General features: G+C 51.1%; 7 protein-coding genes across 7 annotated transcripts; 2 read left to right on the top strand and 5 right to left on the bottom strand.

Moving 5' to 3' along the window:
- Positions 1 to 39,502: 39,502 nt before the first annotated feature.
- SPRING1 (SREBF pathway regulator in golgi 1) lies at positions 39,503 to 45,095 on the bottom strand. Its single transcript, XM_009909658.2, has 5 exons — positions 44,859 to 45,095; positions 44,146 to 44,302; positions 42,667 to 42,818; positions 42,077 to 42,190; positions 39,503 to 40,899 (listed from the first exon to the last, which is right to left on the bottom strand). Exons 1-5 carry the CDS (start codon positions 44,967 to 44,969, stop codon positions 40,816 to 40,818), a joined length of 618 nt encoding a protein of 205 aa, XP_009907960.1. The 5' UTR covers positions 44,970 to 45,095; the 3' UTR covers positions 39,503 to 40,815.
- A 3,701-nt stretch (positions 45,096 to 48,796) lies between these two features.
- Positions 48,797 to 77,667, top strand: RNFT2 (ring finger protein, transmembrane 2). Its single transcript, XM_009909659.2, has 9 exons — positions 48,797 to 49,128; positions 51,669 to 52,147; positions 53,235 to 53,311; positions 55,604 to 55,704; positions 59,010 to 59,163; positions 69,305 to 69,454; positions 73,487 to 73,552; positions 75,108 to 75,209; positions 77,522 to 77,667. Exons 1-9 carry the CDS (start codon positions 49,046 to 49,048, stop codon positions 77,654 to 77,656), a joined length of 1,347 nt encoding a protein of 448 aa, XP_009907961.2. The 5' UTR covers positions 48,797 to 49,045; the 3' UTR covers positions 77,657 to 77,667.
- An 8,404-nt stretch (positions 77,668 to 86,071) lies between these two features.
- Positions 86,072 to 94,309, bottom strand: HRK (harakiri, BCL2 interacting protein). The gene is given in 3 exon segments (XM_054172903.1): positions 86,072 to 86,466; positions 93,997 to 94,282; positions 94,284 to 94,309. Coding segments are annotated over 2 exon segments (264 nt in total). The 3' UTR covers positions 86,072 to 86,466; positions 93,997 to 94,044.
- A 2,891-nt stretch (positions 94,310 to 97,200) lies between these two features.
- Positions 97,201 to 167,061, top strand: FBXW8 (F-box and WD repeat domain containing 8). The gene is made up of 11 exons (XM_009909754.2): positions 97,201 to 97,544; positions 100,645 to 100,749; positions 111,089 to 111,253; positions 112,653 to 112,741; positions 127,334 to 127,491; positions 138,111 to 138,307; positions 139,946 to 140,155; positions 156,046 to 156,173; positions 162,174 to 162,347; positions 164,427 to 164,537; positions 166,233 to 167,061. Exons 1-11 carry the CDS (start codon positions 97,251 to 97,253, stop codon positions 166,375 to 166,377), a joined length of 1,776 nt encoding a protein of 591 aa, XP_009908056.2. The 5' UTR covers positions 97,201 to 97,250; the 3' UTR covers positions 166,378 to 167,061.
- Positions 167,062 to 169,350: 2,289 nt separating this feature from the next.
- On the bottom strand, positions 169,351 to 178,137 carry TESC (tescalcin). The gene is made up of 8 exons (XM_054173193.1): positions 178,018 to 178,137; positions 173,421 to 173,490; positions 172,166 to 172,246; positions 170,403 to 170,542; positions 170,246 to 170,307; positions 170,065 to 170,172; positions 169,559 to 169,606; positions 169,351 to 169,465 (listed from the first exon to the last, which is right to left on the bottom strand). The coding sequence occupies exons 1-8, from the start codon at positions 178,073 to 178,075 to the stop codon at positions 169,388 to 169,390; spliced, it is 645 nt and encodes a 214-aa protein (XP_054029168.1). The 5' UTR covers positions 178,076 to 178,137; the 3' UTR covers positions 169,351 to 169,387.
- Positions 178,138 to 181,775: 3,638 nt separating this feature from the next.
- Positions 181,776 to 205,703, bottom strand: FBXO21 (F-box protein 21). Its single transcript, XM_054173273.1, has 12 exons — positions 205,480 to 205,703; positions 202,810 to 202,945; positions 200,823 to 200,917; positions 198,089 to 198,210; positions 195,097 to 195,244; positions 193,067 to 193,199; positions 192,595 to 192,731; positions 190,567 to 190,743; positions 189,734 to 189,866; positions 187,747 to 187,937; positions 186,539 to 186,696; positions 181,776 to 182,488 (listed from the first exon to the last, which is right to left on the bottom strand). The coding sequence occupies exons 1-12, from the start codon at positions 205,701 to 205,703 to the stop codon at positions 182,310 to 182,312; spliced, it is 1,833 nt and encodes a 610-aa protein (XP_054029248.1). The 3' UTR covers positions 181,776 to 182,309.
- An 8,422-nt stretch (positions 205,704 to 214,125) lies between these two features.
- Positions 214,126 to 267,517, bottom strand: NOS1 (nitric oxide synthase 1). Its single transcript, XM_054173198.1, has 28 exons — positions 266,733 to 267,517; positions 255,028 to 255,160; positions 246,610 to 246,747; positions 245,948 to 246,093; positions 245,179 to 245,341; positions 243,787 to 243,878; positions 242,243 to 242,384; positions 240,339 to 240,478; positions 239,173 to 239,347; positions 238,306 to 238,407; positions 237,141 to 237,335; positions 235,425 to 235,510; positions 231,494 to 231,638; positions 231,008 to 231,112; positions 230,377 to 230,435; positions 226,912 to 227,028; positions 225,995 to 226,169; positions 225,450 to 225,588; positions 224,430 to 224,508; positions 223,598 to 223,791; positions 222,817 to 222,986; positions 222,366 to 222,576; positions 221,588 to 221,675; positions 221,165 to 221,286; positions 220,204 to 220,352; positions 218,829 to 219,023; positions 217,736 to 217,854; positions 214,126 to 216,023 (listed from the first exon to the last, which is right to left on the bottom strand). The coding sequence occupies exons 1-28, from the start codon at positions 267,458 to 267,460 to the stop codon at positions 216,008 to 216,010; spliced, it is 4,323 nt and encodes a 1,440-aa protein (XP_054029173.1). The 5' UTR covers positions 267,461 to 267,517; the 3' UTR covers positions 214,126 to 216,007.
- Positions 267,518 to 280,997: the final 13,480 nt, after the last annotated feature.

The following is a 280,997-nucleotide window of genomic DNA, read 5'->3' as shown; positions in this document are numbered from 1 at the left end:
CCAGCCATACAGCAAGCTGGCAGAGATAGGCAGCCTGTGCAGAGGGGATCCATCTCAGTTGTCAAGTGGTGCTGTGCCACCAGCACCTCTGTTCCAAGGGGAGGTTGTTTTTTTCACTCTCTGTTTTGTTCAAGTCCAGCACTAGGAAGGAAGTGAGTCTTAGCAGGAATCAGTGTCCACATTGTTTCAAAATATGAGCACCAAAGGTAACAACTTACCTCACAATTTGCCTACATTTTGCTCTCTGCAATCTCACACAGAAGACAAATTTGTAGTTTTTTTTTCTGAGAGCCACACCTTCTGCTGGTTTAATTTATTAAAGTCCAATAGAAGCAAGAATAGAGCTGATATTGGGGACACTCTTCCACACAGCACTTCAAAGTGCATCCAGTCTGACATATGCCTGGCATTGCATTTGATTTAGGTTCCTATAGCTGATGCTTCTACCCTTTCTTCTACAAAGCAAGAGTTTAAAGGGTCCCCCTTTGGCAGCACCATCTCGCTGGAGTTTAAGACCAACATTTCTGGATTCTTGTAAAGCACTTCCTAACTTAAAAAAAAAAAAGTTCACTTCAGAACAGGTCTCATACACAGGCTGACAGCTTGCCAGTGCTCTGTGGTTTCTGTAAGCAGTTTTGATGTGAACAGCAACACACATAACTAGTGAGTCACATAATGAAGCTTCAGTGCTTGAAGGCAAGGAGGGCACAGCAAGCCACACCTTTGACATTTTGCCCACACCTCTGCTACTCACACCAAAACATCTCTAGCTGTGCAGTGGCTGTTTGGAAAGGTTTTTGTAACCTCATGAAGCACCAACACAGCACCCAAGACAGCCTGTACCTAGACAGCACATACCCTTCATTCCCCAATGGCAAGGTCAAAATGACTACCTGCAACTACTGTTCACCTTCCAGTTTCAGCCCATAGCTGTCAAGCCTGAGGAAGCTGTACAGCATTAGACTGTACATCTCTGTAATTAAAATCTCTTTTGAGATATATAGGCCATATTACTGAGAGATGGAATAGGGACAAATAAAAAATATCATGATGTCATTGCTTACAAATGAGCACAAAAGATAAGTTACTTTATGACAGCTCTCTCCTACCTCAAAGTAGCATTTTGGGGAGAGAAAAGGTCTTTTTTCTTCAAGGCCTTGCTTTCAAACACATAAATAAAAGCCACTAATTTGTTATTGTGATGTTGATAAGTAAGAAAACAACGTACCAGCTTATTTATGTGCTTTAGACAGCAAATTTTGCACAAGCAGTCTGCTAGAGAAGTAGCTATGTCATTTCCACAGCTGTTAGAACCTGTTCTAAGGCACACATATACTGAACTCTCCCTTGGGAGTTTTGTTACTATTTAGTCTTGGATTAGAATACTTTTAAAGTACTTCTGAACTAAAAGCATGTGTCTGTTCTTTGCATATTTCAAACAGAGCAACCAATAACACTCACCACACTGCAAAGCAACCTCAGCAGCAAGAACAATGTGCTCCAGTACTGCTATGAAACCCAGCACAACGCTGCACAATAAATCAAGAAACTACAGAATAATGTTCTCTCTATTGGCTGAAGATGGATTCTGAGCCCTGCTTGAGTCCAAAGTGGATGATAGGGTCTGGTGGCCAAGTACCAATGACTGTTAGTAGGTCTGTTTTCCAAGTAGCTAAAGCATGAGAGAGAGAGAATAGGTAGGGAGTGGACTCATTAGCTACATCTGTGAAGCAGCAACCATTTAACAACCTCTCCTAGTTAGGAGCAGCTAAATAGCAGGCTTTAGATCCAAGAAACAAACAAACAAAAGCTTTCACAGAGGAAATTCATATTTCAGTTGAGTTATTGCAATAAATAATAAATGGGAACTTAAGAAGTTGACTGTACTGTGGAAGCCCAAGTCAGAGATGAGACAGAAACTTCTGAGTGGATATGGGTGACAAAACTCCTTTGTATGTTGATGTAAGTTTTAGAAACAGCAGGTACATTGACTTTGAAGCTTAAAAACAGAAGTCTGATTGAACTCTATTATGAAGACATACTCAACTTTTTTCTCTCTCTCTGCTTTGCACTGTTGCCAGGGATGCCTGTTCAGTTTGATACCTCTGCTGCTACTTTGTGAATTTAATGAAGAAGCAGAAGAATCCCAGCTATCAGCCTGAAAAGATTTGGATAACCAACAATATCTTCTCTTGATATAAATAAAGCCTAGATCTGTGTAAAACCATGGCCTGCAAATGTTTTCTCTGATAAAAGATAGAATTAAGATAGCCATAGTTCCCTCAGGCCCATTTTAATTAAACTTGAATCCTCAAGGATAAATGAACATGCTTAGCTCAGTTTGGAGCAGCTGTTTAACTACATAGTAAACTCCATTGATAGGAGGGAAAACTTACACCTGGTGAGACACTTGCATGGTTCTTGTTGGGATAACAGCATTGGTCAGGTTCTTGAAACCTTGCAAGAATCATAAAATCATAGAATCCTTTTTTAGGCTGGAAAAGATCATCAAGTCCATCATCACCAAGTACAAACATTAACCCAGCACTACCAAGTCCACCACTAAACTGTGTCACTCAGCACCACATCTACATGTCTTGTGAATGTCTCAAGGGATGATGATTCAACCACTTCCCCAGGCAGCCTGTTCCAGAGCTTGACAACCCTTTCAGGGAAGAAATTGTTCCTAATATCCAAACTAATCCTCCCCCAGTGCAACTTGAGGCCATTGCCTTTCATCCTGTCACTTGTTATGTGAGAGAAGAGACAGACTCCCACCTCTCCCCAGCCTCCTTTCAGGGAGTTGTAGAGGGCCAGAAGGTCTCACTCAGCCTCCTTCTCTCAAGGTTGAACAAACTCAGTTCCCTCAGATGCTCCTCCTAGGACTTTTCTCTGGACCCACTCCAGCACTTGAAAGTCCTTCTTGGAGTGAGAGACCCAAAACCAAATCCAGTATTAAAAGTATGGTCTCACCAGCTTCAAGTAGAGGGGCAGATTCAAACAGACCTGAAGTACGTCTGCAAGTCAAAACCCATACTCAAATCATCACGAGATTCACCTGTCAGCAGAACCTGAATTCTTAGATACACTCTTCCTCTCATTTTCTTTTTGAGTAGCTGAGAAAAGACTCCCAAAGATCTGAACGTACAGCTGCATGGCAACTACAGCTTCCTGTTTATACTGCTCATAGACAAATCCTGACCTAACTTCAGCCCTGTAAAGTGGGATGTACTTCAGGGAGACTATCAATATAAATGTATGCACACAACAATGACATCCTTAATTTGATGGCATTCCAAACTGAACTTCACCTGCATCTCTGTGCTAGGAACAGAACTTGCAGATAGATTAATGATGAAAAATGTGCTTGATTTCTTTCTTTGTGCATTTGCTGGCACTGTTTTCAAGACAACTGTGAATGCATTTGGCCTTATTTTCACCCACAGCTGCACTGATTTAAGTAATGAGTGACTTCAAACCCATTTAGTCACACACTGGCAAAGGTCTGGAAGAGATGTTTATTTTGGTTAGCTAACAGAGACTGGGAATACACAGCAAACCAAAGCTAAATGTGAGTAAGACCCTCTGAAACTGAACTGAAGTTATCTGCACTGTGAACACTCAGGGTAGTTTCAAATTCTGCTCCAATTCTAAGGCTCTCACTTTCCTTGCCCATCAAGTCCAAGGGAGTTTTGTGGGCTGGTGAAAATTCTGTTGAGCAGTTCTGAAACAACTGCAGGCCACTGGATATTTGGGAGAAAAGATCTGTTACATACCAAAAAAAAGAAATTAACCTTTATGTTCTGTTTAAAAGTAAAACAGTTTATAAACTGTAGATGAACCTCTTATCTGGTAAATCTCAAAATCCGTGAATTGGCTTGGAAAACAGCAGAGCAGCAGAGGGAGCAATTATAAATCATCCAGGAGAAGAAATAGAGAGCCTGAGTCCATCTCATTCTTGCTGGGCAGAGCACATACAAGTTTTTCTGATGACTGAGTAATGCCAATATTCTTTTTTTTTACATGTATATAGGCAATCCCCACTGCATCAATCTAGTGTCAGAGGAGTGGAGTTGCAAGGGAAGGGGGGCAGAGGGAGAAGGAAGCTGCCAGCACTGGGCTACAGCTCAGCCAATGCTTGATTGCAGGTATAAACATTACACGCTGTATCAGCAAAGCTGCAGAGAGTGAGCCATAAACCTCCCAGGGGGGGCTTTACAGGGAAGGCTGACAAAGCAAGTTCAGAGTCAGTGTGTTTGTTGGAGACATCCTGAGCAGCTAAAAATACAGAGCAGCCTTTAGGAAGAAAGCAAAAGGTAAATATCTTCCTTCCAGTGCAAAGGGGCAGGAAGGGAGGGAAGGGAAGAAAGCATTATCAAAATCCACATGGAACATCTAGCTTGGGGAAATTCTGCACGTGCCTATGTAGGCAGGTAAGCCACCTGTGCTGCCAGTTGGAGCAGCAAGATCCTGATGCTTGAAATGACTTTAAATGTGGGAAAGACTGTAGCCAGAGGCCTGCTCTAATCATCGCTGTACTATCACCTTTAATAACTTGTCTCTGCTTGAGCAGACCCAGCACTCACATAGCAGCTGTTAAAACTAAATTGCTTTCATTAATAGAATTTCCATATTCCTTCTGTGCATGTATCCCAGTGTCCTCTAGAAACACGCACAGAGCTTTACCATAAGAGCTGACAGCAGAAAACACCCCCATTTTATAAGGTGTGAGAGATGCAAGAGACTCACAATGTTGGGGCCAGAACACATCATCAGGAGTGCTAGCTCATGTTTCGTCACGCTATGTTCCTCCTACAAGCTGCCAGAGATTTGCAGAGATGCAGAGTTTGAATGTTACTGGGCAGAAAAGAACAAAGCAGCTATGAAGGCAAGAACTTCAAAATTACTCTTAAAACGCTAGCTGCATTTTCAAACAATTCTCTTCATGGTAGGGCCCAATGGGACAAACCAGTGGCAATGGGCAGTTCTGCAAGCAGCCTGTACAACTTCAAAACCCTTCCAAAAGTTTGGGGGGGAGACACTACTTTTAATTTGGCATGGGACTAGAAATATTCCATAACAGAAGGAATGGCCAGCAGAGTGCTTATTGCTGCTAGTGAGGGGAGAGCCAGGGGAAACTAACCTTGACTTTCAGATTCTGTTCTGAATCTGCAGGACCCCACCTAAGGATTTTTTTTATCCTCTAAATGAAATGAAGCTGATCTGCAGTCACTGAAACAAACTTGGCATCTATAATACTAACTAATGGAGATAATGAAAGGCAAACTGTTGATGTTCAAAAGAGAATCATCCGTTAGGATGAACATTCAATGACTCATTAAAAGAAGAAAGGTAGAAGTAGGATCAGCAGGTATTATTTAAGGATTAAATTGCCTGCAGTGTCAGATGCATTTTCCCTTTAGAAAAGTATTTCTAGTTCCATCTGATTCAACAAGAGCTACATTTTTCTAATCTTCTCCCTCTCATGCCAGTATCTTCTACTGTCTTCCACTCTCTTCTAGAACTGCCCAGTACAAGACCTCAGTCACCCTGTGAACTCAGGTCAGCACTCCGAAAGCTTTTATTTCCCTGCTGCCTGAGAGGTACTCTGATCAGTAAAGACAGGATGAGATGTCACAGGTGGCATTTGCTATTCCATGTGTGTGAATATCTATGAATGATACTGTGAGAATAGACCTTGATTATACCCAACAATAAAGTGAGATTATGTAAATTCAAACTAAATTATCTGCACAATTTTAAAAGGCCCTGTGATGTAGGGCAAAGGTTCTGAATAAGTCAGCTACAAACATAACGAGGTAATAGAGTGAGTAATTCCACAGAGGAGAGACTCTGCAATGCCATAACTACAACAGAGAGACAAACTGCAATCTTGATATAAAAGGTAATTTAGAAGGTGGCTCATGTTGTAATGTTGTCCTGGAAATGAGTTTAGTGCGGTTCCTGGTGCCAGGAGAAGTTGCTGCCTTTGCTGTGGATGTTATGTGACCCTGAATAAATTACCGAGGCTTCTAGTTTATCAGCCTGTACCATAAGGATGACACACATCTCAGAAGTGTTTAAAGAATTAACTCCTTAATGTTTGTAAAATGATTTGAGATCCCTCTCTAGAGAGTGCTGTAGAAGGGCAGACTTACTACTACAGTGATTATGGCTTTCAATAGATTTTAACCATGATAAGGAAAGCTCCTGCAGGAATGCACTGCTAGGAAACTTAATGCAGCTGTTAATCCTGGAAAGCTCTGATTTGCAGAACTGAGTCCAGAATGTGCAAAGACTTGGGCTATGAATAAAAAAATTACCTTTAACACGTATTCTCAAGCTTTTACTACTGTAAAACTGTGAAGCATCACATATATTTCAAGTATAAAAAGAGTATTCATGCTCCCAGGTGGCCAGCAGACCACTCCACCAATTAGCCAGGCTCAGGAATGAGGCAAAAGGAGTTCAGATAATACAAAGAGAAGGCTAACTGGTGAGCAGGGCTAAGTAAAGACCCAACATTTGGAATGTGGAGGTCTTTGGAGAACAAGTCTGGGATGCTTTAGCAGAGGAAGCATGTGTAATGGCTAGGAAAAGGTGAGAGGCCTCCCTTTTCAGAAGCAATAAACTTTAGCGGAGCTCCAAAGTGACAATCAGGATAGGCATCTATCTTCTCCTTCCTGCATGCACCGTTTCCTTGGGGAAGATTTCAGTTCTTGTTCACCTCTGTTGTGATTCCCTTGAAGTCTCAGCTGTTCCAGGGAAAGTAAATAGGGTTTAAAATTAATTATCAATTAAAATGAGGTTAATCAGCACCAGACTTGTCATCTATTATCCTTGTAAGTTAGACAATCCTGTCCTCCTGCAAAACCTCTACAAGGAACGAGGCCAATAAGACTCAGCAACAAAGCCGGTTCCCTTGTGACCTTTGCTATGTTTAGGAAGAACAGCTAAAATAAGCTCTAATCCTCAGCCAGGCCAAACACTGTTGAGAACAACTCTATTTAACCCTTTTGATGCAGTGGGTGTACAAAAAGTCTGGAGAACAGTGTGCTGCTTGTTGCTACACTAGTTATAATCATAGAATCATAGAACTGCTTGGGTTGGAAAAGACCTCTAAGATCATTGAGTCCAACTGTCAACCCAACACCACCATGGCCATTAAACCATGTCCTGAAGTGACAAGATACTCACAGGATATGGCCTTCCACCATCCTAGGATGGAAGCAGTTAACTCCTCCAAAGCTCTTAGCCTCTATATCAGAATATGTCATACTCTGCATTTTTTGGTCCTACTGGGGTATGCTGCTTTATACAATCATTGACACAAGGCCTTTGTTTCCAACACCTTCCACACTGACTGTGGTGATCTCCCCATCCACATGGACAGGACTATGCAGGCAACCTGCTAGCAAGCCAAAGAGCCTGTCTACACTTACCTGCAATTTTGAATTGTTAAAGAAGGAAGAATTGTTACTGCAGTCTATGCCACATAACACTTTCCAGACATGTAGCAGATACACAGCAGCCTGAGCAAATGACTTATCTGCCTTTATATCCAAGAAATCTCTTAAGGAACCACTTAATTTTTACTTATCAGTCTCCATGTCTGTAAAATGGGCAAGTATTTTGTAAGGTTAAAAAAAGAGATGCATGTAATTAAAGAGAGAATAACTCCAAATGCAGGACAGATCTGCATCTCAGGGGGCAGATTTACAAATATTTCTATTAAGCAAGGGATAGGCACAGGCACATGACAGGATGCCTCGTGCAGCAGCACTGCTGCTTCAGAAACATCCTAATAATCCCTGTGAGTCCCCAAAGCTTTCTTAAAATTTTATTGCTTGTTACAAACATGAGAAGGAGACTTTCAGACAGCAAAAGTGAGAGCTGGAAGAACTGAAATCCCAGCAAGTTGAAAAGACAGCATGAGCACTTTGCTCCACTGTTCATGTTTACAATCTCCCAGAATCAGTTCTGGACCTTGGACCTTTAACACTGGATTAGAAAAGAACACTGATTGTTCTGAATTTAAGCATTGCCTGGTCCTTGCGTTCAAAACATCAAACAGAACAGAAAGGATGCCACTTCTTCAGCCATCTCTCTGACCTCTATTTTCATCTGTTTCTTCTCTTCCTGTTTCAAAACAATTCAGCAGTATGTGTGTGCCTGCACTAAACTTTACTCTCAAAATACCTATTAAAAAATTAAGCAAGAAACCACAAGCACAATTTGTTCCAATCTGCTTCTCCAAGTTTTTAAGGGGGAAGCTCAGATGTTGCTGCCTTAATGGGCTTTATGCAAAGAGCTTCCTGCCAAGAACTGCCCCAGAGCTGCAGCCTTCACCTTTGCTAAGATTCGTTGTGCATCTTGAACTAAAGGGAGTTGATCTATATGGCCTGGAGAACAGAGGATAAAAAAAGCAATGGATCCCAAGACTGGAAAACCTTGATGTTCAGCTGTGTAGAGGTGGATCTGTCCCCTGTTTGTGAATAGGTGGTGCTACAGAGAAGGAGAGGGTACACAAGATAGGGTACGCATCAGGCACGGAGTCACTTAACAGGAAGGGAAAGCAATAAATTCTCTAGAATCTTTCAGCACAGACCCTGATGTAAACATGGCAAAAACAAAAAAGCAAGGTAAGAAATATAGTTGTGGGAAGGCTTCATATGAGAACCAAACCTGTATGAAGCCTCACATGAAAACATAGGATCATAGAATCACAGAATGGTAGGGGTTGGACCTCTAGAGATCATCAAGTCCAACTCCTCTGCCAGAGCAGGATCACCTAAGGCAGGTCATACAGGAACACATCCAGATAGGTCTTGAAAGTCTCTGGAGAAGGAGGCTCTTGCCAACCATCTCTCAGATATTTATAGACATTGATAAGGTCCCCTTATGGTGGGGTCACCGTCGCTGGGGGTGTTCAGGGCGAGGCTTGACAGGATGCTTGGTTGTATGGTTTAGTTGATTAGGTGGTGTCGGATGATAGGTTGGACATGATGATCTCGAAGGTCTCTTCCAACCTGGTTAATTCTATTCTATTCTATTCTATTCTTTCAGCTGTTTCCTCTGCAGGCTACACAGCCCCAGGTCTCTCAGTCTTTCCTCACAGTAGAGATGTTCAAGGTCCCCAGCGATCCTCATAGCCTCTGTTGGACTCTCTCCAATAGATCCCTGTCTCCCTTGAATTAGGGAGCCCAAAGCTGGATACATATTTGCTTGCTGCAGTTATTTCTCTCATGGAGACCTTTGACATGACATAGATATCCATGGATAGCTATGGGAAAAGAGCCTTGCTGTTTGGCTACATTCTGGTAAAAGAAAACATTTACTTAAGAGAAGCCTTGGCATGATTACATAGGCTTACATGGTAGGAAAGAGAAGAATTTGCCTTTGCAAGGATTTACAGCAAAGAAATTCTGGAGAACCCAAGACATCAGGGTCAATGGTTTCCCACAGGCAGGTTAATCAGCTGGCAGATTCCAGACTAAGACTAGTACATGGGTAAGTTTTGTCTGGGCCTCAGTGGGACACTGAAGTATGTTGTTTCATGAAATTCTGCTGAAGATCCTCTGGTTTTTTCAGTTCTTTCACTGAATAGCTGCTGTCACAGACAATGGGTCCCACCTGGCTGTTTCACTGGAGCCAGAGCTGGCTCTTTATAGAGCAAGCCTTCATATAATTCTGTGGGAAAAGTTCATTCAGCAACTTTCTTGTAAGAGAACGGCAAGATATGGGAACAGGCCCCTATCAAAGGGTAATCTGCTCAACGTCAGCCAACAGACATTACATTCATTATCTTCTGGGCATCCAGAAGTGGGCCTTAAATATCTGCCTTCAGAGACAAACATACATAACCACCTTCTAAAGATCTCAGCTAGCCACTGCTGCTCTGGGAAACACAAGGGCTGGGAGGCAGATGTGCACTCTTGGAATCCCACTGTGCCTCCAATTTCTGTATTCAGTTACTGTTTCAACAAAGACATTTGTAAAACGAAGCTGTCTTCACCCTCCCCCTTCTCTCTTGCTGCATTACTGGTGTCTATTTTTGGTTCTTTTTTTTTCAAGTGTTCCACTTAGAACATTTCACTGTGTTCTTTGCCACAGTGCTTGAGACCTCTGTGCTCAGAGTGCAGGCAGCATGTACCTGACTTCTTTCAGGGTAAGATAGAATCAGAAACAGGTTCTCCTTGACTTAAGAAATTCCTGTCTCTTAATAAACTGAGTAAAAGCAGGGTAGAAAACCCCTGCTGATCTAGATGCTTTTATTTTGTGTAATCTATTGTGCAGAGCAAATATATTATATTGCTCTTTTTATTTTTGTCTGCTTTAAATGGTACCATCCCTAACCACCCATGGATGTGGACAGGTACACAGAATGGCAGGTTAAAAACTGCTCCTGAACAGAAACAGCCAGTGATACTTTGATACTGGTACAACAGATTTTACGGTGCAGCCTGGATGCACACATTGCTGTTTCATAAGGCAAACCACATCCTTAGTCAATCAGTTTTAACAACAGAGAACCACCATCAAGACAAAGCCCAGGGAGCAGAATGGAGCTGAGGGTCCCTGCCTGCCCCTCAGGCACCCTGGGCTTTGCTGCCGGCTGTGCTGAGGTGTGCGATGCCCTCTAGTGATTCAATGCTCCCATCTTCAGAAAGAGTTTTGCTGCCCGTGTGGCTTTTGAGGTCTGTGGCAAAACAAAAACAAACAAAACAAAACGAACAAACAAACAAAAGGCCAAAGCAGCTCGTGGCCTCAGCAAGGCAAAACAATTAAAAGCATTAGTGACAATCCCACCACATCCTCTGCCGTGGGGAAGCAGAAGAGACGCTGCACATGTCTCTTGGCTGTGGCAATAGGACTGTGTGGAGTAGGGTTAGCCAGCTGAAGATGAAGCCTCAAGTAGGACACCTCTGAAAGAATATTTCTGTGACAGGTACCAAGCAGAAAGATGTGAGACTGAGGGAATGGTGGCTTGAGTCCTCTCAACCTTTGGATAATGGCTGGCAGAAATTCTTGTCTGGAAACGTCAGTTTTAAAAATGGGCCCATAATGAGCAGGAATTAATTGCAGAAGAACTGGCTACAGGAAAGAAGGCTGTAGACAACATTACAAGATAGAAAAAACAGTGACCCAGTGCTTGAGTGGTCAGTGGGGCACAGGCTTCAACTTCAAATCAGTCTTTTTCAGTCATTGTGGAATATCAGTACACAAGGCTGTAATTTCTATTTTATTATCGTGCCTCTAACTGCCATTAGTCAGGTGATATTTACATGCCCTGACAACTGTCAGTATAAGGACTTGGCTCATGTTGAAACCCATTTCCCTACTTCTGATGAGCACCATGATCAGACCCTCCACCTGAGCCTGGAAAAGCAGTAGCAATTAGGAGAAGCCTCTCATCATTCTGCGGGCGCAGAATGCAGGCGACATTGATATATAATGGAAAGTGAGTAGGAAGCACACTCCAGAGACTTCTTGCAGCATGCTGACATCTGTGAGGATGCTGTCATTTCCCAACAGCTAAGCAGGTATTCTTCAACAGACTCCCTAAGGATACTAAGGCATTCCCAAACTGAGCTGTTGCTGTCAGTACCAACTTCAGTACCCCCTAATTTCTTCTAATTGTTAGGGATCACAGGGTCCTTGCCACACTGGAAGTGTGTACTGAGGCAAATGTCACCGGATTAGAGTCAGCGTACCTCTCTATGTTCAGCTGAGTATTTTCTTTCCAAGAGGTTTCAGAGCAGCTTAGAAGAGCCAGGACCAAGGGGGATGGAGTGTGCCCTTGTAGGACTGGATCAGCTCCATGGCAATTATTGGATTCCACAAGAGGTCACAAACAATCTGCGCCCCATGCCTCTGCCAGGACACAGCAGAGAGCGGCCGCTGCCTCCTCTCTGGCACCAGAAGCAGCACCATGGTGCCAGACACAAAACAGAAGATCACTTCCTGAAAGGGGAGCTGTAGCCAAGTGGCCAGCTGCACTGCCTTCAAAATGGAGGAAAAACATGTAGCACTAGAAAAGCACTGTGGAAGATGGCAATTAAAGCTCATCTGTGCACCAGCTAGGATCAAGTCAGTTTGAAGACACCACAGCCAGAGGAGATGTGTACCCATGGACATTGAAATAACTGTCAGAATAAACCACACCAGGACTTTGTTCATTCAGTTCAAGGTGTAAACAGACAAGCCCTTGCTTTTGGCACCACAGCAGAAGAAACAAACTTGTCTCCAAGTAATTTAAGCACTAAATATGCTTGATATGCTCAGGATAGCACTGAACTAGGAGATCTGAGATCCATCAAGCAAACTCTTTCACATCATACAAATAAAGGGGGGAAAAACACACACACACCAAAAAAACCCAACCACAAACAAACAAACAAAAAACCCCACATTGGTGACATTCATCATTTTCTTTTAAAATGTCAAAGAAGAGTGCAAGACTGATAGCCCAGCAATGCTAATGCTGCTGCTGCTGTCAGCAGCTTATTTAATCAATGGAGATGTTAATTCTAATAATGTCCTGGTCTCCATTTCATTTTGATTACATCATTGTTTTTCCTCAGGCAAATTGTGCATGGCTCAGGTTTACAAATAAGTGCTCTGTATTTGATATTGCATTTCTCCATCCTGAATCTTATCCTCTGCCACTTTTGCTTTTGCTTAGCTTATGCATTATTTGGCCGAGATCTGCAAAGCTAAAGCCCCATCTGCTCTGATACTGAAGGTCCAACAGTACATTGAATTTTGAATGGCCATTTGCCCCACGTTCTTGGTTAAGATTCTGCCCACGGGTAATATTCACTGTGTGCCAGTTCCATTGTCACCTTCTTTGCCCTAGACACTGGTGCATTTCGGTGACACTACCAAATATGAAATACTCCTATTCTTGACACGTCTTCTGTGCTTGTTCTTTCAGGGTCTTGTGATCCCCTACCATTTACACAGCTTCCTCACTGTGACACCAAAAATCCGAGATAAACTGCAGTGCAAATCAACAGGGAAAACCAGCTCCAGATCATATCATAATTTTTTGAAAAATAGAAAAATTAATTGGTATCTTAGCTGTTTGTATGAAAACAAATAAAACAGTGTTCATTATCAGAAGCATAGCAGGCAGTTCCTTTCAGGAGGTGAGCTGCATATTACTGCTAGTGAAATGATAACTCTTCTTTAAGGGTCAGCAGCTCTTTTAGGGCTCATCCCACCCCTTTCCAACCTCCATGAAATGGATTTTAAAGCAGAAGATAATAAAAATTCAAGAACTAGGCTTGCTTGTATGAGTAAAATTATCCTCCAACACAAACACAGGGATACGCTAAACGCAAGTTGAATGTGGCCAGAAGGGATGAAAACCAAACAATTAAAACAAAAGCAAATGGAAAAATAGGAAACTAGCAAATAGAACAGTTAAAATAGCTCCTGTGGTGATTGCAGGGCTTGGAAACCACTTGAATACAGCCAGAATGTTTATCTGAAGAAGCAATCTTGTGAAAGCCAGGTCTCCTAGGTTTTTAATAGCAAACTCCTGAGTTGGTTTTTTTTTCTGTATCAGCATATTAGTTCAGTAATTAAAATCCAGTTATTTAACATAGGGGCAGATAAAGAGCATTTCCATGCTTGCTGCTTTGCTTCTAAAACCAGAAGAATGACAACGCTATCAAAACCAGGTGCTGTTGCAACAGCCTTCCTAGATTTCACTTGGACATAAAAATTTATCTCTGTTTATGTTAATATTATGTTAATAATTCCTCAGTTTTGCAAAAGACACATAAAATTTATATGTGATTTCCCAACACAGATGAATGTGTAGAAGTGGTCCCAAGGCTGAAATTCTGTGTAATTGCCTTTGCAGCAGAGTTCATCCCTCTTACTCAGGTACTATAACTAATTTATTACGTGTATCTTGTGTCTGAGCTTGTCAGCACTTAATTATATCCTGGAGAACCAGCTCTCCTGTCCTGACAAACTAGTGCTCTCCATGTTGCTGTTCTTATTAGGACATGGAACACTTGTAGTTTGACTTCACAGAACCAGCAACGCAGGAGTGAATCAGTTCAGGCTGGACGGCAGCCTCCTGCAAGCCAGGGCTATACCATCGACAGGGAGTATGAGGCTTGGGCTCTGCAGCCACATTGAGTGACCCATTAGCAGCTGGAACCAAAACCTTCAGGCAGCTCCTTCAGTTAGGGCAGCTGCTCAGTGAGCCAGGAAAACTCACTGTCAGGCTGGAAACTATTCGCCCAGTTAACTCTGTACACAGACTCATGTTTAAAATATGCAGTCTCACCAAAAATTCATGTGGTTTAAGGCCAGTATCTACCTTTAAGCAGCTTTCTCTGATCTTTTCAAATCAGACAGTTACATTGCAGCCACTCACCTTATCTTTGATCCTGGTAACTTGTTTTTGGCTAAAGCACGTCTTTCCAGAAAGACTTGTAGCTTAGGTCCATAACAAAGTGCCAGCTTTGGGAGCTTGAGAATCAGCACAAGGCAACTTCACCTGAAGACAGTTCAATTTTCAGTGGCTGCACTAATGCAGTTTGAAAGGCATGTGCTATTTTGCAGAACTATGCTGGTTTATTTTATTTAAGCTTTTCAGTGGTAACTATTTTACTTCACTGCAGGCAGAATTTTGTACTATATGTATAGATAGGGTCGCTTTGTCCTTTGCAGATGGCTCAGTTTAAACACAGAATCACAGAAGGTTAGGGTTGGAAGGGACTTCTGAAAATCATTGAGTCCAACCCTCCCGCCACAGCAGGATCACCTAAAGCAAATCAAGCAGAAACACATCTAAGTGGGCCTTGAAAGTCTCCAGAGATGGAAACTTCCCCACCTATCTGCTAGCTTGTTCCAGTGCCCTGCCACCCTCAAAGTAAAGAAATTCCTTCTCATATTTAGGTGGAACTTCATGTGTTTAAGTTTATGCCCATTACCTCTTGTCCTGTCACTGGGGACCACTGAGAAGAGCCTGTACCCTTCTTCCTGAATCCCACCCTTTAGATGCTTGTAAGCATTAATGAGACACACACCCCTCCACACACCCCCACACAGCTCTTCTCCAAGCTAAACGGCCCAAGCTCTCTCAGCCTTTCCTCATATGGGAGATGTTCCAGTCCCCTCAGCATCTTAGTAGCCCTGCACTGAACTCTCTCCAGCAACTGGACACATTTCTTTGGGTGAGGTCTCACCAGTGCAGAGTAGAGGGGGAGAAGACCCTGCCTTGGTGTGCTGGCCACACTTCTCTTAATGCACTCCAGGATGCCATTGGCCTTCTTGGCCGTGAGGGCACACTGCCAGCTCATGGGTGTGCTGTTGTTTACCAGGACTCACAGGTCCTTTTCCTCAGAGCTGGTCTTCAGCAGGTTAGCACCCAAACTGTACTGGTGCATGGTCCAGGGCAGGACAACTTAAATTATTAATTACTGCATATATTTTCTCCCACTCAGCCTTTTTAAAATAAATAATGGTTTTTTAAAAAGTAATTTAGTTTTCACCAATGTCACATCACTGCTGCTATGGACACCCCATTTCCCATTTTCATAATAAACAGCCCCAGACTTTGCTGGAAGAGCTGCTCACTCCAATGCCCCATTCTCTGTTCCCTCTCTTCCACTGAGTCTGTAGAGAGGATCTATAGGTTTGGGGTTGGATGCTATGGCTTACAAGGTAAAAAATAGAAGCAGACTCCTCTTTTGTGTGAAATTCTCTAGGCAGGCCACATCCATGCAGGAGCAGCCCCAAGAATATGCTTTGTCACACAAGGCTCTACACACACAGCAGTACTAAAACTCTGACTAGTTGACACAGGCTGGCAGTGCCTTAGAGAAAGTATTTCTGGAGAGTTTAATGTCTGTGTCAATGAAGCCATTGGTTGAGCTGGTCTTTTAATGCTTTGTGTGCCTTGGAACACACTTTTACTACATGCAGTAGCGTATCTTTGAAGGCAGCAAAGCTTTTGGATTGGCACAGTTATAGTGCTGGGTGAATTGCAACATCCTGGAAAATCCCTTTCAAATGCCAGGCTAGGACTTGGAGCATGCCCAAACTGTTGCAGCAGGCACAGCAAAACAGCTTTTGGAATTTAGCTTCTGTACTGTGCAGACACTTAAAACAGTATAGGCACATTCAGTAAAGCTAAGAGCACTTGAAGTGAAGCAGCATAAAATAAACTGGGACACTAGATTAACTAGTGTAAGATTCTGTATGGGGAAATTACGTGCTTGCCTGCTGGGTGAACATGGGAGGGGGAGATTGCTTAGGAAGCCAAGCTTCAGGTTCCAAATAAACACACCTAGAGCAGTACCAATTCTTCTGCAGGGGCTGGATAGAGATTTCTGGAGGAAGACTTTTTAGCTAGGAGAAGTTCCAGCTGTTTGTGGGGACTACTGGTCTGAGTACCCAAGTGATAACAGATAATGAGATCAGATCTCATTCCACAGTGTGCTACTTCTGCTAGAGACAGAGCCCTCCTTTCTGGCTGCAGTAAGCTGCCTGCCCAACAGGAGCTGATTCAGCTTCAGGCTGCCAGCTGGTAGGAAACCTTCAGATGATCCCCTGCCTTCAGCCATGGCCTAAGCAGGAACCCTTCAGCTATGAACTCATCTGGGATCTTTCCTCAAATCAATATGCCTATAGCTAAACCTATAGCTACAGATCTCTAGATCCCTAAACCACATCTGGCTGTCTAGAAAGAACTCATTTTATTTCAAGTGAAGAGCAGCTATAAAATTTCAAATGAAGTCCCTGAATGACCTTTCCAAAGTTTAGCTTGTTTACAGACATTAAAATTAATCCAATTCTATATTGTATTTCTGGGTCAAGCTGTGGACACTGCAAAGCAAGCTCAGTTTTTGTTCAGAATAGCTCTATTCCCCTAAAGCAGACTTTGTACTAGGAATGCCTCAGCTTTGCTGTTACAGGCTGAGTGCTAGGGATACTGGGGTATGCTTGGGCAACACTGCTAGCTTTTCATAGTGTCATGCATGCTAGTTTGTATAAGGATGTCTTATAAGTATTATATATTAGTACAGGTATACTATGTAAATATTATCATTTCTGTAAGTATTCAGTGAAGAATTGTTTAAGCCCTAAGGTATGGGTGTGTAATAAATAGTCTGAATTCATAGAGTGACTACTGCCATGCTTATTGCAATGAGAGCTGAATGACAAGAATCACAGAATCAAAGAATGCTTTAAGTTAGAAGGGACCCTACAGATTATCCTGTTCCAAACCCTTTGCCATGGACAGGGGCACCTCCCACTAGAACAGGTTGCTCAAGGCCCCACCCAGCCAGGTCTTCTGCACATTCAAGCCCCAAAACCCTTCCCCTGCCTCACAGAGTCCTTCTGATGCCCACTCATGTCACCTTTATTTGATGTTGTATTTGCAAGATGAAACAATAGGCAATTGTTTCCATGCCCTTTTCTTCCCACCACTTACTCCTCAATGGCTGTAGCAATATCTTTAGGCACATGCCAATTACTGTTTTCTGTCACCTGAGGTAGTCATAATTTTCAAAGATCAAAAAAACCCCATTCCTTCTCTTGTTTGATTAGTCTAAGATATGCTAGGGAAGCCTGGAAATACTCTGAAGAAGTTTCTTCTCTAGATGGCACAAATCAGAGCTATTTGGGGATCTGAGCTCTTCCCATGCTTACAACTTTAGTATAACTCAGTGTCCCAATTTGCTGGGGCACTGTTCATCTCAGATACCATGAAAAAAAGCCATCTGGTTTAAGACAGGGTAGCACAAACTAATGGAAATGAGAAAGCCATGAACTCTGTCACAGCGTTTTGAGAGCTTTGTTTTATACATATTCACAAGAAGCAGATCACTAGTTCTGAAGCTTTTAGTGGTTTGTGATACTGGTAAACAAATACTTTTTTTGGAAAGATATGTTTCATCATCCATTACAAAGTAACCCAAGGATAACACTACAGAGAAAACAAAAATGTATAAATGAAAGGACATTTCTGTGCTCACTACTCACTAGAAGTTTTATACAATCTGTCTATGAAATATCTAGAATGATGCAAGCTTGTGCTTAATGCAGCGTTAACTGATTGGGGGTTTGTCTTGTGCAACTCTTGTGTCCCTGAAAGGCTAAAATTGCAGGGTTTCAGCAGCAGATAAGGGGAAAAGGGAAAAGCAAGTGTGGGTCTGACCATGTGGACAAGCAACTGACGACAAATTGAGTAATGTAAACCAATTTTTAACTGTGTTCTAAAATATTGAAAGTTCAGAGTCACCAGCTAAGCAGGAATGAATCTGGTTTTCCCCAGCTCTTGGGAAAGCTTGTTTTATAATCAGAAGGCTGGAGCACCTCTCCTGTGAAGACAGGCTGAAAGAATTTGGGCTGTTCAGCCTGGAGAAGAGAAGGCTACAGGGAGACCTTAGAGATGTGTTTCAGTATCTGAAGTGGACCTATAGGAAGACTGGGGAGGGACTGCTTAGAAGGGCTTGAAGGGATAGGATGAGGGGCAATGCTTTGAAACTGGAGCAGGGGGGTTTAGGTTGGACATCAGGAGGAAGTTTTTTACAGTGAGGGTGGTGAAACACCGGAAGAGGTTGCCCAGGGATTTGGATGAGGCTCCATCCCTGGAGAGATTCAAGATCATACTTGATGTGGCCCTGGGCAGCTTGATGTAGTTAGAGGGTGTCCCTGCTGCCTGCAGGGGTGGTTGGACAGGATGCCCTTTGAGGGTCCCTTCCAACCCAGCACAATCTGTGAACATATGAATTATCTAAGAAAAGCTCTATGCTGCTGAGCCAGTGGGAATTCTGTGATCTTCTAAAGGTATGATCCAACATAAGCTGAATATGAGAAAGAGACCTTGAGCTCTGCTAGTGAATCTGGAAATCAACAAAGCGAGGAAGTGAGATGCTGTGTCAGGACATAAATTGCTGCTTTTTATTCACAAGGCAGGAACTGAAGGTCACAAACATGTCTTGTCTTCATTTGTTGTGAGACATCCTTTTGCCCACTTGAAACTTAAACTTCTATGACATTTATAGCTGCACAGGTGCCAAAAGCACTGGCAAGGTAAAAGATGAGGCAGGAGGTAGAGCAAGAATATTCTAATACACAGGTTGAACAGGAGATAAATCTCAGACTTAGGGGAAGCCATAGGTCACAGAGCTTGGAAATGGGCACTTAATGTGCCAATCCAGTATCCACCTGTTCTTTCACCATGTGTCATGTACAGTGCTCCCCAGCATCTTAACTGGTTTACCACAATTTCTGCTCATTGGGTAGATAGATTTTTGAATAAAAAGATTTACACAGACTGATCAGTAATTCCTTAGAGGATATGGGAAGCTTGAAGTCCATCAGAATGCTACAAAGAAAATGCCTGGATTATTTTTGCCTGCATGCAGTACTTGACACATAGCCAAATGAAATTTCATCCACTGTAATAATGATTGTCCCAGTGATTTACTTATCTTTGCACAGACATTACAAGCCCCATAGCTTTTATCCACAAATGTTGACAGCTTATGGTCCATTTTTTCCAGGTCATTAATAATTCTAAGATGTCAATCTCAACAGCAAACCCTAGAATGCTCAATTACTGTTTCACTGCAAGATGCAGTCATTCCTAACAATTATTTTCCTCAATACCATGTTTTGTGTGGAAACAACACATTTAACCTCCCAAGTACTATCACAGACACATTTTAACCACTTGTTCTAAGTGCCTACCACATAAGTGTCTGTGTCAGTACAGTGAAGAGCTCAGGCAACATGGACATTTATATTACAGAGCCCTCCTCAGAATTTGTTGAGGTTCTGGCTCTAAGAGGTTATCTGAAGACGTGTTCACAAAAAGTGCTGTTGGTCAAACTTGGAGATTATCCAAGAAAAAGAAAACCCTGACATGCTGGGGGTTTTATCCAGCAAGGGAGGATTAGCAGAAAATTCCCTATGGAAAATAATCTACTGAGTGGTCTGCTGTAGCATTCTTACATCAGGGCATCTTACATGTTTGTGGTTAGAAAGGGGATGCCTGCAATTGCTTATGTGACATGAAAACTCTAAAGCACGCTCTGTGGCTGCTTAGCACTCCCTCTGAAACTTGTAAGGGAGCCCTGAAATGAATGTCTGCTGGGATCAGCCCATGTTGCCAAGTCAGGATTATGGATCTAGTTGGCCATGGAAGAGACAAGCCTCCAGACTGGCAGTCCCTGTCATTTTATGCCACTATGCAGCCAGCTGACAGTTACTTTATGGAGTTGGGGGCTTTAACTGCAAGCATTTACTTTTAAAGCACCATAAAAGAAAGCCTCCTGAGGTTTCCCTCTTTCTCTCCAAGATGATTTTTAGGTCTTGACTAGGACATACAAACAAAGGGTGATCGATGAGAATATTCATCCTCTGCTGTTTGTTTCATTTACTAAGCACTTGGGAAGCAGAGAACAGAATGTAAACTAAAGCCAATTCCTAATATTTCATGTGTGAGAGAGGAACATTTTTCTGCACAATGCTCAGATAGTACTCATAAAATGTTGTATCTGGAAAATAACAGCAGCTCCTTGGGAAAGGGATATGTTGAGAAGAGTGACTTCCCAAATCCTTCCTCAGAACTGAAGGCATTTGGATAACTCATTATGTTAGTAGCACACCACTAGCAGGTGTGCTCACAGAGCACTTTTGGCCTGATGATGGCAGAGGTTAGCACATGCTGACAGGCAGGATTTCACTTCTCTTTCTTGACATCACAAAGAGATTCCCACCGGGAAACTCTTGATACTTGATGGCATGAAGACACAAGCAAATGGTCAATAGTTATTAAAAACAAACAAACACAAACAACAACAACAAAAACCCAGTTTATTTCTCTCTTAATTTATTTCCATCACCCTAAGTTGCACAGGTACTCCACAACCACTCACTCACACAAGAGCAGCACCTAAGGTACAGTTTTCCGTGATGGACAGAGTTTAACTACTCAGCAATTGAATGAAATTAGATCTTATTTATGCCAGATACAATGTCATTCTGAAAGATATAATCCTGTTTACTCTTACTGCACTGGCAGCCAAGCTCCAACTGCCCCAGATGGAGCAGATTAATTTTGATGCATTCCTTCTCTCTGAATGTCATTCATTGATGATGGCTCTGCAGTCCAAAGCTTCATTTGCAACTCTATCAAGTGTCCAAAATTGTGGTATTTGTTAAATCTCATTCTCCATTTATTAAATCTCAGACTGCTGATAGCTTAGAGTAGTGTTATATATGTTACAAGGTCAAAGAGAGTCATAAAACAACACAATAAACAAGGCTGGCTGTGCTCATCTTGAATGATGTGTCACTGGGGAAGAAGCATCCCCCAGAAGGGAAGAGGAAACCAAGTGTAGGGAAAGCAGAATTGGACAGACCACCACAAAACAAGCATATTCAATTTTCCCTTTAGAGGCCTCCCATCTGGAACAGAAAGGGGAAGAGGAGCAGCTCATATTGTTTGTAGCCCATTGCTAGCAGTAGTCTGCCATCTGCTGATAAAGGCAGCTGTGTTTATAGCCTTCAAGGTAAAGCAGCCATCCATCTTTCTGTACAGCCTGCTCTTGCTGCAGTGTGTGCTGCTACGTGGGGATCTGAAATGCAGAGGCTGCTCATCTCTGCTACAGGCAAGCAGAAGCCAAAGCCAAACCCACAGGATATCAAAGCGCAGCTGACCATCACATTAAGATACTTGGATCTCGGTCAAAAAGCCATTCCCTAGCCTTACAGCTTTGAACCATGACCAAGAAAAAAAGGAGACAGTTTACCCAAAGTAGCTTTCTGCAGCCAACAGAAAGTGGTTCTTGAAACAGGATAGCAAACTGCTGCCCTTCTGAGTACTGCTGGAGCTGCTGAGGAGTTCCACAATCCAGCACAGTTAACTCCTTTTCTCCCACACAGGCAGTCCTTCCATTTCTGATGTGCAAGTGTTTAGTTCCCTCCATGCTCTCCCAGCAGTTCCTCCCATGCAGGAGCACTGGCAGAGCATGTGGCAATGCGGCTCACTGCATGTGGCCAGCTGTACAATCCCATTATGCAAATGGGAATGCTGATAATTAAAAGTGTTTATCAAGGAACCAGAGAGGAACAAGGCTCTCCTCCATGACCAAGCCACACTCTTCATCCTTGTGGGACTACATAAAATGCCTATCTGTTATCTTTGTTGTAATTGTCCTGGTAGTTATCCAAGACACTGGCTTGCAGTCAGTATTTTGCTAAGCTATGGTTGATTTCTGTAGGGTATTGACAAAATAAGGGGTCTGACCTTTGCAATTTGGCATCTGGAAATTAGCTTTGAAAATGCAGCCTCTTTAAGGGAGAAAGAGCTTCACTTTTGAAAGATGAGAGCTTCTGCTAGGAAAGTGGAAGGGCACGTTTGTCCAGCTTATATGCAGAAAAGAAGTTTCTCTGGGACCTACTGTAGTGTTGGTGCTTTTTCAGATCTCTTTCAAGAAAAAAGACACAGTAAATCATAAATTAAGATGACTTTCGAGTATCCACCAGCAAAGTAAAGTTTAATAGGAAAGGAGAATAGAATGAAGTACTAAATAAACCCTGAATCTGTTTGACCTTCAAATAAGAATATGGTAACACAGATTCTTCACTCACAACCACTTTCTATAACTGGAATTCATCTGAAAAGAAGAATTGGAGATAAAGTAAAAATGGGAGGGAGTTCAGAAGCTTTAGAGCAAAGAAATCAAAGCAGGTCAACAAGCAAAGAAGTTCTGAGAGAGTGGGACCAGCTCGAGAGACTGGAAAACTCACAGCCCATTTGCTCCTGCTGCTTGTGCAGCCTGAGCAGTAACAGCATTCATTCCACCAGCTGAGCGACTTGATCTTACACTTGAGTAACCAGGTGCCTTTGGAAGGAGATGAGATTTTACTTCATATATCTACGAAGAACTAATTCCCACTTCTTTGATTAGCCTTGAGGTTCCAGCTGGGATTTGACAAGCTATTCCCTGAGAGATAAAACTCTAACCTAGATAGTGACTGTCAAGCACACCAAAAAGCTACCAGAGGGCAAAAGCTGTGATTTGTGAGTCGCATGGCATTTAAGCTGGCACCTCTGAAGTTCATCAGAATTAATTTCTCCAAAATGTCAAAATCAGTTAACAGTTTGCCAAAACCAAAACAAATTCAGCAATGCTTTCAATGACCCTGACAGGACTTCTCAGCAAAAGGTTACAGCCAACATTTTCCAGGTGTGGTGCCTCTCAGTTGCTGGCACTTCAAACCCAAGGAAGATCTACAATAGATTTTTATTTTAATGAAGCAATTTTACTCCTTTCTTGTTACAAATACAATACACTACATTCCTCTTTAGAAGGGCCTATTGTGACAGGACAAGAGATGATGGGTTTAAATTAAAATAGGGTGATTCAGATTGAAGAAGAGGAAGAAATATTTGGCATTGAGGGTGGTAAGACCCTGGCCCAGGTTGCCCAGAGAGGTGGTAGAAACCCCGTCCCTGGAACCATTCCAGGCCAGATTGTCTGGGGCTCTGAGCAGCCTACTCCAGTTGCAGACATCCCTGATGACTGCAGAGCAGTTGGACCAGATGACCTTGAAAGGTCCCTTCCAGCCCAAACCAGTGTGTAATTCTATGATGATTCTATGCTAATTTTTTTTGTTTTTTAGGTGGTAAAAACAGTGGCAACCAGCCAGGAACAGATTTAGAGAAAAATTAGGAAAAGGTTCCCTAGCCATCAGACAGATGAGGTCCTCTAACAGCTTTCCAGTTCTGCAGTGATCACAAAATGGCACAACTGTTTACTAGAAACATTTAGAACATTTACCAAAGACACTGTATAACCTAGACATCAGGTGCCTGAACTTGATGATGAGTTAACATGGCTAGACCAAAAAAAAAAAACCCAACATGATGATTTGCCCAGAGAAGCTGTGGAGACTTTCAAGCCCTACCTGGATATGCTCCTGTGTGACCTGCCCAAGGTGATCTTGCTTTGGCAGGGGGGTTGGACTAGAGGATCTGCAGAGGTCACTTCCAACCCTTACCATTCTATGATTCTTTAAAACCACACCATGGGTATTTGATCCTGGGGAACTCACTTAACTTCTGTATGGGTCCCTGTTCAACAGGGTTCTTAGCTTCATTGAATAATTCTATAGGCAGGCCTGGGCACCAAGTATAAGCAAGGTGGGAGAAAAATAGATTTGCTTACACGTAAATAGATTTGCTTACATATATAAAGATACTTGACTAGTGCTGAGGGTTGCTAATTACCACGTCTGGTATTTTCCCTTCCCACTGGAAAACACGGTCCTCAAAAGAATTTAGTCAGAATTTATTGAATAATATTTTGAGGGGAGACAAAAGGTGACAGAAAATGTTGCAGTCACTTGCAACTGTTAAAATGTCTCTTGCTGGCAGCTTCATTTGGAGGAAAAATATAATCTCCAGTAGAAGTGATTTATCACAATGACACATCTCAACGCAGAGCTCAGCAAGAGCCACTTAATACACACACAAAAATGAGGATGAGAGGCAGTACACAGAAGAGAATAAAAACCTGCATTTCTGATGCCTCCAAGAAATGACAGTGCTCTTCTCCGTTCCCCACCAAAAAAAAAAAAGAGGTGGCTTTCTCACCAGGCTCCCAATCCAATCCTCTGTCAATTTTACATTATCCATTCAGCTGATTTTTTTTTTTCATTGAAAAGGACTAAATCCTTTTATGTTTGCTTCTCATTCAGAGTAAGTTTTAAAAAATATATTGTATCATGTAAAAATGTTATGAAAAAAACCCTAAATATTGTAAAGGTTTAGTGTTGTAATTAAAAAATTAAATGGAATATCTCACTACAAGTTCCCCCCCACACACCCTCAAATTAATATTAATTCAACTAAAGTAAAGCAAACAAACTTGACTTTTTCTTTAATATTTTCATTTCACTAAAAAGCAATTTTCTTTGAGAAAAAAAAAATATGGGCAGATTTTGATGAGACATTTTTGCATTTAACAAATGAATCAGTGAGGCCTTCTGAACTTCTCGGCTAACACTGCATTTATCATGACAGCAGTAAGAGCATTTTGGTCTATCTGTCCTAAAAACACAAGCTTTGCTGTCCCATTTTCAGGAGGTCTTTGCAGAGGAAGACCAGGACCATCTGAAGAGGGCTGGCTGCACACAGACGGTGGAGGCACGCACACCCACAGCTCTGTACTCCTTCATATGTGATGTGGGCACATGATGCTCCTGTCTAAAGACAGTGAGGGTAATGATGCATAAAGATTGGGCCCCTCACTGCAAGAAGGACATTGAGGTGCTGGAGAGTGTCCAGAGAAGGGCAATAAGACTTGTGAAAGGCCTAGAGCACAAGTCCTATGAGGAATGGCTGATGAAGCTGGGGTGGTTTAGTCTGGAGAAGAGGCTAAGCGCAGATGTCATTGATCTCTACAGCCCCCTGAAAAGAGGATGGAGCCAGGTGGAGGTTGGTCTGCTTTCCCCAAGAACAAGTGACAGGACAAGAGGAAACAGCCTCAAGTTGCACCAGGAGAGATTGAGGTTGGACATCAAGAATAATTTCTTCCTTAAAAGAGTTGTCAAGCCCTGGAAGAGGCTGTCCAAGGCACTGGTTGAGTCCCTATCTCTGGAACGGTTTCACAGCCATGTAGATGTGCTGCTGAAAGGCATGGTTTAGCAGCCACAATAGTGCCAGGTTAATGGTTGGACTCAGTGATCATAATGGTCTTTTCCAGCCTAAATGATTTTGATGCCTAACTTTTCTGCTTCTCAGCACCTAGCACTTTGGAATAAAGGACAATCTCTCCTTAATGACATTGTCCAGGCTCACAAAAGATGACATTCCTAGTTTAGATTGCAGCACAGCTAATGCAGTACGTATCTCTGTGACCCACTCAGAGCAGACAGGACTCTTTATGGTGCTCAAATGAACTAGAACTCTGAACAAAACCCCCACATACTCACAGCTCCTTTCCCCTCAGTGAAGGAGTTCATTAAAATACTTTCCAGTGCAAGATGAAAACTGGCCAGATGACAACTCAGATTTAAGTCATCAGATACTGTCAAGGCTTCTTAGGAGGAAAAAACCACAGGTGGAGCACTTACAAGCACAGCATCTTTCCAGCCACGAGATTCACTAGTCTCCAACTACCTGCTAAAGAATGGTTCCATTCACCCACCTGCAGCATAATCCCCACAACAAGGGCAGCTATTCACTCTTGTGCCCTAAGCAAAAGCCTACAAAGAAGACAGTTCTGTTTGGCACCGGTTGCTATGGCTATTGGGGCATCTTGCTTTTAAATTAGCTCAGGTGTGGTTTAAACAGTAGAAATGAGGGATGTTGTGGAATCTGAGAAAGCCTGAGGACACAACTCCCTTCAGAGATCAAATTTGCAGCTGTTCTGCTCAACAGCATTGCCTAAAAATAGAATTCTTCAAAAGGCACTCTCTCTCTTACTCGTGGCATTGGGATAAAATGACATTAATTCCACTACCTTAGAACTTAAAAAATAATAATAATAATAATAAAAAATAGAGATTTATGCAGCTTAGGTCCAGATTTTTAGTTCTGTCAAAAAATAAAGAAAGAAAGGGAAAAAAAAAAAAACAGAGAGAGGGGGAAATGGGGAAAGAATAAAAATAGTAGCACAGCAATGCAGTGAACATTGCCTTTGTCTGCTCTACAGACTACCCTGGTTCAAAACAACAGAACCAGCAAGAAGCAACCGCAGAGCAGCAGAGTTTGGGGGAAGCAAAAAAACAAAGCACAGGGAGCAAACAAGGACAGCAGTGAAGTGTCAGAAGAAGGTGCTGTTTGAATGCTGCTACTAAATACTTTCCATACAGTAATATATTTATTTCTGCAAATAAACCAGGAGTGACCAACAGCAAAATAAAGAGCAGTGAAGACTTTAATGGAAAGCAATGACCGCAGCTGCCTTGTATACAAAATACCAAAACAATTTCCCAACAGATGTAAAAATAAACAAACTAACAAATGATTCAACTGCTCCCTGGCTGAGTTTTGTCTGCCAAATCTCTGCCTGGAGAGGACTTTTATGTCCATGTAATGAACCCTTAAAATTATGGACTTACAAAAGAAACAGCTGCTTAACCAGAATGGTAATTACCCTGGTCAGATTGCAGAGCACCCAACCTTGAGGCTGTGGCTCAGGGCACCCGTCTCATGCAACATGAGATGACACAGAGATGGAGTGAATTGGTGTCACTGCACAGAGCTTGTCGCTGATTCATCTGTATTGTTTGCCACCAGACGGGTTGAAGAACAGGACCAAGCAGTGTCTTTGGCTGTGTGACAGGCCCTCCCAGGAAGGACTGAGAGTGTGCTTGCTACAAGCCACATGGCACCAGAAGGGTATCAGAAGGACCCATCATGGCCCAGCTCAACCTACAGCTTGTGACAGGTTTTAGTCCACACCAAGAGTTAATAGGGGTCAAGTTCTTCCCCCACTGCCCTTTGAAGAGCACCCCAAAGTCACTTTGAGACACTATCTTAGTCTTTAAAAGCAGAGAGGTACTCCCTGATACCTGCAGTATTGAGGCTGAAATGATGATTACCCCACTTCCATCATCCTATGGACTTTAAAGCCACACTGAGTGCTCTGCTCTTCATCTTATTGATGAGTCTCACTGATCTCCACAGAAGGTGGTACACGTCCATCTGCTTCAGTATCACTGGTTATCTAAAGAGGGAGCATAGTGTGTGCTACCACCCATACAATATGCTCTTCCCCAGCAAACATGGCTGGGACAAACCTGCATAAAAAATAGTTGAGTGTCTTAGGATCATCTGGCAGCTTGGGAGAGGTCAACCCTACAAAGCAGGAATCTTGACTCTCAGTTCTCCATTCTAGCTACCAGAATACCACTGCTTCCCATAAGTGCTATTTTCCATTTGTGTCCTGATTGCCAAAGACAATGCTCCCTTAATTCTTCTTATGCCCATGTTATCCAATACATAACACCTCATTAGATCTATCCCAGAGATAACTCCCATTACCACACATCCTGCCCCTGAAACAACCTGGCCAAGTACTCTGGCTGGCACTGAAATGACAGTTTTGCTACAGATCTCCTGGAGATAAAATTGTCACCTATGTGTTCAGCCACTGACAAAGGCTACCACTTTCTAAAATCTGCCCTATAATTCCATCCTGACAAGACCATTGTTGGCTGCAGTGTTGACTGCACAGTAGAATCATAGAATAGAATCATGAAATTGTTTAAGTTGGAAAAGAGTTTTAAGATCATCAAGTCCATCCATCATCCTAACACCACCATGGCCATTAAACCATGTCCTAAAGTGTCACATCCATACATTTCTTGAACACCTCCAGGCACCACCTCCCTGGGCAGCCTGTTCCAATCCCTGACCACTCTTGCAGCAAAGAATTTTTTCCTGATATGCAATCTAACCCTCCCCTGGCACAATTCCAGGCCATTTCCTCTCATTCTGTCACCTGATACTAGGGAGAGCAGACCAACCTCCACTTGGCTTCAACCTCCTTCCAGGGAGCTGTAGAGAGCAATGAGGCCTCTCCTCAGCCTCCTCATCCTCAGACCAAACCACCCCAGTTCCCTCAGCTGCTTCTCACCAGTCCTGTTCTCCAGACCCTTCACCAGCTTTGTCACCCTTCTCTGGACATGCTCCGGCACCTTAATGTCCTTCCTATAGTGAGAAGCCCAAAACTGACCCCAGTATTTCAGGTGCCGCCTCACCAGTGCCCAGTACAGGGACATGATCACTTCTTTACTCCTGCTGGCCACGCTATTCCTGATCCAGGCCAGGATGCTGCTGGCTTTCTTGGCCACCTGAGCACATTGCTGGCTTATGTTTAGATGGCCGTCAACCAGAACCACCTAGGAAGTGAATGCACAGTGCACAAATGTTTATGTATATACTGCTTATGCCAGCTAAACTAGTATTCAGGCTGCAAAAGCTGCTGTGACACCCATATGCACAGCAGGGTGCTTTTAAAGGTGACATCTGCCCAGTACACTTTCTGACAGAAAATGATTGCTGATATCATAGGAGATAATTTCTGTACGAATGGAGTAGAGAACAGCTTGTAAGAGAGCAGGACAGCAGCATTTCAAGAAACAGACAACAGATTAGAGACAAGTGACAAGGCTGATCTCTGCAGCTGCAATTAACTGTCTTGCCTTCAGCCTCTCCTGTACAGTTCGAAACAGGGCTACGTTTTCCTCCTGCTGCTGAAGGTTGATTAGCAGTCAGGTGGGGAGAGGCTCTGAGGATGGCATGATGCATTAATTAAATCACTTCTACCAGCTAAGTGATGACACTTTGATTTATAGCAGAGTTCATTCAACTAGACACTGGCATTTCCTGGGCACCAAGATGGGGAACAGCCAAGCTGGGAAGCAGGTGGGAGAAGAGGGGATGTGCATGTAAAGGAAGAAGAACAAACTGTGAAGTAAATACCTGCAGCTGATAGAGGCTATTTTCAAAACAGAGTGCTTGCAGGAGCAATAGGAGTGACCATGAAACATGAGCTGAAAATCTTCTTAATCCACAGAGAGTACTTCACTTTGTCTGCATTTATATAATGAGTTGCTGTAGGTTAGACTCTTGTAAAAATATCTCCATTTAAACGCAAGATGAATTATTTCATAAGGCACATTTCAACCTGACAGTCTCTGTCTGTGACCAGAGATGAGTCAGTGCTATCTTCAGGCACAGCAGCTGCAAAGTCCAAAAGAGAAGTTTAGAATCTTCAGAAGGCAGAACAGGACAGGGATCCTGGGGCCAGTTTTGATGCTGTGCCCCAGCCTGCTTCTGCCAGGGCTAATGTCTCCTAAACACTGTGTTTCACTTTCTCCCTCTGCCAAAGGGCAACGATGTTATTTCACCAACCTTTGCAAAGGGTTACCTTTATCTGACTTGATCTGTTTTGGTTAGGACTCTGACGTTTGAAAAGGCTAACTTAAACAGGATGCCTATTGGAACACTTCTCTTGCAGTGACAAGCCTATAGATCCTTCCTTGAGAACTCTGTGGGCAAAGCCACAAACCTGCATAGGGGAGAAAAATATTTCTACACCCCAGAATCTAAAATAAGTTGAAGCATGATTATCATTACAGTAATATTTCACTCCTTCTTCTGAGTCAACCATGTTTTGGCAATTCTGGGACTGACAGCCTGAAGCAAGCATTTTAGAACACTCAAGAGCCTAAACTGTTCCTTTTACTGTACAAGAATTAGGGTGGTATTTTTTAGTAAGATGCATCTTTATATTTAAGCACACAAAGGAGTTTTGCTTGCTTACAACATTGTGTAAAGAGAATTTTTTATTTATTTAATAAAAGCTGTTTAAAACACATGCAAATTTTTAGCAAGAATCATTTTGGACCTCAGACTACAGCAGGCTTAGTCTAGTTTCATACACGACAGGGTAACTTTGAAGAAAAGATCAGACAATCAGGTTGATTTGGAGGATGTATTCCTTCTAGTCAATATTACTATCTTTCTAGTTTATCTAGAGCAGTGGCTTCAAACAGGACTAAGGCCACACCATGGTGGTTGCTTGCAAGAAGATTTAATGCAAAGAGAATTCATTTTCTCTAACCTTTCACTACCATAAAAAAAAACACCAAAACAAAACAAAAAACACCCTAAACCCTATAAACAAACTACCTCTACTCAAATGGCTTCCCTAGCAGTGGCCAGTAGCAAAATACCTGCTCTTACAGTAAATCCAAATTCTGATCAGTAAAAGGTCTCCTGAGCCTCTTTGCTTGGCACATGTATCATGTGCATTTGTTTTATCTCATTAACTTTGCTTACCTAAATTACCTCCCTTCTTTCAGCTCAAAGCCTTGCTATGTCTCCTATAAACAATTTCCAACTCTCTCTTAATGCTTCATCTCATTTATAGGTGCGATTACTGTTACAGCTGCTCATACTTTGACCTTTCCTAGCATATCCTCTAGGACCTCCAAGTGTTTTATGGCTAATTTATTGTGGAGTTAGATATAAGAAACCCATTCCAGAGGCGGCAGCAACACAGAAATTTGAGTCTTAAAGGAACTCTGTAGGAGACCAGTACGTAGATCAATGTTTAACCAATGTCACTTGTCCTTGTTAATGTTGTGTAATGTATTTGGATTCTTTTGCATCATCAGCTCCTAGAAACAAAAGCTTTTATTTAAGACTGAATTGGGTAGGTAGCAAGGTTGGGGGTAGGGAGAAAAGCTAGCTTGCTTTTAAATAGATCCACATGCATCTCCTTTTCATCATTAGAATAAATTTCCAGAGAGGTGAGCAGAGGTTTAGCTGCATGACTCTCATTAGTGTTAACTTTATTTCAGTAATGAGGTGAAAGTACAATCACTGGAGCTAATATAATCAGTGATGAGACAAAAGTCTGCTGCCAAAGATGACATTGACAACACTGATAGGTAAGGCAAAATAGGTGTCAGTAGCAAAATGATGCAGTGAGGGTAAAGTCCTTGCCTTAAGGTATAGCAGCAAAACTTCAAGCTGACAGAACTCTCATGCTGATGAGAATTCACTGACACTGGTCAGAGGACTGTCTGGCAAGATACTGAGCACACCAAGCCCCAGCTCTGCTAGCGCCTAGCAAAACCCAAGGAAGCAGGCAGCTGCCAGTCCTGTGCCCTTAAACATCATTTAGGAAAGACAAGGATTATCATAGTAGCAAAAAAGGAATGTTGAGATAAAAGAAAACAGCAGGTGCAGAAAATCAAAAGCTAATGGTGACAGCTCCAGAAGACAATCCCAGTAATATATTGCACCAGAAAGACCTTATATAATGAAAAGTGTGAGAGCCATCATGCCACTGCACACCATTACTTTAGCTAATAGAATGAACTGAACAGAACCAGGCTGGGGAGAATTTCATAGTAATTAGCAAACCTGTTAGTGCCCATTTTTCTCCTGCACAACACATGGACAAAAGAAAATCAGACACTGCTATGAAAGGAAAGTGACAGGAAGAAAAAGCTGGGACACATACAATGAGCTGGGTACCTCTGCAGAAATAAAAATAATAATGGCATTTTTTTATTACAAAGCCAGTATACAAGGACTTTTAGCATTGCACTGGAAAATACACTGCAATACTCTACCAAATATATAGCACATAATCATCTACATCCAGAGAAGGAAGAAAGGAAACATAATGTATACTTCCACTCCATATAATTCTTGCAACATTCAGTTCCTCTGCAAGCAGCTCAGTAAAACTTTAACCAGATACCATAAACACAGAGGTTTTGTAAACCACCTGGAACTGATCCCTTGCAAGCTATTCGTACTGCACCCATGATTTTAACCCTACAGCTACAAATGGAGTGTATTTATAATGACATGAACAAGATGTGCTCTTTTCCCTTGATTTCAGTATCTTGCTGACCCTTGGAGCAAATGCTCAGCAGCAAACATAGGTGGTAAGGCTTCTCACTTTTTGGATGAAGACAAAGCACATCTGGTTTTGCCATCCTGGCTTGTTGCATTGTCCTAGTCATTGTTATTGCAGATCTCCAACCACAGCAAGAAGAGCTCTGATCAATATGTCTTTGTTGTGTAGACATGAATTAACTACATCTCACTTTCCTTTGACAGCGACACAGATCACATGCAGCTGCTGCTTCTACCATGAGAAACACCAGCTCTGAAAAGCATATTCATTATCTGGTTGTTAAAAGCAACGGAGCATGCAAGCCTCACCCTGCCTGGCTTACCTGAGACATCAACATCTCCCTTTGATTAAGTGACTGCCAGCTAGTCACCTTCTCACTCTAACCTTGATGTGGCAGGACTCTGACAAGTGCACATAGTGTAACATCACAAAATGTTTCACTGATGCTCACAAGTAGATAGCTTAATCTGTTTTAATAGCATGGCTCCTCACAGCATTTCCACAGCAAACTCTGCTTTTAAAGACAGAATACATCAGCTCTTTATATGGAACCTACCTGAAAGCCAGCTGGCAGGAAGCCAGAGACAATCCTGATGAGGTCCAAAGCTCTCAGTCTTTACCCAACTTACAGCACTTAATAAATTCCAAAGGAATTCCACACACCATTTTTAGCTGTAGGACTCAGGATCAGAAAAACTGACTTCATCAACATGACAGCTACTTAACAGATCTTCTGTAGCTGAGTGTTATTTGTGTACCAAAAAAAAACCACAACCTTGAATGAATTTCCATTTTATACACAGAAGCAACAAAGGCCTGATAGGGTGAAGTTTGCTTTTTATTTCACTCATCTAGCAGAAATAACAGGGCTGTCACTTGCCAACTCCCACAGTGTTTGTTGCTTTTTTTGAAGTTGGGGCTGCTGGAGTAAGGTGGCCACAGGGAAACTTCATTTTTAACACAAGAAAGAAAAAGGAAACCTCTGCAATTGTAGAGTGGAACTCAGAACTTTGAAACTCCATTAACCCATCTTTAGATGATAAACACAGTTCTCCCTTATTTCTAAGTGCATTATGGAGTTAGGAGTGAACCTGGCTTGTGATTGCTGAATACTTCAGAGTTAGAAATCTCAGCGTTCACACCACTGTTCGGGTTCATGTATCACCTGTAAATCTCCTCACTCCAACTGCAAAGCTTTTATAAATAGAAATACACATGACAGATAGAACCCAGCTTGAATCTACAAGCTAGCAAGACCAGAAAAAAAACCCATGTTGAACACTGAGAACTAGGCTTCCCAGGCATCTCTAAGCAAAGGGAGAGATCATTGTTTATTTTTTTTTATATATATATATATATTTAGAATCATTTTTCAGCATAGGGATAGACTTCCACACAGTGAGATGAAGGTCTATGAATGCAACTCATTTGGGCTTATTTTGAGATAATCACAAAATTGGAAGTAAACACTCAAATAAATAAAAGTTTAACAGATGCTGGTGTGCTTTTGGCATTACAACAAATCCTGAATGTAAACTTTTCACAATCAAAGACTGAAATCAGATAGCACAAAAAGGTTTCTTTTTCTGAAGTCATGTTTCTCCTGCAGGCAAGCCTCGTGTGCAGCTGGCAGCAAGCAAGGATCTCATAAACAGGAGAAACTCCTTCTTCAGCAACCCAGAGGTTTTCAGTAACTTTCAAATAGATTTAGAACTCCTATTACTGAAAGACTAAGTGTGTACTTATCAAAGCAAACCCCTTATATCTGAGTTGTGCTTGCACAGCTGGGTCTTGGTCCAAGATCCAATGCAACATAAATGGGGAAATGGATACTCTGCTTCCTAGCCCAGCTGACAGCACAGGTGCTAACCACCAATAGTTCTCTCTCCTGAATCCCTGGCCGGATGTGCCTTTTAACACAAGCCACAAGCAGGACAGTATGACATTCTGCATAAATAAAGCAAGGGAGGACTGAGACACTGGAAAGCTACACTTAGTGTCAGATTAGGGTGGGGAAGAAGAGAAATTAAGAAGGGGGGAACAGAACAGAGATACATTCTGTTATCTCAAAAGCACTACCTCTCGCTACCTCAATAGGTAACATTTCCCCTAGGAGGGAGAATTTTCACTCTCTTGTTCCAACCTTCAGCAACTATAGCTGAGACAGATCCAAAGCAAAGCAAAAATGTGAAGATACAGGGGCCTGAAGAGAGGAAAGGTGAAGGGAAGGGGGTGGGGGGGGGTGGGGAAAACAGCATGAAACCAAAGCAGTCAGTGAGCTGAAGGAAAAAAATGAAAGGAGGTTTAGGAGCAGAGGGAGGTTGAAAAAGCAGAGCCACAGCACTCTGTGGTGAGTGGCTGGGAAAAAGGAGGGGGAAAGCAGGGCTCTGAGGGCCTGACCCAGTCCCCCAGGCCTGGCTGTGGTCCCCCAGCTCTGCACTGCAAGCAGCCATGCCACCACAGGGCAGCAGCAAGCTTAATACTTATTGACACGTTTAAGACCAACTTCTGCATGTTTGTTTTAACCAAAAAACACCACCTGAACACCGCAGCAGGCTCCTTGAGCTGTAGTCAGTCAGAGACAAGGAGCCATGAGACCTCAATTGCTAAGATGCTGTCTTACCTTGTTCTTCTGTCAGAGCCCCCAGGGCAGCCTGGGTGAAGATGCTCCAGCTGAAGGCCACAGTCCAGACGTGGTTATGGGCCTCCATTTTGTCCTCTCCCTGAAGGTGTTCCAGGCCAGGCTAGACAACGCCTTGAGCAACCTGGTCTGGTGGAAAGTGTCCCTGCCCATGGCAAGGGGGTGGACCTAGATGATCTTCAAGGTTCCTTCCAACCAAAAGCATTTTATGAATCTTTGAATCCGTGCAGGGCAAGAGGCCGGGCTGAGCGCCTTGTCCTGAGGCTCGTTACCGCAGCGGCCGCCTCAGCTCAGGGCTCCCCTGGCCCCCAGTCAGGCAGCTAACGGAGCGGGAGAGAACAGCGCCAGGGGAAAAACGGCGGGAAACAGGGCTGGGCGGCAAGGGCCACCCCGAGCCGAGGCAGCAGCCCCCCGCAGTGAGGGTTAGCCCTGGCAAAGCTGTGGCGTTGACTGCAGAGTACCTCCTTCACACCTCCACACTGTGCCTAGGAAGGAGGAGCCTTTTCCAGGGCATTCTCAGAGTGCAGCTGCCCTGTGGCTTGATGGGAGCTGCCCTGACAGACCGGGTAGGCAAATCTCCCCCGTTTATCCTCCTCCTGTGAAGATTGTTGCTGTGGTTGTTGTTGTTGTTATTAAATTATTATTACTGATAATATTAACATGCAACATTGACAATCAGGTCACCCCAGGACCACGGCTGTTTTCCCACATCAGCACCCATGACTGCCCTACAGGTTGAGAACCTGGGCAGCACTCCAAGGGGGAAGTTTGCTTGGCACATTTGGGTGACAGGAGTAATTCCAAGCAGCCACATTTTCCTAGAGCAATGTCATGAATCACGTCCTGTACTTGCAGGTTTGTCTGCCTGTGGCCAAGTGAAATCCAGCTCTGAGGGTCATTGGCCAGCCCGGCTCCACGGCAGGAGCCAGCTTTTATCCCAGTGCTGTGGTAACCTCTGCTGGCTGCTCCTTGCTGCTGCAACAGCTGAGATGCTACTAGAAATGAGCTGACAGAAGTTGAGCACACAAAAAGACATCAAAAGAGGTATTGCTTACTCATACTTTTGCATGCATTTGCCCCTGTAGAGGATTGGGGTTTAATTTAATAGGTATTTTTAAGGCATCAGCGATTTAGATAAATAAGGGCTCTGTTCATCCATGCATGAACATGTTTATTTCCTCAGATAGCACAACTTTTATTACTAAGCAGGTCTGTAACTGTAGTTTGCAACTAATCTCCATTTTTTCATTTGAAGATGTGGATAGAGCATATCCAGTGTCATCTTACACAGCTGATGGATGCATTTTTATGCACATGATAATGGCAACAGCTTAGTTTTGTTAAACATCACACCTGTGGCTTACACCCAACCTTATCCCACTTCTTCAAATTGTGATGTTTCATATCTCTGTAAGACAAGTATTACCAATACCAAGAAGTATATTAAAGGCTCCAAGTGAGGCCATGGTCAAAGGTCATAGGAACTGCAAATGCAGAGCTGTCTTTTTGCTCCGAGTATAAAAATCTATACAGATTTTTTGTAGCACAGGGACAGAATGCAGACAATTGATATATGATTCCCATTCAACTTGAATCCTATTAATGTAGGAATGCAAAGAGATAGAAAAAGGAGATAAATGAGAGCTGGATGTTATTAGAAGCTTCCATTAAATGGAAAGTCAGGTGCTAGTCCTCATTTCAATCATTAACAGTAGAAAAAGATGAATTGTAGTCTCATCTATAGAAAACCTAACACTTGCTTCCCATTCAATTTGTAACTAGAGGTTGTGGTCTTCAATCCCCTTAACTGAAATACACACTAGAAAAGCTTCTATCAGCTAAGTGTTTCAGCCAGAATTAATTTCTTAATTTTCTCTACTCTGCAGCTTTGTGTTATTTTACCACAGGCAAAACAGACCACACCAACACACATGCTGCCATCTGAAGGCATCCTGAGAATTCTTGCTTAAGACCTGCACTTGTAATCTACTAAGAACCATGAGAAATCTTATGTTTTCAGAAATAAATTAAAAAAACATTCTGTGGCCATGTGACTGCCAGAGAAATGGAAAACAGAATGCAGACAATAGGCATGTTGCTACAAGTCAGGCCTTATTTGACCAAAAGTATTAGACAGAACTGCCTGCTTAATTAAACACGGATCAAAAATGGAGAACTAAGTACTTTCCCATCAATCCCTGCAGGTTTTGAAGCTGGCATTTTTCCCTCTCTGCATATAGTTAGTTGTTTGCCTCAGGTTGTAAAAAAATGCAGAGGGCTCTTATTAAAGCACCAATAATTTGCTGAACTCCATCTTTTGTGGAACTTGCTGAGTTAGAAAATTCCTTTTCACCTCCTCCCCCATGTCTCCTTGAGCAGGGTAACTGAAGAACAAACATCACATTCTAGTGCTAAGTAAAAGGATATAGCATGTTTGCAGTTAAGTGACTAACACAAGACAGAACAAGTCCTAAAGCTCAAACCTGTCCAGCTAATTGACAAGGGAAGTAAAAGAAGCATTTGCTTCTTAAAAGTGTATCAGAACAAAGACTCACGTTTAGGATTTGCTGTGCTTAGTGCTTTCTATTCAGAAACTGACTCCTAACTACAGTTTGTTAGAAAGTTCTCCAAGAGATCTGAGCCTGAATACATGGAAAAGGCAGAGTGAAGGACTGTCACCACAGTGAAGACGACTCTGAGAATGCAGAAACCATAATCCAAACTCATCGACTGTTTCATGTTGACCCCAAGCCAGAAGTTTGCTTTTGCCTTTTAAGAACTCTAGCCTGGCACAGTAAGAAATTTTATCCAAGTTCTTTCAATGCCAATGGCTCAAGCTGAAATTCTGTGAAGATGGCAGTTACTGCTTTGCACTCCTGCCATAGATTGCTGTTCGCAGATTGGTACAGCTAAATGCTGCACCTACTCCTCTTTAGATGTCAGCTGCTACCATTTTTCACCACCATTAATATTCTTGTAAACTACAGAAACCCAGGAGCACACAACCCATTCAATTATCCCCAGCACTGACCTCAGTGCAGGTAAGCAGAGCTACTTGTTCCATCAAGTGCTCTCATTAAATCTGCTGTCAAACACAAGTCAACAACCCCAGTTTCTTAGCTGACAAATAGAAAGGAGATGTCAGACAGCCACTGACAACCATGGAGTCACCAGGCCTTTTTTGAAGAGGGATGAACATCACTTATACCACACAGAAAGCAGAGATTTGACATTTCTCACCACATCTTCACAACATGAAGCAATCATTTGCATTCCTTTTCCCTGCTCAATCTACTTCTGCAAAGGGCCAGATCTTTCTGTGCACCACAGAGAGAATCACACTCTTTTCTTAGACTGAGATGAAATAGATTTCCTGTTTGCCTCCACTTGCTTGCCTTTATCACACATACTGAAGTTAGTGTCCCTCTCTGCTCCACTGCATTCTTCAAACTTAGATTTTGGTATACAGCTGCCATGTAGTTCAAGGAAAGACATGGGAAGAGGCAGTATTTTGTAACAGATCAAATTTTAATGATTTAATATGGAGTATAGACAGTAGTTGAACAGCTCAACAACCAGGGAGGGAGCATGCAGTTTGTGTCTCCTTAAACAGACAATGGTCACAATGCACTTCTGATCACATCTAGGAGAGAAAAGGGCCAGGAATTGCCACTGCTATTGTCCAGATGAGGTTGGTTCTTATGATTTCTTGCAATTACTTCTTCAAGCAGTGGTATCACCTGCTAAGGAATCAATACCAAGATGGAAAAGAACGCAAGAGCAAGCCATCAGTATCTTGACTCCATCATCTGTGATGCAAAACCATGAAGTGCTGGAATACATCTCAGCAGGAACGATATACTAGACCAATTTGATGGCCTTCCACGAGGAAAACCATAGAAGTGCTGGAACAGGGATCAAGCATCTGTTTAACACTGAGAAGTAACCTCTGCTACCCTCTGAAGACAGCATTTCACACTGCATCTTCACACTGGATCATAACTGCTGCAGAAAGCTGCCATAGGATGGCAGCAAAGGGGAGAAAGATTTTCAGCTGGATAAACTGCTAATGCTAAAGCTTTTAAGCTTTTGGAAAAACTAAAATTTTCAAGAGGATCTGCTGACAGAACCATGATGACTTCTGGGAAAGAACAATGAAAACAATTCAAGTGGATTTTATCAGGTGGCTGGCAACACCACTTCTTGTCTATATCACATGTAAGGCAATAGCATTCAACAGATCTTTTACACCAGGATGCTCCACCAGTGTGCTTGTGGGGTTTTGTGGTTAGTTGGGGTTTGTTGTAGGTTTGGTTTTTTTTAAGCCTCTGTATACTGTTTAATTTTAGTCAAGGAATAGGAAGTACCAGTCTAAACAAACATACTAAAGTCAAAATCATGGAGGAAGTCAGTAGGGTAAAAACAAGATAAATGAGGCTCTTCATAAAGAAAAGAACAGCATCATTTTGGGCACTGCCCAGGGTCTTGCAGGGAGAACACAAATTTAGTCAGCATTTTACAGGTTCTCCACCTATCTTTTCTGTGTCATGTGGCCTTAAGAAGGAGACAGTTTAAGTTAAAACTTTAGAGAGCTGGGAGAACTTGTCGGAAAACCAACCTTGGTGTAGTGCCCTTCTGATCAGACCAAAATTGCACAGGAAACAAGTCTGCCAAACAGCAAATCGAAACAACCATGACTGTGTAGTTGAACTTGTGCAACACAGTTGTCCTTGGAGGATGACTTACCTCGTGTTCTGACATTCTACTTCATGCACAAGGACATCATTAAACTGAAGTCCTCGACCAGCTCCACCCTTCTGCCTCCTGCACAACCAGGAGCGAAGCACGCTTGAATTACCAAGGCCTGACTGAGTTCAAGCAAACAAATCTCTGGGGCTCCCTGTCAGAGAGTGGACTAGCAGAGAGCTCTTTGTAAGACTAAGGCTCCTCTTTGAGGAAACTGCTGCAGAGTAACAAGGAAAGTGTTTACAGACAATAAACACCCCATCCTAGGCAGATCCCTGCTCTTCTCTCATGCTATGGACAGAGTAACAACTCCATTGGAGTTCTGAATGCTTTAAACTCAATAAGAGGAACAAAAGCACTATAGTGACAAATCCCAACACAATTCCTTTAGACTAAGAAGGAAAAAAAAGCAACCAATTTTAGTCAGGATCTAAAAATATCCTTTCTACCTGTTGTAACAAAACTGAAAGGCATCAACAACTAGCTATGCAAAGCATCAATACTTTCAGCTAGTAATCCATATAAAATGAATAAATAATCCATCATTACATATGTAGTGTACACCAGGCATGTCAAGAAGTGCTCCAGAGAGAGAGCACAACAGGCATGCTTTACTCTCTACAAGCAAAAACCTCTGCCACTCTGGAAGGTCTCTGGACTGCAGTGACACAACTGAACCTTCACATAAAGATGCAAAGCTACATTAGGTATTTTTCCCATGATGTTTTGTAGCCCAGGTTGACTCCATGCATCCAAAAATCTAGAGGAAGTACTCAAAGAAAGGACCAGCACTCCAGTCCAGCTCTAGTACTCTGGTACTCTAAAGCAGATGTGTAACACACCACAGAAAGTGTGATTCAGGCCCAGAGAACTTAAGTTCCTTGCTTACACTGTCCACAGGAACAACTTTACACTGAGGCTTTTGTAAAGCAGCAGCTCTTGTCTTGCTGTTTTGGCTCCAAGTCTCCACTTCCTTCCCTTGGTTGCTCAGACAGGCAGAAGCTCTGGGGGATATTCTCCATAGCAGTATTTTGCAATTGGATCTCTATAGGTGTTTTCATGCTGCACACTCTGTCAGGAACAGGAGGAGAAGCTTAAACAACACACACACTGAAAAGATACAGCTCTTCACTGAGGGCCAAGCCCCAGAGCATTTATACATAAAAACCAACCCACATTCTTTTTACATATCAGAGCATCATCTGGAGTCAAACAACACTGCACTCCCAACAGCTTAAAGACAGATGCTGTATTGCAGCACTGTAACATTGAACCATACCCAGAACCTCCTTTTCAGGCTACCCAAGGAGGTGGGAATAGATTGGATATTCCAAAAAAATCAAATGTCCTAAGCAAGCAAGGCATAGTAAAGCTGCTACTTGAGATGTGTGCATTTTCTTGCTAAAGCAGATACTGTTCAGGTACTGTGGGTGAAAACCCCACAGCTTTGGAGACATTTGGAACTATGTCCTATTGCCGTATTAAATACTTGAGCTGCCTGACACAGGTAGAGCACAGGGAGTTCCACCTAAACAGAGGGAAAGTTATTTGTTCTGAGGGTGCTGGAGCCCTGAAGCAGGCTGCCCTGAGAGGTTGTGAAGTCTCCTTTTCTGGAAAGATTTCAAACTCACCTGGACATTATAATTCTGAGCAACCTGCTGTGGGTGACCCTGCTTTAGCAGGGCAGTTGGACTAGATGACCCCCAAAGGTCTCTTCCAATACCCACCATGCTGGGATTCTGTGACACCTCACCCAGCACTTTCTAAGAGGGCTGATGCCTCCTTATTAGACCAAAATTTCTAATAAAACCACACAGGTAACAGAAATTCACCTCTGTCCTTAAAAAGCAAGGAAAAGTTACAGCATGTTTTCTCAGTTACTACACAGACGACTGTCAGCATATGGCAAGTCTGAAAACATACCATAAAGTAAGTGGCATTCTGAAGCTACTGGGAACAACTCTCACTGTTCTCACCTTATGAGATCTTCCCCAGAACTCATCTCAGATCTTCAGAGGTCACTGAACTCAGCTAGTCCCTTTTTAGTTTAAGTACCTCTTTTCTAAAGAGAGTGTACAACCTTCCTCCCCTCAAAAATCAGAGCATCGCCTTCAGCTTGGCGCTCAGCCACAGCTTCAGCATTTGTGCAAGCACAGCAGACCAGCCACTCAGACCAAGCCCCATTTTCCAAAGACACTGCTTGGGAATTTCTCCATTTTTGAGCCCTAGCCACATACTTGTGTCTTACCTGGGATGAAGTCCTACATTTTGCCAGACACAGCTCAAAGTGATCTTCCACTGCCATGAAGAGGTTTTGGAAAGCAACAGCTGCCCGGTTCAAGAACCGCTCCAGGAGATGTTGCTGCAGTTTAGCAAAAAAGACAAAACAAAACACCCCACAAACAATAAAGCTTAATCAAAGCCCACCCTAACCTGCACAGCTCGAGTATTAGCAACTCCACTTTAGTATTTCTAGCAGGCACTGGAAGGTTACATCATGGAACCCCTGCAGTAAGATGATCTAAAGAAGGTAACAGAATACAGGGAATTGCTAATTGCAAAACTGATAGTGGCTGAACAGCTTTTCTGCAATCACTTCAGCAAAAACAATCACTCTGAGGCTGAAACATTTCCCAAGCCTCCCAGTATTTCTTCTCAGAGGTGAGCAAGACTAATTCTCTTAGAGCTTTCCATATGGCTCTTGCAGGCTTTCCTCATCCCTTGAAGAAAAGGACTTTCCCCTCTATGGAGAAAAAGCCCTCACAAACAAACACTTTTTAGGCACTGAGGAAGCTAAGTTGCTGAGAACACCTGAAAAGCAGGAGAAAGTCCTCCCACCTTGCTAGGCTGCAGGCAGCAGGACACACAGTACTCGTAGATGCTGCAGCAGCCATTGGGTAGGCAGCTGTCACAGCTGTACAGCTTAGTGCTGGCCACGTTCACGTTGCAACAGCCATTTACCAGCAGGTCCTTCCTCTCACAGATGTAGCCTGGAAAACAAAACCAGTAGTAAAATTGACAAGATATACTCCTTTGTATGCTCTACACAAATCTAGAATAAGGATCATGTAACTTCAAGACAGGTTTATTTCTCATTTAGTAGATGATTTGGCCTATTACTCAATTTGACTTATTACTCAATTCGACTTCAGTCCTGTAGCAATTCTCTGAAATACACTTGGACAATGAGCTGAGCTTCACAGCAGCCTGGTGTTACCTGCACACCCACTGCATATCTGCTCCAACATGCTGTATATCCAGTATGAGTATCTGAATGCAGAATATTTAAGCTCTTATTTCTTTTGGGCATAATTCATTGTTGTGATTGGAAGGAGAAAGGTAATTAGGGATGATTGCACTGGAAAAAACGATGACCTACATTCTTTCAACGGGTCTATGTCTGGATAACTCTCTTTATAGTTCAGTACAAAGAGACTTAAATTAATCCATGCAGGATGGCTCTAATATATATTGTTGAGTGGAATCCTTAATAGTACAGAACCAGTGTATGTCCTCACAGAAACTGTACTACAGCAATGTTAGGCTGTGAAAGAGATCTGTGATTTTAGCCACCTCAGAAGCACAACTCAAGACACTGCAAATCACAGGAGATGTGGTAGCTGTTCTACAGTCTTGATCTGTGGTCAAGAAAGTCCAGTGCCTGAGCAAAAAGCACAGTGGAGAAGCATATGCACAGGACAGGAAAAGACTCCAAATGCTTAGAACTATTTGAGATCCTGCAAGAAATGTCCTCAAGTTGGTAAGTGTCAGATGAGTCTCTTAATTGTGACTGAGCACTAATTATACCAGTCCTGAGATGCCTGCATTCAAGGCCAGATTTCCCTGATTACTCTCCTTAACATATCTGGGCAGGAGGAACACACTACAGAGAGATACCAATAGCTCTGCAAGCAGGACTCAGTAGTTCATAGAATCATAAAATGGTTTGAATTGGAAGGGTCCTTAAAGATCATTTCATGAAGGTCAATTCCAACTTGAGTGAGAAGGGTTGGAAGGTTGAGTAAATAGAGTTCTTTGAATCTAAGGAATCTGGGAACAGTACAGCTGCACAACCAAGGTATTGTGCCTGAACTGAGCCCAGCTGGACCCCAGCCTGCTGCTGACAGAATGGGATCAGCCATACCTGCAGCCACAGCAAAATGACCCAATCCAAGGATGAAATGCCAACAGCCAAAACTGTGCAGCAGGAATGCCTTAATAAGAGCAGTTGTTACTGGGAAGGGCCATCACAACCAGCCAGGCAAAGCAGCATTTGACACTGCAACAGGCAGAATAAATTCTTAGTATCAAGTATACCCAGTTCATCTGTAATGAGGAGCTTCCCCTGCACAGAATTCCTGCACTGGTTACTCAGCTGACTGCTGTTGCCCGCACTGAACTTCACCTTCCACAGGATCGGCTGCTCATGCTCTTGCACCTGGAGGAGATTCCGATCTCTCACTGTCCTCTCTTCCTGCAAGGGAAGACAGCAATGAAACCACACGTACCAGTTCCTTCTGCCGTTCCACTCCACGTGCTTCTGCCACAATTACAAACACGTTGCAAACTCGACAGCACAGGAAACTCAAGTGCCCATGGCACCAGCAACACGCTGCTTGCAGGAACGTTTTGCTATGCATGGCATGAAAACAACACAGCCCCGTAAACCAGGGGTACACAAATTCAACAAAGAATCAGCAACATGGCTGAACTTGGCAACTAAAAGCAGCACATTTTACATTAAACAACCACAGGTACACCATTTCTCTTTGCTAGTGGTATTAGTCCACAAGGGCTAAGACAGCAGAATAACCAAGTCCGTATCTCCCTTGGAGATATTTTTCTGCAGTTGTTGGTTCAGAACGCTATTGCTGTCACACACTGTATCAGATGTAATTCTTTTATTTAACAAAATAATGTAATATAATAATTCTTACGGCAACATATGACAGGAGCACTCGAAGAAGTTACCCCGGGAGAAAGGATGTCTGAGTCCACCCCGGGCGCACCTCCCGCCAGCGGGCACTGACCTGCTTGAAGGTGCTGGTGAGGAAATAGACCAGGGAGAGCCCGAAGACGACGCCAAGGACCCAGCGCTTCCTCAGCAGCCGCCGCCACAGCACCGCTCCCCAGGGCACCATGGCGGCGCGACGGGCGGCCCGGCCCTCAGCCCCCCGCCGCCGCGCTCGCCCGAAGCACGGAGGGAGAGGAACGGCAGGGACAGGGCTGATCCGGGACCGGCATCACCGGCTCCGGCGAAGGCAGGGCGGGGCAGAAAGAGAGAGCGCGGCTGCGCCCGGCCGAGAGCCCCGAGCGCTGCCGCCGGGCCGGACCGCTCCCCCTCCCGCCCAGGCAGCACGGCCCAGCCGCTTCCGCCAGCGGCGGGCAGGGGAGGCGGAAGCGGCGGCGGTGCGTGAGCGGAGGGGGTGCGGCCACGCCGGGCGAGGGCGGGCTTGGCGCCGCGACCCGCACGGGTAGGTACTGGGGAGCGAGGCTGCTGGGCCGAGCTGGGCTGGGCTTGGCTTGGCTTGGCTTGGCTTGGCTTGGCTTGCTCCTCCCGACACCCGGCCTGCCCCCGTCCCGCTCTTGCTCCTCCCGACACCCGGCCTGCCCCCGTCCCGCTCTTGCTCCTCCCGACACCCGGCCTGCCCCCGTCCCGCTCTTGCTCCTCCCGACACCCGGCCTGTTCTCATCCCGCTGCCGCATTGGGCTACTTACTGGCACCGGGGATTTCCTGCCCCCATCTGACTGGAATATAAAGGCCTCGCCCGTGTCTCTCTGGGTGTATAGATATATGTGTACGTGTATAGGGGTATTTAAAGATGTGCTTATTGGGTGCGTATGCATGATTACGTTTGTCTGTATATTATGCACACACGTGTGTATACACAACGAAGGCAGAGTACAGCCCAGCAGGCACCCAGGGAATGCCTGTGCAGTGTGCAGGGCTGGAGGTGCTAATCCCAGAGGAAAACGGCCCTGTTGGATCATACACGTGTGAAAGGTTGAAGCTCCTAGGCTTCCTGCTTCTGCCTGTCCTTCCCAAGAAGATGGAGAAGTAAATCTTTCTGTGCTGTGGTGAAAATAACTCTATGCTTGTTCTTCTTACAGATATTCATGTTTGGTGCTGTGATCCAGATGCTTTACAGCCAGCTTGAAGGACCTATGATGAGGTTGAGATTTGGATCATCTTGGATTGTCTGAAGGTGTATAAGATGTCTGCATGCTTTTGAGCTTCCCTGTCTCCCACCGTGGCACCTTGCACCTCTGGTTAAACCTGTTGTTCAGGTACTATTCAAAAATGTCCAAGTGTTGCAAGATGAGAACCTTTAACCCAGTAAAGGCAGGGCCAAGCACCCTTTGGAACAGTCCATTTAAATTCTATCTGATCTTATGTCTGTAGCTCCCTGGGCAGAATAGATGATTAAATCTCATGAAGTACCCCCTCTTCAGTACTTAGCATTCGTGTCAGTGTCCTCTTCATGGCTATTGCTGCAGGAAAAAGTGTCTCCCCATAGAACTGCATGTCATCTGGAACATTATTTCACCCCACATTACAATCTGGTGGACTTCTAAGGGTCTAGAAGAGAGTGAAGGATTTTCCTAGTTGTAGATTTATCTCAGCACTGACTCTAGCTCTCAGCTTGTAGCATGAGGAAGTGGACAAATTTCTTTACGAGCAGTGACCCAAAAGCTCTTCACAGGTAGCACAGTTCTGCCTGCATGGGCCAGCCTGTCTTGGCCTTTTCATTGTGTCTTAATTACTGTTTTGGTTCAAAACCAGAGAGAAAGTCAGGTTAGGATTTAATAATATTTACTGCTGGGAAAGCATAAAAGATTTCTGAAGTATTGTGTGTTGTTAAATGCAGCTTTAAAAAAATCTAGGAAACCCCCAACACTTTTTCTGTCTATTTTTTATTGTATAAACCTTGCAAATTCTTATAAAACACGTTTTGGCCCTGACAACACAACACAAAATGAAACTGGTAGACAGAGATAACTACAAGTTTTGGTCTATTTTTAAGAGAGTGTTGGTGACTTGAGAGTATCAAAAGACTGCAGTTAGAAATAGGTTTCTAGTACTCCTGATGGCCTCCTGTATCCTCCCCATGTGTTAAAAGCTGTGTTTTCCCTGCCATATATGATTATGCCAAATTTTATTTGCACAGCTACATGTGTGTTTATATTAACTGTCAAGGGGCTCTCCAAAGTTGGCATCTCACAATAAAACCCCCATGTGCTCTGCCAGGGATGCTTCAAATCCACTGTTGTTTCAGTTCAGCCCACTTGGGTTCTTCAAGACTGGATGTGACAAACCAGCAGTCTAGTTTGTAAATGTTAGCATTTTCTTTCTCATCCTGTTACAGTTTCAGTAGAGTTACCTGTGTGATTTAGCTGAAAGACTCTTTTCTTCTTTCACTGTTTTGGAACTGTGGTAGGGCAAACTAATTGTACTTTTGCTGCAGGTGTATGTGGTAAGCACAGCTGTCTGGTTTTACACTGTGAACTGCATGATTTGGGCTTTATTAAGGGATACCATCTGGATTTAATGCAAGTTTGCATGGGCTAGTGGGTCAGTGGCAGTGAAGAATATGAATGAAAAGGTTAAAATGGGGGGGAATAAATATTTTCTATTTTCTACTTCTCAGCTCTTTTCTACTTCCTTAGCTGAGAAGTGTTCTCAGAGCCTGTACAGAATACAGGGATAGGGCTGTACATTTATTTACATATATTCACACAGCATGGATTCATAGAATGCCAGGTTGGAAGAGACCTCAGGGATCATCTGGTCCAACCTTTCTAGGTAACAGAGTTTAAAGGAGATGGCCCATCAGCCTTCAGCTTTGCCTGAAGCAGCTGGGGAAAGGTCCTCTGCTAATACACAATAGTTCAAGCATGGAAAAAAGTCACTGACTGTTTCTTAATAGCAATATTTGCATGAACAGAATGCTACAAATCATGTTGTAACTTGTGATGTTCAGAACTGTTTAGAGCCTTTTAGGTTTTGTTCAGTTCTTATAGAATCATAGAATGATTTGGATGGGAAGGGGCCTTAAAGATCATCTAGTTCTGAGCCCCTGCCACAGGCAGGGTCACCTTCCACTAGACCAGGCTGCTCAAGGCCTTATCCAGCCTGACCTTGAATGTCTATAATAGTCTAGGGCTGAGTAGGATCAGAGTGGTGGAGTCACCGTCACTGGAGGTGTTTAGGAGCACAGCAACCCCATGCAGTGCTACAGGCTGGGGTCAGAGTGGCTGAGAGCAGCCAGGAAGAGAGGAACCTGGGGGCACTGGTTGATGGGCCTGCAATGTGCCCAGGCGGCCAAGAGGGCCAATGGCATCCTGGCCTGCAGCAGGAACAGTGTGGCCAGCAGGAGCAGGGAGGTCATTCTGCCCCTGTACACTGCACTGGTTAGGCCACACCTTGAGTCCTGTGTCCAGTTCTGGGCCCCTCAGTTTAGGAAGGAGGTTGACTTGCTGGAACTTAGACACTAGAAAGCAGACATTTAAATAACCAAATAAAAACCTTCTCTCCCTGTTTTAGAGTAGTTTCTGAAGGCAACACCATTTCAATGCCCATTTCCCACTCCAGACCTTACTTTGTTGATGCTGACAGTTCCAGAATAAGTGGGGCAGAATGTGTGATCCTTTGCATATATGCAGATTATTGGTGACCCCTGTGCAGAGTTTGCTAATGGCATTTCTGGTTTCAAAGGAGTTTGTTGCTTATTAAAAAGAATATTGTCATGGTCTGATTGTATTTTCTCATTCAAAGTGTTTATACATTTTCTCTTTCTCCTCCCTCTCAGTTTTGCTTTCCAAAGCAAGTGTCTTCCGAGAAGGAAGAAGGGATTTCATTTCCAGAGAGTGTGTGTTGATTCCCGTGTCACACCGAGAGCTACTCTGTCACTTGTCCTCAAGTCCTTCCTCAGAAGGTGTCATCGCAGAGCTGCACACCCCGTGTGATTCCCACACGCTGCTGGAGGAGATCTGACTGGGTCCTGCCCTGCTTGGAGACCTGTGCTTGTGTGCTTCCATTTGCCAGTTGGAAGTTGTTTCCCCAAAACTCTACTAAGAAACAAATGCAAGCTGGAGGTGCTCTGTCAGAGCAGCAGATGGTTTGTGCCAGCCATGTCCCCAGCCAAGTGGGTTCCACAGCCCTCTGACTGCGTGGGCCTTTGTTAGTCAGGCTGGGATTTGCTGACCTGCACCGTTGATGTTGAGCGTGTTGTGTTTTAGGGTTTTGAGGAAAATGCAGAGACGACACAGCAGCAACACTGACAACCTTCCCCCTGAAAGGTACAGCTCCTGCCTTCTTTTTCCCTCCCTTTTTGTCTCCAGAGGGGACCTTTCAGATTGAAGTGTGTGGTGTGTTTCAGAAAATGAAAGGTCAAAGCTGAGAAAGGCAAGCACTGCATGGAATTGTAGGGTCACAGAGTGGTTTAGGTTGGAAGGAACCTTTAAAGGCCATCCAGTTCAACCCCCTGCAGTCAGTAGGGGCATCTGTAACTAGGGCAGGTTGCTCAGAGCCCTAAACAACCTGACCTGGAATGATTCTATGGGGTATCTTCTACCTCTCTGGGCCAGACTCTCACCACTCTCAGTGTCAAACATTTCTCCCTTCTCTCCGGTCTGAATCTCATTCTTTTAGTTCCAAACCATCACCCCTTGTCCTGTCACAACAGGCCCTGGTCAAAATTCTGTCCTCAGCTTTCTGATTGGCCCCTTTAAGGTACTGAATGGGCTTTAGAAGGTCTCACCAGAGCCTCCTTCATGCTGAGCAACCTCAACTCTCTCAGCCTGTCTTCACAGGAGAGGTGTCACCATGCATGTAGTCAGCCAGGCTTTTTGCTCCATTGAGGGGCAGATTTACTTTCCTCCTTGCTGTCAGTTATCAGCTGCTACCACCTGATCCAGTTTCCTGATCCAGTATGGGACTTATGGGGAGAGTTGACTTAGCATGAGCAGAACGTTTTGGAGCTCAGGAATGAGATTTATGGCACAGTGCTGTGGGGATCCTGAGCACTGTCTGAAAGGATTGATCAACACAGGCAGTTTACACTATTTTTGAGGTGTGTTAAAAGTCTGCTGGGCTGAAGCTCACAACTAATATGACTTGGTATATGATAAAGATTTTGAGTGATCCTTCCCATCATCTATCATTGTATATATCAATATTTAGGAGTAGAATACCTCTAATTCACTTCTGTAATTACAGTATCAGCAAGGGAGCCTTGCCACTGTTGTTGTTCTGGTACTAAATATTCTTCTGTGCTTTCCCAGAGTTAGAGCTTGACCTCTCTTCTTTTTTTCTGTTTTTGCTCCAAAGAAGAAACTAATCTAATTAAGGCAAAGATGGAACTAACAAATTTCATTGCTCTACCTGAGCTGAGACTAAAGTGAAAGACCATCACTAAATATTTCTTAGTGGATTTGCAAATAGAGGTGAAGCTTGATGTCATGACCACTTCTGGCATGGTGCCATTCTTTATTGCAAGTAAAGTAATATCCAATATGCCCAAGCCTCTGTGCACTCTGTGGAGCTGATATCAGCAGGCAAGGCTGGGGCTTGAGACACATAAGATGCTGTGTGGGCCCTCTCATCAGCAATGTAGAGCTCTCTTGAGTCTGTGCAGACTTATTAGGCACTTCAGGATGTGTTTTATAGGAGCAGTGTCTGTTATTAAGTGCAAAAGCAGAGTAATGTATTTGCTCTGGAGTAACTGACTTCAGAGTAATGTCAGTAAATGCTTATGGTTTTTATGAGGGTAAATACATATTGTCAGCAGCAGGCTGGAGTGAAATGCTGTTGCCACTGGTCTTCACTTCTCTTACCTTCAACAGACTCAACAATTTCATCCTTGTTTATCTGTGTTTAAATGTGTCCCTGAATAATTCCTTCCTGCTGCGAGCATAGTGGGATATCCTGATCGTGTTGTTCCAAACAATATTTGTGTCTTTATCTGTGCTGGAGTACACCCCATTTGTTTGTTATGTTCCCAGACATAAACACTGTCAATTTGTGCCCCTGCCTTCTGTATACATCCCTGAATTGTAATGCTAGGTGTAAAATCCAAGATCTGGTTGATGAATATTTTGATCCAGAAAGAGGCGTGCAACGTCATGCTGACTTGATTCCGTGCTGGAGCCTGTGAAGAGGGATTTGGAATGGGGTGTAGCTATACAAAGCCTTTTTGGGAGTTTACTTAGGGGAAGATATTCCCAGAAAGGTTGGAAGCTGTCTCCAGAGTGAGGTGAAGGGCAGTGCTCTGTGCCCTGTAAGGTGCTTGGGGAGGCTTTTTAACCCAAGAGAGAGAAGGGGTTAATGCCCCCCTCTGTATGTGCCTACCTGTGCTGTCTCAGCTTGTGACCACTGCTTCTAAAGTTAAGAGATCTCCAAGGATTAAAACCAAGAGAGACCAAAGCTCTGCAACACACATTATTTATTGGCTTTTCCTCTTGCTGAGCTTTACTTATTCTTTACTCTCCTTTTGCAAGTTAGAGAGCTATTTGCTGCCTGCCAGATGTTGAGTTTGGTATCAGATGCATTATTTCTATGGCTTCTCCAATAGTAAAGGGGGTGTTTGGGAACTCTGTTCCTTAAAGGAAGAGTCAGTACTTTAGAATTACTCTTAATCCCTATTTTAGGAGTCTGGTTTCTAGCCTCTAGTTCTGCAACTCTGACTTTCCAACAGCAAACAGAGGGAAAAGCATCCATCACTTGGAGACCTACATCCTCTGGTAGCGTGTCAGGAGCTGACTGCAGTCAGAAGTGGGCTTAAAGACGGACAAGTTCTGTTTTTGTTGAACCACTTTCCCCTAATCTCCATCCTCTGCAGAAACAGGAGCCAAACAGTCAGTTCTGAAACCAGCGTGGATGAGAGTGGAGTTTTTGAAAGTCTGAAGGCTGAAGCTTCCTCTCCACAGCAGCTGTTCTCAGGCCTGGCAGGTATCCCATCGGGCACCATCACAGCCACGCCATTCCAGTCAGGTTTGGTGCTGGGCTCTTCAGCAGGAGGTGGAGAAGTGTTCATTCAGATGCCAGCCCCAAGGGAGGAAGGGAGCAGCCGTGCAGAGGGAGCTCCGTTTCACCACCGGCAGTCGTCTCATCACTTCCACCACGGCCATCACCGGGGCTCCTCCCTGCTGCACATGGCGGGAGGGGACCGCCACGGGCATGCCGAGGAAGGCAGTGATGAGCAAGCTGGAACTCCAGCCCCAGCTCTTTCAGAGTTGAAAGCTGTGATTGGTTGGCTGCAGAAGGGACTCCCCTTCATCCTAATCCTGCTGGCTAAAGTTTGTTTCCAGCACAAGCTTGGTAAGCATCTCTCTTTTTTGGATTCTGAGTGTATCAGAGAGTGGTTTAGGAAGCTTTATCATGCTGGGATGTCTGATACATTTATCTGCATGACGGTGTCTAGAGGTAGTCTAGCATGAAGGGGACATATTCAAATGCATGAGATAATGCATTTGATAAATTCACTCTACTTTCAGTCCAAGCTGTTTTCAACTGTGTCAATCCCATCTGTTTCCTGCCCTGACCTGTGGGAGACCAATTCTGTTCCTTTCCCTAATCTCTCCTTGGCATTCCTGTGTGGGCTGAGGGAAGTTATCAAGGGTTCTCCATCAGACCTCTCACATTAGTGATTAGCAAAGGCTCCTGTGTAGCACAGAAAGGTTCAGGGGGGTGGGACTCTTGTATAGCTGGAAGGGTGATAGCTGTGAAATCAAACAGCATCAGAAGTGTGTCTTAAGGTGTTCAGCGTTCCCTGAAGAATATGTCTATCCAGGTTTTTTTAATGGTACCAGCATCTTTTGTCCTCTCAGTGGGCATGTAAAATCTATTGATCTAATCTTCCTCTTGCTACAAAATTGTATCTGTGGCTTGTCTGAGGATCCTTACTCATTCTGGGAGTAGGGCACTGAGATTATCACATCGCACGGAAGCCAATAATGCTTGAGCTTAGTCCTCCTACAGCTCTGCCTGGATTCCCAAAACCAGGTACTGATTCATGTCTGCAGCAGCTCACTCTTTGGACCTGGTGTGAGAAATGGTTTTCATGGTGTGCCCAACAAGAACTGCTAAGCTGCTGTTGTAATGCAGTCATCTAGATGAGTTCTGTTAGCAGAGTACAGCCACCACGTCAGTACTCCTTCAGCCCAGAACTAGAGAACCAGAGCAGAGTGTCTGGACTGGGCTGGGTGGCAAATGCTTCATTCCCATTGACCTTGAATTTGACCTTAATATCACGAGTCCAGACTGCCCTATTTTCATTGCCTATATATTTTAATTCCTGGTGCATCCAGAACAGCACCCAATAATTTTTTTCTCTAAGCCTGAGATGCAGAAATGAGGTGGCTTAGGCCTGAGGCTGCTGCTGCTCTGACAGTGCCTTTCCCTGCAGGCATCGCCATGTGCATCGGCATGGCCAGCACCTTCGCCTACGCCAACTCCACGCTCCGAGAGCAGGTTGCTCTGAAGGTGAGTACAGCATCTCACTCCCTTACTCTCCCAGACAGCTTCACTGCTTGTATGCAAAACAATCTTTGTTGACTTTTCTTTTGCTGTGTAGGGCTGAATGCCATGATATGCCTACAGGCTGGTCAGAATAAGGATACCGAGGTGTAATCCTCACTTCCTTCTCCTCCTCCTTCTCTCCATTGATGCTTGCCTACAGTTTCCATTTTCCTCTTTTGTGAGAGTATGGCATAACAAAACAGAGGAAGGATCAGGGATACTGTCATCTGCTTCTGGCTCTGCCACTGACTGGCAGTGCATCAGAATCATAGCATTGTTTTGATTTGAAAAGACCTCTGAGATCATTGACTTCAGTCACTGACCTAAAACCACCACTGGCATTAAACCATGTTCCAAAGTGCCACGGCCACACATTTCTTGAACACCTCCAGGGATGGTGACTCCACCACCTCTCTGTTCCAATGCCTGACCACTCTTTGGGTACAGAAATTTTTCCTAAGTTCCACCCTAACCCTCCCCTGGCACAATTACAGGCCATTTCCTCTCCTGCTATCTCCTGATCCTAAAGAGACTGCAAGTGCTTCTCTGCACCTTAGTTTCCCAATATGCACAGCAGAGATGCTGGACCCTTTTTCACTAGGCAGGGGTGAGATTAAGTGTATTAGCATTTAGATCAGATTTTGAGATGTGCAGCTGAAGGATTTTGCAGCTGCACATAATGCTCTGTTTATAATACATTTTGGATATGAAGAACCTAGCAGATCTTTTCAGATCTGATGATCTTCAGTGTCAGGAGAGTACTTCACCAGCACTAAAAGCACAAGACTAGAATTGCTTTTTGGAAAAAATTCCATGGGTGACACAAGTCAGCAATGGAATAAATGGGACAGGATGCTGAATGAAGAGACAAAGTGCACAATCATGCAATAGATTGCTGTTGCCTTGCACTTTGCCCCTCTGTCTTTCCAGCAGTGTGCCCCTTAATCCGCCTGCTTTAAATCTCAACCTCACATCCCTGGCTGTTGAGTAGCTATAAAGAGCTGGTGTCTTAATAAATCAGCTCACAAGAAAAATGCTAGGGGTTTTCCTCCCAGGGGGAAAATTTACTTCCCAAAGTTACACTGGGCCAAGACCCAGGAAAGCTCTTCTGTCATCCAGCTTCCCTCTATAATGTCTTTTGAAATGCACAATTTGCACTTCTTATGAACTTCAATTATTTCTGCACTTAAAAAATGCATGTTCTAGAACCTCCACACATTCAGGTAACATTCCTATGTGCTACATGTACTGGTGGGTTATAGAATCATAGAATAGTGTTGGGTTGGAAGGGACCTTCAAGATCATCCATTTCCAACTCCCACCCCATGGTCAGGGACACCTTCCACTAGACCAGATTGCTCAGGGCCTCATCTAACCTGGCCTTGAACACCTTCAGGGAGGGAGTATTCACAACCTGCCTGGGCAATGACTTCCAGTGTCTCACCAGCCTCACTGGAAAGAATTTCTTCCTAATCTCCAATCTAAATCTGCCCTTCTCAAGCTTCAATCCATTTCTCCTTGCCCTGTCACTACAAGCTCCTGTGAAAAGTCCCTTATTTTATGTTTGACTTAGCTAAGTCTTCTTCTATGTGACTTTGGATCTGTTTGTAAAAAACCCCTTTTGCTGAAGTGTCATTCCCAGCAGGTGAGAGCTCAGAATTCCAAGACAATACATGGGACTGATGTTTTGCTCATCTGCTTGTCAAACTGCATGTTTAATATCAGGAGAGTTTAGGGGCCTCAGGAAAGATCCTAACTTGGATAAGTGCATTCTGCAAGTGAGGCTGCCATTTTCAGTTAATTATTTCAACTAATTTCTCTGAAGTTACTTCATTTGAAAAGGTTACATTTCTGCTTGTGTTTCATAGTCATAGAATTGTTTGGGTTGGAAAAGCCCTCTGAGATCATCCAGTCCAACCATCCAACACCACCATGGCTGTTAAGCCATGTCCCAAAGTGCCATGTCTGCATGTTTCTTGAACACCACCAGGGATGGGGACTCCACCACCTCCCTGGGCAGCCTGTTCCAATGCCTGACCAGGAATAAATTTTCCTGATTTCCTGTCTAAATCTCCCCTGTATATCTTTACCTAGCAGCCTGTTCCTGAGTCTTAATCCTATGTAAAACCAACAAATTACTGGACACTTAGCTGCATGTTATGTTCTCTGGATTGGTCTTGCTTTTTCATTAACTGAAGGCTCAGCATGACTCATGAGACTTGGAATTTATCTTCTCTGCTTCTTTTTCCCACTCAGGAGAAGAGATCAGTGTTGGTTGTCTTCTGGATCCTGGCCTTTCTCACTGGAAACACCTTGTACTTGCTTTACACATTCAGCTCTCAGCAGCTGTACAACAGGTGGGCAAAATTTACAATGTAGGTGATGGAAGTAAGGGGGAATTGCCAGGGAGGAGCAGAGGGAAGCCCACTTTTCCCCACACTACAGGAATAAGTGTGAATAGTCAAGAGTTATACTGCCCTTGTTACATCTTTGAGGTACTTCCAAGGGAGGAAAATGTGTGCATCTCCTCCATCTATTGGTACACCTGTGCTCCTGGCAATAAATCATAGGATCATAGAATGGTAGGAGCTGGAAGGGACCTCTAGATATCGAGTCAAATTCCCAGATAGGTCTTGAAAGTCTCCAGAGAAGGAGGCTCCACAATCTCTCTCTGGGCAGCCTGCTCCAGGGCTCCAGCACCCTCACACCAAAGAAGTTTCTCCTCAGGTGGAGGTGGAACTTCCTGGGTTCCAGCTTATCGCTGTTGTTCCTTGTCACTGGGCACCACCAAGAAGAGCCTGGCACCTTCAGCTTGACACCCACCCCTCAGGTATTTATAGACATTGATAAGATTTCCCCTCAGCCTTCTCTCCAGACTAAACAGCCCCAGGTCTCTCAGTATTTCTTCCTAGCAGAGGAAGCCTCTTAGCCTCTGTTGGACTCTCCAGTAGATCCCTCTCTCTCTTGAACTGGAGAGACCAAACTGGATACAAGACTCCAGGTAATGACATAAGCAGGGTCTAAATAGGCCAAGGTGTGATGATACACCACAGTGGTACTGCTTGAAACATGCACACCTGCTGCTTTCTTATGTACTGAAGCAAGGTGGAGACTTTTATAGTGGGACTTCTGCATTTCCATTCTGACCACTGTGACTGAACATAAAGAGCAGGTGTTGGAAGCAGATAAGAAACTGACCCACTGGTTTTCCTCTTCTTAGAATGTTTTCTCTTCAAACTATCAAGCTTTGAGTATATTACTGGAGATTAAATAGTGGAACTTAACTTCAGTCTCCTCAGGCTTAGAGGCACTTGGATCTGATTAAGATAGCCTCCAGTTTCAGAGCAGTCCTCAAATGCAGGAAAGTTGGTACCCATGGATTTGGCTCAGTACTATCCCTGCTTATTACAAAACAGGGATTAAGTGACAGATAGGAAGCAAAGCTACAGAACTTAAGTAGAATAAATTGGAAGAACTGGAGCAATATCAGACCTTGAGAAAGCAGCTGTGATATTATTATCTAAACCCCTGTGAATTATCCTCCCAATGAAAAATGCTGTTTGTCCCACTGAAGGGGATTTAGCACTTCAGACTGAAAATAAACTGTGTGCAACATGCATCATCTTGGCTAGATGGCTCTTGGGTATGTGTTTTGAGTCACTTTTTTCATTGCCTTCCCTGCTTCCTCCCACCAATAATGTCTATGCAGTGAAAGAGTCAAGGGCTGCCCACAACCCTGCTGTCCTTTGGAATTGCCTCAGTGTATTTGGGGATTGATCATTGGAAAGCTGTGTGTGCAAATGCTGCTAGAAAGGGGGAGAGAAGAGAAGGCTTCTTATGATAGGATGGGAATGGATTGAAGCTGGAGGAGGGCAGGTGTAGACTGGAGATTAGGAAGAAGTTCTTTCCAGTGAGGATGGTGAGACACTGGAACAGGTTGCCCAGGGAGGTTGTGGATGCTTTCTCCATGGAGGTGTTCAAGGCCATGGAATGGCTCAGGTTGGAAGGGACCTTAGAGATCATCTACTCCAACCTCCCTGCCATGGACAGGGACGCCTCTCAACAGGACTTGGCTCAAGGCTTCATCCAAGCCAGAGAAGGACTACAAAGATGATCCAAGGGCTGGAACACCTCTGCTATGAGGATAAGCTGAGAGAGCTGGGGTGCTTCAACGTGGAGAAAGCTCAAGGGGGACCTCAGAGCTGTCTCCCAATACCTGAAGGGAACCTGCAGGAGGTCTGGAGAGGACCTTTTCATAAGGGTGTCTAGAGAAATGACATGGTGGAATGGTTTGAAACTGAGAGAGGGTAGGTTGAGACTGGAGTTTAGAAAGAAGTTCTGTATGAGGGTGGTGAGATTCTGGAATAGGTTGCAAGGGTGGTTGTGGATGCCCCCTTCCTGGAGGTGTTCAGGAGTTTCAGCAAATTGAGGCCATCCTAGGCATTTTTTACAGCATCATTTATCAGCAGTGAGCAGCTTGGGCAACAGCTTCACTGAGGGGCCTGTTCCTGCAAGTGTTGTGCTGCTGTGTCTTGCTTGAGCTACTGTATCTACTGCTTGCTGTGTGGGGACCTGGGAGTATTCACAAGGCAGGCCTGGGAACTTAGAAATAGCTGCTTTGGTTTCATTTCTTTCTGGCTTATTTTTCATTTCCTGAATGATTTACTTTTTGTTTGTTTCTAGTGCATGAACAGTAGTAAAGTCTCTGATTCTGTTTCTGTTTTTAGGGTGTAATTTTACCTGTTGTGCTGTGCCAGTGTTGTGAGTATTTTAAATTCACATTCAGGCTTTTCATTTTGGGTTGGTTATTTTACTTTTGCCTTTTTTGTTTGTTTGTTTGTTTGTTAAGTTTTTGCTTTCTACAATGAGGCTTTAGGAGGTAAACGTCCTGAAGAGAAATCCTGGTTGTTCAGTCTGAATAGGGTTCTTTATTGCTGCTCAGGTCAGTAGCTGCTTCCATTGCTCTATGAAGTTCTGCTGTCCTGGACTCCCCTTCTTTAAAGGGCAATGTTCAGACCAGTCAATAGCATGATATAAGGGGCAGTCCATTTGGGATCTTTGGTTCAGGTAAGAGTTGCTAATTAACAGAGCCCAGCTCTTGTTCTGCTTCAGACAAGGACAGGTGCTATCAGAGCATGACACAGATGAAGTTCTGACCTTACAGCCACACCTAGTACAGTGCTCCCTTTGCCACCAGTTTTTTTGATACACACAAGTAGCTTTGGAAACTGCTGTCTCTGCAGTAGTTCTACCTGTGGCAAGCCAACCTCAGAGGCCAGGGTGGTCTTGACTTGGCCACGACTCCTCCCTGGAATCATAACTGCTGCTGACCTGGACTTCAAAAGAGAAGCTTTTACACTCAGAGAGGGTAGAGCAAGCCTGCAAACTAGGGACACTGTCATTAGACCAAAAGATCTGGTGCTGGGTGGATTGCAGGTTGTGGAGGTTGCAGCCTTCCTTGTTTGGGTAGGAGCAAAGTGAAGATGCTCAGAACAACCACAGGACCAATTTGTGTGGCTTAACCCTCTTGCCCTGGGGAGCTGCACTGAAGGTCAGTGGAGTTTCTAGGCTTTCTCTAGCCAGCAGTAGATACAGCTGCTATCAAGAAGCGTGAGTGGGGTTCTCCTCATTGGTATTTGAGCCTTGATGTCATGCCTTTCAGCCTTATATTCCTGAAACCCAACCTTGAAAGCCTGGACTTCTTTGACTTGATGTGGATCGTGGGGATTGCAGACTTTGTGCTGAAGTACCTCACCATCGCGCTCAAATGCCTCGTCGTAGCCCTGCCCAAGATCATCCTAGCTGTCAAGTCAAAGGTAAGAGTCCCTTTTCTTCTTGATATGTAGATGTTTATCTTTGATAAGCTGATACCTGTAGAGCATGTTTGCAGCATAAAATAGGGGTGGAAGAGTAAAAATAACAAAATCATTGGCAGAAAGTAATTCGAGTAGCAAGTTTGGGGTTTTAAGCCATCACCGAGCTGAGCAAGGGCTTGGTAATACCAGCAAGTAATTAAAGTCTAGAGGGGAAGAGGGAAGCATTGCTTTAGAAGGAATAGGTACTAGCAGTGAGATGACTGTTTTGCTGGTTCATCTTGTTCTAACCCTTCTTTTCTGAGTATTCTGTGTAAAGAGGCATTTTTGAAGCACAGATCGCTTCATTTCATGGCAAGAAATTGCAAGTCCTTATCTCTGTGGCTTTCCAGTTGGGACAAAGAAGTACCAGCATTAAACTGAAGCTGCTAATGCCACAAGTGAGCAGCTCTAACCACGAGTGAGGAGAGATTTTAACTGAATTGTTAAGATACTTCAATGTCTCTGAAATCTTGTAGGCTAGACCTAACTGCTGAAACCATGGCACTGCATTCTCTTGAAATCCCTTGTCTGATTTTTTACCCTCTCACATCTGTCATCCTTGCCTCTCAGTGTCTGCATTTTAGTAGTAAATGTAGCAATCTATATTATTTGCATTCAGTGAAGAAAGTTTCTGGCAGCTGTTGGGATGAAAGGCACGAGATAGATGCAAGATACTCTCATTAATCGCTGGAAGTCTCAGGCAGGGCACTTAAGGGGATATCTAAACTGGGAATAGTTTTGCTTACAAATGACATGGGTGGCAGGGGAGTTGAACAGTTTGTCCCTGCACAGCAGGGCTATTTGAGATGGTTATTAATTTATTTCTGGCAATTGTCCAGCTCTTTCCCCCCCCCTTCCTTCCTTCTTCTTCTATTATTATTATTATTATTTTATTTTGGGAGATTAATGTGCTAGGTCAGAGCATAATCCAGCCTGGGGAGGGAGGGAAAAGTGATGTGAATAGTCTTCCCAAGATAAATTGCAGTGTTGGAAAAGGTTCACAGCCTTTGCTTGCTTGTCTGAGAGCTATCCCAAGTACTCATTAATCCTTGTCTGCAGAGAAGAAAGAGAAGGGGTCTTTATTTGCAGCTACAGTGGGAGGCTGGTAAGATCACATCTGTCAAGGGCCTGTAATGACTCAGAGCACAGATGCTTCATTTTTAATACCTTTTTCTGGACAGCAATATTTCTCACTTTTTTTAAGTCCCTTTTTGTCTTAGGATGTTGTTGATGGTCTCACTGTCCCTGGACATCTGAGGCTGCCGTTACCTACCACTATGGATCTGGGTTTATCTTCATCCCCTCTCTACTCTGCATGCATTAAGCCAACTAGGGATGAGATCTGGTGTAACAAATTAAACAAGATCAAACCAGGATGGGAGAGCTCCAAGAGAACCCCAGGATGCCATAAAATGTGTAATTGGTAAGCACATAGCTGAGCTCCTTCCCTGAGCCTGGTGACCCTCCTTACTTCTAGAGCCCAGCACAATGCTACCAATCTTATTTTTCAGATCATTTTCTTAGATGTGATATTTTTTTTCCCCTGAGTCAGAGCAGATCTATTGCACCTTAGGCACATTAACTTGGACCAAATTCTAATCAAGTTATTTGCTATCTGCCATCTTACCACTTGCCAGATGCAAAGTTGTTCTCTTCCTCCCCATCTGCTTGTAGTAGTGTTCCTGCTTTGAGCCCAGCTTGTAGTGTATGAACTTTTGGATGGCTGTCACTCAGTGGTAACAGGTAGCAAGCTGCTGGAGAAATAAAATACACTCCCAGAGTAGAGCTAAAAGCTTCTTTCAAAATATACAGAGAATTTTTCTGCTGATAAGTAGGCAGAGCAGCAGCCTCTGGCTCCCTGGAATGTAGAGCCTGAAGTGGAGAGTGCTATACCGGCAGGGATGTAGCTCAGCACAGCTGTGAATGGGACAGGTTTTTAATCTCCTGCTTCCTTCCAGTACCTTCTTGCTGGCAAGTCAGTAATAGATGATAAAACTTGCCCATGGATGGGATATCAGCAACTTTGATCAGTTTGCACTCAACCTCTGAGCACGCTCTTGAGCTCTTCCTCACTGTGGAAGTTCAAAGGCACCTCCAAAGCTAGCCTGGCTTTTCATGCTGTTCCTTGAGATTGTAGTCTCCTCTGAATACTCTGTGGTTGTCACTGATACCTGTGTAGATTGTCTAGTTCAGATACCTCCTCTGAATGTCCTTCTTTTAGGTCTCTTACCTCTCTATACCCATTGTGACAGGAGCAAGATCAGATTGTTCTCCCTTATGCATCAAAATCTTCATACCTGTGGCTGAAGACATCCCTTCCTCCCCAGGAGCTGTGATCATCAAGCTCAGGACAAGTTTTCCTAGCAGCTGTGCTCATGATTTCTTTGGGAGGGGGGCTTGGCTCCCACCCTGCATGCTGAAGGCTCTCCATTAAAAAAGGCAAATAAGATCATTTGGTTCAATATAAAATGAATTAAAGTAAATTAAACTGCAGGAGCCATGTGGCCTGCAGAGGCCTCCATTGTTGTACACACATCAATGGCAGCTTTTCATTTTCACTGCTAAGGAATGACAGCTTGAGGGGGGTGGAATTCAAAATAAGGAAATAAATAATAAAAAGACACAGTTGCCAAAGATTTCCTTTAGGAAATCCCAGGTGCCTGCAAGGCTCCCATCCCCTCCTCATGCTGTTGTCAGCAATCTAAGCTGCTGTCCTCGAGAATGGAGTGAAGCGTGAAGGGGAAAGGGAGAAAGAAAACAAAACCAGGAGAACTAAATTGGTATCCCAGGTTTCTTTATACACATCCCCATCTCTGTAGGGGAGAAAGACCCCAAGGACACACTTTTTTTCCCCCCCAGTACTCTGTTACATAAGAAGGGCCCCAGGTATTTTCTTTGCATGCTCAGTACAGCTGGACAGCCAAGGTACAAGGTACTGCAGTGCCAGAAGGTTGAAAATTCAGAAGGAAAACAGCACTACCTTCCTGTGGAGAACACAGCATGGAATTACTGTTGAAGAAATACTTGTCCAGATCTGGCTTTCAAACAAAACTGACATTGCAGATGAGGTTTTTGATGGCAAGACTGGCATGACTCCTGTGAAAAACCCAGGTGAAGCTTTCTCTTCATGCTGTTTAAATGGTGTGCCAAACACTAGTCCACACTGGCACTGTGGACTCCTCACTGCACCTTTGAGAGGATTTACTTGGTGGGGTTTTAGATTTAACAAAAAATATACAAAAGCACCAAAAACCCAATACAAACCCATGCCATCTCATCAGATCTGCTTGGAGAAAACTTGACCTGTATAGAATCATAGAATTGTTGGGTTGGAAGGGACCTCAAGGATCAGCTAGCTCCAGCCCCTCTGCCATGGCCAGGGACCCCTCACACTAGATCAGGCTGCCCAGAGCCACATCCAGCCTGGCCTTCAAAACCTCCAGGGATGAGGTTTCCACTGCCTCCCTGGGCAACCTGTGCCAGTGTCTCACCACCCTCATGGGGAAGAACTTCTTCCTAACATCCAATCTGAATCTCCCCATTTCTATAGGATCATAGAAGAATCATAGTGTGTGGTAGACCTTCTTGACCTAGTTTTGCACTTGGGCTTTGATCTTTTTCAGGTGCATATCATGTTTCCTAGCATAGGTGGTTACAGCTCTGCCTTGTCAACTGGCACACAAACTGATTAGCCTCTCCTTGATGATCTTGGATGCTGTTTGGGTGAACTCATTCAGAAATAGGATCACTCTTTCTTGAAACACAGTCTGAGCTTTGACCTCCTAAAGCCACAGGGGCTGTGTCATGATTGTGCAAAGACTTTTTCCTGCTGCAGGTTGGGACAGATGTGATGTCCCTGAGTCAGAAGTAGGGGATTTATTACCCATGAAAGAGGAGGACTGACTACAGCCTAAGATGAGGTACTGAGAGACTCTTTTCTGTCCCTCTCCCTTTAAAAGTCACCACTACTAAACTTTTTAAGGTCATGAGTGCTCTTAGGTGCCTTCCAAGTTTAACTTTCCAGTTCAAAACAGCCAAGATGTGACTTTCAGAAGTGCTGTGCACCAACTCATTTCTCTCTCTAGTCCCACCTCAGAATTACTCATTAGCCTTGCATGGATTTTCACCAGCATCCTCAGTGCCTCAATCTTGTTTACTGCTCCAACCCAGCACTTCCTTATCTTGGCAATATGACCTGAAATCTCTGCAGAGTCTGCTCTCTGATCCAAATTGCCAGCAGGTCTCCAAAGTTGTTTTTTTTCCTATCATCTTCCTGTTTCAGAATATGTCCTAATGCTGCTGGCAGCAGAACAAGTGAGACTTGGAACTTCCCTTGAGTGCTAATCACAACTTACAGTTGCCTCATTGCAACTTCTCTCACTTCTCTTCCATCCTATTTTAATTCCACTGTGCAAAGCCTTAGCATGCCTTTCTGTTTCCTTCCGTGGAGGCACACACAAACACTTCAACCAAGCCTTATGTCAAAAGAAACTAGAGTCAGTGCTCAGTTAGGCTATGAGGGAATTCACATTGCTTCTGCAGCTGTAATTTGCCCCCTTTTGTGTGTATAGGATGTGATTCCATCTTTAATTATGGAATTCCATGTTATTTGTCTCTTAAGACCTCTTCTATCACCAGTGTACGAAGCAAGGTGAGGTATTGAGAGAAGCTGTGGTAGAAAGTGAAAAGAACAAAGAGACTGTTGGAAAAAGAAGACTGTTCTATAAGTTCAAGCTGAATGCTACACTGGAGAATTAAACTTCATCCTTTACTTTGCCAAATAATTCCTACAAAAATCATGTGCAGCTGCAAACTGAAGTCAGTGGTTTAGCTCTTAATGGTAATGTGAGCTGTAAAGTGAAGTGCTTTAGAGAGAGTCTGATCCCTGACATCTCAACTTGGACACCAAAACAGCCTTAGTCTTTCTGTGTCCCAACTTTTCATGTAGAAGATGCAGAGAATAGGTGTACTTGATGGCAGCCAGCAATATGGGGGGGAAATGTGGGGGGTTTAAGCCTTTTACTGTAGTGATGTCAAAGAGACTGAAGAAGTTTTAGTCATTGGCTATTCTGAACAGAACTCAAATGGCATGGAGGGGCTTGGGGGTACCCTCAGCAAGTTCACTGATGATACAAAACTGGGGTGGGTGGCTGACACCCTGTCAGGCTGTGCTGCCACCCAACAAGGTCTGGAGAGGTGGGTGAAAGAGAACCTCATGAGGTTCAGTAAGGACAAGTGCAGAGCCTGGGGAGGAATAACCTCAGGCACCAGTACAGGCCAGGGGTTATCTGCTGGAAAGCAGCTCCATGGAGAAAGACCTTGGAATCCTAGTGGGACAGCAGTGAGTCCTTGTGGCCAAGAGGGCCAAAAGCATCCTAGGGTGCATCAAGAAAAAAGTGGCCAGCGGGTCTAGGGAGATTCTCTCCCCCACTACTGTGCCTTGGGGAGACCACACCTGGAATACTGTGTCTGGTTTTGGGCTCCCCAGTTCAAGAGAGACAGGGGTCTGCTGGAGAGAGTCCCACAGAGCTACAAGGATGAAGAAAGACTGAGAGCCCTGAGGCTGTTCAGTCTGGAGAGGAACAGGCTGAGAGGGAACCTGATCAATGTCTGTAAATAACTGAGGGGTGGATGTCAAGATGAAGGTGCCAGGCTCTTCTTGGTGGTGCCCAGTGATAGGACAAGGAACCATAGGGATAAACTGGAACCCAGGAAGTTCCACCTCAACATGAGGAGACACTACTGTGAAGGTGCTGAAGCAGGCTGCCCAAAGAGGTTGTGGAGTCTCCTCTGGAGATTTTCCAGACCCACCTGGATGCATTCCTGTGTGACCTGCCCTGTGTGCTCCTGCTTTGGCAGGGTGGTTGGACTTGGTCTCTGGAGGTCCCTTCTAATCCCTGACATTGTGTGGTTCTGTGACAGGCTGCACACCTGCCACCAAACAACAAGGAGGTAAGAAAGTGCTGCTGAGTTCCCTGCATAATGAGTACCACTCACCCTGTGGAAAAAAAATTAGTAATAATAATCTGTGTTCACCTCTTGAGGCTGTAACACTGCACAGCCAGGGAGAAATTTGCAACTGCCTGAAAATCCTCAGTTCTGCTCTGTCAAAATAAGTGCTTGATTTCATGTACAAAAATAGCCTGTGTGGTAAAGAGGGAGAGGCAAACAGAGGCTTACACATGAGTCAGTGACTTAGCTTTGAACAAAGCTTTCTGAAAAAAATAAACCAAAAAAAACCCCCAAACCCAAAAAGGATTCAGAATGTCACCATGTGGTGTGAGAAGGCTCATGAGCACAGTTGCTATAATTAAATCCAGTGTGCTAATGAAGTGTTTAATAACAGCAGTGGCAGCCTGTCGGCGTCTGCAGTGACTGACCCCCCGGAGGAAGCAGGGCAAGCCGTGTGGTGCTTACTTTTTAGTCAGGCTTAACTCCAACCTGTTGCAAGGCCTTGATGAGAGGAGAGCCTCTGCAGTGGTACCTGAGTCTGCCCTAACCAGGAGCTGGAAGTTCAGGTAATCCCCTCTTTCATCTCTGCAGTCCTGCAAGGTAGAGACGCTAGCTCTCCGCAGTCCAGTCGTGTGTTGGGGCTGGCTCACAGGCTCACCAGAGCCAGCGTCTGCTGATCTTAGAGGGTTGTTCAGTCTCTGCAGAGTGCATTCAAGAGGAGATGCCCAGATTTGCATGGATTTTTATGAAGTGGAAGTCACCTGACAGAGGCAGGCCTTGCCTTACTTCAGGCTGTTCCAAGTCCCATGCACAAGAGCAGTAACTGGTTTTGTACTGAAGATAACACACAGCGCTTCCTAATCTTGATGAGATATCACTGAAGTGCTTCAGCTGAAGTTTTCAGACAAAGTACAGCTTGAGACAAAGATTTGGCTTTGAAAGTTTCAACCTAAATAGCCAAGATACAGCAAAGCCATAAAGCAGAAGACAGAGCTTACAAAGTGCTGGGTGCCATTGGCACTCGGTGACTTTCAGAAGGCTAAGCCTTGTTTTCCAGCTTCTGGCTCAGAAGGAAGATCCTCTGCTGCTGCTGCAGCCCTTTGTAGAGTTCCTGCTGATTCTCTGGGTGCTTCTCCTAGTTCAAGAAAGAGGGCTGGTGTGCTGCACTGAAGATTCAGATTGCCTGACAAGATTTCTATTTCTGTGAGCATTCACTGCAGCACCAGTTCTCTTCTGAATGTTGATCAGCTGTCATTTGTCTTGCTCCTCCTAGCTGTGATCACTAAGCTCAGCAACAGGCCTCTCAATGGTGGAATGGGTGGTATCAATGGGCTGGATGGGGAGATGCAGCCATTGAAAATCACCCTCACTTTTGTGAGGGTGTTAACAAGCATCTGTCTGCTGAGAGCCCCCAGTCCCCTGCAGTTACCACTGAAAACTGGAGATCTGCATAAGGAGTTACAAAAGCTTTGTAAAGCCTGGAGCATTTCTGTGTAGAAAAATGAAGCTCGTGGCTTGCTGCATGTTCATTGTAGAGCCACACTCTGCCACTTCCAATCCCACAGCCTGTCTGGATTGCCTGTGACCCATCTTTTCCTTACATCTGGCTGTGGGCTCCAGTGTTTGAGTGCATCAAAAGAGCTGGCAAGGGACTTCATACAGGGCTTGTAGTGATAGGACCTGAGGGGATGGATTGAAGCTGGAGGAGGGCAGATTTAGACTGGAGGTTAGGGAGAAATTCTTTCCAGTGAGGCTGGTGAGACACTGGCACAGGTTGCCCAGGGAGGTTGTGGATGCCCTCTCCCTAGAGGTGTTCAAGGCCAGGTTGGATGAGGCCTTGAACAGCCTGGGCTGGTGGGAGGTGTCCCTGCCCATGGCAGTGGGTTGGACCTGGATGACCTTTAAGGTCCCCTCCAACCCAAACCATTCTATGAATCTCAGCTTTGATGCCCCAAATGCTGGATCCAGAAGTTCCATCTGATGCAATGAGTAAGTAAGCAGTGACCTGTCCCAGCCCAGCCTGCTGGGGAAGCAGGGCAAAAAAGGTAAAGGATGAGAATGAGCCTGGTGGGAGGAACAAATCAGAGAAAGCTAACAGTTTGCTGCCTTTAGCTTGCTGGTAGCTTTCATCAGAGCTGGGTAAGGAGGGAGGCAGCTGCCTGTGCAGGGAAGGAAGTGACAGCACGGTCATTAGCAGCCTGCGACCCTCTGTCACAGGGGCTCCTGAAATAAACGATGATGCTATTGAAGCATGAGGCTGGATAGAGACCTCTGTGCTAATTTAATAAATTGCTTGCATTTAGGAGCCCAGATTGTCCCTGTTATATTTTTGCTATGTGATGCCACCTGGGATTAGCAAGGAGGAGGGGAGGAGCGGGGGGAGGAAGCGAGCAGCAGCCCAGGCCCGTTAGCAACCGCTGGTGTGACCTCACTCGGTGTCCCGGGGGGGAAATGAGATCATGAGAATGCCAGAGCTCTCTGAAGGATTGGATTTGCTGGGTACAGCAGGATGGCCTGCCAGTGATCTCATCCCTGGGACCTGAGGGAAGGGCGAGAGCTGCTGCTGGCCTCCTGGGCTGCAGGGGACTTAATCCCCGCTCCAGATCTCACCAATTAGCAGCTGGCCTGCGCTGACATCACCCATGACAAAGCTAACTGGGACAGCACAGCAAAATTCCAGGGGAACTTCCCCTTCTCCCTGATCTTGTCAAAGAAAAGCATTTTGACAGGTCAAAAGCAAGTCTTTCAGGCCAGATAATGTCATAGCAGATGAAGCTCACAGCTTGCCTGACCTAGTGCCCTGTCACCAGTTCTGCCTTTTAAGCAGCGTGGGACAGAGCATAAACGTGTCCTCATTAAGACCAGAGGGTCCTGAATGAGATGCCTTATTTAGCCAGCTGCCCTGGTCTTAGGTGCTTTAAAATAGAAAGGATGTGGTAAGCAAAGTCCATTTCAGCTGTTGTACCTCGTGGCTGTAGTAAGGCAGGGGGGAGTCGGTTACCTTGCACGTGTCCTTGCAGGAAGGAAAGCTTTCTGGTGGGAGTAAACACCTGAATGACAGGGACAGCTTTGGTGAAGGTTCAGAGGATGTTGCTCATTCTTTGAGTCTCTTGAGAGAGAAGTGTTTCAGCCAGCATGCTCACCTCTAACTCTGCTTTTTTCTCCTGAAGTTCCTCAGGAAGGTTTGAAATATTTGAGTTCAGAATTCCTTGAGGGGTCTCTTTTCAGCTCCAGTCTTATCATGATCCAGAGAGTTGTCAGGAAGATTGATCATAGAATGGTTTGGGATGTGTAATGGTTAAGGGAGCTTAAAGATCATCTAGTTCCAACACCCCTCACCATGAGCAGGGACACCTCCCACTAGCCCAGGTTGCTCAAGGCCTCGTTCAGCCTGGTCTTAAACACCTCCAGGGAGGGGAGGTCTCCTTACTTTTAATCCCTGTACCTTCAGGTGCATAAGACCAAAGAGACCTACCCTGCATTCCTTCTTATTATGAACAGGATCTGCAGTCTACATCCTGTTAGCCTCTGCTGCCAGCTTCTGTAACACTGCCCAGTTACTGCTCTCTTCAGTGGTGCCCAGTGATAGGACAAGGGGCAATGGGAACAAACCAGAGCACAGCAGGTTTCCACTGAACTTAAGGAGAAACATCTTTACTTTGAGGGTGCTGGAGCAGGCTGCCCAGAGAGGTTGTGGAGTCTCCTCTGGAAAGATTCCAAACCTGCCTGGCCACTGTGATCCTGGGCAAGCTGCTGTAGGTGACCCTGCTTTAGCAAGGGGTGGGACTGGATGATCCCCAGAGGTCCCTTCCAGCCCCCAGTACTCTCTGATACTATGATCTGTGGATAAGGGGCACATCCCTAACCTGCTTGAGAGGTTCAGGACTCAGAGTTGTAGACTCTGTGGGTCAGTGACAGAGCAAGAGGAACACCATGAGACAACAAAGTGATCATTGTCCTTTCCAGGCAGAGAGTGAAGCAGCTGCAGATAAAGCTGCACCTGATGAATCCTGGTCTTTACACTGCTTAACAGAGTGCATAGGTGAACAGTGGACACAAGTCTTGTAACCTTCAAGCTCTGCACCTGCTAAGAGCCCCTCTGTTGCCTTCCTGGCAGTAATCATGTCTCACTTGTTTGGTTGTTTCACAGGGAAAGTTTTATCTGGTTATCGAGGAGCTGAGCCAGCTGTTTCGCTCCCTTGTCCCCATCCAGCTGTGGTATAAATACATCATGGGAGATGACCCATCCAGCAGCTACTTCCTAGGTGGGATCCTGATCATCCTGTATAGCCTCTGCAAGGCAAGTACCACCTCGTGAATAACCTCCATGGGAGCTGCACCAAGAGCAGAGAAAGCAGCAGAGCTGAAGGGAGCAACTCTCCCTTTTGACTGTGGCTCTGGCTGCCTAGGAAAGGAAGCTGCTGCAGCAGCTGGGGCACCATGTGCTTGAGTTGCTGGAAGCATTTTGCTTCAGCAGCATGTGGGCATTGATAAGCTAGAGGAAGATCTGTGAGTGCTCATGGAGTGTTGCATCAGGCTATGAAGTCATCTCTGCTTTCTAATACCGTTCTATAAAGGCTAAAGGAGAATGGGAGTCTGGGGGACCAATACTGGAAGAGCTGTTAGCTGTCTGCAGACTGCTGGATGCAGCACAGAAAGGAAGGTCACAGGCAGTTAAATGTTTCTCTCTAAGCCTCTCTCTGTCTTCCAAGGCAGGGTAGGTACTCTGTCAACTCTCAGTGCTGCATGCAGCAGGGAGGGAGAGGGTCATCCAAGTCCTGCCTTCATAACACTGGTTGGGCTGTCACAAGTCCAGGACATCAGTGATGGACAAGAGTAATTCATGTTTGCTCAGAAATGAGAATGTTAAGAGCACAAAGTCTGCCTGGACTACTGTAAATGAGTAGGTGTGGCTTAGAAACATAACATCATTTTGGCTGGAGGCAGCCAGGGTCAGGCACAGCCCAACAATTGCAGGGCACAGCCATAGTAATGAGACAAGCTCAAGCTGAGGGTGGAAAGTCACTTCATGTGTTGGGGTGTCCATATCAGGGGAATCTGTAGTCAGGCACAGCTGTGGCTATACTGGAAACCACCAGTTACATAGCACAGCTCAGACATCAACTGAGGCCTCCAGGCCTGAGCTTAAACAGAGTTCCTGGACCCACAGGCAGAACTTGTGGGTGAGACTCCAGGTGAGGCTCCTCGGGGCCATGAAGGCCTATTAATGCACTCAGGGTCCTGACATGGAGCTGTAGGCAGCTCTTTAGGGGTTAACTTGATGTTTCTGTGCTTTGAAGCCTTTAAAGGCACTGTTGTGATGATCTAGGTTGGAAAGGCAGCTTCATTTTGTGAAGTTCTGCTGATCTATCATTTAGAAGCTCTCTGAGGAGAGGACAGATATTTACTGGCCTTGACTGGACCTTCAGGACCAGGGTGGGGCACACTTCTGTGACAGTGCCTTGGCTACAGCCTGTGCCTGTAATGTGCAAGTTTCTTCCTTTAGTTCTAGTTCATCAGGAGGGTAAATGGAGGGATAGGCCAGCCTAAGGGTGGCAAATGTTTAGTATCAGGTTAGGATCAGACCTCTGCATGCTGGAGACTCTGCTTGGAAGTGGAAGAACAGTGGGAGCACACTTGTGCCATGCAGGTCATGAAACCCTAGGTGTGTGCATCCCATTTACAATCACAGGAGTTGGAGTTTCTTGCCTGAGACACTGAAAATATACCCAAAGGAGTCCACATTAGCAAAGCCACAAACCACATTAGAAAAACCACAGAAGCCAATTTGGCACTCAGACCTTCTGTGCTCCTGGCAGAAATCCAGGGCTCAGGGAGGGCTGCAGCCCCTTTCCCCACACAAAGGGCAGGCTTGACTTGCAGAAGGTTGCAGTTATAAATAGTGCAGCTGATGGGAGCAGTCATCATGCCTCTGGCTGGACTCTTAAGCATGAAGCTCTGATTTTGGTGAAGAAATCCCAGATGTTCATCACCAAGGGCATCCAGGGGCTGGGTTTTTTCCCCTCTCCTGAGCAGACACACTCACTGTCTACCAACACAGTTTGTGGCAACCATATTGCTAGAAGGGTGACTGATGCAACATAGACTTCAGTGCATGGGGTGATAACTGGATGTTAAGACTCCACTTTTTAGGGTACAGAAGCTCCAGAGGAAAAGAAATGGAGGGGGCAAAGGGGCTGGAAGAAGAGGAGCCATCAGAGTCAGAGCAAAGGCATTAGCAGCCATGCTGTGAGCAGAGCAACCATAAAAAGCTGCAAATTGGACTGTGGGAAAGAGCTGCTCCCAGTCCTTGTTAGAAGAGGAAAAGTCTGTAGTGGTGGGCAGCTCAAGTGCTAGCTGCTGACTGGAAGCATTACTGGCAGGACCCTGGGAGCCTCTTTGCTGCTGCCTGGAAGCATTACTGAGGCCTTCATTTGATTCCACATCCACTGCACGATGATCTCATTGGCATTCCCTGCAGTGAGCCCACTTAATCATGCTAACCAAAACAAACAGAGAAAGCCAGCTCCAGGCATTCTGCTGCCTTTGCACTGCTCTGCACACTCCACATCACCTCTTCCCCTGCCCTCCCAGCTGCTTCTCACTCAGGTTAGAGATGCAAAGCTCCTGTTGTGTCATCTGGCCCTTCTCTCAGTGATTGCAGTGCAGTGATTGCACAATCCTTTTTTCACAGCTTTTCCTGGTCAGTGGCTTTTTCCCTGTGTGCTGCCAGCAGATAGGGAAGCTGAACCACAGAAAGATTTTGGTTGAAAGAGACCTCTAAGGCCATCAGGTCCAACTGCCAGGTCACCACCAAACTGTGTCCCTCAGCACCACACCTACACAGCTCTGAAACCCCTCCAGGGATGGGGGACTCCAGTACTGCCCTGGGCAGCCTGGGCCAGGCTTTGACAGCCCTCAAGGGGAAGAAATTGTTCCTCATGTCCAACCTAAACCTCTCCTGGGGTAACTTCAGGCTGTTCCTTCTTGTCCTGTGACTTGTCCCCTGGGAGAAGAGACCAACCCCCACCTGGCTCCAACTTCCTTTCAGGGGTTTGTAGAGAGCCAGAAGGTCTCCCCTCAGCCTCCTCCTCTCCAGGCTCAACAACCCCAGGTTCCTCAGCTGCTCCTCACAAGACCTGTGCTCTAGACCTCTCACCAGCCTTTCTCTGGACACATTGTCCTTTCCTGGGTCATCTAGGTCCATCTCCTGTCACCACCCACAGCCCTGCCTTGCAGAACCTTTGTTTAACTGCTGATGCTGGCATGTGGATGAGGTTTGTCCTTTCATTAGGAGCAGCATGTCTTTAAGGATGCTGAGTGTCTCTGCTCTTGCTCAGCCCCTTGATATTTGTAGGCAGTTTATCATCTTTTCCCCCTGCTTTTGTAGTGCTCAGCCAAGCTGTAAATATTTATGTCTTTTATTCTCTTTTCAGAAATCATTTTCTGCAGGCTCATTTTCTGCCCTTCTCTGAGCTGCTTTTAGTCTTTAATGAGGAGCCCAGAATGAGAGCTGCTCTCCAGATGCAGTTACATCATGTTTGCTGGGCAATAGAGGGAGGGGGGAAGGAAGGGCCCAGGGTTTGCCCTTGCTGTTGGCCATCTCTGGGCCTCTGCAAATTACCAAGGTGCTGGAAACTCACTCTCCTCTGGCATTTGAACCTTGTCACTCTATAGGTGGATGGGAGCAACTCACCCTCAGTCCTGCTTTTCATTCCTGAGGCTGTTCTTCTCTTGGCATCATTTAATCTCCGCTACACCAGCCTCTGGAGCAGGACAGGCAATTTCTACTCCTTCTATCACAGTATAACCTGGGCCCTGGAGTGTCAGCTTGTGTGACACAGCCACCCAGCCCTGGAAGTCCCCCTGTTCCCCAGAGGCTGCAGAAAGCTGTATTCTACCTCTTCCCTGTGAAAGAAACTGTGCTTCCTTCCCTCTCCTTCAAGCTAACCACAGTGTTTTCTGACCTTACTTCTGGGCTTCTCAGGTGCTCTGTTCTTCAGGGGGGATAGGGGGAAAATGGGTCCAGTTTAACCCTTTCCTGCTTAGTGGGGCTGGGCAACTGACCCTACCACAACCCCCTGAGAGCTGCTCCTTTGCCTGTCCTGTGGAGTCCCTAGCTGACAGTCCATTGTTCCCAGAGCTTTCCTGGCTACCTTTCTGCACTGCGTTACAGGTTTCATGGTCACCATGAGACCTTTTCTGGCACCCTTGCTACTTAAGCAATCTGTGTTGCCTCTGAGTATCCACTTGGAGCCACCTTTTCCTGAGTTTCTGGGCTGGACACACAAAGGTTGTGAAAAGTCTCTAAACCAGCATGTCTTTGTTGCAGTCTTTTGACATCTGTGGTCGTCTGGGGAGTGTCCGGAAGGCACTGAAGGTCCTTTGCACCCCGCAGGTAAGCAGCCAGCCCCATGGGAGCAGCTTCACAGGTGCCACCTTGGTGCTGCTGAATGATGGACTTGACAATTGCATGAGGATCATAAAATAATCTGTTGTCCTGTGGGTGGATAAACTGGTCAGGGGTCACAGAATCACAGAACTGTTGGAGCTGGAAAAGATCTCTGGGCCCATCAGGTTCAACCTTCAGCCCAACACCACCATGGCCATTAAACCAGGTCCCAGAGTTTCATGGCCACACATTTGTTTAACACATCCAGGGAGGTGACTCCACCACCTCCCTGGGCAGCCTCTTCCAATCCCTGACCACTCTTGCAGGAATTTTTTTCCTAATCTGCAACCTAACCCTCCCCTGGCACAATGTCAGGCAGTTCCCTCTCATTCTGGCACCTGATCCCAGGGAGAGGAGACTAACACCCACCTGGCTCCAACCTCCTTTCAGGGAGCTGCAGAGAGCAATGAGGTCTCCCCTCAGCCTCCTCCAGAATAAACTCCCTGCTCCCTCAGCTGCTCCTCCCCAGCCCTGTCCTCCAGACTCTTTGCCAGCCTCCTTGCCCTTCTCTGGACCTGTTTCAGCCCCTGAATGTCCTTCCTGCAGTGAGGGGCCTAAAACTGAGCCTGGTATTTGAGGTGTGGCCTCACCAGTGCCCAGTGCAGGGGGACAGTCACTTCCTGTCAGGGGCCTTTTCTGATGTTTGCCCTGTCCCAGCTGTGGTAAGAGATTGTTGCAGTTCTGGCCTGGTTTGCCTGATTGGAAGCCCTGTGTAATGAAGCCCAGACAGCAAGAAGCTGACAAAAATGTAGTGCAGAGTGTGAGAAAGACTTGAAGCAGGGAAATGCAGTGTCTGATGTGCAGTGATAGTGAAAGACACCCCAGAGTGCTCAGAAATGATCCCAGGCATCACATTCTACAGCAGTGATGGCAGCTCTGTTGCAGTGAAATACTGTGACTGAGAGTTTGAAATGATAAAATCAAAGACTGAAGATGGAGAGGAAAAGAACAGAACATCCTGGGAGTTTGTTAGAGCTTGCCTTGCTTATTCTGTGGGTTTGGGCTGGCCATTGTCCCTCAGCAGGTTTCTGATTCCCCTCTGTTGCAAGAGCAGAAGCAACATTGGCTTTCCACATATTTAAAAGAGAAGTGGGAAGGCTGTGGGTGCTGCTGCTGTTATTCTTTCTTCTGGTGTCTAACTTCCAGCAATAGTCCCTCCCACTATCTAAACACCTCTGCAAATGATGCTGAATTAATCCTTTCAGCTCCCTGTTGAGCTCATTAAATTTCATTATCACAGCTCCACAAGTGCAGGCACTAAAAGCTGGAGTCAGCTCGAGGGGAAAACAAACCAGAGAGCACAGAGCTCCAGACTCACTCTCTTCCATCTGCTGGTGCCCAAGTCTCCCTTCCCCATACATGGTGACACAACACTGGTGTCCTTCCCAGGCCATGCAGGGAATCTGGGGGCCAGATCAGTGTCTATACCTGTGGCTGACCACAAAGCAGCTTACCTCCAACCCTTTGACACTGGGAACTTGTTTCCACCTCTCCCTGACAGAGCTACGGAGTGCGTGCTACCAGCCAGCAGTGCAGTGAGGCAGGTGACATCTGTGCCATTTGCCAAGCAGAATTCAGGGAACCTTTGATCCTCATGTGCCAGGTAAGACTCCAAGCTCCCCACATCCTGCTCCCCCACTGGCATTCATTTGGTTAACTTCTGCAGCTGGGGAGAGGCACAGCCAGCTGAGGTCACGCTCTAGGTCCTTGTGGATATTTCTTGCCCTCCACTGGATAGGCAGCGATGTGTGATAGCTGAGCTACTCCTGAGGGGCTGATCAGAGCTGCTGAGATGGAAAAGACCAGCCTTGAGTCCAGGGATTGCCAGTTGGCAGGCCAGGTCTTGGATCTGGAATGCAAGATGCTTTATCTGACCTGTGGGGAGGCTGGCTGGTCAACAGGCCAGCTGAACAAAGAGCCAGTGCTGTGAGAAGGGCAGAGATCCAGAATGAGCCTGCTAGGGAGCCTGGAGCCTGGAGCAGCACTGTGTAACATAGTCTGGCCTCTGAGCACCCAGCCAGGAGGAAAAGGAGTTCTGCATGTCTAACCACTGCCAGTAACTGGGAACTGTCCTGTTTCTGACTGGGTGAACACTGGTAAAATGCAGGTCATAGAATTATGGAATGATAGAGTGGGTTAAGTTGGAAGGGACCTCAGAGAACATCTACTCCAACCTCCCTGCCATGGGCAGTGATGCCTTTCAACTGGAGCTGGGTGCTCAAGCCCTCATCCCACCTGGCCTCAAACACCTCCATAACCTCTCTGGGCAACCCATTCCAGAGTCTCTCTACCTTCATACTGAAGAACCAGTCTGAACCTACTCTCCCTCAGCTTCAAACCATTCTCCCTTGTCCTAGATCCTAGTCTGGTGTGCTCAGAGTGCTGCAGCAGTCCTTGTGTGGTGTGGGTGAACCCCTCTGAGCACACCACACTGCCATGGGTTCTGCTGATGTGTCAGAGGCCAGCTGAAGGCAGTGCCTTTGTGGCAAGGCTGGTGGTGCTTCCCCAAGATTTCCTCTTCAGTTGCTTGTAACTTGCTCAGGCTTTGTGTGTGGGGGCTGAAATGCTTCCTCATGGAGGCTGTGTGGCTGACCTGTGAGTGCATGCAGGAAAACCTTGGGCAGAAGGATTCAGCCATTTCTGGATGTTTGCTTTCTTGTGAGACCAAAGCAAAGATCTTTTTCCAAAGAGCTTTAGCATTCCCATGCTGTGTAGCAGGGTTAGCTGCATCCAGGGTGCCTCCTACTATTCCTGGGAATGTCTGTGCAGATGTTACCAATCTGTAAGCCCCAGGGAAGTTTATCAGAGTCAAGCTTTTGATGAGTAACATTTCTGCTGATTCCACATGTGCTGAGGAGGTCTCAGATTATTACAGCTCCTATTCTTGCCCTTGCAGTCTGGCTTAGGTGGGGCTGTGTGCTGGGCAGCCATCCCTCCTGAGCTCTGTTTGTCCAGGCTGGAGGGAGAACCCTGCTGTGGCTTGGAGTGGAAATGAAGGGAGGAGATAAGGGGTGAAACCTGACATTGATAAAGAAGGGGAGATAGGGGCTGTGAAGCTGCTGCCTGGCACTGGGTGGTGTGAGCAGAAGCAAGCAAATGCAGTAAGGAGTAGGGGGAAGAGAGAGGATTGTCTGAGCTAGGTGAAGACTTATGAAGGAACCCAGGGAACTGAGGGTGGAAACAGGGTAGTGAAAACAAGAGGAGAAACTTGTTTGCTGTGAGGGTGCTGGAGCCCTAGAGCAGGCTGTCCAGAGATGTTGGGGAGTCTCCTTCTCTGGAGAGATTCCAACCCCCCCTGGCCATTGTGCTGGTGGGCAAGCTGCTGGGGGTGCCCTGCTTTAGCAGGGGGGTTGGAGTGGATGATCTCCAGAGGTCCCTTCCAAGCCCCACCAGCTGGGGTCTGTGAAACCACAGCTTCATGGGAATGTACAATCTTAGGCAGGTGCTTCTTGGGTTGGTGTGAAAGCAGTGTCAGGTTGCTGGGAATGCTGGGGATATTGTTTTGGTCCCTGCTGTACAAAAGAAGAAAAGATGAGGACAGGATGGAAAGTGCCCAGAGTGGTCAGGGGACTGCCAGCCCTGCCATGTGAGGAGGGGCTGGGAGAGCTGGGTTTGTTCAGCCTGGAGAAGGCTTAGGGGAGGCAGTCCATAAAAGGTGGCTATCAGGAGAATGGAGACTCCCATTTTCCAGGGAGTCCCATGGAAAAGGCAAGGGGTGATGGGGACAAGTTACTGCTGGGGACATTCCCACTGGAATCCAGGAGGATACTTATCACCAGGGGAACAGTTGGACATTGGAATCATCTCCCAGGGGAAGCAGCGGAGTCCCTGCATTGGACAGCTCTAAGACTGAGGTTGGCAGGGTGCTGGGCCAGCTCCTGTGGGGGGTGTGTTGATGGCCTGTTGTCTCCACAGCACGTGTTCTGTGAGGAGTGCCTGTGCCTGTGGTTCGACAGGGAGAAGACGTGTCCCCTCTGCCGCTCCGTCAGCGTGGAGACCCTGCGCTGCTGGAAGGATGGCACCACCTCTGCCCACTTCCAGGTCTACTGAATAGAACACAAACCAACCAGTGCAGTGACTTGTGTGGAGAGAGGACAAGGCTGGAAGAGCTGCTTGATCCCCTGCCCCTATTTAGCTGCCTGTGGATTTGTTGTCTTAGTGCTTCTTCCAGCTCTGTTGCTGCAGGAGCCAAAAGAGCAACAGCTGTTCCTAGCCAGAAACTTTATCCTCAAAGGCAAGGAGAATGGTCTTTGTGTTACAGCAAACTCCATGGCTAAGCTGCAGCCAAGAGTTTCCTTGAACTGACAGGGGGACAAGCTGCCTGGGGTGCTTCCTTTTGTGCTGGCCTGTTAGTCTAGATCATTCCTGTAAGGCAAGCCCACTGGGAACTGCATGTGGATAACTGGTGTACAGGGGAGATCTGCCCTGCTCTGGCTGTCTCACATTAAATGGCTCTGCCTTCCCCTACTCTGTAACCCCTTACAGCCACACTGCCTTGGAGAACTCCTCCAAAGCAGTGCTTCACACACCTTCTGCCCCAGGTGTCTCTGGGGCTGGTGCAGTGTTGTTTCCCAGCAAGCCCTGGCTTTGCAGTTGGTTCCCCAAATCGTCCCTGTTGTCACTGTCATAGAGTCTGAAGGAACCTGGGGAGCTGGAAATGACACTTGCTTTTCTTGGGAGTGGTTTTCATGACCAGACTTTCTGATTTCCTGGCATATGAAGAGCACAGCAGGAGGCAGGGAGGGATTAAAGTCAGGTTTGCTTTGTCTAGGGGAGAAGTTAAGGTCCTAACCAAGAGCATCACACACGTTCAGGGGTCTCTGCTGTCAGCCCTTCAGCACAGCCACTCGAGGCAGGGACTGTTTGCTTTACAAACCAGTGCCACCCAGCACCCCCAACCTGCCTGGGTCCAGCAGTGGAAGAAAGGGCTCACACAGCCCTGAGCCAGAAATGCATCAGGGACACAGGGCCCCCCACAGAGCCTTGGCTTAGTGAGGCTGTCTGCCTTGAGGACAGAATTCTCCAGAAGCAGCTGCACTGCTCCGGGAGCCAGCCTGCTTTCTACACCAGCTGGATAATCCACCTGTGATGGAAGAGACTTCATTGCCACAGCTCTGCTTCAGAAAGAGCTCCTGGAGGACACAGCTTGTGGTGTTAACAGGAGAATGATCATCCTTGGTGTTGCTGAAGTTCCAGCTCTGGAACCTGCATGCAAATGGAGCTGCTGTTTGCTGGCTGGAGCTTTCTGGTGCACTAAAGGACCTCTGCTCCCTGCTGCAGGCAAAGGGAAGGGACCTCATTAGGCAACTGTGGCATCTTCCATGCTCATTGCTATGGAGATGGCCATAAGGTTGCAGTTCCACTCAGTGGATAATCAGGAAGAGCTGTACCTGGGGGAATGAGCCTCTGTGTGTGTACTGACTGCTGCCTTCCCTCCTGCTGCCAGGCTCCACGGGGAGAATTAAAGCCAAGAGCAGCTAATGGCAGCAGGATTAGGGCTCAACATTTCTCTGGAAATAAGTTCAGTATGGCTGGAGGAGAAATGTTCAGGGGCAGAGCTTGTGCAGGGAAAATAATCCAGATCTGGCTTGGGAGGTGGAGGAGGAAAAGCTTTGCTTTTTTGATCCTGCTCAACTGAATCCCATGAACGTGGAGAATTAAATCTGGTGGCTGTCTGCAAGGGAATAGCCTTTGGGGCATGAGGGAAGAGAGTCCAGGAAGGAAGGCAGCAAAGTTTTCAGAGGGCATAAAAATGTTGTCATGTACAACAGTCTGGTACCAGCACCAGCGAAAGGGAGCATCCCTGGTTGTGTGGGCAGGCAGCTCAGGGAGGGTTTCGGTGGCAGTTCTGAGTGCAGTGCCAGTTCACTAACAGGTTGGTGCTGCCTGCTTTCAGGGTGCTTGAAAAAAAACCCTTCTGAGTCTGATGGGTTTCTAAATTATCTTTGGAGAAGTGCATGAAAAGCTCAGTGGGAGCCCAACACAAAGGTCAATGGCAGCCAAACCCAAGGGTCAGTGGGAGCCCAACACAAAGGGCAGGATGAGCCCAACACAAAGGTCAATGGAAGCCAAACCCAAGGGTCAGTGGGAGCCCAACACACAGGTCAGGATGAGCCCAACACAAAGGTCAATGGAAGCCAAACCCAAGGGTCAGTAGAGGCCCAACACAAAGGGCAGGATGAGCCCAACACAAAGGTCAATGGCAGCCAAACCCAAGGGTCAGTGGGAGCCCAACACAAAGGTCAGGATGAGCCCAACACAAAGGTCAATGGCAGCCAAACCCAAGGGTCAGTAGGAGCCCAACACAAAGGGCAGGATGAGCCCAACACAAAGGTCAATGGCAGCCAAACCCAAGGGTCAGTGGGAGCCCAACACAAAGGTCAGGATGAGCCCAACACAAAGGTCAGTGGCAGCCAAACCCAAGGGTCAGTAGGAGCCCAACACAAAGGGCAGGATGAGCCCAACACAAAGGTCAATGGAAGCCAAACCCAAGGGTCAGTGGGAGCCCAAAACAAAGGGAAGGATGAGCCCAACACAAAGGTCAATGGCAGCCAAACCCAAGGGTCAGTGGGAGCCCAACACACAGGTCAGGATGAGCCCAACACTCCAGGTAGCATTTGATACATTTCAAAACGTCTGCTTTCTGTTTGGTGATAAGGCAGGCAGGCAATCAGAGGGGAAGGACAGGGAGTCTTTTCTGCCATTCTTACAGTCCTTTTTCTTGACTCTTCTTTGCTGAATGATCTTTCCCAGTTGTCAGTGTAACAGAGAGGGGACTCTCAGCATCCTGTACCTGAAACACTTTGCTCCAGCCCAGGGAGTCAGACCTCAGAGCAGCACCCACTGGAGGAACTGCCAGGTACCTTGCATTTCCTTTCCTGCAAGATGAAGAATTTACTACAGGCCACTGATAGAGCTGCTAAATTAAACCAGCATCCCTCAGTCCCTGCTTTTCTAGCTGGCACACTGTGGAAGAGCCAGCTCTGTGCTGTTGGCAGTCTGTCCTTGGGTCAGTTTTGAAAGGGACTACAGGTGAGAGACTGCTAACAAAGTCAGGGACAGGGGGTTGGCTTCAAAGTGGAAGAAGCTGGATTAGACATGAGGCATGAGGCTGGTGAGGCCCTGGAACACGCTGCACAGAGAAGCTGTGGAGGCTGCAAGCCTGGAAGCGTTCAATGGGGCCTTGAGCAAGCTGGTCTAGCAGGAGGTGTCCCTGCCCACAGCAGGGGTTTGGAACTAGAGGATCTTTTAAGGTCCCTTCCAACCCATTCTGTGATTACAGCATGGGCTGTGTGAGGCAGAACAATTCACCTCTCCTAGAACATGACATTTGGACCTTAAAAACACAGGGGAAAACTTCAGTTCTAGGGCCAGCTCATGAGACACCTCTGACTTCCATGAGTAAACTGTTGGTGCTGAGGACAGCAGTTCTCTTTCCAATTGCAGAGGAAATAAAACCCAGAGGCTTTTTTTGCCATGGAACAGTTGTTTTTCTTTGCTTTTTATTTTTTTTTATTAAAGTCATTATAAATATGTACAAAGAGTCTCAGCATATGAAATTTCCTTTTACAAAAGAGAGAAGCCACATCCAACCATAAGCAGGAGCTCCATGAACCTCCTGTCAGCAGTGAGCATCTGCTCTGCTCTTGCTTTGGTGAGGGTGGAAGCTTGCACAGTGACTCCGCACGAGTTTACATCCAAACAGAACCAACTCAGGGAGGGGCAAGGAAAGGAGGACTCACTGCAGCTCAGCTGTGTGCTGCCAGCAGTGCATCTGGGAGGGGAGCAGAGGGGGGGATTTGGACATGTCCTGAGGACTGAAGGTGAGGGGAAGATTTGTTCTCGTGACAAAGTGTGGCCCTCAGATTGATTGGAGAGGTTGTGCTGTGAACAGCCATGAAGCCAAACCCGCTGCAGCTGGTTTGCTCTCTGCTTAGGTGTCATCTGTAACTAGGAGTGGAGGTAACTAACAAGGGCAGCTCAGTTCCCAGATGCTTTCAGTGAGTATTTGTCACGCTCCAAAGCCACCTTCTGTGAATATTAAAAGCCTGGGGTTCAAGTACTGAAGTGTCCCTGCAGAGTGACCACTGGAGAGCTCTGCTGGGGAAAAGTCACTCTGGCATACAAATAAATAGTCAGAAAAAACATTCACCTGCTGGGTGTTTTGTGGCAGGTGGGGAACAGACAGTCTGTAGCTCTGACTGGAACAGTTGGCTTCCTCCCACCACTGCTGGTGGTGGGAAGCCTTGCAGGGTGTGTGCTGATGGAGGTGCTCCTGGTGCAGACGGTGCGTGGCCCAAGCCAGGCAAGGAGCACAGGAGGCAGGGACACTGAGCTGTGTGCTGAGCACAGCTGCCTGGCTGGCTGCAAAGGGCTTGCAGAGGAGGCAGGGACACTGACCTGTGTGCTGAGCACAGCTGCCTGGCTGGCTGCAAAGGGCTTGCAGAGGAGACAGGGACTCTGACCTGTGTGCTGAGCACAGCTGCAAAGAGCTTGCCCAGCAGACCAGGGCAGGGTGAGAAGAGCAAGGCAGCAGCAGCGTGCTCCTCAGGACATGCTTTAGTGGCCATGAGGGTGTCAGGTCAGCAGTTGGACTGGGTGATCTTAGAGGCCTTTTCCAGCCACAAAATTCTGTGTCTGAATCCTCTCCTCCATTCAAACTAGCTGACAGACTGCTGTTTCCCAAGGAAGATCAAATCCCATCTTTTAGGCCTCCCTGGGATTTTGAATTTACATGGCCAGTGTCTCCTTCCTCTGCTGGGGAGATGTGCAAGTTTAGCTCAGCACACAGCCAGCAGGGCCTTGCAAACTGTTTTGCTGGAACAGGTTGCCCACTGAAGTTGTGGATGCTCCTTCCCTGGTGGTGTTCAAGCCCAGGCTGGATGAAGCCTTCAGCAATCTGGGCTAGTGGGAGGTGTCCCTGCCTCTGGCAGGGGGGGTTGGAACTGGATGATCTTTAAAGTCCCTTCCAACTCAAACCATTTTGTGATTCTATGAATGGGGCTGGTTCTGAAGCTTAGCATGACACAGAAAGAGAGCAAACTCACCAGTCAGCTTAAACCGAGCTAAGCAGGGCCTCTGATTTGAGTCAGTTACTTTAGGAGTGGCCTGAGCTAAATGAAGGTCATTCCTGCATGCCCACATGCTCTAAAGCACAAGTGTGATGGGTGTCTCATTCCCCACCACTGACAACTCAGTGATTTGGGTGATTTGCTGGATGTTTTTACTGAGTGATGCCTCTCCTGGGCATGGCCAAGTGTGTGATGGGAGGATGGCAAAGTGTGTGATGGGAGGCTTGGTCCCACTCCATTTTTTTTGTCCCCTACTGTAAATAATTCCAAGAGTCAAAAGGAAATAAGCTGGAAGTAAAGGGCCACATTCTGTCCCGGGAGTAAGCCAGCTGCCTGCAAGCAGACAGCGCTGCCATCCTACAATCAACTTCAGGTGTTCAAGGCCAGGTTGGAGGAGGCCTTGAGCAACCTGTTGTGGTGGGAGGTGTCCCTGCCCGTGGCAGGGGGTTGGAACTGGATGATCTTTCAGGTCCCTTCCAACCCAACCTGCTCTATGGGTCTATGAACTTGGCCAAAGGACTCCTTTTGTCAGGCTGGGGGCGGCAGGGGGGAGAGAAGCTGATCGGTAGTTGCCACCCTACCGCTTTTTTCACTTGTAGTATGAGGTTGCAGTGTGTGATGGGAGCTGTCTTGGTGGAGTGCTGCTTTAAAAATTCATCAAGACTTTCCTCACAGCCACATTATGCAGCGCTCTGCACAGACTATGATCTCATAACCTCCTCCTCTGGCTCGCACACGCACCGTCTGCTGAAACCCAAGATGAGGGCTGCGTTTTTTTCCCCCTGTAGAGAGCACTCCCCAGCCTTCACCGAGGCTAATCACAATCAATGACTTCTTGGCTGCTGCAAAAACACAAGGGGAGCGCGAGAGAGGAACTGCGCCGCTCTCCTACCCATTAGCGCGGCACAGCACCCCCCCTACCACCGCCACCGCCTCAGCCAGCTGCTGCAGTACAGCTCCAGGAGCGCTAGGGGAGTGCACGGCGTGCTCGCTTTGCCAACACAAACATCGACCAGGGCTAGAGCAGAGCTTTCAAAACGGATAAACACACCCCTTGTCAAAAAATGGAGGCGCTCAGGAATAGCAATTGTACCAGAAAATGTAAGGCTTTGACAGTACATACCCTCCGGTAAGGAATGCCATGTCTGTACAGGGAATGCTGGCTAGGGAGCGCTGGGAAGCTCCTGCCCTGGCCAAGCTGCCTCGGCCCAGCGGCCAAGAGATGGGAACGCTCCAAAACCTGACCCTCGGTTCCCACTGAACAGCCAACTCAGAACGACAGAAGTGAAGCAAATCAGGGTTAAAGCAGGACTGGGAGTACTGAACCTGCTGGAGTTTATGCTTGGGAAGCACCACAGGTTTGGTGGTTGGGTTTTTGTTGTCTCCTAAGGTGTTTGGTGTGCTGGGGAGAGCCAGGGGAACCTGCTCCCTGGGAGCTCTGGGGTGGGGGTGGTACAGCAAAGCCTGTCCACAGGGTAGGACTGAGGTGATGGCTGACTCAAGGGGCTTTCCCAGGGCAGGGAGGGACACTGTGGGAAGGACAGAACTTTCCCTCTGCTGTGCTGTCATCTTGCAGGGGAATTGCCTCTGGCAAAAGCGCTGCAAGGCAGCACCCTGCAGACTCTGCACTCAGAAGGTACCAGGGAAAACGGGGTCATGCCTGTGCCAGGTGAGAAGTTCACTGAACATTCAGAACTGGGAGCTAAGAATTGTTACAGGGGAGGAATGTGTAGGAGACCCCTCACTCCTGCACTGAGAAATGTGAGCCAGCTCCCACCCTGGGGGGGCTGTCACAAGGCTGCCTCTGTGTAGATAAGACCTAAGGCTGCCTGTCCTCTACAGCAGTGACACCTCCACTCCTCCTGACCAGCTCCTTTCTGATCACATTTGACTCGTGCCACACAATTTCACCTCCTCATCTGAGCTGTATTTTTAAGACTATGCCCAGGATCCAGCACTTGCTGAAATCAGCTGAGGCTCCTCCTTTGACCAGAAGCATTACTTATTTCAGCAGGAGACTGAGCTGGGAAGGAGGGCAGGATGCTGAGAATCACTGAGCATTGGGGCCAAAAAATTGTAGGAAAATGTTTTATTGGTCCCTGTGGCTCTCAGACCATTCCAACCCTATCAACAGATAAACTACACTGAGCTAATGATCCCTCCCCACACTGCACATAACATCACGTAGGGCAAGGTTATTCATTAGGAACAAGCTGCTCTTTCTGCTGTTTGTGAGTTGACTTGGATCAATAATATCCATGGTTATGTGTGCAGGGCCCCCAAACACAGCAGTGAATATTTGATAAAGGCAGAATTCAGCTTTGAGGCTGCTTAGAAACATTCCTCCTGCAGGAGAGAGAGCTGCAAGGTGTGACAGGGACACAGTGCCCACATGGGCAGGGTTAGGGCAGATGGTTAAAAACCAAGCAGCCAAACTTCCTTTGGGAATTGGGTTCCTAACATTCCTTGAGCAAACCCCTCTTGCCATCAGAGGGGCAATTTCCTGGTGCAAATATCTGAAGCTTGGAAAAACGTTTCTAAAGGACTGTGCGTAACGCTGACTGTGAAATAGCATCTGGGAAGTTCCCTCCATCTGCCAGGTAGCTCTGGCTGAAAGAAAAAGTGCTCAGTACCAGACTGAAAAGAGCCCTTGGACTTCTAAGGACAAGTTGTCTCGTTATCCCTTTGTCTATGGATTGGCCTGGACACAGCTCTCCCCCATGGCTGACAGGGCTTGAGCGTTCCGCTCACCATCCAACCCGCTCTGGTTGGAGGCGTCCCTGCTGACTGCAGGGCGGTTGGACCAAGATGACCTTTGAGGGTCCCTTCCAACCCAATGCAATCTGTGAGAACAGCCAGCCCTGGAGCCAGAGGAGGTCCTGCGCTCACAGGCTCCCGAGACGGACGCTGCAGTGACAAGAGCTGGAGTGTCTTTGCCGTCCCAAGGAAAGCTGCTTCCCAAGCTCCAAACAATCAAAAGAAACAGAGCTGAGTTTTGTCAAGTTCTGGGCTGGGTTGTTTCATCCTACCTAAAGCAGACTGAAAGAAAGGAAGAAAGAAAAGAATAGCACCTTCTCAGCAAGAATTCCTTCTTGTATCTTGTGTATAAATATTAATAACCAAAATAGATTTCTCCTTGCCCCACGTTTCAGAACATCCTCTTGGGGGAACCTGTATAGCACCACAGCGAGGCACTTCAGCCCCAGACAAATATTAAATGGAGCACCAGAGGAACCTGAAGTCTGTCCCCCGGTGCCATAGTTAATATATACACACACAAACTGTCGTCCGAGCTGCCCAGCACCCGGCCCCTGCCGCCGCGGCCGTGCCCGCCCGGCAGCGCGTCCGCTCGCTCGGGATGCAGGCCGCCGTCCTGCCGCCCCGGCAGGAGCGCCGCTGTTGCCATACCCCAGGTGCAGCGGAGCAAACGCCAGCGTTACAGCAAGGACATCACTACTCTTTTGACTCAGACTGCAGGAGCAGGCCTGCTCAGACCACCATCATCTACAAGGAACGCGGCTCACGTTCTCGACAAGGCATGCACGTTTAACGTATGCATACAGGAGGGTTTACATTCTTCTATATATAAGCATGTATGTGTCTCTGGTTTGCTGCTGGGCCCTTCAACAGCTCCTGCCGTGCAAATCCTTCTTCACGTTGCCCAAAGCACTTCCAACATCTTCCACTTCTTTCTTTATCTCCACTCTCCACAGCTGCTGCTCAGGCTCTGGATTCCCTGGAGGAAAAGGGGAAACAATTTTCTCCAAGGGCACAGGGTTTTCCTCCAGCCTAAGAAAGCAAAAGAATTGTGTTTGGGTTTAATTATATTGATGCATGGGTTACAATAAAAGCTTCTTTTTGAATTTATGCTTGAAGCCTCCTGCTGAATGCAGCCAGCAGAGGAGGTGGATAATTTATGGGGAGGATGCACAGGAGTTGACACCTCCAGCCCTGTGCTGCTGCAGCGTTGCTGGGGAGCCCTCCCTTCGCTCTTTCGCCTGCTCTCTCTTCGTTTACACCACGTGAACAAAAATGTTGACTTTTAGGGAAGCCATTAATTGTGTTACAGGTAGGCAAGGGGGCGCATGGAGTACCACAGGAGACTTGGAGGCACTGGCTCACTCCTGCTTCTGCCACTGATTAGATTTGTGGCCTTGAGCGAAGTGCTTCTTTCAGTTGCTGCTGTAAAATGAGGGCAGTAATAACTTCTCTGCCTCATAGGTGGGCTGCAAGCCTTAATTAATAAAGTGCTCAGAGAAAGGCACCTATCTAAGTGCAAATTAGCAGGAGAGGTGCCCAAGGGGCAGCTGGGATGAAATTCCCATTCCCCACCTTTATCCCTAGGTTTCTCCATAGCAGCATCCTGCCTTTCAGAGCGAGTTGTCTGCTTTGCAGAGGCTGTGACAAGGAGTGAGCTTAGAAAAGCCTCCGTGGAGACATCTCTGCTGGCTTCTGCAGGAGGTGATATCACCCAGCTGGGAGGAAGGAGGGGGAGAGCTGCTGATTGTGCAACTGCACGGGCTCTGAAGGCCGAGTGTGAGCTAGGGCTGGCCAGCAGCTCTGGGGCAGACTCTCAGCATGGTTACTCCGATGCAAGCCCCAAACCGTTGCCCTTCCTTCTGCAGTGCCACCCTGCTCGTGCCAGCCTGCAGGTTACCAGAGCCAGCGTCACTGCCTCTGGAACGCACCTAAACCTCCACTGTGTGCTGCAGCAGGCTCCGAGTACCCCACTGCATCTCTGCATCAGCCTCCTAAGGTTGAACCTGATGTGCTTCACCCCAGCTCCTCTCAGCTGCTCCAGCTGCCGCGCGCGGGCTGCGGCCATTCCCACCCCTGCCTCCCGCTCTTCGCTGCCTCGCTCTCCAGTTTTGAGGAATCTGACGCAACAGTGAAAATAGCTCCAAGGCCCCAAGCCAGAATGAATCATCTAGACTGGAAGCACGTTTTCATTTGTCTGGCTGTGATCAAGGCTACCAGCTACTCACACAGTTTCTATGGCTCCTGGATCTGCCTGAACGCTCTCACACACACACACCAGCTCTCAGGAAGCGCTGGAGGTCTGTTTTGCAGAGCTGCTTAGCTTCTTGGGCAGGAGGTAACCAGGAAAGGTGTCTGCTGCTTGAGAAGGCATGAACACGACAATACTGGCTACACAGCAACAGCCAACAGAGCACAGGCCATCGACAAACAGCTGGCAATGAGTAGCCCAGAGGCTGAACCCCTGTCCCCATTTGGCCTCCTGGCCAACATGCCCAGGAGACAGCCCTTTGTGAGCCCCATGCTGACATACAGCCCGCCCAGGACCTCAGCCTGCACTCACACGACTGCACGCTCAGCACCAGGCCGCTGCGCAGCACAGACAGCGCCAGGGCAAGCTCTACACCTGTGAAACATCTCAAGGAGGAGATTCTGGGCACCTGCACCTATCACACAAGATGTCCTTGTAGGAAGGTCCTCAAAATGAACCCCATGGCACTGCTGGAGTGTGAAGGAGAGCACAGCTGAGGAGCTGGCCTGGTGACACGGAGGCAGAGCCACTGATGTGGTTTCTTACACTAACAAAGTGAGGTATTTGCTCAAGTTAGGCTGGAATGAAGACTTCAGGAGTTGATTAAAGGATTTCCTCCAAAGCAAACCCATTTAATCCTTATTTATGAGTTCTCCTGCAGCAGCACTTCCAGTTGCCAGCTATGAACCCTTGTCCGGCTGTGCCATCCACGGCCGGCCACAGATCATCCTTGGTGCCATTATGTTTTACAGACTGTCCCTCTGTGTCACTTAACATATAGAAAAATCTATAAAACCCTGTAAAAGTTGATAAATCCTCAAACATCTTGCACTGGGAGCGATAAATCTGCCCCAGGGCAGGCAAAGAGCTCAGCGCAGTGTTTATGCATCTCACAAGCCCTGTTGGAAGAGCTCAAATGGCTCTTTAAGTTTTGCCTCAGCCTGGTGCTGGCCTTCTGCAGAAAGGTGAATTTCATGGAAAGAAGAAAAGAGAACCCCAGAACGCTGGCCTTCAGCCCATCTTTCAATAACACAATTCTGAATATCCTGGGCTGTGTTAAAGCCATTTCTGGGTGCAAGTTGGCTGCGCTGCCAGCATCTGACTCATTAATGGAATATAGTTGGAGCCAAATTCTGATCTCATTTACAGCACTGTAAATCCAGGGCAACCCAATTGACTTCAGTGGAGTTACTCCAAATTTCCCACAATAGGCACTCAGCAGATAGATCAAAATTTGGTAGTCTGGGTCTGAAAAAGGCTGAGGAAAGCCAAACTACCTCCCATTTGTAATAGTGGGGTGGAGAGTGAACTGCAGAGAGTGCCAGCATATCCCCTCTGCAGAGCTGCTGAAAACCTCTTTGTTTTGCAGGTTATCCTTAGCATGTTGAAACTTTATTTTAGGGGGGAGATGGGAACAGGGAATTGTCCACAACCAACAACAGTTTTCATTTACTGATGACAAAAACCCCAGGAATTCTAGCTGAGTTCTTACAAATGCTGTGTCTACTGAAAACAGGAAGGGAGGAAGAAAACTGTCACTTTCCATGGGAACCAGCATTCCCTCTCTTCCTGGGCACTTCAGGAGATGCAGAGTGTGCTCAGAAAGTTCCTCTTAATTTGTGAGACACCAAATCATCTCAGCCAGCCCCCAAATGTCCCATTGCTATTTGTAAGACATGGGCCCCACAGCTTCTCAACTGCTTTGAACTCTCCAGCCCTAATCCTACAGGTCTCTGGCACAGCCTGCAGAGCTGGTGCCCACCTACAGAAAGCAAGCTGCTCTCCTCTGGGATACCCAGTAGGATAGGCATGAAATGACTCAGGCAGGGGGTCCCAAATCTCATCTCAGCATTTCTTTGACTAATCTTTACTCAGAGGCAGGCTGCAGAGCCATGCTTGGTGCCACCTGCACAAAGCCAGAGGAGAAGCTGAGCTCACATGCCCTAAAGCAGTTGGCAAAAGGAGCTCTGCTCACAGCTAACCCATCAGCCTGTCACTTCTGGGTTTAAATGGATTACACAGGCAAGTCAGCTGGCACGTGCTCCTCTGCTAATAAACAAAATAACAGTTATTGATATATCTAAAGCACAACAAAAAGTATTCAAGGGCTTGGACCGCTAAGGGAAAGCTGGAAGCAGGGACAAAGCGAGGCACTTTCACTTCCTTCCTGCCGCAGCAGCAGGTTAATGAGAAAACAAGGGCTGGGCAGGAGCCCTGTCAAATTCCCCAGCAGCCTGCATCCATGCACACTCACACTTCATTAGCATCTCTGTGGGAGACCCCAGGGCAACTTGGAAGACCGAAAAACAATTAGGAGGAGGTTCAAGAGGTAAGAGGAGAACTACCAGGGAAGAAGTGGGAAGAATGGTGTGTCCAGGAGATCTCAGCACAGGAAGACGAAGGAATCCAGGCAAACAACTAAGTTGGGGCTCTGACCTTTGCTCCCAGCAGTGGCTGGCCTGGCCATCCCCCCACCGGCAGGAACAGGCATCTCAGGACTGTTTCAAAGAACTCTGCTGCCTGTTTATCACCACAGCCGATGCTGGAAGGATCTCTGTGTGCAATTTAACTGTGAAGCTGGGGTAAGGATGGCAGGGATCTTGGGTGGTCTTGAGCAGGATGCTAGCCACTAGGAAGAGCAACTTTCTTCTGCCCTAGTTATCCAGGAGGATAAACAACAGTGCTGGCCTCTTTGTGTCCCACAGGGTGGGCCAAGCTGACTGTCCTCCTGCAAAACCGCAGCTCACTGTTGAGCCACTGGGCCGAGCCCTGTGCTAGCTGCGCTGCCTCTGGTCCTTCATTTGCTCTGCACTCCTGCACAGCTCAGTGTGACATCTCCAGAAATCTTATCAGCACAGTTTCAATACAGATAATTAACTGCACTGAGACTTTGGACAGAGTGGCTCTGCATGAACCCCGCAGCAAACAGTGGGGGGAATTACCAGCAACACAGTGGGCACAGAACCAGGCTGGTGAAGCTGGCAGGGACAAGTAGGGTTTGATTTTAATGCACTGCCACTTCTGAACTGAGAGTGAGATACAAGTGACACTGCATGCCAAACTGGCACCTGACAACTATACTTCATGCCCTGGCTGGGCATTTCAAGGTGATGTCAGATTATACATTAGAAAACTGCCGTTTGCAAAGCACTCATCCCCAAATCCCGAGCGTGGGCCACAGATACAAGCCAGGCACATGCAGCAGCCCCAGTCCTGCTTTCACTGCCATCACCCACAGATTGCAGAGCAGGAGAAGTTCCCTGGTACACAGGATTATTCCCTGTGCTGCATTGTTGTGTAAAGCCACAAGGACCTGAGGGAACAGCTACCAACCTTCCTCCTCAGACACGGAACAGCTACCAACCTTCCTCCTCAAAAACAGTCTGGACACTCACAGCAGTCAATGCAAAATGCTGCTACTACTTGAAAGGGCAGGAGAGGAACTGCAGTGCTAAGCCAAGCTGAAGCTGGCCTTGTCCTCTAACCTCTCTATTCATTCTGCAGCCACCAGAGCACAAAGCAAAGGTTGGCTCTGCAAAGCATTTACTAAGCATGCAAGTTACTCCCCTCTCATGAACCATACCATGAAATCCTCTAAGTGTCCAGCACCTGGCCCTCCTGCCCTGCTGCAGAACAATGTTATTGTCACTGCAAAGTGTCTCTGAGGAAGGCAGAACACCACCTGTTCTGTTCAGAAATACTCCACTGACCTACTCGGCCACTGCTGCTTTACACAGCTTTAAGTCTAACCAGCTCTGAAACACTACACATAATCAGGCAAAGAAAAGGGTCTCAATGGCAAAACCAACCCAGAAACTGAGGTGCAGGTGAGTGATTTAATTCTTCTGGGGTGGAATTGTATTTCCAACTGCAGCTTGGTCACTTCTGCCTTAGAAGCTTGCCAGGAGTTGGACAGGTCAGGGTGCTGCACACAGAGGTAACCAGGAGACTGTTCTAGCTTCTCAGTCTCCTGTACCTGGCCTCTTTATCTCTGAAACTGCTTCAGATCACACACAAGGACCTTCTCTTCAGACACTTACATTTGTGTTTGTGTCCATGAAGCCTCAGAGCATTTGGAGGCAGCTGAGCACATCCTGTCTGCAGCAGCCTTTGAAGCTGTCAGGAAGGACTGTGCATGCTGAAGGAGCTCACCTCGCCGTACTGAGGGTAATGCTTTGCTTTCCCAGCGTCTCTTTATCAAAGCAGTTTATAAGTAATTGGTTATTGTTGGGCCTGAAGTGCAGGAAGCCAGATGGAGGTGAGGGCTCCAGAGCCATCAGCAAGAGGAGTTTGGGGGAAATTCCTATCTACCCAATAGTGCAAACCTTCACCAAACTAAAAACTCCAACAGGATGACCAGGACGCCTGGGCTGAGCGTGTGCATGGATCCATGGGGACACTGACCTCCCTCACCTGCCACCTCTACATGGGATGAAGGTCCCACACTGGGCAGGGAGAAGGAAAAGGAGAGCTGGGACACTAGATAAGGGAGGTCACTGCAGTCCCCCCTTGAATTTTGACTCTTTCTGAGCTCAGAGTGAGAAGCAAGTCAGACAGGTGGCTCTGCTTTGAAACACCGGACTCAAACTTGCCACAAACTGACGGGAAGGGGAAGAAGATCCCTGAGCTCTGCCCCTGCCCCACATCACTAACCACTGCTCCACACCACTGACTGCCTCTCCACAGCTCTGCTGGGCACAACTCTGCACACACCATCCCAGAGCCTCTGAGGTGTAGAGCTGAGGCTTTGGCTGTCCAAACAGCAAGTTTTGATCGGGCTTTGTTTTCAAGGCAGGCTTTCCAAAGGTAAGCAGCTGAACCTCCTGAGACAGCAGCAGTTGTGGCTCAGCCAGACCATAATAATGCCCCCTCATAAACACACATTTACACCACCCCCTCCCGTGCTGACACACAGACCTGCTGGAAAACCTTCTTTTTAAACCCTCTTGATAACTGCACTTCTTCTTCACACCATATCTATGCATCTAATGGTATTCCATGCACCTAGACAGCACGTGAGGCATCCTGCAACGTGAGACCTGACTCCTGTCAGCCCAGCTCTGCTCCAAGAGTTGTAAACAGCCCAGTGAAGCTAAAATTGGGCACGGTCAGCCCACAATTGGTGGCATTTTTCAGCTGATTTTAAGCTCTTGTCTAAATCCTGCCTGGTCTGGTGGGATATGAAGCACACTGAACGTTTAAGGTCTCTCCTGAACATAAGATACACATTGGGAAACATTCACAGATACAAAGCACCCAAAATAGGAGCCCTCACCCCTCATGTTTGAGGGGAGAAATCCCTATCCCAAAGAGCACTTCAAAGCATCCTAAATCCCTGAGGTGACCCCACGTATGCTGAGTATCCCTGCATGCTCCCAGGGCTGAGAGTTCCGAGCTGTCCCCACCAGCCCAGGAGGGGTCACCAGGATGACAGCAAGGCTTACAGGATAACAACAGGTTGCAAGTTATGTCCCATTTCCCTGCTGCTGGTTTGCTCAGTGACTCTGGAGCACACTGGAGGTTCTAGAAACCAGCAGTAACTGGGCTTGGCACACTTTTCTCTGGTTGATGGCTTGGGACCACCCTTGGGGAAAGTCTCCAGCACCGGGCAAAGCATTATCCAAAACACAGAGCCAGACACAGCCAGCCAAAATTCCAGGCTGCCCTGCTGGATGGTCCTAAGGGGATATCCCACACAGGGCACGAGGAGAAGTTCCTCCACTCTCAAGAGGGCTGGAGGCTTGGCAGGCATGGGTATGGGGAGCAAGCACCCTCTACCTCCCAGGGCTAGGTGTTGGGGGGGACACAGAACCTGCTCCACTCTCCCTGAGGCACCCTGCACAGAGACCACTGACACTTGCTCGCAGGGGCCACAGGGTACTAGTCAAGCACGGAGCTGGAACTGCCCATGGATGACCCGAGCGCAGAGGAGGCACAGGGCTGGGAGCCGTCAAAGTCTGCGGATCGGGAAAGAGGGTGTTTGGGGAGTCCTGGGAAAGGGAGAGGGAACGGGAGAGAAAGAGAGAGGAGGAGAAGGCGAAGGAGGTACAATTTGACAGCACCGGTGTCGGCAGCCCAGGGCTCCGTGCAGCGTCCCGGTCGCCATCAGCTGGTACCGCGGACAGCGCGCTCCGCCGGGCCGGGCCGGGCCGGGCCACCCTCGCCGGACTAGGACTTCACGAACCGCGTCCCCGGGACGGACCCTGTCGCTCCGCTCCCGGCCACAGCACGCCGGGCCGCCCCGAGCCCCGACGGCCGCCCCGCCGCCACCACCCCCGCCGCCACTCCCCGCTCCCCGGCGCGGTGCCGACCTGTTGCGCGTCCCGCCTGCTCCCCGCTCCGGCCATCGCCCCTCTCGCCTAGAGGCTCCTCCTGCGGATCAGCCAGGCCAGCGCGGCCGCGGGCGTGAGGGCGCACAGCAGGCACACCACGGCGGCCAGGCGCCGGCCGGCCGAGGGGCCGCGGCCCCGCGCCTTGCGCCGCGCCGCCCGCTGCTCCAGTTCATCGCCCAGGCGGCGCAGGCGGGCGGCGAGCAGGCGGGCGGCGGCCGAGGGCCGTGCGGCGCGGCCGGGGCTGCAGGGGCAGGGCGCGGGGGGGGCCGCCGTGCAGCGCGCAGGGGCACATGGCTGCGCCGCCGCTCGCCGCCGACTGCCGCGGCGTGTGCGGGCGGGAGCGCGGGCGGGAGAGCGGGCGGGCGGGGGACCGGGGGGTTACATCATCCCCCGCGGGGCGGTGCTCGGCCGCGGGGAGCGGGAGGGGACGACGGGGACAGCGGGGAGCGGGCGGGGGAGCGAGGGGAGGGGGACAGGGTGTGGGGATGGGGGACGTGGAGTGCAGGGGACAGTGTGGGAACGGGGGAATGGAGGGGACAGTGTGGGGATGGGGGACGTGGAGTGGACAGTGTGTGGGAACGGGGGAATGGAGGGGACAGTGTGGGGATGGGGGACATGGAGTGGAGAGGACACTGTATGGGGATGAGGGAACGGAGGGGACAGTGTGTGGGGATGGGGGACGTGGAGTGGAGGGGACAGTGTGGGAACGGGGGAATGGAGGGGACAGTGTGGGGATGGGGGACGTGGAGTGGAGTGGACAGTGTGTGGGAACTGGGGAATGGAGGGGACAGTGTGGGGATGGGGGACGTGGAGTGCAGGGGACAGCGTGTGGGGATGGAGGAACGGAAGGGAGGGCACAGTGTGAGCAGATGGGAGGACTGTGGGATGGAGGGACAGCATGAGGACAAGAGACTGGGGGATTTGGGGGGCAGTGTGGAGATGGGGACAGTGGGAGGGTGAGGAGACTGGGGGATAGAGTCACCATCATTGGAGGTGTTCAGGAGGAGACTTGATAGGGTGCTTGGTGCCATGGGTTAGTTGATTAGGTGGGTTGAATTAGTTGATAGGTTGGATGCGATGATCTTGAAGGTCTCTTCCAACCTGGTCTGGTCTAGTCTATTCTATAGGGGGAACTGTGTGGGGAGCAGAGGGGACAGTGTGAGAATTGAGCACTGTGGGATGGGGGCACAGTATAGGGATGGGGGGATTGTGTGGGGACTGGAGAGGACTGTGTGGGGACTGGAGAGGACAGTGTGGGGATGGCAGGAGGTGGGGGTATGGAGGGGACAGTGCTGCATGAGGGAAGAGTGTAAAAAGGGGGAATAAAGAGGAGCAGGGTTTGTGTGGTGAGGCATTTTGGTACCTAGGAGTGGTGTAGGAGCTTGATGGGCCAGTGCAGGAATGGAGGGACAGAGTGGAGATGCAGGTGACAGTGCAGGGATGCAGGTGGCAGTGTAGAGATTGAAGGGACAGTGTGGAAATGCAGGGGGGCAGTGAGGGGATTACACAGAGCCGGAGAGGATTTCATCACCCAGAGCATTACCAATTCTGATCACATTTCAGGTGGCCAAAGGGTGCACAGCACCCCCAGCAGCCTGCAGGCACTGACCTGGGGGGGTATGCAGAATCTCAGCAGGGCTGAGACACCCTCAGGCAGGACACCCCATCCCACATCAGCCCTGAGGACAGCAGCAGGGGCTCCCTGCAGCTTCCTGCATGGCAAGGATCACCCTAGACTGTCTTGTTTCCCTTCTGCCTGGCAGGAAGGCTGCTGCCACTGCCTTGGCAGATCACCTTGGTGTTGCAAAGGGGTCTGTGGAGACCCTCCTGGGGCTCACCTTCCTCCCAACCCACCTATCCTCCGTGGAGCAGACTCATATCCTGCTAGAGGCAGCTCTGGCTCTGCAGCTCCTGTGTTTGCAGGGCTCACCAGAGTCAGCAAATGCACCCCATGGAGATCCTCCTCCAAGTCCAAATGACTGTTTTTTAGGGAAGACAATTTTTGAGGTTTCTACTTACAACATTCCCTCCTCAAAAATGAGGCAGTTCAGTTCTTTTCCTGGAATCCAAAATGCTTGTGTTCATTAAGCTGGGTTTTCTAAACTGCATGGGCAGCAACACTGTGAAGGAGAAACAGCAGTGAGTGGCTGCTGAGGATGGTGAATGACAGCAGCTGGAGGGGGCTGTGAGGGTGGAGGTACATTGGCACACAGCACTGCTGAGAGCAAGGGCCAAGCATTTTAGCATGTCCACCAGTGCCCATCAAGGACCAGCTGTTTGGAGACATGGTTTAGTGGCCATAGTGGTGTTGGCTGATGGTTGGATCTGATGATCTTAGAGGTCTTTTCCAACCTTAATGATTCTATGACTCATGTGGCCAGGTCTCACTTACCTCCTTTATTACCTCAAATGCTCCACAGAAGTTGTGCTGAAGACTGGTGTACCTGCAGCCTTCCCACTGCTCTGGGCTGCTGGACTGGGATGAAGCAGAAGTAGCTCCGTGGCTGTGTCTCAGCAGTTTGGTTTATCCATTGTTTGAAACACGGCCTCTAAGCAACACGCTGGGTTGCTCCTGGAAAGGTGTGAACAAAATGTTGACTTGTCACCGAAGCACCGTGAAAGTGGTAGCTCTCGGGCTGCAGTGGCTGTAAAGGAGCCAGTTGTGGTTCAGGGTGGGCTGAGCAGGCAGCACAGCTTCCCCAGGAGGCGTTGAACGGGCCGTGGGGTTGGACCACCCCTGCCCTCAGGCTAACTTGGCCAACAAAATGCGCGGAATTAAAGGTCCAAGCGGGGCCGTCCCCCGGTGGCAGAGCAGTGCACCTCTGCGCCTCCCCCACGGGCAGCATCCCGTTCGGTGGCCTCTCGTCCTTTCCGGGCGCAGCTTCTCCCCCGTGGCTCCATGGCTGGGACGCAGCCGGGGGCTCCCCCAGCAGAGCCCAGGCCTAAGGTGTCCACGGAGGGCTCTACCTTCACTCGGCCACCGCCAGCTTTCCAAGGCCAGGCCATGCTCGCCGGGGCCCCTCGCCCTCGCTGCCGCCCCTCGAGTGCCCGACGAGGGTACCCGGGCCGCGCCAGCTCTCGCACCTGACCCGGGCCGTCAAGATGGCGGCCGGCAGCCCCTCCAGTCGCGCCCCAGCGGCAGTAGGAACCTTCGCGCGGCGGAACGCGAGGGCGCGGGGGGCGGTTTCCGGGCCGGGCCGGAGGGAGGCTGGGCCGGGCCCGGCCCCGCCGCCATGGCCGAGGTCTCGGCGGAGCTGGATCTGTTCCGTCGCCGCTGGCGGGAGGAGCTGGCGGGGGGCGCGAAGCGGCGGCGGCGGGAGGCGGTAGCGGAGCCCGAGGCGAGCAGCAGCAGCTCGGAGCCGGGCGAGCCGGGCTACCTGGCGCTGGCCCGCGGCCTGCTGGACGGCGGCTCCCAGCCCGCCCCGGCCCGCCGCAGCCCGTCGCCTGCCCGCCCCGCCGAGGAGCCCGCGGGGGACGGAGGCGGCGACGGCAGCGACGATCTATTGGGGCAGCTCATCCGGGACCTGGTAGGGCTGCGCGGGCCCGGGGTCGCGCTCGTTGGGCTGTGGCAGGCCTGGTGCTTCGCCGCGGGGCAAAGGCCGGGCCGAAGAGCGAAGGGGCTGGCGCCGGTCGGGGCGGTGGAGGGTCAGCTGGGGCCGCGTTGGGGCCGCCTGAACACGAACGGAGTCTGTGCTTCGGCTCTGGGGTGGGGCGAGAAAGGGGGGCGCTGAGGTTGGGGTTCCTGTGAGCTTCTTCATAACCTCAGCATCCGAATAGTTTGTCTCCCTAGGCTTTAATCCTCCCAAATGCACTCCTGCTCGTGGTGCTATTTTTTTTTCCTCTTAAGAAACATTTTCTTGCCTGTTGAGGCTGTTGGGTGCAGGTGCGGTAATTGAGGGTGCGGTACCTCGTGACACAGCAGCGCGATGGCAAACCCGGCATTACTGCTTTAAGTAAAGGAGTTCATTGGGAAGTACACTTAAATACAGCTCTGAACCAGATAAAAGTTATGTGGGTAAATCCTCTAAATGCAGTCGAGATTTTTATTTACAGTGGAGGAAAACTAGGGGGGAAACCCATTTTCTTGCTCCTCACTAACCTAACTGGCACTAATTACTCTTTGCTTAAAAATAAATAAATTAAAAGGAGCAGATTAAATTTCTATCTGCAAGGCACAAATTAATCCATTTACAGAATTAGTGCTCCATTAGCACACAGGAGCCCAAATCTGTCTCAGAGGGGATGGCAGTATTTGAGTTTTGGATCCATTCCAGTAGACTTTTAGTCAGCCTGGTGCTGACTTCACTTTACAGCTTCGTTTGCAGCAGTGAGCACTGTGCTCAAACCAAGCTGGGTCGATTTTTGGGGGGTAGGAAGGGAAGACCTTGATTTAATAGTGCATTAGAATGGGATTAGTGTGAGCTGGTGCTTGTGCTTTGTCCCAGGCTCACTGTTAGTTTAAATACTCTTACAGGGTGATTCAAAAACATCTTTGTGGCAGGGGTTTGGATTTTATCCTCCCCCCTCACTTTTCCATGAGAGCTCTCAGTCTCAACTCTTGTGTTTTGTAGGCAGTCTGTCCTTCTGATGATACCTTTGGGGGCATGTAGACAGTCCAGGTTCTGCTGGTTGGATATGACTCAACTCCAATTTGGAAGCAGTCTCTTTGTGCCTGAGCTCATAAGCCTGGAGCTAATAAGCCTTGCCGAATGGCTCATCTTATTTGTTTGGGCAGCTCTTTGCTCCAAAATGGTTGTGTGGCTCCTGGATCTGAGCTGCTGCACATCTGGCCAGCTTGGGCTCTGTCTGCATGTGGCCATGGAGATGTGCTCTCAGAGTTCCTTTTCTGTTTTTCTTTGGTGTCCCCTTTGGAAATAGATGTAATATAAATCACAGGAAAGCAAACAATCTCCATGCAAATCCACAGCAGGGAGTGGAGCCAGTGGTCCTCAGGCAGAGGGAAAGGAAAAGGAGCTGTTTGTGCAGGGAAATTGTGGACAAGGAGGGAGGGGAGCGGGAAGGTTGGCTGCAGGTCCTGGGTTTAGTAACGTTAGAGTGAGTGCAAGGTTCCAATGTTTATAAACTGGTTTTAGCTGTTTTGCTAAAGAGACCTAGTGGGAACGTTGCCCATATTTGTGCTGCCCAAACACTTACCTAGTGTAGAATACCTTTTGCATTAAAAACTTCCACACAACCACATTATGCAATGGTTTTCTCCTGTAGCTCTGCTTTAAACAGCCCTAATTTGGTTTCTTCATTGGTACTGCAAGGGGCCCAGGTTTAAATGAGCAAGGAGCGGTAGAAGTGCAAAGAAACAAAGGCTGGAGAAGTGCTAAGAGGCGGTGAATGACCCTGATTTGTGAGCTGCCCACCTTCTGACAGCAAACAATGGAAAGATGTTTTAACTGAACAGCTGATTTTTGTCGTGGGGATGGAAGGATGGATGGAGAGCGATCAGGTGCTTGGGAGTGCCTGAGGGGCACAGAAACAAGGAAATAAAACACCAAAGAGCAAAATGGGCGACACAGAAATGGTCAGAATGAGCTAATTTTGCTCTTTCTCTGTTGCATGGTGTAAAGATTTGGACTGTCCAGCCAGAAATGAGGGAGAGGGATAATCCTGGTGTGAGAGCTGCAGGCAGGAGATGTAATCATTACACACAGACATTTTTTTTCCTTCCTTTTTTTCCATGTGCTGCATTAGCTGTGAGATTAAAGTGATGGATTCTATGGACTTAACCTTTTTTTTTGTTGTTGGAGATAGTTCATCAGCTAAAGCAGCAGCTGTCAGCACATTTCATGTTAAAGAGGTGTTTGTGTGTTGCTGCTGAAAGGGAGAACCACACTGCAGCAGCATCTCCATTCAGCTGGAGATCAGGCTGGTTCTTCATTTTCCATCACCTGTGTTTGAAACCTTGCAAGCAGGATTCTTGATGAGCCAAAGTGCTTATTACTCTGCTCTTTTAGACACTGAAACCTTAGACAAACATTTCTACTTACATTTTAGAATCAGTAAGGTTGGAAAAGACCTTTAAGACCATGAAGTCCAACCATCCACCCAACACCACCATGGCCAGTAAACCATGTCCCCGAGTGCCATGTCCACATTTTCTCTTGAGCACCTCCAGGGATGGTGACTCCAGCATCTCCCTGGGCAGCCTGTTCTAATCTCTTACCACTTTTGGAGCAAAGAAATTTTTCCTAATATCCAAACTAAACCTCCCCTGGTGCAACTTGAGGCCACTTCTTCTCATCCCATTGCTTGTTCCATGGGAGCAGAGTCCAACACCCACCTTACTACATCCTCCTTTCAGGTAGTTGAATGTCTGTCTTGCCTTTCTCTGTCATCTGGCCCAATTTCCTCCTCAATTTGCTTCTTAGCTCAGTTTAGCCTTCTGATATCCTCTACCTGATGTGTCTTGGAGAGAACAAAGGGTAGCTTGGGTCCCTTCATGCCAGCGTGGGCTGGCTGATGTTGTGCTGTTATGGGAAGGAGAGGCAGAATTCTGCCTCTTTTATTGCATTGAGGATACCAATTCTTCATTCATAGTGTGGCAGCCTTGCCTGCTATCTAGCTGTGCCTCAGAGAAGCCTACCAATTAACACTGATCTTCTGTTTCTGTTTCAGAATGAAATAAATGAGATTCCTTTCTTTGATGTCCAGCTGCCTTATGAACTGGCACTGAAGATATTTCAGTACTTGGGCAAGGCTGAATTAGGAAGATGTGCTCAGGTAGGTGCTGCTAAGAGTTTGCTTCTCTGATACCACCTAAAATTGGCAGAAACACTCAAGAAGCAGGCAAGATACAAGGGAAGATGTGTGGTAGCTCTCTGGTAGCTCAGCTGATTGTACTATTGCTTGCTGGAAACACTTGCAAAGCTGACTGCTGCAGAAATACAAGGAGCTGGGTTTATGGCTGGCAGTTGAATAGAGTCAAATCAAACATTTGTGGCTGGGGCAAAAGTGGAGCCTTAGAACATAGAATAAATACTTGCAAAGGTCTTTAGCTACAAGTGGACCTATCTAGGAGCAAGTGAGTGTCTTGCTGCAGTGTTCAGAGCTTCGCTGTGCTGAGGGCATGGCAGCAAAGCTGTTCTTCCCACTTGAAGCAGAGACGTTTGAGGAGTGAGCTTTTGTCTGTAGTAATTTAGTGTGAGGTAAATACTTAAATTTGACACTGATTCTCCCCCTCTCTGCCCTGCCAGAGGTTTGTATTTTCATAGAGAGATTCATAGAATGGTTTGAGTTGGAAGGGATCCTAAAGATCTTCTAGTTCCAACTCCCCTGCCATCATTTAAGGTCATGCTTTCAGCAGTCTGTACTCAGACATGGTCCATAATTTATGTGTGGTTGTGAACTGCTGGTCTCTGCAAGTAGCTTTCCTGCCTTGGAACTCTTCCACACACACCTGACCACTCTAAGGGTTGTTCAGCACACACTATTGCCCCTCTTTTGCTCCTTTCTTCACACAGTGAGTGATGAGCCTCCTCTCTGTGAGTCTTCAAAACAAACTCAGTTGGCAAGTGTTGATTGTTCAGCTCCAGGGATACCTTAGAGCAGCCTTTCAGGACCTGAAGGGGCTACAGGACAGCTGGGGTGGGACATTTTCCAAGGGCTTGGAGTTACAGGACAGCAGACAATGGATTGAAGCTTGAGGAGGGCAGATTGAGACTGGAGGTTAGGAAGAAATTCTTTCCAGTGAGGGTGGGGAGACACTGGAACAGGTTGCCCAGGGAGGTTGTGAAGTCTTCCCTGGAGGTGTTCAAAGCCAGGCTGGATGAGGTCTTGAGCAGCCTGGTTTCATGGAAGGTGTCCTTGCCCATGGCAGGACAGTTGGAACTAGACAATCTTGAAGGTCCTTTTGAACCCAAACCATTCAGTGATTACCCTGTGAAACAGAGTAGGAGCATTGTGTGTGTTCATTGCCAGCCTCTCCCATGGACACAGTCTAGTGTTTCAGGCTGGCCTTAGTTGAACTCTTATGCACAAATCCCATCTTGCACCTTCACCAAACTAACCAAGATCATTGTTTGTGTCACACTCAAACCTGGAATGTTTGTAAGAGAAGGGAATGTTCACATGGGAACACTAGAATCTGACAGACAGGGCAGAACTTTGTGGTGGGTGGTAAACTAGGTGTGAACAACACCCTAACTGCAGTGAAACTGGCTTTGAATCTTCACTAGCAGCAAGGCATAGATAGCTGCAGGTGATCACTGCTTACATCTTTGGCTTGCTAAAGCCTTGTAGGAACAAGAAGGGAAAGAATTGCTCTTGCAAAGCTGCTGTTTCAGAGGGAAAAGCTCTCTAGGATTAGTTTTTGGTGCTTTCTAGGAGACTGAAACTTTGAGAATGCTCAAGTTTCTGTTGTTTGAGTTAGAGAGATGCAATCAGTGTAGGCCACATCCCCTGAAATGGAACTGCCTTGCATTTTTGAAGTGGATTACTTGAGGATTATTCAGTTTCTCTTTCTTTTCCCCTTGGGCACGATCAGTTTACATCATGGCAGGGTAAAAAAGATTGGCTGATGGAAGGCTGCTCCTTTTCCCTCTGCTTGGGCTGCAGTTGCCTTCTCTTGCTCACTTTGACTTTTAACTTGGACCTGTTCTCCTGAGATGTGTTTTACCACTGAGAAGATGTTTCACATTTCTCATTTGCCTTCTCAAGCCTGAGTCATCTGGCCCTGTGTGGCAGCTGACAGGTAGCTGAGTAAGTGCCTGGTGTTCTGCAGGGCTTTCTGCACAAGGTGAATATCCAGGGCTTTCAGTGCAGAGCTGGGTTCCTTTTATGTGTTCAAATAAAAAGCAGGGCAATAAAAACAAATGCCATTTTCATTTTTCTCTGGATGATTCTGTGTTTGAAAGGGGGGAAGCCCTTGTCTGTTAAATAGAAAGCCCAGCTGCTTTGCAGGGCTACCACAGAAAGGCTTGCTTGGGGTTTTTTGTTTGGTTGGGGTTTTTTTATTGAGGCACCTTGGGATTTTAGTGAAATTGGGCCAGTTGGTGGAGCTGGCAGCAGGAAGGATGTGAGTGCCTTTGGAGGAAACCTGTTTGCCTAGTTCTTCAAGCCAAATTGGTAACCAACTAACAGTAAAGTAACCTGACTGTGGAACCTCTTTGAGATTTAATCAGCACAGATTGCTCTGGGAAAACCTTACTTTCACCCTGGTGTTTCCCTCCTCCTCCTTTCTCTGTGGTGGGAAGCTTCATTTGCTTCTAACTGAGTTGGTCTGGCAAAATGAATGCTGGGGGGAAGGCAAACTTCAAACCACCACATTCCCCACAGCTTTTCTTTGCTACAACACAAACCTACCTGATGGCAGTTGAAATAGGCATGCCCTGTTCAGTGTGTAAATGATTGGTGTCAGCAGTTCCTGAGCTCTGGTTCACAGAATGCCAAGCTGAGAAGGACCCCAAGGATCATCTGGTGCAACCTGTCTAGGTGACAGCAGAGTTAACATGAGCTGGCCCCAGCACCCTGTCAAGCTGAGTCTTAAAACTGTCCTGTGTAGGAGAATCAACTGCTCCCCTTGGGAGATGATTCCAATGTCCAACTGTTCTCATGGGAACCATGAGTTGTGAAAAAGCTGTGCAATACTCAATAGTATTCAGCAAGAGTATTCCCATGTTTATAATTAATGAAGAAAGGCATCCAGGATTTAAGGTGTCAGCAGAGCACTCCATGCTAGTGGCAGAATTTTCCCTGTGCATTGTGCAAGCTTTGGGAGCACCTTCTGATTCTGTTTTGAAGGAAGTGTGAGGCTGCTGGAGCCCTGGAGCAGGCTGCCCAGAGAGGTTGTGGAGTCTCCCCTGGAGGCTTTCAGAACCTGCCTGTATGTGTTGCTGTGTGATCTGCCATAGGTGATCCTGCTTTGGCAGGGGGCTTGTACTCAGTGATCTCTGGAGGTCCCATCCAACCCCTAACACTCTGTGGTAAGGTGATGCCTCATCTGTGGACTTCTTTGTATGTTTACAGCTGCTGCTGCTCTCTAGTAAATACCAGAGGCTGCATAAATGGTGTCTTGTGGTGTGAAACGCTCCCCAGCAGTGTGTGCTGGGTTTTGGCAGGGCTAAGGCAGTTTGATTTCTGGAGGGATGTGTGGGAAATTGCCTTGAACTGTTGGTGTTTGCATCTAAGAGAAGGTTTAGAAATGATCAGCAGCACAACAATTGTGTATGTATCTAGGGCAAGGGAGACTGCTTCTAGGAACTGCAGAATGAATTGGCCTGCATAAATCAAGAATTTCAGACACTTGCCTCTGGAGCTCCTGGGATTGTCAGACTGGGAGGGAGGCTTTCAGTCTTTATACATGTGACAAAAGCAAATCTGCTTTGGTTCCAAGCCTACTTCTGCAGCAAGGTTGTGTATGGGTGAAAGTGGGTGTCCCTATTCCTCAGGGTTTAGAGAGAGAGCAGAGGAACAGATGGATGAGGACATCCTGGGCTCAGGATGAGACTTCAAATAACATTGAGGAAGGGGTTGGAAGGGACCTCTGGACATCACCCAGTCCAACCCCCCTGCCAAAGCAGGATCACCTAGGGCAGGTCACACAGAAACACATGCAGGGGGGTTGGGAATCTCTCCAGAGCAGGAGACTCCACAACCTCTCTGGGCAGCCTGCTCCAGGCCTCCAGCACCCTCACACCAAACAACTTTCTCCTCACGTTGAGGTGGAACTTGCTGGCTTCCAGCTTAGCCCTGTGGTTCCTTGTCCCATCACTGGGCACCACCAAGAAGAGCCTGGCACCTTCATCCTGACACCCACCCCTCAGGTCTTTATAGACATGGGTAAGGTCCCCTCTGAGCCTTCTCCTCTCCAGCCTAAACAGCCCTGGGCCTCTCAGTCTTTCTTCATAGCAGAGGTGTTCAAGTCCCTTCATCATCCTCATAGCCTCTGTTGGACTCTCTCCAGCAGATCCCTGTCTCTGGAATTGGGGAGCCTAAAATTGGACCCAGTATTGGAAGTGTAATCTCAGCAGAGCAGAGTAGAGGGGGAGGAGAATGTCCCTAGATCAAAGATGAGCAGCTTCCACTCGGTGTGGCTTTGGATGAAACCCTGCTTGGCTCCCTGGGTTGTGCTGAATTGAAAGTCCAGATGAACCTTGTCTCTGTGTCCATGGAAGAAAACCAACCTGATGCAACAAAGACAGTTATCAGCTGGAGGGGGATGAATAAACCCCCATTAGGATTTGAGCCAGTTGATTTACATTGGATTAGAAGACATTTAGGATTTGATGGAAGACCTGGGGGCTTGGGGGGTGGAGGGGATAGCTTAGAATGAAGCCCAGAATTCCCTGAAGGCAAAACCCAACAGCAAAACCTATGTCAGTGTGAGCTTTTGAAGTCCTTCAAAACATCCTTACTTGCTGAGCTGTAAGAGCTAAAACTGTTCCAGTGTGGAGCTCAGGGGAGACCAAAGTTTCTTCACTGCAACCAGTTGAGAACTGCAATAAAAAAAGTAATAGGAACACTAAAGAGAAAATTAAATTGGAGCCTCTCAATCTATAAACAACCCTGTAAGATGCTGTCATTGATCCTAGTTGGAGTTTCTGTGTAGTAGATGTGGACATAATTATGTTCATGGTTTAATGAGAGCTTTACACAGCTCCACTGCTCTCTGGGCAGATAAATAAAGCTCTGGCTTTCAGGGCCTCACCTGAAACTCCAAGCAGGCAGATCTAATCAAGCTGACTTGGAGCCAATGGCTGGGTTTAATGCAGCAGCTCACAGTGGTGCTGTAAAGTGAAATGCTTGAGACTCTTTTATGAGAGCTTTCTTGCAGCTGAGGCTTGCTCAGTGGGGCTTTTACAAGGGCTTGGCATGCCAGGGCTGGTGTGTGAAGGGCAGGCTGTGTTGGGGACCCTTTGGAAATGCCTGCTTGTAAAGCAGCAGGGTTCAGTGTAATTTGGTTTAGGAAACCAAATCCTCAGGGGCTGGGATCTTTATTCTCCTTCACTATTTGTTCCTGGAAGTTGAAAAGGCAGGCTGCATTTTATGTAGTCCTCCCCTTATGCTTGGGGTTGGGGTTTTTTTTTGCTGTCTTTCTCAAATGCTTTTAAGGCCTGGAAGCTAGCAGGCTCTGCCCAGCATTGTCTGTTTTGGCAGCCTCCAAAGGTGTGTGCTTTGCTTGCTTTTGATTGCTTTTTTTTTTGTTTTCTTTCTTAAAAGCAAGGCAGAAGTTGGCCTACTTTGGCTTTGTTTGCTTCTGCTTGTGCCTCAGCCTGTCCCCCAACTGTCAGCAGAAACGTGCTGCTGCTACAGGAGGGGGGCAGAGGTGCTCTTGCTGTCGACCATGCTTGGCCAGGGGGCAGGACTCCTGCACAACAGCTGCTTTTTTGTGTGTGTGTCAGCAAAAACCCTGGGTGGGATGGGGGGGTGGGGGTTTCCCCCCCTTAAGATGGATTTATACTACTTTAAAATCAAATTGAGAGCAAATTCCCAACTAAACTGTTCAAGGTTTGAATTTTGGATGGCCTGCTTTGCTTTTTGCCTTTGCACTTCCTGAGGGTGTCCCTGGAGGCACAGGAGCATTAAGCACTGGGTTTTGATTGCTGGGTGATGGCTAATGCTAGAGGACATTGAGGGGCTGGAGTGTGTCCAGAGAAGGGCAATGAAGATGGTGAAGGGACTGGAGAACAGGGCTGGGGAGGAGCAGCTGAGGGAACTGGGGCTGTTCAGCCTGGAGAAGAGGAGCCTGAAGGGAGATCTCACTGCTCTCTACAGCTCCCTGAAAGGAGATTGCAGTGAGGTGGGGGTTTGGTCTCTTCTCCCTAGTCTCAGGTGACAGAAGGAGTGAAATGGCCTGAAATTGTGCCAGGGGAGGTCTAGGTTGGAGATTAAGAAGAATTTCTTTGCTGCAGGAGTGGTCAGGGATTGGAAGAGGCTGCCCAGGGAGGTGGTGGAGTCCCCAGCCCTGGAGGTGTACAAGAAACCTGTGGCCATGGCACTGTGGGACATGGTTTAGTGGCCATGGTGGTGTTAGGTTGATGGTTGGACTGAATGATCTTGGAGGTCTTTTCCAAGCAGAACAATTCTGTGGCTCTATGAGAAGACTCTGGGTTGTTTCTGTGATTCCTAAGGCATTCTGATTGCCCTGTCCAGATTGTTTTCTTTGGTGCAGCATTAGCTCTGCTGGCCTGGGCTGTTCCTGTGTGAGAGCTGATCTTCTGTAAGTATCAAATCTTACAGACATACCCAGGTCACTCAGTCCACCCCTGGTTTTTCTCCTGTGGGGACAGGATGGGAGAGTTGGGGCTGTTCAGCCTGGAGAAGAGAAGCCTGTGGGCAAGAGCAGCCTTGCAGTACCTGAAGGGGGCTGCAGGAGAAGTGGACTGTTTCCAAAGGCCTGTAGTGACAGGATGAGGGGCTATGGCTTCAAACTGGCAGAAGCTGCATTTAGATGAGATATTAGGAGGAAATTCTCCCCCATGGGGGTGATGAGGCACTGGAGCAGGTTGCACAGACAAGTTGTGGAGACTGCAAGCCTGGAAGTGCTCAAAGTGAGGTTGGATCTGGCCTTGGGCAGCCATGCTTGGTGAAGGGCATCTAGTGGGGCTGGACCTAGATGATCCTGAAGGTCCCTTCCAACCCAAACTGTTCTGTGTCTTTAGGGTTTTTTTCCTGTCCTTCCCTTGGAACAAGCAGGTCTTGAGTTGTGTTTTGTGATGCAATTCTTGCTTCCTGCAGGGCTGTTGGGGTTTGAGAGCAGTGGTGATGCATGTGTGTCTTTACAGCAAGACCAACAGGCACAACACCACCACCAAGACTGCTAGAAGCTGCCTGGAGTTTCCAGGGGCAGATCTATGCTGCCCGTAGCAAAGCAAGCTGTCCTGCTGTTTGGGAACTGTATGGCATGCAAGGAGGCTTGGTTGTGCACTTACTGTGACCCAAGGAGTCCTGGAAGACACAGGGCTTTGTTGATGGGTGCTCTGTGAACCGTAGCTGCTATCTCCCTGCAGAGTTGGGGGTGTTTTGGTTGGGCTGATTAGTTAGTCTTGGCCTGGTGATGTATTTGATGCACTCTTCCAAGTCATCTCATGGGCAGTTGTAGAGATCATGTTACAGACTCTGATTTATGTAAGTGCCTCTTGTTTTCCTAACCTCTCCCTAGGCCTCTCTGCACATTTTGTTGCTCCAGTAACTTGTGTTCTGTGTGGACTTCTTGCAAATGTGTGCCACCAAAAAGCCACTCACTAGTTCCCACAGACTGCACTGGGTTAGAAGGGACCCTCAAAAGTCATCCTGTCCAACCCCCCTGCAGGCAGCAGGGACAGCTCCAACTGGAGCAGGCTGCACAGGGACACAGCCAGGCAGATCTTGAGTGTCTCCAGGGATGGGGCCTCAACCACAGCCCTGGGCAGCCTGTTCCAGTGTCTCACCACCTTCATTGTGCAGAACTTCCTCCTGATGTCCAGCCTAGATCTGCCCTCCTCCAGTTTCAAACCCTTGCCCCTCATCCTATCCCTGCAGTCCCTCCCCAGCCTTCCTGTAGGTCCCCTTCAGGTATTGAAATCCATCTCTAAGGCCTCCCTGGAGCCTTCTCTTCTCTGGGCTGAAAAGCCCCCACTCTCCCAGCCTGTCCCCATAGCAGAGGTGATCCAGCCCTCTTGATTACCTTTGTGGCCTCCTCTGGACCCTCTCCATCAGGTCCATGTCTGTTGGGGGCCCCATAGCTGGACACAGCCCTGCAGGTGAGGTCTCAGCAGAGCAGAGGGGCAGGATCCCCTCTCTCCATCTCTGACCAAGCTGCTTGGGATGCAGCCCAGGCTGCCCTTGGCCTTCTGGGCTACCAGTGCCCATTGCTGGCTCATGAAGCCATTGTGTGTGAGATCTGTGGGTTTAAGAAGTCTGAAGCAAGGTGTGTTTTAATGATCTCATACAGAGGAGGTTGATCTAACCTGGAGAGCAAGTTGTAGTTCATCTTTTCCCCCTGTGCCTTGTTGTGTCTGAGAGTAACCATGGAACAGGGCACAAGGAAACACAGCAGGATGGTCCTGTGGGAGCTTGTATCCATGAGAGGCCAAGATTCCTGGGACTGAAGTGGACAGTAGGTGCTCAACTGGAACTTGAAAAAGTGATGTCAGCCCAAGAAGGCTTTTTTGATCTGTTGGAAGCAGCATACCATTGCTTGCTGCTCTCCCCAGCAGCTTTCACTGGCTGCAGCTCTGTTCTTAAATTAAGAACTACAGAGAACAAATCCTGCCTCACTTGGCTCTTACCTCTTGAATCTTTAATTCTGAGCCCCCAGTTGATTATGATGAAGCTGTCCTCTCTGCAGTGGACAGCAACTTGAGGCTGCTTGAAAAACTTAATAATTCATTCCTATTTATGCATACTGTAATCCAATAGGTCATAAATGACTAATGTCATAGAGCTGGTCAGGCATTGTCAGTAGGACTTCAGGCATATGGTGCTGTGATCTGAGAGGCTTGCTCAGCCACAAACAGGGAAAGGAGTTTATGTTTTTGTTCTAACCTTACAGTGCTTCTGAATTGTCTTCTGGCTGCTTTGCCCCTCAGCATTTTCTAATGCACTGATATTTGGGTGTCAGAGATTCATGCAGTGGTTTGGGTTGGAAGGGACCTTGAAAATCATCTAGTTCCAAGTCCCTGCCATGGGCAGGGACACCTCCCACCAGCCCAGGCTGCTCAAGGCCTCATCCAGCCTGGCCTTGAACACCTCCAGGGAGGGGACAGCCACAACCTCCCTGGGCAGCCTGCGCCAGTGTCTCCCCAGCCTCACTGCAAAGAATTTCTTCCTCATCTCCAGTCTCCATCTGCCCTCCTCAAGCTTCAATCCATTGCTCCTCATCCTGTCACTCCCAGCCCTTGTCAAAAGCCCTTCCCCAGCTCTCCCACAGCCCCCTTCAGGTCCTGGAAGGCTGCCCTAAGGTCTCCCCAGAGCCTTCTCCTCTCCAGGCTGAATAATCCCAACTGTCTCTGCCTGAGCTTGGCAGTGTGGCCACTAAACACTGGTGTCAGTGCTTTGGGGAGTTTTAGTGGGGTTAAACTCCATTGTTGCTAAAAGAAATGACAGAAGGGAAGCATTTTGGTGAGAGTTTGAGGTGTTATACTCTCAGTAGTATAAAGGCTGGAGAAATATCTTTGTTTAGCTAAGAGTTTAGTCTCTGTGCAGGCCTTCATTGATTTATCTGTCGGTATTTCAGACCTGATTTAAATCATTCTGGACAAGATCTAATTCTTGCTTAGAACTTTCTGCTATTGAGACAAATCTCAGCCTAAATCTTGGACTTCTCCCAGAAAACTTTCATTGCAGAAAAGATGTGCAGAGGCTGGCCAGTGTCCAGAGAAAGGCCACCAGAATGAGCTGAGGAGTGGAAGCCATTGAGGAAGGGCTGAGCTGGGTTTGTTCAACTTGGAGATGAGAAGGCTCAGGGGAGACCTTATTGCTGTCTGCAACTACCTGAAGGGAGGTTGCAGGCACCTGGGGGTTGGTCTCTTCTCCCAGGCAACCAGCACCAGAGCAAGAGGACACAGTCCCAAGCTGTTCCAGGGGAGGTTTAGGCTGGATCTTAGGAAGAAATTCTTCCCAGCAAGAGAGATTGGCCATTGGAATGGGCTGCCTGGGGAGGTGGTGGAGTCACCATCACTGGAGGAGACTGGATGAGGCACTTGGTGCCATGCTTTAGTTGGTCAGATGGTGTTGGGTGATAGGTTGGACTTGATGATCTCCCTTTTCCAACCTGGTTAATTCTATTCTGCTCTACTTTATTCTTTCCTATTCCTATACCAGGGACCAGTGCATAAAGGGTGGCTACCAGGTGGATGGAGATTCCCTTTGCCCAAGGAGTCCCATGGAAAAGACAAGGGGTGATGGGGACAAGTTACTGCTGGGGACATTCCCCTTGGATTGCAGAAGGAAATGTTTGCCCATGAGAACAGCTGGACACTGGCATTGTCTCCCAGGGGAAGCAGTGGAGTGCCCTGCACTGGACAGTTTTAAGCCCCAGGGTGCTGGGGCAGCTCATTTCAGCTGCACTATGACCTAGGAAGTTTGGCCCAGACGATCCTTGGGGTCTCTTCCAACTCTGTGATTCTGTTTGTGATTCTAGGTCAGCAGGACATGGAAAGTCCTTGCAGAAGATGAAGTGCTGTGGTACAGGCTGTGCCAGCAGGAAGGATACCTGCTGGACACCAGCATCTCTGACCATTCCTCCTGGAAGCTGGCCCTCAAGAGCTGCCGTGCCCGGGAGCGCGCCCTGACCACCAACTGGAAGGTGAAAGGGAATCTCTGATGGCAGCCAGATGCTGCTGGGAAAGGGGAACCTGCTTGGAGTGGGGGGCAGTGAAACCCTTGGGCCTTGGGATTGCAACTTCTTTCTTGCCAGCTGAAAGGGGAAAGCTGCTGAAGGATTGCTGGGGCTTAGCCCTGGCTGTGATATCCTTTTCCCCTAGTGACTGATCACTTCTAGGAGTCTTTCTGTCTGCTGTTCTCCTGCATTGGCTGTGGAGATGTTTGAAAACAAGACTCAGCCTTCCAGGTGATTCTCCTTTCCTCACAGAACCATAGAATGATGAAGGTTGGAAAAGACCTCTGAGATCATCAAGTCCATCCTTTCCCCCCAACATCTCCATGACCACAGAACCAGTTCAGTTCTGTATCTTCCCCAGCAGTGAGGCCACACAACTCTTAAAGACATCCAGGGACTTTGGGAGACCTTCTGCATAGCTTAAATTTCAGCATTGATTTAGTTCAAGGTAATTAACAAACCAAACAACAGATAAATGGTGCTTTTAACCCCTTCCAAAAGGGCTGATGAGATGTGACCTTCCTCCTAACCATCTCCCACATCATCAGCACTTACTGCTGGTCCCTGGCTGCATGCTGAGCCCCTCAGAGGTGAAAGTTGTAATTCTTCTGTTGTAGTTGCTGGGATGATTCATAGAATGTTTTGGATTGGAAGGGACCTTAAAGATCATCTGTTCCAACCCCCTGCCACAGGCAGGGACACCTCCCACTAACCCACTGGGAGGTTGCTCAAGGCCCCATCCAACCTGGCCTCGAACACCTTAAGGGAGGGAGCATCCACAGCCTCCCTAGGCAAACTGTCCCAGTGTCTCACCACCTTTACTGTAAAGAATTTCTTCCTAATCTCCAGTCTAAATCTGCCCTTCTCAATCTTTAATCCATTGTCCCTTGTCCTGTCACTCCCAGCCCTTGTCAGAAGGGCCTCACAAGCTTTCTTGTAGCCCCCTTCAGGTCCTGGAAGGCTGCGCTAAGGTCTCCCTGGAGCCTTCTCTTCTCTAGGCTGAGCAGCCCCAACTCTCCCTGCCTGTCCCCACAGGGGAGGTTCTTTGCAGCCTCCTCTGGACATGTCTGAACAGCTCCAGGTCCTTCTTGTGCTGGGGGCACCAGAACTGGAGGCAGTGCTGCAGGTGGGGTCTGAGCAGAGCAGAGGGGCAGAATCCCCTTGTTTGTCCTGCTGGTTGTCTCTGTACTTAAAGGTTGTGAATGATAACAAAGAGTGAGAGCTTCTGTCTGTCAGCAAGCATCAAATAGATGTGTTTTCTCTCAGCTCCAGTGCAAGTTGTCCATGGCCATAGCAAAACCTGGAGCTCTCCAAGAAGCAGCAGCTGTGCCCCTGGGCTAACCCTGTGTCCCCTCTTTCTGTGCAGAACCGCATCGGTGCTGTGAGCCAGCTGCAGTATGAGCTGGGAAAAGTCCTGTGTGATGTGCACTCTTGGGATGGAGTTGTCATTGCTGGGTGAGTACAGAGTGGGGGGATGCTCACCTCATCCTCACTGGCTGAAATCTCTGGTATGGCTCTGTCTCCAGTTCAAAAGAAGCAGGTGTTGGAGGCTACCAGAATTCATTTCCCTGGCTGAGGTTGCTGTGGGGTTGAGGCAGATTGTCTCAAGAGTGTCTGATACTGGTGGTGAGCTGCAAGTCATTTCAGCAGTGCAGAAGGCTCTTTTTCCCCACAGAGATCTCTGAATCAAAAGGCTGGTTTTGTCTGCTTGGCAAGCTGACTTCAGAAGGACTGTTGCTTTTCTCCATTGGTATTTCAGAGGCAGTCTAAGGGTAGGTAGGAAAAACCCAGCCCAGAACCCTGAGGCACTCCAACTTCTTGATTTGTGATATAAAGCTTGGTCAGGACCTTGATTTCCTGTTGGCTTTTCATTTAATTTACACTCTTTAAAGGCAATTTGAAGAGCCCCACAAGCTCTCAGAAGAGGTTCCCATGGCTGTCTCAGTAGCTGGAAGGCCTTGCTGTGTTCTGCTTGCCTTCTAGAGGTTCAGTAGTTGGTAACCCTCCACAAGCAGTCACAGGGGTAAATACAAATGATAGCATCCTGGAGGCTGTCAGAGGACTTTGTCCTTAACTTACCAGGGTTCTGTATCACATGGACCTTCTTTAAGTTGGGGTTGTTCAGCCTGGAGAAGAGAAGGCTCCAGGGAGACCTTCTGGTAGCCTTTCAGTACTGAAAGGGGTTGACCAGAAAGCTGGGGACAGACTTCTGAGCAGGGCCTGTTGTGCCAGGACAGGGGGTGATGGTTTGGAACTGAAAGAGGGAGATTCAGAGTGGAAAAATATTTGACACTGAGGGTGGGGAGAGCCTGATTCAGGTTGCCCTGAGAGGTGGGAGATGCCTCTTGCCTGGAGCCATTGTGGGTGAGGTTGTCTGGGGCTCTGAGCAGCCTGCTCTGGTGGCAGCTGGACTGGATGGGCTTCAGAGGTCCCTTCCAACCCAAAGCATTCTGCATTTCTGTGAGTCTGTGGTAGCCAATGGTGTGCTTGTGTTCAGTGGGGTTAAACATGCTTTTGGACAGCTGGGGGTGGAAATGGGAACTAACAGGCAGCAGGAGTCAAAGGGGAGGCTTTCTTTTGTGTAGCTGGTGATGTTGCTTGGGTGGTGGTGTTGTTTTACTAGGTGCTTTTCCACTGGTTTTATTCCTGCATCCAGAGGTCTCTGCCATCTTATTTACTGACTACTGCTTCTCTTTCTCCACTCTTCACTTCATTGATGGTTGCACTTGATGGCCTTGGAGATCTTTTCCAACCTTAATGAATCTGTGCTCAAGGCCAGGTTGGATGAGGCCTTGAGCAGCCTGGTGTCCCTGCCCATGGCTGGGGGTTGGAACCAGATGATCTTGAAGGTCCCTTTGAACCCAAACCCTTCTGTGAATCTGTGTTTTTGCTGCTGTAGTCAGTTCAGCTCTAGAGATGAGCACACAAGAGCTGTGTGGCCTGTGACCTCTGGGGGGGCAGTGCCACATGGTGATAACCTCAACACTGGCCATGGGAAGGGCTTGAAGAACTTGTGTGCCCAGAGCACCATTGTGCCTTGGGTTGCAACTGCCATGGGCCACCAGTAAAGCCCTGCAGCTCCCAGCCTGCTGTGGTCTGCAGCTGGGATCCAGCTCTGCAGATAGCAACCTGACTTCTTTTGTGCCCTTCAGCTTGGGCAACGTGTTTCCTGGCCTTGGCTGGGGATCTGCACTGCTGTATGTGTTCCACTGGCTCTAATGAAACCTCCTGTACTTCTCTGGGAGCCAGAAACCCCAGTTGTCTCCATGCTGCTGCCAAAAACTCCAGCTCTTCTTTATCTTCATTTTCTCCACTGGGGTTAAATCCAAACATGCAGCATCTAGAAGGCAGGCAGAAGAAATTAAATGTCTAAAGAACTAACAAACCAAGGCCATTAATCCTGCACATGAATTTAGTCCCTAGTTCAGCTTGGTGTATTCCAGAAGTTGGGTTTGTGCAGTTCCACAGAGTGTTTTCATACTGGTGCCCCAGTTCCTTCAGTGTGCCTTGATGCTTGTGATGAGCTTGCATGGCTGAAGGGAGGAGGTGCCATGAAATAGTTCAGGTTCCTGAAAGGTTCTTGAAGTAGGTGAACAGGCAGGAGGCCCCTGAGGAAAGAGCTCCATATGCTTATCCATGGGGAAAAGTGATGATGTGGGTTTCACTCCAGTGGCTTTTCAGCAGTTGCCCTGCTCTGAGGAAATGGATTGTAGTCACAGAGCTTCTTATGGGAAGCTCCCAGAGGATATCAGCTAAAACAACCTGGGGAATTCAGAATTCAGCTGTTGGACTTCACCTTAGACTACTAGAACTCAAGAGTTAACTTCACTCCTTTTGCTGTTTACTGCCTGCTCTTCTGTCTGGTAGCTGGAAACATCTTTGAAACTGCTGCAAGTAGGAAAGTATTCTGTGACTCTTGCCCAACAGAGGACAAATTGGTTGTTCTGCCAGTGATGATCACAGCCTGCAAGACAGCCTCACCTCCCAGTAATATCTCATGGCAGGCATCAAACAGCAGTCTCAATGTTGTAACTAAAGCACCAGAGGAAGACCTCCTCCCCTTTCAGATTGGAGCACACCTGGCACTTCCAAGGGTGGTGGCAAATTGTGCAGGCAATGACTTTGTTCTTCCTGCAGTTTGGTAAGGATTCAGGAGAGGGAGATGGAGGAGGAGGCATTTGGGGGTTTGTTGTTTGGTTTTTATGAACCCAAACACTGCCCTTCCCTTTCTCTCCCAGCTTAAGGTGCTGTGCTTTCAGATTTGTCATCACAGTGTGATGTTCTGGTGGTCTCCTGCATTCTGTGAGTACTGAGGAAAGAATTTAAATGAAGAATAAAGAAATCATGTAGCTGAGGTTAACAGAAGTCACTTTCCTTCTGGGTATTAATACCAATTGGTTGTAACACTTCAAGCTTCTATCTGCAGTTTGGCAACCACTCCTGTGCTTAGCTCTCCATGGGAACACTCCTAGACTGCAGCCTGCATGGAGCTGTGATGTGACTTTGCAAGGCCTGAGAAGTTGGGGATGGTCTTAGAGCTCATTTTGTGTCTGGCATTTCCTAAGCTGTGGCTTGTGGCATTGTTTACCTCTCCTGCTGCTGCAATCAGGTTGCTGCTCTGGAGAAAAATAGGGCCACTGCTTTGAGCAGGGCTTTTTGATGCCTGGTTTTGGGGAGCAGCTGCAGCACTGGCTCAGCTCAGTCAGGCCAGCCAGGCATTGCACTCTGTCTTTATAGCTGGAAACTGTGGCAGTGGATAGCAGCTGCTCCCTGCTTTCAGGGTGTCCAGCTCAGGATCTTGGGAGATCAGAGGATGCTTAGCAAAATGAAAAAAGGGATGGGGAGAGAGGTTATCCAGCAGAAAATCTGGGGCTGTTGTGTGTTTGGAGTAAGGCTGGGAGCAGGCAGATTTGATGTGAGCCTGTGCTGTGCTAGGTTTAATCCTGTGTTCTTCACTACACTCTTCCAGGCTCTCTTGGAGAGAGGAATGATTTTTATTGTAGTTGCTGTGGAGCTTTTTTTTTAATCTTTCTGAAAATAAATTTGTGCAGGCTGTGGGCAGAGTGACTTGAACAGCAGCTGCAAGTGTGATCCATAGGGGTATGGGACCATTAAGGTTGGAGAAGACCTCTAAGATTGAGTCCAGCCATCAGCTCAGCATCACCACGGCCACTAAACCATGCCCCACAGTGCCATGGCCACACATTGCTTGAACACCTCCAGGGTTGGGGACTCCACCACCTTCCTGGGCAGCCTCTTTCAATCCCTGAGCACTCTTGCAGCAAGGACATTTTTCCTCATCTCCAACCTAACCCTCCCCTGGCACAGCTCCAGGCCGTTTCCTCTCCTCCTATCACCTGATCCTAGGGAGAAGAGACCAACTCCCACCTCACTCAAACCTCCTTTCAGGGAGTTGTAGAGAGCAATGAGGTCTCTCCTCAGCCTCCTTTTCTCCAGACTGAACCACCCCACTTCCCTCAGCTGCCCCTCACCAGCCCTGTTCTCCAGACCCTTCATCAGTCCTCTTCCTTGGCTGCCCTGTGTCCCTTGTTTAGCAGTCTGTAGCCACAGCTCCCATGCAACATACCAGGGGAAGGGCAGGCTGAGAGGGGATCATAGTTTGCCTGACCTGGCTCAGGAGCAGATCTCTTTGCTAACTCTGTGTCAGGAAGCAGAAATAAGCTGTAGAAGGCTAGCTGTCCCTTGGAGAAATGCACCTATTTCATGCACTCTCTTCCCCACGCTGCTGCCAAAGCTCAAGCCAGAAGATGGCAGAGTATCAAGGATTGATTAAGTGCAACCTGAGCTGCGAGCCGAAGGTGGCTGCTAGCAGCTCCTCTTTCTCCAGAGTGCCTTGCATTTACTGGCTGACATCAGATAATTCAATCTGGCCTGCATGCAGAGCATCTTGTGTTTATCATTAACATTTCATCCCAGTGGTTACGATGCTTGTTTTCTGGGTCAGCCCTTGAATCCCTTTTCATTTGAGACGGTGCTGTTTGTGGTTACCTCACTCCCAATCAATGCTGCCTTCGCCAGCCCTTCTACAGTTACATCTCTCAGAGGATCCTCTTTAAAGGGCTGTTGTTCTCCCCCTCTCTCTGTGTTCAATTCAAATGCAGTTTTGTCTCGAAGGCAGAGTTTACTTAAAGCACTGAGGAGCCTGCTCGCTGGGCTTTCAGAGATGGCTACTGCTGCCTGGCTCCCTCTGCCCCGGGCTGGCCTGCCTTTGCATTCAGTGCAGAGTGCCTCCATTTCTTTGCCTTCTCTTAATAAACCCATCGTGTTTTGCTCTTGTGTTGAAGCAAATGCATGTTCAGACAGGGGTACTGCTGCTTTTATTGTGCAGTTGGGGTTTTTGTTTCCCCTTGCCAGTGCTGGCAGCCCCGCTGATGGGCATATGTAGTCATTTGTAGGCAGAGGTTAGGACCTCCTGGAGATGCCAATCTCAGAGCCTGCATCTGGTCCTTGTTTGAACTGTGTTGTCACTGCACAGTGGGTCCTGTGGTGTAACATGTCTGTAGCATGTGATGACACTGTTTTGCTGCCTGGCTCACTGTGAAAAAGGGACTTTTGACAAGGGCTTGTAGTGAGAGGATGAGAGGCAATGGATTGAAGCTTGAGGAGGGCAGATTGAGACTGGAGATGAGGAAGAAATTCTTTCCAGTGAGGGTGGTGAGACACTGGAACAGGTTGCCCGAGGAGGTGGTGGATGCCTTCTCCCTGGAGGTGTTCAAGGCCAGGTTGGATGAGGCCTTGAGCAACCTGAGCTGGAGGAAGGTGTCTCTGCCCATGGCAGCCTGCTCTAGCTGGAGGTGTCCCTGCTGCCTGCAGGGGGGTTGGACAAGATGACTTTTGAGGGTCCCTTCCAACCTGCTGCAATCTGTGAATGTGCTCTGAGTGCTTCCAATCAACCACCAGATGCAGACTTCCTCCCCTTTCCGAGTGGAGCACAGCTGCTGTTCCTCCAAGGGATCCTCAGAAAAGGTCCTGGTAAGGAAAAGAACTTTGTGAATATCCTGTGGGATGAGAGGAATCCTCTGGTGTGGAGGCAGTGATGTTGTTCAGCCTCTCTCTTGCCGAGGAGCTAAATGCACTGCAACTGCTTTCATACAGCTGTGTTCATCCTGAAGGAGTCTTCCCGGGAGTCCCAGCTTCAGCAGTGGCCCTTGCCGAGTTTGGCTCTCTCAGTCTAAGCTGTTGAGCACCACCCACACGCAGCTGAGGAGCTGCTACTAGATGGCAGCTTGCTTTGTTCCCTGCCCTCGCCTCCCACTCGGCTCTCCTCTCGCTCAAAGGTGACCTGCAAATGACTTTCTTCCTTTGGTAAGCACTTGGGCTTGCCACTCTCTGAGCTTTGGAATGATGTGTGAAACTAGCCCCCAAGGCTTGGAAACGCTCTGCTGCACCCTCGAAAACTTGGTGGCAGCTCTCAGCTAATTTGCTTTCTTTGCTATGGGGCTCCTGGGCTATTCTCAAGGTATTTATTATTAGCTCTTGCATCTTAATTCAGTGTGCAGACCTGAGGAGACCAAAATATTAATTAGTACTGAAAATGAATAAAAGTTAACAAACTGAAGTCTGACACAGCCTGAACAACCCCCCCCTGCCTTGCTTAATTGCTTAAATGTCACTTCTGTAATGGCACAACTTTGATAGGTTTCTCCCTCCCCTCCCAGCACTGGCAAAGCCTGGATGGAAAGCAGAGCTGTAAGGCAGGAGGTAGGAATGCTTGCCTTGGCCCTTCAGCCTTCCCCCAGCCCTCTGTGCTCTCCTCACTCATTCTCAGCATTGTTCAGAGGTACTAAGTGTCAGGCATCTTTGTTTGTTTTCCTTTTGGAAGTGAGTCACCTTTAGGAAGGTTGAAAACAGAACGACAGCATGAGGTCAGAGGGGTTGAGTGACAACCTGTGGGAGCTAGCTAAAGTGACCAGGCCAGTGGCTTGGCTGTCATTGTGTGAAAATGAGCCTTGCAGGTGAAACCAATAGTAGAAGCTTGATACTGCCTCTTTGTGAGGGATGCCTTTCCAGCCTGCCTGCCCTTTAAGCTGTATTGGCTTACCCCTAGGATTTGCTGGGTGCAGAGTTGTGGCACAGCTGTGTGCATAGATCCATAGAATGGTTTGGGTTGGAAGGGACCTCAAACATCATCCAGTCCCAATCCCCATGCCATGGGCAGAGACACCTCCCACCAGCCCAGGCTGCTCCAGGCCTCATCCAGCCTGGCCTTGAACAGCTGCAGGGAGGGGGCAGCCACAGCCTCCCTGGGCAACCTGTGCCAGTGTCTCACCAGCCTCACTGGAAAGAATTTCTTCCTAATCTCCAGTCTCAATCTGCCTTCCTTAAGTTTCAATCCATTCCCTCTTGTCCTATCACAACAAGCCCTTGTAGCAAGGCCCTCCCCAGCTCTCCTGTAGCCCCCTTCAGCTTTTCTTCTCCAGGCTGAATAGTCCCAACTCTCTCAGCCTGTCCCCATAGGGGAGGTTCTTCAGCCCTCTGATCATCCTTGTGACCTCCTCTGGACCCTCTCCAGCAGTTCCAGGTCCTTCTTGTGCTGGGGGCACCAGAGCTGTTGTGCAACAGTACTGCAGGTGGGGTCTGAGCAGAGCAGAGGGGCAGAATCCCCTCCCTGTGCTGCTGCTCTCCCTGCTCTGGCTGCAGCTCAGCACACAGCTGCCTGCTGGGCTGCCAGTGACCACTGCTGACTCCTGGGGAGTTTGTCACCAGCTGACAGCCCCAAGGCCTTCTCCTCCAGGCTGCTCTCCAGCCACTCTTCACCCAGCCTATGTTGTGTGTTGAAAAGCCACAGCCATCACTTTTGAAGCTTGTGAAGGCTGGTTTTCTCCTGTGGCCATTCAAACCCATCTTCTGTTCTAGCAAACTCCACAGACATTTATTTTTTACCTCTTCCACAACCTCTCAGCCTCTGGGCTGTTGCCATCAGTGCCTAGAGTGCAGGTGATACTTTTCCTCTCTGCTGTGTGCAGTGTGTTGCAGTTTGTGCTCCTCCCAACAGGTACACATATCCATTTACATCCTCTTCAAATGCTGTTTTCTTGCCTGGGTCTGAAACTGTAAGCTCCTGGTTGATTTGTTGCATTATTTATTTGTCCTCTGTGAAACAGTAGGGCTGATGGAGCAGGCTCTTCCCAGACTGCATCAGAATTCCTCTGGAATTCCTTTGGAAAAGGTGATTTTCTTGTCTCCTGCCACTGCAGTAGCCTCAGGCAGTACCCAGGGTGATGCATTTCCTTGGTCAGAGCAGCTGGTTTAACTAATGGGCCTGGGCTGCTGCAAGCCACTGGAACCTTGAGGTAAATGATGGGGGATTGTTGGCCCCCAAAGAAGGAAACTAGCAGAGGCAGTTTGGCATCTTGCAGCTTCTGCTTTTCTGAGTGTTCATTAAAATGTTTTGCCTACCATATAACCCTTTGGCTTGTTTCTGTTCCCTTGGTAGGACATTTGCATGCACTTCAAATTATTAAGCAAGTGAGGCATGCAGGAGGACTTAGGGTGTTACAGATAACAGTGAGAAGCTGCAGGAGAGCTGTGTGCTGTCTCCAGCAGCTTAACCCTCTTCCTAGACCTGTGATTCCCTAAGTGAGGCCTTAAAAGGGAGGGTATAAGCTCTCCAAAGCTCAGCTTCTGTGAGTGGCCCACAGATGGACGTGGGTTGTTGAATTGGAAAGTGAAGTCCCCAGCAGAAGAAAGAGTTTGGAGCTGATCCTGAGGATGCTTAGAGTGTGCTTCCTGCAGCTTAAACCTCCAAGTGCTTCCAGATCAGTTTGGGTACAAATTAGTCACCTTTTTTGATAGCTGCACTCATGTATCAAGCAACCCCAAATGCTGTTTGGGTGGAATCAGGGACTTCTCTACTTCACATTCCTCTCCCAGCACTGGGGCTGTGTCAGATGCTGGCTTTGGTTTGCCCCCATCTGGTTTTTCTTGTCTTTATGGTGTATTTTCTGCCACACTATGTAACAGCAGAAAATGTTCTCTCCCCTGTTCCATTTCTATTGCATTTGTTTGTCATTGTGTTCTATTTATATTCCTTCCTGCCCTATAAAGTACTTCTTTATTCTGTCATTGCTCCTAGCTTGTTTTCCCTCAGTTCTTCCCTTAAGAAATCCCTCAGCCAAGCTACCTGTTGGTTACAGCTGCAGTGGCAAAAGCAATGTCTCTAATTGCAAATGAGGACACAGGAAGGCCTAGGAACTTCTGCCTCTGTCATCCAGCCTTGCTCTGTGAGCTGTGTACACTCTGGTGGCAATATCTAAGCAGTCCATTGTTATCCCTCACCTCAGAGAGGGGATGGCAGCAAGCTGTGTAGTGTGGTTGATGTGCTGGAGGGAAGGGATGGCATCCAGAGGGACTGGGACAGGCTTGAGAGGTGGGTCCAAGCCAACCTCATGAAGTTCAGCAAGGCCAATTTGCAAGGTCCTGCACCTAGGTAAGGGCAATCCCCAGCACAAATCCAGGCTAGGTGAGGAGTGGCTTGAGAGCAGCTTAGAGGAGAAGGACTTGGGGGTGTCAGTTGATGAGAAACTCCCCAGGAGCCAGCAGTGGTCTCTGACAGGGAGGGGATTCTGCCCTTCTGCTCTCCTTAGACCCCACCTGCAGCACTGTGTTCAGTTCTGGTGCCCCCAGCACAAGAAGGACCTGGGACTGCTGGAGAGGGTCCAGAGGAGGCTGCAAAGATGGTGAGAGAGCTGGAGAACCTCCCCTGTGGGGACAGGCTGAGAGTTTGGGCTGTTCAGCCTGGAGAAAGAAAGCTCCAGGGAGACCTTAGAGCAGCCTTCCAGGACCTGAAAAGGGGCTACAGGAGAGCTGGGGAGGGACTTTTGACAAGGGCTGGGAGTGACAGGACCAGGGGCAATGAATTGAAGCTTGAGGAGGGCAGATTGAGACTGGAGAGTAGGAAGAAATCCTTTCCAGTGAGGGTGGTGAGACACTGGCACAGGTTGCCCAGGGAGGTTGTGGATGCTTCCTCCTTGGAGGTGTTCAAGGCCAGGCTGGATGAGGCCCTGAGCAACCTGGGCTGGTGGGAGGTGTCCCTGCCCATGGCATGGGGGTTGGAACTGGATGCTTTTTAAGGCCCCTTCCAACCCAAAGCATTCTGTGATTCTTAATGTTGAGTCTAGAGCAGGGGGCAGAATCCATTTCATTTCAGTGTTGTGTGCTGTGATTGGAGTTACCTTTTTGCAGTGGTTTTGGTGAAGAGGTTTGTGAGGTGGAACATTCTGAATTACCACTGTCTTAACTCAAGCCTTACAGAGCAGATGAAGCTTAGGAGCAATTTGAACCAACTTTAAAAGGGTTTGGTCTTGGCTTTGCATGTTTAATTGGGCCTTATTCTTAAGCCTACTGAGGAGGTCACTGCCTAAGTGCCTTAATTAAGCACATGAAGGACTGGTCAGATGCTTTTGGTGGAATAAAGATCAGAGGTGTGAGGTGCTTGTTGCAACAAGACAATGCAAAGGACTCGTTATTTTTCTTGCTTATCAACAGGCATCAGCTTAAACAGAGCTAGAGCTAAAGATTGTTACTGGAGCAGAATTCCTCCTGACTGCAGTAAAATGCATTGACATTGCAAGGACCTCAGCATCAGATCTTCTGAGTATTAACAGATGGTCACTGGCTGCCTGAAACCAAGTTGTTGGGTTGTTTTTTGTTGTTGTTGTTGTTGTGTTGATCACCACAGGTAGCTGGAAACTGAACAGACTTTGCCTTCTGGAAACCAAACCTGACTGTGAAACAAAGGGCTTTTTCTTCCTCCTGTTTTTTCCCCCTTTTTTCTGTTTTCTTGCTCTAAATCCTTTGGAGAAAAACAATGGAAAAAGTCTTCCCAAAGTGCCTTCCCAAAACCTCTTTGGGGCTGTGTTGTGATGAGTGTCCTAAGACTTGCCCCTGGAGCGGTGTGCTCGAGGCAGCTGACAAAAGGGACCGACAGCAGCAGCCTGTTTGAGCAGAAAGCCAGCAGCAGCCTAGCTGAGACCTGCTCGTTGGAAGTGCAGCCCTGCAGTGCCAGCAGTGAGCAAGCCACGAAGGAGAGCACTTTGTCTTTGCTGCTGCCATGGACTGAACGAGTGGAGCCTTGACTGGTTGGGAAATGTTCCTGTTCACAGTTTCTCTTTTGTGTATTTGTCAGTTTATGTATTAGTTGCAGTTGTACTTTGCACAAACACTAATTAGACAGCCATCAACACTCGGGGCCAAAGGCTTGCTAACAATGCCACTGTGATAGCAGTGTCTTAATTGCTTGAGTATAATTGTCATTAGGCAACGATAAAGACATCTGGGGCTCTGGAGAGAGATCAGCCTCCCCCTCCTCCTCTTCCCCAAATTTGTTCTGGCTCTTGCTCTCCAACCCAGTAGAGCTTTCTCAGCTGAGACTCCGTGTTCTGACCAGTTTCCTGATGGTTTTCTCCTCATGAAATCGTCTGCCTCTTCAGCACCACTTCATTAGAGCAGTGCCCAGCTTCCATCTCTGCTTCCTCCCACATGTGCTCTGCACTTCACCACCTGCTTCCCAGCCATCGTGGGACAGCAGCAGCTTTTCATCCCCGGCTCCTTCTCCTTCGCTCCTCTGCTTTCACTCACGTGAGAGGGCACAAGGAAATGGTTCAGCTCCTTGTGACATTACTGCCAGTAAAAAGCAGCTGAAATGCTTTTGATTAGTGAGGAGATATTTTTATTATGGGATGTTTGTAGACACCATATGGAGGTAATGGTTTGCAGCTTCCCTGTGCCATCTGCATTCCACCCATTGTTGCTCCATTTCAGCAAGGCTGGGGTTTTTTTAGGCTTGTCTGTAAAACTTAAGCTGAATTTGCCAGAGGTATTCTTCTCTGTCCTGAGCCATAGAGCTGGCTTGGCAGGGAGAAGTACAGACAGTAACAGCGTGGTAAGGGTTGGAAAGGACCCCCCAGAGATTGAGTCCAGTGCCACTACCAAAGCAGGATCACCTAGGGCTGGTCACACAGGAACACATCCAGAAGGGTTGGGAATCTCTCCAGAGCAGGAGTCTCCACAACCTCTCTGGACAGCTTGCTCCAGGGCTTCAGAACCCTCACACCAAAGAAGTTTCTCCTCAGGTTGAAGTGGAACTTCCTGGGTTATCCCTATTGTTCCTTATCCTGTCGCTGGACACCACCAAGAAGAGCCTGGCAGCTTCATCTTGACCCCCACCCTCAGATACAGACATTGATAAGGTCCCCCCTCAGCCTTCTCCTCTCCAGACCAAGCAGCCCCAGGTCTCTCAGTCTTTCTTCATAGCAGAGCTGTTCAAGCCCCTTCATCATTCTTGTAGCTTCTCTTGGGCTCTCTCCAGCAGTTCCCTGCCTCTCTTAAACTGGGGAGTCCCAAACTGGACACAATATTCCAGGTGTGTTCTCAGCAGGGCAGAGTAGAGGGGGAGGAGAACCTCCCTAGACCCACTGGCCACACTTTTCTTATGTACCCCAGGATGCCTTTGGCCTTTTTGGCCACAAGGGCAGAAAACCACAGCTCTCCTCTTTCCTGCTGACACTTCTCTTGTGTGCACACTGACACCTTCAGAAGAACATGAGCAAAGTGGAAGGTGTCCCTGCCCACAGCAGCAGGGGGATCAGGTGATCTGCATAGGCCCCTCCTAATCCACTTTGGTTTGAGTCTGTCCTGTGAGTCTATACATTTTGACTTGGTTGAATTCCAAGATAAAATGAACTGAAGCACTTCTTGTAGTGCTGTGATGTTGGATCTTTAATTCCAGGCTGCAGATCCATGCCATTTTAATTTTTCTCATGGGTGTGGTGTGTCTTCAGCCCTGCATCATTTCAGTTGCAAGCTCTGGAGGAAAACCAGCAGCAGTGCAGTGCTTCTGGGGAGTGAGGCAGCCCCATGCTGCTGCTGCAGTTTTTCTGTCCTCTCCACAGAGCCTTTCTCAACTGGGCTCTGGGAGAGTGAGTGTGTGTGTGTGCACTAGGAGGAGATGCTGTGCTTCCAAACACTGCTGCTGTCAGTTGGGAATGAGAGGAGGATTCACAGGGGACTTGGGGCAGCGTTTGCAGGAGGAGGAGAAGGCAGAAGTGCTGCCCATGCAGTTACCTCATCTTCTGCCTTCCCCTGTAAAGCAGTGAAGTAGAAGCCAGGTAACAAGGTCACACAGCTCTCCTCTCTGTCCTCTTCAGGGCAGAGAATTGCTGTGCATCTCTCTCTGCTTGAGGGATTTCAACATCTCCTCAGGCACTTTAGCTTCTCACCCAGAGCTGCTGGGTGTTACCTGCTCCAGACTAACTGTAACCCCACCATGTGGGTACTCATGGAAACACAGAATGGTAGGGGTTGGAAGGGACCTCTGAAGATCATTGAGCCCAACCCCCCTGCCAGAACAGGTTCACCTAGGGCAGGTCTCACAGAAACATGTCCAGGCAGGCCTTGATAGCCTCTCGGGGCAGCCTGCTCCATGGTTCCAGCACTCTGCAAGTAAAGAAGTTTCTTCTCATGTTTAGATGGAACTTCCCTATGGTCAAGTTTATGCACATTACTTCTTGTTCTGTCACTGGGGACCACTGAGAAGAGTCTGCCCCCATCTTCCTGAGCCCCACACCTTAGATATTTGCAAGCATTAATAGGATTCCCACCCCAAGCTAAACAGCCCCAGCTCTCTCAGCCTCTCCTCATGTGACATATTGCTAAAATCATAGAATGGTTTGGGTTGGAAGGGACCTTCAAGATCATCCAGTTCCAAACTCCCTGCCATGGGCAGGGACATCTTCCTCTAGCCCAGGTTGCTCAAGGCCTCATCCAACCTGGCCTTGAACAGCTCCAGGGAGGGGGCAGCCACAATCTCCCTGGGTAACCTGTTCCAGTGTCTCACCACTCTCACTGGAAAGAATTTCTTCCTGATCTCCAGTCTCAATCTGCCCTCCTCAAGCTTCAATCCATTGCCTGTCATGCTATTACTATAAGCCCTTGTAAAAAAGCCCTTGTGGCCTTCTTGTAGGTGCCCTTCAGGTGCTGCAAGGCTGCTCTAAGGTTTCCCTGGCGCCTTCTCTTCTCCAGGCTGAACAACCCCAACTCTCTAATGCTAAATTCTAATTCTAAAGATGAGTCTTAATGCATTCATAAATCAGTGAGGCTTTAGGAATGTTAACCAATCTGATCCATTGATGAGGCTTTAAGACTTTTTAGCAAGAGCAGTAGATTGGATGGGGGTTGCTGAGTGCTTGGTACCTGCAGAAGTGCTGGGATGAAGGAGCCTTGCCTTGGGACAAGCACACTCACCTCTTTTCTCCCTAAGTCCAGCATTGCTTGCATTGTATTTTTAAAGCTACCCTTGACAGTTGGTTACCTGTGGTAGCTCAGTTGTGTTGTTCTTGCAGCTTCCATTTACCTGCCTGTCTTGGTAGACTTGATGACTTTATTCCCATTCAGTGAATGGGAACAGAATGTGCAGAGTTGCTGGGTTTATACACAGTGTGGAAAGAAGAGGAGAATCAGCCTAGGAGCTGTGAGTGCTGTTGGGTTTTAAAGCACTTTTTGTAGCTCCCTCAATTACCCTTCAGCTGTCTCTGTTCAGGTATTTTGGGATGAAAATAAAGGCATTGAGGTGCTGGATTGTGTCCAGAGAAGGGCAACAAAGCTGGGGGAGGGTCTGGAGAACAGGGCTAGTGAGGAGCAGCTGAGGGAACTGGGGTGGTTTAGTCTGGAGAAGAGGAGGCTGAGGGGAGACTTTGTTGCTCTCTACAACTCCTGAAAGCAGGTGGGAGTTGGTCTCTTCTCCCTAGGATCAGGTGATAGGAGGAGAGGAAATGGCCTGAAACTGCACCAGGGGAGGTCCAGGTTGGAGGTGAGGAAAAATGTCTTTGCTGCAAGAGTGGTCAGGGATTGGAAGAGGCTGCCCAGGGAGGTGGTGGAGTCTCCATCCCTGGAGGTGTTCAAGAAATGTGTGGCCATGGCACTTTGGGCCACGGTTTGATGGCCACGGTGGTGCTGGGCTGAGGGTTGGACTCACTGCTGCTCTTTGAAGGCTTTTCCAACCAAAACAATTCTGTGATTCCTTTCCAGATACACATCAGGAGAAGTGAGGTTGTGGGACACTCGCACCTGGGACTACACAGCCCCCATCCTGGAAGCAGTGCACGGTCCTGGTGATGCTGGACCTCAGCCACATGTCTCCTTTGTGAGGATAAACAGCTCCCTGGCTGTAGCAGCCTACGAGGACGGTAAGGAAGCACAACTCTCCTCCCTGTTTCACAAATAGAGAGGGGGGGGAAAAACCCACAACCCAACAAAACAAAACAAGCAAAGGCTTTACAAACCCGAAGCAGCTGTGCTCAGCTTTTTGTGTGCCTCTAATCCTCTGTGTACACACACGCACGCACTTGCTTTTATGTGAGGAAGTTGGCCACTACCCCTAAATGCATTAGGAGGCATTGGAACATAGCACCCATTAAAAACTGCTGTTTAATTCCTACTGGAACTGCTACACAAAGCTTGAGTGCCAGGCTGTAGGCCAGCCAAACTATCTTAAGCAAATAACTTGTTTTGCTATAAAAATATTAAATATTCTTCCAGCAGCCTTCTCCTCTGGCCAACACTCCCTCAGGGGGCTCTGAGGCTTTGTTATGGGAATAGTGGTAAACTTGCATGGCTAATTAATCTGCCTCCTCTCCTGCTTTTGGCACAGTGGCTGGATGCACATTTCCTGCACTGAAGCACTGGTTTGCAGTGGTGGGTGATTATGGGCTTTGATACAGAGAAACGAAAACTGGGAGCTAATATTGAATGAAACCCTAAGAAAATCCTGATTGTGTGCATTAGCCCAGAGTCAGAGAATGGGCTGGGTTGGGAGGGAGCTTCAGGATCATCTACTTCCAACCTCCTGACGTGGGCAGAGACACCTGCCACTAGACCAGGTTGCTGGTGGTTGTAAATATACCTAGATGATTGAAACATATCATAGAATCACAGAATGGCTTGGGTTGGAAGGGACCTTAAAGATCATCTAGTTCCAGCCCCCTTGCTATGGGCTGGAGTTGGAAAGGACCTTAAAGATCATCTAGTTCCAACCCCCTTGCCATGGGCCTGAGGTGAAGGGGACCTTAAAGATCATCTAGTTCCAACCCCCTTGCCATGGGCTTGAGTTGGAAAGGACCTTAAAGATCATCTAGTTCCAACCCCCCTGCCATGGGCTTGAGTTGGAAGGGACCTTAAAGATCATCTAGTCCCACCCCCCCTGCCATGGGCAGTGACAGCTCTATTAGACCAGGTTGCTCAAAGCCTCATCCAGCCTGGTCTTAAACCATGAATGAGGCATCCACAGCTGCTCTGGCCAGCCCATTCCAGTGTCTCACCACCCTAATATTAAAGAATTTTTCTTAATGTCCAGTCTAAATCTACTCTGCTCTACTTTCAATCTATTGCCCCTTAGCCTATCACTACAAGCTCTTATAAAAAGTCCCTCCCCAGCTCTCCTGTAGCCTCTTTCAGGTACTGGAAGGCTGCTGTAAGGTCTCCCCAAAGCCTTCTCTTCTGCAGGCCTAACCACAGTTAGGTGTTTTATATGTACTTGGATATTTATACAAGGGGCAACAAGAGCCAGAGACCAACCCCTAGGTTTGCTGGGCATGGGAACAGCAATTAAAAAGCCAGGGCAGGGCAGTGCTGGCCAGCTGGGACCCTAGGCTGAGTTGCTGAGGCAGAGCTTGGCTCCTGTCATCTTTGAAGTGTTTGCTTTGACACCTCAAACCCTCTGCTCAGGTATGAATTAGGAATGCTTGAAGGTTAGGGAGGCTTGCTCACATACTGCTGTTGAGCTTGGTCTTTCTGCACATGAAAACAACCCCCAGGATGGGCAACCCAAGCAAAGTCTCCAATCCAGAATGGGTTTGGGATGGGATGGGATAGGATAGGATAGGATAGGATAGGATAGGATAGGGTAGGATAGGATAGGATAGGATAGGATAGGATAGGATAGGATAGGATAAACCAGGTTGGAAGAGACCTTCTTTAGAAGGAAATGAAATGCTTTCTGTGTGAAAACAAGTGTTCAAAGATGATTAGCGTCCTTAGTTGTTTGGGTTTTGGCCTGGATCAGAGCAGAATGGTTTTCTGTGGCTAAAAATTGTTGACAGGCAACATTTTCTGACAGCAGCAAGTCTGGTCTTGCAGAATGCTCATGAATATTATTTATTTACTGCTGTCAGAGGAAATTCTATCACAGTGATAGTCTGAAGTGTTGGCTCTCTGTCCAGTGTGCCAAAGAATGAGAAGCAGAGGGTCCTTTGTTTGTTTTCTAGTCTCCCACTGACTAATCTAATAATTAGTCTAGGGGTTTGTTCTGCCATACTCCTTGTTGTCAGTCCTGGGTGTGCTCTGACTGAAGTGCTTTGCATACAGCTCGGTGTCTTTCCTTCTTCTGGGTGGGAATTGTGCCGGGCTCTGTGATGTGGCAGGGGCTCTGGTTCGAGGAGCCTGGTCAGGACAGATTAGTTTCTGTGTGAACAGGGAATTGCAAAGAGTGATTTTTTAGAAGTGTTTACTAACTGGAATCTGAAAGCACCTATTTACAGTTTGGTGGAGAGAGTGGTTTTCAGCTGGGGGAGGGAGAGGCTGACTTTGAGGGGAATGTGTTTGGTTGTTCTTTGTTGTACTTTTCCAGCTCCCTTTTTCTCTTTGTTTGTAAGTTTGACTAACACAGAGAAACCATCTGCTAGTGTTGGAGGTGGTGCTGTCAGGCAAAGAGTCTAGACTTCTCTGTCGAATCCCTGGCTAGCAGACTGGTTCAGATAACATCAGTTTCTCCCAGTTCAACAGAGCTCACGCAGCGATGTCCTTGGCAGCCGATCAGAGGGAAGAGCTCGCAGGCAGAGCCTGCTCGCGCCGCGCCTGCCTCGCAGCGCTGCCCGCGAACGCTTCCCCAGGCAGATGAAATATAGCGAGGAGAAAGATTTGTCTGAGCTGGGATGCCTGCATCCAGAGTGAATTGTAACTCCACCACAGCACTAAAGGAGAAATTGAATTGTGGCTGCTGGTGAATGTTGCTGACGGCGCCAGCCTCTGGGAGACAAGCTGCAAGGAGAGGTAAATGAGAGAGAGAGAGGCGTGAGGAGAAAATGAAGTTCCCTCTGCCCATGCCAGTGCTCAGTGGGGGCACTGGATGTACACCTGGGGCAAGGGGACTTGGCAACTCGAGCCACAGTTGTGATTTTTGAATTCCAACCCACTGGCCTCATATTTCTTCTGCCTTGTTTCCTATTGTCAGCACTGGCAGCCTTCCAGTTTGATTTTACCACTAATTGTGTTGCACGTTACCGAACTGAAATGAATCAAATCAAAATGCTTTTCCTGGAGCATTAGATAAAGCAGGCGAGGGTTCTGGGTAATGAGCAGATGCTGCTAATGCAGGGACAGGAGAGGCCTTGCCAGGACTCCATCTGCTCCATGCTTGCCTGGCTTTGGCTATGAGCCACAGCTTTTGGGAAACAGCGGTCTACTTTAGCCATCACTCTCCCCCCGGCCCTCCAGAGCCTCGCGGTTTGACTTGCAAACAATGTGCTCCAACGAGAGAACAGCCTTTGCTCTCTTCTTTTTTTTTTAAATGCCATGCTTCCTACTCCTGTAGGCATGGGGAGGAGGTGCTGTGCTTCTGCACTTCAGAGTAATGCTTTGAGACCCTTCAGGAGGAGTCGGTGGCACTTCCCGAGTTGCGGAGTAGCAACCCGGAGCGAAGGGAGGTGGTTTCTGCAGGGAGCAGAAGTGCTCTTGCTTGTTGGCAGGCTCCAGGAAGGGAATTTTGGCAGCACTACTTTCTGGGACTGGAAATCTGCTGTCTTGTCCATTCTGATGCCCTTAAAGCTGCTTGTGGGCATTGTCCCTTCTGTGCCCTCTTTGCAAAGACAGAGATGGAGTCGTGAGTTTGGTGCCTTCCCCTCTGTGCCAGGACATGCTGTAAGGTGGCAAAAGCTGGGAACTGGGCTGGCTGCAACAAAGGGAAAAGTTTCAGAAGACAACTGCATGTGGCAGATGGTGGTGGATTTCTTCCCATCAGATCCATACAGGTGGCTGTGGGTGCAGCATCCTTGGTTTGGGTCAGTGGTGTGTGACTGCATGTCCCGGTCCGAGAACACCGCCTCCAGAGTCCCTAAGTCAGGGACAAAATACAGGCTTTCTGCTGTGTGCCTTCTCTGAGGGACTCCCCAGAGAGGGGATCATTTGGTCTCTCTAAGAGGAGTGGTAGAGCTCAGTTCTTGGTGGAAGCTGATGTGGTAATGGTGGTGTAGAGGCACAGCTCTTCTGGCTGAGGTCTGATCTCTCGCTGTTCAGTATGGTATGGTGAGTAGTTTGCTGCACTGGCTGAAAGCTGAGGAACAGCACTGCAGTGAAGAGAACATGCCATGTTTCAGCCCATAAACACCCAGCACCAGCTGAGGTTCAGCTTTCTGGGTAGTGGTGTTCCCTCCACTTAGAAATGTTTTGGGGAGAAACTCCGAATTTGAGGTAAGAAGTTTTGAGACTTCAGGCTGGTGTTCATTTTCACCCTGTGTTGTACAGCTGCTGTTTGTACCACTTAGAAGTTTGATGGGATCTGAAAATCTTGACAAAGCAATGACCCCAGCTTGGAGTTAAAAAAACACATGGAAGAAAACAGGGAATGGATTGAAGCTTGGGGAAGGCAGATTGAGACTGGAGATTAAGAGAAATTCTTGACAGTGAGGGTGGGGAGGCACTGGAACAGGTTGGCCTGGGAGGTTGTGGATGCTCCCTCCCTGGAGGTATTCAAGGCCAGGCTGGATGAGGCCTTGAGCAGCCTGGGCTGGTGGAAGGTGTTCCTGCCCATGGCAGGGGGGTTGGAAGCAGATGATCTTTGAGGTCTCTTCTAACCCAAACCATTCTGTGAATCCATGAGTAAGTGTTTTCAGCAGGTGACAGAGAAGTGTTTTGTTTAAACCAAGAGAGGAGTGGCAAACCTGCAGCTCTCAATCAGGAAAACCATCATGTAGGTGATGTGAATTAAGCAGCTTCTGACCTTCCCATGCAGTTGTGTTTAGAAGCTGAAGCAAATGAGCATGGAAACCATGAGCATGTCCAGACTGCCTGCTCAGGCATGCACCAAGTCTTGTCATTGGTTTTTTTGCAGCTAGTGCACATGGAGATTGTTTCACATCTTTGCTGAGGCTCACTGCAGCTGCTGGTCACCTTGTCTTACCGTGGAGGAGCTGAAGCACACCACAGCACAGCCCTCCCTCCCCTTAGCCCAGAGAAGCTTGCAGCTGGCAGTAGCATGAGTGTGCAGCTGGCCTCTGCTGTGGCTAGCTCATAGAGGAGCTGTGAGGTGCTGGATTACCAGACACAGCTACTGTAATGTTTACAGGTGTGGGTGAGCAGTCTTCACTTCTGTTTTGGCCTTTCCCTGTTAGAGCATTCCAGCACTTTATAGGCAAAGAGATCATTGTTTTTGTGGCAAAAGTGTTGCCTTTTACACCAGAGAGAAACTGATGTGCAAACAGATGTAAAACCAGCTGCTTTTGCAGGATGTCTTCTGTGCTCCCAGCTGCAAAGAGGAATGGACTAGTGACAGGGACTGACAGCTTCCAGCCGTTCTCCTCTGCTGCAGAGGTGTGATGCTCACTGAAACTGGAGTGCAGGCATCATCATCGGTGCTCTGCGTAAGGCTCAACAGACCCAGAGGTCAATGTTACCCAAATACCTCCCAGGCTGGAGTGGATAACAATGAATGGACCTTTCCTCAGGCCACTTTTCAATGATACAGAATCATGGAATCACAGAATTGTTTTGGTGATCATCAAGCTAGCACCACCATGGCTATTAAACCATGTCCCAGGATGCCATGGCCACAGGTTTCTTGAACACATCCAGGGATGGGGCTTCCACCACCTCCCTGGGCAGCCTCTTCCAATCCCTGAGCACTCCTGCAGCAAAGACCTTTTTCCTCATCTCCAACCTAGACCTCCCCTGGCACAATTCCAGGCCATGTCCTCTCCTTCTAGCACCTGATCCTATGGAGAAGAGACCAACCCCCACCTCACTCCAACCTCCTTTCAGGGAGTTGTAGAGAGCAGTGAGGTCTCCCCTCAGCCTCCTCTTCTCCAGACTAAACCACCCCAGTTCCCTCAGCTGCTCCTCACCAGCCCTGCTCTCCAGACCCTTCACCATATGTTGGGTTGGAAGTTTACAGACCCGTTGGGCTGAAAGTTGCAGACCTGTTGGGTTGGCAGTTACAAAGCTGAGTTCTTTGTGCAATCTGAGCTGAAGTGCTAAACAGCAAGACTGGCACAGTGACTGTAATGCCAAGTGTCAGCAATTGTACCAGCTTCATCAGCTCCTTGCACTTAACTCATTTCCTTGAGCCAAGATGAAATGGAAGCAAAGCTCTGAAGTCTGAATGGCTTTGAGGAGTTAGAATTCAACTGGAATGATCACAGCTGTGGTGCAAGATTGTGGCCTGCTGTGGAAATACTGCTGCTAGTTCTGATGTGATCACTTTGCAGCATTCAAAAAGAAACAAAACAAAACCCCCCACCCCAAGAACCCCTACCCAGCCAAGGCACTTGGAGGCTTGCAACCTTAACCTTCACCTTAGCAAAGATGCTGCTTTGGAGATGAAGTCCTGGGCACTGCTGGAGGCAGGCAGATAGCCTGCCTAAAGCAGTGATCTCATCTGCACTGGTAAATCTTACACCCAATGGTTTTTTATGGTGCCATACTAATTACTTGAACTGTCATGGTGGCTTGCTGCTTCATCCTCTTACACAAACATGATTGACTGGGGCAAAGGCTTGCATGCTAATAAAGGCATTGTGCTGTTTCTGCAGTGGAACAGAGAGCACAGAGTGTTTTCAGTAGCACTTTAACACCTAGTAGTAGCTTTACCTCTTGACAAATACAGTGGAGTGTTTGATGTACAGACAGCACTGGGCACTCTTTGGGAGGAAGGGAGAAGCAAAGGAGACAAACAATCCCTTTGCAAGCAGCTCTTTGTTCATCCTGAGAGAAAATGGTGTTTCTCTTGCTCTTTGCCTTCCTTTGGATCTCCTTTTTTTCTTCCTTTGGATGTTGTTTTTTCCTCCTTACATCACACTCCTTCATTAAACAGATGTCAACTTGTGCCCTTACAAGTCACTTACCAGGGATGTTTAATGTTACCAGGGATGTTTTCACACCATGTTGTGCATCAGGTGTTGCAAGTGCTATGTTTGCCTGATCATTTTTTTTTTCCCCAGTTATTTTGGACACATTTTGCTGTGGAACATCTGTTAAAAACAAATAATAAATCCCCAGACTCAAACTGATTCCACTCTTCCATGAGCCATTTTTACTGCCTTCTCTTTCTGTGGTGTTCCAGAGGCAGGAACAGGAACTGTAGCTTTGTTGCCCAGCATTGGAGAGCAGAGATCTGAGCAGTGGGTTCCCCAGTTTGCTTGTGTGGTCAGAGAAGGGTTCTGGGACTTGAATATTTTTTGCAGAGCTTTCATAAATGAATGCAGTGTGCCCAGGTGGCCAAGAAGGCCAACAAGATCCTGGCCTGCATCAGCAATAGTGTGGCCAGCAGGAATAGGGAAGTGATTGTCTGCCTGTACTGGGCACTGGTGAGGCCACAGCTTGAACACTGGGTACAGTTTTGGGCCACTCACTTCAAGAAGGGCATTGAGGTGCTGGGTTGTGTGTGCAGAGAAGGGCAACAAAGCTGGGGAAGGGTCTGGAGAGCAGAGCTGGTGAGGAGCAGATGAGGGAACTGGGGTGGTTTAGTCTGGAGAAGAGGAGGCTGTGGGGCGTCCTCATTGCTCTCTACAGTGCCTGAAAGGAGGTTGGAGTGAGGTGGGGGTTGGTCTCTTCTCCCTAGGATCAGGTGCTAGAAGGAGAGGACATGGCCTGGAATTGTGCCAGGGGAGGGTTAGGTTGGAGATCAGGAAAAATGTCTTTGCTGCAAGAGTGGTCAGGGATTGGAAGAGGCTGCCCAGGTGGAGTCCCCATCCCTGGAGCTGTTCAAGAAAGCTGTGGCAATAGCACTCTGGGACATGGTTTGATGGCCATGGGGGGGTTGGGTTGATGGTTGGACTCAATTCTCTTAGAGGACTTTTTCAAACCAAAGAGTTCTGTGATCCTATGAATACACTCTGTTAAAATCAGGGGAATGCTTCCCACAGAGATGTGTTAACAAGACTTCACTGAAAGCACATCAGCTTCCTCCTCCCCTTCACACAGGGGATAGATGTGCTGAGAAACACACAAGAGGGAAGGTAGCCCTGCCTGCAGGAGGAGCTCGGCAGCAACAGTCATCCTCTGATGACAGTGTCCAGTTCTAACATCCGTGATCTGATGGCACTCCATCTTCTCTCATTGCTGTTGGTTGCTTTCCTTGTTTAACCCAGCTGTCCTGGAGGTGGGGCTTCACCCATTCCCTTTGTGTGTGTTTGGAGCCAAGGACTCGCTGTGAAGGCTCCCAAGTGCTGCTGCCCAGGCTCCGTGTGGGGCAGAGCGGGCTGGGGAGGCGGCGGTAGCCTGAGCTGTCCATTTGTATCTGTTAACTGGTTTGCAGCCTGAGTGTGTGTGATGCAAGCTGGCATTCTGTTTGTCAAAACCAGTTTAGCAGTTATTTACCTTTCAAGCAATTAGCATAATTACCATTATGCTAAGAAGTAATTTGGGGAAGTTCTGCTCTAAGCCCTTACGACTCCACCGGGACAGTTTTAGCTGGGCCTTATCTTTTTGATGGAAGCCTAATTGCAGTTTTGGCTTTGTGTAAACAAACCAGAGGCAGCTAATTGTTTAGGCAAATAGGAGATTAATTTAAATATGCATCCCTAATAAAACAAAAATGGTCCCCATTATGGCCCTCATTCCCAGGGCGAGGAGTATAAATATGCAGTGGGAGTGCCATTAGACAGGGATCTTAAGGATTATCTGCATTATTTCACAGGGGCAGCACTTTCCAGATACCAAATAATCTTTACAAAAGCAAACATAAATCAATTTAAACTCATTTAGATACCATTTCACTCTGTGCAGTTTCATTACCACACTCTTGCTTCACCTCCTCTGGGACGCGGGAGGAGTGTTTGCAGACTGGCATTGGTGCCCGTCCGCAGCTGGCTGTCAGAGCTTTTATGTCTCCTTCTGAAGGAAGAGCTACCATTAATCATTTCATCATTAATGGCCATGCTCATGTAGAAGGAAGGCTTCTCCAGCCCTGCCTGTCAGGGCTGAAGATTGCTTCTCTGTTAATTCAGTGCAGAGGAGGCCCAGAAGTCTCCCAATTCCCTCTGTCCCTTCTGTTCTTCAGTACCCTCCTGATTGCTTCAGGTTGCTCTTGTTCAGATGATTGCTTTCATGTAGCATGCCTTTAAAGACAGAATCACTGCTCTGTGCCAGCAAAAAGTGCAAATGTTTGGGCTTTTGACTTGGACTCCTGGGTTCCCTTCTTTAGCTTTTTGAACTCTTCTGGCTTTTCCAGAGCTTTGCTGCTGGTTGTAAACTGTAGGAAAGAGGATTAAAAGCCCTGCTCTGATGGCTGCCTGTACAGAGCCTCAGATTCCTCCCTTGGAAGCTTTGCAGTATGCAGCAGAGTGACTCAAATTTGAATGTGGGATCTGCCTCCCTGTTTTGTATGGAAGTTGAGGGCAAGTATATGATGGAAAAGAATTTGTTCCACAAGGGCTTGTTGTGGCAGGACAAGGGGCAATGGATTGAAGCTTGGGGAGGGCAGATTGAGACTGGAGATCAGGAAGAAATTCTTTCCAGTGAGGGTGGTGAGACACTGGCACAGGTTGCCCAGGGAGGTTGTGGATGCCCTCTCCCTGCAGGTGTTCAAGGTTAGGTTGGATGAGGCCTTGAGCAACCTGGGCTGGTGGAAGGTGTCCCTGCCCATGGCAGGGGGTTGAGATTAGATGATCTTTGAGGTCCCTTCTAACCCAAACCATTCTATGAATTCAGGTATCTGTTTAGGTCTCATCTTCTCCAAACATGGAAATCCAAGAGAAGTTAAGCAGCCTTCCTCAAGGTAGACACCCATGGTACCTGAAAGTCAGAAATTAGGACTGAATTGCAGAGTCTCCAGTGTCAGAGGAGGTTTCACAGGTTCACAGATTGCACTGGATTGGGAGGGACCCTCAAAGGTCATTGTCCAGCCACCCTGCAGTCAGCAGGCACACCTCCAACTAGATCAGTTTCCTGGTTTTCTCTGAACCTGTTGTGTAGGTGCTGTAAGTGTCCTGAAGCTCTGCTCTCCTGTCCTACAGCCTCTCTTCTCTTTATTCATGGAATCACAGAATGGTTTAGGTTGGAAGGGACCCCAGAGATCATCCAGTTCCAGCCCCACTGCCATGGGCAGGGACATCTTCCACTAGCCCAGGCTGCTCAAGGTCTCCTCCACCCTCACTGGAAAGAATTTCTTCCTTATCTCCAGTCTCAATCTGCCCTCCTCAAGCTCCAATCCATTGCCCTTCATCCTGTCACTCTCACCCCTTGTCACATGTCCCTCCTCAGCTCTCCTGTAGCTCTCTTCAGGTACTGGAATACTACTCTGTCTCCCCAGAGTATTCTCCAGGCTGAACAGCCCCATAGGGGAAGTTCTCCAGCCCTCTGATCATCTTTTTGTCCCCCTCTGGGCTCACTCCATCAGTTCCATGTCCTTCTTGTGCTGGGGGTACCAGAACTGGATGCAGTGCTGCAGAGCCAGAGGGGCAGAATCCCCTCCCTGTCCTGCTGCTCTCACTGCATTTGATGGAGCCCAGGAGAATTCTTTTAACCTGATATCTTGAAATGCTCTTGCAGGGTTTTGTTCAGTGCTCAGCTAACACACAGTGATGATTTCTGTCCCCAGGAACCATCAGTGTCTGGAGCCTGCTGCTGGGACGGGAGCCAATCCATCATTACCAGCACAACCAGAGGGTCCAGGCTCTAGCTCTGGCTTCAGAGGGTGCCACGGTGGCCACAGCATCTGGCTTCCAGGTCAAAGTGGAAAGCCCTAATGACAAAGGGGTCTGGCAAACTGCAGGATCATTTGACATCCAGAAACTGGTGAGTCTCCAGGCTACTCATCTTCATTCCAGGAGCTCCTCTCCTGGTCTGCCACTTATTTGTGGTAGAGGTAAGAGGGCTCTTACAAAGGTGTTGCCTGAGCTAGGTAACAGCATTGTCAGCTAGGGGCTGGGATCTTGGAGCAGGTTAGTGGCTGAGCTTTTTGTCACTGAAGAGCAAGGGTGAAATGCTGGCTCAGTCTACAAGTGAAAATGAATGGAAGTCCATATGGTGCAGGAGGTTGGCTGTTTGCAATTATTTCTTTGTCAACATTAAGCTAGGTTGGCTCATTCTGAAGAGCAGTTTTCTCACATGGAGCTGGAGCCTGAGGTCTGATTCCAGATCCGCGCTCCCTGATTAATTCTGAGGCAGGATGTTGCAGACGAGCTAATAGTGGCACTTGTGAAGCTGTAACTGGTGCTGCAGCTCCTTCAGGTTGCACCTTCTGTCACTGAAGTTTGGAGACTCCTAATTAGAAATCAAAAGCTGGAGTTGTGTTATGTCTGAGGGTGCTGGCGGTGTTTGGAAGGAAATACATAGCAGTAAAGAGGCTTGGGGCTTCTGTCCCATTGCAGGGAGCTGACTGTACAGCTGGTGAGTATGGAGCATGGTGAGGGCTGGAGGGAACCTCTGGAGATTGTCCAGCCCAAACCCCCCTGCTAAAGCAGGGGCACCCACAGCAGCTTGCCCAGCAGCACAATGGCCAAGTGGGGTCAGAAGCTCTCCACAGAAGGAGACTCCACAACCTTTCTGGGCTCACAGCACCTCCTGTGCTGGAGTTTCTATCCATTGCTCCAGGGTGCAGCTGAGCAGAGCCTGTCCCCTCCCTCCTGACCCCCAGCCCTCAGAGATTTACAAACTTTTGTTAAATCCCCTCCCAGGCTTCTCCTCTGCAGACTAACCACCCCCAGGGCTCTCAGCCTCCCCTCACAGGGCAGTGCTCCAGTCCCTTCATCATCCTGGTAGCTCTGTGTGGTGGGTTGGAGTTTCCCCCCACCATGAGCTTTGCCAGACTAACTCAGTTAGGAGCAAATGAAGCTGCTTTTACAAGCAAAATCTGCCCTCTGCAATGGAATGCAATGCACATGTCCAAAATATACAGCACTTACAGTATTTACAATTAACAAACAGCACAAAGGCCTCCCTGGCCAAGGACCAGGGGAAGCTACTAGCTTCTGGATACTTATGCAATGAATTTGTCTAGGATAATCTTTTGTTTTCCTTCTCACACCCAACAGTGGTGTATTTACATTTTTCTGCTTTTCTGCTCAAAATCTGGAACTAAATTTCAAAGACATGGCCTGAAACCACCACACTCTCCACTGGACTCTCTCCTGTCCCTCTTGAAGTGGGGAGCCCAAACCTGGGTGCAGTATTCCAGGTGAGGTCTCACCAGGGCAGAGTAGAAGGTGGGGAGAAGCTCCCTCCATCTCATGAGCTCATTCCAAAGACTGGGAGCTGGATTTCACCATGGGAGCTAAGCTTGCAAAAGCTCAGGCAAGAAATTGGTCCTTGTTTGAAATGAGTCAGTAAGTGAGGTAGCTGGAGCTGGCTGAGAAGCACATAGCAGTATCTGTACTGAGTTCAGGGCATGGCAGAGAGAATTTCTTGGCTGTAACAGAAGTCTGCTCTTTTCAGGTCAACTTCCTGCACGTCATACCAGGTGTGACAGGAAACCCAGTGGCAGTGGCAGCTGCAGAGGACATTGTCTACCTCCTGAAAGCAGAGGATCCTGTGAAAATTCTCCATTCTGTCTATGGCCAGCCTGTTACATGCCTTGATGTGTCTGCTCATGAGGCAGCCTTTGGGGTCAAAACCTTTGGCTGGCTACTGAATGAGCCCAACCAGGTATTCTTTTGAATAGTTTTTGGGTTTAAGTGAGATGTTTATGCCTTCAGAATCACCAAAGGAATAAACACTGATTCATCCTTCTGCCCATTTCCTGCCCTCCCCTTCAGGTTTTGACAGCAGAGGGAAGACTCCCTTTTAGGTCTGTGCTTCTGTTAATGTTCTAGTCAGCTGCAGCAAGGGATCATCCTTACTTTGTATTCTCTGCCCCTCATCTCAACAAAGGCCCCAACACCCCTAAACACTCCACCCCAAAACCTAAACATCCATCCATCCATCCACCCATCAGTCACAGTATCACAGTGCATTTGAGGTTGGAAGGGACCTCCAGCAATCACTGGGTCCACCCCCCCTGCCAAAGCAGAGTAGTCTGCACAGGAATGCATCCAGGTGGTTTTTGTCAGAGGAGACTCCACAGCCTCTCTGGGCAGCCTGCTCCAGGGCTCTGTCCCCCTCACAGTAAAGAAGTTTCTCCTCATTTTGAGGTGGAATCTTCTATGCTCAAGCTTGAACCTGTTGTTTCTTGTCTTGTGCACCACCAAAAAGAGCTTGGCCCCCTCCCCTTGACAGCCACCCCTCAGATGTTTATACACACTGAAGAGATTCCCTCTCAGTCTTCTCAACTCAGCCCCAGAGGTCTTAGTCTCTCTTCATAGGGGAGATGCTCAAGTCCCCTCATCATCCTTGGGGCTCTCCATGGGATTCTCTCCAGCAGTCCTTTGTCTTTCTTAAACTGGGGAGCCCAAAACTGGACACAGTATTCCAGGTGTGGTCTCAGCAGGGCAGAGTAGAGAGGTAGACAAACTTCTCTAGCCCTGCTGGCCACACTTTTCTTGATGCACCCCAGGATGCCATTGGCTCTGGACATCCTGAGCAGTGTGTCAAGCCTGGTGTCCTGGTTTAAGGTGGGACAGGTCCTCTGTTGCCCTGAGACAGGCAAAAGAATGACACACAAATGGATTGGAGAGTGATGGAAAGCTAAATGGAAAAGCAGTTGATGTTTTACAGAAACTGCAGAGCCCTGTGGCAAAGGTATCCCAAAGCCTGCAGAGTCACACCACACTGAAACACACACCACAACACTTCCCTTCCCCCCACCTGAGGCTGTACCCAAAACCCTCAGGGCTCTTTCTTCCTACCCCCCCACTGCTAGGCTGGTCAGGTATGAGACTGCCCCCCACACACACCTTCTTATGCTGGCATTGGGCCTAAACAGGCCCTGAGATACTCCCCCACCATTTACCTGCTAGGGAGGCATCTCCCATGGGAGCAGAGAGGGCAGAAAGAAGAAGAGAGTGACTTTGCAGATGGATTGATAGGGTGCAGGGTTTATGGGCAGAATACCAGAGGGGTAACTTATGTGGCAGCACCAGGAGGCACCCAGCATAAACTGCCACACCTGGAACAGGTAAGTGTACAGTCTTAGGAGGATGCTTCTTGGTTTTGTGTGAAATCAGTTTCAGTTTGGTGGGGCAGGGTCCAGGGGAGTCACCCCCCATGGGTGCTGCTGGGCCACAGCTTGGTGTCCTTGGGGCTGGGTGAATCTGGTGTGGGGCTTAGCACTGCTTTGGCAGCTCCTTGGTGCCATTTCCTGGCGTGCTTCCCTCCCTCCACATCCCATGCAGGCACAGACAGGTTCTGGAACATGGCTTTTAATTGGCAAAGGGAAAACCAAAGGGTCATCTGTCCCTGCTGGCTGCAGGGCAGTTGGCCTGGATAGCCTTGGGAAGTCGCTTCCAACCCAAACTGTTCTATCTAAGCTACTACAACAACATCCACAACAATATCAACAATCCCACCCCCCACCCCTCCTCCCCCACACTATCTGACCCCTGCTACAGACCTAATCCCACCCTCCCCCACCCCCCACCCCTCCCCCTAGTTCCTCCATCCTGCCCCAGCCGTGGCCGCAGGACCCCTGCGCTTGCGGGCAGGGACTGGGCAGGGGTCCTTGCGCGGGTCCAGCCTGCGCTTCCTCAGCCTGGTGTGGTGCTGGCAGCTGGGGCACATAGCAGGCAGGGAGGGGGCTGCAGGTGGAAGGCTGCCATCCTCCATGTCCACGTCGGTGGGCAGAGAGATGTTGTGGAATGTGGTGGCTTGGTGCATTTCCACGTCCGTGGGCAGGGAGATGTCGTGGTGGATTGCGCTGGCATCGTGCATCTCTACATCTGTGCTGAGGGACAGGTCCATTCCTGAGGAGGTGAGACAGGAGAGATGTGCCCAGAGTGCTGGGAAGGGATCTGTAGATCCTCTTTGCTGGGCAGTTCTTGGCCAGGCTCCATCAGCTGTGCTCGCTGGGTCTTGCTGAGCCCAGGTGCTGGAGTGGCAAGGGTAGAGGGGTGCCTGGGGTGCTGGAGATGAGAGAGGGGAGCCCCAGGTGCTGAAGGTGGTGGGGAGGAGGTGAGTGGTAAGGTGCCAGGGGTGCTGGGGATGTCCTACCAGCTAGGAGTGGCTGGAGTGCCAGCAGTCTTGGAGATGTCCAGGGTGCAGGAAAGGGCAGGGGCTGCTGCCCAGGACCCTGGCAGAGGCTGGCTGATCCTGAAAGAGAGAGACGAGGCTTTGGTGGCAGTCCCAGGCTGAGCTGGGGCCAGAGGAGGTCAAGGAGGCTGAGCAGGAGCAGGCAGAGGTGCACTGGAAGTGGCTGTGAATTTGGCCCCAGGGCGTCCTTGCCAGGGCCGCACTCAGTCCTTACCTGTGGCGCTGAAGAAGCTCTGGGGGAAGCTGCATGGCTGCAGAAGCCGAGGCAAGGAGGTGGCCCAGGGGCCAAAGGGTGGCAGCACCATGGCTGTGGCTGGCAGTGCCATGCTCAGTGGTACTGAGTGGACACAGGTCTGGCTGTTTGAGTTTGTCTCCAAGGAGATGGAATGTGGGGGCTTCCATTGTCCTGCCCCACCCCTGCCAGCTCTTCATGGGGGGAGGTTGGGATAGGAAAAGAGGGCAAAGAGGAGTTGGAGTCTTGAGTTCCAGCCCCATGGCCAAGTGGAGAGCAGTGTTGTCCCTCCAGCGTTCCGACTAGCAGCAGTACTGGTTCCTGTCTTTCCCTCGCCCATGGATGTGTCCATGGCATGGAGGCACCCTCAGCAACCTTCTGGATGCCACCAATCTGAGTGGTGCATTCAACATGCTGGAGGGATGGGACCCATCTGTAGGGGCTTGGCCAGTCTGGACAAGTGGGAGAGCCTCATGAGGTTCAACGTGGTAGATGAGGCTGGTCAAAGGTCAAAACCTTTGGTTGCTGAATGAGCCCAACCAGTTTGGGTTTCTTCTGGTTTGTTTTCAAGTGAGATGTTTATACCTCCAGAATCACCATATGAATAAAGACTGATTCATCCTTCATGCCATTTCCTGCCCTTCCCTTCAGCTTTTGATAGCAGAGGGAAGACTCCCTTTTAGGGCAATATTCTGATGCTTCTATCAACGTTGTTCTAGTGTGCTGCAGCAAGGGATTATCCTTACTTTGATTCTCTGCCCCTCATCTCAGACCCCAAGCACCCCTAAAAATGCTGCCCCAAAATCTAAACATCCCTCCCTCCATGAATGAGGACATCCTGAGCAGTGTGTCAAGCCTGGGACACGTGAATGTACAATCTTAGCAGGATGCTTCTTGGGTTTGTGTGAGAGCAGAGTCAGGGTGGTGGGGATGCTGTGGCCACTCTTTCGGTCCCTGCTGTGCTAAAAGATACGTGGGCAAGCTGGAAGGTGTCAAGAAAAGGGCCACCTGAATGATCAGGGGACTGGCAGCCCTGCCATGTGAAGAGAGGCCGGGAGAGCTGGGTTTGCTCAGCCTGGTGAAGGCTTAGGGGAGACCTTACGACCAGGGACCAGTCCCTAAAGGGTGGCTGCCAGCAGGTTGGAGATTCCCTTTGTACAAGGAGTCCCATGGAAAAGACAAGGGGTGATGGGGACAGGTTACTGCTGGGGAGATTAACATTGGGCTGCAGAAAAGAATCTGTCAACATGAGAACAGTTGGACATTGGAATCACCTCCCAGGGGAAGCAGTGGAGTCCCCTACCTTGGATCATTTTAAGCCTCAGCTTGACAGGGTGCTGAGTCAGCTCATTTCAAGCAGACTATGATGTAGCAAGGTTGGACCAGATGATCCTTGGGGTCCCTTCCAACCTGCCACTCTGATTCTGTGGATTAAGGGAAGCTAAATTGTAATCCCAGGTTTGAAGCCCCCCCTGTGACACAATCTGCTGCTTTAATCAGCACACCATAGCAGGATAGATCAAAACCAGTCTGGCTTTGTAAGCCCACTGAAGAGTGGTGGCTGAAGCATGCTTCTCGTGCAGCTCTGCCCAAACTTCTCTGCCTGTAGGAACAGCTCCTTTGGACTTCCAGGCTGTGGTAGCTTTAGGCTGTGCCTAGAAAATTTTCCACAACTCTTGATCTGAAAGTAGTAGGATGTAAATAAACTACCACTGGATGTGAAAAGGGAAATCATGATAAGATCTGCATAATCCCCTTGGGCTGGTGCCTCACATAAAGCCAGTGGTACAAAACTAACTTCTCTTTTCAGCTTCCTTCACTGTGGCAGATAGCAGCTGGCTTTTGCTTAGCTGCTGCTGAACTTGGCTTTGCTCTCTATTGTGGTTAAGTACCCACAGACTACTTTTCTGTTCTCTCTCATCCCACATAATGGGGGAGGGGAGGGAAGGGAGCAGAGAGGGGGAAGCTGTTGGTAACCCTGTGGTTTGGTCCTGGGGTGGAGGGTTCTTGTCTGGTTTATAAATTGCATACCTATGTAAAAATTGTGTGGTTTAGAATAGAATTAACCAGGTTGGAAAAGACCTTTGAGATCATCCAGTCCAACCTATCACCCAGCACCATCTAATCAACTAAACCATGGCTTCAAGTACCACATCCAAGCCTTTCTTGAACACCTCCAGGGATGGTGTCTTCACCACCTCCCTGGGCAGCACATTCCAATGGCCAATCTCTCTTGCTGGGAAGAACTTCTTCCTAACACCCAGCCTAAACCTCCCCTGGCACAGCTTGAGACTGTGTCCTCTTGTTCTGGTCCTCTTGTTCTATATACATAGAATAAACCAGGTTGGAAGAGACCTTCAAGATCATCGTGTCCAACCCATTCAGTGCATTCCATATTTGAGAGTGTAGTTTTGCCTATCAGCATAGCTTCATTTGCTTTCAGCTGAGCTGGTCTGGCAGTTTTCTGCTGGGGGGAGCACAGTTTCAACCCACCACACAGACCCAAGCAGCAGGTAGCAGAGACAGATGTGGATTTGGGAGGACACAGAATCCTACCTGAGATCTCCCACGGCCGATGGCAGCAGCCTGCTCCTGGTAAAGCCTCTCTGCAGAGCAGGAACCACAGTCTGCAGGGACCAGATGCCTTCTGGGGAGCCTCTCTCCCTTTGCTGCCTATACTTTTGCCCTCCCTGGTTTTCTTCCGGTTTTGTGGTGAATACTTTTGGGCTTCAAGCAAGGTGGAGAGAGGGAGGCAGGAGCTGAGCGCCCGGAGCTGCGGTTTGCAAGTGCATCCTTTTCTTCTGTCAAGTGACTGGAAGAGGAAACGTGGTCTGGGGCTGCCTCTGGGTTAAGCATCAGTGCAACCTGTGGCATCGAATTTCCCCTTAAAACAAACCCACAGCGCCTGGGAAAACGCCGAGGCCACAAGGAGTACCTCTAGGGCTGAGAGGTGCTGCGAGGCCAGGCTGCTTTTACCAATTCTTTTTCTGCCCTGCTCCAGTTCTTTCACCTGCAGAGGTGAGAGGTTAGAACTGCCCCTTTCAGGGGCATTTCCTTGGTGGTGAAAGGACAGAGGAACTGAAAGGAGCTAAGGAAATTCCCTAGTCCCTGAACCCTGGCATCCGATGGCAGCTTGCACCAGGCAGAGCGTCAGCTCACATCCCGGCGAGGAGGTGGACCTGCAGGCCAGGCTGCTCTTGACAAGGAGGCTTGCTTGGGGTTGGTGCAGCAGCTGACATCACACTGGAAGTGAATCACTGCAGCATGTGATGGTAACGAGAGGCCTCAGGCCACCGTGAGGGGCTCTGCGCTGGCTGCTTATGCTCCTCACAAGCAGACAACCTGCTGGAGGGATGGGACCCATCTGTAGGGCCTTGGCAGCCTTGAAAAGTGTGAGACCCTCATGAGGTTCAGCATTCTAGAGGAGGCTGACTGGGGCTTTGAGCAGCTGAGTTGAAGATGTCCCTGCTGAATGCAAGGTGGTTGGACTAGATGGCCCTTAAAGGGCCTTCCAACCCAAACCATGCCATGCTTCCATGATTTCTGATGCAATTGCATCCCCAGCTGCAGGATCTGACTGAAGCTTTTCTCAAGCTGGTGTACTTAAAAGCTTCCTTCAATGGACTCTCTGCTTTCATCTCAGCCTGGTCTCCCATTGGAGCTTCAGCTGAGCTCTCTCCTGCTTCTGGGTTATTTCTAGGAAATTCTTAGATACTTTATTCTCTGGAATAAAAACCCAACACACCAAAGCAATCCTAGATCCACCTTTCTTCTGTCTGTGGGACAGAGTTGAGATGTTTTTAACACATCCAGCATGATGGAAGGTAGTCAAGCCTGGGAGGATGTTAGCCTTTCTTCCACCAAAGAAACTTCATGTGGCAGGCAAGAGAATTTGGTTTTCATTTTGTCCAGCTGAAGAGCTTCACTTGAAGGGGCAATTCAGATTCTCTCTGTGGTTTTGGTTGCTTTGTACACAAACTTAAACCTTAGTTCAGGGAGAGGTCAGTGGGAAAGAGGGCTGAAGGGAGGATAGTGATGATTTTAGAGCCTCCACCTGCACAAAAGTGACCTGGGATAGTACAAGGGGCAACAGATACAAACTGCAACCCAGGAAGTTCCACCCCAACATGAGGAGAAACTTCTTTGGTGTGAGGGTGCTGGAGCTCTGGACAGGCTGCCCAGAGGTTGTGGAGTCTCCTTCTCTGGAGACTCAGGATGCCTCTGGATGTGTTCCTGTGTGACCTGCCCTAGGAGATCCTGCAGGGGAATTGGACTGCATGATCTCTGGAGGTCCCTTCAAACCCTTAACCATTCCAGCATTCTGTGAGCTCAGAAATAGAAGGCTGGATATATTGAGATCATATCCAGGGAGCTGTTTGTTGTGCTGTCACTTTGTCATCTGTTCTGAGCTGTTGATCGGCTTGTACTTGATGAATGGGGTTCAACATCACCTGTCTCTTCTCATAGCCACTGAAATACTGCCTTGTTTGGCTCCTGCATTTGATGATCAACTGCTTGCTCATCTGGGTGGATCCAGGAGAATTTACCACTGGAAATGGGTTTTAGGAGCTAACAGTAGGGGAAAAACAGATTTCAAACAATCCCTTAGACTGGGTTTCATGCTCTGCAGTCTCTCTTGATGTATTTAGGTCAGATCTTGTTTATATAAGCCATTGCATCTTTCTTGCACCTTCTATTAACTAAAATCCTCCTCTTTGTAAACTGCTAAGCCTGCATTGTCTTTTCTGGTGTCAGAGTATCTCCAGTTCTCATCAAGGTTCAAAGACTTCAGATTTCTTCTTTTCCTCCTGATTTTTCTTGTTCAGAACTGTGGGGTTGTTTCAGTTTTGTTAAGCACTGTGGCCCATGTGAATAGTCCAGTTTTCAATGAATTATCTTCATGAACCCTGCTTTCTTTACCAGTAGAAGCCCAGGTCTCACTGCTGGCTGGGTTGGAAGTGAGACTTGCCCAAACTGTTCTCATTGGGGTGCTGCAGGACTGTAGAGTGTTAGCAACTGAGTCAGAACTCTGAGGATCTGAACTGGGCAACTCTGTAGCCATCAGGCACTGCAAGAAGTACAGCCCAGCAGAGAGACCAGAAGTTTTCCTTGCCTACATTCTATGTAGAATCATAGAGTGGTTTGGGTAGGAAGGACCTCCAAAGGTCATCTACTGCGACCCCCCTGCAGTGAACAGGGACATCCTCCCCAAGATCAGGTTGCTCAGAGCCTTGTTGAGCCTGACCTTGATTATCTCCAAGGATGGGGCCTCAGTTACCTCCCTGGGCAACCTGTTTCAGTGATCCACCACCCTCATGGTGCAAAACTTGTTCCTGACATCCAACCTGAACCTCCTCTTTCATTTCAAACCATTGCCCCTCATCCTATCACTGCAGGGAACAGTCCCCCTGCAGTCTTCTTGTAGCTCCCTTCAGGTACTGGAAGGTTGCTTTATGGTATCCTTGGAGCCTTCTCTTCTCCAGGCTGAACAACCCCAGCTCCCTCTGCCTGTCCTCGTAGCAGCAGCCCCTCAGTCTTCTTTGTGGCCCTCCTCTGGACCTGCTCCATCAGGTCCATGTCCTTCCTGTGTTGAGGGCTCCAGAGCTGCATGCCCTGCTCCAGGTAGGGTCTCAGCAGAGCAGAGTGGCAGAATCGCCTCTCTCGACCTGCTGGCCAACCTCTCTTGCTGAAAAGCAACAATCATCCAACTGAAGTTTCCTCCACCTATAAATGACCTGTAAATGAAATCATTTACAAATTAAACAAACTTTTTAAATGTCTCTTTTATTAAGTGGTAAATGCTGATGACATTCTGCTTTGGTTTTTGCCTGATTGTACCTGCATGGGAGTACCTCCAACTGGGCACAGCTGCTTAGGTGTCTCAGGTTTTGGAGATGGAGCTGCTAGGGTGTGAGTATTGGAGGTGACCATCTAGGAACCCAAGAGAATTCATTCTGGTTTTAACAATTGTTTTGCCTTCCTTTTCCCTGCCCTGCCCCTAGCTTAGGGAAAATGTGGTTTGGAGGGTTTATTTTGTTTTGGGGGGTGGGTGGTTCAGTGAGCAAACACAGTAGCCTTGCTTCTCTGGGTACCTGAACTCTTACATCAGTCAGATACAAGTCTGGTGACCTCATTCCAGGCCCTAGCAGACATCTGCCCACATCACAAGCCGTGGAGGCTGGCAGAGCCCTGGCCACTGGCAGCTCAGCCTGGGGCAGTGTCCAGTGCTGGAACAGCGAGGGTTGCAGGTGCCTTGGCAGAGCTGCCTTGCTGAAGCTTTCTCCCTGCCTGCCTGCACAACACTTGGCTCCTCTTCTTCCTACCAGCTTGGAGTCCTACTTTTTAACTCCAGTCTGATCAACACTTTAAAGGGAAAACCACATTAGTCTTTAGCTTGATGTGTAACTTCTACAGCAGGTGTCGATGTTTGGAGGAGCCAGTGGTGCATTTGCTGCTGCATCTGCTGCTGGATTTGCACCTGCATTTGCTGCAAGCTCTTTAGAATCTCGTTATTTTTGCAGTCCTCTGGGTCTTTAAGCATCACTCGAGGCAGCTTGGTGCAGCTGAGCACAAGTGAAAGCAGAGTTCTCCTGTGCCTTTAGGCTGGCATGAAAGTCACCTTTAGGCTGGCATGAAAGCCAATTTTTCCACAGGCTCAGAGAAATACTTGTGTTACCAGCTTTACACAATGACTTCTATCTGGCAAGAACTTGCAAAATAGTCTCTCTGGCTGATAGTCAAAAATTACATCATATTGGAGTAAACTGCTTTTAAATCAAACATCCATTATTCATGTATATTAACTGCTGCCTTTTTTTTTTAGCTGGCTGTTTTGTGTATGATTTACTCTTTTTTTTTTTCCTCCTCTCTTTTATTTCCCCCCCCCGCCTTTGATTGTCTGTCTGTCTCCCTCAGCTGCTCCTTTTAAATCTTAGCTCATCTTTGAATTTATGGAGCCAGCACACTTACCTCTGGGTGCAAGTATCAATCGGCTGACCTTGCGTTTGTTAGCGGCAGTCAGGGCTTGCTGCTGGTGTTGCAGTGCTCTGTGCCATGTTTACAGAAGGCAGTTCAGTACATTTGCATTGGGAAGCTGTGCCCCTGAGGCTTGTCAGCTTTGAAAGTAGGCTTTTTATTCACCACCCCCCTGCATCCCTTTAGTAATAAAATCCCGACTTGCAGCAGCGTCTGCCGTGTGTTGGACTTAGCACCATGGGACCAGCCAGGGTGGGGAAGACCTCAGAAATCATCCAGGCCAACCTATTACCTATCACCCAACACCTCCTGACAACTAAACTATGGCTTCAAGTGCCATGTCCAAGCCTTTCTTGAACACCTCGAGGGATGGGGACTCCACCACCTCCCTGGGCAGCACATTCCAATGGCCAATCTCTCTTGCTGGGAAGAACTTTCTCCTCACCTCCAGCCTAAACCTCCCCTGGCACAGCTTGAAACTGTGTCCTCTTGTTCTGCTGCTGCTTGCCTGGGAGAAGAGACCAAGCCCCACCTGGCTCCAACCTCCCTTCAGGGAGTTGTAGACAGCAAGGTGGTCTCCCCTGAGCCTCCTCTTCTCCAGGCTAAACAACCCCAGCTCCCTCAGCCTCTCCTCACAGGGCTGTGCTCCAGACCCCTCCCCAGCTTTGTTGCCCTTCTCTGGACACCTTCAAGTGTCTCAATATCCTTCTTAAATTGAGGAGCCCAGAACTGGACACAGGACTGAAGAACTGGACACAGTACTTAATGTGATGACTTCTGCTGCAAATGCACAGGAGCTGCCCTTCCCACTTGTGGAGAAAGCCTTCAGATTGGCTGGGTTTGACCTGAGCAAAAACCACATCCCTTTTTTTTTATTCGTGGGGGACTTGAAGCTTTTTATTCTTGGCCATAGTTGTGTGTGTTCAGGAATTGGTTTTGCTGGTTCTCAGAGGGATGGGCAGGGGGAGACACAGCCTGAAAATAAATGCAGATTCTGTACACAGTCTTGCTGCCTGTTCCTCTGCCTCTCCGAGCAGCTGAGGCATTTTATTTTGATCCTCAGTCTCTAAAGTGACAGAACCCTCCATCCTGGGCAGTGGTGAGAAAGTGGTTCTCTAATGTGCCCAATGTGTGTAACTCAGGAAAAGGATGTAGGTTTTGTGTGATTTTTGGTGTGTCATTTGGCTGATCTTTGTGATTTTCTGCTCAGTACTTCATTTAAATAAGGACTAAATGCACTGCCTGTAGAGAGTGCTTTGCCCAATCCTGAGACAGCTCACTTCTCACTAACCCTACAGTGTGGTGGCTTTTGACAAGAGGCAGCAATGTGACTGCAGGAGGAAACCAGCTCTTCCACAAAGCAGTTGTCTGCTGGCCTCCAGCCAGGACAGTGGGTTGAGCACCCCTGCTCTTGTTGAAAGTACCACAGGCTCTTTGATAACAAGTGCTCGGGGATTTGTTGTTTTAATGTTCCATCCAAAAAAGACATCTCCAGCAACACAGGATCCCACAACACCTGCTGGGGTATTGGACATGCATGGAAGAGTTCCATCAACAACATTTCCTTCCATTCCTTGGAAGTATCTCAACCAGAGTACATCGACCACGCTTGACCTCACTTAGCTGCAAGATGTAACAAAGCTCACAGCTTAGCTATTCTGGCTACAGAGACTTTAATTCTCTGTGAATTCATTTAGTCTTCTTTCTTGAGTTCTTGGACAGCAGTAAAGAGAGTTCCCCATCCCCTCTGTTGATTCAGGGAGTGCAGTAACTTTTCCTCTCTTCCTCTGCCTGGGCTCAGGAATTGGCCAGCTTCTCAGTGCATCTATCTGAGGACAGTGGCCACAGGTTGAGACTCGCCCAGCTCGTGCAGTGAGGAGGGAAATTAGTCTAATGCACTGCCTTAACAAAAGAGAGAGTGGGAGCATGAATAATTAATACCACTAGTCTGTGGCAATTGGATAAAATGAAGTCCCATTTGCTCAGCCTTATTAAAAGAGAGAGAGGGAGAGGGAGAGATGGTAAAGGTCGTTAAGGGACTTGTAACATGGAAAGAATCACCTCTGAGATGGATAATGTGTTTTCTAATCTCTGTGGTCTTTAACTAAACATAATGGTAAAGGTACTCTGGCTATTTCTGGCCTGTTGAATTATTAAGCATTCTGGGAGATTGCTTGGCTCATGTCCAATAACTTGGACTTTTGCATGTGAGCAGTGTTAATAGGTAACACTTTGTAGTTTGCTCTGCACAGAGTATTTAATGCTTTTCCTCCCCTGACTCCTGCAAGCCCCCAGGGGGAAGGGATGCTCATTAGTGTCTCATCCCAGGGGGGTTCATTTCACACCTAAATGCTCTGGGTTCACTTACCTTCATTTGGGTACCTATTAGGTCACTGGTCTTGGGTGTCCATTATAGGATTATAAATATCCTTAAAAGGGTAATCCCTTTGCAGGGTGCATTATAGGATTATAAACCTCCTAAAGATCTTCCCTGCCCTTTAACATGCAGACCCTTATTTCAAGTCCCTATTGACCAGGTATTTTCATTAGTTCTCCTTGGCCTTTGCAAAGAAAATCCTTGCTGCCTTGGGACCTTCCAGGAGAGCTGATCAGCAGCGTTCTAGCAACTTCAAGATTGTCAGCAGTATGCTCTTCATCCCCCTGGCTTCCAAGAAATTATTATTCAGACTTTTAAAAAGCATCCAGAGTGCTTTTTGTTTCTTTAGCTGTCAATTTGGCAGGGTGAGGTTTTGAAATTCATTCAAATTGCCCAAGCCAGAAGTTGAATTTAAAGATAGCTAGAACCTGGATACTGCAAATCACAAAGGGAATCTTTCTTCCAGTGCTTCAGCTAATTGGCTGGAAACACACACATGCATTGTAGGATCTAAAATAAAACCAGCCCAACAGTCTCTGGGAGAGCAGAGACTGAGGTGAGAAGAGAAGGAATTGAGTGGGGAGGAGGTGATAAGAGAAAAGCTTTTCTCCCAGGTTTGTGGCTCCGAAGCTTTGGTTTTGTTTCAGCTTCTCTTTCTTGGAGGCAAACATTTTAAAGTGGTGTCCAGTGCAAGGGATGTGAAGCTCAATAAAGAAGGCTTTGGCTACGCAGGGGAATTGCCACAGGTCTAAAACTGAGCTTGCAAGCAGGAGAACATTTGCTGGGATGTAAAAGAGGGGAGTTTGGAAATGCTGTGTGGGAGCGATTTTTCACTGCAGCCTTTCGGGGCCAGGAGTGAATTTTCAAGTATGTCTCATATGTTTATAGGATAGATGGGAGCTATGGTCATTTAGATAAATTAATAGTTTATGGATGTTCACTTTAAGTATGAGCCCCAGGGGACTTTTGAGAAAGCAACATTTGGCCCTCTCCCCTCCAGAGCTTGAACTTGCAGCTGGGAAGGGTTGGTTCAGAGGCTCGCCTGGGAGCTGGAACCCGGCACCGCTGACCCCGTCGTTTATTGTCCATAAGCTGAATTTCAGCAGTTTATTGACTTTGTCCTTTGTTCAGAACTTTTCCAAGGAGAAATCTGGTTGCCAGGCACAGATATTAATTTCCTTTGCACTGGAAAACACTGCAGAGAGGCTTTGCCAGAATGTCATTATCTCTGGGTTTGGTTAGGGAGCTGTTGGAAGCTGTGCTGCAAGTGAGGACAGGCTGTAAATTGGTCTTTGCTTTGAAGAATATCATTGCCATGCACTTTGTAGCCATTTGCCTTTTCTTTTTCTGAGGTATGGAAGTTTAAATTTCATGTTCAGCAACTTTTATGTCCTAAGCCTCCCCGAAAAAGTAGACTTGTCCTTGCTTTACAGAGCTTGGGTAAAAGTGCTTTGAGTTTTGGGGTCTTAAATGAGAGAAATTGCAGGCTGAAGGCTGCTATTGGAGGTTAAAAAGGACAAGGCTGGGTCAGAGAACTGGTTGGGAGATCATAAATATTGTAAGCAACTGAGAAAGTGTTGATTGCAATAGGAAGCTGCTAATATGTCTACATGAAACCACCCCCCCTCTTCAGCTGGGACAAAGAGCAGGTGGAGGAAGTCTGCCTTGCTTTGCAAGAGATATTCCAAGCTTCCCTTTTGTTGCCTAGAGGCATCCATCACAAAATGATCCCCTCCAGCTTCCTTAGTTCAAACTTTCAGATTCACAGATTGCATCAGATTGGAAGGGACCCTCAAAGGTCATTTTGTCCAACCCCCCTGCAGGCAGCAGGGACACCTCCAACTAGAGCAGGCTGCACAGGGACACATTAGGACTGATCCTGAATGTTTCCAGGGGCAGAGCCTCAACCATATCTCTGGGCAACCTGTTCCAGTATTTCACGACCCCCATTGTGCAGAACTTCCTCCTGATGTCTAACCTAAATGTAGCCTGCTCCAGTTTCAAACCATTGCCCCTTATCCTATCACCACAGGCACTCCCCAGCCTTCCTGTAGGTCCCCTTCGGATATTGGAATCCATCTCTAAGGCTTCTCTGGAGCCTTCTCTTCTCCAGGCTGAACAGCCCCAATTCTTTCAGCCTGTCTTTGTAGCAGAGGTGCTCCAGCCCTCTGATCATCCTGTGGCCTCCTCTGGACCCACTCCACTAGATCTGTGTCTCTGTTGTGTTCAGGGCTCCAGAGCTGGACACAGAGCTGGTCAAGCTTTCAGATGCCTGCTGAAATTGCCCAGATAGGAAATGAAAGGCCAGGCAGCATCACTATCACTGGCAAATGTTGAAGCAATAGGTACAGGGGGTGTGGTGTTTTATTAAGCTGCATGTGGCTGTAATCAGAAAAGGAGAGATGAAGAATGTTCATGTGATGGTGGTGCAGCCATGCTGGTGTTGCCATGGAAGCCCTGAGTTCTTCCTGATGGTGTAGCTGCCGTTCCTCACTTCATGGTCATTAAGTTTCTTTCTAAATGAAAGGAGCATCACCATGAAATCTAATCATGTTTATGAAGTTAGGCAAGAGCAGGTACTGTGCTGGGCTCCACTGGGCTTTGACCAGTGCATTTTGCTGTTGCTAAAAATACTGAACTCACCTAAATTGAAAGGCCCAAATGGAGAACTCTCATCTGGCCCTGCAGGAGAGGACAGCGAATGTGATTAAACTGATTGCTGCATGGAGCAGAGGAGGGAGAGTGGCCAGGGAACAACTCATGCTGCTCTCCCAGGCTCTGGGCAAGTCAGCTTGGATGCAGTTGAAAATCAAGAAGTTGTTTTTATTCCCTTCCCATCTGAACTGCCACTTCAGAGGTGGTGTTTCTCTTCAGCTGTCTCTGATGCATGACCTGCAGGGCTGTCAGTGCTGGAGCCGTGCTCACGTCTGCACTTCAGGGCTTGCTGGACTTGATTGAATTTCCTTGCACAGTCCATCTGTCTGAACCTTCTAAATGATGATCCTGTCTGCTTTTACTGCTCCTTCAAACATTCAAATTGATGAAGGGGCTATTTGCTTTTCCATGTAAGCATTAAAGGTTTAACATGGAGAAAACCTGTGTGGCTCATCCTGTCTGCCAGAGAGCTGGCCAGTGTCAGAGTGCCTTTGATACTGGTTGGCAAGGGCTTTGCACCCTGCTCCTGAATGAATTCCACTGTCAGACTTGATTTCCTGATTTCTCAGGGGTCTTGTTGCCCTTCTTAATAGGGAGAGATCTGTGTCTTGGTTATCATAGAATCATCAAATTGTTTTGATTGGAAAAGACCTCTGAGATCATCCAGTCCAACCATCAGCCCAGCACCACCATGGCCATCAAACCATGTCCCAAAGTGCCATGGCCACACATTTCTTGAACAGCTCCAGGGATGGGGACTCCACCACCTCCCTGGGCAGCCTCTTCCAATCCCTGACCACTCTTGCAGCAAAGACATTTTTCTTCATCTCCAACCTAACCCTCCCCTGGCACAATTTCAGGCCACTTCCTCTCCTGTTATCTGAGATTAGGAAGAGGAGACCAACTGCACTTCACTACATCCTCTTTTCAGGGAGTTGTAGAGAGCAATGAGGTCTTTCCTCAGTCTCCTCCAGACTAACCAACCCCAGTTCCCTCAGCTGCTCCTCACCAGCCTTGTTCTCCAGACCCTTCCCCAGCTGTCTGTATTAGCACACCGAGAGGCGAGTCCTGCACACCATCTCTCGCGGTAATAGCTCTGCTCCGCTTCGTGCTGCAGCGAGATGTAGTCGTGCTCCTGCTACATTTAGCTGGTGTTTGTTCTCTTTCTGCCAGATTCTTCTTTACAATCTGGAAACCAGTCAGTGCCTGAGGAAGATGGGCAACTCTATGGGTGACTTTACGTGTGTCAACCTCCAGAACAGTCCTCCAAACATGCTTGTAGCGGGCAATAAAGACAGAAGGTAGGTACCCCCCCGAGCTGTAGCCCAGCTCAAATTAGCTTACTTCCTGCCCTGCTGTCCTACATCTGGACCTGCTCGAATCTGTCTCTCCTCTAATGTTTCAAATGCAGCCTGCATGAACTTCAGGAACAAAATATTAGGTAATAGTTGGCTGTGGCTGGCAGTTTGCTTTGTTTCGGAGAGCTCCATGGGAGGACTTTCTTTCGGAGCCATTTGGTGGACACAGTTGGTGTACAGCCCAGCGAGACCACTTGGAACATCTTCCACTTCCCCACCACCACCCTCAAAATTGGTTTGGCATTTAAAAGCTCACTTTCTGATATTAAAAAAATAACCTCAGGGATGAAGCAGGGAGGATGGAGATGGCTCTGGCTGCCAAATGATGTCAAGAGGGTATTTCAGAGCGCCGTGGCGTCCCTCAGGTGACAAAAAAATCCCCCACAAAACCCCCAAAAACACACCAAAAAAACAAAGACAAGAGAGACTCTCATATGAACAGATTCCAGCTTCTATTTAGCTGATTAGCAGCTTTCTCTTTAACTCCTTGGCTTGGGGAGGAGGATTTTCCCAGCACAGTGTCTGGTGCCAGGAGAGGACGCGCTGGGAACAGTCGGTGCGAAAGGATTAAAGTGCTTAAAAAGACCCTCGGAGGCCAACTCTGAGAGGTTCCCCCCACCCCACCCCCCCTTTTTTTTTGGCTAGTGATTTGTGGGGTCTGATCCAGTGCACCAAAGGAGATGTGGGATGGCGAGGAGCCAGCCTCTAATGGCTCCCTCTTCCTTCCCTCCTCCTTTCTGTGGTGGGCAGCGGGCTGCAGGTGGTGGTCTGGTGTGTTGGTGGGTATCAGATTGTGAGGCGGATGCTTCCCTCTGCCAAATCCCAGACCTCTGTCCTGCCAGTGCAGCAGCTTGCAAAAATGATTATTTTGTCAAACAGGGGGGTTTGGGGTTTTCTTTCCCCTTCTCCAGCTCAGGCAAACCTCACTGTTTCTCAGCAAAGAGGATAAAGGCAGTGTCTGAAGTTTGACACGTGTCATTGAATCCTTGGCTGTTGGGGTGGGGTTTTTTTTTTCCCCCCTCCTAAAAGCAGGTAACTGATTTTCCAAAGCACCCCAGTAAAACTTCCTCCAATTCTAATCTCTTGCCCAATGAGGAGAAAGTGGATAAAGTTGATACCCCTTAAGTGAGGTTGAAATTTTCTCCCTTTCCACTGGACTAAATGCTGCCTTTCTCCTCCAGAAAGCTTTCCAGTTCCTCGGCTGAAAGGCCAAGTTCAGTGGGGTGGCCATCACTGATGGACCAAGAAATGAAGAATCAATACTTCAGCAAATCATCCCCATGGAATTGTAGACTGGCTTAGGTTGGAAGGGACCTCAGAGATCATCTGATCCAACCTCCCTGCCACAGGCAGGGATGCCTCTCAACTAGACTTGATTGCTCAAGCCCTTATCCAGCCTGGTCTTGAACACCTTCAAGAAGGGGACATTCACAACCTCCTTGGGCAACCCATTCCAGAGTCTCACCACCCTCAGACTGAAGAACGTCTTCCTAAGCTCCAGTCTAACCCTGCTCTTCCTCAGCTTCAAACCATTCCCCCTTGGCCTGGCTCTGGACACCCTTAGGAAAGCTCCCTCTGCAACCTTCCTGTAGGATCCCCTAAGGCATTGGGAGGCTGCTCTAAGGTCCCCCTGGAGTCTTCTCTTCTCCAGGCTGAACAGCCCCAGCTTCCTCAGCCTGTCCTCACAGCAGAGGTGTTCCAGCCTTTGGATCATCTTTGTGGCTTCCTCTGGACTCACTCCAACAGTTCCATGTCCTTCTTATGATGCACTCTTTCTCCTCCAGAAAGCTTTTCAGTTCTCCAGCTGAAGCACTGACTGAGTCCAAGGGGTTGGGCATCACTAAAATACCAAGGATTTAGGAATCAATACTCTAGCAAATAGGCTGAGCATCCAGGAGACAAGACTGTGTGTATCTCAGGATCCTCATGTGGTGCCAGATGAATGACATAAGTAGGTGCTGGGCATCCACAGGTGGAATGTGACTTGAACCTCCATAGCCCAATGATGGAGCAAGTAGGGAATTTGCCATGGGAGTTCAGACTGGTGAGGGTCAGTGAGAAAACTTCCTGCTTGAATTAAATACAGCAACTGGGATGGGAGCTTGAGGAGGGCAAGTTTAGACTGGAGATCAGGAAGGAATTCTTCCCAGTGAGGGTGATGAGACACTGGAACAGGTTGCCCAGGGAGGTTGGTGGATGTCCCCTCCCTGAATGTGTTCAAGGCCAGGTTGGATGAAGCCTTAAGCAACCTCAGCAGGTGGGAGGGTCCCAGCCCCTGGCAGGGGGGTGGCAGTAGATGATCTTTAAGGTCCCTTCCAACCCAACCCATTCTATGAGTCTGTGAATGTCACAGTTTCATCAGTCTCTGCTCTTTTCCTATTCAAAGCTCTGAAGTAACACTTGTGAAATGATTCTGGTAGGACCTATAAAATTTGTCTTCCCATCAAAAGCCTCTCCTGAAGCATTGCTGCTTTGCTTAGCTTTGCTTTCTTAGCTGAGCTTCCCACTGGTGAGAGATCAGCAGTGGATGCCTGACTGTGACCTACTCTAGGTGGTCCTGCTCTGGCAGGGGGGTTGGACTGCATGATCCTCCAAGGTCCCTTCCAACCCCTAACATTCTGTGATTCTATGACATGCTGCTGATGCACTGCACAAGAGAACTTTCTTTCTGGGGACCTGGGGGTACTGGTTGACAACTGGCTGAACATGAGCCAGCAGTGTGCCCAGGTGGCCAAGAAGGCCAAGGGCATCCTGGCCTGCATCAGGAACAGTGTGGCCAGCAGGAGCAGGGAAGTCATTCTGCCCTGGGATCAGCACTGGTTAGGCCACACCTTGAGTCCTGTGTCCAGTTCTGAGCTCCTCAGTTTAAGAAGGACATTGAGAGACTTGAAGGTGTCCAGAGAAGGACAACAAAGCTGGGCAGGGGTCTGGAGCACAGCCCTGTGAGGAGAGGCTGAGGGAGCTGGGGTTGCTTAGCCTGGAGAAGAGGAGGCTCAGGGGAGACCACCTTGCTGTCTACAACTCCCTGAAGGGAGGTTGGAGCCAGGTGGGGGTTGGTCTCTTCTCCCAGGCAAGCAGCACCAGAACAAGAGGACAGAGCCTCAAGCTGTGCCAGGGGAAGTTTAGGCTGGAGGTGAGGAGAAAGTTCTTCCCAGAAAGAGTAGTTGGCCATTGGGATGTGCTGCCCAGGGAGGTGGTGGAGTCCCCATCCCTGGAGGTGTTCAAGAAAGGCTTGGATGTGGGACTTGGAGCCATGGTTTAGTTTTCAGGAGGTGTTGGGTGACAGGTTGGACTTGGTGATCTCTGAGGTCTTTTCCAGCCTTACTGATTCTATGACTCTTGGTTGGGACCTAAGGTGGTGAAGAGCCCACTGAGTCTTGTCTCTGAAAGGTGTGGATCAAAACACATATTCCATGCTGTCCTAGGTGCAAGTGAGCTTACTTCTAAGGTAGTTCAGCAGGAGAAGCAAAGCCTGGCCACAGGAACACCTTCCTCAGGGCTCCTTTGAAGTGGGATGGATCTGGTGTGCTCCCACTGAGCCCAGCTGTTGAGGCAGGAGATGGCAGCCACGCCAGGGCTGCATCAGAGCATCACATTAGCTTTGCAGGATGCTCTTCCTTTTTGTTTGGGGTTTTGGTGGTGGTGGTTGGTTGTTTTTAGAGCACATCTGAACAACTCAAGTGTGCCTCTGATTCTTCCAAGGGTGTGCCAAAATGGACACCTGCCTGAAGCCTGGCTCCTTGCTGATGACATAACCAGGACATGATCAGGTCTCTGCTTCCAACTGTGCTTACCAAACAGAAGCAGCTTTGATTGCCTCGTGGAACACGTGCAGGAAGACAGGGAGGCTGCTGGGTGTGGGCATTTCCAAACCCCCCCTCCTTGCCCAAAGCCCAGCTCTCATGGGCAGCCACAGCTTCCCTCTGCTGGAGTGGGAGAGAGCAAGAAGTCCTTCCAGCATCAGCTGGGCTGGGATTTTCCTAGGGGTGAGTGCAGGGCCACAGAAACCGTGCTCCTCGCTCCCTTCCAGCCTGGTTTTGATCCATGTCAGATGGATGTTGCTCTGTTGGAGTTTTGGACTCTTTCTGTTGCCTTTTATTTCAGCTGAAGTGTGTTCTTTGTGAAACCCTGTGATGCAATCTCCTTGTGAGAAAGGGAAAGGAAAGCCTTGCAGCACCATTAGGATCCTAGCAGGGGTATGGACTAAAGTACAGTTAATGTGTTGGAACAAGTGTGTTTTGGCCTTCTCTGGGATTAATGTGGACCTGATGGCTTCAGGCCTGATAGCCATCAGCTGGGAGGAACTTTCTCTGGAGTCCTTTTCATATCTGAAGTCAGTGTTTCCCCTTCTGCTTTCACTCACCACATTTCTTTGTTAATTCACTTATGTGCTTTGCTTTATCTCTTAATCTTGGTATTTAAGGCTCAGCAAACAAGCTCCTTGGTGAGCTGGGCTGGGTTTAGAACTTAACACCATGGGCTGTAACTGGTTTTCTGGGCTAGCTGCAGTGGCTGAAATCCTAAGCTCTTTTTCTACACATCTGCTTCTGGACAGGTCTTTGAGATTGAAACCACTGCAGAGGTTCTGATTGCTGGCTGCTTGTGGATAGCTTTGATCCCACACTGGTGATTAACTCAAGCCTAGAAACCTAGAATTCCTTCAGCTTCTCTGAATTAGCACACACAAAGTTCTGGGAAGACCTGATGGCAGCTTCCAGTACAAGAAAGCTGTGGAGAGACTTCATACAAGGGCTTGTTGTGATAGGAGGAGAGAGAATGGGTTGAAGCTTGAGGAGGGCAGATTGAGACTGGAGACTAGGAAGAAATTCTTTCCAGTGAAGGTGGTGAGACACTGCAACAGGCTGCCCATGGAGGCTGTGGCTGCCTCCTTCCTGGAGGTGTTCAGGGCCAGGCTGGTTGAGGTCTTGAGCAACCTGGGCTAGTGGAAGGTGTCCTTGCCTATGTGAGGAGGCTTGGAACTAGGTGTCCTTTAAGGTTCTTCTAACCCAAACCATTCTATGAATCTCCTCTCACCCCACATGTCTGTAACAGCAACCTTTGCCTTGATCCTCACAATGGTATTACCCCCAGCCACAGCAGATGTGGGTTAGGTACCAAGGGTGGGATGTGTCAGCACTATGCCCAAAAGATTTTGTGCCACACATAGGAGGCACAGGTGGCAGAGTTCTCTCCAAATTTCATTTAGATTTGATATCACATAGGACTTGTACAGACACAGAGGTTCTCTGTGGTGGGAGAAATCTGCCCCAAAGTCTTTGAAGATAGAATCATAGAAGGGATTGGGGTGGAAGGGACCTTCAAGATCATCCAGTTCCAACCCACTGCCATGGGCAGGGTCACCTTCTGCCAGCCCAGGCTGCTCAAGGCCTCATCCAGCCTGGCCTTCAACACCTCCAGGGAGGGGGCATCCACAGCCTCCCTGGGCAGCCTGTGCCAGTGTCTCACCACCTTCACTGGAAAGAATTTCTTCCTAATCTCCAGTCTCAATCTGCCCTCCTCAAGCTTCAATCCATTGCCTCTTGTCCTCTCACTACAAGCCTCTTGTAAACAGTCCCTCCCCAGCTTTCTTGTAGCCCCCTTCAGGTACTGGAAGGCTGCTCTGAAGTCTCCCCAGAGCCCTGTCCTCTCCAGGCTGAACAGCCCCAGTTCTTTCAGCCTGTCCCCATAGGGAAGGTGCTGCAGCTCTCTGACCATCTTTGTGACCTCCTCTGGAGCCTCTCCAGCAGCTTGATGTCTGTTGTCAGGACAGAAGTCAGGGTGAAAATTCCATGGTCAGAAGTGTCAGCCAGGTTGTATTTCTGCCCCTGTAGTGGCCATGGGAGTGCTGCTGTCCTGGGTGTGCTCCCAGAGCCCCTGAAGGCTCCCAGAAGCCGCAGGCTGCAGATCCTCAGAGGTTTCATCTCTCATCTGTCTTTGCTTCAGGGTCAGGGTGTTCGACCTGCGCCGCAGCCAAGCTTTGTGCTCCCTCTATGCTCACCACCTGGGGGTGACTGCAGTCCAGATGGATGACTGGAAGGTGGTCAGTGGAGGAGAAGAGGGCTTGGTCTGCGTCTGGGACCAGCGGATGGGCACCAAGCTCTGGGAGATGCACGCCAGGTGAGTGGGTCTGCAAGGGTGATTATTGCATCTGACTGGCAGGACAGGTCAGTCCTGTCCTGAAGCTGAGGGGGAGCAGGGTTAGATGGAGCTTAGCAAGAAGTTCTTCAGTGTGAGGGTGGTGAGACTCTGGAGTGGGCTGCCCAGAGAGCTTGTGGATGCCCCTTCCCTGGGGGTGTTCAAGACCAAGCTGGGTGAGGGCTTGAGCAACCAAGTCTAGTTGAGAGGCATCCCTGGCCATGGCAGCAAGGTTGGAGTAGATGATCATAGTATCATAGTAGTATCAGTCAGGGTTGGAAGGGACCACAGGGATCATCTAGTTCCAACCCCCTTGCCACGGGCAGGGACACTCCACACTAGATCAGGCAATGATGATCTCTGAGGTCCCTTCCAACCTAAGCCAGTCTACAGTTCTGTGGCTGGAGGAAGGTGGGAATGGGATGATCCAGGTCCAGGATGATAATGTGCCCATCTCTAAAGCTTCTGAGAGTTCTGTCTGGTTTTCCTGTGATTTGGAGACAGCTTGCCTCCCCACCTGGAGGTTTGTGTGTGTTTCTGTGTGTGCCCTTGAGCTACTGGAGCCTTTTTAGTCATGAGTTAACAATGAGTGCCTCAGTCAGCCCAGGGGAGCATGGAAGTTGTTTCCTTTGGATTTTCCATGTAGTTCAGTTAGTGTTCTCCCCCCGTCCCACCCCCAAGCAGTATTTATTTCATTAAACATTGGGTTAAAACTGCTGGGCTGCTGCTTTCAGAGTGTCTGGCCCTGGCTGTCTATCTGCTGTATCCTTACCACAGTACCTGTGCTGCTATTCCCCTCCTTCACACATTCCTTTAGCTGCAACAATCATAACCGGGCTGGGATTTAAACTCATTTAAATAGTAAAGCCAGCAGTTTGTATTGAAATCTCAAGAAGTGCAGTGCTGAGAGTACCAGCAGGGATCAGCCTCCTGGAGCTGACAGAAGACTCTTAGCTGCTACAGGGAAGTGATGGTTTCCTGATCAAGGCACAATTCCCAGGGAGTTATCCTTGTTTGAGTGAAGACTGCAAGGATTTAGCCCCTTGTAAATCTAAGTGATAGCCTTAATAAATTGAGCAGATAAATCCTGATCTGCTTTCTTTCTCTTCTTTAATGCATTTCCCCCAAGGATGAGCTAGGTGAGGTATTTACAGTCAGAGAAGTTCAAGTGTGAGCTGTCATTGGTTAATAGCAGCCATCTCCTTCTCTTCTGACCCTGTGAATTGCAAAGCCTGTTGTGATTCATAGGATGGTTTGGGTTGGAAGGGACCTTAAAGATCATCTGGATGCATTAAGGACAATACTGTCATTGATTGTCTCCTGGAGCAGCACTAATGAGCATGCCCAGAAGGAGGGCAGGCAACAAAGATCTGAGCTTTGGAGGGGTGCTGGAAGTGAACCTGTTAGGTTAAACTTTTAAAATCCTCTTTAACTTACACAGGCATCAGAGGGGATCACTTCAGAAGGCATTTGTGGATTAGGGGTCTGTGGTGTTCCCCACACCTGCAGCCCAGTGCAGGGGCAGAAGCTAAGGGAGATGGCAAGAGACACGTTGGGGTGGTGGAGAAGAGGCATCTTAGTTTGGGAAGTTGTTACTCCTACTTGAACAATGAAAACGCTGCTACAGTGGCTCAGGGTTCTTTTATCCACCAGTGACAGGACAAGGACTGAAGCCCAGACCTTGCTCCATGCAGTGCAGGTCTGCACCAGCCGAAGCTCACTGTTTGGGGCTGAGGGGTCCTGGGAAGCCCTTTGTTTCGGGAAGCATCCTGCTCTTCCCGTAGTCCTGAGAGCAGCCGAGCCAGCAGGCAGGCTGGGTGCTGCCCGGTGCCTCCCCGTGTGTTCCGCTGGCAGCCCACTAGATGGCGCTGGAAGCCGCCTCCGGCTCTGTGCTCCGGCCGCAGGGGACAGCCAGAGCGGCAGGTTCCGAGCCTCGGGCGCCGGGCAGCCCCCTGATGGGGAGGGATTCTTCCTTCACCCGGGGCCATCCCTCTGCTGCGGCTGGATGCGAGGAGCTCGGCGCCGCTGGCAGCTCAGCCTGTGCCGTGGGTTCTTTTTCAGGCACCCAGTCCGGCACGTGTGGTTCGACTCCCACAGCCTCATCACCGCCAACGTCCCCGAGGAGAAGGGCCCCCGGGGCGCCCCCGACGACGACTTCGCCACCCACCGCAAGTGAGTGAGGCAGCTCTGGCAGGCAGGGCTTTGGCACTGGCAGGATCTGCTTCAGAGCATCATACACTTGTTTGGGTTGGAAAAGACCCCTAAGATCATCCAGTCCAACCACCGACCCAGCCAACACCACCATGGCCACTGCAGTGAGGGTGGTGAGACACTGGCACAGGTTGCCCAGGGAGCTTGTGGATGTGCCCCCCTGGAGGTGTGCAAGGCCAGGCTGGATGAGGCCTTGAGTAACCTGAGCTGGTGGGAGGTGTCCCTGCCCATGGCAGTGGTTTGGCACTGGATGATCTTGAGGGTCCCTTCCAACCCAAACCATTCAGTGACTCCATGACTCTTTATTTAGCACACACAAAGTGCTTTTCTTCTTCAGCAGGGCAATGCAAAGGGCCACTGAAGCCAGGCAGAGAGCGCAGCCCTTTCCTTGCTCTAGATGCTGGCAGTGACATCTCCTCCTAAAGGAAAACTGCTGCTATTTAAGCCCCAGCATTTGGTATTTGCATCTCAGATGGCTGTGTGCATGTCTAATTGAACTATCAAGCTACAGTGTACTTCTCTTCCCCCCTCCTGAGAGATGAGAAGTGTCTCAGCAGATGAGAGTCATGTCTACAGTGCTCAAGTGAATGATTCACTCTGGCTTTCCAGGGCTTGGTGAGCTCACAGGATTGCCTAGATTGGAAAAGACCTTTAAGATCATCGAGTCCAATCATTAACCCAACACTGACAAGCCCTTGACTAAACCATGTCCTTCACCACTATGTCTACAGGACTCTTAAACCCCTTGAGGGATGGGGGCTCCACCACTGCCCTGGGCAGCCTGGGCCAGTCCTTAATAAACCTTTCAGTAAAGACATTCTTCCTGATGTCCAACCTAAACCTCCCCTGGTGCAACTTGAGGCCATTTCCCCTCATTCTTTCACTTGTTACTTGGTTGAACAGACCAGCCTCCACCTCTCTGCAACCTCCTTTCAGGCTCCCTGGAAGGAGGCAGAAGGGAGCTTCCTCTGATAAAACTGCATAAACAGCCCAAGTGCAGAGGGGATGGGGTGGTGGTGCCCCTGTATTGGGCACTGATGAGGCTGCATCTCAAATACTGGGGTCAGGTTTGGGCCTCTCACTGCGAGAAGGACATTGAGGGGATGGAGCAGGTCCAGAGGAGGGCAACAGAGCTGGGGAAGGGTCTGGAGAACATAGCTGGTGAGGAGCAGCTGAGGGAAATGGGGTTGATTAGCTTAGTGAAGAAAAGGCTTAGGAGAGCCCTCACTGCTCTCTACAGCTCTCTGAAAGGAGGCTGCAGTGAGGTGGGGTTTGGTCTCTTCTCCTTAGGATCAGGGGATAGAAGGAGAGGAAATGGCCTGGAATTGTGCCAGGGGAAGATTAGGGTGGAGATGAGGAAAAATGTCTTTGCTGCAAGAGTGGTCAGGGATTGGAAGAGGCTGCCCAGGGAGGTGGTGGAGTCCCCAGCCCTGGAGCTGTTCAAGAAGTGTGTGGCCATGGTTTAGTGGCTGTGCTGGTGCTGGGTTGGACTCAGTGATCTTTGAGGTCTTTTCCAACCCAGATGGCTCCCTGATTCTATTCATCTCCTGAGACCCTGAATTGTGATCCTTGATGGCAAGCCCAAACTCTGCTGGTTTCCCCTGCTGCCATGCCCAGTGAAGGTTCTGAGGGGTGTGCTGGTTGTGTTGTGCACAGGCACCGAGGGACCATCTATGCCTACGAGTTCTCCGTGGACCAGCTGGCTGTGGAAAGCGTCCTCCCCATCTGCCGCTCCTCCTACGACGAGGCCACGGGGTACAACTACAACATCGGCCTCACAGTGCCCTATGACAACATCTAGGCACCTCACCTCACTTGGCTCCTGTGGGCCAGCCCCCTGCCAAGTCCGTGGCCAAAGGCAAGGAGGTCCACGTGGAGCAAAGGCCAGAGAGCTGGCGTCGGCTGCAGGCGCGTCGGATGGGCTGGGCCTCCGCTGGGAGCTCCAGGAGCTGAAGCAGAGCAGGGAGTGTGGCTGCCCTGGAGCGTTGCACTGAAATCTGCTGCCCCACAAATGTTCAGAGGTCCACTGTGGTGGAGCAGAGAGGCTGAAGAGTGAGAGGGAACAACACACTTGAGTGTGTTGAATGTTCCTTCCTGCTGCTGGTGGGGAAAATGCTCCTGCACCCTCCTTGACAGACGATATGGTCAGGAAGCCAGAGCCCCAGGGCAAAGTGCTGCAGGCTGGAAGCACACTGAGGGGTTCATGCCTGTCCTAAGAGGGGAAAAAACCCACCAAGGACTTGGAGAAAGCATCCTGCTGAGCCACATGCTGGAAATTTCTCTCCTTGTGCTGAGCTGCTGGCTCTTCTGTTCTTTGGAGTGCATCAGAATGTGTCTAGGATGAGCACCATGCACAAAGGGTTAGGGCAGCTGGGAGAGGGAAGGAGGTTGGAGAAGGGGAGGAGGAGGCTGGCCTGGGCCTGGCTGGGTGCTTGGCAGCTCTGCAGGGCCACACTCTTCCAAAAGAATTTATTTTTTTAATTCTCTCAGATTCTGATTAAATGTTTTCTAATTGCCTCTTTGCCTGCTTGGAGGGGTTGTTCATAAGGCTTTCAGGAACCAAAGGCTGTTCTGGCTCAGGGCAGCTGTCAGGTATGTCCCATGCTGCATCGTGACCTTCCTCAGCACCCAGAGGATTTCCCCAGCTGCCTGGGACCTGGGTTCCCGGTGCTGTCCTCCCTTCTGAGCTGGGAGCTGATCATGTTGGTGGAGTGAAACAGAGAGAGTGAACTGGCTACAGTCCACTGATGATGTGGAAGAGTCCAGGCTGCAGGATAGTGGGCAGGGACACCTCTCAAATAAACAGTGGTTTGTGTAGCACAAATGTTTGTGAGGGCTGCTCCAGCTGCCTCCCTTCTGATGAGCTTGAGCACAGAGAGCTTCCATAAGCCCTCCTTGTTCTCTTGCTCTCCAAGCCATGACCTGCTGCCCGCTCTCGCTTAAGACACCCTTGGCTTGTTCCAGCTTTGACTCTCCTTATCTTGCCTCATTATCTCAGGACAGCTTTGTTCTTTCTTTATCTCCCTGCTGCAAGCAGCAGATAAGCTGAGCTCACCCTCTGGCCATCCTTCTTGAGCCCTTTTCCTGGAGTCCACCTCCAAACTTCTGCCCGTGTGTGGAGCTGCGAGGTGGGAGATCATCTCCATCCTCACGGCTCCCCCTGAAGCCAGGTCAGCCCCAGCCTGTCCTCGGTGCCAGGGAGCAGCTCAGGTCTCTCCAGGCCAGGACTGCATTGCAGGGAAGGGTTGTCCTTCGCTGGGTTAGTGCAGCTGCTCTGCCGCTGCTGCCGCCTGCAGCAGCTGCTGCGGCGCGGGGCTGTGCTCAGCAGCTCTGAACCCAGAGGGGAGCTCTCTGGAGGAGCAGAGCCTGCGAGGGCAGGTCCTGGGCAGTGCAGAAACCTCCACTTAACATGGAGCAGAATGTGGCTTGTCCATGCCCAGAGCCTGGGAGGTGCTGCCTGCTGATGCTCCACGGGGGGCCGGAGGGGTTGGTTGTGCACCCACCACATCCAGCGTCCCTGGCAGCCCTGGCTGCTGCCTGCTGGGCTGCAGGGCTGCTGTCCCATGGAGCATCCATGGCACCAGGGGAGGCTATTTTTGAGAAAACAAACAAATCTTTCAAGCTTTTCTAAAAATAACTTGTGCTTTTTTCCCCCTTCTTCTCCAGAACTCTGCCTTCCCAGCTCAGGCTGCCTTAGAGACAGAACCTGCCTGGAGCCATGCAGTCATTAATGCCAGTAAACAAGGCCTGCTCGCCGTGTTCTAGCAGGAACATGTGGGGGTGGAAGCCTCCCTGCTGCCAGGAGCCCACGTTCCCATGTCCCTGCCATCCCTGCTGCCACCTCAGCTCACTCTCCATGCTGCTTCTCCTGCCTGGCTCCTGTGCAGATGCAGCCAAGGTGGCTGGCTTGGGTTTGGTTTGGGGTTATTCCTCATGCCTGCTGCCTTTAGCATCTTGAGGGATGCAGAATCCAAAATCCCAGGGTAGGTTGGGTTGAAAGGGACCTCAGAGGTCATCCAGTTCCAAGCCCCTACCATGGGCAGGGACACCTTCCACTAGCCCAGGCTGCTCAAGACCTCATCCAGCCTGGCCTTGAATACCTCCAGGGACAACCTGTGCCAGTGTCTCCCCACCCTCACTGCAAAGAATTTCTTCCCAATCTCCAGTCTCCATCTGCCCTCCTCAAGCTTCAATCCATTGCTCCTCATCCTGTCACTCCCAGCCCTTGTCAAAAGTCCCTCCCCAGCTCTCCTGTAGCCCCCTTCAGGTACTGGCAGGAGAGGTGATGCCCTTCCAGGTGCTGAGGACACTGCCTTCACCTCCTGCTCCTCAGCAGCCTCATCCCTGCCTCCCCAGGGATCAGTGGGGTCAGAACACAAGTTGGGCAGCTCCTAAAACTTCAGATTTATGGGGAGACCAGGAGTTGTGGAGGCTTTCTGAGCAGGGAGAGATCCCACCAAGCCGGGGTGGGGAGGGAGAGGGGGACAGAGAGACAGAGGGAGGGATGGAGGGAGAGAGGCAGGGATGGAGGGAGAGAGGGAGAAAGGGACAGAGGGAGGAGTGGATGCCTGGAAGGATGGATGTAAGAAAGGAATATTTCCCAGCAAGGAGTAAAAAGATAAATCCTTTTTATTACAGATAAAAGCCTCCTATGTTTCTAGAGAGCAGAAGGCAGCCCCACTGCGGGACAGGCACGCGGGCGGGTACGAAGCTCTTAGTGCCAGGAACATGGAGCTGCTACAGACTCCTCTCCTTCCTCCTCCTCCTCCCCCCTCACCCCCTTCCTGTGGCTCCCAGGAGCGAGCTGGAGGTCAGTAGCAGTGTGCAATGGTCTCCATGTTGAGGAAGCGAACGTGCATCTTGGTCTCGATGTCGATCCCCTGCCACATCTGCAGGGGGAAGGGGGTGAGCAGGGCTGGGGGCCAACACCCAGGACCCTGCCACCACCTCCTCCTGGGTTGATGAGTGGAGATGGCACCAACCTTAAGGAAGTCTTCAAAGGTGATGCCCTCATACACCTGGTCTGGTCCCTGTGCACAGCAAAACAGAGAAGATTAAGGCTGCCCCATGCCTTGGGGCACTGGGTGACCACTGATGTGTCCTGTGGGGCTATGGGACATGCCTCCCTGGGGACACAGTGCTGGCCTTGCACCATGCCCCATGGCCAGCCCATAACTGGCTCCCAGAGCCACCACAGCTGCAAGGAACTGCTGCTTTTGCATGCACTAAAGCCCCAAGGTACTGAGGAGGGTGCTTTGGGGGTGCTGCCTATTCCCCTTAGCCTCCTATGGTGGAAAGCTGCCCACACCCCAACAGCTGCTGCCCACACCCCGACAGCTGCTGCCCACATCCTGAGAGCTGCTGCCTGCAAAGAGATCTCCAACCACAGCAGCGTGGGGATGGGGAGGATGCCCCAGGCAAGGCCATTCCAGCCCTGTTATCATCTCTGTGTCTCTGTGCTGTGGCAGAGCAAGAAACCAGCTCCCACCATCTGTCCCACGCAGATGCTGGCCGCCTCCATCATGGCGCCGTCGGCGATGGACCGCGCAGACTCCTTCTCCAGGTGGGGGTTCCCCGACAGCAGCTCCTCCACCACCTGCGAGGCAGTGAGTCAGAGGCAGGGCTGGGAGCTGGGGGGTGAAGGGGGGGTGGGAGGAACCATACATTACATTTCTGTACTCCTGCAGCGTGATCTTCCCGTCGTGGTCTGAGTCATACATGTGGAAGAGGACTGGGAGGGATCAGAAGGGCAGGGCAGGGTCAGGAGAGTCCCTTCCCCACCACCGCGGTCCCCCCCCAGGCAGCCCTGGGCTGGGCAGGGCTCACATTTGAGTTTCTCTTTGCGGAAGCGGTCGAGCTGCTCCTCGTCCATGTTCATCTCGATGGGTCTGAAGTAGGACATGATGGTCAGGAAGTCTTCGAAGTTGATCTCGTCCGCCAGCCCCTCCGACTCCTGCCGCAGGTTCCTGCCGGGAGCCGAGCCACCCGCGGTCACAGGGCCGGCGGGGTTGGAAAAGGCCTTGAGCTCCCTGGGCCCAGCCGCAGCCCAGCTGCCAGCACCGCCGAGCCAGAGCCTGCGGCCGCCTGCGGGGCAGCTGGGCCCAGCCGGGCCCGCCGCAGAGCCCAGCCCCACCACAGAGCCCAGCCGGGCCCACCGCAGAGCCCAGCCCTGCCGCAGAGCCCAGCCGGGCCCACCGCAGAGCCCGGGCCCGCCGCAGAGCCCAGCCCCACCACAGAGCCCAGCCGGGCCTGCCGCCGAGCCCAGCCCCACCACAGAGCCCGGGCCCGCCGCAGAGCCCAGCCAGGCCCACCACAGAGCCCAGCCCCACCACAGAGCCCAGCCAGGCCCACCACAGAGCCCAGCCCCACCGCAGAGCCCAGCCAGGCCCACCACAGAGCCCAGCCCCACCGCAGAGCCCAGCTGGGCCCGCCGCAGAGCCCAGCCCCACCGCAGAGCCCAGTGACAAGCTTTGCCCTGAGCCTTAGCTTAGACGTCTGTAAACTTCCTCAGGCTGTGCAGGGGGAAGTTTAGGCTGGAGGTGAGGAGAAAGTTCTTCCCAGAAAGAGGAATTGGCCATTGGGATGTGCTGCCCAGGGAGGTGGTGCAGTCCCCATCCCTGGAGGTGCTCGAAGGAGGCTTGGATGTGGCACTGGGAGCCATGGTTTGGCTGTCAGGAGGTGTTGGGTGACAGCTTGGGCTTGATGATCTCTGAGGTCTTTTCCAACCTTATTGATTCTGTGATAATTTTCAGCCTGGCTCCATCCCAGCCTTTGGGGAGGAGATAAGTGCAGAGTCCTTCATCTGGGAAGGAAGAACTGCAGCAGCACAGGCTGGGAGAGCAGCCCTGGGCAGAAGGACCTGGGAGTGCTGGTGGATAACAAGTTATCCACGGGGCAGCAATGTGCCCTGCTGGCCAAGAAGGCCAATGGGGTCCTGGGGTGCATTCAGCTGTCCAGCAGATCAAGGGAGGTTCTCCTCCCCCTCTACTCTGCCCTGGGAAGGCCACACCTGGAATATTGCATCTGGTTCTAGGCTCCCCAGCTCAAGAGGGACAGGGACCTGATGCAGAGAGTCCAATGGAGGCTACCAGGATGAGTGAGGGACTGCAGCACTGCCCTGGGAGGAGAGGCTGAGAGCCCTGGGGCTGCTGAGGCTGCAGAGGAGAAGCCTGAGAGGGGATTTGATAATTGTTTATCTGAGGGCTAGGGGTCAGGAGGGAGGGGACAGGCTCTGCTCAGCTGCACACTGGGACAGGACAAGAGGCAGTGGATAGAAACTGCAGCCCAGGAGGTTGCAGCTCAGCAGGAGGAGGAACTTCTGCCCTGGGAGGCTCCCAGAGCCCTGGAGCAGGCTGCCCAGAAAGGTTGTGGAGTCTCCTGCTCTGGAGCCTTCCCAGCCCCATCTGGATGTGTTCTGTGTGCCCTGTGCTGGATTCTATGCTCCTGCTCTTGCAGGGGGGGTGGACTCAAAGCTCTTTGGAGGTCCCTTCCAACCCCTAGCATGCTCTGATCCTGTGGTGTTTGCCCAACCACATCCTGCTTTGGGGGAGCACCCCCAGCCCCCTGGCTCCCCGTGGGGCTGCTCTTACCGCTTGTCGAAGAAGGCGTGGACGATTTTGCCCCTGATGGGGTTGAACTCCAGGTCTGGGATGCTGTCAAAGTTCTCCTTGCTGCAGAGGAACCAGAGACAGCCCACAGTGTGAGGAAGATGCTGCCAACATCACTGCAGGGCTGGGGCAGAGGCCCTGACCCCATTCTTTCAAAGCAGTCATGAGGGAAAAAAAGCTTTTGTCTGAAACCCCAATGTGCCTCAAGTCAGACTGGAAACAAGGCAGCTCTGCTTGGAGCAGCTGTGGAGGGGGGAGAGGGAGACTTTTGGCCCCACTAAAGTAGGTCTGTGAGGAGTTCTGGGACACAGTGACACTTTGCAGGGCTCAGCCTGCAAATGGCTGCACAGCTGGGGGTGTTCAGCCTGGAGAAAAGAAGGCACTGGGGAGACCTCCGAGTGGCCTTCCAGGGGGGCTACAGGAGAGCTGGGAAGGGACTTGTGACAAGGGCTGGGAGTGACAGGACAAGGGACAATGGATTGAAGCTTGAGGAAGGCAGAGTGAGACTGGAGATGAGGAAGAAATTCTTTGCAGTGAGGCTGGTGAGACTCTGGCACAGGTTGCCCAGGGAGATTGTGGCTGCCCCCTCCTTGGAGGTGTTCAAGGCCAGGTTGGATGAGGCCTTGAGCAGCCTGGACTGGTGGAAGGGGCAGGGAGGTTGGAACTGGATGACCTTTAAGGTCCCTTCTAACCCAAACCAGTCAATGAATCAAGTGGGGCTTGATGAGGGGAGGGAAGGAGCTTCTGCCAACCTCCCCCCACCCCCCCTTTGGCCTCCTCCACCCTGCACCAATCCTCTGGACCTCTCTGCCAGGCTGGGACACCAGGATGAGCTGCTGCTGGTCCTTTGCTCTCAGCTTTTCATAGAGCAAATGAGCCAAGAAACCATCTCTGGGCTCAGGGGGAGCAGAGGGCAGCTGGGCTGGCTGCTCCTGGGGCTGGAGAAGCTGCTGGGTCACACCAGAGCTTTCCTGGGGAAGTGGAGCCTCAGCTTTGCTGCAGGATCTGCTGTGGAAGAGCTGAGCAGGGGGAAGGAACAACTGCAGACCCCAGCACAGCTGCTGGGTGGGAGCATCCCAGCATCCCCTTCCCAGCGTGGATTTTAAAGCTGGGGGAAAATGGGACGCAGCCTGCGGAGCCTGCCCTAGGTGAACCTGCGCTGGCAGAGGGGTTGGCCTGCATGGTCTCCAGAGGTCCCTCCTGCCCCCTGCCGGCGCTGGGCCCGGCGGTGCCGTACCGGATGGTCAGCTGGTCCCGGCTCAGCTGCTTGAAGCGCCGGTGCAGGGCCTCGATCTGCTCGGAGGTGACTGTTGGGGAGAAGAGAGCTGGTGAGGGGGGAGCTCCTGGGGACACCCCAAGGACACCCATCTGCAGAGCTCACGTCCTGCCCAGGGATGCCAGGAGACTGGTGGGCACCAGAACCTGCTGCAAAGCTTGTTCCCTGGGGACACCACCATAGCTCACCCCATGACAGCCAAAAGCCTTCCTGCTCCCACCCCTGGCAGTGGGGCAGGGCTTTGGGCGCTGCTTGGCACAGTCAGCCCCATCCCTGGTTCTCTTTGGAGGCTCTGTGCAGCTCAGCAAGGTCCATGTTGTTATGTCAGGCCCTGTGAGCTCTGCCCATGGGAGGGCAGTGACAGGGTGATGCCAGGGGCTGCTTTCTCACCACTTCTGGCCCGCAGAGAACTCCTTGGCCCATAATTCTGGCACGGCAGGATCCCACCTCCCCCAGTCCAGGATCCTCAGGAGCAGACCTGACCATTTAATTTGGGGTTTGTTGGTGCTGTGGGCAGGAAGTGTGCTTGAGGAGCACATCCTGGCCTGCCCTGGGACATCTCTGCTGACAGCTGGAAGGTTCCTGTGCCTGTCCACAGCCATGCTGGGTGGCAGGAAATAACACAGAAGAACCCTCCCCGAGCTGGCAGCAGCCACCTGTGTCTTGCCAGGGTAGAGGAAAGGCTGACCAGGGGTTAGTGTGGCCAGCAGGAGTAAGGAAATGAGGGTGCCCCTGTACTGGGCACTGCTGAGGCTGCATCTCAAATACTGGGGTCAGGTTTGGGTCCCTCACTCCAAGCAGGACAGTGAGGGGCTGGAGTGGGTCCAGAGGAGGGCAACAAAGCTGGGGAAGGGTCTGGAGAACAGGGCTGGTGAGGAGCAGCTGAAGGAACTGGGGTGGTTTAGACTGGAGAAGAGGAGGCTGAGGGGAGATCTCATTGCTCTCTACAACTCCCTGAAAGGAGGCTGCAGTGAGCTGGGGTTTGGTCTCTTCTCCCTAGGATCAGGGGACAGAAGGAGAGGAAATGGCCTGGAATTGTGCCAGGGGAGGCTTAGGTTGGAGATGAGGAAAAATGTCTTTGCTGCAAGAGTGGTCAGGGACTGGCACAGGCTGCCCAGGGAGGTGGTGGAGTCCCCAGCCCTGGAGCTGTTCAAGAAGTGTGTGGCCATGGCACTTGGGGATGTGGTTAGTGGCCATGGTGGGGTTGGGCTGAGGGCTGCCCTCAGTGATGAGGCATCAGCAACCAAAAAGCAAAGCCGGGCTTTGCAGTAGGTACTGCTGCTCAGGGTGGGGACCCAGGGCACTGGGAAGCCCTGGGTTCTGCCTCCCCAAGGGTGCACCAGCCCTGGATCACCAGCCTGGGGCAGGGGCTGGAACTGAGGTGCCCAGCAGCCTTGCTTTCAGCCCCACAGGTGCTGAGGTTCTGGTGTGAGGCTCTGCAGCATCTCTTCACCTCCCTGATCTCACCATCCAGGTTCATTTGTTTTCCCCAGCTCCTCTCTCCAGGCTGCAGCCAAGCTCTGCAGCCCCCTCAGGACAGGCAGAGCCTGACTCTTGTGCAAATATTGACAGCAGCCATTCCCAGGAGCCAGGGCAGCAGCTCCCAGCTCTGTTTGCAGGAGCTGCTGGCATCTGTCTGGGCGCCAGCTGGACCCACAGGGAGCCAGGCACGGGGCAGGGCTGTGCTGGTGACTGCTCCTCAGCCCTTGCTGGTGGAGCAGAGCAAGATAAAAGCCTGAGAAAGGCTCATGGAGGGGTTGCAAATGGTTAACTGCTGCAGCTGGAGAAGAGGTCCGTGCTGAGCTGGGTGCTGGCTGGCTCCCACACTCTCTTTTATGATCTTTAACTAATGTCCTCTGCTGGGTTCTGATGGCTCTTTCACAGCCTTGGAATAGAAACTGCATTGATCAGGAGGCTGAGCATCTACAGAGCCCTGGTAATGGACTGGAAATCCCATCTGTGCTTGTTGCTGGGGCTTGAGCTGGCCCCAGAGCTCTGCCTGTGCTGGCAGCCTCCAGCCCCTTCGCAGGATGAGGCCATTGAGACCCCCTGGGTGGGCTCGGGGTGGGGGGGGTCTGGTGACATCTGCAGGGGCATCACTGCCTCATCCCTGGGAGGGTTTCCCCCCCTCATCCCTCTCTGGCTGCTGCTCTGCTGCTGTCCAGACACATGGAAACTTTCCCTGGCCTTTGCTTTCCAATTTTGGCCGTGGAGCAGTGACCTTTTGCTCTCTCCCTTGACACCATCCCCATGGGAGCAGCTGGGCCAAGCCTGCAGCCTCTGGGACTTGTTGGTCACCAGGATCTTTGATCTCCAAGACAAACAGCCCAGACACGATGTGACCAAACACTTGAGGTCACTGGCTGGATGCTCATGGTCAGCTCAGCCTCTCTGCATCCAGCCCCTGGCTGCAAGGCAGAACAAAGAGAGGGTTCTGCCTCCCTCCTTCCCCGAGCCCAGGTCCTCTTCACCCAGCTGGGAGCTGCAGCAGTGCCGTGGTGCAGGCAGGGCGCTGAGCACCACAGCAGCCAGAGAAAAGCTGCACCTGCACAGAGGGCAAAGGCTCTCTCCTGCAAGGAGGCTTGGCTGGAGGGCAGCAGAGGCTACTCAGATGCTGAGGAACGTCCTCAGGACTGTCCGAGCACAGCAACCTCTGCTAGAGAGGGAAGGGGGGAAAGGATTTAGCCAGATGGGTGCTGGGTCTGCTGCTTCCCAGCCTGCAGCAGTCTGTGCTGCTTGGGCAAAGAGCATCCCCTGGGGAGAGATGCTCTGGAGGGGCTCAGCCCTGCACTGTGCCATGTTGCACCGTGCTGGGCCAGCCTGGGTGCAGGAGAAGCTCCCTAGCCTAGGAAGAGCCACTTCAGCAGCAGGCAGAGGCCACTGCTGCAGCTTTGGGACAGGCACACGGAGGCAGGGAGGGGACCTGGCCCTGACTCCATGAGCTCTGGGGTGTCCCAGAAGCTTTCCAGGTGTAAAGCAGTGGGGGAGGCAGAGGAACATCCCATGGGCACATCCTGGGGACCCACAGGGAGCCCCATCCTGAGCCTGCTCCTCCCAAGGGCCCAGGGGTGGCTGTGATGCCCTCCAGGAGGCTGTGCTGCAGCAGCCACAGCAGGGTGGAAGCTCTGTGACTGCTGCCCAGCAGCACACAGCCCAGCCCTGGCAGGGGGGCACCACACTGCCTGCCCTGGCCTGGTGGGAGGTGTCCCTGCCCGTGGCAGGGGCTGGGAGCTAAATGGGGTTTAAGGTCCCGTCCAACCCCAACCACCTGGTGAGACCTGGCCCCAGCAGCTGGTTTCAATTAGACTTTGTGGGTGTTGGCCTTGCAAACCCTGCCCCTGAGGGGGCAGCAGGGCATGAGGCAGGTGCTGCCCAGGGGCAAGTGCTTGAGCAGTGCTCACTGGCAGCACCAGCCTGGCAGGATCCCCGGGCCAAGGCATTACCCACAACTTCCCCACCCCCAGGCTGCACCCCGGGGACTCCCCCGGCTCCTGCCTGCAGAAGGGGCTGAGTTCACCCCGGGGGGCCCAGGGGGTGCTGTGGGGCTCAGCTCTCACCGGGAAAGGAGGAAGGAGGGTGGTGAAGGGAGGAAGAGCTCAGTGGCAGGGCTGGGGAGAGGTGCTGAAGCCCCCCCACCCGGCACATCCTTTGGCTGTGGGCAGAGCTGCCTCCCTTCACCCCTCCATCCATCACAACCTGCTCTGGGTACGGCAGGAGCTGGAGGAACCAGAGGGGAGCACCCCAAACTCTCTGCCCAGAGCTGGCCACGTCCTGGGGGACCCTGGAGCGATGCCACTTTGCAGGAGGGACACAACCACCCCATCCTGTGCACCGACCCCTGCGTGGAACCCGAGGCCGTGTCCCTGCTGCCCTCCCCCAGCCTGCTCCCTCTCCGCGGGTCACACACGGGAGCAGCCCCGGGGCGGCCGCGGCCGGCGGCAGAGCCGGTGGCTCCTGGGCCGAACGGTGACACGGGGACAGTTCCACGCACCGGCAGCGTGGGAGGGCTGCGGGGGCTCACACGTGTGCGAGCTGCACCCCCCGGCTGGCAGGGGGTGCGGGGGTGACACCGGTGCGTGTCCCCCCCCGCCCCTAGGGCCATGCCGGCACCCCTGGTGGCATCACTCCCGCCCCAGGTGACATCCCGCATCCCCCCCCGGCCGCGGTGGCAGGTCCTGCGTGCCTCCAGGTGCCACGTCCCGCAGTCCCTGCGCCCCAGGTGGCGTCTTTGCCCCGGGTGAGCCGTTCTGCACACCGCGCCCCCCGGGTGGCATGTCCTGCAGCCCCCCCCCCGGCGACACGTCCTGTACCCCACCTCCCAGGTGACATGTCGCATACCACCCCCCCCCCGGCGACATGTCCTGTACCCCACCTCCCAGGTGACATGTCGCATACCACCCCCCCCTCCAGGCGACATGTCCTAGACCCCCTGCCCCCCCCGCGGCGCCGGCCAGCCCCCGGCCCCTCCATGGGGGGTGCTCGGAGGCTGGCAGGAGGGCAGGAGGTGGTCGGGGGGGGGATGCGGGTCCGCGGTGCCCCCGCGGCGGGCGGTACTCACAGCCGGTCCTGTCGGCCAGCTCCCGCATCTCGGCGGGCACGGAGTGCGCGGAGCCCATCCCGGGCCGGGCCGCTGCACCGGGAGCCGCCGCCGCTGCCGTTTATAAAGGAGGGTGCGGCGGGGAAGCAGGGAGGCGGCGGCGGCGGTGCGGCTCCCCCGGGTCCCTGAGCTCCCCGCCGCCGCCGCGCGGTCCTTCGGTTCCGGAGTTAGCAGCCCGGCCGAGGGGCTGGCGCTGACCGCAGCCCCCCCGCCCCCGGCGGCGCTTGGAGCCTGGCCAGAGCCGCTGGCTCGGGGAACTGCGGGGCCCTGCTGTGCCCATCCTCCAGAAGGGCACGGAGTGGCCCCCATGCCCCCTGCTCCCCACCCGGCCTGCTACAGGCACGCAGAGGTCTCCCCTGTGCCCTCTGCTCCCTGCCCAGGCTGGTGCAGGTACCTGGGCTGGGTGGGGGTCTCCCCTGTGCCCTCTGCTCCTTGCCCAGGCTGGTGCAGCTACCTGGGCTGGGTGGGGGTCTCCCCTGTGCCCTCTGCTCCCTGCCCAGGCTGGTGCAGCTACCTGGGCTGGGTGGGGGTCTCCCCTGTGCCCTCTACTCCCTGCCCAGGCTGGTGCAGCTACCTGGGCTGAGTGGGGGTCTCCCCTGTGCCCTCTGCTCCCTGCCCAGGCTGGTGCAGCTACCTGGGCTGGGTGGGGGTCTCCCCTGTGCCCTCTGCTCCCTGCCCAGGCTGGTGCAGCTACCTGGGCTGGGTGGGGGTCTCCCCTGTGCCCTCTGCTCCCTGCCCAGGCTGGTGCAGCTACCTGGGCTGGGTGGGGGTCTCCCCTGTGCCCTCTGCTCCCTGCCCAGGCTGGTGCAGCTACCTGGGCTGGGTGGGGGTCTCCCCTGTGCCCTCTGCTCCCTGCCCAGGCTGGTGCAGGCACTTGGGGCAGGGGTGTCCCCTGGCACTTGGGCTGCTGCTGAGCATGGGGGGGAGGGGGAAGTTTGTCTACCTTGGCTCCCATACCCCCACTGCCTGCCCAGGCTCTTGGGTGAGGGGTGTCCTCCAGGGATGCCCCACAGTGGCAGGAGCTGCAGCCACCCCAGGCCTGGGGCAGAGTTCTCTGCCTAATGTGTCCTTTTCCCTGGATCAGGCATCTCCATCCCGGAGGAGGAGGGCAGGAGGGAGGGGGACCATGGGCACTGCACTGTCCTTGCCCACTCAGCCCTGTGTCCTCATGTAGGGGAAGAGCCACCAGCCAGGCTGGTAGGGCCCCTGGAGCTGTGGCATCCCTTGGAGGTGCTCAGCTCTAGGCAGGCAGTACCCTGAGCAGCTGTGAAGGTGGAGGTGGCCTGGGAGGGAGCCCCGGGGGCCTTCCTCCAGCCTGAAGCTCCTCCCCTCACCCTCCTGCAGTCTGTGGCATAGCCCCAGAAGATGCAGCTCTCCCCTGGCTGGCCCCTAGGGTTTTCCTGTACAGGTTGGTGACAAAGTGCCATGGTTTGTCACAGGCCACACACAGAGCCCTCTGCTCTGGGGCTGTCAGGGCCTTGTGTGTTGGGCTGGCTCCAGAGGGGCTGGAAGGGCTTCCCAGGAGGATGCTGCACCATTAACTGTCCCTGCCCAAGATGCTTGGCTGGGGGAGGCTGTGAGCAGCTCCTCAGCCTCTCCCCCTGGCACCATCAGGGCATCAGCCTGGGAGGGGGGAACCAACCTCCCTGGGAGGCTGCTGCCCTTCCTGCTGGGCTCCTATAGACCCCACCTGAGCCCCAAGACCCAGTGGCACAACTCAGGAATCCCAGGACTGCTCTCAGCTCTCTCTGGCTCTCCTCACGACCCAGTCACTACAACTGGCTCCCTCCCAGCCTCTCCTTTCCCCTCTCCCTGTTTCCCCTTCACCCTCCAGAAGGCCATTTTAAGGTGGCAGCCCCCCTGGCTGCTCTGCCCCCAGGACAGAGGGCTGGTGACACACAAAGGGAGAAGAGGGAATTAGCTGCAGGAGAGCAAGCCCTGAACTCAAGCCCTGAGGGTTTAGGTTGTGCACCAGACACCCTAGAGAGTCTGCTTGGTGGGCTGGCAAGGCAGGAGACAAGAGAAGGGTGGCAATGCCACCTCCTGCATAAAGCAAACCCTCCCTGCTGCCACAGATGGGACAGGACAGCTCCTGACACACCTCCAGAGGCACCCTCTAGCACCACACATTCCTGTGGACACAGCCATGCCTCAGGGACACAAGGAATTTTAGGGATCCACTGCTGTCTTTTGGGGGGGAATGGTGCCTGCAAAGCTGCCTGTGCTGCCAGGAGGGGTGAAGGTGTCACCAGAATGCTCGTCTGGCAGAGGGCAGTGTGAAGCCCCAGCAGCCTCTCTGCTGACACAGAGCTCACTTCAGCAAAGCTGAGGCTGGCAATGGGAAGCCCAAGCCCTGCTCCTGCATGTCTGTGCTCAGCAGCAGCAGTCCCACCTGCTAGGGTGAGAGGAAATGGTTTTGGTTTAGTATTAGAAGAACCTTCTTCCATGGACCAAAGGCCCCAGGGAGGTGGTTAAAGCACCCTGGAGGCGTTTCACAGAGGCAGAGAACAGTTGGACTGGATGGCCTCAAAGGTCTTTGCCAACCAAAATGATTCTGTGATGCTATTCCTTTCAGGTTTTGCCTCATGATTCTCTACCCTTCCAGCTGGATCCAGTCTGCCATGGTAGAAGTTCTTCAGGTCCCTTCCTCCTCCCTCCCTCCACATTCATTCCACTACAGACGCCTCTAAAGACAGCTGTTTGGAGTAGAGCACCTTCCCCTTTCCTCAGCACCGACTTACCACACAAGACTCTTCCTGGAGCCCCAAGGTTCCTGCAGAGCACCACCACCACCACCACTCTGCTTGCAAAAGTGCTGGGCTTTGAGCATTTATTTCTCATATGTAACCAGTGCTATTTCCAGAGGCTGGCATGCAGTGCAGGCAGGCTCGTGGGGGGAGGGCTCTGTGACTTCACGTGGTGATACCTGAAGGGCTAGAACAGACTCAGAGCATCCACCTAACTCTACAGGGAGGGCACAGGGCCTAGTTGTCACCTCTGATGTTGCAACCAGACACAGAGAGAGCAGACACTAGCTGCAGCTGGGCTGCAGGCCTTGCTTCAGAAACCAGAGAGGTACACAGGATGTGTGTGGACACAAAGCTGCTGTCAGTCTGCCCCCCATTGACACCTGAGCTCAGAGGAACACCTTTGCTGCAGTGGCTTTGGCTGGGACTCGAAGTCATGTTCAAGTTCATGTGCCTTGAGCTGCTAAAGCTCTTCCCTTCTGGGCTCCCCCCAAAATCCATCCTCTTTTGGCAAAAAGGGAGAAGGCCTTGAGCTGCAGGAATCTCTCCTCCACAGAGGCTTTGGCTGCCTCCAGGGTTGGCCAGTTTCCAGTCACGATCCCACTGCATTGCATAAACTCCCAGAGTGGAGATGGCAGGCCAGGGGAAGCTCCCCATGCATCAGTCATGCTGGCACTGGCCTCAAAGGCTTCCATGGAACAGTGCCATGAGGTTCAGAAGGGTCCTGGGAGCACTGGGGCTGTGCTGCAGATCCTGCCACGGCCAGACTCGATGAACAGAGCAGGAGCCCAGGTGAGGACGTGGGCAGAGGGCTAGAAGCTCATCTTCTGCATGAGGAGAGTTTGTACCATCAGCAAGGTGGCCAGCTGGACCTCAGGGTCACCACTGGGCTGCCACCCCCTGAAGCCCAGCTGCTGCTGGGGCTCTTTCCAGGCCTGTGTGGATATTCAGAAGGGATTTGCTCTGTCAGACAACAGAGCTGAAGCCAGCTCTGACCACAAATTCAGACTGAAGAAGACAGCAGTGAAAGGGCAGAGACTTTAAAAACTATCACCTGCATGAGATATACATTAAAAAATTAAACACAGCCAACTGAAAACACCCAAACCAAGCCCACAGCACTGCAGGGACAAGCAGGCTCCTTCTCTGGAGGAGGCTCTTCCATGGTCCACACCAAGGGTCTCACTGCATGGACCTTCCAGGCAGGACAACCACAGGACAAGTACTGTGTGCAGCCCCTTCTGAAGGATGATGTGCTTCCTAGCACGACTGTCCCTGCAAGATCCTCATGCTGGGCCTCAGCTACCAAGGTGTCCCTGTGCCCTCGGGGCAGGATGGGCAGGCAGGCAGTGGGAAGATGCTCCTGCACCAGTTACAGAAGCCCAATGCAGTCTCCAATGCATTAAGCCAAAGGATTGTCCCCGAACTCTCCCTTCCGTGGCGAGTTCTGCAAACGAGGGTAAAGCTACACTCCAGCTGCTGCTGTCCTCAGGGGGCCTTCTGCACTCACTCCTTGCCCGAGCTGTAGATCTTCTGGACTGTGGCACGGGTGAGCTCCAGGTCCTCCGGGTAGCGCAGCTCCAGCTCGGCGTTGGCCAGGTAGTGAGTGCCGGTGAACTCGGCGAAGTAGCGCCCGATGTCGGGGTGAGGGATCTCCCGCGGCTCGCTGTTGTGCTCCAGGTTCTCTGTTGGCAAAGGCAACCAGCAGTTATGGCCACAGAACGAGGCACTAAGTGCTCTGCCTCTCCCCAGTCTTGTTTCTGTCTCCAGGAGCATCACCCCCTGCTGCTTCCGGCAGCAAAGGGCCCGGGGCGGCTGGCCGAGGGTGAGCCGGCAGCGTGCTCGCCACTGCTGCCACCAGCCCCCGGCTTAGATCAACAAGTGTGGCCAGCACGGGGAGGGGAGTGAGGGTGCCCTGCACTGGGCACTGCTGAGGCTGCACCTTCAACACCGGGAGCAGTTTTGGGCCACTCGCTCCAAGGATATTGAGGGCTTGGAGCAGGTCCAGGGGAAGGGTCTGCAAGAACAGGGCTGGGGAGGAGCAGCTGAGGGAGCTGGGGAGGAGCAGCTGAGGGAGCTGGGGAGGAGCAGCTGAGGGAGCTGGGGAGGAGCAGCTGAGGGAGCTGGGGAGGAGCAGCTGAGGGAGCTGGGGTGGTTTAGTGTGGAGAAGGCTGAGGGGAGACCTCATTGCTCTCTACAGCTCCCTGAAAAGAGGCTGCAGTGAAGTGCAGTTGGTTTCTTCTCCCTAGGATCAGGTGCTAGAAGGAGAGGAAGTGGCCTGAAATTGTGCCAGGGGAGATTTAGGTTGGAGATGAGGAAAAATGTCTTTGCTGCAAGAGTGGTCAGGGACTGGCACAGGCTGCCCAGGGAGGTGGTGGAGTCCCCAGCCCTGGAGCTGTTCAAGAAATGTGTGGCCATGGCACTTGGGGATGTGGTTAGTGGCCATGGTGGGGTTGGGTAGATAATTGGACTCGGTGATCTTCAAGGTCTTTTCCACCTGAAACAATTCTGTGATTCTCAGACAAAAAGCTCACACAGGGCATGCCAGTGTGCCTGCTCCCAGCCTCAGCTCCCAGGTGATGCTGACCCCATTTGCATTGGGATGAAAACCATTTAACTCCTGAGACCACACTGTCTGCCATTAGGCAGCCACTGAAGCTGAGGCAGAGCAGGCTTAGACTGGAGTCTAGGAGCAAGTTCTACAGTACCAGGGTGGTGAGACTCTGGAATGGGTTGCCCAGAGAGGCTGGGGCTGCCCCTTCCCTGCAGGTGTTCAAGGCCAAGTTGGATGAGGCCTTGAGCAGCCTGGGCTAGTCTCCTTGGCCATGACAGCAAGGTTGGAGTAGATGATCTCTAAGGTCCCTTCCAACTTGAGTCATTCTGTGATTCCATGATGAAGTCCCATGGAGACCAGTCTCTAGGGGAGATCCTTCTTCAATGCTCCAGGGTGAGGCCAATTGCACAAGGTTATCCTGGCAGAGGAGCCAAGAGCCTTTTTGTCCCAAGTTATCAGCCTGCACTTCAACCATGCCAACCCACCAGCCTGCTTCTCAAGCACAGCTCACCCACCTAAATCCAACGTCTCTAAAGTCAGCTTCCCAAACTGAAGAGAAAGTGCCCAAGAAGAGCAAGTTGGTTCTTTCCCACAGCACCTCCTTCGTACTAAAGGACAACCTGGTTGAGCCCAGGATTTAAACAGCACAGAGGCACTGGCATGGAAAGGTAAAGGTGACCCAAGCTGAGGGTCTGGCATGGAAAGGTAAAGGTGACCCAAGCTGAGGGTCTGGCATGGAAAGGTAAAGGTGACCCAAGCTGAGGGTCTGGCATGGAAAGGTAAAGGTGACCCAAGCTGAAGGTCTGGCATGGAAAGGTAAAGGTGACCCAAGCTGAGGGCAGTGTGTGAGCAAAGTGGTGTGACTGTGAGGCAGCCCAGCAGTGCTCCATCACATGTGCAGGGGCCTGCAGCACTCCTCAGATGATGTCATCTTTTCCAGCACACCACCAGAGGTACAAGCAGGAACAAAAAGCTGCCTGAGTCCCAAAGTGCAGGGCAGGAACGAGCTGGGCTGCAGAGAACACCCTTCAGGAATCATTCCCCTGCCTCTGGACCGAGTCCATTCGCTACAGGGGGGAGCACACAGGAGGTGTACTGATGCAGGCAGGCTCTCTGAAGCTCCTTGCCTTGTCAGGGTGTGCAGCTGGAAGCAGAAGAGCTCTCTGCACCTCAGCAGGCTGGTGCAAAGGAGCTCTGCCGTACACTGCACCACTGCGGAGCACAGGCTCGGCTCCAGCGCTCTGCAGCAGCAGGGCTGAGCACCGAGCTGTGCACTGAGGCGGCAGCAGGGTGACGAAACAGAAGCTGGCAGCAGGGAAGAGACTGGGGGAAGAGAGCTTGGTGCTAGCTGGGGAGCCTGAGAAACCTGCTGACTGGCAGTTCTGAGCCAGATACCTGGCCTCTGCTGCTGCAGACAGACAAAAGACAGAGGGACATCACAGGCTCACAGAACGGTTTGGGTTGGAAGGGACCTTAACCATCTTCTAGTTCCAACCCCCCTGCAGGGGCAGGGACACCTTCTGCTAGAGCAGGTTGCTCAAGGTCTTGTCCAGCCTGGCCTTGATGAGGGGAAACCATGACCTCCCCTGGGCAACCCGTTCCAGTGTCTCCCCACCCTCACTGCAAAGAGTTTCTTGCTCATCTCCAGTCTCAATCTGCCCTCCTCCATCTTTAATCCATTGCCTTTCCTTCTGTCACTCCCAGCCCTTGTCAAAAGTTCCTCCCCAGCTCTCCTGTAGCCCCCTTCAGGTACTGGAAGGTTGCTCTAAGATCTCCCCAGACCCTTCTCTTCTCCAGGCTGCACAGCCCCAACTCTCTCAGCCTGTGCCCACAGGGGAGGTTCTCCAGCCCTCTGGTCATCTTTGCAGCCTCCTCTGGATCCACCCCAACAGTTCCACGCTGGGGGCACCAGAAGTGGAGGCAGTGCTGCAGGTGGGGTCTCAGCAGAGCAGAGGGGCAGAATCACCTCCCTCATCCTGCTGGCCACACTCCTCTGCCTGAAGCAGGTGAGTTAGCTACAGCTCGAGCTATGAATTGACAGAAAGGACTCCAGCTGAGCCCTGTGCTGACCTTGGTGTTATTCCTGAGCTGTGCAGCCCACGCTCTGCATGCAGGTTTAAGGTTCAGTATAAAAAACCCCATCATCCCTTCCCCAAGTCAGGTGAGTGAGTTATGAAACACTCCCCCAAAGGATGTGAAGATGTATCCTGGAGGAGGTACTCCTAGAACAGGCTGCAAGGCTGCAGCAAGCAAGGACAAATCCTTTCATTCCTCCAGTGACACCAACACACTTGGATGCCACAGGGATGAGAGAGTCAGCAGAGAGCTTAGCAAAACTCTGTGCTGTGGAACCAGCCAGCATTGTATTTGTTGGTAAAGCATTAGGCAAATGAGCTAAGAGATGACTCAGCCCCAGCAGCACCCTGGACAAGTACCTGATTCCTTTGCACTGAGGTGCAGATTCTACTATCAACCCACAGCACACAGCAGGTTTTGGTGCTGAAGCTCTGAGAGGCCAGGTGCTGCCTACTGAAAGCCCTAAGGGCTGAGCTGCAGCATTCCCAGTATTGGAGGTGGGGTCTCAGCAGAGCCAAGAGGCAGAATCCCCTCTCCTGCCCTGCTGCCCACACTCCTCTTGATGCAGCCTAGGGTAAGTTTGAGACTTAAGAGAGTTAATCAGAGAAGGGCAATGAGGCTGGTGAGAGGCCTTGAGCACAAGCCCTACAAGGAGAGGCTGAGGGAGCTGGGGTTGCTTAGCCTGGAGAAGAGGAGGCTCAGGGGAGACCTTCTTGCTCTCTCCAACTACCTGAAGGGAGGTTGTAGCCAGGTGGGGGTTGGTCTCTTTTCCCAGGCAGCCAGCACCAGAACAAGAAGACACAGTCTCAAGCTGTGCCAGGGGAAGTTTAGGCTGGAGGTGAGGAGAAAGCTCTTCCCAGAGAGAGCTGTTGGCCATTGGAATGTGCTGCCCAGGGAGGTGGTGGAGTCACCATCCCTGGAGGTGTTCAAGAGGGGCTTGGATGTGGCACTCGGTGCCATGGTCTGGTCATGAGGTCTGTGGTGACAGGTTGGACTTGATGAGCTTTGAGGTCTCTTCCAACCTTGGTGATACTGTGATACTTCAGTCTCCCTTTCTCTTACTGTCCTGCTAAACAGGTAGCAAACCCAGGAGCCCCCTGCTCACCTTGGGCAGCGTATCTGCAGGAGCCATCTTCCACCAGCACGTTGTAGAAGGGCTGGTGGGGGCCGTGTGGAAGGCTGTGGACGTTCATGTTCCGGATCCACTCGTGGCCCATCATGCAGGCAGGATCCCAGCCATAGATCACACAGTTATAGCCATACCTAATGAAAACAAAAAGGCACACCAAGGACTGTGAAAACTCCAGAGCCAGCTCTTTTTCCTTCAGACTAATATAGAACAAACAGGATAGGAACCTGCTGGCAGCTGGCATAAGGAAGAGCAAGGGGGGGAGGAAAAATCAATTCTAAAAAGATTTGTGTGTGTGCTTTGAGGTGGGGAGAAATGATCAGGAGTGACTGCATAAGCACAGCAACAAACAGCTGCAGACAAGGGAAAATCAAATGGGATCAAGAAAAGAGAATGGCAAAGAAACTGCAAGTCAGCAACTGGCAGAACAGGAAACAAGAAACGAGGAGGGAATCAACCATCCTGCTGTGCAATTACTTCATAGCATCACAGAATGGTTTGGGTTGGAAAGGACCTTCAACACCATCTCATTCCAACCCCCCTGCCATGGGCAAGGACACCTTCCCCTAGACCAGGCTGCTCGAGGCCCCATCCAGCCTGGCCTTGACCTTGTGTGTCCATCACACAGAGGAGGCCAATCCCAGCACTGGCCTCCCAAACAAGGCCAACGTTATTCTCAGATGATTTATGTAATGAGTGGTGAGGTATTCTGCCTCTGCTGCTGCCTTTCAAACACACTCCAGATGCCCTGTGGAGTGGCCAAAGCAACAGTGCTGGCATGTCATGGTGGCAGAGTGGCACAGAGAGCACACACAAGGGCTCTGTGCAACACAGGAAGAGAAGGCAGCAGCGAGAGCACAGGGAGAGATCCCTGAGCTGCCTTAAGAATCTCTTCTGAAGTCAGTTCTGTTCCATGGCTCCTCATTAGCTGATTGCTGTGGTTTCCTCGACAGCTCTGGGCTGTGGAAATTTTAGCTGTGTGATTTCTGATGACTCAGCCAAGTCAGCAGCCTCTCCCTGCAGGCCAGGAGCGGCGCACGGGGACGGGAGGTTCGCGGCGCAGACCCACGTGGCCGGGCACCTTCCGCTCCCCGGCGGCCAACCCCACCGCTCATTCCGGTCACAACAAACCCTCCTGCCTGCAGCACAGCCTGCTCAGGGGGGCAAGGTTTGGAAGGGCTCACCTCTTGTGCTTCATGATCAGCCCGATGGAGAAGCAGACCTCTTTGTGCTTCTCGTCCGATCGGTGCTTCACCTCGGGCCCCACCTCCTCCTTCCTGCGCTCGATGTGCTCCAGGGTGTGTTGGACCAAGTAACCAACAGCCCCGTGCTGGGATGGGTCCAAAGCCTGAATGTGCTGCAAGATGTCCAGAACCTTCAGCAATCAAAACAGACAGATTCAGACCAAGCCTCTGCAGCAGTCCAACACAAAGAGATGCAGACACACTTCTCAAGTTAGCTGGGTCTCAGGGCCCAGGCCTAGAGCTCTGCCACATGAACGTTCCACACAGGACCCAGAAGCTTTGCTCTGTCTGAGGTGGGGAGAAATGACTAGGAATGACTAAATAAATGCAGAAACAAACAGCTGAAGACAAAGGAAACCCAAATGTGAACAAGAGAATGGGAAGGAGATTGGAAGTCAGCAACTGGGAGAAGAGGAAACAAGAAACAAGGAGGGAATCAACCACCCTGCTGGGCCGTGCAGTCACTTCTGCACCCATCACACCAACCAGGTAACTGCCAGGGGTGTTCTCACACTTCCTGAGCCTGCAGAACCTGCAAACAGCCCTCTGCTGTTGTGTTTGTAAAGCTCCCTGCTTCCAGGGAAGGGCACTGCTGAGCAGAGGAACTCCTCAGAAGCGAGTCACAGCAGCTGGTGGTGTCACATTCTGCAGCCACAGGGTGCAGATGAGACCATTCCAAGGTTTATGAGATGTTAAGAGAAGACTGTTGCTAATCTCCCAAGGTGCTGCTGTGAACTGATTCCAGATGATTTCTGCTCTACTGGAGAACAAACATTGTTGTTTAAAAGAGAGCCTCGGTGTGTCTGTGGGAGCCTGGCAGAGGAAAACCAGGGCAGCAGGGAAAGAAGTGCAAATCATCTCTCTGATTCTATACCATGTGCTAGTGAACAAGGGGCAGGGAACCTGCTTGTCTCAGGATGACTGAAGAGCACCAGCTCTGAAGTGCTCTCAAAGCAACAAACCCTGCAGATGCAGAGTACCAGCCCACCAACACCCTCACCCTCTGGCACCACTATCAGAGCTGCTGCCAGGTTTGTTAGAGGCAGGCAATGCAAGTTTTACTTTTGTCTTCCCCTCCTCCCCCACTGCCTTGTTCTTAACAAGGCTAATCCAGCTGGGAAAAGCCAGAATCATCCAGCCCAACATCAAATACCTCAAGCACCTGAAGGGGGCTACAGGAGAGCTGGGAAGGGACTTCTGACAAGGGCTTGTGGTAGTAAGGCGAGGGGCAATGGACTGAAGCTTGAGGAGGGCAGATTGAGACTGGAGATTAGGATGAAATTCTTTCCAGGGAGGGTGGTGAGACACTGGAACAGGTTTGCCCAGGGAGGTCATGGATGCCCCCTCCCTGAAGGTGTTAAAGGCCAGGCTGGATGAGGCCCTGAGCAAGCTGGTCTAGTGGAAGGTGTCCCTGCCCAGGGCAAGGAACTTGGAACTGGATGACCTTTAAGGCTCCTTCCAACCTTAAACCATTCTATGAATTTATGAATCTTAAGCTGCCTTTTCACAAGAGCCACTGATTGTGTGCCTAAGGCTTCAGGGAGCAGCTTTGATCTTAGGTATTAAGCTTCCTCCAAGTTTTCTGATAAGGTAATAACTCCAGTCCAGCAAGAGCTGCTCCTCCACTATCAACATCAAGGCATAAGCCAAACACAGAATGTTCTGATAACTTCCAGCTGGAAGTCCACACTATTAGCGGCAAGATAAGCTCTCAGGCTCGGGCAGCAACTCATAACTATGACTCAGAAGGCTGCTCACAGGTCTCTCCTAGGCCAAGCAAGTAAGAGCCATCCTCTTTGCCCTGCTTGCTAGAGCAGAAATTGATTGTCTGCAACGTGAGACCCGGTTCGGTGAGCTCCTCACGCAGCAGCTCGTGGCGGGGCTGTGCTGCCGATCGATAGAGCAGCGCTGGGAGCACGCCAGGTACCTTTTCTGGCCAGATTCCCAGGTGGAAGTACAACCTGGCCTGGAGCATCAGATGCTGCACGTTGTCTGGGTACATGGCCAGGTACAGATCCAAGGAGTCTCTCAGGAGCTGGTAAGACTGATCAGTGCTTTCCCTGCCGGCAAAAGAGAAACGCCGCTTTCAGGTCAGTCCTTCAATCCCCACCCCCAGCACAGGGAGAGGCACCAAAGGTGGTGCTGCAGGCACAGCCCAGAGTCTGGAGAAGGCTGAGAGGGGACCTTATCAGTGTCTAGAAATATCTGTGGGGTGGGTCTTAAGATGAAGGTGCCAGGCTGCTTTCAGTGGTGCCCAGTGATAGGACAAGGAATAGGGGAGGAAGTTCCAGCTCAACATGAGGAGAAACTTCCTTGGTACGAGGGTGCTGGAGCCCTGGAGCAGGCTGCCCAGAGAGGCTGTGGAGACTCCTTCTCCCTGGAGACTTTCTACACCTGCCTGGATGTGTTTCTGTGTGCCTTGCCCTAGCTGACCCTGCTTTGGGGTGGGGGGGGTGGTGGACTGGATGATCTCTGGAGGTCCCTTCCAACCCCTAACCTTCTGTGACTCCAGCACTGTCATTTGTCACTTCCAACAGCCTGCTCAGAAGGAAACACTCTACACACACCTGCTGCTTGGCCTCCACCCCCCTGCTTCCCTGGCATTCCACTCAATCCTACACAGAGATTTCAGGGCTGCCTTCCATAACCTTAGAGGTCTTCCCAACCAAAACAGCTCTCTGAGTCAGTCTCCAGCCCCTTCCTTTTGAATCTGCTTTTGCTGCCCCAGGGCACCCACACCTGCAGGGACCCTCAGCTCACCGCTTGCCAAGGTTCAGGAGGTTTCCCACCATTCGCTGCAAGACCTCTTTGGAAGTCACCACTCCGTAGAACTCCTCTGTGACGTGGTGGCCGATGAGGTACTCGCACTCCTTCACCGTCAGCTGCTTCCCCTTCCCGAAGGCGTCGATGTAGGTGTAGTCAAAAATATCTGTGCTTCTGGATGGACCAACAAGGAGAGCCAGCTGTGCTGGTGGCTCTGCTGCCACAGCAGGCTTAGCCAGTCCTGTTCCCCCCTCACCACCTGCGTGCTTGCTGGTGAAACAAGCTGGCATTTATACCTCAGCTCCCTCTGAAAAGAGACGAGATCACCTGGAACCTTCCCAGCTCCCTTGTGATCTAGGTTTAGGGGGTTGGGCTCTTCTCCCAGGCACCCACCAACAGAACAAGAGGACACAGTCTCAAGCTGTGCCAGGGGAGGGTTAGGCTGGATGTTAGGAAGAAATTCTTCACAGAAGGAGTGATTGGAATGTGCTGCCCAGGGAGGTGGTGGAGTCACCGTCACTGGAGGTGTTTAGGAACAGCCTGCATGAGGCACTTGGTGCCATGGGTTAGTTGATTAGATGGTGCAGGGTGATAGGTTGGACTGGATGAGCTCAAAGGTCTTTTCCAACCTGGTTAATTCTATTCTATAAACAGATATGGGGAAACAGAGAGAAAATGAAGGGACCTCTCAACTCCATCAGTTCCTTCCTTCAGCTGTTTACAGCTTTGCTGCATCTATTGCTAGAGCCCAGGCATTTGGCATCTCTGTAGCCAAAAGGGTAGGCTGTGGAAGCTTTCCAAACCCACCTGGATGTGTTCCTGCCCTGGGTGATACTGCTCTGGCAGGGGGTTGGACTGGATGATCTCTGGAGGTCCCTTCCAACCCCTAAGATTTAATGATTCTATGATACCTGCACCCCAGAGGGGCACTCAGAGAGAAAGCCCTGGCTCTGAATGGGGCTGGTGATGTCAGCCACAGCTTTCAGTAACCTGGCTGCAGTCTGGTCAAAGCTGCACTCTGCACTGACCCAAGAGAATGGAATGAGTGGCTCCAGCAACTGCTCTGTGGGAAAGGCTATGTGAACCCAGCACCACTGTTGCTTCTTTTCAGATTTTCATTCGGTTTTTAGGCGAGGGAAACATCACCTTACAGTTACCTAGGTCAGGGCAACCCTCAGTATCAGCCCAGGCTGAGGGATGATGAGATTGAGAGCAGCCCTGCAGGAAAGGACTTGGGGGTGCTGGGGGGTGAGAAGCTGGACAGGAGCCAGCAATGGGCACTTGCAGCCAAGAAGGCCAATGGCAGCCTGGGCTGCAGCCAAAGCAGCAAGGCCAGAGAAGGAGAAAGGGGATCCTGCCCCTCTGCTCTGCTGAGACCTCACCTGCAGGGCTGTGTCCAGCTATGGGGCCCCAACATAAGAGAGACCTGGACCTGATGGAGAGGGTCCAGAGGAAGTCACAAAGATGATCAGAGAGCTGGAGAACCTCTGCTATGGGGACAAGCTGGGAGAGTAGAGGCTGTTCAGCCTGGAGAAGAGAAGGCTGCAGGAGACCTTAGAGCTGCATTTCAGTATCTGCAGGGGACCTCCAGGAAGGCTGGGGAGGGACTGCTCAGAAGGGGCTGTGGGGCTAGGACCAGGGGCAATGGTTTGGAACTGGAGCAGAAGAGATTTAGGTTGGACATCAGGAGGAAGTTCTGCACAGTGAGGGTGGGGAGACACTGGAACAGGTTGCCCAGGGCTGTGGTTGAGGCCCCATCCCTGGAGACATTCAAGATCAGCCTTGATGTGCCCCTGGGCAGCCTGCTCCAGCTGGAGGTGTCCCTGCTGCCTACAGGGTGTTGGGACAGGATGCCCTTTGAGGGTCCCCTGCCAACCCAATGCAGTCTGTGAATCTTTTCCTGCCTGGGTTATAATTACACATAGAAAAATAATTCATAACTGTGGGAACAGGTCCTGGGGCTGTCAGAGCTTCCCAGCTTGAATCCCCTGGGGCACAACTTCAGCACTCAGCAGGGTCACTCACCCTTCTTTGCCTTGACACCATCGCAGCAGGAAATGGCTGGGGAAGTTGACTGGTTCCAGCTTGACTCCCAGCTGCCTGGCAATTGTTAAATAAAGCACAGACAAACTGATGGGAATTCCTGTCCTGCGGATCAAAACCTGGGGGATAACAACGTGACACAAAGATGGCAGATCGTAAGGCACACCACAGCCCCCCTCCATCTGTCACTCCCCAGGTGAGAGCTTGGCAGAACAGGCACCCCAAATAAAATGCCATCACACTGGGTTTACAGCTGCTCTTCAGAGAGAATGATCTGTCTGACTGCATTCATGGAAGGCAGAGGAATGTGGCAGGAGAGGGAATGATGAGCAGGAGTGATAGCTGTGGAGGAGGAGCGGGAAGAAATCAGCACCGAAGGCACCACAAACACACACCACCAGCAGAATGTCTCAAGCCTTCCAGCTGCCTAGTCTCTGCCCAACACAGAGAATACCTGGTGGATGTAGGAATTCAGGGAGTTGTAGTAATCCAGCTCATTTCCTTTGTATTTTAGCTGCTCATACAGGACACAATTCATAGCATCGAGCACCTGCCGCTGCAGCTCCACTTCTGGAACCAACACTTCTGGAAAAGACAGGGGAAGAAAGCAAAGACTGAGGAAAAAAAGTGGACTTCACATTTCTGTCATGAAAGGGAGACCAAACTTCTTCGTGTTGCCCTGGGGACACAAGAGGCTCAGCTCAACTCAGAGAGTCAAGAGCCCGGCTGGAGCTTGACCACGGCGGTGCCCTGAGTGCTCTGCTCACAGTGTGGATTGCCCTGAGCCTGGGCTGTGCACCAGGGCTGCCTCCTGCCTGCTGCAGCTGCAGGACTGGACCTGAGCCACCCTGGGCCAGGCCACGCTGCTCAAACACAGGGTTTGTGCTGACAGTGCTGGAGGCACAGCTTAACTGTTCCAGACACACAGGTACAGGCTGACTGTCTTTGAAGGACAGCAAACACCAGCCAGGGCTGTAAAAACACAAGGAGCAAGATGCAGCCTGCCCTCTGGAGGTGTGGAAGCAGGGACCTCCTCTATTGCTGTTGACTTTGAGACTTGCAGAGGGAAAGACTTTGATCCCCTGTCCCACAGCTCTGGTATCAAGGCTACTTAAGACTTCAGGGACAAAGAGGAAGGAGGTAAATAAAAGTGAAAAATCCATCTTCCCAGGCTTTTTTTTTTGGCTCAGATGGACACAGAACCCTGAGGGCTTGGGGCTGAACAAATGGCTGCCTCCTGAGTCATGGCTTTAGCAAATCAGAGCAGGGGTTGGGTTGGAAGGCACCTTGAGGATCATCTACTTCTAACCCACCTGCCATAGGCAGGGATACCTCCCACCAGCCCAGGCTGCTCAAGGCCTCATCCAGCCTGGCCTTGAGCACCTCCAGGGAAGGGACATTCACAACTTCCCTGGGGAACCTGTGCCAGTGTCTCACCACCCTCACTGGAAAGAATTTCTTCCTAATCTCCACTCTGAACCACAGAATGGCTCAGGTTGGAAAGAACCTCAAAGATCATCTACTCCAACCCCCCTGCCATGGCCAGCAATGCCACTCAACTAGACTTGGGTGCTTAAAGCCTCATCCAACCTGGCCTTGAACACCTCCAGGGGAGTGGGCATCCACAACCCCTCTGGGCAACCTGCTCCAGAGTCTCACCACCCTCAGACTGAAGAACTTCTTCCTCAGCTCCAGTCTAACCCTGCTCTCCCTCAGCTTCCAGCCCTTCCCCCTTGGCCTGGCTCTAGACACCCTTAGGAAAAGTCCCTCTGCAGCCTTCCTGTAGGTTCCCTTCAGGTACTGGAAAGCAGTTCTACAACCCACCTGGAGTCTTCTCTTGTCCAAACTGAACCACCCCAGCTCCCTCAGCCTATCCTCATAGCAGAGGTGCTCCAGCCCTCAGATCATCCCTGTGGCCCTCCTCTAGACTTGCTCCAACAGTTCCACATCCTCCTTATGGAGACACCAGAATTGGATGCAGTATTGGAGGTGGGGTCTCATGCTTCAATCCATTCCCTCTTGTCCCTTGCAAAGCCCTTGTAAAAAGTCCCTCCCTAGCTTTCTTGCAGACACACTTCAGGACCTGGTTATGCTTGCAAGGGGATAAGAAACAGCAGCTCTTTATGTTGCAGCAACTCAACAGCTGTTGCAGCTTGTCTGCCTGTGTCTAGCCTTGCAGGGCTGCTCTGCAGGAAGCAGAAGGCTGTGCACAGTACCTGCCTTGGAAGCCACAGCAGATAAGCAACAGCAGCTCTTTATGTTGCAGCAACTCAACAGGTGCTGCAGGCTGTCTGCCTGTGTCTAGCCTTGCAGGGCTGCTCTGCAGTGAAGCAGAAGGCTGTGCACAGTACCTGCCTTGGAAGCCAAAGCAGATAAGCAACAGCAGCTCTTTATGTTGCAGCAACTCAACAGGTGCTGCAGCTTGTCTGCCTGTGTCTAGCCTTGCAGGGCTGCTCTGCAGGAAGCAGAAGGCTGTGCACAGTACCTGCCTTGGAAGCCAGGCTGGGGTGCCTCGGGTTTTTGGTCCGCAGGACTCGGCGCACTTTGTCGGTGATGTCATCCACCTGTGCCTGCACACTCTTCAAGCAGATGTCTGACAGGGGGTTACAGTATTGGTCAATTAAAACAGCACCTGGAAAAAACAAACTATATAAGAAACAGGGCTTCAGTTTGGTTTGGGGGTTTTTGGCTTTCCTGTACTAAACCACAGGCAGGCAGCCAGCAGCTGCAGCAGGACACCAGAGCTTTGCTTTGTGCATCTGTGGTCCTGTATTGGACTGATCCCATCAAAGGCAGAGAGTGACCCCCAGAATGCCAATTCAGTACTCCCCTCCCCACCACAGATCCAGAGATTGGACTGATCCCATCAAATGCAAAGGGTGACCCCCTGAATGCCAATTCAGTACTCCCCTCCCCACCACAGATCCAGAGATTGGACTGATCCCATCAAATGCAAAGGGTGACCCCCAGAATGCCAATTCAGTACTCCCCTCCCCACCACAGATCCAGAGATTGGACTGATCCCATCAAATGCAAAGGGTGACCTCCTGAATGCCAATTCAGGACTCCCCTCCCCACCTCAGATGCAGGGATTCAGCAGGTATGCTGCTAGACCAGGCTTAACCAGCCGACTCTCTTGGCATCCTCCCAACTCATAATGTGTTTTCATTCAGAGCCTCAAACAATCTCCACTTCTGCTTCAGCTCTGATTTCTTCCTGCCATATCCTCCCCACAGCTATCACTCTTGCTCATCCCTCCCTCTCCTGCTACATTCATCTTTCTCTTCCCTGCCTGCTCTCCATCTCCGTGGCACAAACCCACTATTAACAGAACTGATGTTCATTATTTGCCTTCTGCACAAGTTCCCTTCCACCGAACTTCTGCAGGAAAAAAGGAAACTTGCCCCTTCCCAGAATCTTCTCCATGTCAGCAGTGCTCTTTGCAAAGCCTCTGCACTGCTCAGCCTTTGCAATCAGCTGTGTGCACCTGCATGAACTTTGCATGGACCGTTCCTCCTCCGGCGTCCCACACCGTGCCTCCACGACAGGCCCACACGCAGGGGTTTTGGCAGGGCCCAAAGCCATGACTCCCCCCTCACCCTCCAAAGTGTTCCCCATGCTGACCAGGTGAAATTTCCCCTAAGGCTCCCTGTAGGTGATCTAATAGAACCTGCATGGCAGACAAATGCATACATTTTTGCCCCAAGTGATGAAGTCTCAGTTAACTCTGTGCCACTTTTGGCACTTCTTGCCCTAACAGAGTCAGAGAATGGGTTGGGTTGGAAGGGACCTCAAAGATCAGCTAGTTCCAAGTGCCTGCCATGGGCAGGGAGCCCTTCCACTAGCCCAGGTTGCTCAAGGCCTCATCCAACCTGGCCTTGAACACCTCCAGGGAGAGGGCATCCACAGCCTCCCTGGGCAACCTGATCCAGTGTCTCACCACCCTCACTGGAAAGAATTTCTTCCTAATCTCCAGTCTTTATTTGCCCTCCTCAAGCTTCAATTCACTCCTCCTCATCCCATCTTCAAAGCCTACTGCCACTAATGAGAACCAGCCTTGGTGTTAGAGGCTCTTTTGTATTACATTTGGGAGGTACATACTATGAGCAGGGGGCTCTCCCACAGACACTGGCAGCATTCCCCCCAATCCTCTCCACAGGAAGCTTGAAGAGAATAATCCACCAGAGTAGGGATCTGAAGTGCAGAGAAACCTCTTCTTTCTACTGGGTGCAGCTGCCTCCCCACCCTGCAACTGGCCTTCCAGCCACTCCCAGCTCTGCACTGCACAGCAGTCAGACACCTCTAGAAAGCCCAGACACAGGCTGGCAGTTGTGACAGCAATTTCCCTGCCACAGGTTTGCTCCTTGCCCTTATCAGAGAAGCTCCTGGGAAAGGAGAGAGCATGGGAAGTGACTTGAAATCAGATCAGTTTGGCCCAGAGGCCACAGCCAAACTGCTTCTGCAATGTCAGCTAATTGGGATGCTGAGCTACTGCTGAGTTCCTCAACAGACTGTTCCAAAATTCAACTGCAAGTGCTTTAACATTTTCTGTATTGCTTTTCAGCTCATCTGTCCTTGGGCAATTACTGAAGCTAACAGAAGCCTTTCATTCTGATGCAACACCATGCAGCTACTGCAAAATTGGAAGGGTTTCAGGTACAGCAAAAATCCCAACTTAATTTGGAGTCACTGTCCAAGGGCTAGCTGGAATATAAAAACATCTAAAAGCAGCCCTGCAGGAAAGGACTTGGGGGTGCTGGGGGGTGAGAAGCTGGACAGGAGCCAGCAATGGGCACTTGCAGCCAAGAAGGCCAATGGCAGCCTGGGCTGCAGCCAAAGCAGCGTGGCCAGAGATGGAGAAAGGGGATCCTGCCCCTCTGCTCTGCTGAGACCTCACCTGCAGGGCTGTGTCCAGCTATGGGGCCCCAACATAAGAGAGACCTGGACCTGATGGAGAGAATCCAGAGGAGGTCACAAAGATGATCAGAGAGTTGGAGAACCTCTGCTGTGGGGACAGGCTGGGAGAGTAGAGGTTGTTCAGCCTGGAGAAGAGAAGGTTCTGGGGAGACCTCAGAGCTGCATTTCAGTATCTGAAGGAGACCTCCAGGCAGGCTGGGGAGGGACTGCTCAGAAGGGGCTGTGGGGATTGGACAAAGGGCAATGGTTTGAAACTGGAGCAGGGCACATTTAGGCTGGACATTAGGAGGAAGTTCTGCACAGTGAGAATGGTGAAATACTGGAACAGGCTGCCCAGGGCTGTGGCTGACACCCCATCCCTGGAGACATCCAAGCTGAGCCTTGCTGTGTCCCTGTGCAGCCTGCTCTAGCTGGAGGTGTCCCCACTGACAAGATGACCTCTGAGGGTCCCTTGCAACCCAATGCAATCTGTGAAAGGCTCTTTGCAAGTGAAACAACCACGATGGAGAGCTGATGGGAAGCTGAGGTGCTGCAGGGGGAGCTCCTGGCCAAGACTCACCCTCCAGGAAGGACTGCCGGTCGGCAGGGCGCTGCAGGTACTCCTTCAGGTTCTTCAGTATGTTCTGCTGCCGCAGGAAGTAGAGGATTTTCTTTGCATAGTACTTCCAGGTGAGACCTTTCCTGCACATTTAAACACACACACAAATCAGAAAAACAATCAAGCAAGAAAAACCCCAACCCAAAACCCCAACAAAACCTCCCTGCAAAACATTGCTCCTCTCATCACAGAGCCAGGCTGGGCGAGGAGCGGCTCCAGAGCAGTCTGGAGAAGGACTTGGGGGTGCCAGCTGGTGACAAACTCCCCATGAGCCAGCAATGGTCACTGGAATGGCTCCAGGGATTCCCACCTCCCACCTCTCTGGGTATCCTGGGCCAGGCTCTCAGTGGCAAACATTTCTTCTGTCTCTCCAGTCTCGATCTCCCTCTTTTACTTTCAAACCATCACCCCTTGTGCCGTCACAACAGGCCCTGCTCAAGGCTCTGGCCCCAGCTTTCTGCCTGGCCCCTTCCAGTACTGAAAGGCCACAGAAGGTCTCCCTGGAGTCTTCTCCAGGCTGAACAACCCCAACTCTCTCAGCCTGAGCTCACAGGAGAGGTGCTCCAGCACATGGATCAAGGTAGGTCCAATAGTAGTTCCAACAGTATTTAGAAGGAAAAAGATCACAATCCCCAGAAGAAAATCACCTCTGCTGCCCTGAGAAGGCAGCAACAGATCAACAGTTGGCCTGCAGATCACAAAACCCCCCACAGCCACTTCTCTTTCTGAATTACCAAGTCAAAATCAGAGTGCCCAAGAAGCAGCAACACAGAGCTGGTTACTATACAGGTCAGGTTTGAAGAGGCCACCTGAAGGATGGCCAGCACCAACTCAGAGCCACTGAAATCCCATCTAAGCCAACCCTGGCTTTTAGCAGAGGGTCACCCAGTGCCTCACTGAGCACTTTTACACCAAAGAGGGATGGCACAAAAACAAGGAGGCTGAGGGGAGACCTCACTGCTCTCCACAACTCCTTGAAAGGTGGTTGGAATGAGCTGGGGTTGGTCTCTTCTCCCTAGTCTTAGGTGACAGGAGAGGAAATGGCCTGGAATTGTGCCAGGGGAGGGTTAGGTTGGAGATGAGGAAAAATTTCTTTGCTGTAAGAGTGGTCAGGGATTGGAACAAGCTGCCCAGGGAGGTGGTGGAGTCCCCATCCCTGGAGCTGTTCAAGAGATGTGTGGCCATGGCACTTGGGGACATGGTTTAATGGTCACAGTGGTGTTGGACTCAGTGATCTGAGGTGTATTTTCCAACCAAAACAATTCTATGGTTCTATGCTAAAAACCCAAAGGGAGGATCCCTCAGACTCCCAGGCTCTGCCTTTGCCATGCTTTTAACAAGTCCAGTGCTCTTCAGAAAGCTCCCCCTCCCCCTGCTCACATTTCCTCTCCTCCAGATTGCAAGGCAAATCAGCCTTCTCCATCCTCCTGGACAGGAGAACAATCAAACCTCACAACACTTCATCCCATTCCAATAAACTGGGATGCTCAACAGGGACAAGTGCCTTATTGGGATATCTTCCAGGGAAATGATTTAGCCTAATGCTCCTGAATTGCAATGACTGCAGCTTAATCAGGGGGTAATTAGCATCAATTCTGCTTTACAGGGAGGCATTTGGCCAGGGCAAAGGCTTGAAAGCTTTTTAACCAGTTGTCAGATGAGAGATGTTGAGCCTCAGCTCAAACAGAGGAGGTAATAAAATGGATGGGGGAAAAAAGCAAAAATGAGATGATTGCCATTCCAGTGATGTTTTTCTCCAGCTCTACTAATGGTCCCTTTAATCAGAGCTATTAGGCTCCATTAAGAGCAATCTATGGCTGCTGTAGCACAGGGAACTCAGTGTGGTTTTTATGCCCCCAGCAGAGAAACCTTCCAGTGAAACAGTCACTTACTTATCTTGCCCAGCATTAAGGCAGATGCAAACCAGAGATTTTCTTCACCTGCTTGCCATTCACCTGGGTAACTTAAGAAGCAAAACCCTGCAATCTTGGCAGTGGCTGAATTAAAGCCAGGTGTTTATTGAGGGACAACCATGGCACCAGCTTATTACAGCTAAGAAAAGCAAGAGTTAAAAGCAAACTTCCAAAGCTCTAAGTGTTGTGACAGAGGAATTACTCCTGATGGCAACCCTCACTGAGCATTCCTGCTGCCCTCTCTGCTCTGGCCTCATCCTGCAAATCAGGTCAGCAAAATGATCCAGGTGTAAAGAAAAATAGAAGGAACCTGAGGATGGGACCTCCTTAAGCCAAAACTGCTGCAGAGAAGAGGCTATGGTGGCACACACCTTGAGGTGTCATGAAGCAGCAACATAAAAGCTTCTCCTTCTGGAATGATTTACAGATTGGGCCTGAGGAGGAAGTTCTTCACCTTGAGAGTGGTGAAGCCCTGGAATGGGTTGTGCAGGGAGGTGGTTGAGGCCCCACCCCTGGAGGTGTTTAAGCCCAGGCTGGATGAGGCTCTGGCCAGCCTGATCTAGCGTGGGGTGTCCCTGCCCATGGCAGGGGGGTTGGGACTGGCTGATCCCTGTGGTCCCCTCCAACCCTGACTGATACTGTCATGCTATGATTTCCTCTGGGAACATTAAACACAGAGCAATCATTTCCCAGCCCAGGAATGTGGGTTTATGAGTGGGGGGAAAAAAAAGGACAGAAGCTGAGGTCCTTTTTTCCCCACTTCTAGCCCCTCTCTTGCTTACCTTCCTTCCATGTTAAGGATACACATCAGCTCATCCTCAAAAAAGTGACTTGGGCAGCCCAGAGTCTCAATGTCACTGAATCCATCACAGGGCACCTGTCAAAGCAGGCAATGATTACTGCAGAGCACAACAGATTCTTTGCCCACAGAGCACCATTTCATAGTAAGACTCAAACCTAATGTTGCTCTATTTTGCAGAGTTTATGCAAGATCTTACAACTGCCCAGCTCACCAAGTACTCAGTCTCTACAGATGTGGGACATGGATCCATTGAGAGCCCCTGGTAGCACCCTAGAGGATCCAGAGCTCCTAGGGTAGGTGTATGGACCAGGACAAGCAGGCTGGGACCAAGTAACTTTTAAGGTGGAATCAGCTTTTGCTTGTGGTTGACCAACTCTCTACACACACTCACCAGTGAAGGTTGATGCTGGGGGAAGGAATGAAGGAGCAGGAGCCTTCATTGTTTGAAACAGTCACTTAGATATCTGCAAAAGATCCTGGCAAAGGTCTCCCAGAGAAGCTGTGGATGACCTAACCCTGGAGGTGTTCAAGGCCAGACTGCATGGGGCTTTGAGCAGCTTGGTCTAGTGGAAGGTGCTCCTGCCCATGGTAGAGGGGGGTTGGAACTAGATTTAAGCCAAACCATTTTCTGCCATTCAGGTTGCTCAGGGAAGCTGTGGCTGCCCTCTCCCTGGAGGTGTTCAAGGCCAGGCTGGATGAGGCCTTGAGCAACCTGGGCTAGTGGGAACTGTCCCTGCCCATGGCAGGGGACTTGGAACTAGCTGATCTTTCAGGCCCCTTCCAACCCAACCCATTCTATGAACCCACAACTCTGTGAAGTAACCATTGCTCCACAGAAAGTTATGTCTCCCAGAGATGAGATTGGCATCTTTTCCACACTGAATGCAAAAGCAGCTGGGGGCCCTGGTTGGGTAAAGAAAGAATACACCATTCAGTGACCCTAATGTGCCTTGGTCCTGCCTTTAAAAGCACTTCTGGTAACTCACAAACATGTCCCTGCACAAGGTCTGCAGGGAGATAAATCCACAGGCTGTGGTATGTGTCAACAAACTCTGGGTCCTTCAGAAGCTCCCAGAGCCACACAGCAGTGAGTGAAGAGCTCTGAAAGCTGCAGCAGCCCAGCTGAATGTGACCTGTGGAGTAAGCTATGGGCTCCAGACTGTTTGCACCAGACTGAACTGTCTCCCCCTTTGCTGGTGAGGCAGCATTTTCACACCAAGGGTTGAGATAAGAGCTTTCTGACTGTAGTGGAGAAGATGTGAAGAGAGGAAAGACAAACAAATAAAAAGGACTGAAGTAACTGCTTGAAAACAGCCTGCAGGAGAAGGACTTGGGGGTGTCAGGTGATGGCAAACTCCCCAGGAGCCAGCAATGGTCCCTGGCAGCCCAGCAGGCAGCTGTGTGCTGAGCTGCAGCCAGAGCAGGGAGAGCAGCAGCACAGGGAGGGGATTCTGCCCCTCTGCTCTGCTCAGACCCCACCTGCAGCACTGCCTCCACTCCTGGTGGCCCCAGCACAAGGACCTGGAGCTGCTGGAGAGGGCCCAGGCTGAGGGAGCTGGGGCTGTTCAGACTGGAGGAGGTTCCACAGAGACTTTAGAGCAGCCTTCCAGCACCTGAAGGGGCCTACAGGAGACCTAGGGAGGGACTTTTGACATGGACTTGGAGTGCTAGAATGAGGGCAGATGGATTGAAGCTTGAGAAGGGCACTTTTGGACTGGAAATCAGAAGAATTTTTTTCCAGTGAGGGTGGTGAGACTCTGGAAGAGGTTCCCCAGGAATGTTCTGCCTGCCTCCTCCCCAGAGGTGTTCAAGGCCAGGCTGGATGAGGCCTTCAGCACCCTGGGCTGGTGCAAGGTGTCCCTGCTCATGGCAGGAGGGTTGAAACTAGGTGACCTGGAGGGTCCTTTCCAACCCAAGCCATTCTATGAATCCATAGACTAGGCTGCTGCACAGAGGAAGTGACTTACATGTTCTGAAAAGAACCTTTTGGAGAAGGAAGCTACAATCCTCTGGGCTTCCAGACCAGCATTGTGCCGTGCTTTGTATTCTTCCAGCCAGCTGACACCATCTGTGTGGCTGTAGTACTTCAGCAGTGATGGCCACCTACACAACAAGACATCAGGGAACAAGTTCATCAGGGTTTCAAACACCACTGAGAACCTCCACAACCCTCAAGTGTTGCTGATTGTAACCCCATGAGGCTTGAGCAGCTGAGACAGTGCCAAACTTTAAATGTAATTGTACCAAATAACCCAAAGAACTGAATCCAGCACCAAAGCATCACCCTGACCAACTGCATCTCCCCCTCACTGGTTATTTAGAAGCAAACTCTTCTGAAGCCTGCCCACAGGAAACCTTCCAAAAGTTCATACTCCTGGCATTTCAGTGCCTAAACATCCTAAAGACTTTGGGGATTTCCTCTAAACACAGGCAGACTACACAGAAGAAATGTTGGGCACTTGAGGATGCTGAGAGCCTGGCTCAGGGTGCCCAGGGCCCTCTGCCCTGGCCTGAGAGGTGAGAGATCAGAGGGCTGGAGAACCTCCCCTGTGGGGACAGGCTGAAAGAGTTGGGGCTGTTCAGCCTGGAGAAGGGAAGGTTCTGGGGAGACACAGAGTGGGGCAAAACATCTGCCAGGGCAGCAACACCCACACCTGTCCTCAGGCTACCAAGACCTCCAAGTGCAAAACACCAAAAGGAATTAATGCAGGTGGAAACAGTTTGGGCAGTAAGGGAAAGCAAGCTGAGAGAAAGGCCTCTTGTGGTTTGCAGGGAGGTTTGAGCTCACATTTGGCAATTCTGTTAATGATTACTGGGCTCTGCAAAGCATTTTCCTTCACTACACCACAGAATCAAAGGAGCTGGCAAGGACCTCTGGGGAGCACAGAGCCCAACCTCCCTGCCAAAGCAGGTTGAGCTGCATGGATTGCTTTAGGTTCTTTTCAGGTTATATATATGTGTGTGTGCATATAATATATACATCAAAAATACAGGCTTTTAGGTATCTGCACACTCTTTTCAAGCTATCTTTACACTTCTAGGTATCTACAGATGCTCACAGATCTAGAGGAAGCCCACTGTTTAAAACCACTACTTCTGCAGAAGAATGATTACCACCTGATGACCAAAGCCCCCAGTCCTGGCTGTCCACACATGGAAGCTACTTTGCTACCAGTTAATAATAAACCCACACTGCAGCTGCAGTTGCAAAGTGGAAGTCAAAAGACTAACCAAGTAACTTCACATTCTGTTAACCACCTCCCTTCTGCTGGGTCCCTAACCAGCTGAAGCACAGCCAGCTCAGCCAAGTGCAGCCATTTCTTTTAGGGTGAGAAAAAAAAGTGCCATTTCTGGGGTTGAAAAGACAGTGAAGAGAATTCAGGAAGACAAACAAAGTGCCATTACTCACAATGGGATCCAGCCAGGACAACAAGGTCAACCTGCAAGCTCCTGCCAAAAGTCCTATTACCAAAGAGAGAGGAGGGCAGCAGTGTGCTGATCACCTGCCACATTCAATTTCAGCTGCTGGATCTCAACCACTTTTCAGCTCTCAGGGCTTGCTTTGAGAGATGAGAGCCACTGAATTGGTGAAAGTACCTGGCCAGCCATCCCAAGCCATAGCTGGGTGAATTGGGCAAGCTGTAGTCATTCAGCAGCCCTTTTCACCCATTAATGAAAGAGTATAATCTCTCATTTGAGCTGTGCTAAATCTTAGAAGCCAACTGGCAACTAGGGAAGGCAATACTGCTGCTTCTCCTGTGCCAAAACACAGACAAAAGCTGAACATGCCCCAGTCTGGATCTCAGTGAAAGAGTGGTGTGTCTAGGACTGCAGAAGTGAGATATTGCTCATGCTTTATTCCCAGCTAAAACGTCCACAGGTTCCCTGATTACAGCACAGGTACCCTGTGACAGCCTTGGAGGGAAACTGAACTCACAAGCAGCAACTCAATCTAAAGGATCCAGGTTGCTGTAAGAAAATCTCTCCTAAAACCACTACAAATAAACCACTCTGTGCTGTAAGCTTTAGTCCTGCAACAGGACAAGTTCTGACAGTTGCTTAGAGAGCTGCTGGTGGGGCCAGAGAGGCCAACTGCCAACCCCAGGGTGCCTGTGGCTTTACGACTGCACCGCTGCCAGCCCCCAGGCTGCTCCTGGGCACTGCAGGCGATTCCAGCGCCTGGCTGTGAAAAGCGCTGCAAAGAGCAATCTCCTCCCAGCAGCAGGCTCAGCCTGGTGCCACTCCGCGGGATTCAGGAGGGGAGCAGCGCTGCCACACTCCCTGCTCGGGCAGGACACCCACGTTTCACTTCGCCGGATACAGAGCGGCAGCAGCAAGCTGCGGGGCTGATCCAACCCGTCAAGAGCTCAGCATGCACCTTGCGGAGCCGGGAAGAGGGAGGCCGGGCAGCGCGGGGCGCTCACTCCCAGCAGCGCAGCAGCAGCCAGGCCCTGCCAGGCCGAGGCGACCTGCTGCCCGGCTGGGTCTTCTCGGGCGGCCCGGCCTGCGCTGACAGGGCCCTGGGCCCGCTGAGGAGAAGCGCGGAGTCCCTCGCCCTCCCTGGCCAAGCCGCATGCAGCCAGCGCAGCCCCCGCAAAGCCGAGCCGGGCCGGGCCGGGCCGGGCCGCGGTGCCCACCTGAGGCGGAAGCGCTCCCGCCACACCTTGCCGCGGGGCTGGCACGCCTCACGCAGCCGGCGGCAGGTGCACGACACCCGCCCGATGTCGGCGGCTCCCAGCACGTCGCAGCAGAGGATCAGCTCCAGCAGCTCGCCCGGCAGGTCCGTCAGGCCCATCCCCTCGGCGTCGGGCTCCGCCGAGCCCCGCGGCCCAGCCGGGCCCGGGCCCTCCGCCGCCGCCATCTTGGCTGTTTACCTGCGCGCCCCCCGCGGGAGGGGTTAGGGAGCGTCTGCCGCTTCCGGCGCAGGGCGAAGGCGGAGGAAGGGCCCAGGGAGCGTCTGCCAAGTGCTGCCGCCGCGGGAAACGCAGAGCGCAGCCACTGCTCGCTCCCCTCTCAGCGCTAGGGAGCGTCTGCCATGTGCGCGGCGCAGAGCGGAGCGGAGCGCGCTGCGCCTCCGGGCCAAAGGCAGCAGCCCGCGGCGGGGCTGAGGGAGCGTCTGCAAAGTTCTTCTCCCCCAGGAGAGGCGTGGGTCCCCAGGACAGTGGGGACGCGGGTCTGGGGACACCCGAGCCCCCTAAACGCCGACTGCCCCGAGCCCCTACGGAGCTGTGCGGGCTCCTGGAGACCAGGGCCGGACCTGGACCATGGGAGTGCTTTAGCGAGCTGGATGGTTTGTGCCCATCTGCCCTGGGCAGAGCTGAACCGTGGGCTGCTTGATGTCTTCATCCATGTCACCCTCAGCACGTTTGGAGATGACAGCAAGCTGGGTGGTGGGGTTGACACGCTTGAGGGATGGGATCCATCCAGAGGGACCTGGACAAACCGGTGAAGTGGGGCGGTGTGAACCTCATGAGGTTCACCAAGGCTGAGTGCAAGGTCCTGCTCATGGATCAGGGCAACTCTTGGTACGAACACGGGCTGGGGTTGAAGAGCAGCCCAGAGGAGGAGGACCTGGGGGTGCTGGGAGATGAAAAACTGGACGTGAGTCAGCACTGAGCGCTGCCAACCCGGAGCCAGCTGTGTCGGGGTTGTTCAGCCTGAAGAAAAGAAGGCTCCAGGGCAATGTGGTAGCCTTCCAGTACTAAAACAGGCAGCTCAGAGACACTTTTGAGCAGAGCCTCTAGTGCCAGGACAAGGGGTGATGGTATGAAACTAAAAGAGGGAGATTTAGACTAGGTAGAAGAACTAAATTCTTCACTATGAGAGTGCTGGGAGGCTGTCCCAGGCTGCCCGAAGAGGTGGGAGGTGTCCCATCCACCTCACCACGAGGAAAAGCTTCTTTGCTGTGAGGGTGCTGGAGCCCTGGAGCAGGCTGCCCAGAGCGGGTGTGGAGTCTCCTCTGGAGATTTCAAGACCCATCTAGATGTGTTCCTGTGTGACATACCCTAGGTGACCCTGCTTTTGCAGAGGGCTTGCACTCAATGATCTCTGAAGGTCCCTTCCAACCTCTGTCATTCTACAATTCTGTGGCCAGTACCCTCTGCAACAGCAGATGACCTTCCCCTGGCAAAGCCACATCCATATTTATGGCTCATTCTCTTGGCCACGTGCAGCCATTGCTTCTCCTCAGGTCTCTCAGGTCCTGCCTGGAGTACCACAGCTGTGTTCCTGACTCTCCAGCACCAAAAGTTGCCCTGGATTGTGTGCAGACAGCCCTTCCTGTGGCATTCTCCCCCTGGACATGGTGTAAATGATGTGAAATGTGTGATGCTGTGACTCAAGCAACCTTCTGAGAGAGTGTTTGGGTCTTGCAGATAAATTAGATGCTGCTGGTTGACGCCACCAGCCTATTTATAGTGCTCTGGCATTACAGGTAGTGAAGCAGAGCAAGGCCAAGATACCAGGAGAGGTGTTCAGCATCTTAACAGCCCAGAGATAAGGGAAGAATGAAGTCCACTAGATTGGAGTTCACTTTTTTATTTGGACTGTAATGCAAACAGGCATAAGTATTCCATAAAATCAGAAGATTGGAACTATACAGAGAGAGGTGCATGCTTCAGAACGACGTGGATACCTTGCAAACAGAGCCAGAGTCAGTCCAAGAGAGGGGGCTGGAGAACATTGTACGAACGGCAGAGATTGTTTAGCAGCATCGAGAGCTCAGAGGTAGGGGAAAACCATGGTTCTGACTGCTTAAAGCACTGGTATGACCACACACAACATCCCTGGCTCCCATCCTCCCCACCCCTTTGCTCCTCAGAAGACCTTCAGACCGCACAAAAAGCTACCAAAGAAGCTACCCCCCACCCCCCAGACCTGCCTGATGGGATGCAGTGAAAGTGAAGACTGTGTGCCAGCTGGAAATCATGGCATCGATTTAGAAACCAAATGAAGGCACAGTGACATGAGGAAGTGCTGGGGAAGGAGCAGGAGGACCAGAGAGCAGCAAGAGGTGGGAGTCCCATCTAGCAGAGCAGAATTTACACACAGCTGAAGAGGTTTGCAAACCTCTGCAGCCAGCATTTTGGGAGCTGCCTGCCCCAAAGCTGCTCCCCTTCACTGGCTGGCCCCCCCAGTCTCATCTTGGCACCACTGCTCTTCAGGAGAAAGGCCACCAGCAAAAGAAATAACCTACCCCAACCTTTGAGGCTTGCTCTTTTCAAAGGTGCCAAAGGGAATTGAGAGAATGAATCCCCGCTCCTGGTACAGAAATTAATTGGCACTGAAGATCCCATTCCCTGGGCAGCTGGCAGAACTCATGTTCCTAACTACATGCAATCTGAAAAGCAATGAGTCCTGGCTGGAAGTCATCCTGCTCTGCTCATCTACAGCCTGGGGAATTGCTCACACTCTACAAAGGAGCTGGGGGTGCTGCTGTGAAGCAGGGAACTTGTTCTCCCTCTCTTCTCAGCACACAGATCCCAGGGTTGTTTAGTTTGGTTTGGTTTGAAGGCATCTCAAGGCAGCAGAGCACATTGAACCTCGGGGAGGGTGGCCATGGGCCTGGTTTGTAGCAGTCTGGCAAAGCAAAAAGAATGTGGCACTGAGTTTCATTGGCTTCAAAGCCATCACCATCGACACTGGGTAGGGGGAGATTAGGAACCAGCATCTTCTCTTTCTGGACATCCTGTGGAGTGCTGCAGAGTTTGTTTTGTTAAGACATGATTCCATGCCATGATCACACAGACTCCAAACCACCACCCAAAAAAACAAAGCAGGCTCAGAAGCAAGCAGCACTCATGTCTCTTGTTGGGGTTTGAAGACATGTTAAGGCAGTTTTGTTGCCCTTGGATAAATGTGTAAACCTCCTCCAACAAGTCTCATGGGAACCAAGTATTTCCCTAGATTCACAGAGGGGTTTGGGTTGGAAGGGACCTTCGAAGATCATCCAGTTCCAGCCCCCCAGCCATGGGCAGGGACACTCACCACTAGACCAGGCTTTTATTTCAGCCAACTATTTCATTCCCCACCCAAAACCAACACACAGAAAACACAGCAACAAAAAGGAGCCCCAAGCTGGCTGCTCCTTGAGACCCACATTTTCAGTGGTTAGTCTCTTTAATTTTTGAAGTATTAAGGAAAATACTTGGCCTGGTGTTCTTCACCAGCAAGTTTCCCAACCAGCCCAAACACTGTAGTCAAGCCAAGCAGGAGTCCACTCCTATCCCAGTGCCACATTCCTGCTCTTCCATAGCCCAAGCTTTGGCCCGTGGCTACAGGAGAACCCCCTGGGTCTTGCCCACTTTCCCACCATGGGAAGAGCTGTAGAGTCTTGGCCTGTGGGCTCCTGGTAGTGAGGGATTCATAGAGCAAGGCTCATCAGCTTGATTTTCTTGCTTTTGAGGTGCTTCCTCCCTCCTCCCTCCCTGCAGTCTGGCCAGGTAGGTACATGAATGAGTAAGGCAGGAGTGCAGCAGCCTGCTCAGGGAGAAGCTCTGCTGCTAAAGGAGCTGCAACTGCTCAGCTATGAACTCACACTCTGACTTGTTTGGAGTTGCTGTGGTTTTTTATCCCAGGATTTCAATGGCTCAAACTTCCATTCACAGCCAAACATCTGTAGGGGTGGAGGCCCAGAGTTTCTAATCTACTTCATTTCTGGCACAGGAGGGGAAAAGGTGTCTCTGCATTACAATGCTTAAATATTTCATGAGTTACCTTTGTACCCCACGCTGGAACCAAGCCTCTGTCGACCTCTGCTAAGGTCTGGTTTACTTCTGGAACCAAGTGCTTTGAAGCAGCAATCTCACCAGCTTTCTCCCACTCCCCTGATTCCCTATTAAATACACATGGCCATATGGAAGAAGCTCAGAGCTCAGATCTCCCCATGGAGGGCAGATTTCAAATGGATTGCTAGAGCCATGCATTGCAGGCAAGTGCAGATTGACACAGGTTGAGACACTGCTGCTGCGAAAGCCTGAGCCTGCAAGCTGCTGGAACCCCCAGGGCCACTGAAGCCAAGTGGGTGTGGAAGGCATTTTGTACCTGGGAGGACTTGGATTCCAGGCTAATCTTTGTCCAAGTTGGAGAGCCCAGTTTTCAGAAGGGAAATTTTGCTCCTCCTGTTGTGACAGAAGAATCTCTTCTAATGCAGATAAGAGTTACAGCAAAGTTGAATGGTCCTGAAAGTGTGTCTCCATCTGTTCTGTGAAGGGACTCTGCTCCCCTCTGGAACTAGCAAAGCAATTGCAAAGTTATCAGAGCAATTCTGAAGCTGCAAACTGGTCCCCAGTGAAAGGAGGAACAAAATTCAGTTTTGAGCATAAAATTCTCCTTCCATAAACTGCTGGGAGCTCTCTGCAGCTTCCCCACAGCTATAAATCAGAGGGCTGTGATGGCTTCAGTGGTCCTAAGTCAGGGCACAGCAGCTTGGGCTTGGGCTTAGTGCAAGTCCATGAGGCTTCAAGCACAAACATGCCTCTCCCCACCAGCAGCTCAATAAAAACAGAGTCTCCTGTATGTGATAGATGTTCACAGACCTGGGTGCTGGCTGTGGGTCCTGTTTACCCCTGCACTCTGACCTTGCACTGATGCCATACCCTTGTGAAACCCCATCACAGAGTAGAAGTTTTCTGTCATTTGTCCCAGGAGGAATCTCCTCACCAAGGATTCCATTTGCAAAACAAAGCCATCTGTTCCTCTCAGCCCCCAGTCTCGGTGTGCCTGAAGCATCTCTGGAGAGAGCAGGAGTGGGAGGGCAACCCCAGTGCAATAGTCTCTTCCCAACACAAGGCACTGTCAGTCTGTTGCCATTCCCAGGACTCACCCTTGCCCAGCAGCTCACTGCACCTTTGGGCTGGGCAGATTGGGCTGAGGAGGAGACAGGAGGGACTTCCAGAGAGAAGTGGTAGAGGAACTTGGGTTACAGCCTGGGATGGGGTGACAGGCATCACATACTGAGAGCAAAGGAGCTGGTGCAGCAATCACAGTTCAACTGGACAGAGGTTTGTGCAGCTCCTGCCTCTGCCTATCTCCTCTTCTGCACAGGAGCAACCACCTTTGCTCAGGACACAGCTGCTGGTGTGCTGGCCGTGCAGGGATGCACTGGCTGATGTTGCTCTGGGTGTGAGCAGAGTCCCCTGCTCGCCCCTGGGGATGCACAGGCACAGGGAGTGTGGACAGCCCAAACCCATCCAGTGTGGATGCAACTGGCTGGGTTCCTCTAGTGCAACAAGCTCAGACCTACCCAGCAATGATCATGGAGCTGTCATCTGGGTGAGCCTACTCCTGAAGACAGAAGTCTCATTATTTTCCTGCTGTCTCTCGTAAATTGCAGTACAACAAGCTCCCAGGCTGGCCCTCTGGAGAGATGAAACCTTTGAAGTCATCAACAGCACAGGCAGTTGCCCTGAATGAACACCTTATTTCCCCCTGCTAGTGGACACAACAGGTTGGGAAAGCAGAGAACCATTTCCCAAGAGTTTTCAAGCTCATCTAATAACTTTCTGTGGGCAACTGAAAGACCTAAGAATTAAAACCTTTGCCCCTCCCCCAAAATAAAACCCCACTTCAGGGGGTCTTGAAAATCAAATCTGAGAGAATCAGAGAGGAGCTTCTTTATGTTCAACACCTGGCAAGTGACAAGGAGCAGAGCTGCTAAAACCAGGCAGTGGTGGTGGGGGACATTGCCAGGAGAGGAACTGGGACACTGGACTAGGCTGGGTGTCCCATCAGGTCCAGCATCCCCTTGCTGCAGGAGCCCTGTGGAGCTGTGCAGGAGCCTGGATGGGCAGCAGGTGCCCAGAGGTGACAGATTTATGAGCTGAGTGCCCAAGAGGCACAGCCCCTCCGTGCATGGCACCCTGAGCAGCTCCTGACACCAGCCTGCAGCAGACCCCACGCTGGTTTTGCATGCCAGCGATGCTGTGGCCGCAGCCCCGCAGCGGCGACGTCACAGCAAGGTGAGCGGAGTCCAGACAGGTGGGGCAAGAGCCACATCTGTGGAATGATCAAGCAGATCCATAAGCTTATTTCCCCCTTGCCTGTGGGAGAAAATGAAGCTCGAGGGGAGTGTGAAGCCCCTGCAGGGAAAGGGGATGGAGGAGAAGTTTAAGACATCTGAGACTGACTCAACAGGGGAAAAAGGAAGCAAAATTCCCAGTGGTGCAGCTTGTGAGGAGCAAAGAGTCCTGCTCAGGCAGAGGGAGCAGAGAGGCTGCTCAGAGCCCTGGGGGACTTATTAACTTCGTGGACCTTCACAGCAGGGAGGGTGCTGTTTCTCCAGGGCCAGGCAGGGAGGCCTGCCTTAAACCAGCATTTCCCTTCCAGAGGGCTCTGAAGGAGTCACCCACCCGGTGCCTGTTGAACTTGAGAGGGTTTTGGCTACCTGCCTGGCGCAGAACCCCTTTGGAGATCCCACCAAAGGCAAGGTACAACCCCCTGGTCCCTTCTCCACCATGGCTCAAGTTGAAGGGAGATGGAAGGTGGAAGGTTTGAGGTGCAGGAGAAGCAATCCAATTCACCTCAGACACAGAGCCCAGGAGCAATGTGGCTCCCAGGTGGGAGATGCTGCAGTGATACAGGCAGGAGAGGAGAAAGCAAATTACCAGCAGCACAGGAGGAGCTGGAAAGAGGACAATGTTAAGGCCTGCAGTGATAGGACAAGGAGCAATGGCTTCAAACTAGAGAAGAGCGAATTTAGATTGGCTGTGAGGAACAAGCTCTTTCCCATGAGGGTGATGGAACACTGGAACAGATTGCCCAGGGAGGTGGTAGGGGCCCCATCCCTGGAGATGTTCAGTGTGAGGCTCAACAGGGCTCTGGGCAGCCTGATCTAGTGGAGGATGCCCCTGCTGACTGCAGGGGGGCTTGGACTAGATGACCTTTGGTGGTCCCTTCCAACCCAGACCATTCTATGATTGTATGATTTCTTTGGGCACTGCCTCCTTGTCAGGTTGCTCCTACTAAAAGGTGGAGCAGAGCACAAAGTCCAGAGCCAGAACCAAATTTCCTAAAGGAAGGGATGAGTTTGATTTCTTCTTTCAGCTCTCTTTCTGCAGCCATAGAGTTGGGGGTTGGGGTCAAGTTTGCTGCACATTCACTGCTCTAGGGCTGAGGAGTTGTCTCCCACAGACAGGACCTCTGTCCAAATCCACACATCCCAGCAGCAAAGAGACACAGCTCCTCCACCCCTCTGCCTGTCCTGGCATTAGGGCACATGCCACAGAGGTAGACCATGGGCTGTCCTCTTTCCTGCCTGTCCTGCTTTCATCTCCAGGTCACAAAGTGCCCAGGCAGTGACACGGTTCCACAAGACCAAGGGCAAGGCTCTGCACATGGGTTTGGGCAATCCCAAGCACAAATCCAGGCTGGGGGATGAAGGGCTGGAGAGCAGCCCTGTGAGGAAGGATTTGGGGGTGCTGGGGGGTGAAAAGCTGGACAGGAGTCAGCACTGAGTGCTGCCAGCCCAGAGCCAGCTGTGTCTTGGTCTGATCCCCAGCAGTGTGAGCAGCAGGGAGGGGATTCTGCCCCTCTGCTGTGCACTGCTGAGCCTCTCCCTACAGTGCTGGGGCCAGCTCTGGAGTCCTCAGTGCAGACAGGGACCTGTTGGAGCAGAGGAAGCCACAGTAAAGCTGGGAGGGTTGGAAGCACTCTGCTGTGAGGCCAGGCTGAGAGAGTTGGGCTTGTTCAGCCTGGAGAAGGGAAGGCTCCAGGGAGACCTTCTGGTGGCCTTTCAGAGAGCTGAGGACACTTTTGAGCAGGGCCTGTCATGCCAGGACAAAGGATGCTGGTTTGAAACTACAAGAGGGAGATTCAGAGTGGAGAGAAGGAAGAAATTCTTCACGATGAGATTCCAGGTTGCCCAAGGAGGTTGTGGATGATCCATCCCTGGAACCATTCCAGGTCGGGTTGGATGGGGTGCTGCAATTAGATGATCTTTAAGGTCCTTCCCAACCCAGACTGTTCTGTGATTCTGTGACACCTGTCTCCAAAGCCTGCTTTGGTGGCCCTGCCAGCCCAGCCAGCTGCGCTCTGGCCACACTGTGGCAGCAGCCATTCGCAGTTTGCACCACACCAGCTGCTCTGCCGCGATCCAGAAAACCGAGACCAGCATCTCAGATTCTCCCAGTGCCTGGCAACCTTTTCCTCCTGTTTTCTGTGTCGAAGCTGCTTCAAACATCCAGGGAGTCAAAGCTCCAGAAGATGGTCACAGCACAGGGAGACGTGGCCAGCCAAGCAGCAGGGAAGCGCAGGAGGTCCTGGCCGAGGGTGGGGAATCACTGCACAGCCTGGGGCCAGGGGAGCCAGCGTTGCTTGTCCCATGGGCTGGGATAGCAGCAAATGCCCTGCATCCCCTTACTTTGGCTTAAGGCAGCCAATCGTAGTCCTCTGAAAGCGTGCCCAGAGTTGGAGCTCCTGGGCAAACCCTCTGCCCTCACTGGTGCGAATGCTTTACTCCATGCAAGCATCACTTCACAGTTCAGCAGAGCAGGGGCAGGAGGAGAGGATCAGCGGCCACCAGCTTGAAATGTCAACCCTGTATCCTCCAGCAAGAGCTGCAGCCATGCCCTGCTGTCCTCATCCTGGTGGTGAGGGAGGCCAAACCTTTGCCAGGGTGAGGAAGGGAGGAGGAGGAGGGAGGACACACAAGGTCACACAGGCTTTGCCTTGCAGCCAGCTTGTCTCTGCTCAAGGGACTGAGACCTTCCTGTGAGCATGTTAACAGATTGCTTTTGGGGTCAGATTTTTGCAGCAGGGCTGAGGTGTGAGCGTGTCAGGGCTCAGCTCATGCAGCAGCTTTGCAGCAGGTCTCACCTCCCTTCTCACAGGAGGTGTCCTGGCAGACAGCTCGTGCCACGGGCAGGCGGTGCAGAGCCTGCTGAGGGCACTGGCTCGCCACCGAGATGCCACATGCATTGCTCTTGGCAGGCAGCTCACTCCTTGCTGGCACTTTCTGCTCCCAAAGGTGTGGAAGTGGCTGGGGTCTGCTGTCCCAGAACTACTCACAAGGCTGCCCTAAGGTGGAGGTGATGCTTTCTGGGCTTTCAGGAGTCCTTGGTCTGCACACCCTCACCGAGGGCCAGGAGGCTCCACAGCCTTCCAAGTGCTGCCTTCTAAATAAGCTTGGTTACCAGGAGGTCCTTCTTGCAGCTGGGATTGGAGCCACTTCTCTCCCATCCTTGTGACTTTCCAGTCTCTCCTGGGAGAAGGTTCACATGTTCACAGCATGCAAAGCTCTAGGATGCAGCTGGTTCCTCAATCTGTCCCACCAGCATCATGGCTGCAGATCCCATGTCTCTGGTGAAGCCTTCTGAAGGACAGCCTGGCCAAGCAGCAGTCCATTGCCATCCATGAGTTTTCCCCTGGCATACACACCAGCCTGTGCTTGCTCTTCTGTGGGAGGACTTTTGTGCTAGCAGAAGTGGGGACTGAGCAAAAGGAAGAGGCTCGTGGGGAGCAGGGAAGGAGGCAAACAGCACAGAATCCATGACAGATGAACCAGGTGAATCCCACCCTGCAGCTCAAAACAGGCACAGCTGTACCCTGGCTGCCTGGGGATGAACAAAGTTCTTAGGCACGAGGGGACTGCACGTCAGCTGCCCCCCAGCCATGGGCACACACCCAGGTCTGGACAAGTCCAAAGGAAAGCCAGGAAAATGCAAGGATTCAGCCAAGCCCCGAGCTGAGGAAAGGAGGAGCCTGAGCGGAGCGACCCCCGGGTCTGGCCAAGCAACAAGACCTAGCCATTGCCCCTGGCAGCTCTGCTGTCCCCCAGCACACCAGGAAGGCAGGGGATCATAAAGGGGATGATTTCATGCAGCTGCAAAACACTCTCAGGAGAAGGAGGAGAAATGAGAAATTGTGTCAAGAGCCACTGCAGGTTACAAAGCCATTGTACTTCAGTGGGGGAACCCAGGGAAGGGAAAGGAGGGGAAAAGAAATGGCCACAGGACAAGAGCAAGAGAAAGAGGAAGAGAAGGAAATAAAAATCATCATCATCATCATCAGGACACAACAACAGGACGAGAGACAGAGTGCTTTCCATGGGCAGTGCCCCGTGGAAAAGGAGCCACCGTGTCCGTGAGATACAAAACCCAGTGCCCTGCGGCTGGAGCGGGCAGCAGGTGCTGGGACTGGTTTGGCTTCCCCTTGGGGAGGAGGGTCCACTTAGGAGCAGAAAACCCTGCAAGGGAAAGGGGAGAAAGAGTGGCCTTAGAGGGGGCAGCAAGGAGCATCCAAACACCCTGACTAAGGAGTTCCCACGGGACCGTGAGAGGGATTTGCAGGGCCCTTTGCAGCGGTGGGAGGGAGCTGCTGCCTGACCCTTAGCCCTACCTTGAGGTGGCAAACTGAGGCACTCTCGCCACTGCAGACCCCAGAAGGTGTGCTGCAACATTCCTACCAAGGCTCAGGGATGTTGGGAAACCCACTCTGGGTCAGCCTGGCACTACTCAGCACAGCCAGGAGTGCAGGGGAGAGGTTGCACCCCAGGAAAAGGAGCAAGATGCATGCAGCTGCCCGTCCTTTATCCTAAATAATCCTTCTGCTCAGCTGGGGAAAATCCCAGCCTGACAGAGCTGAGCAAATAGCAGGACATGGTAGAGTAGAAACAAACACAGCAAATGTCAAGGTTTTTTTTTACTGCCTTTGGTTGTTTTTACAGCAGTGGAAAGAAAAGTCTCTGGATCTTTGAGGGGAGGTTCAGGCTACATCTAAGGAAGACATTTTTGGTGCTGAAGGCCATGAGACACTGCCCCGGGTTGCCCAGAGATGGGAGAGTTGCCCTCTCTGTTGAACCATTCCAGGTCAGGTTGGTTGTGGCTCTGAGCAACCTGCTCCAGTTGCAGCTGTCCCTGTTGACTGTGGGGGGGTTGGACTGGGTGAGCTTTAAAGGTCCCTTCCAGCCCAGTCTGTGTTTCTATGCTCGTGTAAGCTTTCCTAACCAGATGTGCAGCAACCTGGAGACCTCTCCCACTGTGGGAACCTGCTGCCTACACCCTAGAGCCAGCCAGAACCCCCAAAACCTGGCACTGGAGCTAGGCAGAGCCACTCTTTGCTGTGGGTCCTGCCAAGCTCCCAGCCCATCCGCCACTAGCTTGCTGGCAGGAGAGCAGGGGCAGGCAGCAGGCAGGACCAGGGTTGTGTATCTGGCCTACCCAGCTGCCAGCTGCTGGCTGTCCTGGTGTGAGCTCCTCACTGCTTTCTGCATTTCGAATGCCTTCTGCATTCTCCTTTATGGAGACAGGCTGGGAGAGTTGGGGCTGTTCAGCCTGGAGAAGAGAAGGCTCCAGGGAGACCTTAGAGCAGCCTTCCAGGACCTGAAGAGAGCTACAGGAGAGCTGGGGAGGGACTTTTGACAAAGGTTGGGAGTGACAGGATGAGGAGCAATGGATTGAAGCTTGAAGAGGGCAGATTTAGACTGGAGATTAGGAAGAAATTCTTTGCAGTGAGGGTGGTGAGACACTGGAACAGGTTGCCCAGGGAGGTTGGAGATGCCTCCTTCCTGGAAGTGTTCAAGGTCAGGCTGGATGAGGCCCTGAACAACCTGGGCTAGAGTGGGCAGGGAGGTTGGAGTTAGATGATCTTAAACATCCCTTCCAACCCAAACCATTCTGACTCTGTGACCCTTTTGCTTCACATCTCCATTGGCTGTCAGCTCTGAGCACACCAGTATGGTGGCCAGGGAATGCCAGAGCACTGTCCTGGGCAAGTGACAGTGATCTCAGAGAGCATCCCAGGCAGCAGCCTCTGCCTCCAGTGAAATCCATTGGATTTTTGAACCCACCTGCCTAAGGTAGGACCCCATGGGTGCCCAAGTTCAAGCTCCCTTCCCCATCCTGCACCCTGTGGGCTCGGGAGGCAGCTGCAGGGGTTAAAAGGAGCATCTCAACTCACTCGTCCGTGTCTTTTTTGCTCTCCTCGATGAACGCGATGGACTCGGACCTAAGGCGGTTTGTCACCTCGTAGGTGCGCAGGGTGACTCCGAAGATATCCTCGTGGTACCGGCTGTCATCCTGCGAGAGAGGGGCAAGGGGGAGGCAGGAGCAGTGACCAACACTTGGTGTCGCTGAGGCACCAAAAGCTGTCCGTGGCACGGGGAGGTACCAAACGCACAGCAAACCTCCCGGGATCTGTTGCGAGAGCTCGGGGACAGGCAGGGCAGCGGGGCAGGAGCAAGCAGGAGGCTGTAATGAGCTTCCCAGCGTCGCCAGGGTGAATGAGAGCACCTTCACTGCTGGTAACCCAGGGACTGCCTGGCTGTCAAGGGGACAGGTAGTCCCAGGCCAGCCCAGGAACGAGAGCTTTTGTTTGCCAGCCGACTCTGGGCTACCTCAGCTCCTGACTGGAGCATGGGGGCATGGTTCAGAAGGGGTAGTCCCATAGGAACTGGGCTGAGTTATCTTCCTGAATGGAAGCAGAGCCATTCAGAGCCATTCCTTGAGCCTGTCCCCCAAACTGAGCTCGTTTTGTGCTTCAGCATCTGAAGCAGTGTGTTTGCCCAGGGGCATCATCCAGCCAGAACACTGCAAGGCTGGACCAGACGATCCTTGGGGTCCCTTGCAACCTGGCAAGCTTTGATTCTGTGTGATGTGGGGAGGAGGACCCACACACAAACTGCCCCTTGAGATTGCTGCAGCGATGAAAGGGCAGCAGGGACTCGACAAGGTGAACAGACCCTGCCTGAGCTACCAAGGGTGCCCAAAAGAGCTTGTCCTAGAGCCCAGAGCGGGCTGGGGGTGTGCTGCAGCCTGGAGGAGAGCTCCTGCAAAGCAAGACGCCTTCCCACCTGCAGACCTTTGGAAGATCATGCTTCCAAGCTTCAGCCTGGGTGCAAGCCACAATTCCACCCACCCCCTCCCTCAGCACCCAGGTCCTCTGTGCCGCCTGCTGCGCAGGAGCAGGCAGCAGCAGGCAGCAGGAGCAGGCAGCAGGTGCAGCGCCCGTGGCAGGCGCTGGGGCGCTGCCTGGCGGCGCAGGCTGGCCTCACCCGCAGCTTGCTGATGAAAGCTCCTGCCTCCTCCACCGACAGCTGGCCCTGCTGCCTCACGATGCGCTGGACGGTCTTGAGGACGTCCCCGGCCATGGTCACGTCCCCGCAGACGTAGACGTGGCCTCCCTGCTCCTTCAGAGCTTTGAAGACGGTCTGGGCCAGCTGCTCCTGCAGCACGTCCTGCACGTATTTCTGAGGGGGAGGAGGCGGGAGGGGAGGTCAGAGCCAGCTTCTCGGCCCTGGCCACCCTGCGTGCTCTGGCCGGCCTTTGAAGCGGCAGTGCAGCGTGGCCTCCTCTTTAGGGGAGCAAATCTGCACCCCACAGCACCCACAGCCAGAGGAGAGGCCTGGGGAAAGCAGCAAAGCATCGTTCTGCTCTTGCACCGTCACACCTCCACCATACATCTCGTTGCCAAGTTCACTTGGGTGGCGGTGGGGATTTAGACCAGATGTTTGCTCTGGCTCTTGGCCACTCCACCAGGTGGCATCCCTCCTTGGCCACCTCCTGGGGAGGACAGGCATCTCCCCTCCTCATCTGCCATGGCTGCAGCTCCCCAGGGCAAAGCAGAGCCACGTGGCACACATGCAGAGGGCAAAGGGATGGAGATGTGCCCTGGGAAATGAGCTGCACTGGGAAGGGCATAATCCTGCATCTCAAATCCTGGGTTCAGTTTTGGGCCCCTCACTCCAAGGACATTGAAGTGCTGGAGCAGCTCCAGAGAAGGGTAACAAAGCTGGGGAAGGGTCTGGAGAACAGGGCTGGTGAGGAGCAGCTGAGGGAACCAGGGCTGTTCAGCCTGGAGAAAAGCAGGCTGAGGGAACACCTCATTGCTCTCTACAACTCCCTGGAAGGAGGCTGGAGCCAGGTGGGAGTTGGCCTCTTCTACTAACCAACAAGAGACAGGACAAGAGGAAATGGCCTCAAGTTGAATCAATGAGGTTGGAAAAGACCTCAAAGATCATCAAGTCCAACCTGTCACCCAGCACCTCATGACTACTAAACCATGGCACCAAGTGCCACATCCTATCCCCTCTTGAACACCTCCAGGGGTGGTGACTCCACCACCTCCCTGGGCAGCACATTCCAATGGCTAACAACTCTCTCTGGGAAGAACTTTCTCCTCACCTCAAACCTAAACCTCCCCTGGTGCAGCTTGAGACTGTGTCCTCTTGTTCTGGTGCTGGTTGCCTGGGAGAAGAGACCAACCCCCAGCTGGCTACAACCTCCCTTCAGATATGGTTTATGTAAGCAAAGCACTCGAGGCCATAAGCCACCATGGCTGTGCCAAGGAACCACCATCTCTGTGCTACGCTGGTTGGCCACAGCCACCCCCGGCTGCACAGCAGGACCAGAGCAGTGCCCACCACACACCTTTGGTTTGTCTGGTTCCCGGGAGTAGGCTGTGTAGAGCTCTCTGAAGACCCCTTGGGTTTTGGCAAAGAGAGTCTCCTCTCGGTAGATGTGGTCGATCCTGGACTGCCGGCAGCCAAACACCAGCACCATGGGACAAGGCTTCAGGCCTGGGGGAGAGAGGAGAGAAGCAGTTAGCCTGAGGAGCACTGGTGCTCTGTTTCTGCAAGCCACCTCCCACCCTGATCTGCCAGCAGCCCCAGCAACCTGCACTAAAGGGCCAGGAGCCTTCTCAAGCCAACCTGGGAAGGAGGGCACACCAGTAAGGAGGAGGTAAAGCACTGCCTGGCCTGGGGTCATATGGCAACTTAACCCTCCCCTGGCACAATTTCAGGCTGTTTCTCTTCCTTCTATCACCTGAGACCAGGGAGAAGAGACCAAGCCTCACCTCACTGCAACCTCCTTCCAGGGAGTTGTGGAGAGCAATGAGATCTCCCCTCAGCCTTCCAAGCTGAACAGCCCCAGTTCCCTCAGCTGCTCCTCACCAGCCCTATTCTCCAGACCCTTCCCCAGCTTTGTTACCCTTCTCTACAGCTGCTCCAGCACTTCAATGTCCTTGGGGTGAGGGGCCCAACACTGAACCCAGGATTCAAGATGCAGGATGCCTCACCAGTGCTGAGTACAGGGGCACTGCACTGATCTTAGAGGTCTTCCAGTCTTAATGATTCTGTGATTAAATGGCCTCTAAAAGCCAGCAGCAGCACTGTGGTGCTGCTGTAAAACCCCACACCGTTTTACAGGAGGATTCCCATGGATATTGTTAAGGAGGCTTGGGCTGACCTTCAAGCCTGCACTTGGAACAGTTGCTGCTTCCAGAGTCCCATTGCCTCTGCTAAGGCAGCCCAGAGAGCCCAGCCCCACCAGCCCAGGGTTCCCAAGCACTGCTAGAGATGAGGAAGAGGAGGCAGAAGCTTGGCCCCACCTTTGTGCTGGATTTCAAAGAGCCGCTGCTGCCAGAAGCTCCGGAAAGGGGCGATGCCGGTGCCGGGGCCGATGAGGATGCAGGGCACCTGGGGGTCCTGGGGCAGGTGGAACCCAGGGGCACTGCACACAGCAGAGACACCAGTTAAACCCAAGCATGATGCTCCTTCCCTCACCCCTGCCCTCAGCAAGCTGAGACAACACCCAGAGAGCAGGGGAAGGGGTGCAAAGCGAGGTGAAATCCCAGACAGCGACATTTTAGCACAGAAGAACTGCCCCCAAGAGGGACCTGGCTGCTCCCAAACCCAGCCCTGTTTTCTTTTCACCCTTAGTGCTCTGCAGGCAAGAACTGAGGGCAAGAAGCTCATCCTGCAGCGGGGCTCACTTCATCTTTTTCACTCCCTGCCTTGCATGGACCACTTACCCTCTTACAAAACAGGGCACTACTTCGTCGGTCTGTATCCGGTTGAGCCAAGAGGAGCAGACTCCGTGGTGGATTGGTCCTTCTCCATCTAGGGCAGGAAGGAAGCAGGTCTCTACTTGGCACACCAGCCAGCTTCCCAGTTGCCTGCCTTTCTGAAATCATCCCTGCTACACCCCACATGGACACCTGACGGAAACATTTAGTACCTCTCCATCCATTCCCCATGAACTTGGCAGAAGTTTGGCACTTGGCTCCTTCTGTGGAGCTCCCCAAGTTCACCCAGGACCCAGCCCTGGGATAGCTGCACCTCCACAATGCTTAGAAAGTACCCAGTTTCTCTTTGGTCCTTTTTTGGGGGGGGCATAAGCAGCTTTGTGCCACGGTCCTTACAGATACAAGCCTGCCATGGCAACTCCAGATGAATGGGCAATGTCTTTCCCTGTATCCTACCTGCTGCAGGAGTGATGGGGCTGGGGCTGTCTACACCCCAATCAGAACTTCTTGGACACACCAGTGCTTGCACAAGTACAGAATCTGATCAGAGATCTGACCATGTGGACTTTGGTGTGGGCAAACAAGTTCACACATGAAGCTTGGAGCCCCCATGGCTGCTGTGTGACTCAGACCTGGCACCTTTGATGGGTGGCCATTCTCCATAAGGTGGGACAGCAGTGCCATGGCTTGAAGGACTCTAGCCACTGCAATCTCTACCAGAGACCTTGTGGTGATGCCCATGTGCCAGTGCCTGTCTCCACTGCCACCTGCACGAGCGTGGTACCTCTTGTGCGATAGGAGACCACCGCCACGGTGAGGTGGACCTCGCCTGGGTACATCTCTGGGGAGGAGCTGATGGAGTAGTAGCGTGGTTGGAGGAGGGGGAGCTGTGTGAGCAGCAGTGTGGAGGGCATCTGCACTGAGGGGAACTCCTCCAGCACCTCCACGATGGTGGGGTTCTTGGACCACTTCCATTCCTCATACTCCTGCAAGCCCTGCAGCCAGGAAAAGAGCAAGGGAGGGAGAAGGGAGCTGCAGCACTGACCTCTTCCAAGCCAAGTGCCCCTACCAGCATCCAGGCAGGCCCATGGCAAAGCTGGGGGTGGGTGGGAGTGAAGGCAGGCAGGAGGAGCCCTGTTGTCACAGCCTAACCACAGTGTGGGATGAGAATGCCCTGGGCTTGTGGTTGTCCCCGGGGCTTTAAGGAGCTTGGGGCTTGAAGTAGGAGGCTTTACCTTGCTAAGGACCTGTAGGCATTTCTTCTCCTTGTCACTGGTGGCCAACAAAGCAAACTGCTGCAGCAGCAGGGGCGTGGGAGGGGTGGTGATGTCCAAATAGTATTTAAAAGCCTGGAAGATGGTGCACGGTGGGACACGATTCTCATCTGTCCAGTTACTGATGACACCTGCCAGGAGCACAAGCATGTGATCAGCTGAGCATGGGAGCCATGGTGGACAAATCCTTGCTTTCATTGCCCCCTTATCAGCTCTGAGACAGTGAATAATGATGGGCTGGAGAGAAGAGCCAAGCAGATCTCCTCCTGCTACAAGTGAGGTGCTGTGCAATGAGCACAAATACGAGCCCTTGGTCGCCTGAGGTTCACACTGTTTTCCATCTCCTGTCACATGGCAGTAGGGTATCAGACTGATCCCTGAAATACAGTGTTGGGATGGTCCACCAAGATCCCTTCTCTCTTCTTTCCAGCCCTAGACATTGCTCCTGACACGAAAATCCAAACACTTTGAATTGTTCTGAAGAAGATGGAAACTTCCTCTCCTCAGGGGTCCTGCTCAGCCCTCAAACCCATGCTCTGCACCCCAAATGCAGATGAGCAATGGCTCTGGGCAGGAGAAGTTTGAAGGAGCTGCTCCAAATCCAGGCAAATGCAGCAGTGAGATGGGAAATGATTTCTCCTGGGGGTCACCCACTTCCCCAAGGAGCTTACAAGAAGTGCTACAAGGAATGGGTGAGAGAGAGAGAGAGAGGCCCCTTCTACATCAAGGGAGCCTCAATTACCTAGAGCTGTGTTCCTCTCCTCCAGGAGCTCCACCTTCACCAGCTGGTTGGCTGGAGGAGCATCTTCAAGCCTGTCAATGAGGGCATTGACCAAGTCTTCGTGGTTCCCTGGAAACACACCCAAGTGGTCCCCGGGCAGGTACTGCAGCTCCTGGTGTCCGTTGGTGTTGAGGCGCAGGAAAATGGTCAAGCGGCTACAGGGGAAGCAGAAAGAGCAGGATGTGGTTTGGGGGAGTCCTCAGGGAGCTGCTGGCTGTGTTGGCCACCAGTGGCATGTCCAAGTCCCCCCCACCCCTCAGCTCTTGCTGAGCATTGCTCAGATCCCCTCTGGGGCTGCTCTTCTGCAGGCTCAACAGCCCCAGGGCTCTCAGCCTTTCCTCCTCACATTACTGCTCCAGGCCCCTCAGCATCTTCTCAGCCTCCACTGGACTCTCTCCAGCAGTTCCCTGTCTCTCTTGAACCAGGGAGTCCAGAACTGGACCTGGGGCTCCAGATGTGGCCCCACTAGAGCAGGGTAGAGGGGGAGGAGGACCTCCTTCCACCTGCTGGTCACTCTTCCATGCACCCCAAGAGACCATTGTCCTTCTTGGCCACGAGGGCACATTTCTGGCTCATGGGGAACTTGTCCCCCAGCACTCCCAGGTCCTTCTCTGCAGAGCTGCTTTCCAGCAGGTCCCCCCTCACCTGTACTCCTTTCACTGAGTTCATCCAGATTCAACCTCAGCCATAATTCCCAGGAAGATGGCATCCCTGGGACATTCAGGGGTCAAGAGCTAATTGCAGTACTGCATGCAGGGATGCTCAGGGGCCCCAGGAGAGCTGCACCTCCTACCTGGACTTAGGACTCTGCAGGTTCTGGCGTGTGATGAGCCGAGCTGCATAAACACGCTTCTTGTGGATGCTGTACAGCCCTGGGGAGGAGAAGGCACAGTGAGGGAATGCAGCAGAGCATGGCCAAGGCTTCTGCCTTCTGCAGGGCTGTTGGACACCATTGTGCCTTCAGCCCTTCAGAGCAGAGCTGGCTGGCACCAAGGGCAGCGAGCTGGGCTCACTGTGGGCTCAGCCACCCTCCTGCCTCCACCTGCAGTGCTCCAGCGAGCCTGGGGGGGATCAGAAAGCCCAGCGGGGGAACCAAACAGGTCTCTCTTTTGTTAGGTGATAGAGAAGGACTCCAAAGCCTCTCTCACGAGGTGCAGGGACGTGCCCTCTCGGGCAGGCACGTTCCTCTGGCTGCCACCACCATCTGGCTGGTAGCTAAGTGCCTGACCGTGGGCAGAGCGGGGGCAGGGCGGCAGAGCCTCAGCTGCAGGAGCCGTGCTGCGGGGCCAGGTGTCGCCGGGCAGGACCTGCCGGTGCACCGCGACGCTCGGCCGAGCCACGCTGGGACACAGCCAGCTTGGAAAGCTCCCAGCTTTCCAGCTCTTTGCTTCCCAAAACGGGGTCAGGAGGAGGGAGATCAGATCAGATCCCAACATCTCTGGCGGGGACCAACCTGAGAGCATCACAAACTGCTCCTCTCCGGTGTATGATGGAGAGGAAAGGCAAGGATGAAAGGATAGGAATGGAACAAAGGAAAAGGAAGGAGGCTTGGTCCCTGTCATAGATTCACAGAATGGTTTGGGTTGGAAGGCACCTTCAAGACCATCCAGTTTCAACCCCTCTGCCATAGACAGGGACACCTCCCACCAGCCCAGGTTGCTCAAGGCCTCATCCATCCCTTGAACACCTCCAGAGAGGGGGCATCTACAGCCTCCCTGAGTTACCTGTTCTAGTGTCTCACCATTGCCCCCACTTGTCTTCTCTTCCACCTGCCCCATGCCCACAGCCCTTTGAGGGGACCCCCTCTTTATACCTTGTGTGAGCTCTGGGGCTTCAGCCACGTAGGTGAGGCGGAACTTGCTCCGCTTCCAGCTCCGGTCGTTGCTGATGAGGGAGTTGTTTGCTTTCTCGATGTTGACGTCGTCCCCCACGCAGAACACATCACACGCTGCCTGCAGCACACACCAGGCTCTCAGGCATCTCCCTGCTGCCCCTGAGCTTTCTGGCCGAGCCCCATGGCCCTCCTTGTCCCACCCCACCTCAGCCAGTGCATGGAGAGGCAGCCCACAAGTGTCTCAGGCTGCGTCGGTGACCGTGGGCACGCCTTGAGGTGCTGTCCTTCCACAGGCCTCTGGCACGATGCAGGAATTCAACAGGGTGCACACCCTGTGGCAGCTGGCACAAACCAAACCCCCAGAATGTGGAGAGCCTCTTTATTGTGGACCAAGGGCAGGGCCAGCTGCCCCAGCACCGTGAAGGAGAGGCTGGGCTTTGATCAAGCTCTAAGCAGCAGCTTTGTTCTGTGCCCCTGTCCTCCTTGCCCCTGCTCCTCCCTGGAGCACAAGGGAAGAGGGTTACCTTGAAGACCTTCTTGGCCCAGGTCCTGAAGGACTCCTCTTGGCCACAGAGCTCATCTCCTTCTCCCATGCGGAGGATCCGCTCTCCACCCAGCTCCTCCAGGAGGGTGTCCACTGCCCGGGCAAAGGCGCAGAAGTGGGGGTAAGCACGGGACCCCAGCCCAAACACAGAGAACCTGTGGAGGCATGGCACAGCTGTGACTGCAGAGCTGGGGGGCACGCTGACACCTCCCTCTCCTACACCACCATGGCCAACACAAGCATGAGGCAGCATGGAGGGATCTGCATACTGCAGACTTACACCGTGGTTCATGGTTGTGGTAGGAGAAAGGGACTCTGTGCAGCACCAGCTCCTGTGCTGCTCCTTCGTAGATACATGGAAGGGTTTGGGTTGGAAGAGACCACAAAGATCATCCTGTTCCAACCCCTCTGCCATGGGCAGGGACACTTTCTCCTAGACCAGGTTGCTCAAGGCTTCATCCAGCCTGGCCTTGAACACCTCTATGGAGGGGGCATCCACAGCCTCCCTGGGCAGCCTGTGCCAGTGTCTCTTCATCTCATTAGAAAGAATTTCTTCCTAATCTCCAGTCTCAATCTGCCCTTCTCAAGCTTCAATCCATTGCCCTTTCTCCTATCACCATAAGCCTCTATAAAGAATCCCTCCCCAGCTCTCCTGTTTCCCCTTTCAGGTACTGGAAGGCTGCTCTAAGGTCTCTCCAGAGCCTTCTCCAGGTTGAACAACCCCAACTCCCTCAGCCTGTCCCCCTATGGGGGAGGTTCTCATCCCTCTGATCATCTTCAAGGCCTCCTCTGGACTCTCCAGCAGTCCCTCTTGTGCTGGGGGTAGCAGAACTGGAGGTAAGGCTCCAGCAGAACTTCTGCAGCAGGAACTTGCTGCTTCCAGACCATCCTCTTTACCTGACATTAGCCAGGGGCCCTGTGCTTTCAAAGTTGTCCCGGGAGTCAGGGCCATCGCTGGAGGACTTCCGTGCGTCCGAGTAAGAGGAGACGCTGTTGAAACGCACCTTGTAGCTCCTGTGAACAGCAACAGCACCCAGCTGGTGACACTGTCAACACACATCAGTGTGGTTCTCACCTGGCTGTGAGCTCAGAGGGGACCAGATTGTGGGGGAGTCGAAACCAGCGGTTCAGTATTCCATGAGCAGGCACCATGGTCACAGAATCATACAATGGTTCGGGTTGGAAGGGATCTCAAAGATCATCCACTTCCAACCTCCCTGCCATGGGCAGGGAAACCTTCCACTGACCCAGGTTGCTGAAGACCTCATCCAACTTAGCCTTGAGCACCTCCAGGGAAGGGGCATCCACAACCTCCCTGGGCAATCTGTTCCAGAGTCTCACCACCCTGAAGAATTTCTTCCTACTCTCCAGTCTCAATCTGCCCTCCTCAAGCTTCAATCCATTGTCCCTCCTCCAGCCCTTCTCAAAGGGAGCTGTCCAGTAGCTCCTTTCAGGTACTGGAAAGCTGCCCTAAGGTCTCTCTGGAGCCTTCTCTTCTCCAGGCTGAACAGCCCCAACTCTCAGCCTGTCCCCATAAGGGAAGTGCTCCATCCCTCTGATGATCCTTGTAGCCTCCTCTGGACCTGCTCCCACAGTTCCATGCCCTTCTGTGCTGGGGGCCCCAGAGCTCAACACAGTACTGCAGGTGGGAGCAGAGCACAGGAGCAGAATCACCTCCCTTGTCCTTCTGGCCACATGGTCCATGGCTAGAGATGAGAAATTTGCTCTCTCCCAGAGTTAAGCCATAGCAGCTCATGTGTTGCATCTTCCCTAGCTGGGCTTGGTCTGCTCCAGGCTGTCCTCCAGTTACCTCCCAGTGGGGTGACCCAGACGTCAGCCACCACATTGTCCCCAGTGGTGGCAGAGCTGGGATGACCTTTGGCATTCACCTGTCCTCCCCTGGCTGCACACAAGGTCGGGTGCATGTCTAAAGAGATATTCTGAAGGGTTTTTTTATTCATAGGAAGGAAAAAAAGAGAGCAGAGGGGGTGAGGAGGGGGGAAAGGGGAGCGGAGGGGAAAAAGTCTGACGAGAGCAGAAGTATTTCTGAATTGAAGCATCTCCAGAAATTGCTCTACACAAGAGTTTCTAAATATACTGCCAGAGCAATGAAGCTGTGGTGTGTGCATGAGTCACAGCAGACCTCCTGCACCCAGCATGCCACACAGAGGAGACAACCCCTGAGCAAAGTAACTCCAGGGTCACACAGCCCTGTGCTCCACCTCTGCTCCAGAGCCTCCTCCCTGCCGCCCAGGCCTCTTGTGCTCTTCTGCTTCACTCCAGCTGGATGAAGCCACTTCCTTCTCTACTGCCCCTGGGCCATGCCCACTGGTTTGGAGGGGCATGAAATCCAGATTCCCCACTTGGGTGCTGGGCCCAAGGTCAGGGCACCAGCAGCTCTCGTGAGAAGACCATGCCCTTGTGGCAGGGGGTGACTGTGGAAGGCTGGGCTGCACTGGAACAGCAAGTCCTTAAACATGGAAGGCAGACAAATGCCTCTGAAAACCCTTGGAAAGCCCTTGCTGTAGGAAGGAACCCTGTGCTGCACAAGGAACCAAATATAACAACCACAGCAAAACCTCAGGGCTGTGGTTGGAAAGCCACAGCTGCAGCTCTCTGGCAGGCTCCTCAAGACACAGTGGCTCAGAGAGGCTGCCAACCCCCATCCCAGGGGATCTCATCCACCCTCAGCATCCTCTGGTGGACATGGAACTGGGACCTCATGGAGTGTATGAGCAGGAGCTGCTCTCTCCAGCCCTTCCCTGCAGACACCAGGCTGACTCTGCTGCTCTTCCCCAGATGGCCTCCTCCAGGCTGCCTTTTCTCACCAGAAAAGCTTTTTTCAGGCTTAACGTCAGCATCTCTTCCTATCATCCAGAGCCATGACCTCTTGGCCTGTCCTGGGGGGGCCCATGGCAAGCAATTCATTGCCTCCACCTCTGCAGGCACCTTTTCCTTTTGAAGTCTGCTACCACACCGCCTTTCTGTCTCCTCCTCTTCAGATAAAATAGCTCTCACCCTTTTGATCTGCCCTTGCAGGTCACTGTCTCCAGTGCTCTGACCACTTCTGCTGTCAGGTAACCAAGCCACAGGCTGTCCTGGCTCTCAGAAACTTCTGCCAACCCCTTAAATTACATTTTGAGGGGACTGGGCCAGCCAGCACCGAGCTCAGGTCCTGGCTCGCCATGAAGGGGCACCTCCACCCCCAACCCAAAGATCTCTGTGGTGAGAACCACGCACTGAACACCCCTTTCTCTGTCCAGATACCTCCAGGGCAGCCTGCCCATCCCATTTTGTCAGCTGTCCCCATTAAGGCATGAGGCCAGCAGAAATCTTAATGGTGTTTTGGCTTGTGAGCTCTGTGGGGCTCCCTCAGACGACTTGGCTGCACAGCAAGGAGACCACTTCGGGGCTGCCACGAGGTACAAATCAGTCCCTGCTGTGCCCAGTGGGTTTGGCATCGCTCTGCAGCCCCACCAGTGCTGCTGGAGCAGAGGCAGGGTGGTGAAATCACACTGGAGCACTGGGCAGGGCCAATTCTTCCTTAATTAAAGAGCAGCCTTCTGCCAGTGCAACCGGCGCTGCGCCGACTCAGGGGAGACTCCAGAGCAGAGCAGCAACCCAGTTAAGCAAAACTGATTGTTCTTAAGAGCTAAAATAAGAGAGAGCCCCAAATGATTAACACTTTGATGGCTGCCCTCGTTTCCCAGCCTCTGGGACGTGCACCAGAACGCTCAAGGCTCATCTTCAGCGGTGGGGGACCTTCTGCAATCCCAGAGCCTGTCTTCAAGGTTGCAGGCTCACTGTCACAAACATCACAGCCAGAATTTCTAACAGCTCCTGTTTTCCCTAGAAATGTTTTTCACACCATGCAAGTAGTTAAATGTGGTGCTCGAGCCCTTCCCCCACCTGCATCCACACAGCCAGCAGCTCCCTGCTACCTCCAGGTCTTACTGTTCTGGTGTGTCCTGGACAGCTCCTCTCAGATTTGAGGATTTTGGGGGGGGATTCCTGCCATAATTTGATGTTGGTGTTTGTTTGCTTGTTTGTTTTCCCCACCAGTGCCTGCCTCCTACAGCTGAAGAGAGAAGCTTTCAAATGCCAGCCCATGGAATTACAAGCTGGAGTTCACAGGCATGCTCGACTCAGTGCTTCTGTTTTCCCCAGGACCTCCACCTGCTCCATCCTCTGCCTCTCCAGGCAGGTCTCATCCCTTGGGCCTTTGCAAACTTGAAACCTGCTTGAGAATTCCACATTCCCTTCCAAGAGGAGGGAAGGAGGGAAGCAGGGAAGCAGGCTGGCCCAGCTGCCTGCTTGCTGGGCTTGTAGGGGGGTGAAGGCTGGGGTTTGGGGTGCTCTTACTTCCTCTCCTCCAGGTTGGAGTTGGGATTCTTCATCTCCATTAATGCACAGCCAAATTTCTGCAGAGAAGAGATATGGGAAGACCATCAGTTTGGCCCATCTCTGCAAGAAACCAAGCCAGGACCTAAGCCTGGGCTGCGGCTCTGCTCTCTGCTTACTGCTCCCAGCAGCCTGCATCGCTGGTGTACAGGGCTGGAGAAGGTCATAGCTCCCCAGGCAAGGGGCTGGCACCTTCTGTGTGCCACTCACATCAGCAGGACAGGATGGATTTAGCAACAGGTTAGTTACTTAGAGATGCATAGAATGGTTTGGGTTGGAAGGGACCTCAAAGATCATCTAGTTCCAAGCTCCCTGCCATGGGCAGGGACACCTTCCACTAGACCAAGTTGCTTCCTCAGCCTGGCCTTGAACACCTCCAGGGAGGGGGCATCCACAGCCTCCCTTGGCAAACTGTTCCAGTCGTCTCACAGCAGGGCAAGTAGGCACAGCACCAGTTATCCCACAGCACCCAGACCTGTTTGGGGCCATTCCAGCTCAGGCTGAGGAAGAAGGGGATGCACCTCCCCACTCCCACTGTCCCTGCCCTGCCCACGCTCCTGCTGCAGTCACACATCCCCATGCTCTGTCCTACCTCTCCATTCTCTGGTGGGTCTCCATTGCCAAAGGTGCTTGTGACCACCAGGACCATGGTTTCATGCTCCAAGTGCACAATGTCATACTCATCCATGGACATCACCTGGAAGCAACAGAGGTTTTAGCAAGAGGCCTTTGGTGGATTCATCTATCACCAGCCAGTCTCCTTAGGTGGACTCTAGTCCACCTGGGATGAGAGCAGCACATCCTTGCTGACTCCATGCCAGTGCATTAATAGAGATACCCACAGAAGGAGGATGAGAAGCAGAGCCTCAAGAGGCATGAACAAACCACGGGGCTCCCACCTGAGAGGCGGCAGACAAATGTCTGCTGCAGTGCCTGCGGGAGAACTCGCTGGAAAAATCCCTCTGCAAGCTTCAATCCAGACCCACAAGGTCATATCCTGGGAGCTGCTGAAGACCCAAGCTCCACACATGTTGAGTACCAACAGCCATTTCTTTCTTTCCTTGGGCTGGCACCATACCTTGGCATCGAAGGCGTGCTTGAAGATTTCACACAGAGTTTTTGCATAGACCTGCGACTTCCCCGTTTCCGTGGCGTACAGGATGGTTGCTTTGACCCTCTTGGCCATGGCCTGTCCCATCAGCTTGGCTGAGAACTTCACAGCTCTGGGAAGCAAGAAGAAAGCCTGCTAAGAGAGCTTGTTTTCTTGCTGGTGCCTGCAGCTCAGCCGGTTCACACCGTTGGATTTGTCAGCGAGCGCAGAGCCTGCCTTAAAGCCCCCGGTGTCAGCTTGGGGTGGTTGCTGTGATGTGCCCAACAGGGAAGGCAGGGAAGAGTCTGTCTAGGCTTAGAGCCACAGCATCATTTTGGTTGGAAAAGAGCTGTGAGATAATTGAGTCCAACCCTTAACCCAGCACTGCCAGGGCATCACTTAAACCATCTCCCTCTGCACCATACCTACATGGCCGTGAAACCTCTTCAGGGATGGAGATTCCACCACTGCCCTGGGAAAACTGGGCCAGGACATGACAACCCTTGGGGGGAAGAAATTGTTCCTCATGTCCAAGCTAAACCTCCTCTGGTGCAATTTGAGGCCATTTCCTCTTGTCCTATCACTCCTTACTTAAGAGAAGAAACCAACCCCCACCTGGTTCCAATCCCCTTTCAGGAAGCCATAGAGAGCAATGAGGTCTCCTCTCAGCCTCCTTTTCTTCAGGCTGAACATTCTCAGCTGCTCCTCCTGTTCTCCAGACTCTTCTCCAGCTCTGTTGCACTTCTCTGGACCTGCTCCAGCCCCTCAATGTCCTTCTTGGAGTGAGGGACCCAAAACTACACCCAGTATTCAAGGAGTGACCTCACCAGTGTCCAGTATCAAGGGTCAATCCCTGCCCTACTCCTGCTGGCCACACTATTGCTGATCCAGGCCAGGATGCTGGTGGCCTTCTTGGCCACCTGGGCACATGCTGGCTTGTCTTCAGCTGGCTATTGACCAGTCAATTGTCAGAGAGGAAGGTGAGATGGAGGGACTCGAAGACAGATCTGAAATACCCAAATGGAAATAGGGAGGAAAATGCTTAGCCAAGTGTGGAGCTGCTCCTGCTGAAGGAGCAGAGAAGCAGAAGAAGAATGAGAGGCTGAAAAGCAGTAAGCATATCACCTCAAAGGAAAAGCTGGAGACCAACCAGAGCCCAAGCTTCAGGATGAACAGTGGCTTCTCCTTCTCTTTATGTCTTCATCTCCTAGCCAGCTGACTTTGTGCAGGAGGTGTCTAAGGCGAGCAGCGGCGCCTGGGCTCCACACATCACACACAAAGCCCCAAGACGCCAAGCAGGCCAGAGGAGGCTGTCTGGAGAGCCTTTGATTTGCACTCCAGTGATGCAATGAACTCTCCTCTGAGGAGCAGCCCTCCTGAGGCTCAGTGCTTGCACGTTGCTTTGAGCTCTTGCAGGGCTGTGTCTAGCCGTCTGCCTCCCGCGGCTGCCATCCTGACTGGAGCTTTGGCTGCAGTTCTCCCGTGGAATCAGCTCTGACAGCAGGGCAGAGGGGCCCTGAGAGGTCACCAGCCTCTCTAATCCCAGCCAAGGTGATGCAGACCCAGAAGCACCAGCTTGGCCTCAGTGGGAACACAGTGATGGGGTCAAAGGAGGCTGTGGAGAGCCAGCTGTGGGTTACATGATAGGTCACCAAGGCCAGTGTGGCACATGGCTCATTGGAGGGGCATTCATGATCACACCAACCTCTCCTAAGTGCAGGAGAATATCATCACCTTTTCTAAGTGGACCACCAAGCCTTTAAAAGGGGCCACCAGAAAGGCAAGTCAGGAACACGCTGTGGGAGACTGCTGTAGCAGGGTGGTTGGACTGGATGGTCTCCAGAGGGCACTTTTAACCCTCACCAGTCTGTGACTTAGTCTGGTGTGTTGCAACAGGGAAGGGGCAACTTTCAGGGAGCTGAGACAGCACAAAGCATCTCCATGGCCTCTGCAAGAACAGGAGGTGCTTGACTCACTTTAACAGGGTGATCAGATCCTGCCCAGGGTGATCACCTTCAGCAGGATTCCTGCATCCCCTTCAGATGGGCCATGGGGAATGGATGTTGCAGATGGACTGCTTGGGCTGGCAGGAGAAGCAAGGAGGGAAGAAATGCTATAGGTTTGGAAAATCACTTGGAGAGATTAAAAAAAGAGAGGAACTAAGAGGTAGAACCCCCCCACCATGCTGGTGTGTCCTCTCTTCTCCAGGCAACTGCCCTCCAGGTCAAAGTCAGCCCCTGGAGCATTCCTCAGCATGTTTCATAGATTCACAGAATGGTTTGGGTTGGAAAGGACCTCAAAGATCATCCAGTTCCAATCCCCCTGCATGGGCAGGGACACCTTCCACGAGACCAGGCTGCTCAAGGCCTCTTCCAACCTGGTCTTGAGTGCCTCCAGGAAGGAGGCATCCACCACCTCCCTGGGCAAACCTGCTCCAGTCTCTCCCCACCCTCACTGGAAAGAATTTCTTCCTAATCTCCAGTCTCAATCTGCCCTCCTCAAGCTTCAGCTCTGCATGCTAAAGCTGCCCTTTCGCTTTCCCTGTCCCCAGGGGATGGAAGGGGCAGGGCAGGTGGGGACTGCAGGGTTAAACACTCTGCTTTGGCCAGGACCAGCGCAGCCTGTCCAAACAGGCTTCAAACCCACGCTGAGACCAGCGCCAGGCGCCGCGCTCGGGTCTGCTGGGCTGGCTCCGTCCCTTGTTCAGCCGAGATCCAGGCAGGATTGATGGGAATTGCTCTCCCCTCCACCAGGAACAATGGAGGTGGTTTGTTTTTTCCCCCCCCATTACCTGCCACCCTCACATTTTTATCAAGCTATGAATCAATTGCAGGCACACACACAAATAAAAGCCCCATTCCTTCCAACTCAATGGCTCTATTAATCTTCTCACACTCTCCACCAGCCCTGGGTTCCAGCCCAGCCCCAGGCACCAAGAGTCAGCCTAAGGAGAGCATTCATCAGCTGCTGATCATGTTTATGGATGCACCATGGAGAACAGCTCACAGAAGGTGACAGCTGAAGAGTGGGAACGAGCTGATAGGGAAGCTCAGGGAAGCTGAAGCGTGGGGAGATGCTGTGAGCAGCACAAGGCCACCTGGCAGCCTGGCCACAGATCTGGGGGCAGACCCAGCCCTCCCCAGCCTTAGCCCAGGGTTCTGCTGCCATGGAGCCAGCAGCTCCTACAAGAATCTCTCTGCTAGTGGCCCACTGGGGAGGCATCTGGGGCAGGATCAGCCAAAGGCTGCAAATGCCTCTTCATTCCTACACCCCAGCTGACCAGGAGCTTTGGCAGGACAGAGGGAGTCAAGTGGTCATTACCAGGGGTCAGCTGGCCATGAAGTGCAAACCTGAGCTCAGTATTGGTCCATTTGCAGCCTGCAGGGAGATTCCTCATTCCTAACTCCCCACTTCTTGCAAAGTGGGTATTTGGATGCTGAGGAACACACCGGAGACAAGTGCTCCTCAAACAGCTGAAGAGTGAGAGAGAGGAAATGAAATACAGATACCTGTGCCAGCATGGCCCTGAATGCCACCATGGGTGACCTCTTTGCCCCAGGAGGCAGTGAAAGGAGATGTACAGCCAACTGTACCCCCAAGAAGTGACAAAGCCATTCCTGAGCATTGAAGAACACCTTACTGGGGAATGAACCAGCCTGGGAGAAGAGACTATGTGCAACATCTAGTATTCACCTGTGACACATCTTTTGGTGGCCTGATGGGGTGTTCCACAGACTGACTGTTTCTCCAGGTGTCCCCTGTGGCAGCTAAAGCCTCCAGTGGACTGAGGAAAGATCTATAACCCATCAGCTACCCACATCCATGGGGCAGTGCTATCAAACAATGCAACAGACAGAGCTTCCCAAACCAGGAGGGGCCCCAGACACTCCAAGGCTTTCCAGAGCCTGTTGGTACTTACTTTGCTAACTTCTTAAAGCCAATGGCCCTCTTCTTGGTAGGTGTCCCATTGACCCCTTTCCAGACATGGGTGTTCCAGGGGTCAGGCTAGGAGAGAGAAGAGCAGCAGCAGCTGATGGGCAGTGCTCAGAGCTTTGGGAAATGATTATCTCACAGAATCATCACAGAATGGCTTATGTTGGAAGGGACCTTAGAGATCATCTACTCCAACCTCCCTTCCACTAGGTTTGGTTGCTCAAGGCCTCATCCAACCTGCTCTTGAACACCTCCAGGGAAGGGGCATCCACAGCCTCTCTGGGCAACCTCTTCCAGAGTCTCAGCACTCTTGCACTGAAGAGCTTCTTCCTGAACTGTAAGGCTAAACCTCCTCTCCCTCAGCTTCAAAACATTCCCCCTTGTCCTGTCTCTGGACACCCTCATGAGAAGTCCCTCTCCAGCCCTCCTGCAGGTTCTCTTCAGGTACTAGAAGGCAATTTTAATGTTCCCCCCAGACCCTTCTCTTCTCCAGGCTGAACAACCTCAGCTCCCTCACCTATCCTCATAGCAGAGCTGCTCCACTCCTTGGATCACCTTTGTGGCCTCCTCTGGACTCACTTCAGCAGCTCTGTGTCCTTCTCATGACGGGGCCACCCGAACTGAACGCAGCACTTCCTCTCATCATGAAGGGGAAGACTAGCTGGCCTCTTTCTAGCTCCTGATGGCCTCTTTCTAGCTCCTGATCTCTACAGGAGGCTCCTTGGAGCTCTCCTGGGGCAGCTGGGCAGTGGAGGATGCACAGGAAGAACTGCAATCTGCTAAAACCCTTGTTGGCTCAAAACAGCATCTGGCCAAGTGCTTTTCTCACCTCTGAGCTGAGCATCAATAGGTCACAGGCAACAAGGCAGCAGGCAACACCAGAAGGAGGGAGGTGATGCAAAACACATTCTTCCCCTCCCCAGCCCACAGTTGCTTTTCCCTAAGAGGCCCTTTGGGAAGAGCAGGCAGCTGAAGTGAGGAACAAGCTAATTCAGTGCCCTGGCAGGCGGCTGGCTGCGATCGGGGCCAGGAAGCATCGGGGTTCCTGGTGGATTGCTTACAGAAATGAACAGACTGCTCCTGCTTGGGGATTGTTCCTTAAGGGCTCTTGACTAAAGGTCACATTGTGTGAAAACCACCAGAACAGGGATGGTTGGCTAATGAGGGTGTGTGTGTTTGCTCAGAGCCTGCTTTCCCATGCTTTGGAGCGTTCAAGGCTCCAGCAGCAGCGTTTCAGCCCACGCAGGGCTTGGCCTGCTGGGCAGGGGACCCCTCCTCCCCCCAAGCAAAGTGTTGGATCCCCAGGCTGGCAGGAGCCATCCACTCAAGGAAGGGACATGATGACCACCAGCTCATTTCCTCACCTAGGCATCAAAGTGCAAAACGAGGCACTTCCAAAGGAAGGAAGCTCTGCTTAGTTCTGCTTCCAAGGGGGAAAGTTGGGTCCTTGGGTGTTCCATGTTCCCATGGGGGGACAAAAAAGCTATTCCCTTGTGGAAAGCTGTGACATCCAGGGGCTTATTACACCATGTGAAGGGGAATCACCACTTAGACTCATTCCTGGACTTCACTGCCTCAAGGAACAGCTTGTGGAAGGGATTAGATGGTGTCCATCTCCTTCCTGCACCTTCCCGCTCCCACCCTGCTCTTGGCTATCCCTTTGGGCAGGCAGCACCGGTGGAAGACAGGGTGCAGACAGTACCTGGTACTCAAAGGAGGGGGTGAGGCGGTAGTTGAGCATTTCCTGGTGGAAAACTGGGGTGATGCTGCCAGACATTGGTGGGACAATCCACACCCAGTCGGCAGGACAGCCTCCCCGGCAGCGGTACTCATTCTCCATGTGCTTGATAAAGGACTCGGTGGCTGAGTGGTGATCCACGATGGTCACCTTGTCACTCTGTTGGAGGGAGAAGAGAGCAGAGCCAACAGCTGTGGGTTACTGCAACCAAATTTTACATCTGGAGCTGTTTGACCCACATCATGGAACCACAGAATGGTTTGGGTTGGAAGGGACCAGTAAAGGTCATCTAACCCAGTCAGCAGGGACATGCCCCTCCTCCAGCAGGCTGCTCAGAGCCCCAGCAAGCCTGACCTTGAATGTCTCCAGGGATGAGGCCTCCACCAGCTGTCTGGGTAACCTGTCCCAGTGTTCCACCACCCTCACAGTAAAGAACTTGTTCCTAATGATGACCTCGCTTTCCTTCCACGTAGCCCTTATTTCATTTCTCCCTCCCACAGCCTTACAGGCCTGTACTTTTGGACATGACAGAGGGTGGCTGCTGACCATGGTCTTCCCAAGAAGGCTGCAAAACTGTCCTTGTCCTTCCTGAATGGATGCACTATGGGATGGGTGCTCCTCCTCTTCTCATGGGCCAAGCCAAGACTAAGATGGTGTGAAGGAGATGGAGCATCCTCTGCTCAGCCCCTAGGGAAACTCTTTCATGGCTTACACAGCTCCAGGAGCAGCTCTGATCCAGCTCCAGGAAGGACTCTCACCCACTGAAGTTGGGTTATCAAGGTCTAGTTTTGCTACCCAGCCTTCAGGTGAAGGTGGTGGTGAGGAGAACCTGGGCCAGTTCTTGCCTCATGGATGGGACAGAAGGGCTGGATCTTGCCCCCTCAGGGCACTCCCCCTGGAGCAGCAGAGCTCAGATGCTGCAGTGCTGTCTTTGCAACATCCAGGGCACAGAGATGATTAAATATCACTGCAGGCTCCTGGAACAGCCGAAAATGAGGAAGGCACAGCCCAGTTTCAGCTGAGTTTATCAGCTGCTGCCATTGTCCTTGGGAAGATGTCTTCACACTTGTCCCATCCAGTCCCTGTGTCCCTCAGGCATGACCCAAACAGAGTCCTGCTGCTCAAGTACCTGGAAGCTGTAGAGCACAGCAATGTTGATCTCCACCAGGGCCTGATCCTTCCACAGGGAGGAGGTTTTCCTCATATCCAGGTTCATTTTCTTGGCCACTTGCTGTAACAAAACATGGGAAGAGGTGAACACAATGAATGGCCAAGAACCAAGGACTGAAGTCTTTGCCTGGGGAGAGGAACCCAAAGGAGGGACTCAGGCTGACACAAGGCACTTGCAGGGCAGGGCAGCACACTTGCAAGGATGTTTTGCCTTCCTCTGAGAAAATGGGGTCCTGCCTTTTCCTCTCCATGACAGGAGCAAGGCCAGTCCCTTCCTCCCCTGAGCACAGGAAGATGCTGCTGAGAAGGGCCACCAAGCAGTTGCTCTTTGTGAGAGGAGAGGAAAAGAGTGGGTCTGTGGGACAGCAGGAGATGGTGGTGATCCATGTGTGGGGAGGAACAGACCCCTGGCCACAGTGTGGAGAGTCTCCATGCCATGGTAGAGCACTCCAGAGGGGGCAGCTGAGGATGGGCAGGCATGGCCCTGAAGGGTTTGTGAAATGTCTCAGTGCCCTCTCAGCCCCACCAGCTCTTAGCACTTGACCTCAGTCAAGCACATCAGGCTCCTGCTGATCCATAAGATGCCTTGAGAAGTCTCTGTGGAGCTCAGTGGGCATCACCACCCTCTGTGCTAGACACCAGCTGGCCACACAGGACACAACAAACTTGCCAGCCCACCAGATCCTTTGGCCATTTGGCTCCAGAAGGTGAATGCCCTGTACTCTCCCACTCAAGGCAACAATCTCCCAGTGTCCTGCCTGCTCCACACCCACCCACCCACTGCCCCAGGAGCTCCCTCCTGGCCTCCTCGGTGAGGGGCAGCTACCTCCAGGATGTTGTAGCGAGAGTTGTCGCAGTAGTCCCGGACGCCAATCTCTGTGCCCATGTACCAGCCACTGAAGGGGCAGGCAGAGAACTCCAAGCCACCAATCTCGAGGAGCATGTTGGAAACTGCTGGCAAGCCATACCACTTGAGGCCCAGGTCCTTAAACCATTCAAACCTGGTGGGACACAACAGGGTCAGGCCATCAGCTGCTCCCCGGGGCAGGCAGGGGGATCACAGAACCACAGAATCATAGAGTGTTAGTGGTTGGAAGGCACCCCCAGAGATCACCCAGGCCAAGCCCCTGCCAAAGCAGGATCAGCCAGGGCAGGTCACCCAGGAACACATCCAGGCAGGTTTAGAAAGTCTTCAGAGAAGGAGACTCCACAACCTCTCTTGGCAGCCTGCTCCACCCCTCCAGCACCCTCACACCAAACAAGTTTCTCCTCCTGTTGAGGAGGAACTCCCCAGGTTTCAGCTTATCCCCATTGTTCCTTGTCCTGTCACAGATAACCACCAAGAAGAGCCTGGCACCTTCATCTTGACACCCACCCCCCAGATATTTATAGCAATTGATAAGGTCTCCTCTCAGCCTCCTCCTCTCCAGACTAACCAGCCCCAGAGCTCTCAGTTTTCCTCCATAGCAGAGATGTTCCAAGTCCCTTCATCATCCTCACAACCTCTGTTGGATTCTACCAGCGGTTCCCTGTCCCTCTTGAACTGGGGAGCCCCAAACTGGACACAGTACTCCAGGCATGGTGTCACCAGTGCAGAGTAAAGGGGGAGGAGAATCTCCCTAGACCTGCTGGCCACGCTTTTCTTGATGCACCTCAGGATAACATTTGCCCTCTTGGCCACAAGGGCACATTGCTGTCCACTAGGAATGGAGGAGGTCACTTTGCTCCAGCCACCAGATTACGAGCAGACTATCTCCCTCACTTGGGGAGGAGGGGATGTGTCAGGGGTGTTGCAGGGTGATGTAAGTCCTGGAAGACCTGAGACAAGGACACAAATTGCTTCCCACCTCCAGGCTCTGCCCACTTTGCCCTGTAAGAGGGTCTTGGGCAAAGCCCCCAAGTCATGAGCAGGCCAATAACAGGAGAAGGCTTAGAGTGAAACCAGAGTCCTGCTGATAGCCTCAAGCAGTTTTGGGGCTCTCTCTGACTTACTTGGGATGCCTGATGGGCACTTCCAGCACCAGCTCCGGAGGGATCTCGAAGAGCTCTGGGTCGTTGCCGTTGGCTTGCAGGAGCAGAGGCAGGATGTCGAAGCGCCCGTAGGGTGCCTTCCACCCTTGCTGAATGCAGATCTACAGGCAAAACAAAGGTGGGGTTGGAAACCCCAGCAGGTCATAAAGCTCCTCAAGCAATCTGCTTGAGGTGACCCTGCTTTAGCAGGGGAGCTGGACTGGATCATCTCCAGAGGTCCCTTCCAACCCCCACCGGTCTGTGATTCCGGTGTTGCAAGAGGGAAAGGACAGCTTCTGGGGAGTGGAGAGAGCACAAAGCATCTCCATGGCCTTTGCAAGAATTAGAGGTGTCTGATTCACTTTGATAGGGTGATCAGATCCTGTCCAGGGTGATCAAGTTCAGCAGGACCCTGCATCCCCTTCAGATGAGCCAAGGGGAATGGAGACTGTAGGTGGACTGGCTGCACTGGCAGAAGAGAAACAAGAAGGGAAGGAATGCTCCAGGGTTGGAAGAATCTCCTGAGGTCCCTTCCAACCCATACCATGCTAGGCTATGGTGACTCTGTGATTATGGGCTGGGAGTCACATGGCACTGAGCAGGGTCTCCTGACAGCATCCCTGCTTGGCCCTTATGGTTGAGCAGCACCTCCATCCAAGGGAGCTGAGGTATGAGGCTGCCTTCTCAGCCAACCCACGGCCAAGCAAGGGGGATCTGGGCTCAAAATGAGCTTAGAACATCTGCAGGCAGGGACAGGCTCTGAAAAAGCTCCTGACTCTATTTGTGCCTGCAATGATGAAGGAGAAAATGGGTGGGAAAAGGAGTTTGGGAGGAGCTGAGCAGAGCACTGGTGCAGGGTGGGCAGTGCCCACAGGCAGCAGCAGAATGCAGATCTCCTGATTCCCACCAGGCTAGGTCAGCAGTGGGTCCTCCTGCAACAGTTCCCTCAGCACCACCAAGTGACCCCTTCTTGGCTAGAGGAGCATGAGACATGAATCTCTCAGTGCAGCTGTAGCCAACTCCTACATGAGTGGAAGCTTTGATTCCTGGGGAGATATCCAAGGGCTTCATTCTCACAGATTCATAGAGCCACAGACTGGTTTGGGTTAGAAGGGATCTTCAAGACCATCCAGATCCAACCCCCCTGCCATGGGATGGGACACCTCCCACTAGCCCAAGCTTCCAGTGCCTTAAAGACACAAAATGGTGACTGGAAAAAAACCTGCTCAATGCTGAGAGTGCCCAGGTTGGGTCTGAGAGTGAGTCAGGAGGACCTGTTCATAGGATTCATAGAATGGCTTAGGTTGGAAGGGACATCAAAGATCATCTAGTTCCACCTCCTTGCCATGGGCAGGGACACCTCCCACCAGCCCAGGCTGCTCCTCCAGCCTGGCTTTCAACACTTCAGGGATGAGGCATCCACAACCTCCCTGGGCAACCTGTTCCAGGGCCTCCCTCTCCATCTCCTTCAGGCTTCATTGTTGGCAGTGCTCAGCAAGCCCTTCTGCTGCCTCGGTGTAGGGTGGCAGAGGAGACCTCCTTGGTTCAGAGAATGGTGTGGGTTGGAAGGAACCTTCAAGATCATCCAGTTCCAACCTCCCTCTAGAGGAAGGGACACCTTCACCTAGACCAGCTCGCTCAAGACCTCATCCAACCTGACTGTGAACACCTCCAGAGAGGAGGCATCCATAACTTCTGTGGGCAACCTGTGCCAGTGTCTCCCCACCCTCACTGGAAAGAATTTCTTCCTCCTCTCCAGTCCCAACCTGCTTCTTTTTGTTTCGTGGCACTGCAGCACCCCCCCGGGAGGGTCAGAGGCTGTGCGCGCCGCCAGCAGCGCCGTGCCCGCGGCTTCGGGCGGGGAGGGAGGCGGCCTCGGGCGGTACCTCTGTCAGCTCCACGTTTGCAGGGTCCCCCAGCACGGTGCCGTCGGGCTGCTTGTAGCCGGCGTAGCGGATGAGCTGCGCGTTCCAGATGCGGAAGTCGTGCTTGCTGTCCGTCCGCTGCGGGAAGATGGTGATGGCAGACCTGGGAGGGAGAGGCAGCGCTGCTGGGCGCCAAGGGCGTCGCAAGGACACAGCACAGGAGTCGTCAGAGCGATGCTGGGGGAAAGGGGCTGCCCCTGCCTGTCACCGCCCTGTGCCCCAGCGCTGCTTGTGCCATGGACGAGCCCCGGTGTCCCGTTCTGGGCTCCTCAGTTTAAGAAGGACATTGAGACACTGGAAGGTGTCCAGAGAAGGGCAACGAGGCTGGGGAGGGGTCTGGAGCACAGCCCTGTGAGGAGAGGCTGAGGGGGCTGGGGGTGGCTGAGGGGAGACCTTCTTGCTCTCTACAGCTACCTGAAGGGAGGTTGTAGCCAGGTGGGGGTTGGGCTCTTTTCCCAGGCAAGCAGCACCAGAACAAGAGGACACAGCATCAAGCTGTGCCAGGGGAACTTATGGCTGAAGGTGAGGAGAAAGTTCTTCCCAGAAAGAGCAATTGGCCATTGGAATGTGCTGCCCAGGGAGATGGTGGAGACACCATCCACAGAGGTGTTGAAAAAGGGATTAGAGGTGGCACTTGAAGCCATGGTTTAGTTAGTCATGAGGTGTTGGGCGATAGGTTGGACTGGATGATCTCTGAGGTCTTTTCCAACCTTATTGAGTCTATGTTTCTATGATCTTAGAGTCACAGGATGTTAGGGGTTGGAAGGGACCTCCAGAGATCATCCAGTCCAACCTCCCTGCCAGAGAAGAATCACCCAGGACAGGCCACACAGGAACAGATCCAAGTGGGTTTGGAATCTCCCCAGAGAAGGAGGTTCCACAACCTCTCTGGGCAGCCTGCTCCAGCACCCTCACACCAAACAAGTTTCTCCTCCTGTTGAGGTGGAACTTGCTGGCTTCCAGTTTATCTCTGTGGTTCCTTGTCCTATCACTGGGCACCACCAAAAAGAGTCTGGCAGCTTCCTCTTGACACCCAGCCCTCAGATACTTACAGACATCCATAAGATCCCCTCTTAGCCTTCTCCTCTCAAGACTAAACAGTTACTCTATTTCCTTCTCCAGAAGAAGTCATGGCCAGGTGCAACCCAGCTCTGGAATGTGGAGAGCTTCCAGCAATTCAGCTGCAGGTACAAGCTGGCTGCTCACATGCAGGTTCAGATAGATCTGGAGAGCAGCTCATGCTCTGCCCTTGATGCAGAGTATAGGAAAGGAGAAATAACTGGAACATCTGCCCTTTAGGGTCCCATGGGCAGCCAGAACAGATGTACTTGGACCAGAAGGACCCCTTCTGCTGATACCAGGTCACTCTAAGCCTCCCCAGGGCAGAGGCTGGCTACAACCATCCTGTTTGGCTGCAGCCATCCCATTGTGCAGTGGATGTTAAACGGGACAATGTCAGCAGGGCCACATCCAGGGACCTTCAGCTGCAAACTCTGGAGTCTCACCTGAGGTTCCCTTTGTTGGTGGCATATTTGATGTGGTTGCAGATGTAATTGAACATCCCATGGGCTGTGGTGCAATCCCGGGCATCAAACACCTGCAAGAGTGGAAATAATTCTGGTGATGCTGCAAGATGCTCCAAGTCCTAGGGCAGAGCCAAGCAGAAGGATCAGAGCACAGGGAAAGCCCTCGAGGCCAACGTGACTTCAAAGGGATCTAAAGCTCCATAATTATGTGTTCCCTGCCTTTACAACATGTGGATGTCTAATCCAGCTGCCCCTTCTGTGCTGGAGAGGTGAGTCATCTGCTGCTCAAGCAAAAACCTCCTCAATTCAGTGCTCTCAACCTGCTGCTGCTCCTATTGGCTTACCCACCAACAGTTCTGGTTTCTTCTCTTTGTCTCTTAAAGATCAAGACTCCAAGCTGAAAGAGGAGAAGTGTCAGTCAGGGCTCAGGTTCACTGAGAGGGTGAGGAATCATAGAGTCATAGAAGGGTTTGGGTTGTGTCATGGGTTGAGTCAAATCTGCTGATGTTAACCCAGGGAGCTGTGTGAACCCAGGACAGGTTGGAAGGGACTTTTCAAGGTCACCCAGTGAGCAGGGACCTCTGCAACTAGAGCAGGTTGCTCAGAGCCCCCAAAACCTGACCTGGAATGATTCTAGGCATGGGACATGGACAAAAGAATGGGGGAACCAGGAAGGAGGGTCAGTAGGAGGCTTGAGGACAGTTTCAGGCAGAAATGGTTCCTCTCATGGTTCAGATATGGCAAAAGGAACAGTGGAAGAGAAGAGCTGAAGGCTGAGCTGGGAGTGAAGGAGGCTCAGCTTCCCAGCCCCAAGCACTGCCAAGCCATGTGTGAAGCAGCCCCAAGAATAGCTCAGCAGCACTTGAGCTGTGCTCCAGGCTACAGAGTGATATGTCATCTCCATACCAAGGGATTCCACTAGAGATCATGAAATCAGATCCTACCCTGCACTTTCAGCCAGCCAAAAGGGCACAGAGACAAACCTTCTCCTGCCCTAGCATCTCTGTCCCAAGGATGAGTGTGTTCTGCTGCCCCTCTCCAGGAAGAACAGTGGTTTGGGGAGTAGCATGTAAGATGTTGGAGCAGTGTCTGAGGTTGGGAAATCTTCTTTAGAGCACCAGCTTCCAGCTGGCCCTCTTTCACACTCAGACACTTAGGCTACACCTGCCCCACAGATGCTTTTCCAGCTTCTGCTGACCTCCCAACCCATGCATCCCCAAGGCTCTCAAGGAGACCGCAGCTGCTGTGCTCTGAACCCCCCCAAAGAACCTGTGCTGTGCTTCCCCAGATGCTTGAAGAGCAAGTGTGGCCTCTCCAAAACTCCTGTGCAGCCATAGCCTGGCAGCTGCCTGCTGCTGTGCTGGTGCTCACCTGCAGCTTGGACCACTGAATCCTGCCCACGCAGCGAGCTGCATTCCTCCAGGCATGCTTAGCTCCATAGATCAGCTCCGTGTCCCGCAGCTGGTAGGTGTCAGTGGCTTCAATCTCCTTGGTCACTTCTTCCAGCCTTTCCATGTGGGCTTTGGAGCCAGATCTGCATGGGTGGGCAATGGAGGAGATAACAGCTGGCCCAGTGCAAGTGAATCACAGCCTCACAGAACAGTTTGAGTTGGAAGAGACCTTTGAAGCTCATCTTGTCCATCCCTGCTGCAGCCAGCAGGGACAGCTGCAACCAGAGCAGGTTGCTCAGAGCCACAAACCACCTCACCTGGAATGGTTCCAGGCAAGAGGCATCTCCCACCTCTCTGGGCAACCTGGGAGAGGGTCTCAGCACCCTCAGTGTCAACCATTTCTTCCTTCTCTCCAGGCTGAATCTCCCTCTTTCAGTTTCAAACCATCACCTCTTGTCCTGGCACAACAGGCCCTGCTAAAACTCTGCCCCCATCTTTCTATCAGCCCTTTTCAGTACTGAAAGGCTGCAATAAGGTCACCCCAGAGCCTTCTCTGGGCTAGACAAACCAAACAAGAGGGGTCAGTAATTTGCACAGAGACACACAATAAATGCTGGGAATGAAACCCCCCTGAAGAAGCAGCTGAATGTGGAGCACCACAGTCTCACCCTGCTTTGAATCACAGCCATAGGTGACATCTCAGCATGAGCAGCAGCCTTGGACTGTGACCTTCTCTGGTCAATACTTACCTCTTTATGGAGGAGTAGTACTGGTCAATGAAGTCCTTAGCCAAGAGGAGAAGCTCCTCTTTAGTCCTGGTATCTTCTGACTTGCGGACATGCTGGCTGGGGGTCATGACTGAGCCCATGCAGATCTGCTCGGTGCACGCAGTGGCCTGGTGAGACAGGAGGGGACAACAGAGTCTTGGGCTGCTGCAGCACTTTCTGTTACATGAGCTGGGCTGGGAGCAGTCAACAGCTATCTCTGCAGAAGTTGGTGGCATCTTTGACAAAGAGGGAGGTTTCCAGATCATTGGTTTTCACACCTCCCAGCAACGCTGCAGAAGGCAGCCCAAGCGTGTGCAGTCACCTGGTGCTGAAGGACGTGCCCTAGCGGGGGCCTGGCAGTGCTGGCTTAGCAGCTGGACTCTGTGATCTTAAAGTTCTCTTCTAGCCAAAATGATTCAGTGATTCTGTCTCAACTGGGGCTCACTAGCTGCCCCAGCTTGGCATAAAGCCCCCTGCCTGTCCTGATGGATGCCAGACAGGCTTCCCTCTCGCCCGCCGGAGAAAGGAGAGGTGGCCACAGTTCACCCAGCTCTGCGTTTCCAGGTGAAGCCAGCTCGGAAACGCTGTGATCCACTCAGTTATGCTCAGGCCACCTTTCAGGCAGTCCCCTCAGCTCCACTCACCATGGCTGTCTTGAGGTGCAGGGTGTCATGAAGCACGGAGCCAGTCTCCCAGTTCCTGATCTTGACGAAGCGCGGGCACTTGGAAGGGCTGCCGTTCACTGCGCCCTTCGTTGGCGACTGCCGCCCGCAGGGCAGTGGCTGGACAGCAGGGGAGAGCAGGCACAGGGTTAGTGTTCATCAGCCAGACACAGGGAAAAGACCACAGCAACGAGGAACAACTTCATAGACTCACAGATTGGTTTAGGTTGGAAGGGACCTCAAAAATCATCCAGTTCTAACCCCCCTGCCATGGGCAGGGACACCTCCCACCAGCCTCATCCAACCTGCTCTTGAACACCTCCAGGGAGGGGGGATCCACAACATCCCTGGGCAACCTGTGCCAGTGTCTCACCACCTTTATGGCAATGAACTTGTGCCTGTGCCAGTATAGCAAGAGAAGGTCTGTGACCCAAATATTGGCAATGTTTGGGACCTACAATGGAGCAAACAACTCTCCAGGCAAGTGAGAAATCATCTCTGTCTGCACAACAGCCAGAAGTGTAGAAGAGGAGTTAAAACATTAGATATTACTTAGGGGAATGTTGTGTTCAAGTTTCCTCCTGGAAGTCTTAACCTCTCTGCACTACAAGAAGGACATTGAGGTCCTCGAGTCAGTCCAGAGAAGGGCAATGAAGCTGCTGAAGGGTCTGGAGAACAGGGCTGGCGAGGGGCAGCTCAGGGAACTGAGGTCATTCAGCCTGGAGAAAAGGAGGCTGAGGGGAGACCTTCTCACTCTCTACTGTTCTCTGGAAGGAGACTGGAGCAAGGTGGGGGTAACAAGTGATAGGATGAGAGGAAATGGCCTCAAGTTGCACCAGCAGAGGTTTAAGTCGGGTATTAGAAGAAACTTCTGACTGGAAGGGTTCTCAAAGCCTGGCACAGGCTGCCCAGGGAGGTGGTTGAATCCCCATCCCTGTAGGTGTTTAAAAGAGGCAGAGATGTGGTGCTGAGAGACATGGGTTAGCACCAGCCTGGGTAGAGTTAGAGAAGGGTTGGACTGCATGATCTTAAAGGTGTTTTCTAACCAAAACAACTCTATGATTCTAAGCCCCACTGGATGTTTCCTTTCAAGGAGCTTCACCTGCTGAGGCTTCACATGTGCCAAGCTCTGCCTCATTAATACAAGCATCAAGATCAAGCCAATCATTCCTCTGAGCAAGCCAAAGGCACAACTCCTTTGATATCAGTGCTGGAAGGTTGTAGGGCTAAGGATGGAGAAGTGAATTCTGTCTGCTTGGATTCCTTCAGTCCCACCCCTCAGCCTCCAGCCCTCCCTGATCCTCTGCATCAGGGAGTGCTCATCCAGCACATATTGAGTTCTGTGCCAGCAGGAGGAAGAGCCTCAGCCAGCAGAGAGCTTGTACTTGGACATGTTTTCAGAGCTGCTTTGGAGGATTTCTTCTGGGACCCTTATTTGCCCCAAGCACTTAAAGAGCAATCAGAGTCTGCCAGCATATTGTGCCACAGTGAGATCTGCAGCAGCCATGGAAAGCAGAGAAGCTTCTTCTAGGAATCAAATCATAGAATCACAGAAAGGCTTAGGTGGGAAGGGTCCTCAGAGATCATGTACTGCAACCCCCCTGCCATAGGCAGGGCCACCTCTCAACTAGGCTTGGATGCTCAAGGCCTCATCAAGCCTGGCCTTGAACACCTCCAGTGAGAGGAGACATCCACAACCTCTCTGGGCAGCCCATTCCAGAGTCTCACCACCCTCAGACTGAAGAACTTCTTCCTCAGCTCCAGTCTAACCCTGCTCTCCCTCACCCTCAAACCCTTCCCCCATGGCCTGTCTCCAGACACCCTTAGGAGCAGTCCCTCTGCAGCCTTCCTATAGGTTCCCTTCAGGTATTGGAAGGCAGCTCCAAGGTCCCCCTGGAGTCTTCTTCAGGCTGAACAACTCCAGATTGCTCAGCCTGTCCTCATTGCAGAGGTGCAATTCAGGCTGTAATTCAGTCACTGCCATGCAGCTGCAGGTTTCAAGGGCAGCTGTGACCCCAGCCCAGAACACTCCATCAAGACCTGCTATTATTTGGTACCACTGAAAGGTTTGCACCACCACTAAGCAGATCTGGGCTTGGAGGAACCTTTGATGTAGCCTTCCTACAAGAGCCTCTCTGCTGTAAGGATGGTGGAACACTGGCCCAGGTTGCCCATAGAGGTTGTGGATGTCCCATCCCTGGAAGTGTTCAAGGCCAGGTTGGATGGGGCTTTGAACAATGTGGTCCAGTGGAAGGTGTCCCTGCCCAGGGCAGGAGGGGCTGGACCAGGTGCTTAAGTCCCTTCCAACCCAAACAATTCTGACTCTACGCATCCCATAGCTTGTGTCCCTTTCTAAGCCACCTGCAAGGTTTGGATTGGTTTATATAAAGACAGCACTGCCTTCAGCAGGACTTTGCAGAGTCTCACCCTCCCTTTGGGTGGCTCTGGGCTCATGCCACAGCTGTAGCTCATGGATTAGCAGCAGTAGGTACAAACCCAGCACTACAGCCTGAAGGGCCAAGGGAAGAAGAGCCAGCATAGAGCAGAAGAGGCTCTTGCCTCAGAAGTAGTCCTTTTGGTGGTGAGCAAAGCCAGCAGAGAAAGCAACCAGGGCCCATAGGGATGACAAAAGCAAGGAGGCTCCAGATCAAACCTGGTTTTACTTTGCCAGACAGAGGATTGTTTTTCACTCTGAGTTTCCAAAGCAGAGGGAGATCGATGCCTGATGCGATGCGAGATGGATGTCTGGGCTGTGCAGACACCACTGCATCGCCCTGCCTTCAGTGCTGGCCATGTATTTTGCCCACTCCTTGCTTTGCCCACATGCTTCCTAATTTATTACTTTCCCCCCCCCTGGAAAATAGAGATTTTTGCTGTCAAGAAGCCTGAGGCTCTCAGTGTATCACTGTGCACAGAGAGCATATGCTGGGAGCAAGAGACAGAGGATGGAGGGGAAGGGAGGACTTGACAACCCGGGCCCTCGGTAGGACCATCTTTGGTCATCACAGCTTCACTCTCTGCGTGCCTCAGGCTAGGCTGTCACAGGTCTCTGTGACATCCCTCCTGTCACAGGTCTCTGTGACATCCCCCCTGTCACAAATCTTGCCCAGGAGCATTTTGAAGTCCTGGCCCCTGAAGGCAGATGACCACACCGTGGATCTCGGCTTCGCCTTTCCATGCTTCAGAAAACAAATAGAAGACTTTGTCTAAAGCTCAAAGCCAGCAGCAGACAAAAGGAACCTTGTAAAAATAGTCTGGAAAAGCACTATTTTTAAGTTCCTATTTTTCAGGTGTGGGGAATCTGACCTAAATGGGGGCAGTTCCTGGGCTTTTTTATTACTAGTATTATTATTTTTTCCTGCTTGCTTTATTCTTTCCAGAGAATGAAACCATTCCTGAGCCACCACCAGCCTCCTGTGTGCTCTGAACCAACCTTGGTCACACACAGCACTGAGGAGGATAATCTGTCACCTCCTTTCTGAGTGTGATTGCTCAGAGCAGCTCCAGGAGATTGGTAAAGCAGAGCTGAAAACTGCTGCTACGAAGTGCAAACAAAGCCAATCCTCACCTGTTCCCTCACCTGCCAGACAGGACTCAGGAGTGACCAAGCAGAAAGTGTTGCTTGTAGCCAGCACCACTTCTTTGTTCCGAGTTAGTTCTGATTTGGTTTCAGGGCGGCTCAGGAGGTGTGCTGCTGGACACCTCCTCTTGCTGGAGCAGGTGTGGACCAGGAGTGTGTTATGAATCTAGATGTAGCAACGACCCCAGCTTGGAGCAAGCAAGCTCATGGTCCAAGCTGATGGACATCATCTGCTTAACATCTGCCTACTGATGTTCTGCCCTAAACTGCTCTAAGAGCTGCTCCATTGCAGACATCTCCAACCCAGGTGGGGGTTGGAAGAGACCTCTGGAGATCATCCAGTCCAACCAGGGGCACCCACAGCAGCTTGCACAGGATTGCAATGGCCAGGTGGGGCTTGGAAGCTCTCCAGAGAAGGAGACTCCACAGCTTCTCTGGGCAGCCTGCTCCAGGGGTCCAGCACCTCACACCAAAGAAGTTTTTCCTCCTGTTCAGGTGGAACCCCTCAGGATCCAGTTTGTGCCTGCTGCCCCTTGTCCTGTCCCTGGGTACCACTGACAAGGGTCTGTCCTCAGCCTCTTGACCCTATATCTCTTGCTGAGCATTGCTCAGCTCCCCTCTGGGGCTGCTCTTCTCCAGGCTCAACAGCCACAGGGCTCTCAGCCTTTCCTCCTCACAGAGGTACTCCAAGCCCCTCAGCACCTTCAGAGCCCTTTCCTCTTTGTGTTTTCCCTGCAGGAACTGGAAAAGTTGGGATCCTTGCTGAAAGAGGAGCACAGCACAGAGGCAGGATGAATCCCTGGGATGCCAGCCAGGCTAGAGCAGCTGAGGTGCCACCACCTACAAGAAACTGAGGTGCCAAATCTGGCAAGCACATCTCAGAGCAGCTGTGGAGAGAGCAACACCCAGAAGAGTCAGGGAAGGAGCTCTGTGTGTGTGTGTGTCCCCTGCATGGCAAAGCTGAAGCCAAATATTACCCCTGGTTCTGTCAGGGAGGTTGCGTGAGATCCTTTCATGTTTTAATTAGGCAGCTGTGATATTAATGACTCAAGAGTGGGACAAATGGAGAGACTAAGGCAGCAGTCAGGGTTCACATGCATTATGCAAACATCTTTTAGCAGGGAAAGTGCTGGCACTTAGCAGCTTGGGAGCTGTCTGCAGCTCCTACAGACCCAGGGGAGGAACACCCAGCCCCTTGGAGCCAAGGAGCTCTGCAGGTCTAACTGGGCTCTACAGGTCCTCAGCCTTCCTCAGATGCCATTATGGCAGGGAGTCCTGAAGCCCAGGAGCTTCCATGTGGCATCTGAAAGGCATCAAAAGGGCAATGAAGTTGCTGAAGGGTCTGGAGAACAGGTCTTGTGAGGAGCAGCTGAGGGATGGAAAAGAGGCTGAGGAGGGACCTGGCTCTCCTCAACTCCCTGAAAGGAGGCTGGAGCCAGGTGTGGGTTGGTCTCTTCTCCCAAGGAACAAGCAACAGGACAAGAGGAAACAGCCTCAAGTTGCCCTGGGGGAGATTTCAGTTGGACATGAGGAACACCTTCTTGCCCAAAAGGGTTGTAAAGGCCTGGAGCAGGCTGCCCAGGGCAGTGGTGCAGTCCCTGCCTCTGGAGGGATTGAAAGGATGTGGAGATGCCTTGCAGAGGGACATGGCTTTAGGGCTGGAGCAGGTTTGGGAAGGAAAGGTGCTGAGTTAACAGTTGAGCTTAATGACCTTAAAGGTTTCTTCCAACCAAAACAATTGTGTGATGCTGTGATCCTGTGACTGGGGAAGGAGGAGGTCTGCAAGCTTTAGCCCAGGTCAGAGATTTATTGCTAGGCTGACATTTCCTTCCAGCCTGCTTTAGCCCCGCTGGCTGGGAGTGTGTTTTTCACTTTTATAAAGCTGCAAATCATCCTTACAAGTGCAAAGCTGCTCTGACTCCCTGCCCCTGCTAGAGCTACATGGACACCCTCCCCACCCTGGAGCTCCTAACAAATCAATCCGTGTGGACTGATGTACAACTCCTGCAGGCCCTGGGCTGGTGCAGTCACAGCCAAGTTTAGGGCCAGGGGAGTTGAGGTGCTGGAGAACAAAAGACATCCTGCATGCAAAATAGAGAACAGCAGGGATGGGTTCCCAGCAAGGCTTTCAGCACCTTGTTATGAGCCTCTGTGAACATTCCCCACCTGGCCAAGGGAGTCCACCAAATCCTCCTCTAAAAAAGCATCAGAGAACCCCAGCATGGTGGGGAGTGGAAGGCACCTCTGGAGATCATCCACTCCAAGCCCCCTGCTAAAGCAGGGCACCCCCAGCAGCTTGCCCAGCAGCACAATGGCCAGGGGGAGTTAGAAGCTCTCCACAGAAAGGGACTCCACAACCTCTCTGGGCAGCCTGCTCCAGGCCTCCAGCACCCTCACACCAAAGAATTTTCTCCTCCCATTCAGATGGAACCTTCTGGGCTCCAGTTTGTGCCTGCTGCCCCTTGCCCAGTCCCTGGGCACCACTGAGCAGAGTCTGGCCCCAGCCTCTTGCCTCCCAGCCTCTCTTGCTGAGCATTGCTCAGATCCCCTCTGGGGCTGCTCTTCTCCCTTGTTGCCTTTGCTCCTCACAGAGATTCTCCAAGCCCCTCAGTATCTTTGTAACCTCCACTGGACCCTCTCCAGTAGTCTTCTGTCTCTCTTGAACTGGGGAGCCCAGAACTAGACCCAGGCCAACAGATGTGGCTTCACTATAGCAAATTAGAGGTGCAGAAGATCCTCCCTTGACCTGCACCCTAGGAGAGCATTTGCCTTCTCAGCCATGAGGGCACATTGCTGGTTCATGGTAGATCAAAAGCTGACCCTTGCCTTGACTTGCCCCCATGCTAACAGCAACCTTCAAGGAGCTCAGATGCCTTGACCACATCCAAGCTGGGGTGCACAGCTGCAGGGAGCATGGGGGAGATACCCAAGCCAGCAGGCAAGGGTGGCTTGGGGATAAGAAGGATAAAAAGAAAGCTGCACATCTAGTGGGAAAAAAAGAATGAAATATTAAAGAGTTTAGCAGCAGCTTAAGACTGAGGGTTTTGCAGCCCTAACACAGGGAGAAATTAAGCTCTGAACACAGGAGGTTATAAAGTGCTTAGAGTAACCCACAGGTAGATGTGAGGAGCTCAGCAAAGGAGTCAGGAGAGCATCTCTCCAGAGCTGGGGCCAAGGGACCAGAGCAGTGAGCTGTCCTTGGACTAGGTGGGCTCATGATACCTGCCACAGTGCATTAACCATGCAGCAGGACATAAAGCTGCCCAAGGACATCTCTCCAGCAGCTGGGCAAAGCTGTGTTGCAGCTCCTGGATGCTTCCATCTTTGTGTGTGCTGATGTAGGATGATAGCCACCATAAGGTTGTCTGTGCTGCTGGCAGAGCTGGAAGCAATCCTGAGCTGCAGCCAGGTTAAGGGGAGGGATGGAAATCACTCCTGCCTGCATCCAGAGCACCCAACCAGGTTGGTTTAGAACATGCAGCAAGTCTGGCATGGTCAGGAGTATCTCAGCCACCTAAGGTGTGAATCAGCACCCACACAGCAGGTCTTGCATGTCCCATAAGCCTCTGAGGGTGCTGCAAAAGTGCAGTGAACATCATAGAATCAATGAGGTTGGAAAAGACCTCAGAGATCATGAAGTCCAACCAACCACCCAACACCTCATGACTGACTAAACCATGGCTTCAAGTGCCACATCTGAGCCTTTTTGAACACCCCCAGGGACAGTGACTCCACCACATTGTTCTGTTCAGGAGTTCAGTGCAGTGCTCCTGGCACAGGGCAGAGTTAAACCACTTCAGCCAAGCCAAGACCATGTCACCCCCACAGGCATGAAAGGACCATGTCACCTCGTGTGACCTCACCCCCTGCTCCTGGTTTTGTAGCTTGCAAAATGCCTGTGAGGTGGGAAAGCATTCACCAGCAAAGCCACAGTCTGGGAGGTGCTGCTGGACAGCACTGTGGAGTCAAGGCCAGGTTCAACATTTGGGTGCCCACCACAGGGTGAGTGGCACCACCCTGCACGTGGCAAGTCAGCCAGGAGTGATGCTCTGCAGCTCCTCGCAGCTGGGAAGAGACATCAGCCGGAGGGGTCTGCTGATTCCTGAGCTCAGCAAGTACTGACTTCTGCCCTTGCTTGGAAAAGAGCCCTTCCTCTGTCACCCAGAGAAAGAGAGTGGTGCAAGGAGACAAAATGGTCCCCAGGCTGGTCACCCCATGTCCTGCCCTGCTGCTGGGTAATCCCATCAGGGAGACAGATTTGCCTGAGCAGGCTTGGCTGTGCTCACACACGTCATGTTCTCCCCGGGGTGATCTTCCCGGCCTGGCAGGGTCTGCCTTACGTCTCTGGCTTTGCTACAAACGTGGAGTTAATCCATTTTTGGCGAGGAAGCCTGAGAATTTATGTCCATGGAGCATGAGGAGATGAAAAGGCAGCGTACAACATAACATCTGAAGTGCTCTATTGAATTACCATCAGATGAATCCAAACGACTCTAACGACGCAATTCGCCTTGTGCCCATGAAAAGGGATGACAGTCCCGAGGGAGGCTTCAGAGCCCTAGTCCCTGGCTGTGTTCCCATCCCACTCTGGCTCCTTGGATGGAGAGCATCATTCTCCAGTCACCTATGCCCTGCCCAAACCCCAGGATCTATACCCCATCAACTCCAGCTCTTGGGATCAAAGCCCTTCAGACAGCGTGTGTGGTCTCGTGTGGTCCTCACAGGTTCCGTGCGGTGTGAGAGCTCACCGGGATGAGTCACACAACCCCCCCCCCCAAACCACATTCCTACCCAAAGTAGCATGAGCCTTGGGCTCTTACCTGCTCTGCCTCAGAGTAGGGGTTGTTCAGGACCACGGGCACGGTGCTCTTCCCCCACAGGTCGCCAGGGATGCGGTCGTTCTCCATCTGAGCCGGTAGGGCTTTCTGGGGCTTGTTTTCCCCTTCCTTGAAACTGAAGGGTTAAAAACCGTTTGGGTCAGTAGGAGGCTGGAGGGCTGGGACCATGAGGCCAGGAGGGCTGGAAGGGCTGGAGCTGGGATCACGGGGCCAAATCCTAGGGCAAAAACTCCAAGCCCTGCTCCAGCTGCTTCCTGCAGGAGCAGCAACTTGCCCATCGCCCTGCGAGGGGGAAGGAAACGCTCTGCCTGGGCCAAGGCGATGAATCACTGCAGCGAGGCCAACCCAAACACAATGGAAACCTCACTGCCTGGCTGAGCACAGTGCCTGCAAACAACAGGAAGCCCCTGCCCCGACACTAGCTGTGGGGGGCTCACGCGCCAGCCCCCCAAAACCCAAGCCGGAGCCCCGCGAGAGCGAGCGGGCAGCCGAGGAAAGCAGATGCGCATGCACGTGCTCCCAGCTGCAGCACCTCCCAGCCAAAGCAGCCAGGTTTGCAGAGCAGCTTGGTGTTTATGAGTGGAGGAGAGGGAAATCAACCCAAGGAAAAATAGGTGGCTCCCAGGAGGGAGAGCCAGCTCGCTCTGCTCTTCCTGACCTTTAGAGCTGCTGCAAATGCCAGTGAGCGTAAGTGATTCGACTCAAGCAAACTGATGGATTGCTTCCACGGAGCTGGGAACGTTGGTCAGGCTGGAGAATTGAGAGTGTCCCCAGTGCCTCCCAGTAAGACTGGTGTAACTCATGGCACACACAGTCTACAGCATGTTTTTTGCCTGGGGAAAGGTACCGCAGGCTGCTGGGGAGAGGCTGCGAAATGCCATCCGAGCAGGTGATGGAAAGCCTCTGCCGCCTGAGCCCTCGCCGAGGAGGAAAACAAATGGGGTTTGGAGACGTGCTCTTCAGAGCAAGCAGGCTGTGCCATCCACAGCAAAGGAACCAGCCACCCTGGTGAGAGGGAGCTCTGTGGGTTGGGCTGCACAGGAGCCCAGGAGCAGCACAGCCCTTTGCTCAACAGACCGTCGAGGTAAAGTGTTCTGGCAACTGTTTTGCTCCTGCTCTCAGCTCCTTAAAGTCTTTCAGAGGCCCACTAAGGACACCAAGGGACCTTCCCATCACAGGTTCACAGATTGCACTGAGTTGGAAAGCACCTTCAAAGGCCACCTTGTCCAATCCCCTCTGCACTCAGCAGGGACAGCTCCAACTAGAGCAGGCTGCACTGGGACACCTCAAGGCTGATCTTGAACGTCTCCAGCAACAGGGCCTCACCTACATCCCTGGGCAACCTGTTCCAGTGTCTCACCAGCCTCATTGTGCAGAACTTCCTCCTGATGTCCAACCTAAATCTCCCCTGCTCCATTGCCCCTCGTCCTATCACTCAACAGCTCCTCCCCAGCCTTCCTGTAGGTGCCCTTCAGATACTGAAATGCTGCTATTAACACCAGCAGGCTTTGGGCACTGACCAAACCAGGACACTTGGACTCAGGACATAATGCACACCAACATGTTGCTCCTGGCACCATCATGGGAAGACAGGAACATACAGCTAAGCTCAGTCTCATAACCCTCCTTGCCCCCCAGCTCCTATCTGTAGGCACAGCTCAAGGAAAGTATTTGCCTCAGAGATAATCTCCCTGTGCTCTCAGTTTTCCATGACTTTTCTGCCTTTCCAGAGTAAAATTCCACTGCCAAAAGATTACACTAAGCTCCTGGACACCTTCCAAACGTTGCTTCAGGATGAAAGTGGCTGGTTTGGTGCAAGCAAGGAGGTGCAGGTAGGTGCCAGGGGAGCAGTTTTCACAGGGTTCTCTGTGTGGCACCCATCCCAGGAAAAGAAAACTTCTGTGACTTGGCTCTTGCAAAGGGTTTCAAACAGACAAAGCAGAATCCCCACCCCCTGCACAGCCACAGCCCAAGACAATAGGTCCCAGCTCTCTCCTACATGGTGGTGGCACTGCAGGAACCACACAGGTCCTGGAGCTGGGGATGATCACGACCCATACAGCACCCACTCTGCCCTCCATCAGCCCATCCAAAGGGGAAGTGCAAAGTCTCAGCCAACCTCCAGCTACAGAATTCCCAGCAATGAGGCAGAGGATTAGGAAGATGTAAATTCAGCAGGTCTGGCTCACTGTAAGCCATGGGCAGCTATTTAAGCCTCCTGGGGAACACTCATCCCCTGCTATCTTTCCCTGAGCCCCAGCACACCAGAGAGAGTGGAGGCAAGTCAAGACAGAGCCACTGAGTACACAAAATGATGAGCAGACACAAGCCACCTCTTGTAGATGCTGAGCCCCAAGGTGCTGGGGCTCATCACCTGGCCTAAAATCAAGGCACAAGGACTAAATCCACAGGGAAAGGGAAGAAATCCCTTGGCTTAACGGTGCCTGGGATGTAGCAGAGAGACCCTGCCTTCCAGGGGACCATGGTGCTGTGCCAGGGACACAGACTGTGTCAGCACACAGACAGGAGAGGCTTGGGCAAGCAGAGCTCAGAGTGCCAGACATGCCACAGGCACCTCTGAAATGACACTGGCCATACACTTCAGGCACCTGGCACCACCTGGGGTTTCATCACAGAATCAATAAGGTTGGAAAAGACCTCAGAGATCATCAAGTCCAACCTGTCACCCAGCACCACCTGACAACTAAACCATGGCTCCAAGTGCCACATCCAAGCCTCTTTTGAGCACCTGCAGGGATGGAGACTCCACCACCTCCCTGGGCAGCACATTCCAATGGCCAATCTCTCTTGCTGGGAAGAACTTTCTCCTCACCTCCAGCCTAAACCTCCCTTGGCACAGCTTGAAACTGTGTCCTCCTGTTCTGGTGCTGCTTGCCTGGGAGAAGAGACCAACCCCCACCTGGCTACAACCTCCCTTCAGGTAGTTGTAGACAGCAAGAAGGTCTCCCCTGAACCTCCTCTGCTCCAGGCTAAACAACCCCAGCTCCCTCAGGCTCTCCTCACAGGGCTGTGCTCCAGACCCCTGCCCAGCTTTGTTGCCCTTCTCTGGACATGTTCAAGTGTCTCAATGTCCTTCTTAAACTGAGAGGCCCAGAACTGGACACAGTAAGGTGTTTGCAAGCCCAACTAAACAGGCATCGGCAGCATGAAGGAACCTCAGAGAGGAATCCATCAACTCTTGTGAGAGCCATCCAGAGCATTGCATTCAGTCCTGGTGTCCCCAGCACAAGAAGGACCTGGAACTGCTGGAGCAGGTCCAGAGGAGGCCATGAAGAGGGCTGGAGAACCTCCCCTATGGGGACAAGGCTGAGAGAGTTGGGGCAGTTCAGCCTGGAGAAGAGAAGGCTCCAGAGAGAACTTAGAGCAGCCTTCCAGTACCTGAAGGGGGCTACAAGACCACTGTAGAGGGCCTTCTGGCAAGGGCTTGTAGTGACAGGATGAGGGGCAATGGATTGAAGCTTGAGGAGGGCAGATTGAGACTGGAGAGTAGGAAGAAATCCTTTCCAGTGAGGGTGGGGAGACACTGGAACAGGTTGCCCAGGGAGGTTGTGGGAACCTCATCCCTGGAAGTGTTGAAAGCCAGGCTGGATGAGACCTTGAGCAACCTGGGCTGGTGGAAGATGTCCCTGCCCAGGGCAGGGAGCTTGGAACTAGAGGATCTTCAACATCCCTTCCAACCTAAACCATTCTGTGAATCCTATGAACAGGTCCTCCTGACTCACTCTCAGACCCAACCTGGGCACTCTCAGCATTGAGCAGGATTTTTCCAGTCACCACTTTGTGTCTTTAAGGCACTGGGAGCACCACTGGGGTCCCTGACTCTTTGGTTCTGTGACTCTCTGATGCTATGCAATGCTCCACATCCCTCTGCACGTTAGCAGCTGGGGCACCACCAGGCTGCCTGTTGCTCTCCTTGAGGGACTGATAGCTGTGTGGTGTTGCCCTCACCCTTAGTCAATCATAGCTGCCACAGAGCCTTTAGAGCAGTCTCAGGGCTGTATCCCTGCCCTGTGCCCCCTGGCAGGGCTGTGGGTGCCTGTCCTGCTCTGAGCCAGTGCAGACCTCGCCCGGATGAGGCTGCCCAGAAGTATCCGGCTCTGTCTTTTGGAGAGCAACAGGGAGAGAAAAGCCCTTTCAGAGCAGCCACAGCCTCACCCCAGAAGGGGAGGGGGTGAAAAGAAAATGAACAAAAATCAGTTGCTTCATTTTACAAACATTTCCTGCCTGCTTCTTGAAAGCTCCTTGTTTGTGATCTCAGGCAGGGACAGGGCCTTCGGGGCCAGTGATTTTCCTCTCTTGACTTGGCTTCCCCCAGCCCCCAGCAGAGACTTGGGGTGACCTGCCAGGTTCCCAGGAGGATGCCACTCACACACTCAAGGAGTCTGGCAGGATGGCCAAACCACCGTGCCCGAGCTCAGCATCCAGGTAATGCTCCCAGAATCTGTTTACCCACACCCAGAGCCGGTCCCAGGCGTTCCCAGTGGGTGATGGGGGAAGGTGAATTTCCCTTAAGGGGTGTCTTGAGGCAAGCAAGTTCCAGTAGCTGCTGTGGGAGCAGCCCCTTCTGCAGGTATGCCAGGGAGAGGGAGCTGGAGCATCAGCCCACAGCAAGATGCCTTTAGAGATGCCTTTGGTGAGACACTGGAACAGGTTGCCCTGGGAGGTCGTGGGTAGCCCTTGCCTGGAGGTGTTCAAGGCCAGGTTAGGTGAGACCTTGAGCAGCCTGGTCTAGTGGGAGGTGTCCCAGCCCATGGCAGGGCATTTGGGACGAGATGATCTTCATGGTCCCTCCCAGCCTAAACCATTCTATGAACAAGTCCTCCTGACTCACTGCCAGACCCAGCCTGGGCACTTTAGGGCATTGAAGAGGATTTTTTGAATCACCATTTTGTGTCTTGGAGGCACTGGGAGCAACCCTGGGCTCTGTCTTCAGAGGCACTTGCTTGGCTGAACTCTCCCAAGCCAGATCCACCATCCAGAGATCCCTCTCTGACCTGGTCCTGCCGCCACGTTTATTAACCACCCTCAGCTCTCAGATGCAGAGCAGGGTTTTGGGAAGGGACCTCATGCTTTATTCTGCAAGCCAAAGCTGTCACTTAAAAAAAGCAAGAGGAATCCTGCCCTCCCCCACTGGTGCAAAGGCAGAGCTTCAGATTCTGCCTCACCTCGGGAAGAGCATCTGGCTGCTTGGAGAAATGAGAGGCACCACTGTTTTCTTTTGACTAATCTGATGATGTGGCAGTGCTTGGAGTGATGAAGCAGAAGGGAAGTTGCTGAGACAGCCCTTTGAGAAATTTCTCCAAAGCTTGTCCAAAAAAGCAAGATGAAAGAAAAGAAGGGGGGGAAAAAAAAATCAGTATGAGGAAAGGGAAAGTTTGTCACTTCCCTGCTTTGAATGTGCCTGGCAGAAGGACCTCTCAAACAGAGATGAGAGCTACCACAGGCTGCTGCAGTCCCCAGAGGCCAAGATGGGTGGACCAAGAAGTGTGCTGGTGTCCACATTTCATGGGTTTACAGAACAGCTTGAGTTGGAAGGGCCCTCAAAGATCATCCAGCTCCAAGCTCCCTGCCATGGGCAGGGACATCTTCCACCAGCCCAGGTTGCTCAAGGCCTCATCCAGCCTGGCCTTGAGCACCTCCAGGGATGAGGTGTCCCAAGCCTCCCTGGGCAACCTGTTCCAGTGTCTCCCCACCCTCACTGGAAAGAATTTCTTCCTACTCTCCAGTCTCAATCTGCCCTCCTCAAGCTTCAATCCATTGTTCCTTGACCTGTCACTCCCAGCCCTTGTCAAAAGTCCCTCCCCAGCTCTGCTGTAGCCCCCTTTAAAGTACTGGAAGGCTGCTCTGAAGTCTCCCTGGAGCCTTCTCTTCTCCAGGCTGAACAGCCTCAACTGTCTCAGCCTGTCCTCACAGCAGAGGTGCTCCAGCCCTCTGATCTTCTTTGTGGCCCTCCTCTGGTCCACATCCTTCTTGTGTTGGGGACTTTGAGGACTGCTGAGAGCAGAGCAGAGGGGCAGAATCCCCTCCCTTGATCTGCTGGCCATGCCTGTTTTGATGCAGTCCAGTCCATCCAGAGATGAGCTCTCTGGAGAGGCAGCAAGGCCAGCATGCCTGGAGCAGGCAACTGCAGAGCTGCCAGAGCAAGAAGCCACTAAATGAAACAGGGGAACTGGAACTGCACTGAGGGATCAAAGCCTCACCAACAAGCATGCAGCATGGCTTGAAGAAGGTCTTGCACCCTCAGAAGGTCAGAAGGCTGTGCCCAGTGCTGGGACTAGGGGATAATGAACCAAGCAAGCTGCATGGAGCAGCTCTGGAGAGATGCCCATGAAATATGAGGTCTGAAAATGCTGTTTGATAGGCACTGACAGATAAGCCCCTGGCAACAGACCCAAGTGATCCTAAGGTCCCATGCAAGCTGCAGACAGCATCCCACACACCCTGGAACCACCACACTCACCCCTTCCCAGCCATGTTTAAAGACCACCTGGAGGATCCCAGCCTCAGCACCTTCTCTGGAGGCCAAATGTGGTTCAGGACCACGAGGAGAGCACAGGCTCCTGCGTGGGTCGCGGGTTGCCTGCAGGGCCCACGGACACGGAGCCGTCGCACAGGTGGGCGAAGGGGCTTTGGAGACCAGCCCAAGAGGGTTCCATGGAGGGGGGAGAAGATATTTGGGTGGCATGTGCTGTTTGTGGGCACAAAATATCTCTCTGGGTTAGTCTGATGTAGTCAAAGGAAGAAGAATTGGCTGAGAGAGAAGAGGAGGGTTACTCACTGCCAGAGCTTCCTACTTGCCCGTGTGCCTGCTGGCAACAAGATGATGGGTTCAGGGAACCTTTTCATTTCAGAGGGTTTTAAAGTTTCTTGTCCAAGTAGAGAATAATGAAGACATCAGAAATGCAAATGAAATGTTTTGAGCAACACAAAGGAGATTTTGGCGGCGGCAAAAGGAGGTGGGAGGAAGAGAATTTTTTCTCCCCTTCAAGAACTGCGAAATTATGGGGTTTGTTCCAAGGCAGGATTGAGCCTGAAACCTTGAAACCCTTCCTCAACAGAATTCCTGCTCTCAACACCCTTCTCAGGGTTGCTGGTGCTGCTGTTTGGACTGGAACTGCCACGTTTCCATCATGCTGCTCCTGTTATGGAACAGACCCGAGAAGGAAAATACGTAGTGGCACCTCGGAGAAGGGAGGGAGGGAGGGAGAGGGCTGGGAGATGGGACATGGCAATCTCCCTAGAGCTCAGGGGCAAAAGCAGAGCCAGGTTAGCTGGCAGGGAGCGAATCAAACTCTATTTCTGTTTCCTAGCCCACGGAGAGCCTCGTGGCAGAAATGCCAGCTCTCATCATACCTTGTGCCCCACTCCCATGCTCTGTTTCATGATTGACTTCACCACAGATGGCTTGAGCCAAGGAGCAGACATTGCTCCAGCCCTTGGATCATCTTTGTGGGCTCCTCTGGACTCACTCCAACAGCTCTGTGTCCTTCTCATGATGGGGACATCAGAACTGGGGGCAGTATTTGAGGTGGGGTCTCAGAGACAGAGTCAAGGGCAAAATCCCCTCTCCTGCCCTGCTGCCCACACTCCTCTTGCTGCAGCCCAGCACACTGCTGCCTTCTGGGCTGCATGAGGGCACTGCTGGCTCATGAGGAGCTTCTCCTCAATCAAGACCCTTAAGGCTTCCTCAGGGCTGCTCTTAACCCACTCTGCACCCAACCTGGATTTGTGCCTGGGCTTGGCCCTACCCAGATGCAGGACCTTACACTGTGACTTGTTGAACCTCATGCAGTTTGCACTGGCACACTTCTCAAGCCTGTCAGGATCCTTCTGGATGCTATCCCTACCCTCAGGCAAGTGGAGCACACCACACAGCTTGGTGCCATCAGCAAACCTGCTGAGGGTGCACTCAATGCCAGTGACTGTGCCACTGACAAAGATGCACTGGTCCCAGAACAGACCCCTGAGGAGCTCCTCTTGTCACTGGTCTCCACCTGGACATCACAGCTCTTTGAGTGGTCACAGCCCACCACATGGGCATGCACCAGGGGCACGGAGCACTGTACAACCGGAAATCAGCAGGGAGCCAAAGCCAGGGCACTGCAGAGATCATTTCCCCAGGGAGTGCAGGCCATGGGTTCAGGGGATGGAAAATTCCCCCCCCCCCCCCCCCAATGCACAACTTTACAGCTTCCAATTTTCCCCAGAAATATCATTAGAGATGTGGGCTGGGAGCCCAAAGCATCAGGTGCAACTTGAATCACTTTTGGCAAAGCCCACCTTGAACAAGAGGCGTTTGGCTGCTGGAGAATAACCTCAAACTCCAACCATCCCTTTCAGCCCTGGGAGAGCTCTCACAGCTCTGTGAGCTGGCCTGGCTTTGACAAAGCTCTGTCAAGGTCAGCACCAGGCAAAGATGGAGAAAGAACAGAATTGAGCCCAAACCCAACATCTCCAGCTGGTGAAGTGGTCCAGGCTGTAGGTGCCGAGCTCAACGCTGAGCGAGGTGTTGCCTCCATGGGGTGTCAAGGTAGAGCTCTGTTCCTGTGCCAGGTAACACCAGCTCTGCTTGCTTCCCTCCAGCCTGGAGAAGTCACAGCCTACAGCACAAGACCTGCAACCACTTGATAAATCCTGGCTTCATTTTGGGGGCATTTCTTTGGCATTGACCAACAGCCTCCCCAGCTCTCCACTCCCCACCACTCCCTGACCTGTCTGCACTTCTCCTGTGGACCAAGAAAGCCTTCATTGTAGAAGACCTTTGCAATGCCCTGGCTCTGTCTGAGACCAAGCCAAGGAGATGAATCATCTCCAGCCCATCACAGGAGCGGGAGGAGAGGCAGCTGAGGAGTGCCCTTTACCCTGCCCAGCAGCTCTCCACAAGCTCTCTCTGCAGTTTATCTCCTTCCCCTCTTCTCAGGTCTCCTTGTCTAGACAGGGTCCAACAGCTAGAGCAAAGCTGCAGCTTTTCATCAAGCAGGCTGAAGATTAAATTTTGACTGAGAAGTGGATTTTCAGTCCCAAGACACAGAGATCACAGATTAATTTGTTTTAAGGGTATTGAAAACGAAAGTGAGTGGAGTTCTGGTGAAGTACCCTCTTGCTTAATGTTTTTGCTGGCTTGAGGTCCTTCAGTTAAGTGAATTTAAAGTGTTTCAGTTTAATTTCTCTGAGTAGAAGGCACTCTCAAAGAAAAGGAAAAAAAGGACATAAAAAAGCATTTTTCATCCAGCCCCCCCAGCTGGAGAAGAATTTCCTTGGAGACCCTGTGGCTGGTAGGCTGGGGACAGTAGGGAACAAGGTTTTAATGATGTGGCTGAGCCTTGTATCACTGCTTGGGGTTGTGTCCTCTGAGGTTCACCAGACTGTGACCCCCCCTCAGCTCCACCACAGCAGCCTTGGTGCAAACAGAGGGACAAAGGGGATTTTAAATCACATTTTGCTGGACCTCTTCAAGGTCTCAGTTCTTTGGATGCTTAAACACAGGGATGGATTGGTACTAGAGATGCAGCCTGGGCAGGTGGCCCTCAACCTTCCTGGGACAGTGCTGGGCTCGAGGGTTTTCTGAAAGCAGCCAAATGTGATGAGCTGTGGGGGCAGGATGAGGAGGGATGCCCCCAGAGCGAGCACCCTGCCCCACCGCTCTCCCCCAGCCCTCCGCCACTTGCTGCCAGCACCAAGCTGAGCAGGTTATTTTCTCTCTGCCTCAGGGTGATCATCCTAATGGGCTTTGGGGAGCCGTGTCCTCCACGGAAAAGATGCAGCATTTGGGAGAGCAGCAACAACAACACGAAAACAAAACAAACAGGAGATGGAAAACACAGGGCGTGGGTGTGGGGCTGTGCTGGGAGCGATTAGGAGCTCAGCCCGGGCTCTGCACCCACCTCAGGAGCAACACTCCTCCACAGCTCTACCTTTCCTCTCTTGTTTCTGTTAAATAACAGGACTACATTTACACACACACACACACACTCTACCTTTCCACAGCTCTACCTTTCCTCTCTTGTTTCTGATAAATAACAGGACTACATTTCCACACACACTCTGCCTTTCCACAGCTCTACTTTTCCTCTCTTGTTGTTTCTGATCAATAACAGGACTACATTCCCTCCCCTCTCTCTTCCCCACTCCCCCCACCTTGTTAAGGTAGCAATGGGAGCTGGAATTACAAATCCCTCTGCCACTGAATCAGCTTCAGCAAACCTCACCCCAAAAAAGCTCCCCCGCAGCTTTTAGAGCGGTCGATCGCGGAGGGAGCCACAACCTGCTGCGGCACTCAGTGCTGCTAAAAGGTGCTTGAGGGCCTGGGGAGAGGTACCAGGAAAAGGCAACCCATCATTGCTGATAAATAGCCAGGAGATGAGTGAGCTGGGACCACAATAAGTAAATAAATGGCAACCAACAACAATTTTTGGAAAGCAGGGAGGGCTGGAGGGAGCTGCTTTGGTGTCAGAGTGATGGTCTACATGGTGAGATATGCACACAGCCCCTGGCAGGAGCAGGCAGCAAGGGATTCATAGGTTCACAGAATTGTTTGGGTTGGAAGGGACCTCAAAGGTCTTCCAACCCCCTTGCCATAGGCAGGGATACCTCCCATTAGACCAAGTGGATCCAGCTTCATCCAGCCTGGCCTTAAGCACTGCCAAGGAGGGAGCATCCACAACCTGCCTGGGCAAACTGTTCCAGTGTCTCACCAGCCTCACTGGAAAGAATTCCTTCCTAATCTCCAGTCTCAATCTGCCCTCCTCATTGCCCCTCATCCTGTCACCACAAGCCCTTGTAAAGAGTCACTTCTCTGCTTCCTCCCACATGATGGGACTTCACCCTCCTCAAGAGGCCATGGGACAAGCATCCACATGTCCCCACCTTTGTTACACATGCATACACATATTGAAATGATTAGCTTGGTCTAGAAAGAGCAGAGGGGACACACAGGCAGCTCCTCTGATGCCTTTCAACACAGCATGGCCATGCATGAGCTCCACACAGGAAACATCTCCCCCCCCTTACTCCCTAGGTGTAGAAAACAGGAGCACCCAAGGCAGGTCCCACTGCCCTTGCACAACAGTCCCCTGGGCTTCACCTGGAGCTGAACTGGGGCTTCCCTCTCCCCTCCCCAAGTCAACCTCAAAATCCAAACCCACAAAACATTCTAAAACCTCTTTCTCCATCCTCTGCTGCCCTGCCCTTCCTTCTCCCTCTCCAGCAGTTAATCAATAGCATGTTTCAAGCAGCAGAGCAAGGACAGACAACACCATGAGCCTTATCTGGCAGGTAGGGAAACTAAGGCACGGGATTTGGGTTAAATGTCAAAGAAATGAGATGAAGAACATGGGAGAGAAGCAATCCCAGCCTGTGATCCACCCCACCACACAGCTCAGCTTTCCACAAGACTTTACTTTGTCTCCCCCAGTTCCCCACACTTCCACCTTCCTCCCTTCCTTCCACCACCTCCTCCCAAGTTCTCATTACTTCCCTCTTGCCCTCACCACCTGCTTCCCCTTCTTCTTTGCATCCCCTCCTTCCATCCCCATCCCACCAGGGCAGAAGGCAGCTGTGTCTGCAGAGCTGCTCCCCAGCACCTGAAGCAGCCTCTCTGGGCAGCCAAGCCCAGCACACGTCACCAGAAGTTAAAAAGAATAAATTAAATGTATTTAGGGACCTACCAGTCCACCTGGACTTCTATATCTCTTGTCTCTACCTTGGAGGGTGCATCTCCATCGCTGTCCTTACTGCTGCTCTTCAGGAGATCCAGGACGGGCTCGATTTCTTTGAGCAGTTCATTGTCTTCCACACCACCGTTGAGGCAAGGGCGACCACTGGCACCCTCCTTGCCCTTCCCAGCGTCCTGCCCTTTGCTGCCAGTAACGACACCGTTGATGTGCACCATGGGCTCCACCTCCCTCCTGATCTCTCTTGCCCACAGCGAGCCCATGGTGCGGTCGGCCGCCGCCGCCGGCTGCTCTTTGCCCTGCGGGCTTGGGTTGGACAAGTCCACGGCCTTGGGAGCCGGGCAGAGGGGTCTGGTGACACGGATGGTTCTGGGGGTCCCGTCCCCCGTGAAAGTGGTCTCCAGGTGAGTGGTGAAGCCCTCGGGGCCCCGCAGGATGAGGACCACGTACGTCTCGGAGGCGATGCTTCTCAGTATCTCCAGCGCGGCCTCATAGCTCATGTCCACCAGGGGCCTGCCATTGACGGCTAAAATGATGTCCCCAGCCTGGATGAGGCCACTCTGCTCCGCAGCCCCTCCCCGGATCAGGTCTGAGATGATGACGGGCGGCTTGCTGACACGCTCCTTCACCAGGAAGCCGAGGCCGCCCACCTTGCGCTTGAAGAGCCTCACCGAGATGACGTTGGGCTGGATCTGCTGCACACTGAACACATTCTCTTCCATGGCAGCCCCCCCCCCCCACCTCTTACAGCCTGCAGACCAGGACCTCGACACTCTCTGAGCGCAGATTCGCTCTCTGAGACGCTCCTCCGCGCCGGGACGAGGAAGGGACAACTCTGGCTTTGAACAATTGACCTCACTGCAAAGCTGCTCCGGGCTTGGGCTGCAGGCTGGCTTCCTGCAGCATGCTCACTGCCACCTCTCTCCGACACGCAGCCCGGGGAAGGAGGCTGTATCACCGCTGGAAGGCAAGGCCAGGGGCAGGGCAGGCAGGGCTGGGCATCACGGAGCTGAGCAGGGGCACCATGCCAGCTTCCAGTCAGGCTCTGCTCCTGCGCTGGGCAGAGGTGGGGAGGCAGCCCGCTGGCTTCACCGGCATCCCTGCAAACGGTCCCCCAGCTTCTTTATCTAGGGAGAAAAAGAGAAAAAGAAAAAGAACAAACAAACAAAACCACCAAAGGAGGAAGCAAAGTGAGGCAGGGCAGCGTAAGTGGCGGCGCGGCACGGGGCTCGGCACGCCACCCACACCTTGTCCCCACAGATGTCACCCCTCGGGCTGCGTTTGGGAGCCAGGCTGCAGCCTCCCATCGCTCTGGGCTTTGTGTTCTCCAGCTCCCCCCCTGCAAAAACCGGCACCATCTGTTCAGCGGGGGCCGGGAACGCGCTAGGGGGAGCGAGGGAGCCCTGGGAGGGGGCTTCTGGGCAGCCTCGCTCGGATCCCCCCCGCTTGGCCCGTGGGGTGCAAGCACAAATCCTGCGGGGCTGGATAAGAGTAGAACCTCATAGAGCTCAGCGGCGACTGCTGCCGGCTGAGGATCCTGTCCCCGTGCATTTCCCAGAGTATCCCACAACCTGAGGGTCGAGATGGATCGGGGTGACCAGGCACAGGACGGATGTCCCTGCCCCGGATGAAACCCTTGCCACAGGTGCTGCCACACCGAGACCGTTCCGATGCAGCAGCCACAAGCAAAACGAGATAGGAGAAGAGAAGGTTCAGCTCCCCTTACCCTGAGCTACTCAAAGGCCCTCCAGCGGGAAGCACTTTTAAGCCTGGCTCCAGGGATCACAGCCTCAGCCTGGCTCAGCTCCTCCTCTCCCCGTATTTCGAGCCTGGCAGAGGGCTGCAGGAGGCAAAGCAAACACTCCCCCGTGCCCAGCCCTGCCATCCACTTGGGAACAGTTCCCAAACAAACTGCTTTAGCTGACGGAAAACCATCTAGAGGAGAACATGCAATGAGTTTAGCCAGCTCTCGGGGGAAGCTCCCGAAGCTGGGCCTGGCTTTCTACAGCCCTCTCATGGCTTGGGGAGCCACGTCTCATTGACTCCTGATGGGACCCTGGCTCTCCATGCCTACGCTTGTGTTTGGTAACTTCAGCTCCCAAACCCTCTCAGCGTTCCCCTCCCTCATTTCTTAGATGCTCTGGGGAACGTTTCCCTCTGGGGCTGTGCCCTGACATTTAGCAGGGAGCTGAGATGCAGATGCCTTCTTTTCTTCCTTGAAATCTGAATTGTGGGGAGAGAACAGAGGGCACCAGATCTGTGGGCTTGGAGGCACTGATGTGCCAAGGAAAACGCTCTCCTGGCTCCCAGAGGCAGCGCATTTGGGGCAGGGTTTGCGCCTTCAGACGCCGAGCACCAAACACCGTTCTGCCAGCAGCTCCCTATGGCACTGGGAGGGGGGAAACAGAGATCTGAGCAGCAGGGCAGTGACACCAGCCCTGGCATGAGCTTGCTGATGCATTTTCATCCTCTTGTGATGAAGGCTGCCGGCCCCAGACTGGCATTTTACAGATGAGTAAAGAATAAAGCAATGAGAGACTGACAGCCCTTGTGGCTGGATTTAACCCCTGTGGCTCCTCTCCTGCCATCACTCAGCCCTGCAGAGCAGAGGCAGCAAGCAGAGGGTTAAATGCCAACTGAGCAGGTCAGTGGGGATCAGGAAAGGGGCAGTTGGAGAGGCATTTTCCCAGACTTCCAGAAACCTTTAGGTTGGAAAATAACCTGAAGATCATCAAGGCCAACCATTTCCCAGTGACTCAGAGTGAAGACTGGAGGCAGAGGGAGAAGTACAGGGTGAGAGAAGACAGCAGAAGATGCACCTGGCAGCACAGGGAAGCCTTCCACAGACACCAGGTGTGGGTCAGGGCTTCCCCCACACCCAGCTTCCACCATGTCCCAGGACATCTGCAGGTCTGTTCCCAGGGGGAACATCTGTCAGATGGAACCTGGAGCATCCAGCCCCGTGTGAAGCGAAGGGGAGATGCTGGCCGGTGGCAGCGTGGGTGGCTGAGCTCTGCTCAGCTCTGCAGAGTTCACTTCCCTCTATGAGCATCATTGAGAGTCTGATTTATGAACCCAAGAGCAGGAGTACATTTGCCAGGCCATACATTTAAAGCTACTGGAGGTGTCACAGCTGACTCCACAAGCCAGTGAGAACAGCGTGGCTGTGAACAGAGTTTCACTGGGGTGAGTGCTACTGAGGTACAAAAGCTTATTTCACCCCTGAAAGGCAGCTGGGACATGACCACTGCAGCCATGGAGAGTGCTGTCCCATTCCCTGCCTCAGTCTCCCTCCCTTTTCCAAAGCAGAAAAGCAACCCAAGCTACAGAAGAGCACCATGGCTTCTGTCTCTGCAGCTCCCCAAAAGGAGGTTGCAGTGAGGTGGGGGTTGCTCAGTATCAGGTGATAGGAGGAGAGGAAATGGCCTGAATTCGTGCCAGGGGAGGGTTAGGTTGGAGACAAGGGAAAAGTTCTTTGCTGCAAGAGTGGTCAGGGATTGGAAGAGGCTGCCCAAGTTGGTGGTGGAGTCCCCATCCCTGGAGGTGTTCAAGAAACATATGGCCATGGCATACTGAGACATAGTTTAGTGGCCATGGTGGCATTGGGTTGATGCTTGGACTCAATTTGAATCTTCAAGGTCTTTTCCAACCAAAACAGTTCTCTGATTCTATGGCCAAGCCCTGCAGAGCTGCAAACCTGGAGCAGCCCAGACAAGCATTAGCTCTGATCTCAGCACTGACCCACGATGATATGGCTTGTTTGGAGGCTCTAATCAGCGTGGGGGAGCTCAGCAGAACAGCTTCCCCTAGGGCAGCAGCCACCAAGGCACTTGCCTAGCAGACAAGCCTTACGAGGAGCAATAACAAAAAGCTTTTAGAGCCACCAGATAACAATTCAAGCAACAAACTCCAGCACATCTGTTAATTGGATGATTTGATTTAGAAAGCAAAGCAGAAGATAAATCAATCTTAGGAGCTTAGCACAATCTCTACACTCACCCAGCCAGGAGCTGCAAGCTGTGGAGAGCCGAGATGTGCCCAACACCTACCCTTGAGTGCAGGCACTTGTCTTGCCCTCACCCTCTCAAATCACTTTGAGTCCTTGGCTGTGGTCATGGCTTACAGTTCTACATGCCAGCTTTAAATGGGCACCATTGTCCTGTTTAATTAGTTTTGGTGGGATTTATAGAGCTCCACAGAGAACCCCAGGGCCGATGGATTTATGCCTGTTTAATTTGGCTGACCCGTGGAGAGCCAGGGAATCTGATGAGGAGCAATGGGATGCAACATATGCACACTTACTGTAAACCTGCAGGCTGAGCATTAGAGTGATTCACTGGCAGCCAGCTCGCTCCTGCCAGCCCTTCTGAGCTCAGCTCCTCTTCTGCTCCCACCAACGCTGCAGTGTGGCTGTGTACACAGGATCAGAGAACTGTTTTGGGCTGGAAAAGGCCTCCAAGATCATCAGCCTAACACCACCATGGTCGTTAAGCCACGTCCCCAAGTGCCATGGCCACGGGTTTCTTGAGCACCTCCAGAGATGGTGACTCCACCGCCTGCCTGGGCAGCCTGTTCCAATCCCTTTCACAGAAGCACAGAATGTTAGGGATTGGAAGAGACCTCAGGAGATCATCCAGCCCAATGCCCCCTGCCAAAGCAGGGTCACCTAGGGCAGGTCACACAAGAATGCATCCAGGCAGGTTTGGAATCTGTCCAGAGAAGGAGACTCCACAACCTCTCTGGGCAGCCTGCTCCAGGGCCCCCATGCCCCTCAGCATCCTCACACCAAGGAAGTTTCTCCTCATGCTGATGTGGAACTTCCTGGGTTCCAGCTTATCCCCAGTGCTCCTTGTCCTGTTACTGGGCACCACCAAACGTGTCTGGCACCTTCATCTTGACACCCACCCCTCAGATATATTTATAGATGTTGATCAGGTCCCCTCTCAGCCTTCTCCAGACTGAACAGCCCCAGGTCTCTCAGCCTCTCTTTTTACCAGAGATTTTTCGAGTCCCTTCACCATCCTCATAGCTCTCCATTGGACTCTCCCTGCCTGGATCTCTGTCTCTCTTGCACTGGGGACCCCAAAACTGGACACAGTGGTGTGGTCTCACCAGGGCAGTGCAGAGGGGCAGGAGACCCTCCCTAGTCCTCCTGGACATGCTTTCCTTAATGCATTCCAGGATACCATTTGCCCTCTTTACTGAAAAGAAATTTTTTCTAATACCCAGCCTAAACCTTTCCTAGCACAACCTGAGGCCATTGCCTCTCTCTCTATCACTTGATGTTTGGGAGAAGAGATCAACATCCACCTTGCTCTAACCTCCTTTCAGGGAGCTGTAGAGAGCCAGAAGGTCTCCTCTTAGCCTCCTTTTCTACAGACTAAATGACCCCCCCGTTCCCTTCTCCTTATAAGACTTGTTCTCCAGACCCTCCACCAGTTTTGTTGCCCTTCTCTTCTACACAGCCTTTTAATCCTGAGAACATGCAGGTGAATCTCCCCAGCTCTCTCTGATGATCCACCTCCCACCATCCTTGCAAAAATCCACCTGGGAAGGAGCAAGTCCTTTTCCTTCACAGCCAAACAAGAGGCCCCACTTTCCCCCCTCCACCTCCAGGGCACAAGGCTGGGGATTGGCTGTTTCACCTGAGCCACAACATATTCTTTATCCCCAGCAGACCTGATCTATACCCAGGAGTGAATTAAGTAAGAGGCACTTTGCCACCTCTCTGTACAGCACCCTGCTGTCAGTGCCCAGGGATGCTTCTGGACCACTCCAAGCAGCCACAGGAACAAGCAAGCTCAGGAAAAGATGCTGAAATTCTGAGGCCTCAGCCCTGGAGACCCTCTCACTTTCCCCATGTCAGCAGGGCACGAGTGTTTGCACTCAAAACATGCCTGTCACTGGTAAAATAAGTTAATCAAATAAACACTTCCTTTCTGAGAGAAAGAACTCTGCCCATTCCCTGAGGGGGTTCAGTGCCTCTGCTCAGGAGGTTGATTTCTGGAAAGCAAAACAGCACAGGTTTGCTCGTGGCCATATCACAGAACCACAGGATCCTTTTGGTTGGAAAAGGCCTTAAAGATCATTGAGTCCAAGCATTATCTAACCCTACCGTGGGCTGAAGCTACCCCCATGACCTGCACATTTATCAGGGCACTTGCTTTGGTATTCATCCCAACCATCCCTCTGGATGGAATTAAATAGCCAAGGAAAACCTGCTCCTGCCAGCACAAGCAGTCACTGGCTGCTGGACTGCATGATGATTTCAAGTCCCTTCCAACTGAGACAGTCTATTGTATCCTATCCCTATCCTGTTCTATCCTATACTACCCTACCCTCTTCCTTTCTATCCTATCCCTATCCTATTCTGTCCTATCCCTATCCTGTCCTATCCTACCCTGTTCCTTTCTATCCTATCCTATTCTATCATATCCTTATCCTATCCTGTTCTATTCTGTCCTATCCTGTCCTACCCTGTTCCTTTCTGTCCTATCCTACCCTGTTCTATTCTGTCCTTTCCTGTCCTACCCTGTTCCTTTCTGTCCTTTCCTATCCCTGTCCTACCCTGTGCTATTCTGTCCTGTCCTACCCTATTCTATCTTACTCTATTCTATCCTATGCCAGTCTATTTCATCCTACCCTATCCTGTTCTATCCTGTTCTATCATTATCCTGCCCTATCCTCTTCTTTTCTATCCCATCCTGTTCTGTTTTTTCCTATCCTGTCTTATCCTGTCCTTTTCTGTCCTGTCCTATCCTATCCTACCCCAACCAGCATCCTGCACACTCCTTAACCATGAAGCAGCAAGACTGGAGGAGGCAGAACCACACCAAGACTCTGCTGTAGCTGGCTGAAATCCCTCATCCCTCGGCCCCATCCGATCGGAACCGCTCCTCTCCGAGCAGACCACAAGGCAATACATTTTAATGTTGCCAAGACAACTGTGCTGACAAAAATCCCTTCCTCTTTTAGATGACAGAAAGAAAGGGCTTGCTTTAGTTTGGAGTTCAAGGCTTAGCAGCTTTCAGCACCCCTCCTGCCATTTCCTCTTCCCCCGCTCCGTGCGACGTTCTCCCGGAGCCCGCGACGTGCGGCTGGAGCGGAGTTGAGATCAACCCCTCGGCTCTGCTGCTACCCCCAGCTAAAACTGATGCTCTTATTAGGGCTTGGCCCATCACCTGTAAACCATAAATTTCACCAGGCATCCCTTTGCTGAGAGGACTGGAATTACACCGGCGACTCCAGCGTGACAAATGGGAGCCCTGTTAGCACAACACCGCTTTGTCCTAAGTGACAAAACAGGTAGATAGGAAATAAATGAGCAAATGCCACTTGATGGATGGGCTCAGAAGCCAACTGCAGCACAAGAAGGGAAGCGTAGCTCCATTGAGGGAAGAAGAAAAAAGGGAATTCTAAAGCTAGCAGCAGGTTGGTTTGAGCTGTAATAGCTCTGGAGCTGCCAGCCAGCATCAATAAAGTCCCCGGCAGAGCTCTCAGCTCGGAGTCATCTCAGGAATTACTCTCCCAGCTCATTTCAGCAGCTCACATTCTATCTCCTTTTTTTTTTGCTGTGGACTCCCCAAAATCCTTCCAGCACACCAGTAAAATTTCCTCCTCAGCCAGGGCTGTGGGGAAAGCAACCTGGTTAGGACTGGATGTGGCTCTGAGCAACCTGATCTAGTGTGAAGTGTCCCTGCCCATGGCAGGGGGGTTGGAACTGGATGATCCTTGAGGTCCCTTCCAACCCTAACAATGCTATGATTCTATGACACTAAACAGCATTAAACCACATTGTCCCCAACCTGCAGAAGGAGTGACTCATGTCACTATTTAAAAACCTCAGGGAAACAGCAGGCTGCTCCCAGCACAAGCCTGGGCCCCTCGGTCTGGAGGCACAAGCCTCTCTGCTGCCAGGTCCCTGTGAAAGCCACCACTAAAAGGGCTGTGGGGGTTTGCTGTGTCCCCTGAGCATCACTATCACCTCTCTTCACCACAGCAAGGCGTGGGAGGACCAGAGGTGTGACTCCTACCGATGAATCTGGGATGTGGAGTGGAAGCAGAGCTCTTGCCCTCTCTGCAGCAGCATCCTCGGTGACTGCACAAGGCAAAAAGCAAAGATAATTTGGTCCCCTGAGCTTCTGTCCAAGCTTTTCCTCGAGTTTTGCATTAGCACTTGTTGCCATAGCATCAGCAGCGGCAACAAAGTTCTCTAGGGACCTCCTGGGACCTGTTCCTTGTCCCACAGAGGGCTCTGGCTCTAATTCAGGCAGGGATGGGGTTGGGGAATGTGGAATTTTCTGCTTCCTCATTTTTGCCAAAGGTGCTGCTGGTGAGAGCAAGGCCATTTCTTAGAGGTGGCATCAGCCAGCAGTTACTGGAGATTTTCATAGGAGCACAGGCTGGTCTGGGATGGAGCAGACCTTTCAAGATCATCCAGTCCAACCCCCCTGCAGTCAGCAGGGACAGCTGCAACTAGAGCAGGTTGCTCAGAGGCACAAACAACATGACCTGGAATAGTCCCAGGCAAAGGACATCTCTCACCTCTCTGGGCAACCTGGGACAGGCTCTCAGCACCCTCAGTGTCAAACATTTCTCCCTTCTCTCCACTCTGAATCTCCTTCCTTTAGTTTCAAACCATCACCCCTTGTCCTGTCATAACAGCCCCTGCTCAAAACTCTCTCCCCAGATTTGTGATCAGTCTTTGTCACACTGCAAGGCCACCAGAAGGTCTCCCTGGAGCCTTCTCTTCGCCAGGCTGAACAAGCCCAACCCTCTCAGCCTGGCCACACACCAGAGCCCTTCCAGCACTGTTGTGGCCTCCTTTGGCCCTGCTCCAACAGGTCCCTGTCTGTGCTGAGGACCCAGCTAGCCCCAGCACTGCAGGGGGGGTATCAACAGAGGGGCAGAATCCCCTCTCTTCACCTGCTTTTCCTTTCCCCCTTCCTCCACAGGGCAATCCCATACTGGTGATGCTGCCTTTGGATCACGCTCAACCCCTATCTTGAAAGCAGAGAGGTTTCCCCCAACACCAGAAGAGAGGATTTGGGCTTCCCAGGGCCATGCTTCTTGACGCTGGCATCATGGGGAGAGGCAGCAGTGGGGCAGGCTGGCACAGCAGGGCTATGACTCAGTGCTCTGCACTGGGACTGGAGCCCTTGGCTGAGAGACATCACTGACAGGTCCAAGGATGAGTTAATTTTGATGGTGGCTGGGGATGAAGGCTGAGTCCTGCTCTGAAAAGACAGAGCTTTCATGACAATCAAGGCAAGGAAGAGCTGCACGTTTTCAGCATGTCTGAAAGCATAAGCCTGAGACTCTGCAAAATGGGATTAAGAGAAGCCAGCCCTGGAAGGGTACTGCAAGATCTCATTAGGCATTGCTGAACTGCCATGCAAAAGAGAGGCTATGAAAGGAGCTGCCTTAGCAAAATACTCCCAGTTTTGTATATACACACATGGTCCTCACAGGTTTCCAGGCTCTGCATATAGAACCAACATACTGAGGACATATGGGCTTCCCAGAGCCTGTGTTTCTCGTGCCCACAGACACATCCTCAGCACTTAGAATCACAGAACTGTGCAAGTGTTTTGGTTGGAAAAGACCTCTAAGATCATCGAGCTCAACCTTCAACCCAACACCACTGTGGCCACTAAACCATGTCCCAGAGTGCCATGGCCACAGGTTTCCTGAGCACCTCCGGGGATGGGGACTCCACCACCTCCCTGGGCAGCCTCTGCCAATCCCTGACTGCTTTCTTGCAGCAAAGAAAATTTTCCTCCTCTCCAACCTAACCCTCCCCTGGCACAATTCCAGGCTATTTCCTCTCATCCTATCCTGATACTAGAGAGAAGACACTGACCTCCACCTCACTCCAAGCTCCTTTCAGGGAGTTGCAGAGAGCAATGAGGTCTCTCCTCAGCCTCCTCTTCTCCACACCAAACCACCCCAGTTCCCTCAACCGCTCCTCGCCAGCCCTGTTCTCCAGACCCTTCCCCAGCTTTGTTGCCCTTCCCTGGACACTGAAGCAGAAACAGAGCATCAGATCCATACATCCCTCCACTTGCTCTCCAGCTGCTGGGCAGGGTGGCAATGTGGGGTGCTGGGTCAGGTACCACACGCAGCCCAGCACAAATAGGAGGGACACGATCACGCTGCCCTTCCTCCTGCTTCCTCCAGAGCCTGGCTTACAGCTCCTGCCCTCCTTGGGACACAATCTGTTTATTTTTGGTGGCACAGGGGACGCTCAGATCGCGTTTGTGGGGTTGGTTTAATGCCCAGATACAATCAGAACAGGGTGAATGAGGTGAAGGCATTTTAGCTTCGTTTGGAAGCTGCCTCTCCAAACCGGTCCCTCGCTGCCAGGGCTTGTGTTCCTTTAGTGAAAATCGATGGTATCAACAAGTATCAAACAATATCCACGTCACTCAGGAGAGGTAAATGCTAATCTATGCGAGCCCAGCTCATCTGACTTATCAGTTGCTATATATAGTTGTTTGCAGGCACTGATTTAGGCAATCTGGCAGATTTCCTAAGCCTTCGCACAGACACCACTACTGACATGGAAAACACAAAATACACCAACAGAGCAGGGCAGGGTGGGGAAACAAAAAGAAATCTGACAGGCCCAAAATGTGCCTGAGGGTGAGGGAGGACCAGCCCCTCCCCAGCAGCAGACACAGCACATGAATGGCGAGGGAGGATTCAACCCAAACCCCTCTGCCTAAGATGGCCTCTCGCACTCGCTCGCCGCCGCCACTGCTGCTGCACAGGCAGAGGGAATCAGCAGAATTCAAAGTGCACCAGGACTTGTCACTCTCCTTGGCTCCTGAGGGAAGGTGACACTTCTCCCAGTGCAGGTGTCTGACTGGAGAGACAGCTCCCCCCCCCACCCCCAAGCCCCCACGTCTGCACAGGAAGAGGCTCTGCACCGGGAGTTTGTTTGCAAACACGCACACATTTTCAAGCTGGGGAGTGCAGGAGGGAGTTTGTAGCAGCCTGAAGAAAATATTGTGGCTCACACAAGCTAGAAAGAAACAGAGGGAGGGGGAAAAGAAACTGGTGATGTGAACCCAAATTCTTGCAAACAAGGCTTCCCCACCTGAGCTCCTTAACAGAAAACACACAACCAGCCAAGAGATGCAGGTCGAAATCACCGGGTGAGCATTAGTTTGAGCAGCCCCCTGCCCCCAAAGCCTCCCCACAGCTATTGTGTGCCCCTCCCTGAGCCACCAGCATTTGGGGATGCAGAAGAGGAAGAGGAGCTGACACTGAAAGCAGTCAGCCCCCCACCCCCGGCTCCCCCGACCACTGCAACTGCCCGCTGCGATCTGTCCTATCTGCCACCCCAGCCAGGCTGTGCTCCCACGGGAAGGAAGGAGACGCTTCCCCTCCCGTACAGCGGGAGGCGGAGCAGCTCCCCGGGGACTCAGCAGATAATTGTCAAGTTGCCTGCCAGAATTTCCTCCTGACAGCCAGAACTTGAAAGCGTTGGAAGAAAATGTCTGCACCTGGGCTGTGGAGTCAGAGCTGCGCTCTGGGAGCCGAGGCAGGGGAAGACTTTGCAGGACTGGTGCTGGATAAGGGGGGGGGGAAGGATGCACACCCACTCCAGCACCAGCTGCTCCAGATGTGCAGGTACAGAGAGCTCCTCTCTTCCACTTTGCCAGTAAAAAAACCCACAAGCTTTCTACTAACTACTGCATACCGTGTGGAGAGTGAGACCACTGGCAGGGCAAGCAGGGTTCATGTCCCTTGATCCCTGCACCAACATCCCTCCTGCATCCCAGGTGCTTCCAGAGACAAGCACCGAGGTTCTGGGTGGGCATGTGGGAAGAGTGAAAGGGCAGGAGCCAGAGTGACTCTCGGATCTCCCCGAGGGACAGGAGCCAGCCGTGAATGGGACATCCCAAGGGTGCACTCAGGGGCTGGACCTGTATCCAGGGGTCTCTTGCCCATCCCAGACTGGATGGGGATCTTGCTTCCACCTCAATGCCCCCGGGAAGAGTGGGGAACCTCCCAAGTAGAGTAGGGACATCCCAGGACAGCGCAGACAGTCGATCTCGTGGGGCAGAAGCTGGCATAGGTCATCTCCTCCACACCAGTATTGGGGGGGGGGGGGGGGGGGGCCCCGTCGGCGGCATTGTCATCTCCTGAAAGCCCCCTAGCCTTGGGGACACCCCGACCGCGTCGGACAGGGGGGATGGCAGAGGCATCACGCAGTGTGGTTCCTTCCTCCCTCCCACCACTGAGGGGTGGTGGCATCTCCTGCAGCCCCAAGCCCACCCAGCGCTGTTGGTGGTGCTGTGGGGGGGGTTCTCCAGGTGCTCCGGTCAGGGGACAGCGGCTCCGGTAACGTTCAGCACCCGGGACAGCTCCGGCAGAGGCAGGCAGGGCGCGGAGGAGCCGGGGCGGGAGGCGGGGGGCCGGAACGGGACCGCCCTGCCTGTGCTGCCTCCCGGGAAACTGCCCCCAGCCTGGGAAACTGCTCCCTCCCCAGGCAAACCTCCCCTCCCCCCGCCCCCAGAACGCCGATCCCCCATCCTCGCCCTCCCCAGGCAGATGACATCCTCTCCCGACCCTACCGCCGTCGACCCCGGTCCCTCTCTTCCCTCCCGGGGCAAACACCCCCCTGTCCCGGGCACGGTGCCCGCCTGCCTTCCCCGGCCAAGCTGAACGCGCCCCGCATCCACCTGCCCGTCCCCCCGCCTCCTTCCTTCCTTGATCGGGCAAACTGTCCTCGTCCTGGGCACACGGTGTCCCCCCCCCCGAACCGTGCAAAGAGCCCCCCTCGCCCCATCCAAACTTACTGCTAAGAGTTGCGGGGAAGGGAGAGAACAGCCAGCCCCCCTCCCACCCCCGTCCCGGGGAACCGAGCACGGAGGCGCTGGAGGAAGTTTGCAGCGGAGCCGCGGGGTGCAGAGGGATGGGGGGTCGCGGGGGGTCTGCACAGGGACACCGGCTACGGTGGCCCAGTAGGCAGCACAGCCCAGGAGGGTGGCGGGGCGGGAGGGGGCACTGAGTGGGAGCTGCGTCTCGGCAGACCATTAAAGCATCTCCACGGTGCCCAGGGAGGGGGTCGGGCGGCTACGCCAACCTCCGGAGCTGTGCAGCCAAAGACAAAGTCCGGCTGCCCGCCCCGGTGTGGCCGGGGACCGGCTGCCGTTTGTGTCCCCCCTAGCCCCAGCCCTGGGAACGCTTCCGACGGGCACCCGAAGGACTGTGCAAGGTCTCGCCGGTCCCTCAGACTCTAGCCTGCCGCAAAGTTTCCCGGAGAAGCGGTGCCCGGTACGGGGCTGGGGGCAGCCCTTCCTCCGCCCAACCTACCGTGCGGCGGAGAGGAGCCGTCCCCGTCCCTGTTCCCGGTGCCGCCCAGTGCATCCCTCCCGGCGGCTCCGGGCTGGGCTGGGCTGGCAGGGAGGGGACCAGTCCTCGCTGCGCCCCTTTAGCCCAGCATCACCGAAACGAATCCGCTTTGACGTCCAACCAGGGTTTTTATGGGTGGGGAGCGAGCCGGTGCAGCCCTCGATAGGAGACACTCGGCTCTCCAAATCATACATCTTTTATATAACCTCATTTCCAGCCTGGCTTTGCTCCCCCCTCCCTCCCCTTTCCAGGGAGCATCGCCCACCCCCCCCTTCAAGCTCCCTCACCAATTAAAGAGCCGAGAGCCACAACCCACCCACCGCCTCCCCGGTCCCTACTTGTTGCGGGAAGCTCTGCTCCGCAGTCTCAGCCTGCCCCGAGGGAGCAGGGCGGGAGGGAGGGGCTCTGCCAGCCCCACTCCTGAGCCTCTGGAAAGCTGCAGCCCCTCTCCCCCCGCCTCCCCCCTCCCCCCAACTTCCTGATCCCATCTGGGTTATGCTCTGAGGGCTGCAGATAAAGCACCCTCTTTCCCTGCCAGCCTCCTGCCAGCTCTGCCCCTGCCCTCTGTGTGCCCACAGCAAAAGGCACCAGCCCTACCAGCATGCCCCAGTGCCCTGCACTCCTGCTACAGGCTGGGCAGGTCTGCCCTCCTCCCAGCTGCCTGAAGAGAGCCTGGGCTGCAGGCAGAGGAGAGAGCAAAGGGACTGCTTCTCACCCCATTTCCCCTCCTGACAATTTACCTGCCCCCAGCAAGGCCCAGTGCAGACCCAGGCTCAACATCAGTCTCCAGGCTTTGCAGTTGTGCTCATTCCCATGGCAACCACAAACACACCATTATAGATCTATAATATTATATAAACCCAAGAGGGCTCTCGGGCAGGAGTGCCAGGTTCA

Source organism: Dryobates pubescens, chromosome 25 (assembly GCF_014839835.1).
Source record: "Dryobates pubescens isolate bDryPub1 chromosome 25, bDryPub1.pri, whole genome shotgun sequence".
Lineage (NCBI taxonomy): Eukaryota > Metazoa > Chordata > Aves > Piciformes > Picidae > Dryobates > Dryobates pubescens.
This window is presented reverse-complemented; position numbering and strand designations above follow the sequence as displayed.

What these genes read in the sequence shown, in the direction of transcription:
- SPRING1 (XM_009909658.2), bottom strand. Translation starts at nt 44,969, where the DNA reads ATGGTGCCCTGGGGAGCGGTGCTGTGGCGGCGGCTGCTGAGGAAGCGC. An exon ending in GCTGCCTGCAGCCTAGCAAG is followed by an intron (nt 42,191 to 42,666) that starts GTGGGAGGACTT and finishes GCTAAACTGCAG; the next exon opens with CAACATCTCCTGGAGCGGTT. An exon ending in AATGTAGGACTTCATCCCAG is followed by an intron (nt 40,900 to 42,076) that starts GTAAGACACAAG and finishes TGTTCCTGACAG; the next exon opens with AGTGTGCAGCATGAAAACAC.
- RNFT2 (XM_009909659.2), top strand. Translation starts at nt 49,046, where the DNA reads ATGTTGAGCGTGTTGTGTTTTAGGGTTTTGAGGAAAATGCAGAGACGA. An exon ending in GAGAGCAGGTTGCTCTGAAG is followed by an intron (nt 53,312 to 55,603) that starts GTGAGTACAGCA and finishes TTTCCCACTCAG; the next exon opens with GAGAAGAGATCAGTGTTGGT. An exon ending in TCCTAGCTGTCAAGTCAAAG is followed by an intron (nt 59,164 to 69,304) that starts GTAAGAGTCCCT and finishes GTTGTTTCACAG; the next exon opens with GGAAAGTTTTATCTGGTTAT.
- FBXW8 (XM_009909754.2), top strand. Translation starts at nt 97,251, where the DNA reads ATGGCCGAGGTCTCGGCGGAGCTGGATCTGTTCCGTCGCCGCTGGCGG. An exon ending in AATTAGGAAGATGTGCTCAG is followed by an intron (nt 100,750 to 111,088) that starts GTAGGTGCTGCT and finishes TTGTGATTCTAG; the next exon opens with GTCAGCAGGACATGGAAAGT. An exon ending in TGTAGCAGCCTACGAGGACG is followed by an intron (nt 127,492 to 138,110) that starts GTAAGGAAGCAC and finishes TTCTGTCCCCAG; the next exon opens with GAACCATCAGTGTCTGGAGC.
- TESC (XM_054173193.1), bottom strand. Translation starts at nt 178,075, where the DNA reads ATGGGCTCCGCGCACTCCGTGCCCGCCGAGATGCGGGAGCTGGCCGAC. An exon ending in GCTGGCCGACAGGACCGGCT is followed by an intron (nt 173,491 to 178,017) that starts GTGAGTACCGCC and finishes TCTCCCCAACAG; the next exon opens with TCACCTCCGAGCAGATCGAG. An exon ending in CGCTGCAGGAGTACAGAAAT is followed by an intron (nt 170,173 to 170,245) that starts GTAATGTATGGT and finishes ACTGCCTCGCAG; the next exon opens with GTGGTGGAGGAGCTGCTGTC.
- FBXO21 (XM_054173273.1), bottom strand. Translation starts at nt 205,703, where the DNA reads ATGGCGGCGGCGGAGGGCCCGGGCCCGGCTGGGCCGCGGGGCTCGGCG. An exon ending in CGGGAGCGCTTCCGCCTCAG is followed by an intron (nt 202,946 to 205,479) that starts GTGGGCACCGCG and finishes CTTGTTGTGTAG; the next exon opens with GTGGCCATCACTGCTGAAGT. An exon ending in CTCCTGAACCTTGGCAAGCG is followed by an intron (nt 189,867 to 190,566) that starts GTGAGCTGAGGG and finishes TTTTGCCGGCAG; the next exon opens with GGAAAGCACTGATCAGTCTT.
- NOS1 (XM_054173198.1), bottom strand. Translation starts at nt 267,460, where the DNA reads ATGGAAGAGAATGTGTTCAGTGTGCAGCAGATCCAGCCCAACGTCATC. An exon ending in ACCCACCAGAGAATGGAGAG is followed by an intron (nt 230,436 to 231,007) that starts GTAGGACAGAGC and finishes TCTTCTCTGCAG; the next exon opens with AAATTTGGCTGTGCATTAAT. An exon ending in AGCCCCAGAGCTCACACAAG is followed by an intron (nt 224,509 to 225,449) that starts GTATAAAGAGGG and finishes TCTCCTCCCCAG; the next exon opens with GGCTGTACAGCATCCACAAG.